Raw genomic sequence first — 288358 nt, 5'->3', positions numbered from 1 at the left:
CTTAATAGCCTGTATCTCACATTTCTGCACACATTCACACACACATGGACATACACATCACATAACTTGTCAGATGAAGATTAAATCTGCAAACTTCTATGAACTGACTGATGCCATTATTAAGAACAGCAGAAGCTGCAAAATCTGCCCTCATGCTTTGGATTTCAGTATAGAAAGCCCTTGGCTAGTTTTTTTTCAGCTTACAGGAGATCCTCAATTTTTGAGGAGAAAGAGGTGGAGCTTTGGCAACTCTTGGCAAATGCCTGCAAACTTTTCAAGTTATCCATCCTTTTGGAGGCAGGTAATATCAAAGGGCACTGCGGATTACAATATGTGAGGAGTGTTTACAGCCTGGAAGATTATTTATTTTTGGTTTTATCTCTATAGTCACACATCCAAGCTTGAAGAAAAGAAACACAGGAACCCTCTCATTATCTTTTGAAATATGAAGATCAGAGGAAAACCTGGGTTTTAAAGTGTGGAGTGATGCTCCTAGAAGCCTGCTTATAAATTAGAAGGCATTCTGATTCACTAATAACAGACTAAGGAACAGAACTGATACTTGGTAGAAGAGCAGAATTTCAGGGTAATTTTTACTACCATGGACCTTAAGCCCAATACCTACTTGCCTGATCACCATAAATTGTGGAGCAGAACATCTGGCCTATTTGACTTCTCCTTCAATGGATAAATTCCAAAAAGCCTATTCTGGAATTTGACTCTGAATCGCTTCTAAGATGGGGAGTAAGAAAGATGATGGGCTCTTGAACCGGATCTCATGTTCAGGACCGGCATCTCTTGGAAGCAGTCATGTTACGGGTTCTCATGGTTTACCACTCCGGGAACCATTTGGCATCCCTCTTCCTTTTGGACAAACGTACTGGGACCATCAACCTTACAATGGATATTCAGGAAGATTCTCTTATTTACCCTTTTCTGGGTATGTGGGAGTTTACGACTACTCGTTTGAGCCAGCTTTCATTCGGAAAAGGAATGAGAGGGAAAGGCAGAGGGTTCGTTGTGTGAATGAAGGCTATGCACGCCTCAGAGACCATCTTCCCAAAGAGCTTGCTGAGAAGCGTCTCAGCAAAGTGGAGACTTTGAAAGCTGCCATCACTTACATCAAACACCTTCAGAATTTGCTGGAATATCATCCTTTAGGAACAAATAATAAGACAGCCATTCCAGCTCCAGATGCACCAGGAGTTTCTGGTCCTAGTTTAAGAAGAGAATGTAACAGTGATGGAGAATCTAAAACTTCATTAGCTTCATCTCCTTACAGTGATTGAGGAAGTTTGTAGTTAGGAAAACAGTCTATAGAAACAAACAACCTCATGACCATCGATCTCTTTTTTTGGGGAAAAAAACCCAAAGAATTTCCAATCTTTTGTGGGTCACCTGGAGGACAAAAATTCATCTCTAGCAAAAGGCTGGAAAAAGATATTGAGAAGACTGTTTCCAGTATAATTCATTCTTTGGCAATCTTCAGGTGTTTATGTAAGAAACATATAACATAGTCCCTAACATTTCTTTATTTATGATATTGAATATTTTATGACTGAACTATCTTTTCTAAAATTGGAAACATTATTGACTTGTAATCTTTGTTTTGTTTTGGTTTAGTTAAAGACAACAATAAAGTCAGGTGTGTTTTTCTACCTGTCTTGTAACAATGCTCTACTTGTTAGAAAACTCTGTCCAGGTATAGTGGACCCTGGACAATAATGCTGTAATTATTAATCATAATTAGCAGAGCATTATCTCTAAATAAAGTGAATTATATTTGCACTCTGGGAAATGTTTTGAAACTTGGGATTAAGTCAAAATTATCTTGACTTTAATGAGCTTTAAACCAAATTGTTTTGAAATTGTTTGATGGCTTACAATGAGATTACCATCTTCATATTTTAGGGTTTACATTTAGGATGTGTTAGATTGAAAAATGTGGACAGAATTTCATTTTTTGTCAGTATGTGATTTCAATGTGCCAGATAATGACTAAAATTAATGAAATGTGTTTAACTGTAATTTTATTTTGAGTAGCTCTAATTTAACAATGAAACACATTTTTTCTGATGTTCTGTCTTGCTTATTAATAACCAACTATATGTGCATATAAGCTTAATTAGTGTGGCATTTGGGTGATATATGTAGGTTTCATGTATATACACATTAACATGTCAAAATGGAAAGAGCAAAATAAATACAGGCACAATAATGAGTGATCCTCAAAATGCCATGATGATGACAAATATGGATAAAGAAACTATTGATATATAATTTCAGTGTGAGAGGGAAGGGACCAAAATATGAAAAAAACAAGATATGGACTTATCCCCAGATTTTCAAACAATATGTTTGATTTGATTTAGAGAATAGGGGCAAAATGTAATTATACTTACTAAACGAGAAGAATCTGTCTTAAAAAGGGAGGAGATATTGCTTCATGCATTCCCGTTACTGTATATTAATTATTTTGCAAACCCAGTCAAATGGCATCATAAGAAAGGAAGCTAATTTAAAATAAGCCAAATCATTAGTCTATCAAGTCTATGTATTTATCATGATAATTCCCCCACCCTGATTCATGTCTTACTTTGCCTATAGTCATGCACTGATGTGACACTAAAAGGAAGAATAACCCTAATATCACATATTTAGGCAGATCATACTTCACCAAGCTGCTGGTAAAGAAAAGTTGAACATGAGAACAATTGTCTCTTGCCCACAGATGTCCCAAAGGTGTTTTTTCAAGAGACAACTGGACTTTATAAAAACAAAGTCCAGTTGCCGTTTGAAAAAGCACCTTTAGGACAGCTGTGACCTGGATGACTGAGAATCTCCATAGACACTTGCACACAGATGTAACGTTTGAAATGCTTGCGCTCTATATACATGCTGCAAATAGGATTACTCAAGGTCTAAGGATGGAGCCAAGAGCATGAAGCTACAGCTCCTTGTCTAGCCATGATTCCAAAAAAGATGGATTTTCTTTCAGTGAAAATACTCTGATCCAACAAATTTTAACTCCAATGATGTGGAATTAAAACTTTGAGAAAAGTGTGCCAAATCAAACTCCGGGCGGAAAGCAATTGCATTTACCTTCTACATTTTGTGAAGTGGTTTGTAAGTTTGTTCTTTGTACTCAAGTATGCATTCTATGGTATGTGTGGGTTATCAAATTTTCAGAAGCTCAACTTATATTGTTCTTGGGCTTTTGGAAGAGAACAAAATACTTTTACACTCTTGACATATATTAAGCTGGTTGTGTGATATTATCCAGTGACTAGTTCTGGAATAGCCAGGGGACCTGCATCTTGGAAAGAGCTCCACCTGGCTGCAAAAATGCTCTTTTGTTCTCAGTTAAACACATGGAAGAGATTAAAGTCACAATAATGTTTCACCTTGATAGGTGCTTCCTTACTACTACTACATGTAGCAGTAGTAGTTTTGAAAATAACTTCAGTCCCCATCACCTCCACCACAGATTCTTTATAGGTAAGGATGAAAGCTAACTAATATTATTCTAGCTAATATAGGTCTTTACCTGCCATAAAACAATATTGCAGCAAAATCCCCAACTTCATTTTCAGCAGGCTCCATGCTGGAATTATTTTTAACCCTTATAATGAGTAGCAAGTGAATAGGATTCTTGTTACAGAAAAACAGAAAATGATCCAATTTTACATTCTTTCAATTAATGTTTGAATTAAAAACAGCACCAGGAGTTGTCTCCCCATATGACATGATTACTGTTTGCCATAAAAATACTTCACAGATTCCCTTTGATACATGCTCAATGATTTTATCAGTAATTAATTAGCAGCCAAAGAATAAATGTTGTTTATTCTTGTGTTATATCTCAAAAATGGATTCTAATTTATATTCACGATGACATAGTTGCTATTAAGAGTAATACAGTCTACATGGCAGCAAGCTTATGTCTTGAAATATGAGTTGCTTTTTCATTTAAAAACAGAGTTCAAAAAAGTATTATCTATGACTAATGTACATTAATACAGAAACACAACAGGAGTGCTGTGAAATGAAATTGGTAGTAAAGTACCATGAAGATGAAAAGCTTTAAACAAGTATAATTACAATATATAAATTACTATTAACAGGAAAAGAAACTAGAGCAAACTGCTAAATATAATGGGATGGATCCAGATTTAGATAAGTGGAACTGAGCAAGCTAGAATAGATTAGTTTGATCCTTTCACCTAACACTGTGTTTTAGAAATTTTATTAAGAATGGGCTATCATTTTTGCAGAAACTGAATTCTTCTGAAACAAGTGTAGACATTTTTTTTGTCCAGAGTTTTGCTAAATAAATAATGTAGCCACCTAATTATTGGGATCTCTCTTTGCTTCTGTTCAGCAATGTAATCCATTTGCAGAGCCTCTGAGTCTTTGGCATATTCTCTGGGGAGGTGGAAGCAGAGTGAAGTTACCATAAGAATCTATAACTTGTTTATATTGAATCCATGTTAATGGCCATGAAAGTTCTTTAAAATCAGTTTAAGGGGAGATATCACACAGAGTTCAGTCTATATTACTTGTACTTGAACATATGAGGATAACTGTTTGGCCCTTCTATAAACTTGAAACAGAGTAATTAAAGTTTGGTGGAACCAGCACTTTCCCTTAGGGCTATTTGTGACATTAGAGCTGATTTCAACCTCTGCTCCCTCCAATTATTAGTTATTTTCCTTCAGCCTACCACTTGGAAGAGAAATAGGATGATAGAAAGAGAGAAGATACTAAAAAATTGGAATCGCTATCTACTTTTGGATGTAGTCTCTTGCACTGCTTGTTCCATCATCATTAAAACTCTAACATATTATGCAGAAATGTTTCAGTACTCAAAAAATATTGCTCTTATTTTGCATAAATAAATAAATTTCAGTTTCAGGTTTCTTGTGTTTTTAAGAAGCTTATGCAGAATGTTTTTACTCTGATTGGTGAAATTCAGTTTTCTTTTAGAATCAAAGGTAGATATCAGGCAACAATAGAATCGAAGATAGATATCAGGCAAATGTGTAAGTTTCCCAAATATATTGTCTGTTGCTCACTTAATGGAAAAGTAGTCATATATAATTCAGGCAAGAGGAATGAAATTTTTAAATGGGTAAGGCAGGATAAGATGGGACAAGTTTTGTTCTGGACTCTGAGACCCTGAATTCATTTTAATATTTTCTGGGATTAAAATTTCACATACAATATTATAATTTTCCCAAACGTTGTTATCTCCCTTATTTGTGGATGCAACTCCCAGAATCTTCTGCTAGGTCCCATGTAGCTTCTAGTTTGAACACAGCTACAACTCAATCATGGCAAAATCCCATGCTATTACTTTCAAAGCGGTATTGTGTTGATTATTTCTGATTTCTGTCATATATCTATTTTTTGTTATTTGAAAAGTGAAACATGGATAGAAACTTAAAATCTCAATGACTGAAGACACTGAGATCACGAAACTGCTGACAAACGAGTTTCAAATAAAGCAATATATACTTTAGTCTTTGCCTATATTCCCTTTTGTCTAGACAAATGTTTATTTCAACTTAGCGTGGAGTATATTATTATTAAACTTTGAAAACAGATAATGAACCAACCTTACATATTTTAATTAATGTTTGAATAAATGCAAAGACCAAGAGATGTCTCCCCATATGACATGATTACTGATCATCATAAAAATACTTCACAGATATCTTTCAATACATGCACAATAATTTTATCTGTTTTCTTTCATCTTCTTATCAAACACAGGCAAAGAAAAATCTCAGTTAAATTACAAATCTACAAGCACTTTGAAACTATCACTACTGTTAAAGTGTATAATCTAAGTCAGGGGTTCCCAACCTGGGGTGCTCGCACCCCCTGGGGGTGCGAGACAATATTCCTGGGGGTGTGAGAAAAGTCCAGGTAAATAATAGGATATTGGCTATATGTTGGCATTTTTATTTATTATTTATTTCAGGGGGTGCGAGGTTCAAGTGAAATTTCTTTAGGGGTGCGGGGCAAAAAAAAGGTTGGGAACCACTGATCTAAGTCATATGATTGTTTGGAAATTCCTAATAGTTTATTTAGTTGGTTTTCCTCAGCCCCCAGTAATAGCTTGACTAATGTTCTTTCAAGTTAAATTACTCTGTTTCAATAAATGGTCAAAGAAAAACAGAAGGAGCCATAATAAAATATACAAAACTTGATATCTTAGAATTAAGGAACAAGGGCTCAAAAGAAAATGAATTCACATTTGGAAAGAACATCTGTCTCTGAATAACTACAAGACATGAAGAATCATAATTCCAATCAGGTATCACAATATTAAATCAGAAGTATCATGATTCCTGCTATCCAGGAATTTCATGATAGCAGATTGCTCCCAACAACAATTTTCCATCAAAAGGTTAACAGGTTATAACTGAGAACATATAATTTAAAATATATGGCAAATTATAAAAACAAACAACTTCAAATTCCTAGGCATAAAGAAAGTGATCATATTTGTGTTTAAGGATTAACAATTAAATCAGAACTCTGGGCAGGAGAACAAGGGAAAGAATAAGTGAATTACCCTAACCAGAACAGATTAATAATATATACATTAATACTTCCCTAAGGGAAAGATTATGGTGTCATCTTACTTATATAGAGAACAATCAGTTTTCTAAATATGGTTTCTATGCAGCCAAAACAACCAACAGCCATTGGCAATGGGCAGGTATTACATAGACTATCAAATGCCACAATTTCCAGAAAGTTTTATACTACAAAACATTTAGAACCAACACCCCATCTTAAAAAATTGTGTATTAAACAAAAAAGATCACAATGCTCAATAGTATGCTTGGTGGCCACAAAGAGTAAAATACTATTAGAAAACAGAAATGATGTAATTCATTCAGTTTAGAACATAGAACATAAAATAACAAGGTTGGATAGGAACTTGGAGGTCTTTTGGTCTAATCCCCTGTTCAAACATGAGACTTTATACCATTTTGGACAAATGGTTGTCCAATCTCTTCTTGTAAACCACCAATGATGGCGTACTCACAATTTCTGCAGGCAAGCCCTTCCACTGATTAATTGTTCTCATTGTCAGGAAATTTCACCCCATTCCTTCTTGTTCTACCCTCAGGTGCTTTGGATAATAGGTTGGTCCCCTATTCTGTGTAAGAGCCCCTCATGTACTGAAAGACTATTATCATATCACTCTTAGTCTTTTTCTTAGACAAGACATACCGAGTTTTCTCAACTGTTCATTGTACAATTTAGCCCACAGACTCCTTATCATCTTTGTTGCTTTTCTCTGCACTCTCTTTAGGGTCTCAGCATCTTTTTTGTATCATGGTGATCAGAACTTCCCTATTTTTAAGAAATGAAACGAACATGTTTGCTGAGGTTATATTGAAATTTAGAGAATATATCTATGGTGATACGGAATACATGACAATCAGGAGAGAATAAAAGTGTTGTCTTTCATAAGCAAAACAGAATAGCAACAATAAATCCCTAACTTCATTCAGGTATAACCCAGTCCAGTTCTACTTAGACACTATATTATATAATAACATTATTCTCTTCATTCACATGCTTACCATGAACTCAAACCAATGTTTAAACAGTATTTCCAAAATAAACTTCAAAAGCAAAGTAGGATCAGCTAGGAACAATGATTGAAGTGAGACAAGTATGACAAGAATACAGGAACACGACTTTAAATCTTTCTCATTTTGGCCAGATCAGGTCTATTGTTTCTTTTGAAACATGCCTAGAATTATTCCACAATGTTATTTTTTTGTAACAGTCTGTTGTTCTCTGTTTACCACGAGCTTCTCCAATACATCGTTCTAGTTGTTTTGAATTATAAATTACATTAATCCTAAACAATAAGGCCAATGGGCAGAAATAATAGGTATATAGTCTAGGATTTATGGAGGAATAAAAATTTTGGAATGCTGATTTAGCCAAATTATCAATGACAGAAAACTAGCTAATTAGCTGGTTATTCTATATATGCTAAATAATGCACGATAAGATGTGTTACGTTGTGAGAATTTTGAGGCAACACCCAAGAGAAAAATCAAACCCATCTTCTATGGTTTCTCATTGGGAGGGATTTATTCCCTCATAAAAGAGTTGGCAATTCCTCTTAAGACTTGAACCTCATCCAAGTCATAATTACATCCGTTTGAAATTCCATAAACTGGGAACCAGCCTTCAGCTATTCAAGAAAGGTTCCTGTATATCACGTGCTTTAGCAATATACTTTGGCAACCATAGAGTTTGAGCTGCCCCAAACAGCCAGCCATTCCTCACTGGACACACCATGAGATGTTTGACCTGAATTCTTCAACATGAGCTGAGGTTTCAGGGAAAATATCTGCCTTGCATTGGTTCCTGGAATCATGGAAAAGCAGTGAAAGTTCTTCTACTGCATTTAATGAAAGGGAGGCTTCTCTGAATTTCTTAAAAAAATAACCTCATGGGTCAAATGCTTAAAAGCACTGGTTTTAGAGTGCCAATATGAACAATTGTGCCATATTTTTTTAAAAAACCTGTTTTGGAAATTTTTCTCATGTACACAGTTGGTAATTATGCAAGAATTCTAATGCAATTGATCACCCACAGGAACTCATTTGTTGCATTTTCTGTTTCAGCACATCTGCATTTTTCAAAATCTACTAAGCCACTTCTATCTAAAGTTGATTTCGATCTCATGATCAAGAAGAATAAAAACTAAAACATAGCTACCATTTTCCTCCATTTTAGGATCTTCTCCTATCTGTCCCCTCCCTGCTTTCAAACAAATTAACTATCTGTCATATTTTTAGAGAAAAGCTTAGCAACTTTTTAGCTTTCTGGTGGCTGAGCTGAGATAGTATTAAACTGGAAAAGGAGAAAGAAAAGGTGATCCTCCAATATGGTTTTCTTAGAACCAGGATTGGTTCTCCAAGAGTATCAGGGATCACAGTGGAGGACTATTCCTTACTTCTCTTAATTTTATATCAGACATTTCTAATGAAGCACCCTCCAAATTTCTTGGCTTTGTAGCTACCAGAATACTCAATTATTAGGTTATGCAATTTCTGGAGTAACACATATGAACAGGGAAGGCAATCTTGGCCAGTTCAGACCGTTAGTGCAATTGCTTGCAGAGACCTCCATTAATATCCTTTTAATCCCCAAACCTCATCTTTAGGTACACTTGGAATAAAGCCATTTACTGTACTGGACAATTTATCTCAGTATAACTATGAGACCATTATGGAACAACCAGATTGGTTTGCTCAAAAAAAGAAAGATTATAGAATTTCCCAGATCAAAAGTCTATCCTTGAAATGGTGTGTTTTGCATTTTTCTGATCTATAACTTGTTCAAACTCTTGAACAAATGACTATATAATAGAGGTAATTTGCATATCAAGTCATAATTGATTAAAACCGAACTCAAGACAGATGCAAAAACAGACACATGTGCAGTCTGTGTACATTGCTGTTGTTGTTCACTTGCTAAATTCTGTCTGATTCCCTGCGACCATCAGGCCTTCCTATCTTCCACTGTCTCCCGGAGTCTACCCAAACTCATGTCCATTGCATCAGTGACACTATCTAATCATCTCATCTTCTACTGTCCCCTTCTCTTTTTGCTTTCAATCAGGGTCTTTTCCAATGACTGTGTACATTGACAGAATTTAAATTCTAATGATGGAGAGAGAGCAAGGGAAAGAGCGAAGTCCAACATAGACATATAGTATTTAAGTTGGATTAGAAGCTATCATGAGAACATTTTAAAAGTTCAGAAACATTGGTGGCCTACCACAAACATACCATTTGAAGAAGAAGTGGAGAACAACCTCTGCCAACTCCAGACAGTAAACAGTAACAGATCATTTACACACAAATGAAAGTGAACTTAGTTCTTGGGATTCCCCACCCCTTTCTTTCAAAAAGGGAAGATAAAAAGAAAATTCACTTCAAAAAAGAAAATTTCCATTTGATCTATTGAGAACTCAAAGCAGCAGCAGTTCTTTCTCTAAAAGCACATCAAGTCTTCCCCGCCTCCCATTTTTCATTTTTATGACTTTCAGATAATAAAAGCTACTGCATTGGTAATATATTTATCTATAATCATCAGTGATGAAGGAAGTTGGTTAAGAAAAAAAAAGAATTTGGCTTTCTTTGGCAAGATTTTCAGAAGTAGCTTACCCTTTTTTTCTTTCTAGGGCTGAGAGAGAATGATTGACTAAAAGTCATTTAGCTGATTTTGTAAGATGGTTTCCTGCTTTCTTGCCTGGGACCTTACCCATCATATAAAATTAGTCCTCAGACGGTTAAGAATAATATTTGTAAGGAGAAAGTAAAACAGAATATATCTTAGTAGACCAGAGGTAGTATTCAGCAGGTACTGACCAGTTCTGGAGAACTGGTAGCAGAAATTTTGAGTAGTTCGGAGAATCGGCAAATTTCACCTCGGATTGGCCCCGCCCCCATCTATACTCTGCCTCCTGACTCCCAGCTGATCGGCTGGGTCTTCTTTTGTTGCCTTGCACAGGAGAACAGAGCTGGAAAGCAGGTTAGCGGGGTGACAAGGAAATGGGATTTTGCCAAGAGCCTACTACATGGAGCAATGGATACCATCCAAAAAGGGAACAAAAAGACCTAAGATAGGATTATGATGTTACAAAGCTATGGATCCATGTTATAAACATAGCTGGGCTAGGATTTTTATTGCTCCATCACTTGTATTTTTGTAAGTGGTTTTCTGTATTTTCCTATATTTAAACAATGATAGGTTTGCTTTACTATTTTATTTATATACTGCCACAGTTCAGAATGGACTTGGCCTCTTTAGGACTTTATCACAGTATTTCTTGCCTTGAAAAGCTGAGAAACCACATCACTGAATTCAACCCCCATGGCTGGAGTAGGTTTCAGGAATGGAGTTTATAGTTTGCCCCATTTTGTATTATTAAATAGGAGATGAACAAACATATGAATTTTATAAAATATTTGCCTGCTTTTGTAATTCTTGAATTTTTGCTGATTGCAAACACTGATTGTCAGAGCATTAAGTAAGTCCTATTGAATTGTTGGCAGAAATATCCATCTGGTTCAGTTCCAAGCTGGGAGAAAGGCAGTGGAAACAAAGTGGAAGCTGGAGGCTGATTGGAAAGAGGGAACACTTATTGATGAAGTAGAACTATCAAGCACTTGTGATTCTGGGCAGCTGTCCACATGGAGTTGAGAATGGGAGTTTTTATATTTTCTCTGAGCTTTGCACTTGAGCTTCCTGTGCAAGAACATGTATTCTATTGGCTGTTGTAGGGGTTATGTAGGGGTCATAGCTGGCTCTATAGGTTGTCTAAGTTCCCAGGTTTGGTTGAAGTTTGGACTGCTGAGATGATGTAATGAAGCTGCTTGTGTTCTGAAAGGGTATTGGGCAACTCCTATTATGGCTTAATGGCTTTGTCCTGGTTTGGATCTTGAGTGATGGCTAATCCTATAACTCTGCCTTTGTTCAGACTTTGCTGCAGGGAGTAATGGATTACCAAATCTGCATTTCTAAAAGCTGTCCCACTCAGTATCTACTTGGGGGCAGGGAGCTGGGGAACTGATTTTTTGGGAAATATTTTATCCTGCCTTTTAAAAAATATTTCTCAAAATATTTCAGTCTTCTTGGAAGAGTGGTGGTGGCTTCCCACAGAGTGAATCAATATCACCAAGTTTGATGCTTGCCTAGTTTGTTACATAAATAGATTTTGATGAGAAATGGACGTCTTGGATTTTTATTCTGGTGACATATTACTTAGAACCTTGACATTCATCCGCATATAATATGCCAAAGTATAATGCCGTTGCCCTTTTAATACTGCTAAAAGCTTCCTGTAATTATTTATCAGTTTCTTTTATTGTGGTGGAGGAATTCTGACAATTTCTCCATGGTGAACTGCTTCAGCTCAATAACGTTGGAGCAATTTCTTGCACAAACTGCTGGTTTCAGGTCCTGCCACATTTTTATATATGCAGACCTTGACTTGAATGATTTCTTCTTCATCATGTTGGAAATCATTGCCTTGTTACATGATGCACATATACTTTAGTTTCAAGTGACAAACAAATAGCTGCATAGTTCATTGATACAGAGCAGAAGTCAGGCTTCCTTTGATGGCAATTCCGTTTGACCTGAAACGCCAAAGCAAACTTCAATTGTGTATTTCAACCTGGGCACTTGACAGTTGTTAAGAGGTTTTCCTGTGGAATGCAGTGTTTGATTTCAGCCAATCATAACAACTTACAGGTAGCTTCAAAAAAAACCAAACTTTTGACTCATTGTCACAGAGTATGACATGAGAAGCTGGAGAGACATCCAGGTGCTTTTTGGTAAACTTGAGATAAATGTTGACATTCTTCTTAGTAAGCCATGGCTTCTGCCTTGCTATTCTCCCATGAAATACATTTTCCTCAGTGCGTTTCTAATGATAGAATCATGAACATTGATTTCAGCCAAGGAAAGTCTCTGGGATGGTTCTGTCATTTTTTTGTAACTTCATGGATGATTTTATGCTGTGTTGGCAGATTGAATTTTATAGTAGTCCATTAGATTTCTTGTCTGAAATCTTCAATTCAAAACTGTATCTCTGGATCTGTGAGGCCCCAAAGGTTTACAGGCTTTTTTGAACCTGATTGGTTTCAATTATTTTTCCACAGAGGTTTTTAGAAATTAATTTTGAATGGGGAATCTTCTAGAATCTGTGTAATGAAAACTTCCCTGAGAAGAAGGAAGCCAAAGTTTATGAGACTCAAACAGAGCTGAGCTCTCCTAAATCAGCCCTGGTTGTTTAAAGAATATGTTAACATAACTGGTCTTAGTTATCTTTCTATTGAATTCACTGAATTAGGGGATTGATTACTTTTTTCACACAAGCACAATGAGAAGGGTTATTTATTGATAAAATAAACACAACAAATCTCAAAGTTTTTCAGATTGATATTCAGATTTCCTTTATGCATCAGTGGAGTCATTGTGCAAATTGATTCATGTCAAATTCTGTTTGTGTGGCACAGATATGCGAACATATAGAAAACCTGCAAGTGGGAAAATAATTTTGACAGAATTATGAATTCAAAAATAGATTAATGGTCTTACTGAATGCTGGTTTACTGGAATACATACAGTTTGCTGGAACCAATTGTGCACTGCTGCATATTGGAAAGAAACTCTTGCCTAGGGCAGGGTTGGGAAATTTCCAACAGTCTCACTTCAGATCATGCCAGATCTTGTGTGCAACTACTCAGGCCCAACTCAAATTTCCATCTTCTTACATGAAACACAAATTGAGAAATTAATTTTATTCAAGAGGGCAAGAGTGATTCTTTGGAATCCAGGAAACACATCTTGGTATTTCCTAAGTATAAGCTTATTGTTAAAAGTCTAACTAGTTGATGATTTGGAAATTGACCAGAAGGACAGGACTACTGCTAAGGGGTTACGTCGTCTACCCTTATTACAAACAAGATCTGACCCTAATGAAGTGCAGCAATTATCGTGAATATATGCCAGTTTGCCAAATGCCCACAATTTGATTATGTAACTCTGGGGATATTGACAGTTGTAAGGGTAAGGATCAGTCATAAGTCCGTTTTTTAAAGTGCCATTGTAACTTTGAACGGTTGTTGTAAATTGAGGGCTACCTGTAGTAACCGTATAGCTTCTTTAACTGTTCCTCACTTCCAAGTTAATATTTTTGAAAAATTAAATGGGATCTATGCCTGTCCCTCATATGCCTATATGCCCTATAGATTGTATCTGTAATGGGCAAAGATCAATTTTACTCTGATTAAAATTTAAAGCTGGTTTATTTCCCCAGAACATGCTGTACCTAGAGAACAGGAGTCTTTCAAATTCAAATGGAAAGTTCCTCTGGGAAAAACAAAAAACAAAATAAAAAATTGAGCTACAAGACTAAATTAGTTAAAACTACTCTAATTTCAGCCATTCCAGTTAAGATGATGGACTTTTAACTGAAATGCCAGTGTAGATCTTGGTTGCAAATAAATGAACTTTTAAGCATTCAGAGCTAGGATGAGATGGCCATGTATTTTTCTTTACTGAAATTAGCTTCCAATGCAGTTCTTCTGCTTTGGTTAAATGTTTTCAGAATAAGTTTTTTTTCATAAACTTATTTAAGCCCTGAACTAAAACTTACAAGACTTTCATCTTCTGTCTCCCAATGAGGCTTTCCTATCCAAAAATATGTTTCCTTCTAAAATGAGGGTATTTTTTTTTTACAACTTTTGTTGCTGCTGAGTTATCAGATAGTCCTTTGCCTGCCTTAGATGATTGGTGCATGTATTGTGTTTCTTTTTTTCCATAGAAAGCAGGCCATGTGCTTGTTGATAAAGATCTGACTTTTTTCTTGTCTGGTAACATTAGTGGAAGAGCTTTGGCTCCAGCCTGAGGATTCCACAAAATGATGTATGTTTTCAAAACATGATTGCTTTGACTTCTGCCTTAACTTCATTTGATGTCTTCTGAAACCAGAAAACAATTGAAAATAATTCTAATCCAATTCAGGCTGTAATGGGATCAGAGTCATTTTTGCTCTGATCTCTGATCAAGGGCTTTTCAGCTCTTCAATCTTCTAACTTCCTTGACATACACTTACTTCTCTGAATCTCAAGTTGCAGTGAACATTATGGCCATGATCTACCTTTGTTTATCATCAATAATTGTATTTCCCCTCCCTTTCTTATGGCTTTACTGGCATAAGAATAAAAGTCAGCTACTTTTAGCATGAACTGAATTTTATAAACAGTCTCCCAATTGCCTATGATAGTCATAGAGCAGAATTAAGAATGATATAGCCAATTGATTATATTATATTATATATTATATTAATATACAAGTTTAAAATTTTCCCAAACCATTTCCAGATGCATTTTATTTGTTTGTTTTTATTTGTTTGTCAAGCATGTATGAGAAAACAAGTATAAGTATGAATATAACTTATAAACATATAAGTATAAACAGGTATAAGTATATACATAATAAATGAATACGAATACATGGATAAATGGGAACAGTAGGACAGGGACAGTGGGCACGCTGATGCACATATGCACACCCCCTTAAAGACCTCTTAGGAATGGAGTGAGGTCCATGATAGACAGTTTAAGGTTAAAGTTTTGGGGGTTTGAGGATATAACAACAGAATGAGGTAGTGAGTTCCAGGCATTGACTACTCTGTTGCTGAAGTTATATTTTCTGCAATCGAGTTTGGAGCTGTTTACTTTGAGTTTGTATCTGTTGTTTGTCTATGTGTTATTGTGGTTGAAGATGAAGTAGTCATTGACAGGTAGGATGTTGTAGCAAACAATTTTGTATTTTAGAACCACAACTCCTAGAATTCCAAATCTAAATCTGGTTTAAAGATCAGGGATATAAAAAAAAAATCTAACAGCTGGTCAGCAACTAAGTCCACCTTTGAAAAGTTAGTTGTATTTCAGTATATAGTTATTATTTTAAAATATTTTAAAAATAGGAGTACGATGGCTCAGCAGTTAAAGATATTGAGCTTATCAGCTGGGATAGCCCAGATTCAAGACCTGAACGCTGCATGACAGTGAGTTCTCATGACTTCCCCCAACTCTTGTTCACATAGTAGTTCGAAAGCATACAAATGCGAGTAGATAAATAGGTACCACTTTGGTGGGATGGTAAAAGCATTCTTTGTGCCTCCATGGAAATGAGTAGACAGGAGAAGCTTTATACCTTTTAAAAAAATGCATCTTGACAAATTCTTCCCAAATATATTCACTTCTGATGTGAACTACGTATTGCAACATTCTTGGCATATGTAGCTCAAAACTTTAATCCATATATGGGAAGTCATTAGCTTGGGAGATACTGATGTTTAGACTTGGAAACTAACACAATTTAATATAAGCCTACAGGGCTCTAGCAATGACTATCCTAGGAAGAAAGTTGGAACAGGGCCATATCTGTAGTTGGAAGACTCATAAGCAGCAATGACACATAATCTGCCGAATAGGTCTTTGGATCAACTGATTACAAGGTAGATGAGTTCCTTCTGTTCCTGTTTCTGAAAAGGGATTTTTTTAGGATGAAAAGACTTCTCTGTAAATGTTATTATAGCCTCTCTGTTTTAGGAAAGCACAAACCATTTTTTTCTGCACAATAAAAACCAAAAGCAACTGTTTGGGTGCTTTAACTAATCCTTCATAATAATCAGTGGCAGGTAGCATGCTGCTTTCAAAATGACAATTATAACATTCAAAATTATCACTTTTATGTTCCTCTCAAGGAAGAGGCAAAATGTATTGTTTGTGGGTGGCAAAACCCTGTAATAAAAATATAGGCAACTTATATTTGACTTTATTTTGCAGGGGAACAAAGGGAGAAAAAATAATGACACTCTTTTATTTCTATGTATGTAGATGAAGATGCTTCTTGGAAATATATGATTGAAATGTAGGACCCTTCTGATGCTTACAGCAAATTTAGATGTAAGGGAAAACTGTGGCCAGTTGAAGCTTGGCCATCATTCATTGGGAAAAGCAGAGAGGAAACCCAGCTGAAAAAGATGAATAGGATTTACATTTCAGTGAGGAACATATTCTTGACGTGTGAAAAATCTATTGTGTAAATCTATTTTACTATTAATTTTTGATTCCATCATTTTTCTCCAACGAAGTGAGAAATAGTTTCAGAGACTAGACAACATAGTACTAGAAAAAAGCACAGGGGTGGAATCCAACAGAACTACCAGTTCGGTCATTTATGAAGTTCGGTGATTTACAATGTGCTTCCCTGCATGCTGCCAGCGTGCACCTGTAAATCATCATCAGCATGCTGCGTGCAGAGAAGCAGCCTTTCAAAAAGCCCTTTTTTCCTGCTTTTTTAACTACAGCTGTGCCTCACACAGCAGCTGAAGTTGAAATGATCAAGGAAATAAAGGTCAGGTAAGAGCCCAGGTGGGTGGGTGGGAGGGAAAAAACATTAGCAGACATAGAACCGGTTCTATGTCTGCTGCTCTTCAGAGCTACTGGTTCTACAGAGCCGGACAGAACCAGTAGAATCCCACCCCTGATATTAATGTCCCATTTTAGATCTGCAATATGATTTTGAGATTCTGATTTTCCTAACCTATAAGAATATTAAGAACATTCCAATAAACACACAATTTTAAAAGGATATAAAATCAAAACTCTCTTGCAGAGATTACCATGAAAGGCCTAAATTCAGGCTCAACCCATGAAGTAGACAGATAAACAGACAGATATAAAAAGATATGTAGACTAGTCAGTCATAAATTTTCTTATCTCTTTGGATCATATTACAGAATGTAATTTGTAGAACTGTTTTATGGATCCAGTAGGAGGAAGTTAACAGCTTTTTGTTCATGGGATTATTTAAATGTTATTTTTGCATATTTCTTTACAAGATTTGCTTATTATCCACAACAATTATCATTTTACTGTCATTTAATGCAATAACACTTTCAATACTTTTTTCATGATTTAGATATGATATTCCAACCAGTTTATATATTTTATGTTTTATGTATGTGTATATATACACACACACTATTTAAAATAACATATTAGAAGTAACATGCAAAGTTTAAAATAAAGTGTAAACCATCATTGTCCTAAAGAGGAGCTGGACTTTGGATTAATTTAAAGACAATTCTTCAACACTCAAGGACTGGCTGAGAGTATATTTTAAAATAAAGGGTACACTTTTTGCTTTTTTCAAATAATGTCAACAACTTTAAGCTGATGCCATATAATAATCCTCTACCGGAAAGAGACAAAGCAAAGTACCAGCTACAAACTGGTCTCTTTTTCTCTCTTTGCAACAGAAGGCTCCCATCTGAAGTTTAATGCACATGCCAGTACATGCTTGAGGAAGGGTATTGCTTTGAAGAGAACAGAGAACTAGTTATGCATGTTTATGAGAAAGAACAAAGGTAATAGCTCTGTTGTCTTTGCCAAAATGTAGTAGGAGACTGTACGCTGCCATTCAAGTGAACAACAAAACCACCAATTGTGGGATGGGTCATATAGGAATAGAAAGTAAAAAATGTAAAATTCTGAGGTTCTTGCCTGTTATGGCCTAGATGCTCTTTGACTATAGTGGCTAGAATTTAGGAGAACTACAGTTAAGAAACACTTAGAAGATACCATATTATGAGAGATGGAGTAGTTCTTGAACTCATTAGTTCTTCAAGCAAAAAAATGGTTAAAAAGACATATAGAGAATATTAGAAAACTCAAATTACTGAAATTTAATCTAATTAATCTAAATCTAATTTTTAACATAAACAAACACAAAAACACAAAATAAAAACAGTTGTTCCCTCTTGATCTATGTTACATTTCATAATGTTTAAAGCTACTGTCCACTCGATATTATCAAATCATTGTTAGACTATGATTACAAATTCACATCATCCTTTTCGAGCAAGTCTCAACTTTTACAAAACCAGATTCATATTGTCATTCATTTCACAATAAACAATTATAACCTATCATTACATTGTATTATCTTTACTATCATATTGTATTAATACTATAATGTATTTTATTTCTTTTTTTTCTTATCTAGCCAGTGATAAAATCAATTCCAAATTTTGTAATACTTTTTCTTCTTGCTCTCTAATAGCAAATGTCAATCTTCTCATTTCTGCATAGACTGTATTTCTCATGCAGTATTAGGTAAGCAGGCTGGATGGCTAAATCAATATCCTATCTTTAGATATGCTAGAGGGCACACATAAACAAAATGTCAGCTGGAACTGCAGCATAGGTGTGATGATCCGGAGCATGGCACACAGTCAAATAAGCAATAAGAGTCCCTTTATTATCTCCAACTTTGCCCCCAATGTCCAGGTTACCTTCGGGCTGGAAAAAAACTCTCCCAGGAACAGCCTTTGACTGAAGAAAATTCAGTTCAAAAAAAGGTACACATAAACTGTAACATAAAATCCAAACAAACCAAACTGAAGTAGTTTGGCAGGGCAGGAGCAGGAATTTCAGACTTGAATGCACGGCAAAACTCAGTTGGGAAGATGCCAGGAACACAGATAAGTCATGACGATATAAGATAAAGTCATGTCTGCTCCCAACAGTCTGCTGCACACAGCTTACCTTTTTTATACACTGTTCCCAGCTGCAGCTAATGAAAGGAATCAGGGCCCTTTCCTCCCCTGTAAGCCATGCAACCCACATTGCTCTTCTCAGTTCCTCCCTGAGTGGCCTAGGATGAAGAGGGGGGTGAGCCTGGGTCTTCCTTTGAATTCCCTCTCCCTTGTTCTACCTCTCCACTGTTCTGCCCAGCCGGACTTTGCCCTTCCCCAGTTTCCTCCACAGCCAATGGAGCCACACTCCCACTCCCTGTCAGCTGTTTGGCTTCCTCCTCTGAGTCAGATTCCGGCAGGGGCATGACAATAGGTTTCTTCAGTGTGCTTGCTATCAGCTGCCATAGTAATGGGTAGGGGGGGCCTTGGGTATTTGGGATAGGGAAGTAAGCTGGTATAGCCCTGTGAGAACGGAAAGGGAGGTTTGCACTCATGAATTATGGCGCTGCTGAAGGGAGGTGTTTACAATATGTCAAGGCCAACCATCCGGAGACTCCATATGGGAGAAATACTTGAAGCTTTTCCACATCATACTGGATGTTGATTGGACTCTGTGCTGGACCCTGTGGAGAGGAATTAGGGATGCCTTTCAACCTGCAACTTTCACACATTTTGAATCAGATCTTGCCTTGTTTTCGCTGCTATCGTTTCAAACTTAGGAAAAGTACCTCTTATCTAAAATTGGAGTCTCTTTCTTGAGTTTTGAACGGAGGCAAGCCTGACACAAAAGGAGTTCACACAAATGTAGGAGAGAGTGTTTTTTGTAATTAGAATGTCGACTTTTCTATCTTTCTGTTTTCATACTAAAGACAATGTGATCTTGTTATTGTTTGCAATAGTGCCAAAACGGCACAGAGATTCAGCACACATAAGTCATGCTCTTAGTCTGAAGAGTAGATTTATATAGCTTTTACAAACTATTTTCTGTTTTATCCTGTTTAAACTTTAGTTTATTGGGCTTGTTAAATTAATTGCAAACTACTAGTGACATCAGTTTACCAATCTTTTTCAAAAGAATACTGCACTCTTTATCCAGTGTTTCTTTCAAACTTTTCTCTAGTAATGCCATTTCTTTCAGTTTATCTTTAATAAGCTGCCCTCTACTGATGGCACTCATTGTAACACATTTTATAATGAAGCAGAAGAACTCATTGTGAGTTCTGAAAAATCAACACACTTAGTCCAAACAGACTGAATTTAGGACTACTAGAGATTATTTGTAAAGTTCAAATTAAATTACTTATACCGCGGAGTAGCAGCAATACCATCTCCCCACTTCAGAACATCTGCTTTACTCCTAAATTACAAATAGATCTGATTGTCTTTAAATGAAAGGTAACTTCTGAACTTTTGCAATTATTTCCTTGCAGCTTTATTTAGAAGGTTTCAAGATCTGGAAAGTCTTGGAGATTTTTTTAAAAAAATGTAAATAAGCAGCCATTTAAATTTATAAGATAGAAGTAAAGTCAAAAACAGTACAATCAATATGATTTCCAGTTTGCCATTTTAAGAAGTAACTCAGATACTGCTCTATCTACACGGTCTATTTAGTCAGTGTTCAGAAGATGCAACAAAAGACCAAGTTTTTGTATTTTTTAATGACAGCTTGGAGGATAGCAACAGCAATAGCACTTAGACTTATATAACAGTGCTTCATAGCCCTCTCTAAGCAGTTTACAGAGTCAGCATATTACCCTGGGTCCTCATTTTGCCAACCTCGGAAAGATGGAACGTTGAGTCAACCTTGAGCTGGTGAGAATCGAACTGCTGGAAGTTGGCAGAATTAGCCTACAATACTGCATTCTAACCACTGCACCACCTCAGCTCTTTATCGATATAGCTATTAGGTATGTTCTAGACAGGAATGGCTTAAAGCATTACTGAAAGCTAGCTATGTCTTCAATGGAAAGCTGGTTTTCTTTTTCAGAATGTAGTATTGTTCCTCCACTAAAGTACAAGTAAAACTTCAGATAGAGATATTACTCTGAGATGTGCACAGAATCAACTGCTCCTAAGAAGTACCCTCTGTTGTGTAGTGGGGATGCAACTTATCCTTGCTTAGTCAAAAACACCTCAGAAGAAACTGCTGCTTCACGGACGTCTGTAGTAAGAACATTTGCAAATTTTGCTACATCCTACAGATTACTAGCTTAGTCAGGCTTAATTTATTGGTCAAAAACTGTCATGCTAACGAATAAATTCAAGAGATGTTATATATTATTACTTGGGACTCTAAGTCTTTATTAGAGAGAAACAACTAAAGTTAGGGGGGAAAACTCACCCAGCCTTCTTGAAAAAAGATAGCTATCATATTAGCACTGGTCAGAAATCTCATTATAGACAGAACAGACCGTTTATTAGGATCAGATAATCTTCTGAAAAACTGTTTCACATTTTTCCCTTAAAGAAACTCAGTCAGCTTCAGACAACTTGCCATTAGATCAAAAGAGCAACAGATCTTGGTTTATCTTTTTTGTACCATATTTCTTAAGTCCAAAAGTTCTAACAAACAGTTTGTGAGAGTTTCCATCTGGATGGAAACATAATTAACAAGTAGTCTGAGTAAGAAGAGTTTCTGTCAAGATTCTGTGAATGGCTTCTTCACCCTTTGATTACTGCAATGGGCCTCAGTTTAATTGCTTTCTTGCTGATGCCAGCTGCATGGCAGGTGTTAACCACATCTGTCACATTCTTATAAGATTCAGGAGCCTAGGAAAAAGGAGATAAAAAAAGGAAATAAGGTGTTAAGAGAAAATAATTTATCCCAAATCAAAAAGGAAAAAAAGGGAACCCCTTCCAGACAGAAATTAGGGCATTTAATTTGGTCAATTCTGATCAATTGTATTTTTTTTTCTTCTGATAATAGATGCTAATACTTTGCTGTGAAAAGAAATGCATTCCAGAAATAAAATTGTCCAAAGAAAGATTAAAAGAACTCTCACTTCTTCCATGACTAGTTTGGGAGATGCAACACGGATCGCAATCCCCATATCTGCCAACTTGTCCAACACATCCTGGAAATCCAAGTTACGTCGTGATTTGGCACGGGACAATGCACGGCCCTGTAGGATAATGTATTTCTTTAAGTACCAGTCTTCAATTGAAGCAAACATTAGCAACATGAATGAAGAAAACAGTTACATATGGCCTTGACCGTATATTAGAATAAATAGTACAGATTCTTAAGATTCCTGAATTTGTTAAAAGTTTTCTAATACAAATATACATATATAAGGACAGTTGCTCAGATGTGCTCCACCTTGGACCTTGACTAGCCTGGTCCAACCAAGATGCCTAGGACTCAAGTCTTGTGGTGTATTATGAGTTTGAGTCAGTAAATCTTGAGGAAGTGGACAGGATCTCAATGTGGTTACTTTCAGGCACCAGATTGATGAATCCTAATTAAAACAGTCAGGAAGTTGATTTGTAATCAAGTCTCTCTACATCCTCATTCGATCCCTCAACAGTTATGGATTTATGATGCCATTCCTCTTGCCAGAATAATTGAAGCTTTATTTTGGGTAGCATATAATCCAAATGTACACAAGTATGAAGCAAAAAGCCCTACTCACTGCTCCATGGCAGGTGGTTCCAAAGGTTTCAGTCATGCCTTGTTCAGTACCAGTAAGGACGTAACTGCAAGTTCCCATTGTTCCGCCGATCAACACTGGCTGGCCGGTCAGCTGGAGACACACATATAATCAGTATTAGTTATGCTGGAATGGGTGCAAATTATTATCAACCAATAAAAATAAATGTTGATGAAATACAGTTATATATATATATATATATATATATATATATATATATATATATGTATATGTATATGTATGTATGTATATATGTATATGTATATGTGTATGTGTATGTGTATATATATATATAAAACGTTGCTACAACTGTAACGTTGCTACAACTTTAAAAGCACAACTACAATGACATGGGAAAATACCCGAACAAAGCTGAATACCATACATGTAAGTACCCGCGAAAACTTAAGAAAACACACACACACACACACACACACACACATATGTTTTCTTAAGTTTTTGCGGGTACTTACATGCATGGTATTCAGCTTTGTATTTTCCCAGGTCATTATAGTTGTGCTTTTAAAGTTGTAGCAATGTTTCAGCAGAATCTCATCTGCCATCATCAGGCTTCTGTATAGTCACAGATGAACACAATACACAATACACAATCAGAAGCCTGATGATGGCAGATGAGATTCCGTGAAAACTAATACACACACACACACACACACACAGGTCTAGGTGTGTTCGGGTCTTTTCCTGTGTAAGATTAAGACTATCTTGGCGACATTTCGGCGAGATGCAAAGGGAAATTACATTTCGTGAATGCTAACATGAGAGAAATTTCAGAAGTTCCTACTTGGTAATCCACAGCTATAAGAGGGTGGTGAGGAGGGAATGCTCTGGTTGATCCTTTCCTATGCACCAACAAGGTCCGTTCTTTTCCATCTACCACATGCTGTTCTACTTTTGCAATGTTGTGAGACACATCGTAGATTACATGCATGTCCAGATCATCGGGGGTGGTGTTGAAGACTTTAGCAAATGCCTAGAAAACGATACAGGTACATAAGGTAGTTCTAATAATATGTTATGCAGGATTGGTATATATGAGAAGGGGGACTAGAGCTGAAATTGTTTACAGAAACTGGAATCTTGTTACAATTTTCTGCAATTCTTTCTCTAACAATCAGTTTATCTCAAGTTTCCTGCATTCTAAGAACAGATTTTAACAGCAAATCTTGTGTTACTCTACTTGAGAGACATTCTCTAAACTGTTAGACAATTATATTGGTAAAATGCACTTCCAAACTATGGTTGGAATGAAGCATATAGTTCAGCGGAAGCATTAACAAAACCTTTTCTGAATGTTTCCTTGATGCTCAAGATTGCAAAATCCTTTGATTTGAAAAACAGGTCTGACTTTTTTCAAAGCATAAAATGGCCATTATTTATGGCAAATCTATTCATATGCACTGTGAACAAACATTTGGAACACTGCTCCTCCCATGCACAAAATAAGCATGATTTACACCTAAAATCTTAATGAACTAATGTGAATTGGCTTTCAACCCTAAAGATCTAGACAATATGACCCAAATTTAGGGCAACTCAATGTTGGAGAAAAGGGCTATAATTAAATAAAAGCTCAGCTGACACTTAATGTTTAGAAACAGAAGCCCAATGTATTCATACCACAGGTAGATCCAGTCTGGTAGCCCATATATTGGAAACTGAATCTCAAATTCACCTCTTAAATAAATTTAGTACTTCTGAAATTGTTAGTCTGGTGTCATAAAGCAGAATGCAACTGAGTTTGCACAGATATACAAGTCGCACCAGCCCCAATTGGGACTAGAAACATGGTTGCTAAGCAATGAATCAATAGAGACTTATGATTTTACTTTTACCTTCTGAGTTCCGCTTGACACAAGTCAATTAAGCAGCACACAAATGGTAATGACTGCAGGATGCTGCAACAGTTGTAAATGTGTACCAGTTGCAAAGCACCAAATGCTATGACGATCGTAAATATAAGAATTGATCGCAAAGCTATTTTTGGCACCATTGTAACTTTGAATGATCACTAAATAAGGCAGTCAGTAAGTAAGGACTACCTGTATTTCTTTCAAGATAGACATATCACAGACCAACGTCACTAATCTATGCTTTTTCTGGGACTGAAGCCCATGTCAACCACCATCAAAACATATCTGGAGAACATCAGGTTGGGAAGAATATTTTAGCCAGAGCTGAATTTCTCTATCCTAGGCAGTTATACCTGATTAGGTCTCATTTTTAAAGAGACAGAAGTGATGAGCTACCTTACCTGTCTAGTAAGAAAAGTCATGGAGGAACGATTGACCCATGCATAGTTTCCAGCTGCTGCCATCCCTTTCAAATAATCTTGGCCTTCCTGAGAAGCTATTCTGGCACATGCCAATTGACGGTCATTCACTATGATCTTGTCTCGTTTCATTGCTTTTTCCATAGCTACTAAGGCATCTGTAAAAATATGACCAAATAAATTCAGAAATAGTGATTCTGACCAGCAGGCCTAGAATGTAAAATATAGTTTTAGGTTCCATACATATTGCATAAAGATGGTGTGTTTTTTCCACATACAGTTTGTGCCATAGAAACTAGCTCTAATATTACGCTGGATATTTAATTTCAATAACACAAAAGGGCATTAGCCACATACCTGTAGCTACTTGGTGGCCAAGGCCTCTGCTCCCACTGTGGATCATCACACATATTTGTCCCTTATGGTCTATACCCATCTTTCGGGCAGCATATTCATTATAAATGTCATCCACCACCTGTATCTCAGCATAGTGGTTTCCTGCTCCCAAAGTCCCCAGCTGTTAAACAGAATAGGAGAACTTAGCTTTTCCCAACACGAAAAATGAAAGATTTGCGCTATTTATTAGAAACTCTGGAAAATTAAAGCAATCTTACATCCCTTCGTCTTATTAATAGAAGGAGATTACTTTCACATTCCAGATATTAATGGGAAAAGATTCTCTTTATTTTCTGAACAGTTAAGCTCCTTTTAAAATGTATGTTTCCTAAAGACTAAAATCAAAACATTAGATCAGATCAGATGTAAATTTTAAAAAAATCAGTTAATACTGAATCACCAAATCAAACAAAAATAAAAGACAATATTTAAGGCAAATCAAACAAAATCAAACAAAAATAAAAGACAATATTTAAGGCTAATCAATCAAAAGGTGAAATTTCATTACAACAAAGTGAAGTCCTTAATCAGTGCAAGAGCCAGTTAGATGCTAGACTAGGACTGCAGAGAACCAGGTCTAACTCCACCCTCAGCCATGAAAACCAAAGGTGGATGAGTTCTCTTTTGAACCATGACATCAGTTAATCAAATTTCTGGATATTGTTCTGTTGTGCTTCAATATTATTAAAATCAACCTGGTTAAATTAAAATTAAATTAATTAAATTAAAATCAGCAATGATAACCCAAAATTATATCTACAGTCCGATTACCTGAGGTAAACCTCTTTTCTTAGCTCTTGCCGACACTTTATTTGGATCTGCCTGCAACATCCTCCCATATTCTTCACAGTGCTCTTTATCTTCAGCCCAGGCATAGCCCTCTCGTAAGGACCAGTCTACCCCCATCTCTAAAGCTTCCTCCAGGTCCCTGAGAATGAAAGACACTCCAATTAGGAGACCACAAACAAATACAAACTGAAAGTTACCACAGACTCACTCCTACATCTTAGTTCACAATTATCACATTACTCAAAGTGTAAATACTCCCCAGGTTCCACTGCTCAAGTGTTGTCATCTAGTGAAAAGTAGAAAGCATCCCTTTTCTATAAAAAGCCCTGCCCTGTGGAACTACCTTTCCCTTGGGATCTGGCAGCTGCACCGCCCCAACTTTAGCTTTCCCAAAAGCTGAAAAGGGCTGGCTTTTCTCCCACATGGGACAGGGTAAAGTTGAAGCCTCAGGATTGCATTGATGCACTGATATGATGGATTAGGTGCTTAATATTTTGTTTTTTTTTTTGTTTTTGCTTTATCATTGTGACCAACCCAGAATTGTGTTCTGTAAGGTGGGTGGCCATGTAAATCTTTTAAATCAAGCTTTGATTAGCAAACTTTTGCAATTAGAACATAGACAACTATGTAAAATATACTTTCAAACAATTGAGGTTCATTTTCATTTCCTTCTATAAAGTAATAGTGACTAAATTCAGAGGTATCATTCTCACATTGCAAAAAAGAAGAAGAAGAAGAAGAAGCTAGATAGGTTGGAAAGTTTCCTTTCTCCTCACCTTACAGGGGCAAAAGGACTGCAATGCAGCAAATGTTTAAAGATTTGGAAAGCATAGGACCAGCTCTAGAGAAGATAATGAACTTCGAGGAAAAACAACAGGGAAGTGTCAATTTAAACATGGCATGTTTGGGTGGCATCAGACTGGGCTGTTCTAATTGGTCCCAGTCGCCAACTATATTTTTTTAAAAAGGTCCCCTGATGTCTTCCTATGTCAGGCCGGCCCCAACTCAGATATTTAGGAAAGAAAGACCCTCGACTCCATCTGGTTGAAGTGATAGGTTCTTATGCTAAAGTTAATGGTTGCAGTGAAAGTTAAGACTAGATCTGAATATTCCCATGCAAAGGTTACACTTTTTATCTTTGTTTGGCTGCCCCGCCCCCTTTGACCATCGGTGTCCAATAGCATGCTGTTTAGATATTTTGGGAACCGCTTGGTTGTTTTGCACCATTTGATGCAATTTCACATTCTGTTCCCAAACCAGGTGTCCTTGGTGGCTGGTTTACTTTGGCTTGGCACGTCTGGTTTCTGTCAAGGCTCTCTCGCCCTCCCATTGTTTTATCTTCACATTCCCATGTCTTTTCCCCTCACTCTCCTTGAATTTTATGGAAGGATGCCAGCAAAGCGTAGAAGCTGAAGAGGGCAGATCTGACATCCTATGAGAGTTAGCTCAGAGATGTTTAGGAGTCTAATGCCCAGATATCACTGTCTTACAGATTTTAACCCATTTCCATGCTGATGCCCTCGAACCAGCTGACCACTGCATACATACTAAGGAGTCACTCTGACAATTAAGAAGGCTGAGAAATATATTGTGGCAATCAGTTATAATCCCAAATCTTTCCATGATGCCCCAAAATATTTTAGGACTAAAAATCGTGGTTCTTAAATGAGTAAAATTATTAGCATCCTAACAAGAACGAGTGGTAGGTTGAAACATAGAGCCTACTAGTACATATTATCACCAAACTACAAGGTGAGTTTGCACTAAGACAACTTTTATGTATCTGGATGCCCTCCAGATGCCTAAACATAATTCCCGGTTAAAACAGAATTATGGAAATAAAAGTCCTCTAGATATATGATGATTAACTTTAGCAAAGCTTTCAAACAGCTATGTAGCAATAACTGGAAAACATTTTGGCATTTTTACATGTTTGCTACTAACAGATTTGCAAGTTATTTCATTTTCCTTCTGCCACTTTTCCCTTCAAAAATGAAGCAATAATGCAGACATTCGAGAAAAAAAATAACTCTTACTTGGCATTCATGGGGATGACACCCTTGGATCCCACCCCTACAGGAATGTGGTCAAACATGGATTGTGCAAGCTGCTCCTTCACTGGCTGGACATCACACTCATCAAGGTTGGTCCGCAGCAATCGAACACCACAGTTAATGTCAAACCCTACACCTCCTGTGTGAGTAACCAAAACATACCTTTTAAAATTTAGCTCCAGAAATCATTTTGTGCAGTTGCTAATATTATGAACTCAAAATACTCAATTATTCAATCAGAATATGAACTCAGAAAACTCAGAACTCATCATTGCAATCAACTGCATTTTTGTCACAGCTATAATTAATTACATTCAGTAAACTTTATATAGTTCGGTATTCTGATAAAGAAATATATGAAGCAGTATATACAAGTCTAAGTGCTATATTTGTATTACATAGAAACAACTGAGCCTTGATGGCACAATAGTTAAAGTGCAGCACTGCAGGCTACTTCTGTTGACTGTCGGCTGCCTGTAATTTGGCAGTTCAAATCCCACCAGGCTCAAGGTTGACTCAGCCTTCCATCCTTTCGAGGAGGGTAAAATGGGGACCCAAAATTGTTGGGGGCAACATGTGACTCTGTAAACTGCTTAGAGAGGGCTGTAAAGCACTATGAAGCGGTATGTAAGTCTAAGTGCTATTGCTAGTGCTATGGAAAGAACAGGACTACTTTGCACTAATTTCAGGGTAAACATACTGAAATGTTACACTTCGGCATAGGTCATCCACATAATCACACTTCATGACAGTTATTTCAGCTTAACATAGAACTTTGCAATACAAGTACTTGTTATTTTAGGATAAATCTAATAAATAGACTTTGTCCTAAAAAAAAAAAATCAATGAGAGTATTTTGCTTTGGCCAGCATATGTATAGTGCAAAAATCTCCACCTGTTTCTTCAAGTCAACCCAGAATAAAAATATGGCTTCTGCACTGTAAATTGTTTAGATAATTAAGTGTTTCTGGCCTTAGAACTAAAAACTGCCTAACTGTTGAAAATGTAACATACTACAGAACATATCACCAATCAACTGTTACTTACATAGAATGGTTAACATTGGTGGTTTCGGGTGCTCTTTCTGGCAGTTCCTGCTAGCTACCTCTCCCTGGTGTTTGCTGACTCTCATATTTCTCGTTGGGAGAGGGAGCTGATGAAGAAATTACACCTGCTAGGTTTTATGGGGGGTGCCCTGGGAGATTATGGCCTCAAGGATGCCCAATTTAGGGTAGTCCAATGGCTTGTGGACATTGACTTGCAATATCTACAAGCCAGAGCTAACAAAACTCGCTCCCCTCTGATCTTCAGCCAATTTAATAATTACGGACTGAGGATAGCTTCCTATTTTTACACTCTAACCATTCCCAAGTATAGAAGAGCTTTCTCCCTAGCTCGCTTTAATGTCTTGCCCTCAGCACTACTGGATGGGCGATTTAAGAGGCTCCCGATTAACGAGCGGCTATGCCCCTGTGACAGAGCTGAGATTGAAACTGTGGAGCATGTCCTTTTATATTGCCCTATGTATAATGCAGACAGATCTAAGTTACTGTCTCTCCTTGAAACAGACCCTTCTAGACCCAATGTTAGTAATTTGTTCTTATATTGTCTAGGGGATGGCTCCTCATATATCACTTCTTTGGTTTCCAAATTTTTTTTAAGAGCTTTAACCATCAGAGGAGAACACTGTAATTCCCCTTAGTCAAGTTTTTGGTGACTAATTGTTCATGACTAAGTTTTCCACGTCCTTCTTTTGTTGTACTTGTGTTTTGGTCTGTGACCGCAAATAAAGTATTATTATTATAAAGAATGGTTTAACAGTATCTCTGTACAGTTGCCCTTTGTATTGGAGCCTGATACATCTAACACATATTTGGAGATACCTAAAGGTTTTCTTTCCACATAGATACCAACTATAGATGTCCATACCTGGTGAAACTACTGCTTCTGGATCACTCATATCAAAGGCTGCCATATTGCCAATAGCAAAGCCATACCCTGAATGAACATCAGGAAGTCCAATAGATCGCTGAAATACAATTTTTGTATAAAAAGGGGAAAATAAAGGCAATCAATATCAGAATAAATATGAATGACATTCCTATGCTATGAAGTAATCCTAGGCCATAACATTCCCATTGCACAGCATCCAAAAGCAGAAGATTCAACATTTATATCAAGGGGTGTACCATATTCAAAATGACAAACTGCAAATAAATATCTCATTTCATTGAAAAAAATAATGGCAAATGTAAGCCCTCTACTTCCATCACACCCTTGAATATTTGAATTTATACATCAAACTTTTAGGATAGGAAAGGCTGACAGTATTCTTATTGTGGAGTCCTTTGTAATTCTGAACTTGGTTGTCTGCTTACCGATGTTTCATTATCCAGCTAGGTAACATCATCCATTCTTGCACTGATGATGGTACCTACTTGGATAATTAAATATCTGCAAGCAAACAAAGTTCAGAAGCATTAAAGCAGAGGTATCAACGAGGCCCGGGGACTGGATCCGGCCTGTGGGCTGATTTGATCTGGCCCTGGAAACATCAAATGACCGGTCTACAGTGCCTCTGCCAGTGAAAAGGGAGCTAGGGAGGGCTGTGTGTGACCCTCCTGAGCTCTGTTTTTGCTGGCAGAGGGTTACAGGAGGCCGAAAATGGAGCTCAGGAGTCTGTTTTTGCTGGCAGAGCGCTTGGGCTGCCATAGGCACCCCTGACACAAGTGACACTGAGCTGGGCACACCCACCCCAGCCCCCCAAGGTCAAGCACAACCCTAATGTGGCCCTCAATTAAATCAGGTTTGACACTTCTGCACTAAAGGCTTCACAGTTCAACCCTGAGCTACACGTATTCTTTTCTATTGGAAAACATTCTTATTTCTATTTGAAGCAATAGTTCTAACTATTCTTTATTACATAGAAGAATACTTTGTAAAGTCTTTGTATAATGGTTTTATTCTGGATTTAAAATAACAAGGACTCACATGAACAATACCAGGTAATGCAGCTACATTGCCAATTTGTTTCATGGCTGGAAGAAAGCCACCAACACCTAAAAAAAGGTGGAAACTAATTTCCTGTTTCATATGAAAATGTAACACAAAACCAACATTTTAAGGACAAAGAACAGGGCTATTCTCTTAACATTTCCTCAGAATTATGAATGATGAATTTAAGGCTTATTCCTAGATAAACATATAGAGGACTATAACTACAATCACAGGCATATTTCACATTCTAAGCCTATAGAAAATAAAAATATTATGAAACATGAGGTAGACTGGGCATAAAATATACTGTATCAATTCAAAGTTGGAATTTACAGGGTACATGTCTTTACATTTAAGCAAGCAGAACTAAAGAGCAAATGGTTATTTTCTCATGTCCAACCAATGATTCTTCATAAACCAAGGCCTTTTTAAAAAATATGTTTATCCGAGCAGCCTGTTGAGGATAAAAATAAGACTTACTATCAGTCTTCTAAATACTTTTAATTAACCACAACATATTTATGATAACTAAGCACAGTAGAAGCTCTATTGGATTTCTGGATGTATTTGTGGAATATGCGACAGACTTAAAGGAGACAAATATTGGAGGCATAAGGAAACAAGGAGATTTAGACAGGCAATTGAAAACTCACATACCTCCACCTCGGCATGCATTTCTTAGTTCTTCAAACATCAACTTCTCCAAAGGATCGTTCACATAAAACACACCCTCCACCTAGAGACAAAAAGAAGAAAATTAGAAAATGGACCACATATTCAGAAGTAAGAGTCACAATTTAAACAAATATTGGCGAGTAAGTAACTGTATCATGCAAAGCAGAATGCTTCCATAATTGTGGTTATTTTAAAAATACATTCCAGTAAAGATTTAGATTTGTTGAAAGAGCAGGGGTCCCCAGCTTCTGGACTGTGGACTGGTACTGGTACAAGCAGCGGGGGAGCGAGGAAAACTTCATCTGTGCATGCACAGGATCTAGGTTTTGCCTGAAACCATTCCCCCCGCCCATTGTGGTCTGTGGGAAAACTGTCTTCCACAAAACCTGTTTCTTGTGCCAGAGAAGATTGCTGGTTTAGGGACAGCTTCCTACTAAGGGGTCCTTGGTGCTCTCTGAACTTTTTTGTCTTGTAGACATTTCATTACCCAAACTAGGTAACTTCATCAGTGCTAGTAAGGAGTTCTGTTTGCTGTCAGTTTATATTCTAGTGTCTTGTTTGTCTGTGTGGGTGGAGGTCTTAAGGGATTTTTTTGGCTGTTTGCTGATGGCTCTTTGGCAGTTTCTTGACTAGGGTATCGTTTACTGTATTTCCCCATGTATAAGCCACCCCTTTTTTCCAAAATTTTCAAGCCCAAAAAGTAGGGGGGTGGCATATACAAAGCAGGTACACTTTTTATACGTGAAAAATGCATAAAATAATAAAGTAGGAATAAACTGGTTTTCCAGCAGTATGCTATACTTTTTTGTAAAAATTGTACGTGATGATACGATTACGAGTGTGAGTACGCAATAGAAATGCATACGCTAGGCATCGGCCTGAATGCTTCGTTCCTACTCTCGTTCCGATGCGTAGATTGCTAGCGTCGCCCGCACCGCTTTCGGCATCATGACCGAAGTTGTAGATCTAGACGTCGAATTTTGTTTCTTTGTAAATTTTCTTTCTTCATAACTTGTTTCTCTAATAAAATATTTTTTTCAAAACTTCACAGTCCAAAAATTGGGGGGGTGGCTTATACAAAGGGGGTGCTTATACATGGGGAAATACGGTACTTGATTGTTGGTCTAAAGTTTCCTAAATAACCACAAACGTCAATATTTTGAATCACGTAAATAACCAACTTTTTAAAAAAATACCAATAGCACAATTGGTACTCTGATTAGCTACATTTACAGATCAAATTTCTCTCCAACAGGAAACTGGCAATTCTAGATGCATTGCTTATAATGATAAATCGCCTTTCATCCTTTGAGCCAATATCGTTTGATTAATTATACAAAATAATAAAATGCAATCGTATGCACCACCGTAGGTTAAAATCATATATAAACAATGTTTAACACGGTTAAAAACTGAGCAGAACCAAGCAAGTGGACCTTCGTCATTTTCATCTTTATCGCATTGGCAGAATGATCGCCCAAAGGAATGAAGGGCACTTGGGGCAGCTTTTAGCTATTCACTAAAATGCTTCAGAACGAAGTTTAGCGATGAAAAGCGCCTTTAAAGCAACTCACGTTCATGTTGGGCACAAATCCTTTCTTGATGCGCCAGCAGTTCTTATCCAGTTTATCCAAATATTGCAATTCATCGTTGTAGTTTCGACTCATGGCGAAAGCAAGAAAACGCTCCCAAGTAACTATAACAGAAAAACGTTTTTTTCCTCAGGTAATTCTCGGCAAAGCCCGGCCACGTTCACTTACGCCAGTACGGAGGCCGAGATGACTCCGCCCCAATTCTCTGCCAGACCAAGAGGAAACCTTACGGCGGCCGAAAAGGCTCCAGTACGGAGGCCGAGATGACTCCGCCCCAATTCTCTGCCAGACCGAGAGGAAATCTTATGGCGGCCGAAAAGGCTCCGTTTAGGATAACTAGAACAACGCTGCGAAAACTCGGGCGACCGCTGGACGGAAATAAAGGGACACCCGAAGCTCTGCGTCTTTGCTTCTGAGGTTTTGCTTCTGTAGTTTTGAAACAGAAGTCAAATAGCTCCTTTTGTCTGTCTGCCTGCCTGTCTCTGTCCCTCTCCCTCTTCCCATCTCTCTCTCTCTGTAGTTAGAAACAACTAAAAGTCGGTGTTTTTGCGTGCCGTTTTATATCAGATGAAACAAAAACGGACATGAGTGTGAAATGGGGAAAATGTGGGAATACACTTTTGAATAAGGAGAAACAGCCAAGTCACGACTCTAGGTGTACTTTCACTAAAAGGCGGCTTTCTATAATTATACATCAGTTGTTGGGGAATGGCATTTAACTCTATAAGATTTCATGGGATATGTAAACATGATAAAAGAGATTACTGTAATCCAGGAATTCATATGACGATGAATTGCCACGATACCCCATGTTTTGTTGCAATATAGTACACATTATTTTTAATAGGGGATGAATTTCAGCCATCAAAATATTTTCTGCATTTGTGGTAATTAAATGTTTCAATATAAAGCAGCTGCTCAGAAGCAAGGGTTTTCTGATTGATGCTCGTATACACAGCAGTGAAAACTATTTTAGAAGATGAGGCCTCCCTGTGTTCTGCTAGGCCTCCCTCTGCACCTCTTATAATCTCCAAATTTTGGTGTGAATGTGAATGAAAACATGAGATACCCTCATCAGCTCTCCTTTGATATTTGAAAATTGAGCTGCTGGGATCTGCAACACAAATCACTCTTTCATGAGCGTTATAAAGTTGGCTTAGAATTTTGGGATCTTTTTTTAAAAAAAACAGGAACATGTTTTCCCTTAAGGTAAAGTGTCCATTTTCATGCCATAATTCAAGAAAAAACAAAGGAAACTGAGCAGTTCTATTAAATAACATAATTAGTTTGTGTGTCAATTCCAAGGCATATTTTGAAAATGTGCAACATGCATCTTTGCTGATGTTGTGCTGTTTTAGTTCTGGTCCGCATCTGGTCCATGACCATCCAACTTTTCTGTATGTTGTGAATCCAGATGAAGGCAGACAGGATAGTCGTGCTGAGTTGAAACTGCAGCTCCCAAATTTAAAACCAGAATTTTCTGCTCATTTGGTGAATATCGTTGCAAAAGGCTACATGTAAGGGATGACCGACCCAATTTTATGACATGTGACCACATGAGTTGAGAAGGCGATTGTCAGAACTTTGGATCTGGATTGTAAATCCCCCTTTTCAACCATTCAACTTTGAATGGTTGCTAAGTAACCAGTTAGCCAAGGGCAGTATTCATTAAATACAAAAAAACAGATTTGAGGTTTGCCATAGCTTGTAGATTTGCAAAAGAAAGAAAAGAGAAAAAAGAAAAAAGAAAGAAAGAAAAAGAAAAAGTTGTGTATCTCTTTGCTGATATCCACATTTTTGCAGCCAAGTCTGGTCATTGTAGAGTTAACCATTATCAAAGATTTTTCTTACACAGAAATTAAATTCATTTATCATACTAAATTACATTGTGATTTCTTTTTAATCTAGTGTGTTGTAACCATATTAAAAACGTTGGCTTGTTTGAACCCAAGTAACAAATTCAATAAAATATTACATAATTTTACATGATTTTCTCCACTTCAAGAAGGAAGGAACATAAATAATGGTATTTCTAATACAAAGTTTCTAACAGCACTACAAAAAACTCAAATTCTTCAACTTTCCTAATTAAATTGTCATTTCACATAATATACTAGAATTAGAAATCTTTTGGCCATATATAACAGGGATAGGCAATATATAGGAGGAGGAAGGCTGGAGACTACATCTCAGCTTCTTGGCCTTCCAGAAGGCCACAAGAGGCTATCAAGTGTTATTGCGATGTCACTGAAAGGTGTGGGATTGGGAATTTGGGGGTAGGATTAAGGTAGACTTAGAAGCAGGAGTCTACTGTACTATCTGTGCACTTAATACCATTTTATCTCCTGGCTAAAATCATACTGGTTAATTTTGCCTCCAAAATGGAAAAGCTCCATTTTGGGGCACTGGGGAAACTCATTACCCACTCTTGATATATAGTATAGTTGTGACAGTGTTGGGTCAATATTTTCATCTTTAAATTGTTGCTATCTTAAACCAATGTGCTCTGGTGTTTCTGAACTTCTGGTTGAACTATTAAACATTTCATTCACCTATTCGCTCACTCACAAATTCATATTGGCTCTTATGCATTTTATGCATGTATAATAAAACAAAAAGTCAACGTTTGCCTGGAGGTCAAGATCTTCCTTGTTATCGTAGACTTTGAATATCAGTAGAAATCAGCAAGAAACCCTAAGAAGACATGCAAAAACATATTTTATTGCAGGTTTATAACAGCTTGATTATTAGAAATCTCACTTCTCACTCTTTTGTGAATTGAATTCTAGAAATAAGTAGCTTATGATTGACAAAAAGAAATAAAAATTCATGTCATTTGTATTATGGAGTAACTGTGGGTGAGTTGGGCAGCTGTAAACATTTGATAAATAATATAACTATTTTAGTTACAGAAGTACACATTTGTGGATATGTCAGGGGTGGGTTTCTACCGGTTCTGGCCAGCTCTGTAGAACTGGTAGCTCTGAAGAGCAGCAGACATAGAACCGGTTCTATATCTGCGGATGTTTTTGCCCACCCGCCCACCTGGGCTCTTACCTGACCTTTATTTCCTGATTATTTCAACTTCAGCTGCCAAATGAGGCACAGCTGCAGTTAAAAAAGCAGGAAAAAGGGGCTTTTTGAAAGGCTGCTTCTCTGCACGCAGCATGCTGATGACGATTTACAGGTGCGTCAGCGCAGCATGCAGGGAAGCATATCACTGAACCTCGTAAATCATCGAACCGGTAGTTAACCCTGTCGGATCCCACCTCTGGGATATGTGTTATACAATATGTATGTTCGTTCATAAAGGAGGTCTGAATAGGACATACAGAAAACTCATTTATTTATTTATATCTCAAATTTGGAGCCTACCTATTTCCTTCATAGAGCAACTCACTGTATTGGAAGCACATGACAACTTTCTGACAAATATCATCTAATCAAAATACATCATCCTAATCATCTTTTATTTTTCACCCTGAGGGTATAAGATAAGAATAGACATTAGCAAATCTTACCTCATAAATTCTAATACTGGGCTTCATAAGAATTATTTGGTCCAAGACAGGCAGAGGAAATCCATCCTTTAGTTTAACTTAAAACAGAAAAAAGAGAAAAATAAAAAGATTCAGAGTAGTTACGACTAGAATAGGTTTTGCAATTGCACATGTTCCTTAATCTTACAGTTGAATATGTTGTGTATTATTGCTTGAATATGACCATTTTAACATTTGTTTTATTTTTTATTCTGCAGAAAATAGTTTCTAATTTCTTAAAGAAATTTAATATTATAGCTCATTTTAAAGACAGAAAAGGCTTTGAGATACACATTTTTGCAGTTGTTATTCTGTGTTTGGATTCCACTGACTTTGATTGCAAATACAGCATGGACAATTGTAGTGATAGGTAGTATAGTACTGATCACATGAATGGAATTGATATAAAACTGAGTAACTGTTATACAGGGATAAAAACCTAAGCTATATAACTGATACATTTTAACCATCAGTCTTAGAAGTTCTTGATTACCCCTCCACCCTGGTGTTGGATTTTAACTTTCTTTATGGCCGTGCTGGCTATACTTTACAGGATTATTTTCAAGTCTTTAGCACTTTAGAAGTTGGCTTAAAAACAAAAGTTGTTAAAGAAAGAGAAATTGAGAAGAAGAAAGATGAAGCTGCACTTACAATTGGCTGCTGGAATTATTCCAATTCGTAAAATGTAAGACATGAAATTATCCAGAAGTGAGGCCTGCAATGTAAAACAAAGGTTGACTTTTCTCCAGGAAGAGAACTGGGATGACAGTGTTTAAACAGGATTATTTATTTTTATCAGTATATCAATGGGTGATATATTCTACCAGCAAAGTGACCTGATGTTATCTACAGAAGGCAACTTACTAAGTTTCCTAATAATTTTTAATTATTTAATCCGCAAATTATTTGTTTGCAATTTTTGCAGCCCTTCTCTAAATCCTATACAATATTATATTTGCACATTATTTTATTTGCATATTTTTATTTAATAAGATTTCTCATAAACCTGGTTCTACTATTTGTTGCAATAATTTACACATTACTGAAATAAATTATCTTGAAAATGAAGCATCAATTTCTTATGGAGGAAAATTCAAACTCCTAGCCTGAAGCATGCTGCTGAATCTCAAGAGTTGTATAAAATGTCTCTATGTGACTGTGTATGTGTGTGCCTGTGTCAGAATGACCCTAAAGATGCAGTATGCTACAAACAGTCCAGTGAAGAGTGAATATACTCAATAATAATACAACAATACTAACTACCTATAGAAAGATAGAAAACAGAAAACTATGAAGAGGTACTCAATGCAGAATCTAAGAATGGTAATTGAGTGGTAGAATTCCCATCAGTCTTTTTTCTCACAAATTCCTTTTTCATTTTTTAGATATAAAACACTATATAGAGAAATAGTTCTCAAGAAAATAATAGAAAAAGGGGGCAATCGAACCGAAATTTTATTGGAAAGAAAAGTTAAAATTAAAGGAAAAGAAAAAAATAGGATCAATCATTAGGACAGCATATTTATAGAATTTAATAGTTCTATGAGGAAAATTTAAAAGGTAAAGGAATATACTTTGTAAGCAATTCAGTTCTATCTGCTACAAGTTGCACCTGCTAATTTTTACGAGAGGCTGAAAGTTACCTCAAAGAATCCAACATTGGATTGAGCCAAGGAGATGTAGAAACTGAAAGAAAGAAGACATAATGCAGAGATTACTATTCATGACCAAAGATAATAATGTCAGTGTGGCATTGCTGATGGGTTGTTGGTCTTGGATCAGAAAGATCGGGATTCAGATTTCTCTCAATGACTTTGATCAATCACACTGGGGCAATCCATACTTCTTATTTGCCAAATGCGCGGACAACCCACCCATTGTTTCAGGAGACCACGCAGAGATGATACCATCCTTAGCCCACCTCTAGGCTGCTGGTAAGGCAAGCTCATCCCTCCCTCCCTCCCTCCCTCCCTCCCTCCTTCCTTCCTTCCTTCCTTCCTTCCTTCCTTCCTTCCTTCCTTCCTTCCTTCCTTCCTTCCTTCCTTCCTTCCCACCAGTAAGTTGTTGAAATCCGGGACTTTTAAAATAGATTCAGCAGAGAGTGTATGCCATCTTATCTCCTTTTTTCAAAATGGAGATTCTTACTCCTAAGTTTTTAGCTGACTAAAGTTGACAAGTTTTGTCAAGTTTCCCCTCTTGAGCCACCTGAGCTGAAAAAGTTTTTTTTTAAAAAGGGTTTGCAGTGGAATAATGAAATGTGGGAGATTTTTTGTCTATCTTAAACTGGGTATAATTGATTAAAGTTCAGCCATAAACCATAAGTTTATTTTTCACATACAGTAAAATTTTAATTACATCTTATTCTCAAATTCACAACTGAGCTATGTACTATCGCAATTACTCCAATTGTTTAATAATGATTTTTTATACAATATTTCCATCAATACAGCCATACAGTCATATCGAATCTCAGAAATTTGAGCCCCTTTCTAAGCAACCAAGACTAATCTCAACTGCATTTTCCTTGATAAGAGTTAAAGTAATTCATCATGATTCAATTTGAAAGAGGTAAAATATGAGTTGGCCACAGTACTCCATGTATATTACAAAAGATTCTTTCCTACATTTACATATTAGTCCTCCTCTATCTGATGTACTCTATTTAATAAATTCAGTTCCATAATACCATTGCAGAATTACCTTTTAATGTTTATTTTAAGCTACCATACTTTTAAATACTAGCTTAATCAATTTAAGCAGCTTTTGGGATACAATGGATTAAAAATCTAACAAAGGTTTTTACCTGTTCAAGCACAATGTAGTTAGCAACTTCTGGTTAAATATAATCAAATCTGCATGAGTTCTGGTTGTCTGTGAAAAAGAAAGGTTACTATATAATAAGTAATTCTTTTACAGTTAGACAGCTGCTGTACTAGTATCTGGGAAAGACCTTGGGATTTGAGGCAAACTGAACGCTGCCTAAAGAATGGTTGGATAAGAGACAGCATAGCCCCCTGCTAAATACCAGATGGGACAAGAGGCTCTGAAGGGACCCTCCCTAATGTCTTGGACTATAATGAGATGGTGAGAGAATTGCACTTTCAGACATGCAAGATTGAGGTCAGCCTTACCAGGTAGAGCAGACAGGAAACACAATCAGATAAGTTAAATTTACTTTATTGTAAAGCTACATTAATAGAATCTTGCAACTCTGAAAATTCCTTCCTTCTCTCTAAGAGTTCCTGCTGGCTTCCCGATTTACTTTGCTTATTGAATGCTTGCAGGGAGAAAATCAACCTCAGTCCAAGCCTGCCAGGCAGGTAAGTGACTGCTGTCAGCTGAGGGGGGTGGGGGTGACGATATGTGAGAGTGCATGAGAGGTGCCACGTGGGTCAGGAAAGATATACTGGTGTGCATAAGAGATTCCAGGGTTGGTTTGGACAAACGAGGGGATCACATAAGTCAGGAAATGTGCACAGAGATGCATGAGAAGGGTAGGGCCTGCACAGAGATGCAGGTGAGGTAGGGCATGCACGGTGTTAAATGGGCACAGATAAGGAAGGAGCAGGACTCAGGTGTGCGAAGAAACTCTTTATTTTAAAGCTGGAATCAAAAAGCCAACAAATGCGGTAGGCGTCGACTTTTATAGCCGGCTCTGTCCAACATTTCAGCCACTGACGGGGATTCAATTCTTCCCGCCAACCGCTGAACCAATGAGTGGAATCTGACATTAGACTCCACTTTGCATATCACGTAACCACATGTAAATACAGCGTCATGCATATTTAACACACGGGACTGCGTGGGTCAACACAGGTGCCATATGAATCAGGAACTACACACTGGGGGAAAGCATGGGCTAGAACGGATGCATTTGGATGCTTAAGAAGTGCACATAGATTGTGGAAGATGCATGGGGGACAGAACAGAATGCATGGAGGTCCCTTCCTTTCCCTAGTGCTGCTGCCAGGTAGAGTAGAGACTGAGAAATTGCAAGAGTGGCTGGGAAACTGTCACAGAGAGGAATGTTGAAAAGGAGGGTCATGTGACTGCTAGAGCAGCCTGGCAACTGAAGCAGCCAAACTTTCTCAAATTTCATTTTATTTTATTTGGAGATGTTAGAAATGAAAGCATTAGCTATGAACAACATGTAATTTTTCAGTGACTTTCGAATAATATAGACAGCAATAAGCCAGTTGTTTTGAACTTTAACTTTCATCAGGGCAAATGAGGCAAAATACTGTAGTTCTAATCTAAAACATCTGGGTTACTTATAGTCTGTCCTTAGAATAGAGTTAGTTATGAGATGAATCAGAGAACTATTTTATAGCCAACATCCAAGCACTGGGACTCTTAGTCTGAGTAAGACGAAAAATTTGCAGGATGGCTCGTAACGTCACATATTTATACAAACAGGTCTCGAGAGAATTGGATATTTTAAAACTTACTATGTTCAAGGTGAACATGGATTCAGTGGTTGAATTTGGCATCTTTGCCAATACTTCCATAGAAGCAGAAAACTTCAGAATGGATTTATTGTCATGCAGACTAATCACGGGTGCATCAATGATTCTTAAGTTCATAATTACTGGAAGTGGCTTTGCATAAATATGAGAAATCTGTAGAGTTTAAAAGTAGAGACCAAGTTTCAGAAAAATTAAAACAGGGTTTTAAAAATGCAAACAGCAAGTTTCAAAGAAATAAAAAACACTTACAGAGGGAATAATGCTACTCAATGCATCTGTGGTTAACTTGAAATAAGAAGCAAGCTGTAAAATGAAATGACATGTTAGATTATCTTACAAAAATTGTGTGCCTTTGTATGGACTTAATTATCTGGAGAGACAATGGTCTTCCTTTCAGCTAATATGTTCCAACAGAGGCTGGACAGATCAATTATTTACCAGCATGCTTTAATTTCGCTCAAATGCATTTCTCTGTTTTTTTAAAAAGAATATACTGATTCAATTTTCTTACTAGCAAATGGAGTTTGCTAAACCTTTATTCAGAAATACTTCTGTTTAATAGAAGCCTTTAGTACACATGATAGCCATAAGCAAATTAAGCCTGCAGAATATTTTTTCTATTTTCATTTGGAGGTAGAAAATATAATTAGCAAGGAAAAGGGAGGAGGGAGAGGGAGAGAAAGGTTGATGAGCAAAGATGAATTTGGAGAGAGCCTTGTGTATAACTCCCAGATTTTTAGCTGTTTTTAAATTGAACCCAGAAATATTAAGGTATAGGAGCTATTAAATAGTTCTGTACTAAGGTTTCCACAAATGAAAGCAAGTCATTAGATTCCACCCCAACCTCAAGATATTACTAAAGATTAAAGCTTGATGCCATTTGGAATTCCTTTGAACATTAGCCAAGAGGTGCTGTATGAGCTGTCATCTGATAGAATACACTTATAAATAAATAGATGTGTTGGAATTGCAAGTTCCAGAATCCCTATACTTCAGAATGTAGTTGTCATGGAAAAAATTCCAGAGGGCTAATAGAGTATGTCCATACAAAGCCAAGAGATCAGAGAGATGTGAAGGAAAAAAATGGCTCATATTACTAAGAACAATTTGCAACTCCCAGAGGCCTTTCTAGGGATGCCTCTGAATCCAGTTTTCCATGACAAATCCCTTCTTCGGCCAGTTCTCTTTGGCAAAATGAAGTCCTTCTCTACATTAATTCCTATCTCATGCAGCCTTATGAACGCTTGACCAGAAGTACTGTCCATTCAATCCTGAATAGACAGAAACTATGTCTGTGATATTTGTTATCCCTACTGCCAATCCCTAACTTGCTTCTGTTGCCTTTGTTCCCACTTACTTTCAGGCTCCAATTTGTATGTGTCATAACAAGGACTATCATTCTGCTCCAGCCCCAGCACTGTTCAGGACAATTGAAGTCTCACTCACTCATGAGCTGGAGAGGGGGATGAAGGCAATGCCATGGAAACAAAGCAGAAAACAGGCTTCACTTAGACTGTTCGTATCATGATTAGTTGTAAGTGGAGAAAGGCCCATAGTAAACTATGTCAAGGAGAAGGCTGGGCTTGGGCAGAATTTTAAATGGCAGACTAATACATAACATCCCTTTCTTTGAAACAGCATTTTGCACTTACCATTTCCTCTTGCTCAGCAGAGATAGTAAAAGCCCCAGAAGTGTAGTAAGCCACTGAAGCAGACTGCAAGAAATATTCTGAGATCCCTATATAGAACATGGAGTTGTTTTCATTCAGAAGAACAAAGGGAGTTGGCTTGAAAGGGGGCTCTGTGATTTCTTTCACTGAATAGACTGTTCCCTAAAAAGAATTTCAGAAATGATATCATAGCTTGCAAACCTTGACCTTTAAAACAGTTTTCAGGGAACCAGATCACTGAAACACATCCTTGAAATTAAGAGCAGAATGCAATAAGACATATGGCCAGAACACTGAGTACAGTTCTAGGACCCTAAACATAGAAAACTCAAAGTCAAACATTTTAAAAAAATTAAAAGTGAACTGTGACTTAAAGCAGTGCATATAGACGTCCCTGAAATCTTGGACTATTTCGGCTTCACAACTTGAAACAACTGTTGCCACTGGCTAGAGTAGGAAATCATAGGTGCAGCAAAAATAGCACTAATTAATATATTTAAATGTCTCTTTGATATGGTTTGCCATCAAAGTTATTGTTGGGACAAAATGATGCTTGTTCCTTCAAGTGAACAACAGACATATTATAATGCAATTTCAGAAAATATACACTATAAATATATTAGACTTTACCTTTAAATCCAAGTTAATTGATGATTCCAAGATAGTTGAAGAGTTTATCAGGGAATAGTCCATTACTGCAAAGTTACCAATCTGAGCTTGGACTGTTGGGATATGGGATAAAATTGTCAGGATTAGATAATGATGTTTAATGACAATAGGCAGGATGCAAACTAGTTCTGATATGTAGATAGATAGATAGATAGATAGATAGATAGATAGATAGATAGATAGATAGATAGATAGATAGATAGATCTTTGGTTGTTCGGGTTTTCTCCGCGTAAGATTCGAAGTATCTAGGCAACGTTTCGATGAAGTCTCATTCATCATCTTCAGGCTTCTGTCTTCGGCTCTTGCTGAGCCGAAGACAGAAGCCTGAAGATGATGAATGAGACTTCATCAAACGTTGCTAGATACTTCAATCTTACGCGGGAGAAAACCCGAACAACCAAAGATCCACATACAAATACCCGCGAGAACCTCAGAAAACATACACACACACACACACACACACACACACACACACACAAGGGCAATGGTACTAGTACAGGAGACTCTTGAATAGTTACACAGATATTGTAAAGCTATATTTTCAACATAACCCTAACCATATCTACTCAAGTATAAGTTTGCAAAATTTATGTATTTCTGCCTTATAAGTTCATTTAGCATCAACCATAATTTTGGTCTTTCTGGTGAGAATGCATCCTCCAGAATGTTCTGCCAGAACAAGCCACCTCTCATTCACCATCTAACCGATTCTTTCTGTATATTGAAGCAGGCTGGACTAGATCTGGGTGTCCATCCTGACTCTACAATTTTATGATTCTATAAAACAAGCACCAATTATTATATTTTAATTATGCAAAAGTACCATTCTAGCCATCATTTTTATTTTCAGAAACTCAACAATAGCATGGTGAAACTATTCCATCGTTAGTTTACTATAACTGAAAAGTTTCATAAAAACTAAAATCATTAGTTCATTTTGCCAAAATAACCCAGAAAATATACCTGGATATTGGCTGAAGTCTTTATTAATCTTTTGGATCACAGAATCCACTTGCTCACACAACTATGGGAATTCAAACAAAAATAATTATTCTAGTCGATGTTTACTTATATGTTAGTAATAAGATCTTCCTAAGACTTCATAAGTCTGTATATCTATACATATCTTGCTTTATCCTATATTTGAAGAATAGTGATTTTAAAAATCCATCCATATTTGAATACATTTGTTGTAATCAGTTAAATACATAACTGATGTACTATAAATCTCACTCTAATGCTTTGTCCCTTGTCAATGAAATCTATAGAAACAAAGCAAAACAGAATATTTCTGAAAAAGATCTAAGCATGGCCCCAGATATCTTTCAAAAGGAAGAAAGCTTTATAATTCTGAAGCATCTAAAGCCTGCTTGACAGAGTGAATACACTCATTCATTGAGTGCCTCACTATAGTCAGAGTGAGGCAGAGAATGTAATGTACAACAGCAATCCATAAATAAAAAATGATAATGATTCAGATGATTATGGAGCTGAACAATAAATATCCCAAATGAGATATTTGGAATATTTCAAGTAATGTATTTTAAATGTCTGATCTCATCTTCTGGTATAGTATATATGTGATGAAAATAAAGACAAGAAAATATTTTCTATAGATGTTTTAAATAAATAACACGTACAGTAATTTGAAATATATTGAACCTAATTTTTAAGCCATTGAAGGGTCCTTATCTTCCTGTTCTACTATAAGATCTAAGCAAAATAAACCATGCCTAATTTTTTTATACACACATACATGTATATATAAATATAAATCCTATTTATTCAAGTGAACATTGCCTTATGAAGACATTCATTGCCACATTAAACTACCTTTTATAGTTTCTAATTGGTTAGTTTGGAAAATGTCTTTGTGGTAATTTGTGCACATAAATGGTACACAACTTGCAAACTGCAAAATACTTATAACATTTTTGCATGTATTAAGGCTTTTGCTATTATATGATTTATTTCAATAAACACATTTTTAGAAGAAATTGGATGTAGGAAGAGAACATTATGAAATAAATCTTTGTGGCTTACATTTGTGGCCAGCATGGTACACAGAGATGTTACCAGAGAAGCAGTAGAGTATGAATACAGCCATCTGAAATAAAGCAAGATTATTATTAACTTGTGTTAATTAAATTTTCTATGTGTGCATCTATTATATGGGGAAATCAATCTTAATCAAAACTAGATGTTTAAACAATTCTGGATTTTTTAAACTGATCCTCGTATTTTTTTTATGGGGGGTGGGGTGGGGAAGCAGCTGTAATATTATTGAATATGATTGAATCATAATTGAAGCCCTACACCAGTTTTCTACTAAATGTTTCCCAATTTTTACTTAGAATATTTATTGCAAATAAATCTGAAAGGTTTTTTTTTAGTGAGAAACTGCTGGTATACGTTTGAGATTGAAGCCCTATGACTTATATTTCTTGATACTTATTAAAACCATTAGACACATTTTTCCTTCTTAATCAAATGAATCACATGTATTTGTTCAGTCAATTATGCTGGACCATCAGAAGTGAGTCTCAGAAATCTACAATAATTACTAAGCTTGCTTTCTGTAGTATAATGGAATATATTATTTGTATTATTTGCAATGGTAAAAGCTACACATACCAGTGTTTAAAAACTGATAATCAAACTGTTTGAGGGATCCTAAAGTCAATACTTGCAAGTATACTTTTTAATTAGAACATTTTCCACTGTACCTATAAGAATGATTCAATTTGATGTCCATATCATCTATTTCTCCTTTACAGGTCTCAAGCGACAATTTTAAATGACCAAATATATTCTGAGACACTTTTACAATTGCTGTGAGATTTACTCCTGAAATGAAGACAGTCACACTTCCAGAATCTTTGCTGTGGACAATGAAACACAAATGCTCATTTTACCCTCTTATTCTCAAGAAAATGCCAGGATTGCTTTTGAATTACGTAACAAAATAACCTCTAAGATTAAACATAAACATATAATATAAAATATACATGTCTAATAATCAAAGTAAAAATACATGTATAACAGATCTAATCATCAAAAATTAAAACTTCATTCTTATCTTTCTCAAACAGGAATTCAAAAGTTGTCTCTAAATAGAAACAAAGCAAGATAAGGGTTTGTCTTTCATCAAAGGAGTCAGTTTTGTCTGCAGGTTCCATTGCCAGTTCCATTAATTCCACAATCCACTCTTCAGTTGTGGGAATTTGTATATCTTTCCACTTCTGATTGCTTAAATTGTATATTTTATATGATATTTCTGCTTTTTTGTTTTAATCTTAGACTACTTTATTATATATTTCAGTATCTGTACTGAAAAAAGTCAGAAATCAACTTTTTCTTTTTAATTTTCTTGTTTTTTTTTAACTTTGATCCTCCCATGTTTCCTTTTATTTTATATTTTTTTTCCCTTTGAAATTTAATAAAGTTAATTAAAAAAAATAAAATGCCAGGACTGCTTATGCTGAAGAACACATGAAGATGGGTTCTTTTTAGCAGGCAACATAAAATTTTCAAAGCCTGCCTTCCAGATGCATCACAACTTCAATCATTTCCTGCTGACATCTCTGGATAGCACTAAGTTATGGAAAGTTGATGCAAAATCTAAGCTATGCCTAAATACACCAGAAGTACCTACCAGAAAGGCAATTCCACCCACTCGAAACAATGTACAGGTAGTCTTCAATTTATGGCCACAATTGAGCCCAAAATTTCTGTTGCTAAGTGAGACATTTGTTAAGTGAGTTTTGCCCCATTTTACAACCTTCCCCATTTTACAACAACTGTTAAGTGAATCAGTGCAATTGTTAAAGTTAGTAACCCGATCGTTAAGTGAATCTGGCATCCCCATTGACTTTGCTTCAGAAGGTGGGAAACTGCAAGTGTCATAAATATGAGACAATTGCCAAACATCTGAATTTTGATCACGTGACCATAGGGATGTTGCAATGGTCATAAGTGTGAAAAATGGTCATAAATCACTTTTTTTCAGTGCCATGGTAACTCTGAATGGTCCAGTAAATAAATTGTTGTTAAGTCGAGGACAACCTGCAACCTCCTGAGATTTATTCAGTGGGCATAGACCTGCATTCTTCCAAATTGGTTCTATTTAAGGCAGAATAAGATCATTGTCTTTGGTTGCAGATACTGAGGGCAGTGGGATGCAATTGCTCCCCTTAACTGCTTGCTCTCCTTACTTACTCTCTTTCCCTATTTTCGATGTGAGCCTGGATAAAAGTATCTTTTTAATTAATCCAGGGTTTCCTATTTGCCTGCAAAAATCTAGAAGTTGGAGTTTTTTAGGCTTAAATATGTCTAAATATGTATTTCTTCGAGAGGCAGACTGTCTTATCTTGCAAGAAGGAAGAAGTTTTTATCCATTTGCAACACCCTTCAAGGAACTCAAGAAAAAGCAAATAACCCTAATTTATTTATTTTACTTTGCATTACTGGTAGATTTTTAAAATTAAAATATAATTAAGCATTGTGGTTGTCTAGTATGTTAACCAGTTTTGGTTCTTTCATCCTTCTGCCTTGACAATGTCCCTCCTGATTCAAACAGCCACTTTGGGGAACATTTTTTGACAGGACCACAATGGAATAAAAGATTTGCATTTCCACCTCCCCTTCCTGGAACTGTTATGTGTACTTTATAAAATGTGTTCAAGCATTTGAATTTGTAAAGCTGACATAGTATTAATATCTTGCCTTCATTATTCCACTTACAATAGCCAGGTCTCCATGCTCCAATCTGCAGTAGCTATTGCTGAAGCATTTTCAACTAATAGTTTAATCCCAGTTCCAGAGATGAGAGACAAGGATGTATCGGGAAATTCCATGTTATCAATTCTTACCCTGTCGAACACCAAAATTATGTTAGCTTGATTTAAACCAATATCCATGAATATAGGTAAGGCTAGCAGGAATAGTATAACCCACCATCCAATTTCTGGTGAAACACTAAGCACTTACAGATTTTGTATCATGCACTTATATTGTTTTTCCTAGCACTGTAGAACTTGGTGGACTCTACATGTGATTTTTTTATATAACACTAACCAAGCTACATTTATTTAATTATATATGTACACTGCCAAGCTTAGAAAATGACTTTGGGTGACTTGCCCTATAACTATATAAAACAAAGATAAAGATAACACACATTTTTTCATACTAACATATTATTTTTCAGTGATAAGCCCTTGCTTACCAATGGAGACTGAGTGGAGCAAGTGGCCAGTTTGAAGTTTCTGAGTGTTACCATAATAGAGACCTGACCTTGGGCGCACACATTGCAGCATTGGTCAAAAGGGCCCAGCAGAGATTATACTACCTGAGACTTCTCAGGAAACAACAACTGAATGGAAAAACTCTGGTGACTGCTGCATCATAGAGAATATTTTAACTTACTGCACCTGTGTATGGTTTGTCAATTGCACAGTAGCAGATAGGACAGTGCTCCAGAGGGTTAGCATCATTGCCCAGAGGGTCATTGTTGCCCTCTCCCCTCTTTGGAAGAGCTTTATAGCTCCTGCTGCCTTAAGAAAGTTCAAAACATTCTTGAAGATCCATCTCATCCTGGGTACCCTGTTTTTTGAACTATTATCAACTGGTAGACAGTACAGGATAATAAAAAGCAAGGACAAATAGACTGAAAAGCAGCTTCTATCCCAGAGCAGTTACTATATTGAATTCTACTGTATAGTGCAATATTAATGCAATATCGGGGTTTTCAATTCAATTGTATAGAATGTGAAGGTTGTGTGTTTGTGTTTTATTTTTATAGTTATAATGTACACTGAAGATGGTATTTAATTTCATTGTATGAAGTGCAATGACAATTAATCTAATCTAATATCACAAATGAATGGCTAAATATCTATTGAAATTCTAAATTGTCCAGATCAGGCTTATCCCATGCTTGTGTTTTTCAAAAGGCAACTGGACTTTCCGGAGTCCTGCAGCTGTTCATGTGATGATGATGTTGCCGACCACAAGACCAAGAAAGCCCAGTTGCCTTTTGAAAAGCACATTTGGATCACAGTATCACAGGTAAGATGCTGACTATTCACTTCTCAAAGAGTCTCCCAAAAAAACTTAGTTTCCAGTTTCCAGAAGATCAGTTATAATTCAACAAGGAGATTTAGAAAGAATGCTACCCTGGGAGACTCATCACTTGATAGGGTTTTTTTGTATATTCTTAAGCACTTGGACATATTTGTGTAAGAGAATAACTAGGCCTTCTGTGTTCAGTGCCTGAATATATATTGCTCTGTGTTGTTGAAAGCAAGGCTGAGTTTGCTCAGTTAGTGACTCAACATGGCAGCAGTTTAATCTTCTACCATCCTTTGAGATTACCGGCTTAGTTTTATAGAGACTAGAAATGGCTGTTGGACCTTGCCCATAATAGAAAGATAAGAAAGGCATCTTACTAAATTGGGCTATGTGAAACATCAATCAGAAACTGGGAGTTGGCTACAAGATGGTCATACCAGGTAATTTCTTCAATTGGAAACCAGATTCCAATAAGTGCAGAAAGAACGCCTACATTCATCCATCCATTTCAAAACTAAAGTTAAAAAAAAAAAAAAGATCAGATGGGTTTTCTGGGTGTAATAAAGAACTGTAACTTTGAGAAATCTGTATTAAAACAGTGCTTGCTCACAGACAGGGTTGTGAAATTAATAGGTGCATATTGCCTAAGAGGGATAGAAAACCATCGGTAGTACTTAACACTGAGCTATACTAAAGAGCCCTGTTATGAAAACATTTCATACTTTGAAATTGTGTAATTGAGTGCAAAAAATCCATATGTAGATTCTCCATCCCAGTCTTCAAAGGTCTTTTCCTTTAATTTCTGCTTCACAAGCTCTACTCCAAATTGATTACCTATAAGCAGAAATGATATAGGTCACTGAAATAGTAATTTATAGAAATTTGCGTTACTTCTTATTCTGCTTCTATATTTTTATCAGTCTGGAGTGATTGCTAGGAATGACTTATTGCATTTTAAGCTACAAAAACATTTTGAAAATGTGCTGGTCCATCCTATGCAGAATACTATTAGAGATCTCCTTACAGTGATTGAGGGCCATGCATTATTTTATTACTGAATAATATAATGACACAAAAGTTTGGATAGTGGATATTGCAGTACTGGAAGCAGAAGAGAGAGTAGTAGAGAAATCACAAAATATAGAAATTTACAAGAAAAGTAAAAAAACTTTGGCAAAAGAAAGCAAAGCAATGGAGGGCCAGTTATTAAAATTATATGCTGCCAATTTTGCCAAATCAACCACCTGAACACCATCAGCAATGCCAAAATTACCATCAATCAATTGCAAAAGACAGCTTTACTTGGAACAGTTTCCATCCTGTAATGATACCTTTAACACCTTTAAACAACATCCTATCCCAAGTCTTTGGAAAAGACACAATAGGTGGATAAAAATGCCAAATCCAGCCTAACATCTGGCTGATTGTGTAACCAATTATTATAATATCCCACACTTGTTGTAGGAACTTAGAGGAAATTTCCTCTTAAGGGGAAGATAAATTGTTTATTGACCTTAACTGGTACCATCACAGTTGGCATTTGGTTCAACATCTTGATTAAATGTCCTCTGGTGCACTTGTTCTTCTGAAGGTTATAACATAGTCATAATTCTAAATATTTCTTCCATACTCACCATAGTCCAACGCTTTTTGTGTGATTTTCACCTTGATTCCTGGGTTAGCCTCAAGAAGCAGGATGAATAAGCTCAAGATAAGGAAGGTGATAGAAACTTTCATTTTTTCTTCCCCTCTTCCTCCCTTTTTTCACAGAAATGTATAAAGATAAATTAATTTTAAAAAATTGGTGACTAAATATATACTGTTTAACTGTCTGAGCACACTCATTTTATTTTTTTCCAGAGGGAAAGGAACCTCCCATCCTTAAAAGTTAGCATCTTGATCATGAAAAGGCAATTATAATGATGTGAAGATATTCTGCATATTCTCGGAATCACATTTTTCTTTATATATCAGAGAACTAAATTTTGGAATAAAATATTGGCAATATTAAATCTTCCTTCATTGCTAAGTGCTTATGTTGTTGATTATTGTAAACAATTTCATTTTTCTTATGATACTTTGCATAAGGTGAACTGGAATCAGTGAACACATTCTAATTTAGATTAGGTTGAGCAATACAATTATGCACAATAGCGAATAGGCAAATTGACTTCCTTTCTCATGAAACTAAAGCTCAATATACTGACAAGAGTCTTTTGAGTTCAATAAAAATTATTCTCAGGTTAATATGCATTAAAACAGGTTTTTTATTATCATAACTTCACAATATCATCTTCTGGTGGTCAAATAACTACAGGGCAAAGAAGTAAATATCCTTAAGCTAGAACTTCAGTTTGAAGTTTGACACTTCTGAGCTGAGCTATGCTACCAGATCTGGGCCATGCAAACCTAGTTGACAGCAACAAGAAGATACATAAAAGTCTAACTCACAAATCTCTTCATGTTTGCCAGATGTGTAACTCCTAAACCCCTGTCTATAAGGGCTTACACCATACACATGTATAATATCCCTTTAACATAGTAATAATCCATTAGCTATCTCACTGGAAGAGTATTATAAGTTCTCAAAGCCTTTCCCATGAAACATGGGGCAATTCTGACCACACATTCAGGACATTTACAAGAGGTAGTAATTCTTTCAAACATATTAAAGTAAGCTTCTATGTCTTCTTCCTCTTATTAATTTAGGGAGTTTTATATTTTTATGTACTTTTATGTAACAGCTTCCCTACTATGTTTGGAAAATCCTAAAGAGGAATGTGCCCCTTCTGGAAGTGTATGAGGTCCCCATCCTCTTCTTTTCATGCTTCTCTTTTACATGTCTCACATTCTAGACTCTTTCCTCTCTGTCTCCCTCCAAAGTTGCTCTTCTAATTAATCAAAGCCTTTCTTGACGTGGCTTCAAAATTTTTCCAATGATATCAGCGCCTAGCCCAGTTTCTGGTTGGTCAGTTTTCTTCTTTGGTTTAATTACTGGTTTAGAGTGGATATGTCTCTACAAAAGTAGTAATCTCTTCTAAGGGAGAATCTGCCTTTTGCCTTTTTCCATGTCTGTTTGGTGTAGGCTCTATTGACATGTCTGGTTCCTGCAGCCAGGTTGTTGGCTATTGCCTGCAAAGCCTGAGCATTGCAACAGGTCAAACTCCCTTTTGTCACCAAGGTTTGTTTTCTTTTCATAGAATATTTAATGAATTCCTTGAGTTTAAGCCAATTCCACTTGGTGTTTGGCACCTTGTGTTGGATATCCCACCACTATTACTTTGTCACAGGTTCTTTTAAGTATATTCAATTCAGTTGGCTCAAAACACAAAAACAGCCAGCACAATTCAGGTCCCTAGACTACCTGCACACAAGTATTCACAAGCAATTACTACTCACTCCTACTCTTCTCCACTCCTCCTAATCTATTGCTCCTTGTGAATCCTACTACTTCTAGTCCTGGTGAATACTGTTAGAGAAAACTAGCTAATTCAAGCTGCTTTACTTTTATACATTAACACACACCTTTTTGCTCTGTTTCTCTTCCCTCTTACAGACGTAACCACCCCAGCTCTTCTCAGCACAGCTTTTATAGCTGCCCTGCTCTCTGTGGAGAAGCCTTAAAGAAACAGGATGAATACAGCACAGCTGCTGGCCATTTTCTGGGCAACCCACCCTCACATACATACATACATACATACATACATACATACATACATATTTCCATTACAGATAGCAACTCAATAATTGGGAAACTCTTTGTAAAGAGATACTAAAATAACCTTTTTCATATTTTAATGGAGTAATTTTGCCTTGAATGAAAAATATCGATTTGGTCATAGCAAGTTTTGTATTTTGAATACAGCACAGTCCTCCTGTGAAAGAAAATTCTACTGTCTCAGACTTAGAGGGCTTTAATTTTAAATATACTAAGAAATAGTCTGAGGCTGAATTTATGCATAATTCTGAGATCTTACAAACATATTGTATCCATAAAAATTTGTTGTTATTACAACACATTGTAATATATCTTCAGGCCTTATTCATATAAATTCCATAAAGCAAATTACAAAGGCAAATTATTATTATTAGTTAGATTTAGGGCCTGTATTTTCTGTAGAAACTCATGGCAGCTTACTTATTAGACTTTTATTCTAACACCATCTCGTGAATTGTGTTGGGCTGAAAATGATTGGCCCAAAGCCACCCAGTAAGCTTTTATGGCTGATGTGAATGTGATTCCTCCTATTTTTAGTCCAATATGAACCATTATATATTTTCAATCTGACACGGTAGCTAATTTTTATTACAACTTCTTTGCCTTGCTTCTAACTTTAAAAAAAACCTCTCTTTAAAGGCCATCTTTTTTAAAAAAAGTGCTTATCTAAATCTCAAAGCAAAATGGCTATGTATCACTCATATGATCCACAAATTGTAAGGAAGGACAGGAATATAAATTAAGTCTTTCTAATGACCTGGTTGATTTGTTATCTAGAATTTTCAATTTCACCATAAATTTCAGTCATTGGTTACTATGTTTATCTCCTAAATTAAGTTTGTTTTTCACAGAGTATTTTCTCATTGAATAGTTTATGAGAAACTGGCTCTTTATTTAGAATTAATGAGCAGAAGTGGTGATCCAGCTCATTGAATTTAATCAGGACTTGCTACACAATAGCACTTTTTTTGGCCAGCTGCTGCTGCAAGCTAATTTTGTCTCATTCAATTTAGGCCAGCTAAGAATTTTGGTTTCTTTCTGTTCCTGAAAGACACCCTACTAAGTACTTCCCTTAGAATCAGAGCTCCCCCCCCCATCAACTAACCATCTGATTAATCACCAAATCAATGGGTTTCTATTACCTTAGTTTTGCTAGGATGAATCTCAGTGACCACAGGATGAATCGTGTCTGTCTCATAAGCAAGCACCTTTATTTATAACCCAGCTGTGACAAACTCATGCAATAAACATAATCTGTAAGAAATCTTTTGTTCAAGCAAACATTAACTATACCTTATGATATACACACAATAGATCTAGTCAAGATATCCCTTAAAAAGATAAAAGATTACTCCTGTATTTCCATCTTCATAGATTTCTGGGCTGTTGCCATTGCTGAATGGTTTTGTCAGACTGTTTCATATCTTTTTGATGGTTTATGACTCCTTGGACAAATAAAACTGCTGATAAATGATTCCTAAAGGGAACCAAAAGTTTAAGTACTGTGGAATGAAATTCTGATATATAATAATTTTTATGCATAATTATTTTCCTTATTAAAGCAACAGCCTCATTATTATATTGGTCACAATATAAAAGGCTCCAGAGTTAAAAAAATAATAATAATTTTAAGTTCTACCTGTTTGTCTCAATAAACTGCCAACAGATTTGGTCTCCAAAACAGCAAATATTGCAGATAACATTGTTTGTGAGATTAGAATAAAGACAAAATCTTAATATGCTTTATGGTTGCAGAATTTAGCCTTATGGGATCAAGGTTGTTGTTTTGCTAGAATTCTTATGTTGATGACTGTAGCTAGGTTTAAATAGTAGCCAAAAGGCATAGAATTAAGAAAGGGAACACTTTTGGAAATATGCTCAGTTGTGTTTCAAAGAGTACTGTTTAGTTCTTTTCCTATAAACATTTATTCTTGGTGCCTCTCATTATCCATTCTACATTTCAACATTCTCATTTTTGATAGAGAGAGAATATTTATTCATCCTAAAGAAACAATTTAATGAACTATTTAAAAGATATCTAGATTATTTGATACAATGAGAGAGTTGTCAATTAGAGTGAACACTGTATTTGCTTGCATTGTGACAAATGGAATGTTTTGATTTTATTGTACGTATATAAATTTATTTAATAAAGTATTTTTTTAAAAAAAAGATATCTAGATTTTCCCAAGATATATTGTATTTTTTGTCTACCTCTAGATCTTATAAAGAATGACGAACTAGGAATTTAAATTTGCAAAGGGAAATCTCAGTATAGAAGGTCAGGAACTCTGGGGGTTTGATAAAAGCCAATGAATTACACTTCCTTGACCTGGTAATGTTTATGGAGACTTTAGTCTAATAGAGCTTGAGGGTCTCGTAGTGAGGAAGGGTGAATTGCTTTATAGAAAAGGCTAGCTTGATGATGATGTATAACTCCCAAGATCTGAGTATTGATTAGACTATTGATAACTGAGGTCATGTTTCAAATGTTGGATATTTTTCCAAAGTTGTATGTTTGGTATATAATTCTGAAACAAAAACAAAATAAAGAAAAAAGTTATTTCTAAAATATGGCAGTTTTGTGGGGTCATATTTAGAATACTGCATCTATTTGGTAAATATGCCAGGACCCTCAAATATGTTCTGGATTTCTTGGTCTATATCAGGGCTGTCAAAATCCTGACCCACAGGCTGGATGCATCATGCGCTGGCCATGCCCACGCCTGGTTTTGTGGAGGGGAAAAAAGTCCCGATACTTTATGTGATGCTGCCATGATGCCGTGAGTTTGACACCCCTGGTCTATATAGTTTGATTTGTCCAAGAGGGCTTTACTCATACAGAACATTTTGAAAGTTTGCAAATCTTTGGTTCTCTAAACCTTTAAACTTTGATTCTCCATTTCTTTCTTCTGTCTGAATGGTACTGAGATTAGAAAAGAAGACACTTGGGTAATTCATTAATCTTAAATGTAGTTTTGGCCACTATGCTGGGTAGCTGGGTAGAGAAATTAGTAGTTTCATGTTTTATAAAGGATTCAGTGATACCCCTGATTAGAGGTAATATCTTCCAATATCATTTGCAGAAGAACAATAGTGGAAGGAGGTTATGTCGTCATCCCAAAGTTATTCTGGTGTGTTTTGGGGTCAGTTCAAGGTGATGGTTATTCTGTATGAAGCCGCTCATGGTGTAGGACTGGGTTATTTGTGGGTCTTAGCTATCTCCAATTATTTCTGCTTGTCCTGCAGAAAGGAACATGGAAATATCCTTGAAGAAAATATGTGGCAATCACTTGAAAAACATGAGATTCTTTAATACTGGCTGAGACTTTTAACTTTTTATACAACAACAGTGGTAGGGTAATCACAGAATCTGGGTGTCTTAAGTACTGAAGGGAAACTGCCAATTGTAGGTCATGGCCTAAACCTTTGCTTAAATTTTGGAGATGGACTCAATTGCAGGGTTACATGTATGTGAAATAGCAGGAGGTCACTGTTAGTCAGAGATGTTCTTTCATTTGGGTGAGTTGGGCCTGGTTTTACCTTTTTTAAACAATGGTTAAGTGAATTACTACAATTAATGAATCACAGTCATTAAGCAAATTCCCCCTTTGACTTTGCTTGTTAGAAGCTGGCTGTGAAAGTCACAAATAGTGCTCACATGACCCTATGACTATCATAAATGAGCCCTGGTGGCACAATGGTTAGAATGAAGTATTGCAGGTGACTTCTGCTGACTGCCAGCTGCCTGCAGTTTGGCAGTTGGATCCAGTGGTGGTATTCTACTGGTTTGGCCTGGTTCTACCGAACTGGTAGAGGCGATGAGCAGTGGAGATCAAGCTGGTTCTCTCTGTCACTCTGCTGTTGGGCCCACCTGCCCATCTGGGGACCCATACTCACCTTTATCCTCTGCTTTTGAAGCACAGCTGCTTTGCTTTGTGACTGGGAGAGTGCAGGCTTGCAAGAGGTGACTTGGAATGCCTCTGCACCTGTGCAAACATTTCTGCGCCTGCACAAAGTGTGCGTTTAGCGTGTGCGCGCATGCAAAGTGTGTCCACATGCACAAAACGCGCCCACCAAGCCATGCCCACTGAACCAGTGGTAAAACTTTTTGAATCCCACCACTGGTTGGATCCTGGCCATCTCAAGGTTGACTCAGCCTTCCATCCTTCCAAGATCGGTAAAATAAGGACCCAAATTGTTGGGGGCAATATGCTGACTCTGTAAACTGCTTAGAGTGGTTGGTAAAGCTCTGTGAAACAGTATATAAGTCTAAGTGCTATTCCTACAAATACATGCCAGTCGACCAGTATCCAAATTTTGATTCCATGACTGTGGGGATAAGTGATGGTTATAAATGCAAGGATCAATGCCATTGTAACTTCAACTACTTGCTAAACGAATGGTTGTAATTTGAAGGTTATCTGTACATCCATCAAATGACAGTGACAAGGCTTAAAACATCTATTTAAAAAGTCCGTCCATTTAAGCAATAAAGAATATGTTGCTCAACATTGTTCTTATTTAATCATATATTTGATAATCCTGCATGCTGATAGGTCACGAGAAGCATAAAAATGATCAGCTCCATGATGTCTTTTCACAAGTTAGACACTATGAAAGTGCCTTTTTCTTGGCCCAAAGAAATATTTACACATTTGCCTCCTTTCTTAAAATAAATACTTTAATTCCAAAACACAGAGGTTGCATGCACTATGCCTAAGAGAGACAATTAGAAAATACTAACAGATTATTTCACAAACAGTAATATCAAACAAACTTTTGAGATTTTGAAATGCGATGTGGTTATACCAACGAATTATTTATTCACAGCATTTGAAAATTGATAGATGGTCTATGTTTTGTTTTTTGCACTTATTTCAAGTGATGAGTCATGGGTTTCTTAAAAATCATCTAGAGAAAACTGCTTACAGAGTGCTAAGTGTTCCACAGTAATTCTTCCAGTTGATGAAACATCTGATTTCTTAATATTTGTAATGTAGGTCAGTGGAAATCAGTATATATCCCTGGGAAGTTAAAAACAGAAAGAAATAATTTATCATCTCCAGTTACATTTAAATAGTATCATTGTTTGGTTTTCACTTTGCACTGATTGTATTCCACATTGCTGGCTGTATTTTGCAACATTTTATTATCACGTTTTCATTGTTATCATTGTTTTCTTGTGGATTTGTGAGTACCAATTTTAACTTCCCTCTATTTTGCTGAGAGGACTTTAGTTATTAGGCAGTCTAAAATATTGTTTAAAATATGAAATCTGTAGACCTAAATTTCATATATTGTATAATTTAAGATTCTGGGACATTCTGAAACAGAGTGGGTTTATGAGACAACGGATTAATTATTTTAAATTAAATCAATTTTTAGGACACTTCACTGTTAACTTGAAGGTTGCTATTTTTCATCAAGAAAACTTTAGGCAGAAAGCCTAACTGAAAGAGCTAAATGAGATGTCTAATTCTGTCCTTTTAAATTAAATTAGAGATTGTGGTTTCCTTTACAGCTGCTAATTAACATAGCAGTGCTGAACTAGTTGTATTATAACTAACTTGGAATGGTTACTGAGATTATTTTCTTTATATTCAAAGGGTTTTGCTTCTCAAAGCAGTCTAATCATGCTCCATGTTCCCTGCTAAAAATTCCAAGTCCACTCAGACCCTCATTTTAAGGGTCTCATCATACTGAGTGACCATGTACCAAAGTCACATCAGGTCATACTGCCTCCACAGTGACAGAGAATTAGGTACAATTCATACAATCAAATTAACATGCAGAAAATGAAGATGCTGCACAAATATTATGGGATGTAGAAGCACATCAGTCTAATAAGCCCCCCAGCTTATAATTATACCCATGTTTATCTACTAATGCTAGTTTTAGAGCCAATGTCTGATTATTTCACTAAAATCAAGGCAAGTTGTAGTTTGTTGTTATTTGCATTGGGGCGAAGTTCTGAATATCCCCAAACATATCTTCTCAATAACTTAAAGCAGGGGTGGGATTCTACAGGTTCTGTCCAGCTCTGTAGAACTGGTAGCTCTGAAGAGCAGCAGACATAGAACCGGTTCTATGTCTGCTGATGTTTTTGCCCACCCGCCCACCTGGGCTCTTACCTGACCTTTATTTCCTGATTATTTCAACTTCAGCTGCCGTGTGAGGCACAGCTGCAGTTAAAAAAGCAGGAAAAAATGGCTTTTTGAAAGGCTGCTTCTCTGCACACAGCATGCTGATGATGATTTACAGGCGCGCGCCGGCAGCGTGCAGGAAAGCACATTGTAAATCACTGAACCTTGTAAATGACCGAACTGGTAGTTAACCCTGTCGGATCCCACCCCTGACTTAAACTTATGAGTTTCATCATCAACGACACCATCATTTTGCATTTAAAATAGAGGGAAGCAAAGAGGATGTTCTGCAAAGAAAACTGGATTCTACCTTGTTAACTTCAGTGACAGCTTCAGACAAAAAAAGTTTGGCCATTGTGGGTAATTGTAATCCTCTCTTCAGTGCAGCTTAAGGTAACAAACAACAAAAAAGTCATTAAAAGAAAAATACACAATAAACAAATCAATATGGATGCTTTTTAGTAACACAAGCTCTAGAGAATTTGATGGTGGCTTTCTAGGAACAAATAATAATTATACAGCAGCATAGTGTAATTAAGGTATAGACTACAACATGGAATGCCGAAGTTCAAAGCAACTCTTAGCCATCAGAACCAGTCATTTCCTCTCAGCCTAATGTACCCCACAGAGTGATTGTGGGGAAAACAAGAGAAGGAGCTGGGTTATAGGATTACACAAAATACGGGTAGGATATAAATCTAACACCTGTCTCCATAAGTTTCTGAAAAAAAGGTTGGATATAAATCTAACAAATAAGTAAATGTAGATTCTGATCATATTGATATTTATTGCTTAGATATCACACTATATTTATTATTCTCAAGGCTTAATTGCATGTCATTTAATTGCTGATGTTTATGTTTTTAAGCATGATTTTAGGTTCAGTTACTTTTTTGTTCTTGTTCTTAAGGAGTAACAAAGCCTCAATTGATGGCAGTTTCTGCTATTTGTAGCATGTCTTTCTATAAGATCTAGGATCTTGGTAATCCTTAAGGAAATATTTGTTTACTTAAATGACGACCCAAGAACTTCTGAAGAAAGTTTTCATAATTCTTACCAGCGATTGGTGGAATTACTGTATTTTGTAAGGAGTAAGATAAGAAGTTCTTCAAACGTTGGACCTATATAATAAAAAGCTATATTTAACAGCACTACACTCAGAAAATGGACACATGTTTAGGCAAAGTCTGACTTTGATTAGTTTGCTTCATTTAAGTTTTCCTCTGAGTTGACTCTATTTTTAAATTTTGTCTAGTCATATCTCAACCAGCATTATTTTACAAATACTCAAGATTCCCAATTCTGACTATTTCCCACCTGATAAACTTACTTCTACAAAAGTATATACTTCCTATTGACCAGAAAACCAATCAGTCAGCCCACTTGATTAATATAAAATCTAATCAAAGCCCTCTCTTTTTGTCCCTGGTAATTCCTCTTGCTCCTAGTATTTATCCACATTCAATCTGAAAATAATGGAGAATTTCTTGGTGATATGAACAATTAATCAGTGGAACAGCTTGCCTTCTGGAGTTGTGGCTGCTCCATTGTTGGAATTTTCACAAAAAGATGTGGACAATCATTTAACCTGGATAATATAAAACTCCTCCCTTGGCCACACAGTTGGACTAGAAGACTAGAATGGACTCCAAGCCTTATGATTTTATGGCTATCTAGTTATGAATTGCTGTGGAGTCAAGAGCAAATATATTGAGTTGCATTTTATTATAACAATATATACAAAGAGGTAAAAAAAAATCTAAGTATAAGAATTTATTTTTATGACTATCCTCCTTTCTACTCTTATCCTTTATTCTCCTTTGATTTTGTTTTCAATAAACCTGTGTTTAAATTATAGATTTAGAGTAATAAAGCGGGGTGAATTTCTTTTCTGTTTAAATGATCACTTTGTATATGTCTTGATTGCTTGGAAATGTTGTATAGCTGTGTCTGTATAGCTCAGAGGACATAAATAGAAATAGGTCAGATTGCTCCTTCGTTCACACAAACTAGGAGAAAACTCTAATTCCTGCTTTTAACTGCTTGGTCAATCTCAGAATTAAAACTCACTGCCTTGTATTTTCACAACAAGAAGCATTCTAATACATATTTCTATTATTATTATTATTATTATTATTATTATTATTATTATTATTATTATTATTATTATTATTATTATTATTTTGCATTTACCTGGAAAGAGCCAATGCTTGAATAAGTCAGAGACAGATATAATCTAAAAAAAACATAGGAATGGGATAATTTGGTATTTGTAAGTATTTGTAAGGCACCCATTCTAACACAGAAATCCAAATTAAAACGAGCTCACCAGCAAACATCTACCCAGGTTTTGCTTGAACATATCTGGTGAAGGCCAAAAATCTCCCTAGATAAGTCACAGCTGGAAGAGTAATCAACTTCCTTTATCACAAGATGTAGCGATATTACTAGTACTGATTAGTGTACTGTAAGATAGTATTCATAATGCAATTCATTATCTTCAGCACAAAGACTAGGTAAAGGTTCCCATCGCACATACGTGCTAGTTGTTTCTGGCTCTAGGGGACGGTGCTCATCTCCATTACAAAGCCGAAGAGTCAGCGCTGTCCGAAGACGTCTCCGTGATCATGTGGCCAGCATGACTAAAAACTGAAGGCGCACGGAACGGTGTTACCTTCCCACCAAAATGGTCCCTATGTTTCTACTTGCATTTTTACATGCTTTTGAACTGCTAGGTTGGCAGAAGCTGGGACAAATAATGGGACGCTAGGAATTCGAACCGCCGAATTGCCACCTTTCTGATCGACAAGATCAGTGTCTTAGCCACTGAGCCACCACATCCCTTACACACTAAGACTAGTGTATCACTAAATAAAAGGTATTTCAGAAAATGAGTAGGAAGGATCTTCTTAGGTGCATGTCCCGCTTGTGCTTATCAAGATCCACCTGCTCGGCTACTCTGGAAACAGAATGATATAAAATCTGTTCTTAATGTACTCAGAACAACACAGGTTCAAGGCACTCCATGGAAAATGTCCTTATGGCACAGAATACTTAAGGAGCATTCCTGTAATGTTTGAGTATTTACAAATAGACAACTAGAGCACAGGGAACAGAGAGGGAACTACGAACAAGAAAAAAAGTTTCAATGTTGGAAAAATGGGCAGAGAACCAGTAATTCATCAATGCATTGATGAAAGTTGTTTCTAGCTATTTATAGACGGGTTGGAAAAAGTTATTAAAATGTCCCTGAAAAAGAATGTATTTGTTATAATAAACTTATCTCTATGTACCAAGAAGTCTCTGGGCTGGTTTGCATATGTGTGTGTGTGTGTGTGTGTGCGTGTGCGTGTGTGTGTGTGTGTGTGTGTGTGTGTGTGTGTGATTAATACCTTGCTTTTCAATCCGTTCATTCATTTTTCCCATGAAAATCAATGCCAGACTTCCCTCTTTTAGCATTTAGCCCATTACTATTATATTCATAAAACCTGTCTGCTGTAAAAATCAAATCTACCATGTTTCTTTTTTACATTGGGTAAATGATAGCAATGGCAATCCCAAGCAAGAAACTTAGAAAGTAATTATTATTTTCAATTGTAATCATGGGCTGAGTTTCTTGATTACCTCTGAAACTGCAGTAAGACAATTAGCTTTTGCTTAGCTATTACTGCATTGGCTTTCAAACCTATAGACTACAAAGAGAGAGAAAAAAGTATTAATAGATGGACAAAATAGCATTTGAGTTTATTTGGGCTAAAACTAGAGTGTTCTATTTATATATTCAAAATAAAAGTTCTTTATTGTTGTTCCTGATCTTTTATTAAACAGGGGAGAAATTTTCATGATCTACTTCATCAACATCTCCTTTTTCCAAATTGTTTTTAATAGGTAACTTAAGTACTTTGTAACCTGAGATGGTGCCTGAATATCTTTGTTTCCCTATTCATTTCTCACCATTTTCTTTTTCTGTGGTCCATCAAATATATTGTAAAGCTGGGGAACAGGCTGATCTATTTGCTATTAATCTTATGTAAAAGCTCTAGGTGTTTCTTTAGATAAAGAGCAAAGTTAAGTTACTACAGTTTTTTTAAAAAATGACCTCTCATTTGCTTAAGAGAATACTAGGTGGACAGAACATTTAAAGGGTTGTGAGTAACTTCATTAATTTCAATTCTTAAACAGACTACACCAATTAAAAATGTGAATGCCAGCATTTTTTGAATAATGAGTGTGGACATAATGGCGTGTATATTAAAAACCCTGTTAAGGAGTCATTTAATTCACCTACATGACAATCTTTTATATGGTTCAGTGAATGATGTAGTTCTTCTACCCAGGCCAAGGACAACACTGTCCTAACTAACAAATCAAAGACAGACTAATAACAACAAAGAATACTCCATAGTTCCATTATCTATGACAATTATATCAAAGAAGCAAGCTCATAAACCTGTAGTTTGCTTCAAAAACAAATATTGCTTCCTTTGTAAAAGAGAGTACTAAAGGAGGAATTCAAATAGTCAACCCTAAAATAGCACCAACAGATTAGCATTATTAGAGTTGGCCTTTTACAATATAAAATTAGAAAACATCCTGGATGGGATTTCCCGGAGAAGTATGGAGAACTGAAGACTGCTCAGTGAAATTGGAGCCAACAAATCTGATTGACAAATACAAGGCAGTAGTAAGTCTGGATATGGAGAAAACATTTTAAAACAAGGAAACAGCATAAAAACAAAAATAAAAACTGAATGCCAGAAATGACAAAAATGGATGGGAATCAAGAAAACAAGAGCTTTAATCACTTTTGCCAATGGCTGAGCACATTACATCAAATTATTACATAGCTGTGATTTTCATTGGCTGGCTCTTGATCATCTCTATATTAAGTGGCAGGGAAGAAATTAGTTTTATTCAACCAATTACTTTTATATATTGTAATATTCTATAATTACTTACTGCATTCATGGCAAAGATGGGCTTAATCATTGAGTTTGACAGAAGAGCTGATACTACTACAAAACAAGGAATCTCTATAGTGAAACTGTTATTTTGCAACCTTAAAACTGGAGCTGCAGTGACCATTAATTTCATTCTCACTGGATGTGATTTGGTATAATGCTGCATAACCTGCATAAAGAAAAAAGTCGTCATAATTATTTAGCCCCAAATCTACATTGCTATGTATCTTTATTCTAAAACAACATGTGTATGTGAGTTTATAATCCCACTGTCCAGTGAGATTTATGTTCTGATAAATTTGTTTAGAATTGTTAAGTGCAGTTATTTCAAAGCTGGAATAAGCAATATGAGGAGTAATAAAATTCTTATATTTTTATATATTACTTACACATTATATGCATGTTGTCATTCAGAATTTACAAAATTTCTATGCCTCACATCTGCTCCTGCCATAATATGGTGAGAGCAACTAATTTATAGAATAGCTACAAAACTGGAAAAACAAAGAACCAGATCTCATATTTGTTCACGTGGGTTGAGATTCTGCTCCTAGTGGAAATGGATTGATATTTTTCCTTCATTATTCAGTCAAATCATTAATTTCCCTGCACAAGGAAATGGACAAATATCAACATGAATTGCCTGCTATCACATGTCCTTTGATCCTTTCTCAAACACATTTTCTGCATGCTGACAAGGACAATCTTTCCTAAAATCACATTTTATCAAAAGTAAATACTGCAAAACTTTTGGAAAACAATCAATACTTATCCAACATTCATGTATATAAAACCCACAAATATTTAGATTTTTAAAATAGCTCATGCTTACTTGAGGAATGACTCTGCTTAAGGTATCTGTGGTTAAATTAAAGTATGAAGAATGCTGCAAAGTGAAAGAAATATATGAGTTCCCTACTCATCTTTTAAATGAAGGACTACTTAAACCCCTTCCCTTGATTCCCATCATGGAGTGTTTTGTGTAAAGGAGCAGAAATTTTTATGTCTCTCTCCACGTATTTTTTTTCAAATTTATATCCTACCTTTCCTTTGGAAATTTAAGAAGATCTAATAGTGCTTTCCACTCCCATCCCACCCCCAATAATTCTGTGAAATAGGCTAGGTCAAGAAAGAAGGGCTTAAGTCATCCAGTGAGCAGTGAGAATGCTGCTTCTTTGTTGAAATGGAATGAGTGACTGGATGGATGAGGAAAGTGCAAACCTGACTTTGTATTGTACTGTGTTGCCCCTTTTATAAAAGGTATCTTGAACCTAGGGAGTAGGAACCAAATAATATACAAAAATTAGGATGAGACTATTGCTTCTTAGTCATCTATTAACTTGGTTTGACATGAAAATTATTCGGTGTTAAGAACATAACAGGGATTTGGAATATAGATTATTGTTTTCCTCATTGCTGCTGTTCACAGTCCTTCAAGTACGTACAAGGCTGCAAAAATCCAGCTGACTGCTGCATAGCAAAAAAGTTTAGTTGTTAAAAGCTGACACTGACATGATGGCACATAATCAATCAATTACCCAACAATGAAGATGTTCAAGTTTGAAAAACCCACCAAGATTCTTTCTACAAATAAAAATATCAATATGAACACAAGTTTAAATTATAGATATTTGCAGCTTTTTTAATATTCAAATCAGCTGCTTTCGATATGAGTCATGGTGGCGCAGTGGTTAGAGTGCAGTACTGCAGGCTATTTCTGCTGACTGCCGGCTGCCTGAAATTTGGTAGTTCAAATCTCACCAGGCTCAAGGTTGACTCAGCCTTCCATCCTTCCATGGTGGGTAAAATGAGGACCCAAATTGGTGGGGGCAATATGCTGATCCTGTAAATGCTGTAAAGCACTGTAAAGTGGTATATAAGTCTAAGTGCTATTGCTATTTGCTTGAGTTAGTCTGCATTGGTCTGATCAAATATATGAACACATGCATTTTTTCAAGATAACTTAGGACTTTTCATAAGTTCAGGCTCATTTACAAAATATGTAACACTACTAATAATGCTGTTGATACTATTGATAATTACCTCTTCAGAAAAAGTTACCTTCGACACTCTAGTAGTGTAATAAGTTAAGGTAATAGAGTTTAGTAAAGATTCAGAAATTCCACTGAAGAGCATATAGTTGTTCTTTTCAGGAAGAGTGAAGGGAGCTGCCACAAAGGGAGACTCTGTATGATTACTTGAAAAATACACAGAAACCTGAAAAATATATTTGTAGAAGTTTATTTGTAGAACAAAACAGGTATTCCACTACCACTTAATGGAATATCAGTCATTGATTTCAATGAGCTTCATTTAGAAGTGTACCTCCTTCACTGAAAAAAATGTCTGTGACTGCTCATGCATTTCTTTACCATTCCAGATAAAGGTCTCCCACTAGTGAGTGAAGTGATTTTGATTGAAAAATACAACTCCGAAGATCTAACTCCATTTATGCAGATACATATTTTTATAATGAACTCACAGCGACAAAGGGGATGGCCATTAAAAAAATCAATTTTGCCCCTTATTGGCCTCCATTTCTGATATTTGAAAGAAATGCTCCCATTCACTTCATTGAATGTTTTCCACTTAATCTCATGCAACTTTGGATAAGAAGTGCAGCACAGAGTTCAAGCTGATCCACAGTGTTTTGCCAGCATTTAGGACAGGGTCAAAACCTACAGCAGTAATTTAATTTAGAAATACAATATACTTTATGCATCAAGTATTACACTTATTATTGATGGAACATCGCTTATGGACTTTTGGCTGAAAAAATAGCCCTATGGTTTATGGATTTGATGTTTAGAAAGTGTAACTTATAGATAAAGGAGATCTTGATATAATCTTAGACTGAGAGAAGGTAAAATATAAATGCATTTATAACTGCAGTCAAAATGATTATAAGCCCTTTTTCTTTTTACTTTTATTTCTTATTCATTATTCTTTATTTTCTTTGTTTCTTTTGTAATATTTGTACAGTGTTGTTTTTATCTTGTTAAAAATTTTCAATTAAAAAGAAAGACAATATTTGCAAGTGCTGAATGAACAGTTACAATATCTTGTTTAGCTCCAAGTTTTGACTTATTTCACTTGACTTTCAGATTTTTCAAATTTTCTATTCCCATTCTGTGCTTCGCCTATAATTACCATCATCCCTCATGCATGGCTGGGTGTTATGGAATTTGTAATTGCACATACTAAAATGGTCGAGGAAAGCAGATTTAAGTCCAATTTTAACTGAGTTTTGTTTTCGTTATTAATTTGTGTCCCATCCCAATGAGGGATGCGGTAGATTGCTTGCATTTATGAAAAAAAATCTAAGAATTAAACAAGTCAGCTAAAATAAAATAAATATAAAATGCATAAATGAATGAAATCTAATTATTATATTTCCTAGAAATGGATGAACATTTTGAATCAGAGAATCTGACAGTTTTATCAATTTAATGGCCTAATGACAACATATAATTATATTTATAAGTTTAATAAATTTATAAAATAAACAATGTTTTAGGTTTTTGAAGATCTCTAGATGATTGCTAAAGCAAAAATAGCCTATTAAACTACAATTTCAGACAGTATAACAACCAACAGGATTACCTTAAAATCCAGATCTACATAGGATTTAAAGACTTCAGGAGGTGTAATAAGTGAATATTTTACTTGGATAAAGGGATTAATCTGGAATACACCTGCAAAGTTATTGAAAAAGGAAAATTGAGACCTCTCAACCTCTCTCTTCCTTGAATTCTCAGATATTCTCCCCTTCACAAATCCTATAAGGTAGGGCAGAGCTCTAAAGCAATGACTATCTCAAAGTCATCCAGTAAACCTCACAGATTTCAAGAATTTTCCTTTCTAAATCCAACAATCTTGCCATTAATCTTACAGACTAGCTAATCAAGTAAAGTGTTTTGAAACAACTAGTACACAAGGCTTGAAGCAGATTAAAATGTTGGAGCATGGCAAGTGACATCATGTTTACTCGTGAGCAATGCCTATTGCACGTTAGGCACAGATAATATTGATAGGCACAGATAATATTGAAATTAACAGATATCCTGATAACACTTGCATTTTAGCTTCATAGGAAAAAATAAGGTTGTATTCTTTGTTTATCTTTCCTAGTCCACGTCCCGAAGATGAGCAGATTGGCCATAGCTGTAAGGAATGAAAACTGCCACGAAATACTTTGATAAAAGATGCAAGATACTAGAAAGAGATTACAAGTCTCTGGTCAGTATTTGCTAGTATTCTTGGTTAGTTAGCTATGCCATTGTAGAAAACAATGTGTCATTTATCCAGCCTACTTTTTGTAATAACCTAAGCAAGATGCAGCTCCCCACAGAAGAAACAGCAATAATGTAAATACATAAATGAAACAATCAACAATATAAATGAAATAAATCAAACATTCTCCGTACTGACTTTAGCACATTTAATATTGTACTTTCATTGCAACAAACCAAATCTAAATTTGCATTTGGGTTTTCTTTACTCTAAGGTAAAATGGTGATAGAATTTCCTTATAGTGATAGTACTAGATGCTATAAGAGCAGTTTGAAAACTACAGAGATGTAACCGGAAAGGGTGAGCAAAGGGACCCTCATGCAATAGGAAGAAATAGGCCCTCTGTTTATTAATACTGAAATATATTTCCAGTAATATCACACAGAGATTTTCAGTCAATAGCTGTCTTTCCAACTGTTGTTTTCATGAGGTCTTTCATGTACAAATTGAGAAAAGGTAAGCTAGAAATATGAAATTGTTTTTGGAAAGGAAATCCTTAATTGACAGAAACATATAATTAAAAAAAAATCACTGAGTATATGGATTATAAATATAATTCCAGACTTTTGAAAAACTATCATTTTATAATGAGTACAGAAGGTGATGCTTTTAAAGGGACCCTTCCCTTAACTCAGTGTAAGTATCCATATAAATAGTATTTATCAATACAAATAGTATCAGAACGGCTTTCAATTTCAACTTCACAATTCTTAGATTTTAAAGATTTTGCACATTGCTCAAATGTTGTTAATTTACAATACAGTAAGTCCATCAGCAAAATATAGATAGTTTGTCACAGACTTACCTTTTAGTTCTTTAAGTACTTTGGTTTCCTTTTGGATTCTTAATATAACATTTAGGCAGAGCTGTGAAAAAAATATATACATAGGTAAGATTTTTGATTTTTGTCAAGAGTAGGAAAGAGTCGACTAAGAAAAAGAATGTATTCCTCTTTGGAGGCAAATTTATAATCCACTCAAATTTTCCTCAGGAAGTCAAACTTACTTGGCTTTCTAATCTTGTACGTATAATCTTTTCCAAATGTTGAACAAAACCATTATAATACCACCTGGAGATTTAAAAAAAACAGAATGCACGTTAATTCCTTTATAATTTAATTTGTTAGATAATAGAAATATGCAGACATATGCAACATTGAAAATTAACTGGTATGAAGTTTAATAATTAATTAAAATATTACTTCATGGCATGTTACTTTTGGGAGACGTTTTAAAATGATTGCATTCTCCATTTGGTTTCCACATGTGAAACACAATATGAAAAACTGAACTATTTATCTGAAGAAGAAATTTTATAAATCCCATTTAATTTGTTGGGGAATAGTTCACAACAGACAAATTTATGTGTAATTTGTGTAAATGACTGGATGTTTCATATATTTTTAACCTAAACATTACAGCTGCTGGGGGTTTGCAGGGGTTTGGGAGAGCCCCCAGGTAAGATTTGGTGCAGTTCAGAGAACTCCCAAATCCCACTCCGGGCTGGCCCTGCCCACCTCTCCCCTCCTGTCCCAGGAGTCCCCATGTGGCCCGTTTTGGATGCAGGTAAGTGCAGGGTATGGGTGGAGGCTTGGGGAGGGCAAAAAATGAGCCTTCCAGAAGTTCAGGAAGCTGTAAATGGGCCCGTTTCTGGCTTCCAGAGGGCATCCAAGCCTGGGGAGTCCATTTTTGCCTCCTGGAGGCTCGAGAAAAGCCCCCGAAGCCTGGGGAGTGCAAAAACTGCCGTGGTACAGGAGGCCAACTAGGCCACGCCTCCCATGGCCACGCCCACCCAGCAACAAGGCAGAGAATTCTTTGCTAAAATTTTTGAAACCAACCCCTGTACATACCTCTATATGTTTATTAGGGAGACTTGAATAAAACCTGAGTTTATCAGACTTAAATGTTTATTAGGCTTTGTATACAACAGATCAAATTCTGCTACAATTTATAATTTACATAATTTGCAACATTATACAAATAATAAAATTCAGACAATCAAGCACTGTTCAAAATAGCAAAAATTCATTAAAAACAGACCTCCATTAGTTCCTTATAATTAAATATCATTAAATAATATATTTCTTGAATTTACCTTCCTTCACTATTAAGCTGCACTTCAATATTACCCATGCTCAATTGGCAGTTTTGAACAGACACCAGCAAATCTCCTCTGTTATTTTGTGCCACAATCATATTTGTTGTAATAGATAGTTCAAAAATGGATATATCAACTTCTCCCTGATAGTCACTACAAAGTGAAAAATAAGAAGACATAGCAATAGTTAAACTCAATTATCTCATTTGGTTTAAAAAGTATTTTTGTGTTTTAGTTCCTTGTTTAATTTCTAATTTAAATATTATTGTATGAAAGCAGCTAATCTAATGCTTAGCTTTAATTATTTTCAATTATCATGTGACAGAATAAATAGCTATAGATTTACAAAATTGCACTTACATCAGCCAGTTGTTCAAGGTCCAGTGTGTAGTAACTGTCACAGAAATATTTTTAATTAATAGTCTAATACCATTCCCAGGTATCAGGACCACAGAAGAATTATATATTGAAATAGATGTGATTTGAATCCTATAAAGAGAGACATACTTCACATATCATATTGCAAGTGAAATGAAGCTTAATCTATGTAATGTAAAACAGGGCATGTTTACTCAGAATAAAGTTTTTTAACGTAGCTTGTGAAATTAAAAGAATAACTGTAATATAAAATATGCATTTATAGAAAAAATGGTAAACAGCACAGTTATACTGAAATAAACAAATACATTTTATATCAAGAAACTATATTGTCACAAAATTCAGAAACTAAAGATAACATGTACATGGCACAGCTAGGCAAATACCTTGATACTGTGTAGTCAATGATGCCAAAAAAGTATTTCTCAGTGCCGCTCTCATTTGGAAATATTCTTGTCCTTAGCTCTTGTTCAAAGAGCTTCATTCCAATTTCTTTTGCTAAAAGGAATACATGGGCTTCAGATCTTTTTTATATCAATGAATGGGAACGTTTATTGTATTTCATTTTCAGATAGTTAGGATGGACTTGTGCAGATATGCAGTCTAATTTCTACTTTACAGATATGAGATTCCTTAAGCATATTTACAAACAGCATTTTAGGCAGGTGTATGCTGCAGGCTCAAATTATTTCAGTTCTCTGAGGTGACCATTGCAATTGCTATGACACTTTGAGGAAATCCATAGTATTATATAAAAGTTTTGAAGTATATTGAAATACAGTTGCAAAATAAACATAAATCAACTTACCATAATTCAATCCCCTTTGTGTAATTCTTATTCTGACTTCAGGGTTAGCCTCAAGTTGAAAAAGAAATAAACTTAAAAGAACGAAAACCCACCAGAATCTCATCTTCCTTATTTACCTTTTGTTGAATATTACCTGTTAAAATATATTGTAAGCTTAGTTATTAAACTTCTGTGTTGCCCCATCTCACCAAGGTGACTCTAAGTTATAGTTGATATTTGCAAGAATTCTAAACAAAGCCTGATTTGCGAAAATTGAAATTGGACTATTGTTTCAATGGCAATTCTATTGCTTCAAATCTATTTGTTCTTACAGTGTAAGGAAATCTTCATTAAACTCATCCTTCTGAATAAAAATATTTCTCTCAGTTTTCTGGTACTTATAATATTTTACACAAATGAAATGATATCCATCTATCAAATACTATCTGATATATTAATGAAATGCATGAATAATAAGTTACCAGAAAAAATGCTTACCAGTGATTATTTAAATATGGTTTAGTAAAACCAGTTTTCTGGGTTTGCAACATATTGAACTAACCTTGGCTGGTTTCACCCAACACCGTAAGTCAAAATATGGAAGATTAGTTGCTGGTTTAATATACAGCTCTAAATAGTAATGGATTTCTGTCCTATACATACATATGGTGGAGTATGTTTCATTGAGTAAAGCGAGGGCTAACATTTGACAGTCCAAAGCTACAAAATTGTCCACCACGTCCAAAGGTTAGTTGAACTACATATAAACTATTAACTGCTTATAAAAGATCTATACAACTGAATGGAAAATTATCTCCCATTCTTATGTTTCATGAAATATTATTTTCATAATCCTAATTCCAACTTCAAGTTTGTTTACAGTACAATTTAAGGCACAGTTAGCGAATAACCATTAAACATTTAGATCTAAAATTATTAGAAACATTTTACATGATATTTCAAAAATTCCATGATGGGTTTATCTTACACAATTTGCCATATATTTAACAGCTGTAACGTTTTCATCTGTATATTTTTGAAAATACCTTCATTGTAATATCTTTGTAGAAAAAGCATAGAATTCTATAGACATCATATTAATTTCAATACATAGATGCAGGCTTAGTTTTGAAATAAAAGAGATGCTTTATCATGATTATTCCTGATTTCAACCGGTCTCTTTGAATGGAATTAAAGTCTGGTTGCAACACCTTGATGCAAAACAAATTAAGATCAGAAAAATAAACCCAGGGAATGCATGTAGGATTAAAATCAAGGTACAGGATAATTGTAATACTCTTTCAAAAGAAAGATTTTCTAATCCTTACCTCTAAAGACTCCCAGTGTTCTAAATGTCAGAAGCAGGAATATAAAAAATAATTTATGGAGCAAGTATTCTTTTCTGAGCATGATACTGCAAAATGTGAGCACTATAAGTAGAAGCAAACACTTTATTCATTTTTTAAAAAATGTTGGCCTGACTACTTTTGTTTGTGTATGTGGTTTCATTGTTTGTGGTACAGGATGCACAATACAGAATCCTGGAACGGTTAGTTAGAAATGAGGACATGCCAGCTAACTGAACTGAAACTCTGTCCAAAGCAACTGGTCATAAATGCTGAAGCTTAAAAACTTCAAGAAGCCTTGTCTAACCTCCAATGTTTCCGATCCTTGAAGGCCTTCTTAGCTTTGCACCAGGTTATTTATATCTATTTTATTTAATTTTTAATTTAGCCACCTAAAGTCACACTTTTTAAATAATAATTTTAACGCAGTTTAAAAACACAAAGAGAAAGAATACAAATGAAGAGAAATATAAAAAAAACCCTGAAAATTATAGAAAAAGTGGGGAAGGGAAAAGGAAGGAAAAATAAATAAAATGAAAACAAAGAAAAAAATTAGAAATTAGTTCCCCTTTCATCAAGACATGTGCAAACATTTTCAATAACTTAATACCCTTCTCTAATATTTCAACCAAAAACCTCTTTATCCCAAATCTCAACTTTTACCTGCTAGCAAATAAAACCTCATCATTTAGTTATTCAGTAAAAGTCCATTAGAAGCTACCAGAAAGAACACATCAGAATTTTTAATATTTAATCCCTTCAAATGATGTCATACAAATTAATTTATCATTTTTTCATCTTCTTTCAATTTCACTTACTCAGCCAAAGTTAAAATGTATATGATTCTTTTTTTAAGTAGCTCAATGGTTTTTTTCTGGATTAAGACTGATCGTAATAGTTTAGAGAATTGTATATGGATAATGTATGGAAAGAAGAGAGTTTCTGTTGCATTTTTAGAGAAAGTGAATCTTGTTTTTATAGCAAACGTTGCATTAGAACTTCTTCAAAGTGAACTCTGCAACCCTGAGTCTTTGATTCCATAGCTTTATTCACACGTTAGTAAATCATAATCATTGTTATCATACAATAGTAATGTAGTTACCACTGGGACTTACTCCCACATAAGTGCAAATCAGATTGCCAATTAAACCAGCTTGGATTCTTTCTAGATTTTTTTTTTTTTGCTAAAATCAGAATAAAATAAAAGTGTGCCAACTCACACAGATATTTTAATGGTCAGCAGCAAATTGTTACATGTTCTAATTAATCATACTACTTTTATTTAGTGTATTTGACTTGCTAGTTATTGTTTGAACTTCTCATTGTGGTCAGTGCCAAATCTGTCTGATGGGAAAGACAAATAAACTGAGGGTTTCACATGTATTCAATATATCCATCTCAGAGGTGGTATCCAGCAGGTTCTGACCAGTTCTGGAGAACTGGTAACAGAAATTTTGAGTAGTTCGGAGAACAGGCAAATACCACCTCTGACTGGCCCCGCCGCCATCTATTCTCTTCCTGCCAAGTCCCAGCTGATTGGCTGGGTCTTCTTTTGTTGCCCTGCACAGGAGAACGGAGCTGGAAAGCAAGTTAATGGGGTGGGAAGGGAATGGAGATTTTACAGTATCCTTCCCGTCATGCCCACTAAACCATGCCCACCAAGCCACACTCACAGAACCAGTAGTAAATTTTTTTGAATCCCACCACTGATCCATCTCTTTTAGAATGGCAAAGGAATATGTATGTTATTTTCAGCAATCCCATAAGGCAGGAGACTATTTCAGCCTGTATCGCCCCAGGTGGATGTTCATTTAATCATTTTCACTGGGAAAGAAAAAATATTGTCCAATATGATATTGAAATGTATGGTAATGAACTGGAAATGCAGTAAATTCTAGGATGCTGCATAGGTACAAAAACAAAAGTTCAATTAAGATAGATAGGCAAACAATTTATAGACCTTTGATAAATTGTAATTAAGTAATACAATGATCCAAGATTAGAACTATGCTATTACTTTAATGGGGTATGTTAATCCTGATACATGTTGCATGTTTTCAGATATTCAGAAGTTTACCATTTCACAACTTAACAATAACATAACTTGTCAGTGATTCACACATTGCACTGTTACAATTAGTTAAAAATGGTTTGTTGAAGCTATTATTGTGAGATAAAATACAAACATGGTTTAAAAATTATAACTATAATGCTTCACATAATTAATAATAGTATATAATTTTTCTGGACTAAGGGCCATAGTTGACTTTTAAATGGTATGTTGGCTAACTTCAGAAAAGTCATAGGCAGGACTAGAAGCAAGACTAAATTTGATTTTATTTACAGTTAAATGTAACATGATTCCTACTAAAACCAAGACTATATATGATGAGGTAATGTAAGAAATTATTCCAGTCAATGTTAGTCACAAACGGGGCATTTGATTGAATAACTAGCATCAAGTATTAATCCAGTTTCTAGTATTAATCCAGTCATTGGAATTTATAAATCATCTTTTAAGACTTAATTTATTCTACAAGCCATTACGGCTTCTTTTAATAAACTATAATTAAAAGAAATTATACTTGCCACAATATGTATAACCCATTCCTATTTAATATAAAAGAAATGTAAATATTTCCATTTGTGTGTGAATGAGTGTATATAAAGTGCTGGTGGGTAGGAGCATATTTATTTATTTGTTTATTGAATTTATATTGCCCTTATTCGCCCGTGGTGACTTGAGGTGGCTTACAGAATGTAAAACCATATTTAAAAACAATAAAACCAATAAAAACTAATAAAAAGAATCAAATAAATTAATAAAGTACAATAGAACAAATAAATCACACACACCCCCTCGCAACTCCAATATGCCAACCTATCTGAGCCTGGAACCCAAGAAGGGTAACCTTTTTAGTCCCAGTTTGTCTATGGATGGGATACTACCAGAATCCCTCCCCCCAGGCTAAATTGTGAAGTGGGGAAAAAAAAAACACCTCGAGATAAAGGAAACCACTTATATGTTGCTCTCATTAAGAGTCATCTAGAAGTGTCCACAAAGGTACCAGCAACTGAGGTTATTTGAATGAGATTCTTCCTTTTTTTAACAACACAAATTGGCCCATATTAGAGCTGCCATGTTGTAATCCTGTTGTAAAGCAAGACCCTGCTGTCATAAACCACAACAAATCCAGTCTTCTACATCCTGTTTGGTGCAGCCTGATGATGCCCCATAACCAGATGCTGTGGACAAAGGATGGATACGGATAAGGAGTCCTCTTTAGTCTATGGAGAGTCTCAGTCATCCAGGTCATGGCTGTCCCAAAGGTGGTTTTTCAAGAGGCAACTGGACTTTCTGGTTTGTTTTTTTTTTTCCTTGAAGACATTTCGCTTCTCTTCCAAGAAGCTTCTTCAGCTCTGGACTGAAGAAATTGAAGAAGCTTCTTGGATGAGAAGCGAAATGCCTTCCAAGAAAAACCAGAAAGTCCAGCTGCCTCTTGTAAAAAAGCACCTTTGGGAGCCCTCTTTAAATGACATCCCTTTGCTACCAGAGAAGAAGAACGCGGATGTCATCAACCGAAGGCCAACTTCGGAAGAGACCAGGGTGATAAGGCGAGCACCGAATTATCCCCGCTCAAGCAACGTCAGCTCCTCCCTTCTTTCGTGGAGGTTGGTGGGGGAAGGCGGTTGCGTAGAACGACGCGGCCGCTGAGAGGGGGAGGGTCGAACCCAAGGGCGGAACTACGTCATCGCAAGGTCGCCGGGGTCAAGGAGGCGGTTCCTCGGCAGCCCAAACCCACAACAAACAACGGCGGTGGCGGCATCTTCGCTGCGGCCTCCTGTGCCGCCACCTTCGCGAAGGGGCCTCTGCGGCGCCCGGTGGGGGAGTGGGGTAGGGGCAGGGAGTTTAGGCGGCGCGAGCGCAACCCGCCGCCATGAAGCTCCGCGTACGGCTGCAGAGGCAGACGGCTCCGTTGGAGTTGCCGGAGGCGGAGCCACGGCTGGGGGATTTGCGTGCGCACCTTGCCCAAACCCTCTTGCCCTCTTGGGGTTACAGGTATCGGCGAGCGGGAGCTTCCTGGCGATGAGTGGGAGGCGGGTAGTCGGCGAGAGCGATGGGAAGCCAGGCATTTCTCCTTTCCTAGGAAATAGATACGGTGTCCATTTCTAGGAGAGCAAGAGGGATGGCCCAGAGTCGGAGAAGGAAGACAATAAATGTTTTATGCTTTTATGGGGAGAAAACCCCACCAAAATGCTTCAATTCGATAGTGGCAGTGAATGTGACAGACGAATAAATAATTCGGGGATCCAAAGGATAAATGTCATTTTTTGGGGGGTGGGGGGAGAGGTGTCTGGCACAAAATAGGAATGAGGGAAATATTAAGAGGATGTCTTTGCCCTTCTTTTCCCTCTTGACTAAAACTACATGTTAGCTTTATGTCTTCACAAGATCAGTTCCCAAGATGGGTTGCTTTAAGCTAAAACTTAACTGTCGGATTGGTAAATAGAGGGGAGGGGAAAAGCATCTCAAGGAATTGGATGGTTGTACCCACTTTCTGCCAAGAAAGTTACATGGATCTGTTTATGGGGTTAACCAAAAGCCAGGCATGGCTTAAAGGAGTCTTTATTGTTACAATGTACAGCATTGAAGTGAATCAGAGTTTAGGATTTTTGGCTTAATGATGGCACTTGCAGTATTGTTGGCATTTTTAGGATTATAAATTATGTGGAATGTATGTGGACCGAGTCCCATCCTTCACACATAGTTTCACAATCCTTCACACAGAGGAAAACCTATGGCAGTTTTCTAAAAAAAAAAAAAAAAAGCTTATGCATTTCAGGCTAGAAATGGTTTGGTCAATGCATTTGCCCAGTGCATTGAAGCATTGACCGAAACAAAACAAAAAATAAATATTTACATACCAGGCAATGTTCAGAATCTTGATTTGTGAAAAAGTTCGGAATATATTACCTGAATGGTGTCTTCAGTGATTATATTTCCCAATCTTTAGGCATTTTTTTATGTTGAAATCTTCTGAGTTTTTGGTAAAATAGTTTTGCAGGACATATTGTCTAAGGCTCCAATGTAGCGAGTTAGACTAGAACTGATTCATTTTCTCCCTCCACCTAATGCCAAGTCATTATCTTTCAGGTTTGGCTAATTTTCAAAATTGTAAATCTAAAGTACATAGTTTATTGGAAAAAAAGTCATTTTGGGCAAATACTTTGGGGAATCTACAGGTTTTGATCTGGTTACTGAATATTCTTTTATGTAGGGCAAATATAATTTCAAATCTTACATAGGAAACCTCTTAATTCATGTGGCTTGATGGATATTTTAGAAATGTTTTCATTGAATGATGGATTCCTGGACTCCTAACTTCAAATAAACTAATGTATAGAGTAATTGGAGAATGAAATAACTGAGTTAATATACTAACAAACAGATCTTATTTTTCCAAGTAAGCTGCACATGAGATTGTATTTTAGTGAACTAGTTGATCTATAATACTAAATTCAGTTTTGCTAGTCATAGGTATATTCCTGAAGGTATTTAGATTATGTTGTGATAGTTAGACTAAATCTGTTTCTGTCCTGTTGATGAAGGATATACTGTAAGTGAAATATAACAGTATTTTCATTGCGAAACTGAAAGTCAAAGTAAGATTACATGTTCAGTTTCGTTTATGGGCTACAGTTATAATAGAAACTGATAGTTATTTCATGGAAATCATGTGATTTATTAAAGTAGTAGTAGTACACATGCCTCTAAATTACTTGTCATAGTGGCTTATTTTATTCAGTGTAATGTCCTCTCTAGAAGACTGTGGGTGGCTTACAAACATACACACATATCCATCCCACAAAACAGCTTGAACCATAACTTCAAACAACCATAACTTCAAATAGTACAAAAACAATACGATAGAGGTTCAGCCAATAAATTACCCCTACATTAATGCAAGGCCTGGGAATCTTAAGGGTTTTCTGTAATCCCAGAAGGATGAATGCGAGGGTTTCATACCTGAGACTTACAGTAATAGGGTTTGGTATGTTAGAGATTTGGGATTGATTTGCCTTTAGTTTACAGTGAAAAAAGTGATTATTTTAAAAATTAAATATTGCTCTTTTCCTCAGACATGCCCTGTAAAATAATTGTCACTGGAAAAATTATATATAAAAACTAATTTTGTGATTGTTGGATTTGAAAATATCTCTTGTGTTCAAAAATGAGTTGCAAATGTTGTAACAGGAAATGCACCATTCAGGTTTTGTGGAGATGGATGTTGTGTTTGATTGTGAAAGATTTCCCTTGGTACCTATTAATTTTCTTTTTAAAAAATTACATGCAAAACTTAAAATAATCCTTTTGAAAGGCAAATCATAAATTAGATACTATTTAGCTACTGCAACGCAGGCAAATTCAAGAACCTTGATAATATTTTTTTTATTTAGCAAGACTGAAAACATTATTCTAGAAATGTGGCCTTCCTCTTTAGCATTTTGCTACTAATAATTTAAATACTAATACTATAAATACTACTTTTAAATATGTAGTAGACTTACATTTCTAAAAAAAAAGTTTATTCCTGGCATGTAAACAATTATGGTGGGCTAACATGTATAATAAATGCAGGCGAAAATGAATCAGTTTGAGACTTATTTTAGTTTTAGTGGCTATACTAATTGGTTACATAGTAAATTGTGGAATTAGGTAATTAAGGACATCTTTTAGTCTGTAGTTAGTGTGTTTTCATCAATATAAAATGTGTGTTTAATGTTGCTTTCCCTGCAGTTCTGATATCAAGTTTGTAATAACATTGAACAACAAAGACTCCCTTACTGGAGATGAGGAAACCTTAGCATCATTTGGGATTGTATCAGGAGACTTGATATGTTTGATATTGGAAGATACTGAGACAGAATTAAGAGTATTTCCAACTCAGACCTCATCCCTGCATCCACAACAGAATAATCATGAACCATCCACTTCAGCCAGTTGTCACAACCAATCTAACATTCTAGATGGTGAAAGACGCAATGGACATCCACCAGACCATACAGTTCAAGATAATGTTCAGATGAATATAGACAATATGGTAAGTCCATAAGAAATGAAGACACTTTCATTGTGCCTAGTAGGGAAAATACTGAGAGCTTGGACTGCTTCCATTATTTTTAGAGAAACCAGCTTTTTTTTACAGAAACCCTTTTCTCTCATCACTTTAAGTATAATTTCAAATATATATTTTAATGCTCTCTTGTTTCTGCTGCTATCCTTTCAAGGCAGAATCCAGCCAAGCATTTGCTTCAGAAGCTGTATCTGATGACTTTGACTACCAAGAAGCTGCAGGTTCTTATCCTTCAGAGCCAATGCTTTGCTCTGAAGCTACAGATGGACAAGTGCCACACTCGCTTCAGACCCTATACCATTCTGCAGAATGTACTAGTGCCAACGATGCCTTGATAGTTTTGATCCATCTTATCATGATGGAGACAGGATACATACCTCAGGTAAGCAAATGTTTACAAAGGATGTCTGAATGTGAATATTATGCATCCCATTTTGGTTGAATTCCATTTCTCATCACTTCTTATAATTTTCATCATTGACATAGATCTTAGGCCAGTAATAAGATAATGTTGGCTTCCAGTAAGCCATGGTTTGCTGAGAACTATTGCTCATGAATATATTGGTTGTTACAATCCAGAATATTATGGTCACACACTGTTCTGCAGTAATTTGCAATTTTTACTTCATACCCATTGAGCAGAACACAGTTAATACACAACACATCTAGCAAAACAAATGTGAAAATCAGAACTGTTTTCAGTATTCTAGGCATTGCTTTACAACATAAATTTGTATTGTAAATGTTGGGTATTAAAATAAATGTGGGATACCAATTAAATAAACATATCTGCCTTTCTATCTGCCTTTCTAATGAGCCTTAGCATGGAGGCCCTTTAGACAAATTCTTGTCTTGCAGTCATTTGCCTATAGCCCATAGCAGGTGAATGAAATAATACAAAATAGTATTCTCCCTTCTAATTTGTAGAGTGTGTTACATTAAAAACTATTAGACTAATTAGAACTGGGATAGTGAATATGAGTTATGAAAGATTTATCAAAACTTCCCAGCACAGCTATATGTATAAAATTAAGTTCTGAATTTAATATTTTAATTTCAGTACGTTTTTTGCCAAATATTTGTTACTTCGAATTTGATTCATGAAATTTCTATTTATCCTCTTCATTATCAACTGTATAATTTGAGATGAGGATCTTAATGACAACTAGTTGTTGCATAAATATAAAAATAATAAGGTATAAGGCTATCCCAGTGATTGGGGCTGCTTTCCACTGGGTTGGGCTGCAAAAGATGCACGGATGACCTGTGAAAGCTCTCAAAGGAAGTGGGCAATGACTCTTGCCCCAAAGAAAGTGACTTGTAGTGTGTTAACATTACAGGCTGGATGAAGAGGCACACAAGTGGGAACCTTAATTTCAGGATGAATGGGGCTTCATTTGATACTCGGTGGCCACTTTTATAATGGCTTTATTAACTTGATAACAACAAATCTACTGATTAGAATTGTGGTTCTCTGTAAGGCTTACTTGTAATTTCTTACCTGACTGACTGAGAAAGATTTGACAAATGATTACTTATATGCTTTATTTGCACTGTTGCCATAATCACAACTCTCTACCCTATGATTTCAGTAGTACTATTGCAAACACATAACAAATCTGTAATCAAATTTTAGTTGCTTTATTAAAGTCCTCTTTTATTATTCATAGGGAACAGAGTCAAAGGCAACAAGAATGCCTGATAAATGGCGGAACAGAGGTGTTTATAAACTACAGTATGCCCATCCCCTCTGTGAAAATGGCATTGCTGCCCTTACTTGCGTGCCTTTGGGAGACCTTATTGTTATCAATGGTAGGTATATTCTGATATTTATTTGATTGAAGGTTAGGATTTGTTATTCTTTGTTTTCTATCCTGTGTAACTGCTAACAAACCTGAAAGACATAAGGATCAGTTGACTCTTACATTGTACATGATGTCAGCTTTTAGGTGTTACTAAGTATGACAACGTGCACTGAGATGTGCTATGAAGTGAGATAGATTATCCATTTGAACTGTATTAAAGAAGAAATGGTGGTCTTTTATATTTTGCAACTTGACTTTCATGTCTGTCTCTGAAGAATCAACATTAAAAATGTAAACTTGGACACACAAACTCTAGAAAAAAAGCTTTGTTAGTTGATTTTGCAGAGGGTTCAATGCAACTTGTGCCAAGATTGATGTTTTCTTTCTTCCAATGTTTGAACTACCTATCATCATCTTTCTCTTGAAGGAAATGTGATATTCTCTCCCAGTGGAGCATTTTTAGCCAGGTGTGCATGGAATTTCCACTGTTTATGAGCAACCCTAACCATCTTCCTCCAGCCCTTTTATTGACTTCCCAGCACAGCTTCCCTGTTTCTCAAATCTTGCCACCAGCTCTCCCTGCGGTCCTTCCCCAGCCATGGCTGATCGATTCATGTCCATGCCCACTGACTTCCAGATCTCTCTTCCCAACTCACTGCATCAAATTGGCTCCAGCTCTTCCTCTGAGTAGCAAATTGAGATCTGATAGTGACCAGTCTAGGTTCCTGTTTCATTTCCAACCAGCTGTTCAGTCCTTCATGGATCTCAACTCTCATTAATTCTCCAAACATCAACTCTCATTAATTCTCCCATGCTCAGTGCTTATTTAAAACATTTTAGGGTATTCAGGTGTTTATTTAAATCAGACAATGGTAAAGTAATAACAATAACAACAATAAATAATAATGATAATAACAACTACTACTACGAGATAACTCTGACTCAATGAATCTTTTGCTCCAGAGATATTTCCATATCCAGAGATAAACAGAAAGAGAAATAGAATGACATCTGGCAGGCAAAAAAGCTGTGGGAATGGGAACGGCTTCCTACTTATTGCTGTCTTGCCCACTGGTGTTTCTTGTGGAAAGCTGATAGTCGTTGTCTGTAGCTGATTGCAGCCGCACTGAACTGGCCACAACTTAGGCAAATTTCGATAGCATGAGAGTCCTGGATTTTGGTTAGTTAGTCCATTTGAGGCATGTTGATTCAAAAAATAGTGCCCTCTAATGCATGTTTTGGCCAATTGAAGGTTACAAGTAATCATGAAGCCTTTAGTAGTATATTGAAACAAATTTGTTTAAAAAGAAGAATTAGGCTGTAAAACAGATATTGAGAGACTGCTTCAAAAGAGATAGAACACTGGGCAGTCCCATCTGAGATGCAGTTTAAGTTCTCAGAAAAGTCTCTTTTGAAGGAAGTGAGGGAGACTTTCCATGAACCCAGACAAAATTAAACTGTTTACTCTGTAACACATTATACTTAGTAATTCAAGCTCGTTAGATTCCTTCATATATCCTGGACTATTATGCCACACAGCCTCCAAGGGGAAAGAAGGGAGGGTGTATAATTTTTAATGTGTTTCTTATACCACACACTGCTTTTGGTCAGATTTATTCTGTTGAATTTCCCCAGGAAGTTCAGAATCATCAGTAGTGTTTTTGTTAAACTATTTTATTGTCTTTTTCTATTTTTAGCAATGCTGAAGATTGACATTGACATCAAAAGTGTGAAGAGACTACAGCTTCTGCCAGCGACATTTATCTGCTTTGAAGACTCAGGTATCTGAATCTGAATTTTGGGGAACAGCAAGAAGCTAATAGATGAGTAATGCCACAGTAATTTTGATAGTAGATGGGAGACATTTTTAAGTTGCATCATTGAACATTTAAAACTTATTCAAATAACTACAAAGACCTCATGAACTCCTGTCAGGCTTTGAGCTCCTCAGTAATATATTTTATGAAAACAAAACATTCCAACCAATGAAAAAATATATTGCAAGGGACATATTTTCTCTTAAAGGTAGGAGAAAATACTTGTACATGATAGACAATTGCTCTGGGCCTAGAGAATCTGCTACAGGTGAAAAAAATGTGTGGCAGACAAAAATATTCTGAAAAATACTAATTTATAACGATACATTCCTCTTTTTCCGCCCATGACCATAAAACATGATATTGATTCCAATATTTAAAGATAGCCATGGTAAATCTGAAGAATTTATATACCAATTTAAGATAAAACAGCTGTTTAAAAAGATAATTTAAAATACATGTGGGAAATGAACAAGAAATGCAGAACGACAGGTTAGTTATGTTTCCCTCCCTACCCTATTTATCAAGAAGACTTTACTTTTATTTGGTCATTAAGAGAGAAATAAACTAGTTTATTAAATACTTCAGATTTTAACTAGGTTATTAAGCAGTTGTCTGAAGTTTCGTTTAGGCTATCTTTCAATCTGGTCAACCCCATTTCAATTCTGGTTTATTTTCCCTCTTGGCCACAGCAGGAGGAGATACTAATGCTTGAATTGGGAGCTTTATGCTGATACTTTCTGCTTGTGCAACTAATCTAGGTTAGAGCTGTATCCAAACTTGCTCGAACGTGTTTTTCATTTCTGCATAGTAACCTTTAGGAAATTATGGATATGCTGTGTTCAGGGGGAGGTTTTGAGCCTGTAGAGTAATGTAACACAGGCTTCATTAGAGGCAATCTTCCACTTTCAGCCTTTCTCCATTTACATTTCTAAGGCTGTATCTTTTTTAAAAAGTTTATACAATCTTTCCTTTGTTTATTTTAAAACATTTTAAAACTTGCTTGTTTATACAGTATTAAACTAATGGTGTAATGGCAGATAATGCCTCACTAGGGGGACCCATTGTGCTGAACATTTTGAGAGACTCATTCTAACAGTAATTTTAAAGGGGGCTATAGTTTCCCAGCTGAAAGTGAAATAATGAAACAGTCATAGATGTTTATCATTGGAATATCTGTTACAGTCGATATAATGTGTTTTTTCCTCTTCTTCCTCAGTAAAAACCTTTTTAAAAAGTTTCCACCGATTCGGTATATTGTGCTGTTTAACCGTGCTAATAGGTCCCCCAATTCATCAGTCCAGGAAGGCTTTGCTGTTTGTTGCAGGTCAAATTATTACAGCATATTGCCAGTCTGAATGAGAGAATCATTTGTTTTCCATTTTACTGCCTGGTGATTTATTCTTAGAGGCAAATAATTAGAATAGGATATACTGAGCAGATGATACTTATTTTTTATTTTTCCTAAAGGAAATGTCGCAGGCATATATAAGGACCTTCAGAAGCTCTCTTGTCTCTTTAAAGATCGACTGGTATACCCTCTCCTGGCTGCTGCTCGGCAAGGTAAGCAGATCATGGAAGGAGTCTTATTTTTTTTTTTATAACAGGTAAAACCACCAACAATGGTGAGTGGAGTGCGTTTGTAGCACAATGTGCTTAGTGCAAGACATGGGGAAAAAAAACGCCCCCGTTGAACTCATTTAGCTGGAACGTTTTGAGAGTATAACAGCAATATTTTCTCAGTATGATTCTGGATTCCCTTCACTTATTAAATGTGGTCATTTTTGGTTCAAACTGTGTTGAGAGTTGAGATGACTGTCTATACATTGAGCTCTCTGCTGCTGACTAGACTAGTGTTTCTCAACTTCAGCAAGTAAGAGATGTGGGTTTCAACTCCCAGAAGCTGAAGCTGGGAAATTCTGGGAGCTCAAGTCCACACATTTGAAAGTTGCCACGTTTGAAAAACAGTGGTACAGACCATTAAGTGTACAGTCTGAAGCTTATTTATGCAAACAAGTTTGCCACACTCTGTTTAGGCTCTGATGCCAAGTAACCAGAATGGGTCCCAACTCAGAAAGATTTTGTCCCCACCACTAGATGGGTATTCAGCCTCTAAGCTGTAATTCTTTTGCTATTTATAAATTAGACATTTACTTCTGCTTCTCATCCCATCATGGCTGCAGCTGTGACTTACAAGATGAACAATTACCAAATTCTAATTTGAGAAATGTTATAAAATAGATTAAAATCTGTAAGTGCCTTTTGAAACAATTCTTGTTTCACTAACAGGCAAAACTTTATTGTAGTTGAGCCAGCCAAAGAGACTATTTCCTGTGTGGCTTGACAACATAGTAAATCAATAATATATTAACTTTGATCTGAATAGGAGTGTTTTTTGTTTCTTTTTCTTTTTACTGGGCTAAAGAAAAACTAGATGATATTGAATACTGATCTAGAGGATTTCATTGTTGAAAGTCTAATGTGACTTCTCCGTAAATGAATGTCTTCTAAATCTGTCAGGGAGGGTGCTTTAGAGTTTTATTTCAGGACTATCATTTGATTAGTGGTAATCATACCTCTGCTGACATTGCCTTTTTAGTCTCACTTGGTCATATGTTTCGGTAGAAATATAATGGTGTTTAAAGTTAATGAACTCTTTTGAAGTTTCAGTATTTCTGTATAATTTTTCTTATGTGATCTGTTTCCAATAGAATTCCTAAAAATAAGTAAAGAAAACCCAATTGAATAAATGATCTTAATATTATGTCATTTTTGATGTCTTTATCAGCATGATTACATTCAAAGCTGTTTGCCTAAAAATAGGCTTTTTGTTTAGCCAAACCTTATCAATATGCTTTGTTTCAAGCAGTATTTAATTATAATTATGAAATGGATAAAAAGTTAAACTGTTGGAATGTTGTAATAATGTTGTTCTTCCCCTTCTCCTTTTAGCATTGAATCTACCAGATGTGTTTGGCCTGGTGGTTCTTCCATTGGAGCTGAAACTCCGAATCTTCCGGCTCTTGGACTTTCGCTCATTAATTTCTTTGTCTGCTGTTTGTCATGATCTTTATGCTGCTTCAAATGATCAGTTATTGTGGAGGTTCATATACTTGCGAGATTTTAGAGGTGATTGTTCATAAAACTTTTTTTCTACTGATATGGGATTGAATGAGAGGCTTCTTGTCATCTTTGAAGTTAATTTGCCAGGGTTCTTTGTAAGGAATTATACCTCTATGAAGCTGTTTGGACATTGTGTCCAATAAATGGTTATTGTCTTGGAGCAGTCATGCAATCAGGACAAGTTACCTAATACGTTGTGTACATCATTATAGAATTGCTGTAGCAAGCTGATTTGTATCTTACATGTTTATGCAGATCCGGTTGCCAGATCTCGAGACACAGATTGGAAAGAAGTAAGTGGATTTCATGATATATGTTTTGCTTTTGCTTTGTTTTTGTTTTTTTAAAGAGTACATGCAGTCTGAATAAGCAAGAATTCAACAAGTTGCATTCTCGGCTAACTGAAACCTCCAGTCATCATAGGAAGCAAACTCTACTTTAAAGACCATGCTGAAAGAGCAGGCGAACATTATTATTTGAATGGATGCCAGCCTGCACTGCTTCTTTCAAGCTGTTGGATTCTGGTCTGAAATCCCATATTGATTTTGAAAAATTGCATGATATAAAAAAATTATGGAGCTGCAGAAGGCATGGAGATAGTTGTGCTAATAAATTTGGTTCATATATTCTAAATATCCAGGAATATACTAGCAAACTTTTATAACAACGAACGCTATGAAATGTCAAGCTAAATTTTATTTCCCCCTTTTTTCTACAGCTGTACAAGAAAAAATTGAAGCAGAAGAAAGACGCACTGAAGTGGAGACACACAATGTTTCTGCCCCCTCCCCCCCTCCCTGTGCCATTTCATCCCAGTCCATTGTGTCCCAATCCTTTTTGTCCTAATCCACTTTATCCCCCCAATATCATTGGTGGTGAATTTGATGAGAGGCCAGCAGTCCCTTCCATTGGTGATCCAATAAGCTCCCTCTTTCCTGGCCCTGCTGACCTTCCAAGTCAGTATCTTCCTATTGCCCCACACTTAGATCCATTCTCCACTTTACCATATTTCGATCCTTTTGTGTCATTTCCAGAACCCAATCCAACTCTCCCAGGAAGAACCAGTCGGAGCCGCCCAATTGATAGTCGCCGTGCATTCATATGAGAACTCTTTCAGCCTTATTGATAAAGTTTTTAAACCTCTCTTTGTGGGCTTACTTTAAACTGTACAGCTTCAGAGCTATGATGTCCACTGTTCTAAAAGTATGATAATGCATAAGTACTATAGCATCTTGATTCCATAGACTTGGGCCCAACAGTTCAGTGGAAACAATTTTTCCTGCCTCCCTTGGAAACGCAGTCCCTTTTGCAAGAATATTGAGGGAAACTATTCTTTTCATTTACAGTGAGAAGCTCTTTCTTAGAAAGTAAAAGGGGGTTTGCTTTTGTTGCATCAGATAAAAAGCACTTTAAAATATAAACATCTAACTTGGTCTGGGTTGTTTTAATTTTTAAATGTCATTTAAACATTTCTGCTATGTTCTTTTCTCTGAGTAATTAGCCTGACTAAATACTTTTTCCATGAAAAGATTTTCTGTTCTATGCAATTTCTGGCACTTGGAAGGCTGCAAAAACCACCTGATTTGATTGTTCTTCGAACACTATATATTTTCTTTATTACTTGAAAAGCAATGTTGGTATTGGGGATTTCAAAGCACAAAGAATATTGAGTTTAAATGATTTTTACACATGAGAGAATAAGACATTGAACTGTTCACCTTACAAACAGTTGAATAATAACATGCTACACAGTATAACCCAGAAGATAAGAAATGGTGAATGTCAGAAGCTCTGACAAAAAGTTGCTACCTTTCTATTTCAATTTTTTTCTAGTAAATATCAACAGAAAGTACCCCAAGTACTTTTGGAAATAAAATGACAGGGCTATCTGTACATTTAAAGAAACATCGTATGATTGATGGGACTAATGAACATGATAATTGTTTTTAACATTCTTCAGCCAACTAAATTGGGTAAACCTAGTTATTTTTAAATATATAATTATAAGATGTGCAATTCTTGGGATTAATAAACGTAACTCTGTCTAGTTAATCAGTTGATAAAGAGATGTCTTATTAAAAGGTAATCTTCTATTGAGCACAAATAGTATAACCATGGATGACTATCCATTGATGTCTTCTCAAGGGAAAATTTATTATCTTTGCTATTCTTCTGAACTTTTTTCTGTATAGTATTTTCAGTGTTAACAAAACAAAAAGAAGTACTTAACTGCATTGATTTTGATGTGTCAGTTTTGTCTCCTAAATTTCAATTTCATGACAGATTGAACACAATACTAAAATTGTGAGAATACAATAGGTGGATGTTATGCCTCACTGCTCAAAATCTAAATTTCTTAGATTTACATTAATGAGCTCACATATTAAGTGCCTAAATTAAAGAAGTGATTGTACTATATTTAGAATATATAGTACTTTATAGGTGGAGTATTATAAACACGTGTTTATTTACTATCACAAGGATAGTAAAGGAGTGCTCAGTATTTGTGACCACTGATAATTGGAAATAGCAGGAAATAATTGGATAACAAGAAATTTCTTAGTTCTCTCCTTGGTTAATTTCCGTCCTCTCTTTGTTGCAGCCCCTTAGATATTTCAATACTGCTATCATGACACCAACAGACCAACAGTTAATACTTAACTGCTAGTTTATAATATACTAAGGTGCTGTAATCAACCATATTAGAACTCAAACATGCATAAATCAGTTCTAAAATTGCTTGAGTCTAACAATGCAATTTTGCTTTATTACTAAACAATTGGTTCTTTGTATTTGTATACTTGCACTGTGATGGCATTTTTCCACTTAGGATGCATACTGTTCAGAATATTGCAGATGATAAAAGATTTTTGTTCCAACAATAGTACAACATTGGTATAATTAGCCCCTTGGCTTGCATAATAGACTAATTGCCTATGAGAGGAATTATTTAACATTTCTGTAATATTCCAGTGCAAAATGGACTAGTATATAATTGTTCTGTCCTTATTGAGGTAGGTTAAACTTACTTGAGACTTGAAGGTGAAATTTAGTAGATCTAGGAATTACATTAATTTATGATGTGCTGGTGGTGGGAAACTTCACTAGCAAATTCTATCAGAATTTTCTTATTGCACACTGAAATTGAACAGTTGGCTGTATAGTGCAATCCTATATGACACATTTAGAGAAGTAAGTCATACTGATAATATTGAAGAAATTAGATCACCTTGCTATGAACATTTAGCTTAGTAAACCATGTGCTGGGTTTGATGAGTAATTCCAATTGGGTCATTTTAAATGGAAGTGGATCCTTATCTGTACTTCTCTTGAAATGATGAATTGTTCTTCAGATGCATTCCAGATAGCTGATAAACACTCAAAGTAGTGGTAATGTTTGTTTTCCTAAGTCTACCAAATGATTTTACAGGATTTGGGAAAAAGGTGGGGCAGTAGGTAATGTTCCATTCTAGAACGTGAAAAAGTAGCTCTTGCTAACATATCCACAGCTTTGCCTGTACAAACGATATTAAGGAACAAAGCAGTTTGTCTGGGTTTTTTGAACTTGGCTCTACTGGGTTGAAAAATTATGTGCTTGCAGTAGACTTACTCTGGAGCATGGGTACCCAACCTTTGGCTTGCCTGGGCTGCACTGAGTGAAAAGGAATTGTCTTGAGCTGCATATAAAACATTGGTAATATTTATAAATCACGTTAAAAATTTACAATCTTGTGGGGCTGAATTAGCTGTCTAGGGCCATGTGTGTTGGACATGCCTGCTCTAGAATCTATATACAGCAAATGCATACATAATGCAACATCCCATTTGCATTACTTTTGCATGGATACTGCAATAAAAGGAGGTCGATCATATCAATGCTTAAAGTGAGAAATCTGCAACAGAACTCATAGTTTCCTCATCTCTTTTAACACTTCACTTGTATTCTGATTTTATTGAGTGGCTAAAATGTTATGCCATACTGCATAATTTGGATACTGATATTGGGGACAACTTTGAGGCTGGGAAGAAACATTTCCCATATTTTGTTATCCTGAATGAATTGCTATTTCCTATTTTGCTGGCCTCGAAATCTTGAGTTGTACTTCATGGCGCCTGGCTTCTTTCTATACAGTTTTATCACTTTTGTATGCATTTATGTAACCTTGCAAAATAAGAATTTCATAACTTGATTTCCCTAGAGAGGTAGTTCATTGTGAAATCCTAGTCCCAATGTGGATCAAAGATCTTTGCTTCAATCACCTTTTTCTGAACTGCATGATACACTGCTATAAAGATGAATTCTTACATGCTTGTATAGTTCAAGACCTGTATATTTGTTTCCATACACATGGTACTTCAATATAAAGGCTTATATCATTATAGTTTAAATTATTACTTTGGAATAGGACAATCTTAGGTGATTTGTGCTATTGTAACAGCAAGCAAAGGATTTTAATTCCAAATGATCTTTTTATACAATGCCACATCTGGGAATTAGAATGGATATCATCCTGGTTGTACACCAATCAAAGTAAAATGGTTCAACTGTGTCATACCCAAGAATTGCAATTATTTAGTCCAGGAAATTTGAATTGAGAAGGAATAATTCTGGATTTCAAGGGGATGTCATAGATAACACATTTTCTGAGGAGTAGTTTTATAATTGAATTTTTAAAAGAGTAAACTAGAATCTGACTTATAAAAGACATGAAGAATCATGCTAGTAGATAAAAATAGTTAAGATAAATGAACATTGAGTGAGATGATTATATGTTTCGCCTCATGTGCCTCTTTTCTGCACATCTGCCGTAAATGGCATAGCAAGTATTAAAGGCAGTTTATACACACTGCAGTATTTTATAGGCCTGATCGTGCATGAGATAACCTCTCTGTTTGGATGATGATGGACGTGTGTTTGCTTTCTGTAAGTTGAGGATAGCATTTAGATGCTAGTGGGATCCAGAGCAGCGGGAGGCTGATTTGATTGCTTTTTGATTTTTTCCACCTTTGCTGAATATAGGGATACATACAAGAAACTATAATGATCGATAACATTTAAAGACAAATTTGTATAGGGAACTATAAAATGAGTTACGGATTTGCAAGAAAAGAAGACCCAAATATCCAAAATTGGGTTGTGATGCTAATCAGAAAACAGGCTAGCAAATGACTTCCTCAGGTTGCGGATGGTTTCAGCCTTTGCCTCATCTTCATTTGTGATACCTCGCTGTAAAGATTCTGAGATGTTGAAGGTGTTTGTCAAGGATTGTGATTTGCTGAAAAGAAGAAGAAAAAGGAATAAAAATCTGGTAATTTCCTTTATAAAATTCAGAAGCTTTAGGAAGTAGTGGGTCACTACTGTTGTTGGACATTTATAGTGATGCTTAAAAGTTTATAAACCCCTTTGAGTTTTCAATATGCATAAATATGTCGTAAAATGTGATCTGTTCTCCACATAAAAAAATCTAAATAGAGCATTAAAGCTATGAATGAAAAACATACTTGTCTTTTCATTTATTGAAACAATGAATTAAGCTACATTTTTGGGTGGCAAAAGTATGTGAAATGTAGTTGCAATGTTATGCCTTATGCCAGCTTTGCAGTCTCTAGACCAGGCGACTCATCATTGATGGAACTATGAATTTCAGATTGTATCAGCAAATTGTATAGGCAAATAGGATATTTGTCTGAGGTAAAGCTTAAGATGAGCAGCAAATCAATGATCCAAAAGTTTTGAAATAGTTAAAGGCAAAGTCCTGGCCTTAATTCTATAGAAATGTTGTGGAAGTGGCCAATTCACTTAAAAAAAACAAACGATCAACATCCTTAAGTTGAAGCTGTTTTGTAATTAAGAGCGGGCTAGAATTCCTTCAGGCTAATGGTTCAGAAGTGATCAGTTATCAAAAATAATTAGTTACAGTTATTGCTGATCAAGGTGGGCATACCAATTACTAAAAGCAAAGGCTCACATGCTTTTGTATAGCTTTGGATCATTTTCCTAAAAAAAAAAAGAATTATGTTTGACTTATTTCTTTAATAGGCTTTTCTTTAGGGTTAAGGCTTCTGTGATGCTTCATGTCATATTTATGCAGTAATGACAATTCAAAAGGGTTCACAAACTTTTAACGCTACTGTATCATTGGGATTTATGTTAGGTTTGAATATAATTTTCAGGGTGGGCTGTGGTTAAGCTGGAAAATGTTTCTTCCTATGTAAGTCTATGCCAAAAAATAGATTTAATGTGGTCTTCCCTTTATGTTCAGTTGAGTCTCTTCTTGTGTATGCATTTGCTTGGTGTTCTATTTTGGAGACACTGATAATGGCTTGACTCTAAATTGCAAGAATTGTCCATTGTAAAAAAAAATAATTCCTACATACTTTAGATGAGGATGCTGCTTAGAAGGTTCACTGAATCCTTGGCCAGGAGCCCATCCTTGTGCTGGAGGCCGAGGTTGCTGGGCGGGAAATGTGCCTAATTTGGAAGGCTGACTTGGTGAGCTTCCTGCTGACGATCTAGTCTGCTGGGGAGATCCAGGTGATTTCTGCTGCTGGGCTGAGGTGGACTGAGGACTCAGTGGTTGCTGACCCTGTGGGGACAACCTTTGCTGAGGTGGAGGTCCTGGCTGTATGGGCTGTGATCCTTGAGGCTGCCATGGGCCACCTGGAGCAAAGGAATACAGACACTGTATGTAAAACAAGATTAGTTTTTATAAAAGGACTGATCTTCATTAATATTATGATTCTGAACTGATACAGGTTTGTTGGAAGATTGGACCCCCCCCCCCTTTCCTTGGATTATTAATCACTTATATAATCACTTCATCACATATAACTGATGGAGAGTTCTAAGAAATATGAAAACTTTCAAGGATTTTAAAATGTCTCTTGTTCTCATGAATATCTCTGCATTTTCCCCCTCATAGTCAACTTTGGAAAACTTTTATAAAGGAGATTGAACTCCCCTAGATAGCTAATTTTTTTAAGAATCAATAACTATGAACAGAGAAACTGCCAAAAGGTTAACTGGTGCTAATACCAAATGCACTAAATTTGAAAGGGTAAAAGAAGAGTGGGTCACTACTTTTCTTCTGGCAAACTAGTGTTTTCTGTCAAGTGGTGCCAACTCTTAAACAGCCATTTTGTAAATGGTAAGTCTTAGGAAAACCACTTCCTTTGAGAACTCCCATTACAGTCACTTGTCACACATACCCACTGGCACAGATGTTTATAGATCCTTGCCATAACTTAGCAAAAGATTAAGAAAATATTGTCTCAGTTTCCTAACTTTCCCCTAATAAAGCTGCATTTTAAATTCTGCTCTTTAATTTTTGAAATCTGTAACTTCAATCTGTGTGCGAGCTGCGCATCTGAAACAGAAATACATTTCAACATTTCTCAAGTTTTTGTTGGCATTGCTTCTGTTTCCTTATTAAGTTTGGATGTTAAGTCTAATATTTTTTCAGGATGGACTGTCCGAGAAGAAATATATATTCTTAATCTTTTCCCCTTCTCTGTAAATACAGCTTAACCCTGCCCTGTCGCCATATTTCCTTCAAAAAAATCAGCAGAAATCTTGACAGCCACATTTCATTACTCATACATTTACAAAGGAAAGTAATACCTCACTCTTAAAAATTACATGGTAGACATAGTACCTTGAGGTGGTGGTCGGGGTTGGGAAAGCTGTCCAAGATGTGGTCCTGACAATTGTGATTTCAATGATTGAGGCTTGAAATAAAGACAGTACAGTCAGAACATCACAAAGGGAATCAACAGAATCAACAGTTATGTATTGCCCGTAGCAATTTCAAATTAACTACTACTAAAACTCTTGTGTCTGTTTGATTTTTGTAACCTTAAACTGGGTAAGATAGTGCATCATAGGGCAACCATTTTCGAATTAACATATCTTAAATGGTCTAACTTAAAGAATGTGTCTAAAATTGCACTCGTGCGATTCGCGTGCACATGCGCACACAACACAGAGCGACAGAACCGGTGGTTATACTGGTCGGATCCCATCACTGAGTCTTTCTTAAAAGCTGATTAGGACAAACTTTGCAATCTTGAGACCTGTCTGGTAGTCTTTTTTTAGGGATCTGAACAACCTGCAGAGCCTCAGGATGGTAACATGCTACAGTGCCATAATGGCCTTTCAGGGAAATCCTACTGAAGCCTCTCTAAAGGAAAATGTCTCCTTTATAGTAATGTTAAGTTTTTAAATATATTGGAATTTTTTTTTTAGTTTAGAAACTTGCATATGGGTTTTGATCTGGGCCAACCCCACCACATGCTCCATTTTGGGGCCTTCTGGGCCTCAGGGGAGCCTCCTGGGGGAACAGTTTTTCTCCCAGAAGGCTTCCCTGAGGCCCAGGAAGGCAAAAAATGGAGTGCAGGAGGCACGGGGGCTGCGACCCCTCCCTCCGTTTTTTGCCTTCCTGGACCTCAGGGAAGCCTCCTGGGCGAAGCAGTAAGACAGAAAGGGGAATCCCAGCCCAGCTGATTGTAGGAACAGCTGATTGTCGGGAAGGGAAAAAATACCTTAAGGAATGACTGGGCAGGGAAGAACACAGTCAGCAATGTTGGGCAGGCGCACGATGTTGTGCATGCCCAATAAGGACTGACTGGGTAGGGAATGGAGGGTCGACCCAGCCAGAAGTTACTACCAGTTTCATGACCCATGCCAAATCCTTACCACGAACCAGCTGAATACTACCACTGCTCTGGATGATTTACAGATAAAACAGTAAAATGATATAAAAGCTACAGTATACTTAAAAACAGTTAAAAACAAGATTAAAGCAAAGTTAAAAGGAACAATTACAAAATGAAAAGACAGTCCGCTAATCTTCTCCAGGGTTGTATGACACTCTTAGACTCTCTGGTCAGGTCGGAGAACAATTTATACTGTGATTGAGTATGTTTCTAAAATAAGGACAACTCAGCTTTAACCTTCAACCACAACCCTACCTCAACCAATCCACCATCACCCAAGACTAGGCACGCACGCCCCTAACTACCTCAACTCCAACTACTGCTGGCCTTAAATGCAAGCTACTCAATGCAAGAAGCCTTGTAAATAAAATACCTGAATTTTTCCTCCTACTAAATATGGCTAAATTCGACATTATATTTGTCTGTGAAACATGGCTCAATGCATCTCTCCCCGACTCCATTACCACAGTAAGAGACTATCATGTTTACCGATCAGATCGTGAAATTCGTAGAGGAGGTGGTGTTGCTATCTTCTACAAAAAGTCCTTACATCTAAAAAATATCCAAGTTACCCAGGAGCTTGCTCTTCCTGAGACCATTATCTGTGAACTCTCCTTAAATATCACAATTCGATTCTTACTATGTTACAGAGCACCTGATTATGACATTGAACATGTAAACAAGCTAAATACACTACTAACATGGGCAGCATCCTGCCCATACCCTTTTATCTTTCTTGGTGATTTCAATCTGCCTCATATTGACTGGACCCTAAATGAATGTACAACTGAAACCATACATGCAACCTTTTACAATGCTGTTACAAATCTGGGACTGGAACAGCTAGTATCCAACAACACTAGACTAAACAACTGCCTCGATCTCATCTTCTGCAATAGTTTGAATTTAATTTACGGAATACAAACTAAAGAACCCTTTTCCAGCAGTGACCACAATATGATTGACTTTTGTCTCAACATACGTCCACACAAAAACCACCACAATGATGTGATCCCCAATTATAATTTCAAAAAAAGGCAACTATGATCTTATAAACAACGATCTCTCATCCCTTGATTGGCAATCTCTATTCAATGGATGCAATACTGTTGAAGACCATTACAACATATTTTTACTTGAAGTCAAAAGAGTCATCAAACTATATGTACCAACAACTACTCCCAAAACAAAACAAAAAAACAGATTGCCCATAACAATAAGGAAACTTCAATCCAAAAAGAGATCACTCTGGCGGAAAAACAAATCTGGTCACGTTGCCAATTTCAAAAGCCGATACAAAAATTTATGCCACCAAATAAAGACCGAATGCACCAATTATCATATTAAACAAGAGGAAAACCTTCTAAGCACCAATTCCACCAATGCTTTTTACAATTTTGTAAACAACAAACTAAAAGATTCAAGGTCCATCCCACCCTGATAGGACCTAATGGTAAAGACTGCAACGACGACACCATTAAAGCCAACATCTTTAACACATTTTTGGCTCAGTATTTGTAAACAGCAATGGATCATGCCCAGCATTTCCTAGCCGAACCACAGATAACTACAGTGATCTAATACATATCGATTTTACAGAAGACAATGTTGAAAAAGCACTACGCAATCTAAAACCATCCCTATCTATTGGACCGGATGGAATATGTGCCTATCTCTTAAAAAAGTTATCCACTGCCATAGCCGAACCTCTAAGCATAATCTTTGAAAAATCTTTCAGGACCAGTTCCTTGCCTAACCTATGGTCACAAGCCACAGTCATCCCCATCTTCAAAAGGGAGACCCCTGCCTAGTTGAAAATTACAGACCAATCTCCTTATGCTGCGTCACCTGTAAAGTCATGGAATCAATTATTAACCAATCCATCATCCTCCACTTAGAGACAAACAACCTACTCTCCAATAAACAATTTGGTTTCAGAAAAAAGCTATCCTGTAATCTGCAACTCTTACACTGCAAAAACATATGGACTACACAACTTGATCAGGGCAAAACAATAGATGCAATCTACATAGACTTCTGTAAAGCCTTTGATTCAGTGGTACATGACAAACTACTACTAAAAATAAAATCCTATGGTATCTCTGGACAACTGCATAACTGGATAAAAGCATTCCTGTCAAACAGACAACAAATGGTCAAAATTGGGAGTGTCCTATCAAATTCTGTACCTGTCAATAGTGGTGTCCCCCAAGGCAGTGTTCTAGGACCAACTCTCTTCATACTCTACATAAATGACCTCTGTGATCATATTAAGAGCAACTGCGTTCTTTTCGCTGATGATGTAAAGCTGTTCAATACCACAGACAATACTGCTACCCTTCAAGAAGATCTTGACTGTGTATCAGAATGGTCAAACAAATGGCAACTTCAAATCTCAACAAATAAATGCTCTGTCTTACATATTGGCAAAAAAATCCGAAAATAAAATACAAGCTGAATAGTCAAGATCTTGTTGATGATCCAAGCTCTGTAAAGGACCTTGGAATACTCACCTCTAATGATCTAAGTGCTAGTGCCCACTGCAACTACATAGCCAAAAAGGCATTAAGAGTTGTTAACCTAATCTTACGTAGCTTTTTCTCTGGTAATATCACACTACTAACTAGAGCATACAAAACATTTGCTAGACCAATACTCGAATACAGCTCATCAGTCTGGAACCCACATTACGTATCTGATATTAGCACAATTGAGAAAGTCCAGAAATATTTCACAAGAAGAGTTCTCCACTCCTCTACTTGTTGTAGAATACCTTATGCCACCAGACTTGAAATTCTAGAACTAGAAAACCTTGAATTACGCCGTCTTCGGTCTGATTTAAGCATGGTATATAAAATCATACATTACAATGTCCTACCTGTCAATGAATACTTCAGCTTCAACCATAACAACACAAGAACACACAACAGATACAAACTCAAGGTTAACCGCACCAAGCTTGACTGCAGAAAATACGACTTTAGCAACAGAGTGGTCAATGTCTGGAATACTCTACCCGACTCTGTAGTTTCTTCCCCAAACCCCAAAAACTTTAACCTTAGACTGTCTACTATTGACCTCACCCCTTTCCTAAGAGGTCTGTAGGGGGCGTGCATAAGCGCACCAACATGCCTACCATCCCTGTCCTATTGTTTCTTTTATTTTTCTTTTATTTTTCTTATATGTACTCATTTCATGTATTCATAATTATGTATACACTTTTACTTATCTCATAAACAATTGACAAATAAATAAAATAAAATAAAATAAATAAATAAGGACACTTACATCTGACTTGAGATTGAACACAATGCAACAATTAAACGTGTTTCTGAGTCAAGAACATTTACTATTCAACATTCAGTAGCTTTTAAATATATTTTTCTAGCCTTAATTCAGAAGCTGATTGGCTCAGTGGACTTTGAGAGCTTACATTATGTGAAAGGGATTGCTAATATGACTGCTGTCTTCAGAATTAACTACATTGAGGAATGGATTTCATACAAATATCTCTGCACATCTTCCATTTGATTTTTGATATCTGTCCAAAAAGATAAGTATGCCTTGTATCACCTGTTTATTCGGAGAAGATATGAAATTAATATTTCCAGCAATTTGCATTGCTGCTTTTTGAATAGTATTCCCATCTGCCTCTTTAAAGATAAACCTTGAATTTTTAAAGATAAACCTTGATGGACACAAAGGAAAATTACACACATAAATCTACAGTATTCTGCACTTGTTGAATGAATAGCACTGCATGTCGCTTACACAGTTGTCTATGCTGTTGTAAAAACAACTTTAAGGAATTTTCAAGTCCTTTTCCCCTCTGTCCAGCTTTATACTTCAGATTGCAGCCTCGGCTATTATGTTATACTGTTTAAAAAGTACAGAATTACACATCTTGTCTATAATGTACTTAAGGATTGTAGAAAAAAGAGCATAGTATTTTATTCAGAGTAAGACTTTTTTTTATTAAAGTATTGAGAAGGTCTATGTTTTTAGATGTCATTTGAAAACCAGGCACCTGGTTAGATTGATTTCTCTGAAAGATGCCTCCTGTTCTTACCCAAGGCCTCAGAGGAGAAGGAGAAGATCCCACAGTTGTTAAAGTCTGTGTCATCCTGGAGACCACCATATCAGCTATAAGCTGCCTATCTTCCTCCACTTGCTCTCCTATTAGAGGCATTGAGCTGTCCATCACCTGTTTAAACAAGGAAAACATTCTTTTCAATCTGGTTGCATTTGCTAGTGTAACAGAAAAGCTCAGACATTGCAAATACACATGTTCAAGAACATGATGGCTTTGCTTCTTGCTCTCTTGTGTATCAGTTTCCATACAATCCAGAAGCTTTTTAAAAATGTGACTCTGTTTCAATGACATCACTTATATTTTTAAAGTTAGAACACAATCAATTTTTCCTAACACAGGAAAGAATAAAAGCTCTTCATATTTCACAAGAATGGGATTGCAACTGATCTAACAATTGGATAAACAGCTGAAAGAAAATGTTAGGTTTTCCTTGACAAATTTTAACAGTTTCAGTCTTGGCTGAAAATCTTCCCTGTTCATTGCTCCTTTATATGTAATATGCTATGCCATGGTTCGCTTAATGATAGCTTACTTACTTGGATGGATTTATGCAGTTTGTGCAGTTTTTTAAAAGCAGCACTACATGTTGGCATCAGGTATGAAGCTGGCCAAGATAAAATGAAAGATGAATGAAAGATACTTTCATTTACTACATTTATGTGGCTGCCCATCTAATATAAATTACTCAAGGCAGACAACAAAATAAAAATAGTAAAAACACAACCAACAATTAAAAACATAAACAACTCTGCATAAAGTGGCATAAATAGCTGAGGACCATAACATTACATAATCAATGTAACCAAGGTCACTCATGCTGCAGGGCCCAGATTTGACAACAAAGGTAAGTTTGTAATGCTATGTAAATTTGCACGGTGGAAAAATTGAATTACCATATAAGATGAGCAAGAATGACATGGAATGCTTCACAAATCAATATACGTTAACCAAGTGCATGTTTCTTCTCTCTAGTTAAATTTTTATATATAGTTTTAAATTTCATGTAAAAATATTTCTCCTGAAATTATATCTATATGCTTATTTTGACCACAAGATGGTGCTCTTATATCTCCCAAGTCTTTGTAGTTCTACTCAATAAAATAGCTATTGGGATGTTCTCCATCAGTGCTAATAGTCAAATTACTCTCTTTTTGACTCCATATGTAGTCAGAGGATCTTCCATGAAAAAGAAAACACCATGAGGCTTAGAAATTGCAAACGTTTTTAAAACTACAAAAATCGTGTTCGCCTCCTCCTGATATCTTACATTGTGACCAAAGATGTACCAAAACGTTGAAAGGAAAGGACACAAGTTCATGACTTGGAAAGCAACCCTGCCAATCATGGAAGTCTGCAATAATGTAAAAATGATGAAATATGGCACCACAACACAAATTCTGTCTTTTCTACTTGTATCCCAATGTGGCACATACATATGTATATTGTGTCGTTTGTGTCCCAACAATGTAACCCACATTTTGTCGTATGCCACCTTCTCCACCTGTGGGTATCATGTTTCAAATTCTAAAGTAGTAGATAACCAAAGCTGCAGGAAACTGGTTAAACTATTATTTTTATATATCAGTTACAAAAGATGGGGTGGACCTTATAGCAATAGCACTTAGACTTATATACCACTTCTCAGCGCTTTACAGACCTCTCCAAGCAGTTTTACAGAGTCAGCATATTGCCCCCAACAATCTGGCTCCTCATGTTACCCACCTTGTAAAGCAGTGGCCCCCAACCTTTTTTGTGCCACGGCCAGGTACCGGCATCACAAAATGATCCGCTGCCCGGTACCGGCATCAGCACGCATGACAAGGCAAGGCGAGCCGAGCGATCGGCCAGCCAGCCGTCCCCCGCTTCTCCCTGCCACCTTCAACTCCTCCTTTGTACCTTTGTCGGTGGGCTTCGCTTCAGGATGGCTTCAGGACGGTCACTCGGCTCGCCTTGCCTTGGGTGCTGAAAGAATCCTCGCACCTTAGTTTCATTCGAAGCCCCCCCCCTTCGATGAAACTAAGGCGTGAGGATTCCTTCAGGACCCAAATGCCGCTTTCCAACCGGAAAAGCTCACCTGGAAGCACTTTCTCGTCAAACAAGATGGCGGCGCCCAGCAAACCGGCGCCCCAGTAGGAAATGTTCCACGGATCGGTACCGGTCCACGGCCCAGTGGTTGGGGACCCTTGTTGTAAAGGATGGAAGGCTGAGTCAACCTCAAGCTGCTCAGGATCGAACTCCTGGAGTGAGCAGTAAGTTAGCCCTGCAGTACTGCATTCTAACCACTGCACCAACACGGCTCTTATAAAATCAAGATTGAGGAAATTAGCTCATAATTTCTAGAAAACTGTCTTCTAGGAGGCCCAGGTGAGGAATGCTGTGACCATGCGAAGTTCATCAGTTTTTCTACCTATCTGAAATAATAGTTTATTTTTATTTATACCTTCAAGTCAGTGTTGATTCTTGATGACTGCTATTCCCTGCATTTTCTTAGCAAAGTTTTTCGAAAATGGTTTACCCATGCCTTTTTCCTAGAGCTGAAACTGGCTGTCTTCAGGTTACCCAACTGGCTTTAGTGCTCAAGGCGGGAATAGGACTCACAGTGTCCTGGTTCCTGATGCCTTAATTATTACAAACTGGCTGTTAGTTGTATATTGCTTTCCATTAAAAATCTAAAAGGCAATTGCAGTTCAAATTCAACAGTAGAAAGATAATACAGCATAGAAATAGGAAGTAAAATAAAATCAAAACAAGTAGAAGCAGCAATAGAAACTTAAAAATGACAAGTTTTACCACATCATTAAAGTATATTGGAAAATAAAATTTTCTGCATTAAACAAGAAGCAATTATTTAAAATTAATTTATAGTCTAAAGAGTTGACACAAAGTGACCTTCTAAAACTGAGATAAACACAAAAAACTCAGTGCAAAACTGATTTCCTTGTTTCTGGGAATAAGACATTCATGTAGCAGCTGAGAAAAAACAGGTTGACCCAGCTATGCAGTTCTGATCTTTACCCAGTACAAGGTTTGTGGCTGTCTGTATCACACTTGTTTTTCTCCTGATAAAAGTATCTCAGAGAAAGGAGGGATATGGTCAAAGAGAGGAATTTACATGGAAAGCCCCTTTTCTTCTACTACTTCCCTAATTCCATGAAATCTGTAGGCTAAACTACTTCCCTAATTCCATGAAATCTGTAGGCTGTTTCCATGAGTTTCATGAGTCAGGAAATTTGGATTATCACGAAAACTAATTAAAAACATGATGTGAGCATGTCCAGTAGCATAAGGTTAACTAGACATTTATATCAAGCAGTAGGGCTAAATACAAAGAACAATGAAAGGATTATATTTTGAAGTGGATAAACTGACAACTGATTTTAAAAAATGTCTCTTCATCTGCTCTCTATATAAGCAGCTAATCTAAAGATGAACATTTTCTCAATCTAGTTATCTGCTAAGGAAATCTGATTGGGTTTAACTCATCTTCAGAAAGATGCTAAAACATGGCTGTTCCAGAAATTTCCATATACCGGCTCTAACAAATGAACAACTTTTGGATATTAACACCTGCACTTTGCCTGCTATCTGTTTGGCAGTATACTTCCCTAATGGTACATTATTTTTAATGAGTATTCCCATAGGGTTATATAGTTTGGCTTTTAGGTTTGTGAGCCACCTAAAGATGCACAACTATGACAGTATATAACTAATATGAAATAAATATCCGTACATGAATGCTTTCAAAATAATGTCAACTCAAACTACAGTATGCACAATTTCAGAAGGAGATAATTGTATAATTCAAAAAGATTTGTTATTTATTTGATTGATCTTCTGATTTATATCTTATTTTCCTTGTTATTTAAAAGATTCTTTTAAAAAGCCTCAGCTGCTTTTGGAAACATGTCAATAGGAATATTCATTCTATAGGTTTCATTCTACAGCATGTGCTGCAATTCTACAGTCATCCTTTAGAATTTGCTGCAATTCTTTTTTTTTTTTTATTAAATTCATGTTTTGGATCTGGGTTGTGATTCTTTCTCATCTTCTTAGGTAATTCTCACTGCAATGCTTAAAAAGGGTGGGCTTAGTAAGTAGTTGTGATCCTATATATATTCATAGGAAATTCAGATACTGGAAGCACAGGTGAATTAATTCTATGGGCTTTTTTCTCTTTTCATTTAAGATAAATGGGCAGAGTTAAAAGCAATTATTTCCCAGCTATCCCTATCCCCATTACTAAGAGTCCATTAGTGGCACAGTGGTTAAAATGTAATATTGCACGCCAGGGGTGGGATTCAATTATTTTAACAACCGGTTCTATGGGCGTGGCTTAGGTGGTGGGTGTAGCTTTGTGGACATGTGACTGGGTGGACATGGCTTGGGGGTCATGTTATTGGCTGGGTGTGGCCAACTCAATATCACTCACATCGAGGCATGCATCTCCTTGTCTGGCCTCTTATGACTGTGGGGATGCTGCAACAGTCGTGTGAAAAATGGTCATAAGTCACTTTTTTCAGTGCCATTGTAACTTTGAATGGTCACTCTACATGAGCAAAGTACCAGCAAAGGAGGGGAATAAAACTCCACAGACATTCCTGAGACAGGAAGTCTAGTCCTGCCAAGAATGTAATAAGGGTTAAAGGAGAGGCAGTTTCTGTAAGCAACACCAGAATGTTTCCTTCCTGCCTTCCTTACAGGATTAGGCCAATAATTTCTTCTAACAATCGGTTCTCTGAACTGCTTAGAATGTTAACAACTGGTTCTAGCGAATAGGTGCAAACTGGTAGAATCTGTTGCAGGCTAATTCTGTTGACTGCCAGCAGTTTGATCCTGATCAGCTCAAGGTTGTCTCAGCCTTCTATCCTTCCAAGGTCAGTTAAATGGGGAACCAGATTGTGGGGGAAATATGCTGCCTCTGTAAATCACTTAGAGAGGGCTGTAAAGCATTATGAAGTGGTATATGAGTCTAAGTACTGTTGCTATTGCTTTTGATTTGGCCCATCCAGTGATCATTATCCAGATTTGGGTTGTCTTAATTTCCTTACTATCTGCTTGTATGGTTGGCTAGGCACTGGCCTTTCCAATAGTATGTTTTAGGAGTAGATAGTTATTGCATTTCTGCAGAGAACCCCAAGGTAGGATCCTGAGACATATCTATATGTGCACAATTTAGGAGCAGGGACAAACTAGATGGAAAATTATGCATGGGAGTAAATCTCCATCCTTATGTGGTCTAGATGGAGAAATGAAAATAGTGCTTTATATTAAAGGTTGGGATTATTCAACTGGGAAAAGAATGAGTGATTTAACTTCTCTTGGTTTTCTATTTTTACTGGAAAGATTTCACAATATCACAAATGAAATCACTATTAACAGAAATATTGATCAACTTTTAAAGAACAGCCCTCCTTTCTTGGCTTTCCCTTCATTTCTTTAATATATGTTCTCTCCTTAGAGATAGGGGATGGAATAACCACAGTGTATGGTTTGGGAGGAAGTTATCTTCAGTGGCTGCAATGATGATGGTAAATAGACAACCTGTATCGTACATGAAGGTAGGGCCAGAAATGAAATGATTTTCAGACAGAGGATTCCTATGTCCAGCAATTAAAAAAAAATCATATACCTATTCTACCTTTTTCTTCTAAATCACTACCTGTTTTCATAAGAAAATAGCTGAAACAGCCATGGAAAAAGATGGGAGAATCAGAAATGCAGAATATCGTTTAGATATCTTGTAAAATTCTAGAATGAAACAGAGCAGCTGTACAATAAAAGCCTAATATCCTGTGCTGCTTTCAACTTTCCTAGATTGTGCTTTTAAATGCTTCGTAGCAACAGTACTCCTAGGATTTCTAAAGTATAACATGGGATTAATCAGAAAAAAGGTCATTTTGTCCTGAAGCCACCTTATTCTGTATATATTCCACTTCCATATGAAGGTTCTGGTGAATACAATTTTGTGTTAACTATTAAAAGCGACCCACACGACAGTTGCTCTTGCTTGATTTACAGCAACAGAAGAAACAGAAAAAGCAGAGATATTCCACCCCCCACTTTCCTGGCAGCACACTTGTGTCACATAACCCTTGACCTGTCACTGATTCCTGAAGGACATTTATGCGGCAGAAGAATGTGCTGGTCCTGGAGAGCTCATGTGGTTCTCATCAGCTTCCCAAGGCTCAGTGGGTGGGAATGCTCTCCCACATGCATCTTTTGGGATATGTCAGTGGCCCTGAATGTTGCAGTAGGCTGGCTTTATCCACCTCCCTGTGTTGGTGGAGTTTACAGCAGGGCAGACACTGAGTCTCCATTCCAGCATCCTCATATGGTAACCAAGGACACTTGCTCATTTTTTTCTCCAGTTGCCCTGATTATCTTCTCTCCCCCACTATGAGCAGGTCTTGAATTTCAGCTTTGATGATTTTCAAATATCTATCCCTCTCCACGGTCTGACTCTCTCCACTCTGACAAATAAGTTTCTCTCAGCATGGCAAGATTTACTTCAAAAAACTTCAATTTCTTCTTTAGACCTAGAGTGTCACTGATAAAGAGGGACAGAAGAATTTATTATTCACGCCACCCACAGGGGAATTTCCTTATTTTGTTTTAGCTGGAATCTCAAAAAAAAAAAAAAAAGAAAGAAAGAAAAAAAGAAAAAAAAGCTGCAGCTCTGATTCAAGGCTTCGTTTTGGGGTTTGGCCAAACAGAGAAGAACTGCAGGATTACATATTAGAAACTCCTGAAGAAATATTATAATCAGCATCTGAAGAAAGCTAACCCAATTGGATAAGCTGGTGCCTTCCAGGTGTTTGGAGTTCAACTACCAGTTTCAATTATCCTGATGGATGGTGAGGGATTGTGGGAATTATAGCAAACATCTGGAGAACACCATGCACCTGCTAATTTTTGTTTAATTGTTAAAAGACACAGGAACAGAACCCTTTTTTCTCGTCTGATGGCTGCCAACAAGGTCATTGGTTCTCTTATCTTTAAACTCCGCCAGCCTTTGATTAGCATTGTTCCATTTCTCTCTTCTTTAAACTTTTTCTTTTCTTATATCACTGCTTTGATGTGCATAATCTACTCTTTCCTTCCTCTGAGTTGGCTAGCTTCCCAAGTCTAATGAAAACAGCACAAAGTTCAGTCTACACATCCCATTGTGGTGCAGTCTATAAAAGCTGGGCAATGAAAAGAGACAGGAGCCCTCTCTATTACAGGGCATTCAACTTTGTTCTGCCTCTTTCTCTCTCTCCTTTAGATCATGTACTTACCATCTACACCAATGAAGCAAGTGGAAAAGGAAGTTGAGTGGAATTAGCATCTTGAACATTGTTATTGAATTGCTAGGTTTATTTTTTTTTTTCAAGTTAATATGAGGTTTTGTTTCCCTGCCCTTTATTATTTCCATTCATAGCATCCACCTTGTTTCAAAGGGCATTCTAGGAGGAAAAACCCTATTCCTTGTAATTTAAAGATACAGAAGGTGCTTGAAAGGGGCTGGCAGACTGGAATGGAAAGGTGCTTCCTAATTATTTTGACATAGATGTATAAACCAGAGAATAGCTTTTACCCTAATATTCTGAAGCCAAGTGCTTTGTCTTCTATGAAATCAGTTAAATGAATCAGTTACAAGATGGAATAGGTGAAAAAGATATGTAGGCAAAGTGCTGAAATAACTGCATGTGTTGCCATGGTTTTTTATTAATTTCGTATGGCATACATTTGTCAGGGAGCTCTACAATGCTATGTTACAGAGTATCCCGACAGCTCAATTGCTAGTTTGTTCAGTTTTGCATTTGCACGCTTATCCATGATGAACTTATCCATGATGAACTTACAAGTAAACTAACTTGTACCATCTGCCTAGTAGCATTCGGGTTGGTGACTTCTTCCAGGACCTCTTCCACCAATCTTATCTCGCATCCGACCAGGTCCAGCATTGGTCCCCATTCTCTTCACACAACTAGCTTTTCCCACTGGAGTGGTGCCCATTTACCTACTCACAATAATGGTTTAGAACTGCTGGGTGGGCAGGACAGGAGCTAGAGGCAAGTGATGGGTTGCCTTGCTGAAGCTCTTTGTTTAAATGGTACTTACATTCTATTCATTCAGCTCTCCTCACCTCAATGATATAATCTTTGCCATCCTTGCTGTGAACAGCTTTGACTGCACAGATGTCAAGGCCGCCAAACATCTCTGCAACAGAATCTGCCCAGAGTCGGTATCTGCCAAAACCAGATGGGATTATTATTTGTTTAAAATATGATTTGAAAAAAAGTCAAACAAACGTCTTATTCAGGGACGGAAATATTGTTAACTTTCCACAAAATGGTTAGCTTTGTTTTACAGTGGTTTTATGCTAATAAACCAAATGTTTTCTTAAATTAAAATATTTCTGATTATATCCACATTTTCAATGCAAATATTAATATATTGTATAGCTTCTACATTTTACATTTAGTTGTCAACCGTTCTAGAAGAAGCATGCGATAGCTCCAGGTTATCATTTGGTAGAATAGCATTGAAAGTATTCAAAGTATTCAAAAGGTATTAAATGCACTATGAATTTATACCTGCAAACATTAAAAAAATCTGTGTAATGGCTTTTTCTGTGACACTCAATGGAAGTAAACATTGGACTTTGCAAGATAGAGTGTTGACATTTTTTTAATTTTGATGCTAGAGAAAATTCAACATCAAAACTGAAGAATATCATGTATAGCCAAGGAAAAAAATATGGATCTTAACAAAAAACTATCATACAAATGTCCACAAATACCATATTTTGGACCCATTGTGCAAAGACTTAGCTCTATTGAGAAGTTTATAAAGTTGAGAAAATGGAAAGAAAGCCAAAAACTTAATTGCTGTGGTGATAGGTGAATTATTGGTAGACTTCAAGAACCAGGTTGAGAAGCAGTCACTCTGAAGATTATGTATGTGGTGACTAAGAATTAACACCAATTTGATAACACATAATTAAATAGAATAATCATGTCCTCAGGATCTTGGTGGGAAAAGAAAGAGAATTATAAGAATTAAGAGCTGTAGTGAAGCAGTGATTAGAATGCAGTACTGCAGGCTACTTCTGCTGACTGCTGGCTGCAAGCAATTCAGCAGTTTGATTCTTAACAGCTTAAGGTTGACTCAGCCTTCCATCCTTCCGAGGTGGGTAAAATGAGGACCAAACTGTTGGGAGCAATATGATGATTCTATAAACCACTTAGAGAAGGCTGTAAAACACTGTGAAGTGGTATATAAGGCTAAGTGCTACATTTCTTGAGAAAGCTGGACAAAGAATGGCTCCTGTCCTTAGTTCAGTACTGAGTATTTTGACTAGATTGTGTACTATTTTGTTTCTTAATAGATGTGTTCATTCTTACTACTATATCAAGCAATACCAAATGTTCAATGAGCTGCTTTCTCTAATAAAGGAAAAAGTTCTCAGTGCTGGAATGCCTATTCTTCCTATTTTTTGTTTTTGTTTGGAAAAAGCAACAGTATGACTAGCCCATGCAGTTCTTTCCCTACATAATCCTTTTAAAACAGCATCCCAAAAGAATAGAGGCATGGTAGGCAGAAAATGAGCTCCTACTAAATACCCCTTCTGCTTTAGATGATAAGAAAGAAGAAAATCCTCATGGTCTCACAACACTTGTTTAAATAAAACAAGCAAAAGGAATTTTTAATTGCATGTTTCTATTCTCTTGAACATGAAGCAAATGTCAAAAATTCCAAAAATTTGCGGAGAAGATTACAACCCAGGCTGGATAAAGAACGTGGAATGTAATTCCTCATGTTTCCAGACCATATGACAAAAGGGACTTTCCTTTCTTTTGTAGACAATTGCAGCAAGGATCGGGGCTTCAGATATCTGAAGATGATCCATCACCATAGGAATCTTCCTGACTATTATGTTCTTTCATGGACATAAAGTTTAAACCAGCCCCATATTTTGACATGCCCTCAGTGGGAATAACTCCTCATTTCCACCCTTTGGTGCTTGTTCTCCTTATGTCAATCACTGCTCAAAGTGAAAAGGATCATAGAAGCAAGTGGCTTTAATTCCTTGTTGCCCACATTGGACAACTAGATGACAGTGATTAAAAGAACAGCAGTAACACTTGGGTGTTGTTGGTTGTGGAACTCTGTCTTCCTAGCCCCTAAAATCTTCTTTGTTGATTGTAACTCTAGGTAAAATGCTTTTGCTTTGCTGGGTGATAGCACCTAGGCAACCTTAGCTTAATTAATGCTAATTCATTCTAATTCTAATTAGACTTAATTAGAATTGGGTGAGAGTCTACAATTCCTCAATTGTAAGCAAGACTGAAAATAATAATGAAAAAAAGATCCAGAATACCCTGGAAAACTACTTCTGTATCGTTTCCAAGGAAAGCACATGGACATGTCTGTCAAAGCAGGGTCAAAGATGATCTCCATTTCACTTGATTTCAGTGCAATTTAATTACTATGCTACTGCCAACTGTTTTATTCCTTTGGCTTCTTTATTTTACATTTTATTGCAGTTTGTTATGTTGAGTTTAGCTTTTATATCTAAGTTGTCAGTCACTTATAGAAGTGACATGAATGATGTATTGCTTTTGAAAGCTGCATATGAGCTTTCTCTAGTCATGTCAACATATCTAGTACATGGAAGACCTATAAAACAAAAAAAAGGTATTCTGTATTTCATCCTTTCTGTATTTAGGGGTATTTCCTTACGTTTTATCTTTTAAGAGAATTTAAGAGGGGTTCTTTATAGTCTGCAGCTTTCCTGAATCTAAGCCGAATAGATGTAAACCAGGATAAGATTTTGTAGTCTTGGGTATTTTTATTATTTATTTATTTGTAAAATTTATTGACTGCCATCTCACCTCAAGGTAACTCCCGGTGGCTTACAGTCTTAAAAAATAAAAACTATACAAAGCTAAAAGACATAAATAAAGTACAATGAAGAGCCAAATATTGCACCCCAATTAAAAGATGGAATGGAAGGGAAGTGGGATCTGTTGTTAATTGATCAACCACCTCCACTGTGATGCTTCTTCATTGGAGCCCCAAGCTAACAGGCAGAACCAGGTCTTTAGGCTCTTATGGAAGGTCAAGGTGATTGGACCTCACTCTGGGAGTGGGGCCAAGATGTTCTGAAGGGCAGGTGCAATGGCAGATGACACTCTTCTCCTGGACCTTGCCAGCTGGAATACTTAGGCTGATATGGACCATAACAGGCCTCCTCAGCCAGCATGAGTAAAAGGTAGAGTTAGAGTTTTCCATATCTCTGTATAAGTAATAGCTAAATACTCTGCTAAATACTTGCTAAATACTCTCTCTGTAGTTTATAGTCAATTAAAGTAAGGGCAGGTGCAATGGCAGATGACACTCTTCTCCTGGACCTTGCCAGCTGGAATACTTAGGCTGATAGGGACCATAACAGGCCTCCTCAGCCAGCATGAGTAAAAGGTAGAGTTAGAGTTTTCCATATCTCTGTATAAGTAATAGCTAAATACTCTGCTAAATACTTGCTAAATACTCTCTCTGTAGTTTATAGTCAATTAAAGTAAAAAAAAAGTCCTATTAGGGCCAGCCCTACCTATTAAGCCTAATGAAATAGACAACTTAGATAGCTTACCTTGTGAATCATTAAAAGGGAGCAAAGAGTTATTTGATCCTAAAAATGAAAAAAATCTGATAGCAAAATCTGATAGCATGAGTGAGTTTGCAGCTTTAAACAAAGCTGCATACTCACTCATGCTGACCAAACAATGGATAGGAGAATATTTCATGTCCTTTTATTTCTTCCTTGAACTTTCTTTTCTTTCATCCATTACATTAGGAGAAGAATTAGTTATATTAACTCTAGATACAAGTTATAAAAACTTTGGGTGTGGTTTTTCCCCTTCATTCTGAGGGCTTTTCAGAAGTCTGAAAAGACTTGCGATACTGCAGACAGTTTCTGTTCTGAAATACCTTGGGAATGCCCTCATATGGTGGAAATCTGTTGTCTAATGGAGAAATGGCTCATACTGATTTCTGACTGACATCATCCTAACAGTGTTGCCATTGTAGTCACCACTGTACTTCTCGAGCGAGGTGACAAAGTATTAGGGCAAGGCAGAAACAATGGGGACAAATATCTTTTTTGAAGAGAAACTCTAAAATTAGAATAAATTATCATTGGTGAGCTAATTCTTTCCCACGCTGGTTTGTGTGAGGAGAAGGGTACTAGGAATGTGCTGTTGACATTGCGGATTAACCCCATGAATCAAACATGCTAATTCACAAGGAACATGCCCATGCTAATTCACAAGGAACTTCATGGAAATCTAGGCCTGGAGGAAGGGCACAAATTGACTCCTCATGGAAGAATGAACAAGAAGATGCTGGAAAGACAGCATACTACTTAAGTTTAGATAGGAAATAATTCAACAATCTAAAACAAGATTCGAATGCAATAGTAGTTGGGTATAATAAGCCCATCCTGAATACTTCAGAGCAACCTGAAAGAAACTCTCATGGGCATGTGATCATTCAAGAAGTGCTGAATAGGAGTCTGTTCAAATACTTTAAAAAACAAAAACAAAAGAGATGTTCAAATTGCTTCATAATCTATTCCACCTCAAAATTTGGGGGAGGTGGGGAACAAGAAGTAACTGAATTCATTCAGTTGAAAAGAAAAAGATTCCAGCACCTCTCCACCAGTAATCAGCACCCAGATCAGCATAGATTAAGTACAAGGTTAACTTCAGACCAACAATCAAGTAAGCAGTACCCCAATCAAGAAACTATCAAAGAACCATCCATAAACAGCCCAACCAAAGAATCTCTAAGACTTCCTCCACCCACACAGACAGGCAAGACATCAAAAAATAAACTGACAGCAAACAGCACTCCTTACTAGCACTGATGATGTTATCTAGTTAGGGTAAGGAAACATTTACAGGAAAACAAGCAAGCTCAGAGAGCACCAAGGACCTCTCATTTCAACCCTGAGCTACAACTATTCTCCTTTAATAAATTCATTCTGGCTAGCATCAGTCCTGCCTAGGATCTGTAGGAAGCAAAACATTCACATTGATTGATGTCAGGATTCTTCATAGGATTTATTTAAAATTCAGCTACACAGCTAACATGACATCATAAGGGGTCAATAGTAGGCTGATCAATTACTTGGGCCTCTGTTTTGCATTCATATTATAATATGTGGGCTACCAAGATTTAGCTGAACACAGTGAGATTCATGTGTCTCACATATTTTATAAAGGGGTACTTAAAAGTATAATATTAATACGACACATTTCAAAAACTATAAAACACGTTCAAGTTAATTATGATTATACATCATATTTTACAGACTTGCATTTGAATGTGTACAGAAGACATTGCCTTATGTTGGCTTATTGAATTCAGTGTTATATACACTGTTAGGCAAGTACACACACAGAGGTCTTCTAAACTTATTTTAAGACAGTCCAATTTAGCCTAGGACCTTCTGTGTGCAAATAGGTGCTCTATTATTTTGCCATAATGTGTAATAAAATACACAACGGCAATGTAGTAAACACATATAATAACCTGATTGTAGGCTGAATAGTTCTGTGCAGAAAATGTTGGTATAGGAAACCTGCCTTGACTGGAAATGGAAAAGCTCAGGCATATTCTCTTTTCAGCCTGCCTCCCACTCTGCCTTCTTGGCATGACAACCTAGGATGAATAGGAGATATCACCCCACTGTGCTCTCTCGCTCCAGAGAAAGAAAGCAACACTAGAGTTGACCAGCTAAATGATAAGGAAGAGAAGCAAAAAGCAGCAGGTGCCATGTTTTAATGTTCAAGAATACAAATTGAGTTTCCGCACTACTGCTGGCTGTTGAGATAATACTTACTGTATTAAGTATTAAGCCTATCAGTTCTACCCCGAAAGATTGTATGTTAGTAATAGTAGCTCTTTCTATTTAATACCTCTCAGTCATAGCGATCTGTTCCAACATGGCAGAACCTGTGTTTGCTTTCCAGTTTCCAGAGATTGATGTCCTCCTGGGAAAAACAAACAAGCCATATGAGAACAATTAATGCTCCCAAACATTGTAATTCCTCTCCAAACTGAACAAAGGAGGGAAGAAATGAGGGAAGCAGGACAGACTGAGTTGGCACAAAATCCTTTCAGAGCCCTGCTGTCTTCGAAGCTTTTAACAGTTGCTGATGATTCAGTCGATGTGTAACACCATCCATAAGCTGGAAATGGCCCTCTAAATGCTGGCAACCTCCCACGTAGTTACATCTTTATCCAAATCCTTGTTGGGTGTTCTTATATCAGCCTTATGAACTCTTCTGCAGGGCATGCCAGGCATTGTACAGTAGAAATGTTTGTGAAAAGGCTGTGGAATAATTAACCTTGCCACTGTAGTATAGAATTTAAACTGCTCGTGAAGCTCTATGCCAGAAAAGCCAAGCAAAAGCTTCCCACAGAAATCATTGAGCTTTAGAATTGGTCTTAAAAAAAGGAATATGATAGGATAAAAAGCTAAACCAGTGGCTTTCATTAAGGTCTGCTTCCTATTGTGATAGAAATACAGCTATCTCTGCTGACGGAGATTGAATGGCACTAAAAACCACCCACTGGCTTTCTCCCACTGATTCCTGGTATTAAAGGACTTGAGTCTTTTTTTCTTGTAACTGATTATTAATGCCTGTGCTTACTGATGGTGCCGCTTGCAGACTTGGTCTTCTGAAATTACATTTTGAGTGTAGCATCCAGAAAGTTGCCCAGCTACATAATCAGATACTATAAATGTCAGCTTTCACAGGCTCTTGATGTGCATCATCAGAAGGGTACAAGAATATAGTTGTCTACTGAAAAGTAGAACATTTTGAAACTAATATTCAGAATTTTAATTTTAGTACCGGTCATGATACTCAAACATTGAGCACATCACTTGTTATAGTGATACAAATAATTTTTCCACATGCTGGAAAAGAACTGGTTATAAGGTACATTTAATTACACTTTGAATCATCATCATCATCATCTTTTAATGACCCCATAATCCCTTGTGGGATGGAGTCTGGGCAACTGAATGGAGGTAGCAGAGTGTTTAATGGCCGGATACCTTTCCTGTCATCAGTAGATATATTCTCATTGTGCCCACAGAGAAAAATATCTGCGTCTACCTAGGATCAAACTCATAGCCTCCTGATTGTGAGGAGGGCACTCCACCTCTAAGCCACCACACCACTCTATTTAATTATATTTTGAATGATGCTTGGGTAAGACCACACAATGTGTTTTAATTCTTACAGCAAAAGCTAAGTCCAGTTCTTTCAAATACATGACTATTCAGTTCGGGAAATGGTATATTGACAAGCTAAGGAAGTGCTAATCTTTCTGGACTTTAAAAAAAAACCATTTCAGTTCAAGAGCTGAATCTACATTTCAATTTTGGCTGATGTCTCCTACTTGTGCAGTCTTAACTTTTTAAAGTTAGCATCTCTTCTGCCCTCAGAAAAGATGGCATCACTTAAACAGAAATTTAGATCATTACATGTTATCTATATACATTTTATATCACACACAAAAACCACAATTTACTAAGATCCATATTGATGGATTCAAGGAGAAGTTTAACACAACATTGGCAAAGAGATATATTACTGATGATATCAGAATGGGAAGCATAATCAACAGAGGTAACATTAGCAGCATATATTCACAATTGAAGTTTGCCTAAATTCAAGCAAAATAGTTTCCATGCATATTATAATATTACATAGCAAGGCAAATGTAAACATTAGAGCACACTTTGAGGAGAAAATAATAGATTAAAGAACTGAAGTTAGAAATACATAAAAATTGAATTGTATAAATATTGAATATCAGTTAGAGTACAAATGGGAAGTTGGAAACTAAATATTTATTCAATAGTGCTTTTAGCAGATTTTTCCCCCTTTTCTCTCATGTGATTTATCTTTAAATAATAAATAGTGGAGATATTGGAATTCAAGTCAGAATTTAAAAAAGAAACTTATAATCCTTTTCCTTTTTGTTAAAAACAACTTTGTATATTTTGCTTTTTATCTATTATCAACAATATATTGAGCACCAACTACACAATTTTGCAGTCCCTCTGTCCACCTACCAATTCAATGTTTGCTCTAATTTTTTTGTCTATCTAGTTTTAAAAAATATTAATAAAAGAGAAAAATGAGTTTTTTCAGAAAAAAAGTGTACCTTTTTACTTCATTTCTTCTACTTAGCCGCTTATGCTGATATTGGTAAATCATGTAAAATAGTTTCTTTCTTTTTCTTTCTTTCTTTCTTTCTTTCTTTCTTTCTTTCTTTCTTTCTTTCTTTCTTTCTTTCTTTCTTTCTTTCTTTCTTTCTTTCTTTCTTTCTCTCTCTCTCTCTCCCTCCCTCCCTCCCTCCCTCCCTCCCTCCTTTTTCTTTTCTTTCTCTCTCTTTCTTGTCCTATCTTGTCAAATGAATGTAGAAAAATTTTCTGATATGCTACTGATGACAAAATGTCTTACATTCTGCTTGACATACATTTAGGAAAATATTATATTGTAAACAATTGAACAAACAATAGCATTTAGGAGTATATTCTAAGAATGATGCAATTATAACATGGATTAGTTGTGGTTAAATTCCAGTTTTGCTTTTCCTGTTATTTTTTAGTTCCTAGTCTTAATTAGTAACTACCCATTACAAAAGGGCTTGTTATCCACATGCATAGTAACAGGCTGCTGTTATTTAACACTTATCTAGTCCAGGATCCAGCCCAATAGTTTTCAGTTGCTATTTTCTCTAGCCTTCAGCAACTTGCAAGCTGTTGCCCTCCAGGTATATCGGGGCTGCAACTCTAGAGTTGCATCTCTCACATCTGGAGAGCACAAATCCACTGCCCTAATCCTTCTTTTAATAGACCTTCCATCATGTCTTTTTTATTCTATGGACTGCTGAACAGCAAAGCAACCACAACATGTGTGCATTTCTTTAACTTGTGATTCAGAATCCTGTTAAGACAATATGTTTGGCAGCTGCCTAAAGCCTCCCCAGAAGGGAATGCATTATATCAAAGTTATTATTTGTCTTTTCATTTAACATACGTTACTTTTCTTGGCTAGCCTTTAAAACAAGAGAAGAATGCAACATTCAGAATATAACATGCGTTTAGAATTCTAGCATTTCTTTGGTTACTACTTTTGTTTTCAATTGAAAACAAAATCTCTTCAACACAGTCACAATATCTGTAAATAAACTCACATGTAAGCTTTGTAATTGTTGCCAATTTTCTGGATTCGGATGTCATATTTGGAGTCAACAAAAGCCTCTGTCGTGACATATGTTTTGGCCATGGCTACCACACTTACAATGTCTTGGAAATCATGTTGGTTCTCAATTTTCACCTATGATTGAAAAAGTTCCAAAATAGAAAGAAAAACAAGAAAAAGAAAAGAAAAATAGTGCAGTCAGTCAGGGATTACTAGAAATTACTATCACTTTGTTGGGTGAAATGCCCTGGGGAGGGAATACATTAAAAAAAAAGAGGGGTGGGAGTTGTAAGACATTTCTGTGCACAACACTCACTCCTTTGAGAGAAACAGAATCTTAGTCTTGTCCATTCCTCAATTCCTCCAAAGCAATTTGAAATAAATGTACTAATCATCTTCATTCCTATCAATCTGAGAATATTAGAACTACATAGAGGAGTAGAATAAGAAGACAAATGACAAATCAATCATCACAATACATGTTTGCTATTTTCTCACGATTGCTATTTGTTCTAGATAACTATTTATTGTATCAACGCTACTGCAAGTTTTGAAGCAATGCCCCTCTTCCAATCCTTGTCATCATTCCACAGAAAAAGGAAATGAAATACATTGTTGTTTGCTTTCATGTTTTAAAATAGGTATTCTGTCCATTTTCCTGTTTGCAAAATATATAAATCAATCTGATGTGTGTAATGGTGTAAAGCTGCCTATAAAAGCACCATTCCGCCTCTATTAGAGATCACCTTAAAATGGAAGGATAACACAGAATGTCCTTAGTGCATTCTAAAACAATTGCAGAATGTTTATGTTGCAAAACCGGAACAACTGCCAACTTGATTGCACTGGGGTAACCAAAATCAATTCTCCCACCTCCATCCCAAAAGGGAAGGGGAAAAAAAAGACTGAAAAACATAAAGGCCTCTTGTCAATTTCACCCTTTTATGTAAAAATAGCATCCCCCTTCCTGGACTAGCTAAGAGAGCTGAAACTCAGAAAGGAGGAAGAAAGACAAGGCAAGAGATCCTTCCAGCAGAAACATACCCATAGCCTCTCCAAAATCGCCCTGTTGAAAAAGGTTATGATTTGCATCATCATCGCTGTTTTGATTAAAACTTAGCTAGACCAGAAATAGGCATAGACTAAACTCAGCTAACATGGAATCACAAGAAATCCAGAGCTGCTTTTGAATTGGCATAAAGTCTTCCATGGAAATATCCCTAGAGTGCAGAAATTAATAGAGCAGATGTGGGTGGGGGATACTAATTTGAATCTCTGTTGTGGAACTGAATATCAACTTGAAAACTTGATGGGTTGATTCTCACTTAAATTCAGTTCCATTTGAGGCTCTGATGATCCCATCAGTACCAGAAGTACAATCTAAGCTATGGAATTTAGAACAGATATTGTCGTAGGATTCCATACATATTGCATGGAGTTCAATAAATATATCAAAGATTGCCTCTGTCATGTGAGACACAAGAGACCTTGGTGGTCCAAAGTACATTTGGTCAGCTGTGCTCAGCTGTCAGATGCAACCTTTCCTGGCTGGGTCTTGTAGAAAGTCAGTACCCACCCACTCACCCTCCTAGGGAATGAAATATTTTGGGGAATATTAAAAAGAAAGAATAGAATATTTCCCCTAAAGGAGGGATGAAAAAAAAAAATCTTAGGGAGGCAGAAACCAGCACCAGTCTCCCTGCCCCAAGCAGAAACGGAGGAGGCCAGCTTTTAGAAATGCAGATTTGATAATCCATTCAGAAAGACTGGGTCAGATAGAAACTTAGGTTGATGTGATTAACTCAGACAAACACCTAGGAGTTGCATTTCCCCTTCTGCCAATAGAGCCAGCCATGACCCCATAGGAATCTAACAACAGCCATTAGAATATTAAAGGACATGTTCTTGCAGAGGAACAGGAAGCTTAAATACAAAGCCCAACGTAGGTATAAAATCTCACCCACTCTCAACTCCATTTTGTTAGCTGTCCCAGAACTGCACGCTGTGTATGTGTTGGTTCTGTTCACCAATAAACAGAATCTTTCTTTGCAACCAGCCTCCATTTTATTTCTGGCTTAGAACTGGACCTGGATTTTTCTTCCAATAGTCTCAATAGCACAAAGTCTGACAACTACTATAGCATGCCTTGCAGTTGGCTGGAGGTTACAACTGGTACAGAATGCAGCTGCTTCAGTCATCCTAAAGGAACTACACTATATGCTACAGGTCAAGTTTCAGATCTTTCAAAATAACTTTTAAAGCCTTAAATGGTTTAAGATCCTGATGTCTGAGGAGTATCTGTTCCAGTAATACATATTTGAAGCGGGAAGAAAGCTTTCTTAAAAACCCTATGCCTTGGAGATATGCATGATGTAAGAAGATGGGAGAGGGCTTTCTCTATTCTTTCTCTCCTCCTCCCTCTTTCTTCGTCCAAGTTTTCAAGTGCCCTTCCCTAACATTGCACAACATTTCTTGGTGTTTTTTTGGTATAAGTTGACTATTTTCCTTTTTACCTTTGCAGCCTTAACATAGCCCGACCACATTCTACTATTCCTTCTGAAAATCTGTATCTATATTATGATTCCTTTTGGTTAAGGCTTTTAAAAGTAATATTTGCATGTTACCATATTAATTTATGCACATCACAAAGTATAATCTTTTATGAGATTCCTAAAGATAAAGAATTTTTTTAAAAAATGAAGTTATCTCAATTTTGCTTGGTGCTTTTAACATGTCACACCCTATAACCATATCATCTTCAAGCTGGAGATAACAACTGCATTCATTCATATCATCTGGAAAGTACCAGATTGCAGAAGGAGGCCCTGTCTGACTCTCTTTGGTTTTGTATGTGGTTGAAAAGACACCAGTGTATGTATGTAGTAGCAGTTTTCAGATTTAGCTAAATATGAGATATGGTCTACAAAAATCAGGATAACTGCTTGAAAGCATTTAAGAGTAAGTGCTGGAATTGGGGGGGAGGGGGGGAGAGTAAAAGTTCAGGGGGTTTATTGCTTTGGTGCCATTTAGTGATTCTTTGACATTTGCAGTGCCAGATCTGGTAGCTCAACAGTAGGTTTAGGATCAGAAAGCTTATTGGATCCTATCCAGACTGCTTCTTTACCAAGCATTGTTTGCTTGTCCTTGTCTTTACAGGAATGGGTGCTTTTTGAGAATTCATGACAAAGAGAAATGAACAAACATTTTTCTGGCATGGAGTGGAGCCATGTTCTTCTGCCTGTTTGTGCAGCTGCTGGAGATATAGAATGTCTATGTGGAAAAGAAAGCAACTCTGCTGTCATTTTTAACTTTTACCACTGTAAATATATTATATAGAAATATATACCCCCCCCCCAAAAAAAAACCCCAATGACAAACTACTTATAATTTTAATATGGTGCATGACCTTTGTAACAATTATACAATGGCTGCATTGCTATTAACTTTCGATATTGTAAAACTGGATGCTCTTCTATCATTAAACTTAAACATGTAAATAAAATAATGACATTTCTCTTCCTGATTAAACAAATATGTCTCTTGTTTTGTTTTGTTTTTTTCTCAGTGTTTTAGACTATGACCTTGTTGGAGCAAACTTGTATTCTGCAATAAGGAGTACTGAATTTTAAAAAATAAAAAGAAGAAAGCATGGTAAGCTGCATTTGGACAGACAAAATAGACACCTTGGTGCCACTCAGTTTCATGCTACGAAGCTTCTTCCTTTATCTAACTTTATTTTTTTTAAATATTTACAGTAAATTTAAAAGCAAAGTGCTGGTGTCTCACTTTACTGGTGTCTCACTCCCAAATGCATTCTTACAAAATAAAAGAGGACTTCATTTGGAAATGGACTAACTTGCCCCAAGAAGGCAGAGCTGAAATGGCAGAATATCTAGAAGTCACAAGGACCAACTTCACCAGTTAGTCTTCTAGTAAATGGGTATCTTATGACCACTTGGATTCAAGCTGGTAACTTCTTGGGCTAGGAAGTGAAGCAGGATTGGTCAACTATGTGGATGAAGGACCACAAAAAACCTCAAGAAAACTGCCTATGTGGTCAACAGAAGTTGTACTTAACTGGACAGCATCATTATTTTTTATGCCAGATACACAATTTGAATTCTAAAGTTATTGATGGAGTACTGCAGCCCATTTAATAAACTGATACATGGCTTTAAGAGGCGGTTTGCTGTTGACATCCTCTCAGGGCAGAGATGCCTCTAAAGTCATCTAGAGGCTCTAGGAAACATTAGTTGGAAATCAACTTTATTTGTGCCAAAACTTTGATTCAATTTTCTTTCTTCTAGAATGCTGATCCCCTTGTCTCCCCTCTATGATTGGTAGTCTACATAAATACAAAATGGAAAAGAGTGGCATGCTTGACAGTAGTTAGATTACTTCATCTCAGTGAGAACTATTTGTGCAGATGCAAATTTATAGTCTAAATCTATTCACATAAAATCATTTGCGTTCTCAGTGGTTTTTTTCCCCTGTGATTGTTAAAGCAGGATGACAATACATTTTATTATCAGTTATCGATGTAAGCTATTAATCCTCAAACTGGTGACCTCCAACCATGTTGGGATTTTAACTTCCAGAATTTTAAATACTGGCATGTATCACGTATCAGTCTGAATTCAGCTGGAAATCATCAGATTGAGGAAGGAGGATAAAATCTGAAGCCCATTTATCTATCTACAGTAATATAGAATTAAAAAAAACACCTTGCTGCTATTTACACATAGCTTCTTTGGCAAGCCAAACACTGTTGGAAACATGGTACTCGCATCTCAGGAATTCTTTAATCTGGGCTGCAGTACTCAGTAGGATGTTGACTTTGGGTTTCATGGCCTAAATGACCATTCCCCAATGTGAGGGTTTTTATGAAAAGATGAGGGACCATAGTTATTATACAGCCTAGAAGCTCCCTGATTACTCTTTCCAGAACAATTCTGCTATTTGGGAGTATTATGTCACAATGATTGGAATTTAGCTTATCTAATCCTCTGAAACTTCCAGTAAGGGCAGACTCTCATGGTTTCCTTCTCTTTGGAAATATAGGAACCGTGGTGGTGCAGTGGTTAGAATGCAGTATTGTAGTCTAATTCTGCTCCTGCCAGCAGCTTGATCCTGACCGGCTCAAGGTTGACTCAGCTTTCCATCCTTCTGAGATTGGTGAAATGAGGACCCAGATTGCTGAGGGCAATATGCTGATTCTGTAAGCTGCTTAGAGGAACTGGTGAAGTGGTGGAACAATGGCTGATGACTTCTTTTTATCGGTCCATGATAGAAAGTGTCCTCACATACTGTATAACGGTATGGTACGCTGGTTTAACAGCTGCAGACAGGAAGGCACTACAGTGAGTGATTAATTTGGCACAAGAAACCCTAACACCACTGGATGACATTGTCAGGTCTCGCTGTTTCAGTAGAATAAGGAAGATACTTAGGCATGATTCACACCCTGGATAATGTTTCTTTTCACTTTTGCCATCGGGCAGAAGATATCGAAGTATAGCCAGCTGGACAAAGGTTTAAAAACAGCTTCATACATATGGAAACGTATGACTAGTTTCCCGCCCCCAATTACTTGTATAAGGATTATTCTGTATACTATTCATGTTTTGTATTTCTGTTATGGATTGCACCAGTAGAGGCTAAACCAATTTCATTGTATACATGATGTACAATGACAATCACAGCTATTATTATTAAGTAAGTGTTATTGGTATTGGTATTTGACCAGACTGCAATGTTATAACCAAGGAGTAAGCATCTTGCTTCGAAATATTGTGTGAACACGGTCCTGTCTCATACAATGGCCAAAAAAAGAAGAGTGTGTGAAAAAGCAGAACCCTTATATTCTGTGGATTACAGATTTCTTAGCTTTGAAATGTGTACATGTATGTGTATGTGCATGTGTGCTCTTTTCAAGTCTATGCTCTCCAAAAATGGGTGGCATTTTTGCCAAATAAAAGTGACAGTACTAAGTACTGTGAGGGGTGCTATCTAATAATCCAGGATGCTGGGATAAAAAGATTACACATTTCATGTCCAGAAAATGTTAAAATATTATGTTGTCTCTATTTGAATATTTCTTTGAACTCTTTCCTATATTTTTGAGCCAAATGACCCCAAGAGCAATTAATATTTAAACAAACAAACAAACAAAGGAAATGAATGGTCTCACTATGCCTTTTGCAACTTCATGTATCTGTTTTTTTTAGCAGATATGAGCATCCAAATAAAAGTGTTCTGGGCTGATTTGCTGAAGTCCAAATAAATACAAGCATAATTGTATCTGATCCTTGTCTGCTGAGGGGTCTGCTATGCTTGTGTAAAATCAGTTTGTGTACAGTATGTTTTTTTTCCTTGAAACAACCACACACAAAAGAAGTAACTGCCGAGAAATGTTGCAGATTTGAGGAGAATATACATATTGAACTTCTTACATCTCACATCTTCAATAAGTTAGAGTTCAGGAAAGGCACTGGAGTACTTTCCACCACAACTTTGGATGTACCCAGGAGCATTTTATCATTATACAGATAGTCCTCAATTTTCGACCACAACTGAGTCCAAAATTTATGTTGTTAAGTGAGACATTTCTTAAGTGAGTTTTGCCCCGTTTTTATGACTTTTCTTGCCAAATTTGTTAAGCGAATTGCTGCAGTTGTTAAGCTAGTAACCCGGTTGTTAAGTGAACTTTGCTTGTTGGAAGGTTGAGAAAAGGCATCCCATGATCCTGGGACACTGCAACCATCATAAATATGAACCAGTTTCCAAGCATCCGAATTTTGATCACGTGACAATGGGAAGGCTGCTGTAAGTGTGAAAAACGGTCATGAGTTACTTTTTTCAATGCCATTGTAACTTTGAGCACTCACCAAATGAACTGTTGTAAGTCAAGGACTACCTATACATACCCATTTAAATCCCCACGCAGTTCATAGATTGGTTGCCTTCTAATTAACAGGCAAGGCAAGGCAAGGCTGAATCCAGACAGCTTGGTAGGTCTTCTGGCTAGAGGAGCCAAAGCTGCCTTAAGTTTGCTGTTGCACATAATGCGCCTTATGTCACACACACAACTGTGCTCTGCACTGCGGACTCTACCTCTATAGCATGCATCAAAACAAAGAATAGAATAGAATAGAATAGAATAGAATAGAATAGAATAGAATAGAATAGAATGGAATGGAATGGAATGAACAGAATAGAATAGAATAGAATAGAATAGAATAGAATAGAATAGAATAGAATAGAATAGAATAGAATAGAATAGAAAATATGGAATGGGGTGGGATGGGATGGGATGGGATGGGATGGGATGGAATGGAATGGAATGGAATGGAATGGAATAGAATAGAATAGAATAGAATAGAATAGAATAGAATAGAATAGAATAGAAAATATGGAATGGGGTGGGATGGGGTGGGATGGGATGGGATGGAATGGAATCTAATCGAATCGAACTGAAAATATGGAATGAAATGGGATGGGATGGGATGGGATGGAATAGAATAGAATAGAATAGAATAGAATAGAATAGAATAGAATAGAAAATATGGAATGGGGTGGGATGGGATGGGATGGGATGGGATGGGATGGAATGGAATGGAATGGAATGGAATGGAATGGAATAGAATAGAATAGAATAGAATAGAATAGAATAGAATAGAATAGAAAATATGGAATGGGGTGGGATGGGGTGGGATGGGATGGGATGGAATGGAATCTAATCGAATCGAATCGAAAATATGGAATGAAATGGGATGGGATGGGATGGGATGGAATAGAATAGAATAGAATAGAATAGAATAGAATAGAATGGAATGGAATGGAATGGAATGGAATGAACAGAATAGAATAGAATAGAATAGAATAGAATAGAATAGAATAGAATAGAAAATATGGAATGGGGTGGGATGGGATGGGATGGGATGGGATGGGATGGAATGGAATGGAATGGAATGGAATGGAATAGAATAGAATAGAATAGAATAGAATAGAATAGAATAGAATAGAAAATATGGAATGGGGTGGGATGGGGTGGGATGGGATGGGATGGAATGGAATCTAATCGAATCGAATCGAAAATATGGAATGAAATGGGATGGGATGGGATGGGATGGAATGGAATAGAATAGAATAGAATAGAATAGAATAGAATAGAATAGAATAGAAAATATGGAATGGAGTGGGATGGGATGGGATGGAATGGAATAGAATAGAATAGAATAGAATAGAATAGAATAGAATAGAATAGAATTGAGCTGGAAGGGACTTTGGAGGTCTTCTAGTCCAGCCCCCTGCTCAAGCAGGAGAACCTATACTATTTCAGATAAGTGGTTGTCTAGTTTCTTTTTAAAAACCTCCAGTGATGGAAAGCCCACGATTTCTGAGGGGAAGCTATTCCACTGGTTAATTGTCCTCACTGATAGGAAGTTTCTCCTTAATTCCAGGTTGCTTCTCTCCTTGATTAGTTTCCAACCATTGTTTCTTGTCTGGTGCTTTGGAGAATGATTTGACTCCCCACATTTCTGTGGCAGCCTCTCAAATACTGGAATCCTGCTATCATATTACTCCTAATTCTTCTTTCCTTTAGACTAGCCAAATCCAAATCCTGCAGGCATTCTTCATATGTTTTAGTCTCTAGGCCTTTGATCACTTTAGTTGCTCTTCTCTGAACTTTTCCCAAAGACTCAAGATATTATGTTAGAATATTAGAAAGTTATTGGCAGTTGGTATCTCAGTTCCACCTGATATTAGCTGCCTCATGCAAAGACTTTGACAATTCACAGACTGGCTGCTTTTAAAATTTTTATTATTATTATTTAAAAAATAGAAAAATAATTTTGGGTGGATAATTAACAGCATGATCCACAGAGTCCACTGGCTGATCTGTCAACATGCCAACTGCAGGCACTTGCGCAATGTGTAGGCAACTGCTGATGAACAGTGCATGAACGATGGGACATCTTTGCGCTGAAGTAAGGAGCCTGGATAGAAGTGCCCAGATGTCAGAAAAGGAAAGGAAAATTCAGCAGAGGCCAAAAGCTCACTTTAAATCTGAGTATTAAAAAAAGTATTGAAAAAAATCAAGGCAAAAGACAATGAAAGATCAGCCTTATCTGTAGCTCAGGAAATTAAGTTCATATGTTGCTCATGGCTTTATTTCCTAGGTCACCGTCAGTGTTTTCCCCTTCAATTCCATTAACTTTTTTTGGGAGGGGGAAAACTTAATTAGGTTATAAATGAAAAGTGAAAGTATCTGGACTACAGATGTATACTTTGGCTCCTTTCAAATAGGAGGTAATGGAAATTTAAAGAGTGGGTTTGCTTCCATGGAACACACATTGCAGGGGTTTTTTGTGGTTTTTTTTTTTTGGATGTCATAAATCTTAGGTTACATGTTCAATCTGGGTGCTCCTAATTTGGTGTTCAATAAACACATTTCTGAACTTTGTGTTACATACTGTATTTTGGGTTGGAATCACTACGGCTGAAATTATGAAATTGATTTCAAATTTAATAGATCTTTTTCCTTTCTCCAAATATAAGCAGCTCTATATTAAGACAGATCTTTAGATTCTAATAATTTAGTGAGTTTTGTGGATAAGAGGTAGCAAATCTTCAGTAAACTAAGCAAAGACTTTGATTCCAGTGGTTTGACAAAAAGGAAGCAGCTTTTGGCCAGTTATCTGACTCATATATTAGTAAAGATGTATGGAATTTTTATTTATTTAATTAATTGAGAAAAGTGTAATCTGTAGAACACAAACTACAGGTGCTAGTAATCATTAGTTTTAATAAATAAGAAAAAGAGAGACAGAAGGAGATGCAATATGCTGGACGTTGGTGTGAATATTCAGTAATGGATAAGAAGTCTGAATTAAGCATTGTTTTCCGTTGGAGATATGCGAATGTATAGTATGCAGCTGTGATGACCAGGGGCATGGCACAAAGGCAACACAGTCAGATAATCAGTAGCAGTCCCTTTATTAGCTTCAACTTTGCCCCCAATGTCCTGGTGACCTTCTGGGCTGGAGAAAAACTCTCCCAGGAACAGCTTTTTGCTGCAGAGAATCATGTCCAAAATGTGGTCAACAAAAACTGTAACTATAAGTCCAATCAAGACAAGATGAGGTAATTAGTCTGGCAGGGCAAGAGAAGGAATTCCAGACGTGAAGGAACGATAGTAATTCAATATGGTTGGGAGGATGCCAGGAACACAGATAATCAAAGTCAACACAAGATAAACTCACATTTATTCCCAGCAGATGCCGCACTCAGCATGCATCTCTTTTAAACTCCTTTCCCAGGTGTGGCTAAGCCACACAACCCATGTTACTCTCTTCTCCATTCCTCCCTAGGTGCCCTAGGATGAAGAGGGGCCTGGGTCTTCCTCTGAACTCTCTCTCCCTTGCTCTACCTTCCCCTGTTCTGCCCAGCCAGACTTTGCCCTTCCCCAGTTTCTTCCACAGCCAATGGAACCACACTCCCACTCCTGTCAGCTGTTCGTCTTCCTCCTGGGATTCAGACTCCGACAGGGGCATGACAGTGACTTTTAAATGTTTTGAGATTTAAATATGAGATTCTAGGAATCTTTAGTTTGGAATAACAGAATAACAGAGTTGGAAAAGAACTTGGAGGTCTTTTCTGGACTATATTTTGATTTGCATTACTATGAACTTCTTTTCAACAATATATATTTCATATACACAGACATACACATATGGACATAGTTAAAAAGGGTAGAAAACTTAAATATCACTAAAAAAAATTCTTGAAAGAACACAACCATTAGCTCAGTGTGATATGTGTTCTACTAATTTTTCATTTCAACTTCCCAAGAGCTTCCATTTAGAAAGACTTAATTATTTTGCAAAGAGGTCTTGCCAAGAAACAAACTATAAATCTCCTTACACAAAGAATTTTAAAACTCAATTACAATGCTTCAGTTATTTCCATCTACAAGAGGTTTATTCTGAACAATCCACATTACTAATAATTTCCAGATACTGACATTGTGACACAATGTCTTTATATTCAGAAAAAGATTTAATAATTGAGCTCATTGAGAAGCTTGTAATTTATAGCAATGAGTGCAGCTGCTAAAATGAATCAATATATGTGTGAACGGGAAGTTTAACCTGTGTTACATCTGAACTTAATTGCCCTTTTTAAAAGAAAATATTTGCCTGTTGTCAACTACAGACTTTTACTCTTTTCCTTTTTCATATTTCAGAATCACTTATTTCTAGCCTTGGAAAAAACATAATGATGAAAAAGCTTTCTCCTTTAAAAGACTTGATGTTTAATGGTCCTCCTTATTTTTGGTTATATATAAAAAAAAAAACAAAAAACCCCAAATCCCCAAAGCATGAAAATACTCCACCCTAAATAATGCAAATAGTAGCTATAAACAACTGTGTTGGTCCATGAATTGCTTCAAATAGATACTTTAAAAAATGTGGCTAACGGAGATCTCTTTATTTGATCTAATTTTAGAGGCCTAAAAACAAAGTTAAAGTTACAAAAATACACATTACCCATAAATAGGAAATGTACTTTCCCTTCACTATAAAACTGGCACAATATTGTTCCATGATCTGGTCAAAGAAACGTGAAGACTCTGTTTGAAAGGATATGGTACAGTTGAGAGCCAACTTACCATATAACTGGCATGTATTTTCACAATGAGTGTTTTAAGTTTCATATAGATATGGAGAAATTTGGGGACATATGCTCTCCCCTCATTTGGTCCGTAATAGGTCTACAGAACAACTTAGTTGGTTTCCACAAGCTTCTAAAAAGGAGCTTCTTCGGAGTGCTTTGAGTTGTTGCATCTTTTATTGTCTTGCTATTGTGGTATTATTTTTTAATTTTGTTATGGGGTTTTGTTTATACAGTATTATATTGTTTTCTATGTGAGATGCTAAAAGTATTTTTTTATTGTGGCAGCAATAAAATAGGATTAATAGTAGGACTCAGGCAGATGTCATGATCCAGGAATCAAATGATGACTGAGGCAGAGAAGCTATTTCAGCAGGACCTGTGGAATGTCAGCCTCAGGAGATGCAAAGTAAAAAAAATCTCCTGATTGTACTTTTCCCTGAGCAGTATGGACAGTCAGATGATGATGTAAGGCCTTCCAGCCCCTTTATCCAGGAAGTAAAGGGGTGAACAGATTAATGACATTCTATTGGGCTCCTTCAAGCAAGCAAAGGAACAAATCTCTTGATCAGTGACAGCTGGCTATATAGCCTGATTTAAGATGCAGCCATGACCCACCTGATCTTTCAGTCTTGCATACTGTTTGTGCCTGACAACCTTGACCTATATCAGGGATCTCCAAACTTGGCAACTTTGAGACTTGTGGATTTCATGGCTGGCTGAGGAATTCTGGCAGTTGAAGTCCACAAGTCTTAAAGTTGCCAAGTTTGGAGACCTCTGACCTATATCTTGGAACTTCTGTTAAATAAAATCCATTCAGGTAAGTTTCTTTTAGAGAATCTGCTTTGGCTTGCAATCCTTGTCTGCTGGTATATTTTGGCCTTAACTAAACTGCTAGAAAATGAGTGTATACTTTAATTGGAACATGAATCAGGATACCTGGGAGATTTTAATGGCAGGTTGTACAACCTGGCTAGTATTACACAAATATGGTGTGGGACAAGTTAAAATTCAACATATTCATTCTTAAGAACATGTAGCATTTGTTATTAATCTGTTTATACCTTTTGAAATTTCTTGATTTACATATAATTAATGTAGTTAAGTTCGTTAATAAAATTCAAATTGCAAAGGTGGCTGGTTGAAGAATTTTGATGCTGGTGTGAAATAAAAATGCTCCATTTACATGACACCATTTACATTATTATGAGTTGGAGGGTTGGTCACATTATGTCACCAACAATCCTTCTGTTGTGTTTTGTATTTTATTTCATGGAAAAAGGCAAAGAGAGTGAGAATAGGGACAAAGATACCTGTGAGAAATAACAGCAAGTATACACTGGGAAAGTATTGAGAAATTAGAAAGTAACCCCTCAAGCTACATTATGAGAGATATTTAATCCCATGCTTTGTATTCCTTCTTAAAATATTTTTCTTTGAAAAAAATAATTGCCAGCTCAGTCATTGTCCGTAGTTCTATAGATTGAATGATCAGTTTGGGTGTTCTCTAACAGTAGGTATTAGAGGAGTTTTCATTGTGTGGGTGTTCATTTCCATTTTCTGATGTCCAAAGCAGAATAAGTATATACACGTCTTCCAACAAAATGAATATCCATGCAAGTTTATCAAAAAGTACCTGACCATTCAACTTACTACTGCACAACCAACACAAGCTATTAAAAGACTAATAATATTGCCATACACCAAAAACATCTCAAACAACCTAAAGACTATTGTAATCACACATCATCACTATAGTACACAGACAAATTCAAACCTTCCAAAATATTTTAAATAAACCAAAAGACAAAATCGGACAAATAATCAAGCAGTAAATAATAACCCAATCAATGAAATACTAAGGAGAAAAGAACATCTCTAGTAACAAGGAAAGGACAAGCTACAATATATAAACAGAGAGCAAATCCCACTCCTTTTTAGCACTGAAAATGTTACTTCGTCTGCTAACAAAATGTTTTCAAAGAAACAACCAAGCTCAGAGAGCACTATGGACTCTACAAAGGGTACAAGCTTTGTTTGCCAGGAAGAGGAAAATAAGGCAGAGAACTGAATTTGCTTCCTGCAAGAAATACAATAGTAATATGATTCTCCTAAAAATCTGATGGGGAAGAGTGCTAATGCTGTAAACCTTCATCTTATTTCAGTCTTTCTCACTCTGTCTCTGTATATAAACTATACCACAGAAATGTCAAAAACCTCAATGAATCCTTTCAGAAAATAAGCCTGGGTGAGCACAGGTACACTGAAAATCTTACCATTAAGAAGTGAAGTATATAAGCATAATCATCTGAAAATACTAAACATTTACTTCTGACAGATTGATCACACAACCAAAGTAGTGAAGAAAAATGTCACTGAAATTGAGAGAATTGTGTGGATATGGATGGCTTTATGTACTCTATGGGCACCTGCCTTTCATATGATTTCACATTGGCCAGATTAGTTTATATAAAACTGAAGACCAGCAAGATATTTTCAGTGCATATTTCTGAATTGAGTATAGATAAATTGCAAGATTAGATCCAGGAAAGGCAATTATCTTAAGTTACTTAACATGGAATTACTGTAGAGGCTTTTGCATGGGTGAAGATAATAAATGGACTTGCCAAGGATTGAGTTTACCTCTTAAGATGTGGCATCCAATTAAAAGGGAGCATCATAATTACTGGCTTCCTTTTAATATAACATGTAACAGAATACATCAGAGTGGCAATACACTACAGAAAACTAGTTTTTTTTGTTTTTGTTTTTAGAATTCCAAGGTTTGCACAGCAGGAAACCTTGGCTATGACAGCCAAACACAGGAACTTATCTGATTTCTAATTTGCTCTAAACTCCTGATCTGTTGCCAGGTAGTTTTGAAGTTCCTTCCTGCTAGTTCAGTCCATAGTTGGCATTAGATAAAATAAATAGGCATTGCATTAACAAATCATCTTTGTCTCTGCCCTTCAGTCAAAAAATTACCATAGAAGGTGATATTATAGAAGAAATTTTGAACTAGATTGAAGAGCACTTGGACAATTTCATGCCCAAAACCAATATATCAACCCTAAAAGATTGCTTAATTGATCAATTGCTTAATCTATCAATTGATCATATCAATTGATATGATCAATTGATATGGTAACATAAGATTGTGAAATTTAGATAATGCAGAAGTTAAAAGATGTATAGTTGATAGCATGAAATGACAAATGCTTAACATCGCATAAGGTAGCAAAAAAAAAAATTAAGTATCTAGGGCTGCCAAAAAACTGGAGTACATAGCACAGCTAAATAGGTTGCCTCATCGAAATGGAATGGGCTGGTCATATCATTTGATGAGCATATCAATGCTGGAAAACAATAATCCTTGATTAGATATGAGCTGACCTTAAGAAACATAGAAAATGTCCAAAGAAATACTGGGAAGTTGATATAATTCAATTAGAAAGTATTGTGAAGAAGCTGGAAAACAGATGAAGAGGCCTTTATTCTGCAGTGGATTGATTTGGGCTGATAATAAATCATGTATGTGCATGTGCATACGTCTGTGCATTCATAGGGTATGATGGTTCAGTGGTTAAAAACACTGGACTTGTTGGCTGGAAAGTTGGCAGCCTCGATTTGAGACCCAAGCACTGCACGATGGGGTATGCTCCAGTACTTACCCCACCTCCTGTCCACCTAGCAGTTTGAAAGCATGCAAATGCAAGTAGATAAATAGATACCACTTTACTGGGAAGATAACAGAGTTCTGTGCGCTTTGGCATATAGTCATGCTAGTCACATGACCACAGAAATGTCTTCGGACAATGCTGGATTGCAGAGTTTTAATTGTATAAGCTGATCCAAGGTTATTGTGGTTTCCTCAAAAATCATGATTAGCAAGACTCACATAAACCAGGTAATTAACTCTTGCCCAGATTAGTTTAGTTCTTCCTTACAAGGTTGGTTGCCAAGCAGAGAAAGTGCTTGTTAGATTGAAGAGGTCTTTACAAATGAATTGTCACTTAAGTTCAAATCCAAATTCTTATTTGCCTTGGAATAAACAAGATATTCATATAGAAATAGAATTCCAGGAAAAATGGCTAATTAGGCAGAAAAACATAGTTATAAAACTGATGACTTAACAACTTTCTAGCAGCTGAGCCAGATCTGAATAATCTTTTGTAGCTTTGTCTTAGAATTATTCTCAGTAATAATATTTTCAATGCCAATGGATATCCTAGTGTTTCTTTTTTGCTTTATTTTATTAAAACTGAATGCACACAGACATATGTGCAAGAAAAGGGGGAAAAAGCAGGGATATTTTGCCATGTTGCTGTTAAAGGCTCTGCAATTAAAAATTCTGCATACACAATGAAAGACAGAACCAAGCTTTCCTGTGAAACAATGATCCCTGATATGTTTCCAGGTTTTGTGAATTTACCCTGGAAGAAATATATTTGCCCTCATCACATTAAATTTCCTGTTAAAAGTTTTTTATTTCAATATCCTGCACTCTGGGTAATAACCATTTGTTTCTTTCATATGGTCTGGCCAACATGATCAATATAGGGATTTACCTCTTTTAATGAAGGGCCGAAACAAAGATTTTAGAGAAGTTTGACTTATTGGACTGAAGTGATTCTGCACTATCATATTCATGTGAGAATGTCTATGCACATCCTTACCTTTCCCATTCCTGCATGAGCATGTCCTAGCTTGATGACCATTGGAAAAACTGGAGTTGTGAGCTGAAAGAGGAAAGGAATTGTTATCAAAGTAGTACATGAAAGATGGTTTCAGTGCTGTGATTTCAGTCTGGATCTATTCAACAGATCCTGAAAGCATTTGGTTATCATATGATCAAAAGAAAATATGTCTGATAGTCCTATGGAAAATGAAGCTTTCAACAAGCACTTCCCAACAACTTTTGTAAGTATCTGCTGGAGAACAAAGACTAGATGTGTGGCAGATGCACATGAGTGCACATGAATGGCTTTTTTCCTTTCCTTTCACGGAGTTCTTCAGATGTGCAGACTTTTTAAGCAGCTGCCATACACTCTGCTCAGATATTGGTGGAAGTTATTTGGGGATCTAAAAATATGTTAAGTTTGCGATCACCAACTGTCATGTATAAGTCTTCCAACTTATATTTGAGCCATTATATTTATTTTTTGTTAAATTTGGCATGTCACCCTTCAAAAGCAGATTGTTCCAGGAGACTTCATAACAAATAGAAATTGCAACATAAAAATGTAAGAACAGTTTGCATTACTATAAAACAATAAAAACATATCCATTTAAACAGCTTTAACAGCATTTTTGTTTGAAATTAGCACATTACTTTATTCAAAGCACACAAATTAAAAATGTACTTTAAGATGCTGAAAGGCAGTAAAAGGGAATACATGCTGGGAAAAGACAAAACAGAGTTAGAGGACTATCACTGAAAAAGTTGTTTTGGATAGCCACTGATGTCATCAACAAGGAATGGCTCCAATATCAAGGCTCTGAAGGTATTAGTGTGCATGTAAGAACTTAGTGAAATTAATGTATTTATCCAACCAATATATATGGTTACCCATCTGTTTTTTTAAAAAAACTTTAGTGATGAACAAAATAAATAAAATAAAGTAAATTAAAAACCAAATAAAACACCATCAAGGCTTAGTAAAGGCACAATCAGGTACACCTGTATTAGAGCCCCTCCCCCTCCCCCTGCCCCCAAATGAACATTTTAGACTAAATGCCTAAGGGGAAAACCGGGTAGGTCCTTGTGAGAAGCTAATAGAGTTGGGACTGTCTGTGGAAAGGAAGCTATTCCATAGGGGAGGTAATATGACAGAAAAGGAACATTTCCTGAGACTTACCAGTTGACATTGTTTCATTGAAGGTCCCTGGACAAGGCCCATTCTGCCAAATCTGGTAGGGTGGTGAATGCCCCTGGGGATTAATTTGGTCCCATGCCATGAGGGCTTTAAAGGTGACAGCCAGCAATTGGAATAGTACTTCGAAGCTCACTGGCAGCCAGTGTAGGTCTCCTAGCAGTGGTGTTATACAGATGTGCTGCAGTGTGCTCAATCGGCATATGCTGTGGCACTCTGGACAACCTGAAGTTTCCAGATGCTCTTCAAGGACAGCCTCACATAGAACACGTTGCAATTGTGATTAGTGCCTCCTGATCTTGAAATGGGCACAACTGGTACACAGGGAATTAAAGTACAAGCTCTCCTGGCCCTGGCTGCTACCTGCTCCTTCAACAGAAACTATGCATCCAAGAGAACCCCAGATTTCAGATACTGTAGTTTGTACCTGATGAACAGAAAAGATGAACAGGAAAGTTCTTATAAAACTAGCTTAATATGTGTATAATGCTTATTTCTACTCGGTACACTTTTATTTTATTATTAACTGAAGCATGTGGATAACTTTCAAGGGCAATCCTACAAGTACTGTAAATATTTTAAAGCAAACTAAATGTGTTGTTGCTAGGACACTAATTAGTGTACAAGGTTATCTCTGTCCGAAAAGAATGATAACAGGCAGATCAGTATACTGTGGTAAAAGGCACTCTGTGTCACAGTAGGCCTCTAATGACCATGAAAGCTCTAGAAGCTATAAACGTAATTATTCAGAGGCTTGCTGAATGCCACTCTGCTGGACAGATAAGCCTTCCACTAACTGTATTCCAGGCTCCTTTGGAGTGAGCTGCGGTTTGTTGGCCCTCACCCAGTCCATAATGTTGATTCAACACTTTCACTGCCAGTACTACATCTGATGAAAAGAGGCAGAGCTGGATGTCACTAGCATATTGATGATGCTTTATTCTAAATCTTAATGTGATCTCATGCAAAGGCTTCATATAAATGATAAATAGCCTCAGGAATAAAACAGAACTTTGGAACCTCTCCTGTAACCTGTTGAGGATCTTTTCCTCCTTTGTAAGGTTATTAGTTTTGGACTTCATGGTAGCCCTCACTTTCCGTAATAACTTAGCCTAAGAAATATGAATAACACCAATCATCCTTGCTTTTAGGAAAAGTTAATCACAGCAATTCTAGCAAGCTTTTATCCTAAAAACTGTTTGGAGAATTATAATAGTTAACTGACTGCCATTGTTATTTGTGGATCATTTTGTTTTTATTGCATTGTATGCTGCATAGTGCCCATAGTCTGTAAGGACTGGAGCAGCTTATAAATATTTTTACAAAAATAAATAAGATTGGAGCTCCTAAAATTCCTGAAACTTTGTTTTCCTTTGAAGCTGACCACCATGATGGGAAAAGTATAAATATTAAAATTTAGTACTTTTGATTCATCAAATACACTGATGCAAATTAGGTTTAGTTTTAAAAACCAATAAAATATATTATTCCTGTTCAATCATTAATTTGCTCTTTAAAGAGAAACCTGGTAAGATCTAAATATAGAATGGAGAATGTTATCCCCATCTGTGGCAATTCTATATATAAGAAATTATTCTTCACTGAAGCTCTCTGTACCATTATGTTGATTAGTAAGAAAGGTTGCAAGGTGGCAAACTTCCAATATCTTACTTTATTCTTGAAATTAAGCGTACCTCATAGTACAGAGTTCCAAATTTCCATAATCATGAAGACCACATGAGGACTAGTTCTTTGGGAAGGTGAAAAAGCAAGGTTATCATAGTCACGGCCAGGGCCTGGACCTGGTCTCCTCAGCAATATTGACGCTACCACTCTTGTTTGATATAGCTTTAGAATGGGAAACATGGCTTTGCATCCAGGCTGACTAAACTGAGGGGTGGTTGCACACTTAGCCCCACAGTAAGGAAATGTCAGAGGTAGGGCCAACTTGGGACCTGTTCCTCTCATCGCTAATGTTTTTGCTGACAATTCTTCCTGGTTATGAGACTCATATGACTCATATATGAATCTCATACATTTCATGTGAGAGATTCACCTGACATCAGGGGTGGGATGCTACCGGTTCGGCCCAGTTCTATAGAACTGGTAGCTCTGAAGAGCAGCAGACATCAAACCGGTTCAGTGCGATGACCTTTTGGTCGTCTGTTTGGCCTGCCTGGGCTCTCGGTTGACCTTTATTTCCTGCTTTTTCAACCTCAGCTGCTTTGCGCGCACAGCTGAGGTTGAAAAGGCAGGAAAGAGGAGGATTTTCAAATACTGCGCACCTGCACACAGTGCTTGTCAGCTATCTGGGTGGCACAGCTGATTTTTTTTGCAATTGTTTTACATGGGTGCACAGTGTGCATCAGGCAAAACGCACTCTGACCAAACCGGTTTTAATACCGGTTGAATCCCACCCCTGCATGATATGGGTCACATTTTGGATTGTCTTGCCTGAGGTGAATTTTCTTACCCTAAAGCTAGAGCAAGGAGGAATTGCAGCAATGGTTACAGTGATTATAAAACAAACTATCTCTGACCTTAACTGTGAAGGCAAGGTCTGCACAAAATGACCCAGAGATTTGTATGCAGCCTATGGCTGCGAATCCAAGACTCCTATTTTAGATGGCAACATACAGTATAAGATCTAACTCTGATTGTACATCTATAGCCATAATAGTTTGGTGAGAATTACATTACAATACTACTTTTATTTTTTTGTATATATTTAAAAATAATTTTAAGTTGCAGTGTTGGAAAACATTTCTGGCCAATGTCTTAGAAGATCTACTAGAAGATTAGTAATTCTACCTGGATTGTTATCCTCAGTCTGGTATCCTTTATGTTTTTGGACTCCAGAACTTGTTCTTGTCACATTAACTAGGGATCCTCATATTTACTAAGATGCTGGAGTAGATGAACAAATGATCTGACTTAGTACAAGACAATTTCATACACAGCGCTGATTGGAATAGGAACATTTCCTATGATAGCTTCATTAGATTTCCTATTCCCAAAGACTAGGTGCTAAAATCTTGTGCAAGATCTCATACAAGAATGTCAAAGCCTTGTTAAAATTTCTGAAAATATTATTTATTTACAAGATGTCAGAGCAAATTTGGGATCTGATGGCTTTCCTGGCAACTCCAACAGCTTCTCGGGTTTGCTGTGGGAGTATAATATATCATATAAAATATTTTGAACATTTTAATATACCGCAGGTAGTCCTTGATATATGATACTTCTTTTGGTGACTGTTCAAAGTTAGAGCAGCATTGAAAAAGTCACTTTTGACTGATTTCATACTTACCACTGTTGCAGCATTCCCATGGTCATATGATCAAAATTCAGATGCTTGGCAACTGACTCAGTTGCAGTGTCCCAGGGTCATATGATCAAATTTGACCTTCTCACAAGCAAAGTCAATGGGGAAGCCAGATTTATTTAACAATTGTGTTGCTAACTTAACTACTGCAGAGATTCCCTTAAAAACTATGGCAAATGTCTCACATAGCAATAGAAAGTTTGGGCTCAATTGTGGTTGTAAGTTGAGGACTATTAGTTTTTGCATATCCATGAAACATTATTATTATTATTTCATTCTCGTTTGATTTCTCATTACACACAACTCACTAAACCACAAATAAATGTAGCTTAGAAGGACACTAAATGCCTATTTAAGCACCACACCACATTCTAAAGAAGAGATTTGTCATATGTCAAGCCACTGAAAAGAAAACATTTAAAAGAATAATGAATGCTATGGTTTCACCAATAAATGGATGAATCAGATACTGATTGAGACTCTCTGAGGAACCATTCCATAAGGCACCATCACTAAAACACTCTTATTTTTAGTAGCCATCTGTCTCACTTGAAGAGTGAACTTCCAGTCATAGTGTCAACCTTGCCAAGTAAACCAGACAAGAAACGATTATGAGTTAAATCTACTTTATTATAAGGCTACATTGACAGATCTTGCAAGGTTGAAGGTATGAACTTCCCACACTCCAATTTAAAGGCTTGCTCCATTAGATCAGGTCCTTCCTTTGTTTTTCTGACCATTAAGGGATTGTAGCCTCCTGTCCCTCTTGTCTTATTGTTTCCCAGGCAGCCTCTCTTCTTCCCTTTCCATGCATTCTGTTACACTTAGAAAGGTACTTTTGCTCCTCCCTATTTATCCATTCAAACACTCCCCTCCCTGACTTTCCCTTTCCTTCTTTCCATTCTTAGCACTATGTACTTCTCCAGTAGAAATCAGGGAAGCTGGAATGAGGACCAACAACCTTTCCTATGGGCAATGCTTTTGTGCTGCTCGATGAAACAAAATATGCTTCAAGGCTCCCCAAAATAATCTTATGGTCCCTATGGGTGAAGGTTGGTATAATCCAGTTCCCATGTATATTCATTTGTAGGTACTTCTTGTCGCTATCGACAATTCTACTGCAGAATAAATGTGGTAGGATTTCCACTTTAATGATGTGCTTGTGCTATATGCATGAAGGGCATAACAGCCTCAAGAGCGAAGCTGGAACCCAAGCAGGCTATTTATATAACCCCAGTCACAGTTCTCGTGGGAAGGTGTTGAATATAATTAAGAAAGGATATGGCAAGAGTTTAACTAGAACAAACATGTTTGTACTGAAACCTTGGATAAAATAAACCATGGAACTCCAGAGTATTTGTTTAGTTAAGATTTGTTTTCTTATGAGAAACAGGAAAACAAACAGGATAAAGTTATTTGAATTTACAAAATTGCCTTTACTGATCATACAAGCAGAGGCTGGTAGAGTTATGGAATAGGAAATGACACTGTCACACTAGAGACAAATGATCTATTCACTATAAGTAAAGCAACATGGTGAACTCTCCAAATCTCAGTTGCACAAAACACCGGTCAATTGAATGTTTGATTTTTATTTTTTAGTTATTCCTGTTTTCCCAGTACAGCTAGGACCTAGCTGAAATAGTTTCCTGCCTGCAACAAAATTTAGTTGGATAGCTGACCAAAGTTAGCCATACAGCAGATGTCAGCATTCCAATCAAACTCTCCATCTCCATTCAGAATTCAGAGACAAATGTTGAAGATCATTACAACATATTCTTACTACAAATCAAAAGAGCCATCAAGCTATATGTAACAACTCCCAAAACCAGAAAAAAAACAAATTACCCATAACAATAAGGAAGCTTCAATCCAAAAAGAGATCACTTTGGCGAAAAAACAAATCTGGTCACTTTGCCAACTTCAAAAGCCGATACAAAAATCTATGCCACCAGATAAAAACTGAATGCACTAATTATCACATTAAACAAGAGGAAAACCTTCTACGCACAAATTCCACCCATGCTTTCTACAATTTTGTAAACAACAAACTAAAAGACTCAAGGTCCATCCCACTCCTGAAAGGACCTAATGGTAAAGACTGCAATGACGATACTATTAAAGGCAACCTTTTTAACACATTCTTTGGCTCAGTATTTGTAAACAGCAATGGATCAAGCCCAGTATTTCCTAGTCAAACCATAGACAACTACAATGATCTAATACATATCGATTTTACAGAAGACATTGTTGAAAAAGCACTGCGCAATCTAAAACCATTTCTATCTATTGAACTGGACGGAATAAATGCCTACTTCTTAAAAAAGCTATCCACTGCCATAGCTGAACCTCTAAGCATAATCTTTGAAAAATCTTTCAGGACCAGCTCCTTGCCTAACCTATGGTCACAAGCCACAGTCATCCCCATCTTCAAAAAGGGAGACCCCAGCCTAGTTGAAAATTACAGGCCGATTTCCTTATGGTGCGTCACCTGTAAAGTCATAGAATCAATTATTAACCAATCCATTATCCTCCACTTAGAGACAAACAACCTACTCTCTAATAAACAATTTGGTTTCAGAAAAAGCTATCCTGTAATCTGCAACTCTTACACTGCAAAAACGTATGGACGACACAACTCGATCAGGGCAAAGCAATAGATGCAATCTACTTAGACTTCTGTAAAGCCTTTGATTCAGTGGTACATGACAAACTACTACTAAAACTAAAATCTTATGGTATCTCTGGACACCTACATAACTGGATAGAAGCATTCCTGTCAAACAGACAACAAATGGTAAAAATTGGGAGCTTCCTATCAAATTCTGTACCTGTCAACAGTGGTGTCCCCCAAGGCAGTGTTTTAGGACCAACTCTCTTCATACTCTACATAAATGACCTCTGCGATCATATTAAGAGCAACTGCATTCTCTTCGCTGATGATGTAAAGCTATTCAACACCACAGACAATACTACTACCCTCCAAAAAGACCTTGACTATGTATCAGAATGGTCAATCAAATGGCAACTTCAAATCTCAACAAATAAATGCTCTGTCTTACATATTGGCAAAAAAAATCAGAAAATAAAATACAAGCTAAATAGTCAAGACCTTGTTGAGGATCCAAATTTTGTCAAGGACCTTGGAATACTCATCTCTAATGAAATAAGTGCTGGAGCCCATTGTAACTACATAGCCAAAAAGGCATTAAGAGTTGTTAGTCTAATCCCACGTAGCTTCTTCTCTGGTAATATTACACTAATAACTAGAGCATACAAAACATTTGCTAGACCAATACTTGAATACAGCTCACCAGTCTGGAACCTGCATTATGTATCTGATATTAACACAGTTGAGAAAGTCCAGAAATATTTCACAAGAAGAGTTCTACACTCCTCTACTCATTGCAGAATGCCTTATGCCACCGGACTTGAAACTCTAGACCTAGAAAACCTAGAACTATGCCACCTCTTGTCTGATCTAAATATAGTATATAAAATCATACATTGCAATGTTCTATCTGCAAATAAATGCTTCAGCTTTAATCATAACAATACAAGAGCACACAATAGATTCAAACTCAAGGTTAACCACACCAAACTTGACTGGAGAAAACACAACTTCAGCAACAGAGTGGTCAATGTTTGGAATACTCTACCTGACTCTGCGGTTTCTTCCCCAAACCGCCAAAACTTTAACCTTAGACTGTCTACTATTGACCTCACCCACTTCCTAAGAGGCCTGTATTGAGTGTGCATAAGGGCACCAATCATGCCTACTGTCCCTGTCATATTGTTTTTTATTTTTCTTATAAGTATCTATCTCATGTATTCAAAACGATATTTATTCTTATACCTGTATCTTGTAAGTGATTGACAAATCAAATAAATACTAAATACTAAAAAATACTAAATCCAAAGTTCATCCAAGTAAGAATTCAAGGCCCGGGGGTCGGATCCAGCCAGTGGGGTGCTTAGGTCTGGCCTGCAGGGCTACCCTGGAAACAGTGAAGGACCAGCCCGCAGTGCCTCTGCCAATGAAAATGGAACTCATGAGGGTCATGTGTGACCTTCCCAAGCTCCATTTTCACTGAGGGTTGCAGGAGGCTGTCGGAACCGAAAACGGAGCTCGGGAGCCTGTTTTCACTGGCAGAGCTCTTGAGCCACCATAGGTGCTCCCAACACAAGTGACATCATGCTGGCTACACTGACTCTGCCCCCCCGCCCCAGAGATCAACACAACTCAGATTGGCCTTCAATAAAATTGAGTTTGACACCCCTGCCATAAAGTGTTCATACAGAAGACAATTGGATTGATAATGGAACTTGCATTGGCACTGAATTAAGATAGCTCCATCTCTGGAAAGGCTGTAGATATGAGACCTGCCATTGTAACATCCAGTTTATGCTGGTTAAATTTGATGCCTGATGAAGATAGAACTTAAGTTTTACGAAAGTGGGCTCCAATGCCCTCTATAGCTTTTCAGAAATCTGCACCTCATAAATGCCACTTGAAACCCTTGCTGCAGATTAAGATCAGTCTAAAAGATGGGGCAATAAAGTGACAACTGTTCTCATTTAGGCTAGCAATTTCTGGAGCCTCATCTTTCTGTCTTATACACAAGAGACTACAGATTTGTATAAAGTTGATATGTGCTTATTTCTATGTAGAGATGTATTTTCAGGAATATTTACTCTGGTCATAGCAATAAAACAAAGCATCTCTGCATATGAGTCCAGGATTTGTTTCCTGTGCTAGTTCAAGATGTGATCCTGATGCAGCTTGAACATATAGATCAGGGCTGTCAAACTCCCAGCTTGCGGGCAGATGTGTCACACACTAGCCATGCCCACGACTGGTTTAGCGAAGGAGGAAAAAGTCCCGATATGTCACGTGATGCCACCATGCCAATATGAGTTTGATACCCTTGATGTAGATGAACAATTTTAAAGACCCAGGTCTTTGTTTTCATGTTCCTTAATTTTCAAAGTTGACCTCAACTGGATAGCCCTTCAAACAGAAAATTGTTTTTTTGTAAAATAAGACATGACTATTTTCATTTCATAGGTAAAGGTAAATATTCCCCTTGCACATAAGTACTAATTGTTTCTGGATCTAGGGAGTGGTTGTAATCTCTGTTACAAAGCTGAAGAGCCAGCGCTGTCTGAAGATGTCTCCATGGTCATGTGGCTGGCATGACTAAATGCCGAAGGCGCACAGAATGCTGTTACCTTCCCACCAAAGTAGTCCCTATTTTTCTACTTGCATTTTACATGCTTTCAAACTGCTAGTTTGGCAGAAGCTAGAACAAGTAACAGGAGCTCACTCCATTACACGATGCTAGGGATTCGAACTGCCAAACTGCCGACTTTTCTGATTGACAAGCTCAGCCTCTTAGCCACTAAGGAAAAATCAAAAGTGTTTTCACAAGCAGCATTTCTGTTTGTTAGATTTATTCCCAAACTGAGTCTTTTAAGAAAAGGATAAAAAAGAACCCCTATCTCTAATCTTTTAGAGATAAATACAGCTGAGCTGAGTGCCTTGTTCCTGTTTGTATATTAATCTATTTGTAAAATACCTGTCCTTCATTAATTTAAAAGCCAAGCGTGGGTGTATTTTTTTAAAAAGATGTGTTAAAAGCACAATTATCCTAAAATATACTATAAAGAGAACAATACTTTATAATTGAGCCACTGAGTTAGGGTCAGATGGCCTTATAATCACTGCCCAAACCACAGGGCTGGCATTTCATTCATTGAATATATATCACCAGCTCTATGCAGCGTCATGGCAACTTAAAACAAAATGAAAAACATCCCTAGACTAACATAAATCTAAAAATTGCAAAATATACCTAATAAATCTAGCAGCATCAGCACCACAAAATTAAAACATCTGCAGTAAAAATAAAAATTCTAATCCCATCACACGCATAACATGACTAATTAACTACTATAGCACATAGTAACATAAAAAACCACACAATTAATCAAACCCAAGGTAGCAAAATGATATCAATCATCACCAAAGACCCTTCAAAACAATTCAGTTTTTAAAGCTTTTGCCCAGAATGCCACTGTACTAGGAGAAAGAACTATCCTTCTTTTATCCAAGTTTTGCTCTGAGACAATACAAATTTTATCCATTATATCTCAGATTGCATGAGTCAAGCCCATGGCTGCCATGAATATTATGAATTCTCATGCATTTGCATTTTCAAACTTATCACCCAATTCATAGAGGCTGAAGTCACTAAAGACCAAAAGGATAAGGGACTCCAACACCAGCACCCTGTTTCAGAAGACTGGCAGGCAGTAGGACAGCTGGCATAGAAATTGGGTCCTTATAGCCTGTTTTAACATGCATTTCTATCCCAGTACCCACAGGAGCAGGAGCAAGGTGCATATATATATATTGATCATTGCCCTCTTCAACCTATCGCAGTTGAAAGACCCCAAACCCAGAAGACTAGATCTCTGGGTGGGCAGCATTATCATGTCACCCACGCACTCTTTCTCTAGTAAGTCATGAAATGTAGTGTTGAATTTATGCTTTACCAACAAAGAAATAAAGGGAAACTGACACAGATCTGTTTCAAGCTATTCAGCTCTCATTAGTTAGCCATACCCTTCTGGGATTTGAACCTTGGCTACTTGCATATTAGGTAGATGTATTAACTTCTAAGTCATGGGACAGAGCATACTGTAGAAACAAACAAACAAACAAACAAATCGGAAGCAGTATGCTCCATCCCATAATTGGGTAGGGTTTTCCTGATAGATGGGTTTCACTGGAAAAAATACTTCATGAGAGGTAGGGTCTCATTATAGACAAACCTTGCATTTACCAGCAGCAGATTTGAAATCATGGTCTTGTCTGTTCAGTATGTTTGTAAGTGATATAACAGAAGGATTGCTAGGTAAGCTTTTTGCTGGTGACATAAGGTGTGTAATACAGAGGGTATTTGTAATGTGGAAAACAATGTGACATTGCTGGAAAATTGGTCAACATGTGGAGATTATAGTTCAATGTTTCTAAATGTAAGAATAGCCACTTGGGGAAAAAGAATCCTCTAGCTAGGGGTGGGATTATCCTGGTTCAGACTGGTTCGGGTAAACCCCTAGCTGCGATCATCAGCTGGCTCCGAACCAGTTTGATCTGATGATCATGCGGGCCCGCCCGCCTGCCTCTGCGCTGTACTCACCTATATCTGTTCAACTGATTCGCAGAGCAGATTGCTTCACCTCAGCTGTGTTACTTCCCCGAAGTAACATTGAAGGGAAGTAATTGTGATAGCTGTGTACGAGCATGCGCAGCGTGTGTTAGGCATGTGTGTGCGCATGTAAAGCATGCAATTAGCAAGCAGTTATTACTATGGGAGAATCCCACCCCTGCCTCTAGCAGGGTACAGTATTTGGGGTAAAGTGTTAGAAAAACAGAAGAAAAGGATTTAGGTGTGCTTATAAGAGACACACTGCAAAATATGTAAACAGAGTGGCCAGGCAATCCATGCAGACAATCAAAATTCTGGGATGCGTCATTAGAGGATTCACCAGCAGGAAAAATCCTATTATATAGGGCTTCAGTCAGACCCCATTTGGAATATTGTGTCCGGTTCTGGAAGCCTCTCTTTAAAAAACTTACTGATAAGATTGAGCAAGTCCAGTGATAGGCTACAAAAATGGTGCAAGATCTGAGGGACAAAACATATCAGGAGAGATTGGAGGAACTGAGTATTTACACCTTGGAGCAAGTAAAGGAGAGGATATGATAAAAAAAAACCCACCCTTTAAATATATGAAGGGTGTTTGAATAACGTTCTAGAGAGCAGTATTTTCAATACTAAGCAAAAATCAAGAACACATAATTTCGAACTAACAGGAGGGAAGTTTAAAAATAACATTAGAAAGTATTACTTCACAGAAAGACACAAGCTTGGAACCAACTTCTAGTGGTGGTAATGGGTCAATCATCAGTAACGAAGTTTAAGCATGCTTGGGATAAACACATGTTTATTATCCGACAAAAATTTAAAAATAAAATAAAAAAACTAATTAAATAATAATAAACAATAAATAAATTTAAAAAAGAAACAACAACAACAAACCTTAAAGGGCAGGCTTAATGAACCATTAGGTCTTTTTCTGCTGTCAGTTTTGTATGTTTCTATGGGTCTAAGGCCTCCAGTGATCCAGAGACTGAAATGCAGACTGGAGCTAAACAACCATAATTGAAGACTGCCATTAAATGACAGTCCTTCTTTTCTAAATTAGCCCACCTAGGCCCTCCATTATATTTTCCCCAACTCAACACTGTCTGGTAAGATTTACTCACCTTCCTCTTTTTGCATTTCCTCTACCCCATGTATCAGTTTAATTTCTTCTCACCATGTTACATTTGCTTGGCACTATCACACTTCAGTTGGAAGGACAACAACCTAAGACAGCTATGCTGGCCTTGCATACCTTTAACATCCATCACTGCAACCACTACAATCTCATATGTCCCAGGTGCAAGAGGGGCTTGCTGAGGGTGTCATATATTATTTCAAGGAAGAACAGTGGCATCACTCAATGCTGTGCAAACAGAGGCCTTTGCACAAAGGATTTAGCCGGCTATCCTTTCCCAGCAACAGCTTACCTGATTTCCTGACCTTGTTAGTGTCACTCAACAACCTATGGCTTGTTGGCAGATAACAACCAACAAGGGGGGCGGGAAATAAGCCTTTCTTCCTTATGAGGAAATATAGGGAAAATGAGGCTCAACAGAGAGTCCTCAGACAGTATCTTGCCTAAGGTCCTTCTCCCTTTTGGAAATAGTTCAAAACAAATCTCACTTGCTAATGTCTGAAATGCCAAGTTACACATACTACATGTAAGTAAGTATTCATGTATTACAAAAACTATCCTCCTAAAAAAGGGAGTGACGACATTAGGCAATCCACACCAATATTTTTTTAATAAAGCAAAAACATAGATAATCATTTGCAAAAATCAAGTATCAGAAACTTCAACCTGGTCTTGGGAAATAAGAATGGTGGAATATCCAAGCATGCTGGTGGGCAAATTTCACTGACGCAATTTTCTCAATTAGCAACATGAGTTGGCATGCTTCCTGTTAGTTTAGCAGCATAGTTACTTTAAAGACCTGAGCTCTAATATGTTTATTCATAGGGATTAACAACTGACAAGAAGTTAATATGGACTTGAGGTGTAATTTTCTAAGAACCAAATTGATTGCTAAAGTTTCTGCTAGCTGGTGGTCTCTTTGCTCCATAGTAAACCACAATGGAGAACAAGCGCTCAAAAAAGACCTACCCAACACATTAACTATTGTTTCCATAATTGCCCTTGAAAAGCTGGAGGATAATTTGTGGTGTCTCTTTCCTTCTGGAACAAAGAAACCTCAGACCACAGGCCTCTGTTCATAATACTTGCTTTAGTTAGAGCATGCTATTGTAGCAGCTAGTGGGTCCTGGCTAGACACAGAGCTTTTGCTACTATCTTTCCAAGATTGTGTCATTTAAACCTTTTTATATGACTCAAGAAACTTTTCCCAGTTGTAACACAAGATACAGCTCAAGTTCAGTGTAAAAGTCTGTTTAAAAGAAATCCTCAAAGTTTTGTAGCCAGAAGAATTGTGAAAAGCACTAGAGGAATGGCAAATGGATCATATATTCAAAAAGCTGCCCATGAAGTCATAAGTTTGGGCCAATCAAATCCCAAACTGCCACTTGCCAAATAAAGAAAACATTTCTTTTTTCTTTAAAAGCAGCACTGAGGGTAAGGAGAACATATCATTTTTTTAAACGTGCAGAATTCACACCGAGGAACATGGAGGAAATCAAACAAGCAGGGAACACGGCTTTATTTAAGCGAGTGAAAGAACAGTGGGAGAGAAATTTATTTTCACTTTTATGCATTGGAACTTTTTGTTTTGCTCCCTTCTGCCCATTGTGTTTTTATTTTAAACAAGATGACAGGTTTCTTGAAATAAAAAGCAGGAAGAGAAAAAGGACACCAAGCATCAAGTTTGGCATTGCATTAATTCTTTTGCTGTAAATGTCCAATGGTGTGAAGAGTATTAGAAACGGGAGTAATGGTTTGGACTGTTAAGATGTAACGTGCATGTATAATGCCGCATCTAGCTGGTAAATTATTGGTTTTGTCAGAATAATCCTACTACTGGAGATTGGAGAAATAGGTGAAGGGAGAAGCCACCTCCTGGGCTCATAATAGCGGGGTAATGACAAAAAAAAATGTGATTCTGTTTTTCCTTTCTTTTGCTTCTCTCCGCCACCTGTTTAAACTTTTTTTTCCTCATTGATGCTAATGAGAGTAAAATAAAATATACCACCTCTAGAGATAATACAGTATATTGGGGCATACTCATTTTCCCCAGATACTGCAGATACATATTTTTTAAACACTTTTCAGTGTTTGATGTTTTGTTTTGTTTTTAATAGTTGAGGCACTTTGGCTATTGACATCTACGTAGTCTCCCAGGCAGCTGAAAGAATCGGATCACTCTATCTGAGAGCTGGGCAATCCTCTGGAAAAATCTTTGAGAAACATGTATTATCCAATCTTCTTTGATTGTCCAAATTTAACCACTAAATGGTACTTGTTACCTGGCCTATATGGAATGTGAATACACCCACACTGAATGAACTGCTTTCAATAGTGCATAGTATTTGAATGAATTAATGAATTCATTAAATTATAGCACTACAAAAAGTGCTTCAGGAAGTCAAGACTGGAACAACCAAACATACTGGTTGCTCTGACCCAGGCTTCATTCAAGTTAAGAAAACACATGCCGTGTGTAAAAGCAAACCTTTTTTTAATGTGACACTGGGAATTATTTGCATTCCCAGCCAAACTCATTAAACACAATTGTCTGAGATAAGAGCATGCCTTTCAGGGTTGTAAAAGGCTAGCAAGAAACAGACATTCACTTAATTAGCAGATAAACTGACAGAAGTTCCAGCAAAGACAAACCAGAGTCTGCAGGGCTGCGATGAGGAATCAGAATCTAATGAACTTCTTTGCTTCCTGCAAAGAGCACATCACCGAAGGCTGGCTTTTATCCCTTATGGGAGGGGCAATCACCTCCCAGCCTTACTCCCAAGTGGCCCCTGATGCTTCAGCTGCTCTCTCCTACTAGTAGTCCTGTGCACACGCGCACTGGAAACAGGCTCCCTGGGGTCCTCTGCTTCACTGCTGCCAGATTCCAAAGGCTCCGAAGGCAGCACCCCACTCTCAAATAGTCCTGTCCCCATCCCTGCATCAGATGCAGAACCCTCGTCCAAGTCTTCGCCAGACTCCCTGACTGGTTCCCTTTTGTCCTCACTGTCCAATACCTCTGCCATCCACACTGCCTGCTGGCGATTCACAGCATTGGTATTACGAATTAGGATAATGTTTTTTCCTCCTCGAATTATCATTCATATTCTGTATCTGTGTGCATTTTTTTCATAGGCCCCCTCCATCCTGGGCTGAACACTTTTATGAAATTGTAAAGGTCACTAGGTTGATAAGCAGATACAGACTTTGCTATTAAATATCTCTAAAGAATGGAGATTAAAATCACTTGCGGTCAAACTGATCTCCACTGGTAACCACTATGGCATGTTTTCTACTTCTTTAAAAATGATGCAACCACAGCTACACATGGTATTTCACGATTACTACACTTACAGTATGATATTTGAACCTGATAATACCTGTTTGTCAGCAGCCAGCCATCCAGTATCCTCCAGATTTGTTGAACACATCAACATAATTCCAAGTCGGAAAGCCATCAGGTTGCATTAACCTTTTCTGCTGGTTAAGGTCTCCTGTTCTGAGTAGGGGGTTGAACTAGAACAGTGGTGGCTAACCTTTTGGGGCTCCTGTGCCAAAAATTGTGTGCATGCCGGCACACTTGCACTCGCATGCCAGTACCCAGAAGGCAATGCCAAGCCCCCTGCACATGCACACACAATCCCCCCTGCCTCCCCCCTTTACCTGCACTGCACCTCACAGCTGATTTTTGGCTGGTTTGAGGCCTTTTTTGTCCTCTCAGAGGCTTGAAAAAAGCCTCTGCAGGCTGAATAGGCCCGTTTTGTCACTTCCTGTAATACATGCGCAATGAGGTAAGTTTTCCTGCAGCTTGCGTACTGGCACAAATGGCTCTGTGTGCCACCTGTGGCACGTGTGCCATAGGTTTGCCATCACAGGACTAGAAGATCTCCAAGGTCCCTTCCAGTTCTATGATTCCATGTTCTATGTTTTCTAGCCTATAATTTGTATGATTGTAATGGAAATCAGCATGGAGTCAACTTAAGCCTGATATAAACTGCTTTGTACCTTAGAAGCACAGCTGATAATCACAATATCCTCCATTTAAGTAATGTTGGAAAACATATACTGTATCTATGAAATAGGCACAATTCAGAATAATGAACATATGAAAACTCTCTATCTCTCCTCTCCCTTTTTTACTCTTCAAGAAAATATCTTTCCCAAAGCTCTGGCCAAACACTATCCCACACCACTCCTCTACGGCAACCATTACCTTAACTAGTGTCATTATTTTCTTTCTTAAATAAATACGTTAAGACAGACTAGGTTTGGGAATTGTGAGTAGCAGGAAATCGAGAAATTCTTTTGGGAACAGCACAGAAGCCTTCTTCTGTCTGTACACATGTCTGGGGCTGTAAAGTGGCTGTGGTCTGTTTAAACCCACTTGGTAAGTCATTCTTGACGTAGAAAGGAAAAATTTACCCCTCCTTTGACAGGAAAGTAAAAAGCTGGGGAGACAGAGTTGATTCATTCTTTGAGGTGATACTACACAAGGCTAAATTAAACAAATATGAATGAACTGCTCTATTCAAACAATAGTAACAACACTGTTTCTGCCTTCATCAGACTCCTTTGCTTTTTGAGAGCTACAAGAAAAGAATTGTACTTTTAGAGAATGTGAGGAAATGATTAAGGTTACAGTCCACTTGGAATAAGGCTCACTGTGTTCAGAATGCTTACTTCTGAGTAGAAGTGCATAGGATTGTGAGGTTAGATTCTTTGTCATTATTTTAGGCATATTTCTACCTAATTATGTTAATGAACATCAAAGGCAACATTGTGCATAATTACTATTTCTGTAGTGTGCATAGGTACAGTATGTTGTTCCAAAGAAAGCCACCTTTAAAAGTTGTGATTTACTAGCCAAAGCCATGTAAAAACTCTCTACTCACAAAGTTATGAATCCATACTGGTGACCATGCTTCTTGGGGAAAACACAACCCCATTAAAAAAAGAAGTGCAATTTTGGAATCAAATGGCTTTTGAATTGAGTTTCATCCTGTTTTTCCCTGCAATATCCCTCAATCTCCAAACACCAGTTCATGGCTTCCCCCATATTCCTAAACTAATCTGTCCAGAATAAAGAAGTATCACCTGCATATTGATGATACCTCATTCTGAACATATAGATAACCTATCCCAGTGATGGCTAACCTTTCTGTCCTCGTGTGCCAAAAGTGTGCACATGCATGCCAACACTCATAAGGCAATGCATGTGGGGGGGGGGGCACGTCCCCTGCGCATGCATGCACAATCCCCACATGCATGCTGCACTTCTCTGCACATCCGTGAGCGACCCCCCCACATGCACCGTGCATTTCTGTGCATGCACATGTTACCCCCTGTGTGCCCCACGCCTTTCTGCGCATGTGTGTGCATCTCCCATGCCCCCCTGCCCCCCTGCACATGTGCAGCAGCTACCCAATGATCAGCTGGCAGGTAGGCGGTGTGCGCGCAGGCGCAGTGGACCTGCTCTGGGGTGACGGCGCATGATGGTGAAGATGGCTCTGTATGCCACTTCCAGCACGCATGCCATGTGTTTGCCATAATGGCATGAACCAAACCACTGTAGCACTATGCCCCCAACTCCTAACCCACACAGGCAGTCAAGAAAAGTACTGTTACTGCATCAAAAGCTCTGAAAAATCTAGGTGGACAGGGATGGTCACACCACCTCCATCCAGGTCTTCCCATAGGTAATCTATGAGAATCACCAATGCAGTTTTTGCCTCAGGCTTAGGTCTGTAAGCTGAAGCTCTACCACTTACTCACTAACCTTTTCTTTCTTTCTTTTTTTTAAAAAAACAAACTTTATTGGTTTTACCATTAAAAAACAACATATCTACAAATATACACATAAAGAAGAACCAGGCCTTAACAGAGGCCAGCAAGGAAGAAAAGAACGTAAAGGAGGAAGTGGGAAATGGGGAAAGGGGAAACGTAAAGAGGGAAAAACAATTAAAATAGAACCATATCTTTTGTAACAGTCTGTAAGATCCTTTCTTCTTCACATGTGCCATAAGCAGAACTTATCGATATCTCTACTTAAATTGCCCCTGGCTAAAGTTCTCTTCACTGTGCTCTATCTCTGATTTAGCCAATTGTACCAAGTGTTCCAGTTGTTATAGTAGGTTGAGGATTCTTTGTTTTTTAGTGTTAGTGTTAATCTATCCATTTCAGCGCATTCTAAGATTTTCTGGATAACCATCTGTTCAGTGGGAATAAAAGGTGATTTCCAGCACTGAGCGAATGCCAGTCTGGCCGCAGTTAGGATATGGATTATCATATACTTCATTTTCTTTGATAGTTGTTTATCAAAAATCCCTAAAAGGAAGGACTCTGGTTTATATTCGATTTGTTCCTTAGTTACCTCCTTCAGCCAATGCCTAATTTTTTGCCAATAATTCTGTGTTTCCTTGCATGACCACCACATGTGGAAGAAGGTACCATCTATGTTTTTGCATTTCCAGCATTTTGGACTCATGTTGGGGTGCATTTTCGCCAACCTCAAAGGGGACAAGTGCCATCTATAGAACATTTTATATGAATTTTCTTTATACACTGCTGATTTTGTGATCTTGTTGTTCCTATTCCAAATCCTTTCCCATTCTGATAAAGTAATGCTCTGTCCCACGTTTCTGCTCCAAGCAATCATATTTCCCTTAACTATCTCTTGTTCTAATTCTGTTTCCAATAAATATTTGTAAAATTTGGATATGTTTTTTTTGTGTGGTCCTAATAAAATTTTGTCTAAAATCTGCAATTGATTGTAGATTCCAAATTCTTTAGTGTCTTGTTTATATCTGCTGTGAATTTGAAGATATACCCACTGATCAATTGTAAATCCTTGTTCTTGTAATTCTTGTTGTGTATTAAGTTTTCCTTGTGGGTCTAATAAATCTTTATATTTAATCATTTTTATGATGTCCAAATTATTAGGATGTACTATTGCCTCCATTGGGGATAGCCAGATCGGTATTTTTAAATAATGTTTTTTGCGTACTTTTTTCCAGTTGATTAATAGAGAGTCCCTGATAATATGCCTATGGAAATATGATTGCTTGGGTTTCCCAACATCCCACAAAAAGGCGTGCCACCCTCTCTGCATGTCGTGACCTTCTAGTAATAGAGTTATTTTATTGGTTAGACTCACCCATTCTTTTAGCCACATTAAGGTGGCTGCCATATGGTATATTTCCCAATTTGGGAGAGCTACTCCTTCTCTGCTTTTCAAATCTTATAAAGCTTTTACGTTGATCCTAGCTTTTCTTCCCTGCCAAATGAATTTTAGTGTTGTCTTGTTTAATTCTACGAAAAAGGTTTTATTTAGTTTGATTGGAATTGTCTGGAATAGGTATAAAAATCACTAACCTTTTCAAAGGGAAGATCAGAGATACAACAGTAGTTGTTCACTTTGTTGGCTTCTTGAAATGTGGATGACCGAATGCTTCTTTAACCGGCCCATGCATTTCATGTTACTGAAAACTGATATTGTTTATTGTCTGCATCCAACTTGCAGTTTCCTACTAGCTGATATTACCAAGATAATCCAGGGTTCAATCCATGAGTGGTGGAGATAAGATTTCAGGGAACTGTTCATTTCCTTGGGCTCTATAGGTTCAAAAGCCTCATGATAACACTATAAGAAGTCATCTATGTCTTCACTTCAATCCCTTCATTGTTTGTTGGTAAAAGAAATTCCAGTCATCCTGCAAAATCAGTGCTTTTAGATTGCAAAACTATTTTGCAGTTCCTTTTGAGAAGAGGCTTTCTTTGTGCAAAGTGTTTCTGTTTATCTTTGCACTTTTCCAGTTTGCTTTCCTGAATAAATCTTCTAAAACTGGATAAATGAAATATTTTTCTTGATGAAATGATCACATTTTTTTGTTGTTTCAGGGCTCCTACTGAATTTGTTGCTATGATTAATTCAGCTTCCTACTAAATATTCTCCAGCCATACATTCTTGCTTTATGGTTACTTCCAGCTTCTCAGTAGTAAATAAATCCATATTATACCATGTCCTACCCAATCTTTCAAATACTCAAGTAAAAATATTACATGAAAATTGCATTGGTTGGATGGCCCAAATGAGCATTGGTGTTACTCTCAACAACTTCCAGTTAAATATCTGTTTGCTGCCCTGAGTTACTTATAAAGTAATAAAGATAGGATAAAAATCCAATAAATAATATAAAGCTTCTATAATGTCAGCCCTACAGAGTAGAGCAGATCAAGAAACAGATGCCACATATGTCTAAAGCTACTTGTATCAAAATTCTGTTACTGAATCTTGCAAATCTGAATGTGCTTTCCCTCCTCCCCTTTTAAAATCTTTTTGTGGATTATGTGGGTGTCTGAGATGTTTTTGTAAACTTTCCTCTTTGTACAGACTTAAGCCATGTTCATGGGTTTATTGCTTTATTCCTCATCCTTCCCCACTCTTTTTTGTTTTTTTCCTTTGTTTGTTGGTTACCCCACACTTCAGTGATGGGAATGTTCTCAGTGGATCATTCATCAGCTGATTGCTATCTCTCTGTGGGTTGTGAGTCTTTTTCTTGCTCTTAAAGAAAAAAAGATGTCTCACAGCAAAAGAGGCCCAGCAATCAAAATCACCTTGGTGTCAGTAAGCAGTAGTAGGTTCAATGTTTGGAGTGTAGTGTTTGCGTAGTTGAACATCACTTGGCATGCATTTTAGACATGACATGTTTGGTTTTACTGCAGTTGCATAATTGCTTTATACCACCTTTCCAGTAATCGAGGCTATTAGTGTAAAACAAAAGTTTCTTTCTCTGTCCAGGACACAGCTATGAGTCTCACAGTTGCTTCAGTCAGAGGTAAAGAAAGACGAAAATCACATCCTTTGCTTTGAAGATCTTTCCCTACATCCTGGACACTTGAATCAAATGGTGGGATTATTTTGAAGCAGAATGTAGTCACTGCTCCTACTTGTGAGCACAGTGTACTTCTTTTTGCATGACATCTTATAGGTCAAACTCTGGTGTAGCTGAATTTTGTTAATTAAATTTAATAGATTTATAGCTTTTATTGCAGGATGTCAGTGAGAATTTCTTGGAACAAAAGTAGGCCAGGTTTGCTATACATAGCAGTTGCATTTTCTGAAATTTGGTAGATCATTGCCAAGTTTTCAAGCATTGTATTCCACACCCCAGTAAGTTTTTAACACTTCAGAAATGTCTTTCTTTCTTTCTTTCTTTCTTTCTTTCTTTCTTTCTTTCTTTCTTTCTTTCTTTCTTTCTTTCTTTCTTTCTTTCTTTCTTTCTTTCTTTCTTTCTTTGTCTGTGTAAGATTTGGATTCAAAGGGTGGTTGGTGACTGGAGGCTTCTGGGAGGTGTTGGTAAATTGGTTGCTAGAAGTGATGTTGTCTCCATTTAAATTAGTCTCCCTTGCTATGAATGCTCTGGATCATTTGAATATATGACCTGACTGGGTGTTACAGTGTATCTGGCTTCACTGATCTGTTTATTAAATTTGTCCATGTGAGTGCCAGGATTCTACAAATTCCATGTCTCTCTTGTTTCCCCAGTCAAAAGCAATAGGGGTGTGGTTTAAGTATGTGCAATCCCTACTCTTCATTGCATTTATGGGTTCTTTAATTCTTCAATGCAACTGGCACCCTGGCTGCCCTGTGTGTAGTGCAGATTGTAATCCATCTGTTTATTTTGTATATGATTTTGATTTTCTCTTATTGATGCTTGAAGTCTTTTCATTTGTCTAGAATTCCTTATACAGTAGGTTTTTTTGTAGGTATGTGAACCACTGTGATGCCTATTGATTGGACCAACCTGTTAGCACTGAATTATTTTTTTAATGTTTTATTGTAATGGTTCTTGGGGTGCCTTTGTGTTCTTGCTTTGTTGATTGATGCATAGTTTTTAAATGAAATTGGGGGATAGATGTTGTTCTTGGACAGTGTTCATTTCAAGGTTAGCATCCTGAGCTTATCTTCTTAACCGTGGCACAAACTTGCCAACGTTACAAGTTTTCATGTCATGTCTTCATGACATTGCCCTTGTTTCCTTACCAGCCAAGGGAGTTTAAAGTAATCTTTAGTTGCTCCGGTTTTAAAGTACTGTTTTTCTCTCTTCTGGCACAATTTTGGCCATGGATATTATCTTGCAAGGTTCATTGATAGTGTGGTTTCTGACATAATTAGGGTTGGAATTGGCCCAGCTTTTACTGGCCATTTTATACTGCTGGGGGCATGAGTGGTTTCTTTCACTTAATGAGAACTCTCATCCACAGCTGTTTTGGCTTCCACTGCACAAGAAATAGGGCACTTGGCTTTCCCAGAGGTATCAGCCCATGTTGATTCTGACAGGCACTTTCCATAGGTTATACAGTATATAAACATGGGTGTAATGCTCTTCTGAAAGAGTGTAAAATCTAGTTTTTTAAACCTGTTCTAGAGCTTTTTTGAAAGCGTATTCAGTGCAACACACAAGTTTGATATAAATAAAAAAGAGAGTGAGATTCTACTAAACATGAGTGCATTTCATATTTGCTTTTGCTTTTGACAATTATGGGTTTCATATGACCAATTATTTACTATTTTTTGATTCCTTGAATGGAGGGCCTATATCATTTTGCCACTCTATGCTAGGTTGATCACCATCTCTGGGTTACTTCAAGCCACAAAGACTGAATTGGTTTTCTGGTTCACACAGTGCCATTCCCTTGCAGCAGCACTACTGAAGATGGGGCCTCTTCATGGAATCCTGCTTTGCTCCACTCCATGTCCTTTCTGCATGCTGAAGGGCTAAGTCTGGGACATCAGTTCAATCAAGTCTTGATTGGTGATTACATGAATGTGGACATTCAGTTTTATGATACTTTTCCAGAAATGAATTGCTTTTGCCTTCTTCCTAGGTTCAAGGGGTGAGGTGGGGAGGTGAATGGCTCCAAGTCACCCAGCTAGTTGTGTACACAAGGCAGGACTGAAACTCATGGTTTCATGGTTTCTTTAACACTACACCAAACTTGGCAATTTTAAGACTTGTGGACTTCAACTCTCAGAATTCTCCAGCAAGTATGCTGGATAAGTGCTATTGCTAAATATCTAAGTAATCAGAAAAGAGAACAAGTGGTGTGAAAAAACTTGTTCTGTTTATACTCTCATCCTACAAATGTTGCTTGAAAAGAAATAACCTCTCCTCACTTTTTTATTAACTGTCTTACTATGTCTTGATCTTAGAACCATCATTTCTGGACTGGAAAAATCCTGAAAACCACTAGAGGGAAGCAAAGTGCTAGGGATTGCTGTGTGTCTTTGCTGCCATCCACAGTCTATTCAGATTTTTGCAACCAGATAGGGTAGTGGCCTCCGGTTTCCTTTTGTTATAGATGAGAACTGGAGATGAATTTAAACATCGAGGTGCAAGCTGAGTAAGAGTTAAATTACAATAACTTTAATTTCATGTTCTGACTCTCATTTTAATAGGGAATTCAATGGTGGCCAAAGTAACATCCTTGGATGAAGAGCGGAACACTTGGTATGTACACACTGACTAATGATATTACCAGGCAGCAGTATGTTTGTAGTGGGGATATGGACAGCTGGGAAAATTCCGGCATGAGCAAAATGTTCTACCAGTCACATCAAATCAGTGGATGTTTAAATTTAAAACATTAGTAGACTGTGCAATATTATTCTATTTATCTTACACTGCCACAGGTGTAGGAAAGAGCAGTTTCCTGTTGTGCAATTTTTCCTACCCCAATTCTACTGCTTAAATGAAAAAGTAAATAGATGGTGAGATGCAAAAGGGAAAAGGGAGGTCTGTGTCCCATCCTACAGCACACTAACCTTATGACACCTAGCAGACTGCTGAGTGAGACAGAGTAGAATTCCACTCTAGCTTATGCAAAGAAAATGTAATGGGTTGTTTGACAAGATTCTCCAACAAAGTATTCATAGCATTTTCCAATAGATTTTATTATTATTATTATTAAGGTGAATGGATAAGTGATTTCTTTCAACAGAAGCATGAAAACTGCTGAGTGGTTATATTTATATAATCAATTAATATAATCAACCATATAATCAATATATGGTTTATGTTGTCTGCCTATCTATTCATATATTTATTTATGTTTATTAATCAAATTTGTAATATAGTCATTAAAACTTTGGGTGGTGGATATCTTTGCTGGGAATTTCAACCAGTAGACCTAGTTTACTTCGACAAAGTAGACCACAACCTACTTTATAGTAAGCTAGAAAAAAGTGGGATAGAAAGCACCACCACCAGATGGATTTGCAAATGGCTGACAAACCATATTCAATGAGTAGTCCTTAATGGGTCTATGTCTACATGGAGGGAAGTAAGCAGCTGGATGCCACAAGGTTCTGTCTTAGGTCCAGTACTCTTCAATATCTTCATTAACAACTTAGATGAGGGAATCGAAGGGGAACTTAACAAATTTGCAGATGATACTAAGCTGGCAGGAACAGCTAACACCCAAGAAGATAGGCTCAAGATCCAGATGGATCTTGACAGACTAGAACACTGGGCCATATCTAGCAAAATGAAATTCAATGTAGAGAAAAGTAAAGTCCTACACTTAGGCAAGAAAAACCAAAAGTACACACAGACTGGGTGAAACCAGACTTAACAGCAGTAACTGTGAGAGGATCTTGGAGTCTTAGTGGACAACCAGCTAAATATGAGCCAGCAATGTGTAGCAGCAGCCAAAAAAGCTAATGCAATCCTAAGTTGCATTAACAGAAGGATACAATCAAGATCAAGTGAGGTATTAATACCACTCTATAAAACCTTAGTAAGACCACATCTAGAATACTGCATCCAGTTTTGGTCACCACACTATAAAAAAGATGTTGAGACTCTAGAAAAAGTACAGAGAAGAGCAACCAGGATGATTAGGGGACTGGAGACTAAAATATATGAAGAATGGTTAAGGGCATGGCTAGTCTAGTGAAGAGAAGGACCAGGGGAGACATGGTAGCAGTGTTCCAATATTTGAGGGGCTGCCACAGAGAGGAGGGGGTCAAGCTATTTTCTAAAGCACCCGAAGGCCAGACAAGGAATAATGGATGGAAACTGAACAAGGAGAGATTTAACCTGGAAATAAGGAGAAACTTTCTGACAGTGAGAACAATCAACCAGTAGTATCGCAGAAAAACATTGTTTTCTTATTATTGCACAAATCTTAATCTACTATTTTGAAAACATTTATTCACTACACAAGTATCAAGTTGGCATAGGAATTTTTTTTACTGTTATGCAAGATTATATGTACACAAACTCCTTAAAACTCCTTAAAATTTACTTCATTTAGCCAAAAATGCAATGTATAAACCATCATCTACCCTAATTATTCAGCAGAACAATATTGTGGATTTCCACTTGAATTTTTATTCTTAGAAAGAATGAGGGAAGCTCTGTATCACTACCATTTCCTTTTGCCAGTTTTTCAAGGTAGTTGTCAAGTTATAATTGTATTGGAGCCTGCCCATCATGGTTACAACTCATGATGGTTGTAAAGCAAGTCAGTCATGTGTCCAGCCTTTCTTTTTTTGCAGTGCTTAATCACCATGGTTGTTAGACAAATGCCACAGTTTTCAAGTGAACCAATGTTTCACTATGGCCGCAGTATTGCCAAAACCAGGAAGTAAATGCTGGTTTTCAGTGAAGATATCACAAAACACAATTATGTCTATGGATTATTCATACTTTTGACTGAGGGGGATTTCTTTCTATATTTCTTTTCTCTTTCTCTGTTCTTATTTTTTCTGCTTTTTCTTTTTTTTTCCTTTGGGTTCTTTGTGTTAGATTGTATTGCTTTAATTATAATTTTTAATAAAATTATTAGAATGATTTTTCCTAATTCTGTATCTTTATCTCCTCACAATGGAATGTTTTACAAGTTGCTATTTAAACATGATTTTTAAACATGATTTAATTTAATTATCTTAAATAATATGAAATTATTTATATCTTTCAATGTTTACAGGTGCCTCTGTTACATTTATTTCATTTTCATTATCTTTTGCCTTTTTACTAGCCCTAAGATGTATAGCTAATGGTAGTCCTATCTCTCATGCATGCTGGGTTAAAGACGATGGCACCAGATCAAAGCATCGTACCTTATAACTATTATTAAGTGTTGCACCTTGACTCTTGACAAATGTATCTTTTCTTTTATGTACACTGAGAGCATATGCACCAAAACAAATTCCTTGTGTGTCCAATCACACTTGGCCAATAAAGAATTCTATTCTATTCTATTCTATTCTATTCTATTCTATTCTATTCTATTCATGGTAAAAGATGCGATGATGGCAGCATTTATAAAGTCCTTACACCAAGACAGAAGGTACAGGTCAGGTGTGCAGACTCAAAGAACTTTTGTAAGAAGACCTCAGCCCAGCTGTGACAGCAATACATGTGTGTGTGTGTGTGTGTGTGTGTGTATAACTGAATATTATTCTACAGCCTTTTAAAATATTTTATATATCATTTTTCTATTCCAGAAAAAAAAACAAAATAAAATAAAAGCTATACTTTTCTACTATATAAAATAATATATGTATTTATAATACCATATTTGCCCCAAAATAAGACCCAGTCTTATAAGTTTTTCCAGCAAGAAAGGCACCAGATCTTATTTTGGGGGGATTCTTCCATTAACTCACCATGCAGTGGCAGCACCAACAGCCCTGCCCAGAAGGAGTCCACTGCCAGTTCACTTCTTCTGTGACTGCTTGCCACAGCTTGTGCACAGCGTCGCCCTGGCTTCATTTCACAATCAGAGGCCTTCAGGAAAGACCTCTGCAGCCGATAAAAGAGCTCTGGATTGATGCATGCACAAAATGAGTTGATGTGCACAAGCAGTGGCAAGTGACTGCAGAAGTGGGTTGGCAAGGCAAGGCAGGTGTTGGAGTAAGCAAGGCCTGGCTGAAACTGTCCGAAGGTAAATAGGGCAGCTCCAAACCCCATCCCACCCTCGCTTGATTTTTACCTATGCACCTAGCCCCATCCTGCGCATACCAGAGTGGGTGGGGTCTTAACTAGGAATTATTTTGGGGATAGGGCTTATTTTGGGTGTACATGTAAAACAATCAAACTAGGACTTATTTTTGGGATAGGTCTTATTTTGGGGGAAACACACACACACACACACACACACACACACACACACACACACACATATATATATATATATATATATATATATATATATATATATATATATATAAAACACTATACAGAAGCCTGATGATGGCAGATGAGATTCTGCCAAACGTTGCTACAACTTTAAAAGCACAACTACAATGATGTGGGAAAATACCCGAACAAAGCTGAATGCCATATATATATATATATATATATATATGACATTAAATTAGTTTAATTGTCAACCATAACTTTAACTATTAATTGTAGTAGTCGCTGTAGTATTGATAGTACTACTATCCATTTATGTGCTGTTCTTCTTTCCAAAAAGAGCCTAAAAGCTTTCTAAAAAGCATATCCCAAAAATACTTCAAATAAAACACAATTAAGAAATTTCCAAAAGCTCTATATTTTTAAGTGACAGAAATAAATACAATTGTATATCTTTTATCAGGCAGATAAGGATCAACCACAGAAAAACCATTTTACAATAAGTGTAAGAGGCATTTAGCTAAGTCATATCCAAAACTTCATAAGCCAGAAAAGGAATTTCCAGATTTAACAAGAGATATTTTTACATTTGGAAGAGCATCTGGGTTCAGTAAGCTTGAGGGTATAAGTAGACATGACATAACTGGATATCTCTACACATTTATCTTTGATCAAGGAAGAAGCAATTTGGATTAGGAACACAGGACTGAAAGAGATTCATCCTCCTGTGTGTTAGATTTCCTGGCTTATGGCTTTCTTGAATTGCTATCACCTGCTTGGATGGGGAGGAGCAGGGACAAATATATATATACAAAAGGTGCCTGTGTTGTCTCTAGGTATTTTCAATCAAAGTTAGAAATTGCCACAGATGCCCTGTATCACATCTGGATCTCTGTAGCACCAGAGCATTAGTGACATTTTCCTTAAGAATTGTCTCAAATTGCAACAGTTTTAACTAAATATTAACTACATGAGGCAGAACTAACAAAGAAAGAGACAGTGCATGTGTGAAATTGCGCAGTAACTTGCTATAAAGAACAATACAGATGAAGCATGTGAGAAAGTAAAATGATAACCAAATCCTCATAGGGAGAGTCATGAGCTGTGGCAAAAATGGTTGTCAGTTTCATCATGCCCTCAAGCACAAAAATATTGTAAGTCTACATTCTTCATTACCAATCTAAAAATAAACGGAGACATATGTTTCCCTTTAGAAAAAAAAGTGCATGCTATGTAGCTTGAACATTTGGGTTCTTCCTTGTCAATGGAAAGTGGGTTAATACATTTTATTTATTTTATTTTATTTATTTATTTTTGTCAATTGCTTACAAGATAATAGGTACAAGTAAAAAACATAGTTATGAATACATGGATACATATAAAAAAAATAAAAGAAACAATAGGACAGGGACGGTAGGCATGTTGGTATGCTTATGCACGCTCCCTACAGACCTCTTAGGGAAGGGGTGAGGTCAATAGTAGGCAGTCTAAGGTTAAAGTTTTTGGGGTTTGGAGAAGAACCCACCGAGTCATAATATAGTATAAGAAAAATGCATATAATACATTGTATTATATGCATTTTCCTTGCCCTGTGTTCAAACTATCTCTCTCCAAAAAGAATATGGAAATATTTCGGATGACATGATAATGAAAATCTCTTTCTATCTGTCTACAAAATCTCTATACCACCCCACTCAAATGATTATGGGTCAGGGAAGGAAGAAAAATCAGCCTTCTGGTATGTTTTCCCCTCTGCTGCTTCTACTTACTTATTTATTTATTTGATTTGATTTGTCAATCGCTTACAAGAAATAGGTATGAGGATAAACATAGTTATGAATACACGAAATGGATACATATAAGAAAAAGAAAACAAAAAATAAAAGAAACAATAGGACAGGGACAGTAGGCACATTGGTGCGCTTATGCTCACTACAGACCTCTTCAGAAAGGAGTGAGGTCAGTAGCAGACAGTCTAAGGTTAAAGTTTTTGGGGTTGGGGGAAGAAACCACAGAGTCAGGTAGAGTATTCCAGACATTGACCACTCTGTTGCTGAAGCTGTGTTTCCTGCAATCAGATTTGGTGTGGTTAACCTTGAGTTTGTATCTATTGTGTGCTCTTGTATTGTAATGGTTGAAGCTGAAGTATTCATTGACAGATAGGACATTGCAATGTATGATTTTATATACTATACTTAGATCAGACCAAAGGCGGCATAGTTCTAGGTTTTCTGGTCTAGAGTTTCAAGTCTGGTGGTATAAGGTATTCTGCAATGAGTAGAGGAGTGTAGAACTCTTCTTGTGAAGTATTTCTGGACTTTCTCAACTGTGTTATACTGTATACACTTATACTGTATCGGTGAATCAACTAGCTAGTTAGTGGGAATAGCTAGAAATAGCTAGAGATAACTGAGCAGAGAATTAAAGGGGGTAAAAAAAAAGTCAATACACTTCAGATATGTCACTAATATGTCATTGCAATATAAGCCGCTTTATCACCTGTGCTCTCCCAGTTGCTTTTAAGCCAACTTCAGAAATTCCAGTCCCAATTGCAGTGGTTTGGCAACAGACTGTGACTATCATAAGTAGCCCCCATATTTCTTGCCTTTCCCATCAACACAAAGAATACAAGGGTCACTGGCCTGCTTAGACTTGGACTGATCTACCAATGGCTGCCTTTTTCTTTCTTTTTGGATAGTCCCTGTGTTTTGCCTTTGCTTTTCTCAGATGTTTGCACCCACCCCCTTCCTATATTATTCCTATATTATTTCCGTTGACACTAAAACATATCCTTTAGTTTTTGTCTTTTGTTTTCCCTTATAGTACCATTGCTGTTCTGATTCTATCATTTCAAAGCAACTGGGAACAAGTTCGCCTTTTGTTCTAGCTTCTAGTTCCATGGAAACTTTACATCAAGAAAGAACTGATAGTTCAGCTTCCTAGGAACAAAGTAGCAGCATTCCTTCATTGAAACTTAAAGAAGTTAAAAAAAAGCGGGGGAGGATTTGCAATATCGTGGCCAGGGTGTAGGAAAGCAAAGCTGAAAAAGATGGAAAGGGTGAATGGGGCCTGAACTTCCAGGGGCGAAGGCTTAACAGATAACCATTGGATCAAGAATATTGCAACCATTGCAAGAATATTTAAAGCACACTCCTACATAAATACACAAAACACTCTACAATTACCAGTCAGCAGAGAAATTGTTGCCCATAAGCCCAAGTGAAATGGTTCTTCAGGGCCAGTGATCAGTTGCTGGAGGGGCGTGCCAAGCATTGCAAACAGTCAGAACTGGTGCTGCTATTAGAATGCAATAAAACACCCAAGGCATCTGCTCTGAAGGGGTTTAAAATGGCTTACGTCAGAAAACAGCAGCTTTGAATCAAGCTGAAAAAATATGGTATGGAGTGCATTTTGCAGTGGGCTGGGAATCAGAGGAAGATGACTGCCATGTGTTGCTGCACTGAGGAAATAATGAGTGGCTTATATTGGCTATGGGCCAAGCAGGAGGCGTAGACTTCCTCTAACAAGTATTTTATCTTGGAATGTTGTGTACCGATGAGCAAAATAGTCCTTATATAGAGATAGAAGATTGTTGTCTCCTGTACCTTAGTTGTACGGCCTAGTTTGTAATCAAGAGGTCAGACAGAGAGAGGACATTTGCAGTGTCTTTTTTTTAAAACAACTGTAGGAGTATTAAAAAGGCAAGTCATTGCTCCAGATAAGAACCTTTAAAACTTTAGTAGTAAATATAACCATTGATTTGGGGATAGGCACAATGGTGGGATTCAATTTTTTTTTTTTACTACCGGTTCTGAGGGTGTGGCTTGGTGGTTGTGGCAGGGGAAGAATACTGTAAAATCTTCAGCCAGAGGTGGTATTTGCTGGTTCTCTTAACTACTCAAAATTTCCGCTACCGGTTCTCCAGAACTGGTCAGAACCTGCTGAATACCACCTTTGGATAGGCAACATAATATGCTCTGCTGTTGAACTTTTAACTTGTAGCAATCTTAAAATGAGCTAGTCATGAGGGATAAGTCCAGCAACATCTGGAAAATGTATATTGCCCACCCCATTTGAATTATTAATGTTTAACAATGGTGTATGAAGTAAGGAAAGAATCTTAGCTCTTGTTTTGCTTGCAAAAGGTCTCAGGCTGAGTTCTGCCACTTGAATCATTACAGGGAAGCAATACTGAAATGGATGGTCAGCCGTTTGCTTTGGGACAATGGAGACCCCTATTTAAGGCCATATTCTATGCCAGGGGTCTCGAACCTTGGCAACTTTAACCCTAGAGGACTTCAACTCGCAGAATTCAGGCTTAAAGTTGCCAAGATTGGAGATCCCTGCTCTATGCCACCAGGAACAATTGCTCAGATAAGCTCAGTGTGAGAGAAAGGTAGCCAGGTTTTGACTTGGTAAACTAAGTTTAGATGCATTAGTAGGACAGGAGATAAAGCAACCCAAGCTCTGAGTGATATAGTTTGCTACTTCTATTTATTTACATCTGAAACAAAGGATTAGCAGAAGCTGGGTAGTTCATCTTCTATTTTATTAAAGTATTAAAAGTAAATACTTTGCTTTCACTCTTAACTTGCAATATCAGATCTGATATATGAAGGACCTCATAAATGCTACTTTCCAAATGACAATATGCTCAATAATATTACCATTTTATAACAATAGAAGGAAGTACCCTGTTTTCATATGCATTTAACCATGATGTAATTAATCAGAATTTTCTCTTTTTTGTTTGTTGAAAGTTGTATTTACATTGTCCCAGCCCTTGAGTGACACAGCCTTAAAACGACATTTGCTCTACTGATATAAAAATAATGTTTATGCTTTATTCCAACACTATTCAAAAGAGCCTCACAAGGTATACATTCTATTATGTTTTACCACTCATTATCTTGAAAGCAAAGCCATGGAACCATTATAGAGTGTGATCATAGATATGTCTGTTTAGTCTGGTGGTGTTTAATATGATTTATAACATTATAATAAACTGAGACCCAGTTTGGTTTAGTGGTTAAAGCACAAGGCTAGAGACTGGGAGACCATGAGTTCTAGTCTTGCCTTATACATGAAAACTTTTCTCTCAGCCCAACTCACTTCACAGGGTTGTTGTGATGGGGAAAATAATAATAATAATAAGTGCTAGGTATGTGTCCACAAAATAATGGAAATGTTGAGATGGGCTTTGATTTCTTATTAGGCAATTTTAACTACTCCTCCATGTGAAGTAAGAAAATAGTTTCAGAACTAGTTAGTGCTTATATGAACAGAACAGAGCAGAATAGAATGACAAAGTTGGCAGGTACCTTGGAGGTCTTTTAGTCCAACCTCCTGATCAGACAGAAACCCTATACTATTTCTGACAAATGGTTGTACAATTTTTTCTTAAAAACTTCCAGTGTTGGAGCATTCACAACTTCTGGAGGCAAGTTGTTTGATTGTTTTTGGCATCTATAGCACACTTCTGGCTCATATTTAAGTGATTGCCCATTGGGACTCCAAGATCTCTCCCACAATTACTACTATTGAGCCAGCTACCACCTATACCAGAGGTATCAAACTCATGGCGTCATGTCATCACATGACATATCATGACTTTTTTCTCCTTCGCTAAACCGAGGGTGGGCATGGCAAGCGTGTGATGCATATGGCCCGTGGGCCATGAGTTTGACACACTTGACCTATAGTATACCTGTGCATTTGGTTTTTCTTGCCTAAGTGTAGAACCTTCTTTTTTTCACTACTGAATTTCATTTTGTTAGATAGCACCAATGTTCAAGTCTGTCAAGACCTTCCTGTATCTTAAGCTGGAGTATTGGCTACTCCTGTCAGCTTGGTATCAGTTGCAAATTTGATGAGTTCCCTATATATCCTCTCATCCATATCATTGATGAAGATGTTGAAGAGTAATGGGTCTAAAACAGAGCCTTGGGGTATCCTACTGCATCTACATTCTACCCTCCATGTAGATGCAGTTCCATTGAGGAGTACATGTTGAGTATGATTGGTCAGCCAGTTTTTATCAAGTAGTAGGTTGTGGTCTACTTTATCAAATGCCTTACTGAAGTCCAAATAAATTATACCCACAGCATTTCTCTGTTACACTAACTTTATCACTTTGTCAAAGAATGCAATAAGATATGTCTGACATGATCTGTTTTTGACAAGCATCTGTTGGCTTTGGTTATGACTTTGTTTGCCTCTGGGTATTTGCATACTCATTTGGCTATGACTTTGTTTGCCTCTGGGTATTTGCATACTCATTGCTTGATTATCTTTTCCAGAATCTTCCCAGGTATTGAGACCAGGCTGATAGATCTGTAGTTTCCTGGATCTAATTTTTTTCCCTTTTTTGAAGATGGAAATTACATCAGCTCTTTTCCAGTCCTCTGGAATTCCACAGTGCTCCAGAGTCTTCGAAAGATATACTTCAGTGGTTCTGAGATCATATCTGCCAGTTCCTTCAGAACCTTGAGGTGTAATCCATCTGGTTATAGTGATTTGAACTCATCTAGGGTGGACAGGTGCTCTCTTACCATTTTCTTACCTATTTTAACTTGTATTCATAATCTGTTTTTATGGCACTGTTTTTGATAGGTTGAATTTTTTTTTTCCTTTTGTGTAAAGACAGATGCAAATAAAGAGCTAAGCAGTTCTGCTTTCTCCCTGTTGCTTGTCACCCTCTTGCCACTTTCTCCCATAATGGGCCATTATGGAATGGTCTTTTGTTCTCATGCGGGCTAGTTCTACCCTGATATCTTCCATTATATTTCTTTAATTCTCATTATTTTAAATGATGAGATGTCTAAATATGTGAGGGGAAAGGCCTCTCAACCAGCCCAGGGAAACCCAGATAGAATTTTGAAGTCAGAGCCTTGTTATTTCTGTAGTAGTGTCTTCACTGGGGGATGCTTTCATTGCTAGTCAGCGAGGTGTTGAAAAGAAAACTAATATCATTATAATAAGCAGCATACTCACCAATCAGTACAAAACAAGTTGACGGTGACATGAAAGAAACACAATAGAGATAGGATAGAGAGTGACAAATGAGATAGAAAATGGGTTATCCTGAGTCAGCAGAAGGGAGAGGCTCTGAGGTCACAATTGAATGGAAACAGTCCCATAAAAGGTAGGAATGATATCTGACTACACATCCATAAAACAGCATTGTAAGCTACTACTTATGTGGACAGGTTTTGGTTTTCAGATGCATCCAGCAATTTCACCTATATATCAATAACCTCTAAACAGAAATAACTCTAGTTTTAACACAATGTCCTAAAACATTTGCTTACATAAATATCAAAATTAGGAAATATATTATTTTGCATTTAGGATTGCATTGGTTAATTTTAAGAATTATTGAACAGGTATACAATAATATCTCTTATTCCACTCCTTTTACTGTTGCAGAAGGAGCTTATTTGTTAATAAAAGGTACATTTATTAACGTAAAAAGCATACACTTTTCCATCTTTATATGCCCATCAGTTCATCTTCCTTCTAGAAATCTGGATATGAAGCCCAAAGTATCTCTGAATCACTCAGTCAACAGACTGCATGAGAAAAGAATTTAAAGGCCAAGCGAAAAGTGCCTGGAGTAATTCCGTAGGGTTTTATCTCATGGCATGACTGTTGAATAAAGTCTCTGATATTTGCTGGAAAAAAACAACAACCCTCATACAGGACATGATTAAAAAGCTGACAATGGGACTTCTTGCAATGACTCACACAAACTCTTGTTTTCTTTCTTATTTTAGGGACAGAACAACAGTAACATGGCCGAAAACATGTGTTTCCCATCATCAAGGAAACCTCAGAACTGACTGCTGTGGACAGTGCATGTGTGTGTCCACGTGCCAAAAAGAAAATAACATCAGCCAAGCGTGGTGGAATGCCCTGTGTTTGGAATGTGGGATCTGGACATTTTGGCTGGAGTCAGTTTTTGACTAGTTCACATTGTCAGAGTTGCAACCATTAGCAATACATGGAATTCTTGTCTCTGTTAAAAGATGCATGTTAGAAAAGAAATCAGATGAAGATGTGGACTTTGGGGAGAGTTTTACTCAAGAAATTAAGTGTCTCTATGTATTTATACACACATTCACACACACACACACACACACACACACACACACACACATTTTGAACAAAGGCATTGGACAAAATGAGAAAATAATGGGAGTGAAAACTAAAAAAAGAGACTTAAAAATTAAGGAGTTTTGCTGATGATCTAGTTTTGATTTTATAAGAGCCTCAGAGTGGTATTGAACTCTTAATAAAGAAACTGAAGGCATTAGCTGGTTTTAAAGTAAATAAACAAAAACAAAGAATAAGAATTAAGAATAAGAATATACAGGATCAAGAGACTGATGAAAACATCTGGTTTTAAAATTAAGAAGCTAAACATTTATGGGTTATAGTGACCAATGTGAATTTTATATTGGTGCAGAATAACTATGTTAAACTGTGGAACAATGTGTAAAAGACTTATTAAAGTGGAACAAATTACATCTGTTGTTGAATAGAATTTCAGTGACTAAGATGCATGTTTTACCTAAGGTGCTATTTTTTATTTCAAACAATATTGATATTGACAACTGTTGTACCATTCAAACAATGGCAAAAAGATATTTCTAAATTTATATGGCAAGTTAAAAATCAAGAATAAATTGTTGCAAGATGTTAAAAAAAGAAGTGGGCTAGGACTACCTGACCTAAAATTGTATTTTGCTGCTTTCTGTCAGGTACAGAAAATGAGTGGGTGATTTTGAGCAATAGGAGGTTGTTGGAATTGGAAGGCAGGATTTGAGATTTGGATGGCATGCCTATTTGGATGTGTAGAAAGTTAGCACCCATTCCTCTCCTAGAAGAATTAAATATTCTAGGAAATATTAAAAAGACAGAATATTATATTTCCCCTGGATGAGAAAAGGAGAAATATGTTTTTAAAGACAAAGCACCTTCCTGCAGCTCCCTGCCCCCCTCCAGCTCCAGGGTGATGGGATTAAGACATGGCCCTCAGGACATGATAGGATTAGTCCTCTACCCATCTCACCACATGGCACCTGGGAAGATTACATCACCCAGCAAGATTCAACCAAGCTACCCCTGCATGGGAGTCTGACAACCAGTCAGGATACTCTTCCCATGGCTCAGGAAGTTCAAAGCCCAGAGAGGGCATAAAACCCAGGGACTTTCAGCATCTCTTCCCTTTTCTTCACCCAAGATTTTCAAGGCATGTGAACCTGTTCATCAATAAACCTTCTTTCCAAGCAACTTCCATGAATCCAGTGTCTTTTTCCCCACATGGAACTGAACCCAGAAGGATATTTCTTCCAACAGATGGCATAACAAAGATAAGGTCAATATAGAGTTTAAAAATCATTATATTACATGTGTCATGTTGAATGTTTGGGACAGGTGTGAAGCAAGAGTGACCCCCCCAATTACTCTGATTGTCATCAAAATGTCTTTTTTAAAAAGAGAAATAGTAGTGACATGATCCTGGTTGACCTATGTTGATTCATTGATTTTTTTTCCTAAGGAGAATCTAAATTAAAAACAAAATAATTGGAAACGGGAGGTCTAGCAGCATTTCTTTCTGAACACTCTTTCCCCTGACAATATTCACTGGCATGGACTGTCTTTTTCTAAAATTTATAATGCATATATGCAGGGGAGCAATGGCAAAGCACTTCTTTTCAAGTGGGAGTAAATAAAACTTGCATGAGCTCATACTTGTTCTGTGACTGGCCATTTGCAAGAATGTCCCTTTTCAAATATTTCTGACAGGATACTCATAACTTAGTTTCCTGGCCAGTCCCAGCAACAGCAAATGAAGATAGCCTTCTTGTGTCAAGTACCTGATTGCCTGGTCTTTCTTTTTCAAATAGTGGGGAATGAAGGATTTTGGGGAGAAAATTGGTATTAATGGAAGTTGTTAAATGCTTACATGTTTAAGTAGATTCATGAGGTTTATGTGTATGTACATACTTTTTGGCAAAAAAAGGGGGTAAATGCAAGTATTAGGCTTCTGTTCCAAAAAGGCAAGTTTGAAGGTAGAAAAAGGAAGGTATGAACTATTATAGCATGGGATAGGAAGCCTGTTGGTGTCTGGAATGGCTCTATGAGCAATCAGCAGGGATTATTTTAAACCTGATGGTGCGCTCAGCATTATACATCACTTAGAACCCCATCACATTCAATCAATATATAAATCAGCAGTATGGTTTCCAATTGTAATCTTGTAATGCTACCAGATTGTAAAAATTCTGATGATCACTAGATGGTAGCAAAGAGAGACCAGCAACTATAACTATTTGCCCCTATCTATTAGCCACTGGATTTATGCAGCCCAGATTTAGAAGGCCAACCTTTTTCCTTTGCTATAAAGCTCCCTGAAGGTTTACTTAACCATCTAATTTCCTTCAGCAGTGTTAGAAGGATTGTGGGAAACTAAATTGGTGCATCATGGTATTTTGCAAAATTTTTAAATGTCGGCTTCTACATGCTGGAAATGGATCTGAGGTAGACAGAACTATTGCTTTGCTTTCTGGTGTGCAGCAACATTTTAGTCTGAACTTGCCTTAGTCATTATAATCAAATGGCACGAATTGTACTTTACTTAAATTATAAGGGAAAAGAAAAATCATTCTGACAGGCAAATAATAACACTAGACAACAAAGACTATTCTATGCAGAATAATGACAGATTGCTATTTTGTATGGAATAGCCTTATTTCTAGATGGCAATAAACAAACACAAAGCAACCTATAGCCTGCAGTGGAATCTAGGAATGATTTTTTGGAATGTGTCAAGTGCTGCAAAATAAATATTGATATATAGCCAGTTGAATTCATAAAGCTAGCTGTGGTTAGAAGGAGGAAGAAGTTTCTTCAAACCATAATGAGCTAAATTACTTTTGCCCAACTAAAACAAAGATTTGGTGAGCAATGGCTTGACAATATGTTCCTACGGATTTAAGCAGAAGGAATGACATCAACTTAAAAATCCAGCCCACAGCCCATGCTGTGCCAAAAGTACTCAATGTCTTGTGTGTATTTCCCAAAGCATAAGACAAAAAATAACGTTTGACTGAATTCCAAGCATGCCAGTGATGAGTTTTCCATCAAGCAATAGCCTGAGTTGCTTTGCTTTCAATATTTGCAGGGAATGTTGGGCATTGTAACCCCAACATATTAAGTGGAAAGAAGCCAGGCTGGAATAGTTGTGAGGCACCCACTGACTCTATAACAGATCCAGTAGCATTTAATTGTGCCAGATGTGATTAATTTTGCCTTCAGCATACTTATGAAACAAATCAAATTGGTCCCAAGGTTTGTAAAGCTAAAATATGCCTGTGTTTTTCAATGAAAGAGTCTAATGTATGAAATATAACAATTATACAAGCAAGTAAACCATTCATACAAAAGGGCATGAGGGAGGAACTAAAAGGACAGACTCACAGTTGTGTTCATCAGACATGAAAACAAAGCAATATCTGAGCTGAAGGCTGATTATTCAGTGAAAAAAAATCTGTTGTTTGCATACATTAGCCTGTTGCTACAGCTTTTTAGCAGCTTGTATGCTTGTGGGCTAGTTTTTGTATGTACACCATCCTGTGCCACACCTGGCAACTTTAGCATCACCTTTCTTCAAATGTTTGCTCCCTTTTGGTTAGAATTTGGCCACATTTATTTATTTTCCATTCAGTCATTATAATCTTCAGCAGACAGCGAAAGGCTTAGTAAATGATTGGTTCTTTGTACTAAGTCCAAGAGTTTTAAAAGCAAGCTCAGTTTTCCCAGAACACATGACAGTTCCTATTAATTCCAACCCACACTTTTTTTCTGACCTTTTTCAAAAAAAAAAGAAATCTTTTTCCACTGCTTGTACACACTGAGGACGAGAGTATTTGTACAAAGATGTTGGCACTCAAGATTTTATGAGTGTGAAAGATGTGTACTTGCTTAAGCAATAGCTTTCTTGTAAGAACTGCAGTTCCAGAAGGTCTTAGTTTCTCCTGGCAATCCCTCTTGAGGACACCCTGGTAAGAAGAGTCAGACAGCAGGTGAAAGGGACATATATGATCGTAAAAAAAACCTCTGATATCTTAGCAGGAAAGGTAGAAAATAAAATGTTGCTGCATGAGATGTAGAATTTTCAGAACATGGGTAAATTAATGACTTAAGCTTCTACTCTCCAAAGTACATAACGAAATCAATTCCAGCAGCAAGGAATTAAAACCATTTTCTGAGTACTCCATATATTGATATTATGCAGCCATGTTTGGCTATGACTACAAATTAGGCAGCCAAAGATAGAAAGAACACAAACAAAATGATCTAAAAGTATACTTTTCAAAACACAGTTTTTTTGAAAACAGGCCAAAGCTTGAATAATGGGAAAGAGAGAGGGTCCAGAGAAATTATGCTATAAAGTAGAGATTTCTGAGAGCATCTGCTGTTAAACAAAACTTCCAAATGGTAAGAGAAGCTTGACAGTGGACCCAGTAACCAAGGAGGTTGTGAGCTCCCATTCATTAGACTTCCAGATGTTAGAGTTAACTTTAATCTGGAATCCTACATCTGAGGGTTAGAAGTGAAAATTGTCTTTGAGAAAGGAAGACAAATCTTTGACCTCATGCTGTTTAACCTGCCACATATTCCTCTCAAGGGCAAAGTATATGTAGGCCCCTAAATCAGCAACTGGAATGAAAACTTAGTTACAAGCATACTGTATGCAGAACAACTGAAGGTTACCTTCCCATTCTTGGCTGTCAAAGGATTTCTGAGGGAAATGAGACATGAAAGTAGGAAAGAAAGCAGCTTTTTAGTATCATTTATCCTCTTCCTCTGTGGACTTCAGTGTTGGGCTTTGAGATAAGTGTACAAAAAGGGTAGTAGCCACTGAATTTCTCCCTCAATGTAACAGCACTTCCTGCCTTGGGAGTAAAGGAAGATAACTTTCCCTTCGGCTTATTAAATGGTCTTGGGTCTAGCTTTGGCTAATTCTCCAGGGTTTGGGGAGAGCCAGACCATCTGTTTTCCATTTGTTGTACTTTTGCTGGAGCCTGTAATTGCTCTTTGAACCTACTAGAGCAGGAAACCCCTTAAAATGCTGACAAGACAGGGACTCCATTTTGAAGCCAGCACATTCCACAGCTCCTTTCATCTTAAAAGGCAAATAACTGGTGACTTCTCAAGAGTTTCATGCTGATTAGAAAAATGCATTTTGTCACTGAAATTATTAATATGCGCTATTGCTAAGTTTTTGGAACTGTCATCTAGGATAAGAATACTCAGCTACCTTGTCTGGCAAACAGCCTACTTCCTGGCCTGTCATCTCATTTTTCTAAGCTTACTCCCTCAATAGCTACTGGCTCATCCAACTTAATGGATATGTTTTCAATTTTTACTGCACCTTCAGATGTATCCATCTCTTTAAAAAAATGCTGCTACATAAATTAACATAGCTTTTATGCTGATAAATTGTCTGAATGTGACCAGAATTTTATACCCCAGTTTTCAAAACTGAGCACATGCATTCACTTTGTCAGAAGTTGGCAAGAGGTGAGATACTCAGTCTGGTGATCATGTCAATAGTCAGATAATCCAGAACTTGAATGATAATAAAAACCCATCAGAAAGACTTTTTTCTTCTTATTGGTGTTTTTCTACAAGTGCAAGTTCTCTTTTTGGGATCAACTGATTGTTGATCCATTAGTTGCAAAAGGAATTGATTTAGTAGCTTGTTGCCTGAGCCTTTCTGAACCAGAATATCTCATTAAAATTCAATATCCCATTAAAAGTACTGGCCTAATTGAATGCAGTCATTTTACTACTTGGTAATTCTTCATTTCCCAAGGAGACTGTTGAGTTCTCTTTCTGGACTAAATAGTTTCTTTCTAATCTCTAACTAATATATTATAGCAAATTATAGTTGCTGGAGACAAAGAGAATTTTGTTGTTGTTTGCCTATATTGTGTTTCTTTACAATGCAAGAGATTTGGCTTACAACAAATTTCTGTTGTTGTAATGTAATATGTCTTAGGACAGGCTGCAGCCTACCCATAAAATAGCAAATAATAATAATAATAATCTAAAATTGTTATTTGTCATGTAGACTCATATATATGGAGCTGGTGAATATATTTGGAATTGCCATGAGTGTTTTGTCTTAACTTTCTTTATATGTTTGATTGAACACTGCTAAAAGCTGGTATTTGAAGCAGCATAAAACATAGTAAAATAAATAAGTGCCAGAAATCTTAGAGAGGATTAAAGGATCCTAGCAGAGAATTTAAACATTATTACAGCAAAATCAAACCTCTGGGAATGGAAATGCAGCAATTATACAAGTGGTGGAAAATGAAATGGAAATAGGCCTGTAGGTGTGTGGGGGTCTCTGTGTGCGTGTGTAAGTATAGATGGATGGATGGATAATAGATAATTTATGACCACTTATCACCACAAGCATCACAAAATAAATTTGTTAAAAAGTCAAAAGAGTTAGATAGAGTTTCATGGAATAGAACTGAGATAACTACATAAGGAGGAAGTTAAACTCATTTCAGTTATTACCAAAGAAAAACTGCTTACTCGGAGAAATGATTTGGAATATAAAGGAGGGACTGATTTTTCTTATTTAACTAGCTAACATAACTGCAACTCCATCTCTTGACCAATTCTTAATGATGAGAAAAATAATTTCAGTTCTGGTTGCTTTGTTGTGTTAACCCATGGTCAACCAACATGCACGAAAACAATGGCAAATGACAAAACTAACATTCTGTCATGTTTGTTGGCTGACTGCTACTCATGTAAACTGATATTGAGTTATTGCTGCCTAGCTATATGAACCAATAATTACCAATGGAAAAGAAAGCAGCAGATATTTTAACATTCTCTACATTGTGTTGAATTAGGAATAGAAGACTGGAAAAATATAGAACATGCCTCACTCTAGTTGACTTCCAATATTTGTGGCAAGAAAACCTCAATTAAAAAAGAGAGATTTTGCTGAGACAATTTACTGTCCTCAATTAGATGCATTGGCAGTCTTTGACAATATGCCATTTATGGCCAGTCTGTATCAAACATTTATGGCCACTCTGTATCAAACATTGAACATTTTATCCAGCACTTTTCTTGGGTAATTGGATAAAGAGAAATGTACTGCTATGTGTGAAGTTCTGGCCAGTGTGCCCAGGGGTGTGCTGCTGGTGGTTCACAGGGGTTCAGGAGAGCCCCTAGCTAAGATTCTATGCAGTTCAGAGAACCCCCAAATCCCACTCCTGGCTGGCCCTGCCCACCCCTCCCCTCCCCTCCGAGGAGTCCCCATGTGGTCCGTTTTGGATGCATGTAAGTACAGGGTGCGTGCGGAGAGCAAAAAACGGCCCTCCTGGAAGTTTGGGAAGTCTGGAAATGGGCCCATTTCCAGCTTCCAGAGAGCCTCCAGAGCCCATGGAGGCCATTTTCACCCTCCTGGAGGCTCAAGGAAAACCTCTGGAGCCCAGGGAGGGCAAAAATGCCCCTCCCCACTGTAGCGCAGGAGCTGACTAGGCCGCACCCATCATGGCCACGCCCACCCAGCAACCGGGCATAAAACCCTTTGCTAAAATTTTTGAAGCCCTGAGTGTGCCTTCGGTCAGTGACTTGCTTCTTAAGACATTCAATTTACACTGATGTCACCTAATGCAGTGTTGAAATCATAACTAACCTTCTCTTCACATTGTTCCACCCTCCAACAACATGCAAGAAGCATTTCATCTCCACCCTCTAGACAAAGAAGCACTTGAAGGTTTACTGGACAATGTGCAAGCCCTCATTAATGGTAATCCATTTATAGCCTTGGAATGGCCTACTATTTCTGAAAGCTGCACCAGTCAAAGTAGTAGTCCTCATTTCTCAACAGCCATATATATATATCTCCTGACAGGACAATAAAATAACATTGCTGTGAGAAACAATCTGGATTAGAAAAGATAGGGTGTTAGGATGTAGACACGGGCAGAGTGTTCTGTATAGGGATCTCATATCTGCTTCTGTATGATAAAAAGATTCCACTAAGAAATGCCAATCTCAGGTCTTGTTTTGTGAGGACATTTTTCATTCAAGCAAATTAAAACCTCACAAAAAGAAATCCTTTCTTTCCAAACAGCCAGTTACACAGAATTCAAAGATTAAATAAGAATACTTTAAAAATTAACTTTGTTTTCAAGCTTTGGGTTGTGCATTCTTGATAGCCATGAAGCAAATCATGATAAATTTTCAGGTAAAAAATATATTCTTAAGAATGTACAATCTCCACAACAGTTAAACGTATGTATTAAGTTCTAAATTCCTTCCCATTGTTAAAATTTTCAAGTATTTAGGGAGAGTGTTACGTGCAATGATTTTTTTTCATTGTAGGGTAAAACATAACATTAAAAAAGTGAAGTGCTATGATTTCTCATTGAGTGCCAAGAATTTAGACCTGACTGCCTTACACAGATATATGTACTTGGACAATCATTCATCTTTTATTTTTGCAGACTGGCTATATATCTATGTAAAATAACAGTTCCAAAGTTCAGAATAATGCTAACTCTAGCAAGATTTAATGCAACTGTTCTTGAGAGGAGATTATGGGATATCTCATTTGAATAAAGGTTTTGCACCTGTGAAGGAGGTCCTGAGACATTAATCCACATTAATGTAAGAGAATATTTATAAGGTTGAAGTGAGGGGTCCTGAATGCTCTCTGAGCTTGGTTGTTTTCTTGTGATGCTTCATTAGCACTGATTATGTTATCTAGTTTGGGTAATAAAATGTCTGCAAGGAAACAACCAAGCTCACAGAGCACCAAGGACCCCTCATTAACCCACATTTTATCTACTGCTTCTATTGCAAAGATGCTCAGTTACAGTAAATAATACCATATCTACTCAGATTACCTATATCACTGAGATCAAATTTATTTACAGTTATTACTGTGTCATCAGTGTGATTTTATTTCTCTTAACATGGTTACATTGTTTCACTACTTGTGAAATACATAGCTGTGATCCAATTTTCTGTCAAAACTCAATCAGGTCTTAAAGAATCTTCTTCTGGATATTTTTTTTTTAATTATGCAATTGCCCTGCTCATTTATATAAGTTTACACGGATTTATATATTATCAGCCCAACTCACCTCACCGGGTTGTTGTCATGGAGAAAATAGGAGAAAGGAGCATTTTGCCACTTTGAGTTATTTATTTAAAAAATAATAAAAGCAAGATAAAAATATTCCTCTTACAACACTCTTGTAGTTTTCCAGAGCTATTTTTCATTTTCTTTTTGTTTATGCACATAGGAAAAAAAATCCATTAAGGACTAAAAAATGCTATGTAATACTTTTACATGAGTAACTTTAGAAAGATCTAGTTAGGCCTGAAAAAAGGTTGGTTGTCTTTGGCCCCAAGCAAAATGCTGTACAATATAGTCAAAGTCTGAACTGTTGCAAAAAATACCTGACTAATCATCAGAATTATGGCTAGCAAAGGCTTTTTAACATAAACAATAGATTGTTATATCAGGGTGACTTCTGTATGAACAACTGCTCATTTGTATATTTATTCATGCAAATATCCAGGCACACAAATGCACACAACCTGTATTGAAAATGTGGATACCTTTGTTTGTATTCTTGGCATTTGTTTCCTTTTATGTATACTGAAGGTTAGAATATTTTGTAATCTCAAGAACAAAGCCAATTCAACAGGGTTTGAATCTTGTTGCTGCTTCAACTACCCTAACTAAAAGGAAAATTAAAACATTTTGTCTTTTCAAAGGTCATCAGAAGCAAAATATATTGAAGGTTGGCTTCGAAATGATAAAGAAGGATAAAAGGGACATAGAAATGGGGCAAAAACTATGGCATGTGGAAATCTTCCAAGCTACAAAAAAACTAAGGGAAAAGTCTCAGCAAATCATTTTCAAACATACCAAAGACTACAAGCAATGGTGAATAACTTTTCTTTAAAGTTAATGCCCTATTGTTAAATTTATAGATTAGAGAAGGAAGGAAAAACCATAAATAGAGTTTCCTCTATATGACTGTGTTACTAATGTAAGACTTCCACCCTTGGGACCAATGAATAATAATTAATTGGTTAGCATGGCAACACAGTCCCAGATGGACTCAACCCTAAGCCTTTCCAGCATTCTCTCCAGCTTAGTCAGCTAATTTTCTATCTACTTACACAGCCACCGTAGTTACAGTTCTAAGTCCCCATATAGGGAAGACTTTTTGACACTAAATAAAAGATAAAATATGTCATGAGAAATGTATTTCTTCTCTGTACAAGACGGAGTTATAATTGTTGCGAGGCAGCCATGCAATTAAACAGAATAGAAGTGAAATGAATAGCAGTCAAAAGCTTGTAGGAAAAGACAAAATCTAAATGTTTCAGGCAGGTTGGAAGGATTTACACACACATTTGATTTAATCATTGATATTAAAAGTCTCATCAACTTTTGTAAGGCACTATCTTGTAAGTTTAGGAAAAAAATTCATTCAGCCAGGTCTTTTAGAAAACATGTACAGGTAAGTACTCAGTGAATCTAGTCTCTAGCTTGATCAATTGTTCAGTTACCATTCAAAGTTTTGAATGGTTTGAGAAAGTTGCAGTCATTATAGCATCCTTGAAATCACATGATTCCAATTCAGATGGTTGTCAACTGAATTGCAATTTATAATAATTGCACTGTCCTGCAGTCCTATAATCACCATTCTATACAGGAATTATTGAGTCTGTCATCTGCACCTCTATAACTCTATGGTTTGGCACTGCAACCAATCAAGACAAATAAAGACTTCAACAGATAATTAGAACTGCAGAAAAAACAATTGCTACCAGTCTGTCTTCTGTTGAGGACCTGTATACTGCACGAGCCAGAAAGAGGGCTGTGAAAATATCTACAGACCCCTCATATCCTGGACATAAACAGTTTCCACTTCTACCCTCAAAATGATGCTATAGGGCTCTGCAGGTCAGAACAATTAGATCCAAGGAAAAGTCCCCCCTCCAATCCCATCACTCTGCTAAACAACTAATTCCCACAACACTGTCAAACTGTCTAAAAAGACAGTATTACCATCATTATTCTCATCTTCCCTATTACCTATCTCCTTATCTTCTTATGACTATAACTTTGTTGCTTGTATCTTATGATTTATATTGCTTACTTAGTATCCTAGTATGATTTATGTTAGTTGATTATTTAATATCCATGATTATCACAAAGTATTGCATCTAATGTTTTATGATGAATGTATTTTACAATGACTATGTTAATGATCTATCACTATTGTTGTATATACATTGAGAGCTTATGCACCAGAAACACATTCCTTGTGTATCTAACCACACTTGGCCAGTAAAGAATTCTATTCTATTTGTGACCTCGACTGCCAGCTTCCAACGAAGTCAGTAGGAAAGCCAGGACTAAATTGCAAATAGTGACTATATGATGTCTTACCTAATGACCACAACTGGAATTTCCAGAACTGCCATTGTAAGATGGTGTGGTCATATGACATTGTGCTTTGCAGCTATGTTAATTACCATTGTTAATTGAAGACTACCTGTACAAACCTTTATGTAAATATTACTTTTTGACATTCTTGACAAAGCAACAAGTACTGTTGCCAAGCACCTAACCTGGCAGGGAGGAGGGCTCAAGCACGAAGTTAGCCTGCATCACTCTGCGACTGCAAATGGGTTAGGACTGACACCCCCCTCCCCAATGTTCCATGGAGCCTTATCTATTTGTTCCCAAAAGAAGGCTGAAAATTCCTTTTATTATAGGCAGAACATAATAAAAAAGTTATCTTAAATCTGCATGTGTGGGTCATAGTCCTGTATGAATGATAGTTCATCCTACCAGAAGGACTGGATTCAAACATTTGTACAGAAATTTGTACATTTCAGACTGTAACTTAATCTGTGAAGGTAATCTCGACAACAGTATGCAGGAATAATTGAGAGATAATAAAGCAACTCAGTCCCAGGAAAGGAAAAATAAATGCAAGAAAGAAACTCAAAGTATCCCTGCCTTGATTCTGTTTGGTATAAGAAGAGGCTGACAGAAATTTTTGCAGATTTTTAAGATTCTGTTAGTGTTACCATCCTACAACTAATTATTGTAGGATAATTATTGGCAGTATCCCTATAATCTTTGCAAAGTTTGCTTTCTATCTTGACTTAGCTTGAAATGCTGACAATAAGTAAAAGATATAACTATGATAGAATCTCCAGATGTTCCATATCATGATTATTTTTATATGTTTGTATGGTGAATATTCTAATAACTAATTCCATAGGCATAATGGCAAAAACTGCATCTTCTGCTTCAAAAGAAAACAAGCCAATTTCGGTTCTTTACCTTCCTAAATGGCATATTCTATTATTTCAGATCATCTCTTACATATTATATTTATTTTACTGGCATAAAATATTTAGAGTTGGCTGAGGAAATTACAGCTATCAAAATACTTATCTGGAAATGAAAAAGATTTTCTATAGAAACAAATCTATTGCCTTTCTTGGCAAGGATTTTCAGAAGTGGTTTGCCTTTCCCTCCTTCCTGGGAATGAAGGGGTATGATTGGCCCAAGATCACCCATCTGGCTTCATGCCCAAGATGGAATTAGAATGAATGGTTTCCTGATTTCTAACTTGATACCTTAATCATACACCATGGCTCTCATCTCTTTGACACACCATCCTTATCTTACTGGCAGTGGCTGTTCATGTCCCATTTGAAGAAGTTTGAATCTATGGGATCTTCTACTTTTAAAGAATGTGCTTTAACGATTCTGTCCCTCCCATCCTAAAAATAATCTCTATGCTATTTTTTGATTTGGATATAATTTCAGTACAAACAATGTGTTCCTGTTGCATAATCCTTGATTATTAAATAATTAACTAGTCACCCTCATGGCTCATGAAATTGCCTCATGTTCACATTTAGGTACACTTGTTATAAAGCAGGCTTGTTTTGGATCCTTTCTGACCAACACCCACACAGATGTTGTCATTCACATAGTTTGGTGAGCATAAAAGCCAAAAAATTGGTATAAAATGGAACAGGCCAATCAAATGTTACTAAATTAGCAAAGAGAAAAGGAATGCTGAGGGACATTGTATTAGAACAACTTAAACTCCCACTCATTGTATTCTTATGTACAAAGCCCTTCTTTCCACCCATAATAACTTCAGCTATACATGGATCTAGTCAGGGGAAAAAAAAACTTGTCATTTTTCCTCTTTTTTTAAAACTGCAGTCAATGTGGCCAGGAAGTCCTAATAGACTTGTAGATATCCAAATGGAAACAGCTCACAACCTTAAGCTTTTTGATATGATGCAATTGTACCTACAGAGAAGGTAGCTTCCCTCATATGGTAATAATTTTACATTACATACCTTAATAGGACAGGAAAAATCGTACTGAGTTATTAGGTGAAATTCAATATGATTTCTTTTTTTCTCTCATGTTAGTCTTTTCAGGATCTTATGCATTTAAGCTTATGTATAGCTTTTGAGTGACAAATAAATATTAGGGCTGTAACTACAAAATTATTTGGAAGAAGCACTTTGGATGTGCAGCATCTCTCATAGTACATATTTTAAGCTGTGGGCTTTTTCAGCTTTGAGAGTTGCTTCAAATATATACTGCTTTAATAATTTGATTCATTAAAACAGTCACATCTTTTTCACACTCATGCAAAGCCCCTCCAAAAGAGAAGCATGCTTCAATGAATAACAGAGGAATTTTATCCCTATATTCAAAGTCTGAAGCCCTTCTTCAAAAAAAAATTCCCATGCATCCATAGCCTAGAAGGAAAAATTATCGACAGGGGACTGATAAATTGTGGAACTGGATTAAAAGTCTTCTGGGAACTAACCCTGGCAAGATCTCCAAAATTACTTGTTGCTTCCCATAAAGACCAAATTAAAATACAGTATAATAAACTTATTGCACTTGTTTTTCTCTTAAATACAAGAATTGTATCCTAGATCCTTCTTTATCTTGTAGTCATGACAGATATTTTCAGATGAGAGAGTAAAGTGCTGATGTAGTGGAATAAACTTGACCGAAGTAGAAATGAACCAGATTGTTTTTAAATATTTTGCTATAATTTACTGTCTGTGATTCAGAGTTAAAACTTATGTTTTGCCTGTCAGTTGCTAGCATGACTAGTCATTCAAGCAACTAGAGTCAGGCAGAGTGATGAAGCTGTTTCAGGTGGCCAAGGCTGAGAGTTGGCAGCAGACTATTGGAAGGGAGAGTTGTTTGCTACATTGCTTCTCTTATATTATTGCCTAACCAGATAATTCTAAATTTATTTGTACAGCATTAGTATCTAAACTGCTTCTAAAAATGCAAACCTAGCCTGAAAGGAAAATAATTAATGGAACGTATCTCATACATAATGATTGGTATGATATGAATGGGATTCGATGCTCAAGCTTCTTCTCACAAACACAGTGTCTTACACTCTTCAGTGAACTAGTTTGTGAACCTGACTTCACATAGTCTTATGAAAATTGGACAGAAGAAGAACTGTATCAAGATTTGTTTTTGCTTAAGGCAGGGGTGTCAAACTCAATTTCATTGAGAGACGCATCAGGGTTGAGTTTGACTTCAGGGGGCCAGGGTGGGTGTGGTCAGCTTGATGTCACTCGTGTCAGGGGCACTTGTTTTGGCCTGAGCACTCTGCCAATGAAAATGGGCTCCCAAGCTCCGTTTTTGGCTGTGACGGCCTCCTGAAATCCTCTGCCAGTGAAAACAGAGTTTGGGAGGGCCGCCCGTGGTCCTCCTGAGCTCCATTTTTGCTGGCATAGGCATCATGGGCCGGTCCTTCGCTGTTTCCAGGGCAGCCTTGTGGGCCAGATCTAAGCATCCTGTGGGCTGGATCTAGCCTTCAGGCCTTGAGTTTGACATCCCTGGCTTAAGGCAAAAGAAAAGATACTATCCTTCCATCCTGCATATTCTGCATATTGAAGCCATGGTTTTCCAGAAGAGGGTCAAGATCTGGCTCTACCAATTAGCCTAAGAAGGTTAAGCGACCATGGGTGGCTGGTGTCTTGAAGGCACTTTACCACCTCATTAAACTTTATAGTCTTCTACATTGTTTAACTTTGGTTTTTACTTTTAATTTGTACGTTTTAACTACTTTTAATTCTGTTTTTAATCTGTGATTTTATTTGCATGTTCCTATTGTTTTATCATGCTGTTGTAAACTGCCCACAGTTACTTAGGTGAACTGGGTGGTATAGAAATTTAATAAGTATATACATATAAGTACACATACCGGGCGGAATAATGACTTCTTGAAAAATGGATGGAATGGCAAATAGCAGGCAAATTTTATGTGTGCAAGAAAGATCACATGGTGCCAAAAGCTGTGTCCACAATACCTTATGCTGCTGTCTTCTTACTAACATATGTGCACCACTGCTCTCTCTTATTCTTCTAGTCCTATGTAACACTTTACACATTTAATTTACTCTTCTCTGACCTGTGACCTACAGATGTCAATTCCATCATTCCCAGCCATCATAGCCTTGAAGAAATGGAGTGGTTTGTGGTAGCAAGGAAGAAGAAGAAACATCCTATAGTAGTAAGTCTCATTAGAAGAGCTGTGAGCACTGCAAGTTCAATGCTTCTCGTAGCACTGTATTTTTCACTGAAGAGTACACCATCAGTGATACCTTACAAAACATTCATGGAATATGACTAACCAACTTTACAGATGATAAATATTAAACAAGAGCTGTTTCAGCTCTAATGATGTTCTGTGGCAGTTCATCTATCAAGAGCCCATTTAGGTGATATAAATAGGACAATAAATTAATTTATCCCTTCATGGTCTTACACTGGAAAAAAATTAACTTATAACTGTGTTAGAAACACTTACTGAAATGATAGTAATATAAGCATAGTTTTATTCTAGGAGTTTCCTGCTTTTAATTTATAATCATAAAATTTATATATTTATTTAATGCACGTTTGGTCTTTCTGTTCTAGTAAGCATTCAATATTACACTGAAGATGGCCTTGCACATAAGCTACCTGTCCCATTTACCTCTTAACTTCCCTAGCTATAGTTTGAGAATCTATTTACATTTCACTCTAAAAATGATGAAGGTTTTCACCTAAAGCAGTGGATTATCTTTTAAATTTGGCATTAATGTAGAATATTTGGCAAGGTAAAGATCACAGAAAGGTGTTTCAGTCTCCTCTTGATCAATGTATATTCTTAATGCAAGAGAAATCGGAAAAGTTTTGAGTGATGTGATATTTGCTTCAGGTTATATATCTGCTATCGTCTTGTCATCACACTATACAGTATTTTAAAAATGTAAGGGGGTGGGGAAGGGAAATTCCACAATGATGAGGAAACAGATGTTCAGCTTTATGCTAGAAATCTCTGCCTGAAAAATATTAGGAATAAAATATTATCCTCAGAGTTATATTGACTAGAGATCTAAATTGAAAAAGCACTTTTGTGCACTTTTTATATCAAAAATCAAAATCAAAAAGATATAGCAATTTAGCACTATTTCATTCATGAATATTCATAGAAAATGTATTAAATACTAACACTATAGTGTGAAAAAAAGAAAAAAGAAGCAAAGAAACAAAAACAGAAAAGGGAAGAAGAAAGGAAATTTTCCCCAGTTACTAAAATGTTAGCTTTTTTGAAACTGGGCAATGCTATGTTTGAAAGTGGAAAACATCTGGCTCATGAAACTGAAATGGAATCTTCTTTATAGATAAAAGGAGTCTGCAACATATTACTGAACTCTTGTTCATTGTTTTACTCCATTATACTCATGTTCTTTTTGTGGGTAATCAATTTCATTCTCTCTAGATACTTCCACACTTCTATGGGCTATATCCTTCAGTTCCTCAGTTGAAACACAACCTCTCTTGAAACACAAAGAACAACACAAGAAACCAGTGCTCATTCTTTCTTTCCTGCTCAGTATAAGAGTATAACATATAGCCAACTTTTCCGTAAAATCATTTTGAAACAATGATGGTTTTTCAGAATAAAAATACAGCATACTTTAGTTGCTCTGAATGAAATGCTCTGAACAGAGAGAATAGGCTGAAGCTATTACACACAGTTATCTTTCTGTTTTCCCCCAAACAGCTCCTAGTATGGAATTTCCCACTGCCTCACTTATTCTTGATCTTCCCAATGCCTTTCCTCCCTCCAATCAACTCTCATTGATGTCCCACGATAACATATTCGACTGCTCTTTACCATTTTGTCAATGCCTTCATTTCTTATCTTCAGCTACTACTAACAATGTACTAATGTGTCTACCTGAAACTATTGTAATAATTCAGTACAGACTCCATACAGGTAGCCCTTGTTTATCAACTGCATTTAATTCAGAAAAATGGTCATTAAGATGTAAATGTTTGTTTGTGTGTGCATGTATACGATGTATAAACTTGGGGATCTTCCTAAGTGTTGTGGTACCTTTTCTGGCATGAATGGCAACTAATTTCCAACACTTGAGTATGTTTTGGCTGAAGAAAGAGAGAGAGAGAAAAAAAAAAAAAGAGAGAGAGAGAGAGAGAGAGAGAGAGAGAGAGAGAGAGAGAGAGAGAGAGAGAATATCACTGTCTCGATTAGTTTTAGTTGAACCTGTATTATTCTTATTCTGGCATGTATTGTTGTTAGGTGCAGAAATCTGGGTGCTGATATGCACATTGGTCAGAATTTCTTTTATTGCCATTTATTAGCACCCTATTTGCAAAATGGAGACTATCTGTATTCTACAAACTCACTTTTCCTTTGATCTTTCCAGGGTCTTCCTTCCCCTTTGTTTCTTCAATTATTACTATACTTGGCTTTTTTCCTGATTCTTCCCAGTCACTTTATCTGAAACTAAACAGCTCTGTTACATACCATGCATAGACCAAACTATCTGCATTGTGCATACAGTATTTGCTTTAGAGATGAGTCATTCCAAGCCAAGTATTTAGTACATAGGTTGGTTCATGCACAAAATGTTATGCACATCCCTATTTTCAATAAAGTGGTACAGAATGAAAAACAAATTTACTCAGGTTCCCAAACCAGATGTCACTATCATATCGCTCAGGTTTGGAGATAATTCTGAAGTAGATAAAAAACTGGCATGAAAGTATCCTTAGCCTTCTACTTCCTAGTCTTTCTAATAATCAGCAGCATTTTTACTCACTACCGAGCACACTAAATTTTAATTAGATTGTATTGGATTCCATTTTTTCTTACAGTATTTTACTTTAAGGATTGTGTGTTGTGTATATTTGTACATGAATGTATAGCATGTATGCTATACATTCATGTACAAATAAACCTTGTGCTTTTCCTAAGTTTTATGGTGCCCTTTCTGGCATGAATGGCAACTATATATTTTGATATTATAATAATAAGTTTATATAAGATTATCTATCTATCTATCTATCTATCTATCTATCTATCTATCTATCTATCTATCTATCTATCTATCTATCTATCTATCCAGGGGTGGGATTCCAATTTTTTAACAACCGGTTCTGTGGGCGTGGCTTAGTTAGTGGGCATGGCTTGGTGGTTATGTGACTGGCTGGACATGACTTGGTGGTCATGTTATTGGCTGGGTGTGGCCAACTCAATATCACTCACATCGAGGCATGCATCTCCTCACCTGGCCTCTCATGACTGTGGGCATGCTGCAACCATCGTAAGTGTGAAAAATGGTCATAAGTCACTTTTTTCAGTGCCATTGTAACTTTGAATGGTCACTCCACACAAGCAAAGTACCAGCAAAGGAGGGGAAAAAACTCCAGAGAAGTTCCTGAGACAGGAAGTCCAGTCCTGCCAAGAATGTAATAAGGGTTAATGGAGAGGAAGTTTCTTTAAGCAACACTAGAATGTTTCCTTCCTGCCTTCCTTACAGGATTAGGCCAGTAATTTCTTCTAACAACTGGTTCTCCGAACTGCTTAGAATGATAACAACCGGTTCTAGTAAATAGGTATGAACTGGTAGAATCCCACTTCTATCTATCTATCTATCTATCTATCTATCTATCTATCTATCTATCTATCTATCTATCTATCTATCTATCCAGGGGTGGGATTCCAATTTTTTAACAACCGGTTCTGTGGGCATGGCTTAGTTAGTGGGCATGGCTTGGTGGTTATGTGACTGGCTGGACATGACTTGGTGGTCATGTTATTGGCTGGGTGTGGCCAACTCAATATCACTCACATCGAGGCATGCATCTCCTCACCTGGCCTCTCATGACTGTGGGCATGCTGCAACCATCGTAAGTGTGAAAAATGGTCATAAGTCACTTTTTTCAGTGCCATTGTAACTTTGAATGGTCACTCCACACAAGCAAAGTACCAGCAAAGGAGGGGAAAAAACTCCAGAGAAGTTCCTGAGACAGGAAGTCCAGTCCTGCCAAGAATGTAATAAGGGTTAATGGAGAGGAAGTTTCTTTAAGCAACACTAGAATGTTTCCTTCCTGCCTTCCTTACAGGATTAGGCCAGTAATTTCTTCTAACAACTGGTTCTCCGAACTGCTTAGAATGATAACAACTGGTTCTAGTAAATAGGTATGAACTGGTAGAATCCCACTTCTATCTATCTATCTATCTATCTATCTATCTATCTATCTATCTATCTATCTATCTATCTATCTATCTATCTATCTATCCCACATACTGTATATATTATGGAAGATACTTGTGCTCCTTCAAAAGTCTTTGAAACCTTTTTCTTCATAACATAGGAGACAACATTTATTTCAAGATGTTTTTATAAGATACAACTTCTGATACAACTTCAACTGAAGCTATGCCTTCTCATAAATTTCATCAGCAAATCCAATGCCAAACCGCTGTTAGAAAGTACTCTTTAAAGTACAAAGCATTTCAGGCATGTTAATTTCAATAGATTTGTAAGGCAAAGGTTATTCACAGGAAAGGAATGAAAAGGGAAACAAATCATCAACTTTTAACCACCCTACCCCTTGTTTATCCCAGATATAAAGCCTCAGGAATTCTATTTTCAATAGCTTTTCTAAAGTACCATATCTGAGTTATCTGAAATTTGTTTGTTTAATAATAAATAAATTACTGAAGTCTTAATGCATTTTGAATGCTTTAATGTTAAACTAGCTCTTCCAATATTAAATAATTGTGAAAAAAATAATAAAAAGGAGAGTGATAGAACCAGATTCCTAACTAGTCCAGGATGTATCATTATCTTTGGGGAGTTTGTAGATATTTATATATGGATGCAGCATAAAAGAAAGAGTATTTAAATTATATGGCACACAGCTCTAATCCTAATGTTCACTTCTAGAATACTAAGCTGTTAGAAACCCAAACGTGCCAGTTCCCTCTCTGGTATTTCCTTCTCCTCCCTTTCCTCTATTTGCCCAATTGTCATTGAGTTTTACTCAATGCATCATTGAAATGTTCTGTCAATGAATACTTCAGCTTCAACCATAATACAAGAGCACACAATAGATACAAACTCAAGGTTAATCGCACCAAACTTGATTGCAGAAAATACAACTTCAGCAACAGAGTGGTCAATGTCTGGAATACTCTGCTTGACTCTGTGGTTTCTTCCCCAAACCCCAAAAACTTTAACCTTAAACTATCTACTATGGACCTCATCCCTTTCCTAAGAGGTCTGTAGGGGGCATGCATAAGTGCACCCATCCCTGTAGGTATTCTTCCTTTTTATTTTCTTATATGTATCCATGTATTCATAACTATGTTTTTACTTATACCTATTATCTTGTAAGCAATTGACAAACTAAATAAAATAAAATAAAAAGTAGCTCAACAGTTTTCTGTAACTCATTTAATAGCTGATGCACATGTTGCCCACTATAATCTTTAGACCATTTCTCTCTGTTCACAGAATGATAGTGAAATATTCCACTGAAACCAGAAAAAAATATAGCTAAATTACATTTTACATCAAATGTATTTTCCTTAAAGCTGTTTATAGTGTGGATTTATGTCAGAATCACAGTAAAAAAAAGGAGAAACCAGATTTCTTTCTATCCATGAATGTTGCCCCCTCTCCTTAAAGATAATGATAATACTTTCCATCCTGCCCCCAAAGCATTATCATGGACATGGTTATGGGGCTTGTGTGCCTTGAAGAAGTTCAGAATTATGTCAGCAGAGGAGCCACTCCCACTCCCATAAACAATATAGTAAGACATAATTTACAGAACCCCATACTGGATCTGTCTTTGTCCAGGTCAACAAGGACTGCACTACCTAGGTGCTGGAGTTGCTGGACATCTGGTGACAAATAGGCTACAAAACTCTGTTGGCAGAGCAACCAGGACTACCAATTGCAGATCTATAGGAAGAAAAGAGTTTTACTCAATGCAAATATACAAAGATTGAAAGCAAAGAAATAATGAGATGTTATTACAGATCAAGTAACAAGCATACTGTATATCTTGCAACGATGCCTTTAATACCATCAGAATGGAAGGGTATTATTTTTATAAGCTATGTGTCATGCTGTAGTTGTTATGGAAATATTAGAAATAAAGGATTATGTGAATATAATTTATATGTAATACTAGACATTGTTGTGGAATTTCACCTGCTTCTGACATGTAGTTTAGAAAATGACTCATTGCTTGTCTAACTTCACAGAAGTTGAGAGATTGTTGAAATTTTACAAGTTAGTAGAAGAGTGGGAATTAGCCATAGAAGCAATTTTCTCCCGGAGCATAACTTATGAAGAATACCAGTACAGAGAAGGCATTTAGGGAGGCTTTATCATCAGCTTTTGTAACTGCAAATAAATTGTAGCTCACATGCATTTTAAAGTCTCAGATAAGCTATCTTGTAATAATTCAGAGTATTAGAGCTTTGTGTAAGAGTAACAGCTAATAGCATTGCTTCTTGTTAATGTGGCCAGAAAATGTTACTGAAGGATTCCTATGCCAAGGCACAGTGTGAGGCCACAGGAGATCCACAGTTTTATATCAGGAAAAAAAATTTTTTAGCTAACAAGATGCTTCTTTCCCAGTATTAGTAAAAGGATGCAAGATAGACAGACTCAAGGTTTTGCTGCATATGAATTTGGTAATACACTGTAAAATATAATACAGTATGCAGTCATTAATTTATTCCTTCATATATTCACTATATATTTAAATATAAATGAATTGGGTTTCTTCTCTTTTCTAGGCTTCATCTCCATGTTTCCCTACCACTACCAGCATCACCTTTCTGACTAATCCTTACTAAAGGATACATCTCATAAAAGCATGTAGATTTCAAATAGATGTCTGATACCTCCAGGAAATTCCTGTCCACATGATAACTCTGTGTCCCATGAGATACATGATGGAAATAAAATGATGCACCAATGTAAAAAAAATGGAAAGAGAGCAGTTGTGATAAGAAGACACATAGAGAAAAATTGTCTCCAAAGATACCAAACAAGATAAAACATCTGTACCCTGGCAAAGAGGTGGGTTCCCATACACGCACACACACACACACACACACATGCACGCACACACACAAACGAATAATCCACTAAGCATTAGACTTTTTTTTAGATCCCAGAACTCATATGATATTTTTAAAATCCCAATTTAAAATTGTATAATAGTATCCTGTATGCTAAGGTGAGTAAATTGGGAACCGATTTCAAGTCTTCCACACTGAACTACACTCTAGAGTCTGAAAAAGCCATCTAAATAGAACTGGTTGAGGTTATGGCAGGTGGCTTAGGGACAATCTGATCTAGAATTTAGCCAAAACAGACATCATGAGTAACTGAGAACCCCACCCATACAAACATAATTTTTAATTATTCCAAGTGGTGAGCATTTCTTCTCTTCAGAACACCTCCCCCCCCAAGGCTAGTCTCTTGCAACACAGTGCCCTCTAGCATAATACTTAGACACATTCCAAACTGACTTAGGAAGTGAAATCTTTTCAGTGGGAAACTTTCCTTCCAGGTGTGATTATGTTATTTCCTCTCAAAATAGCATAGAGACAAGATGAAGTTGGTTTGCACGAATTGCTAAAACACTGCAGAGCTAAAGCAGAGGGAGGAATTAATTGTACAGTTGTGATGTAGATTTTTTTTGCTGAACTCTCCCATATTAGGACATTAGTGTTTTAGAGTTGATACAGGGATAATGGTGACTTTTTGTGACCACAGTGTCAGATTTAGGTAACCCCAAATTCTTAACAAATTTTCGGGACAACGAGATAAAGTCAACAAACAAGAATTTTATTATACTTTTGCAAAAGCAGGCAATTCTGAATCCCTCTCTGTTGAGTTGGAGTCAGAAGAGCCAGGCACTTCCTTTTTCAATACAATTTATAGTAATTGTCCTTTTGAACTTTGCATTCAAGTATTCTATCGAAACAGGAAACCTTACAGCAAGCAGCCAGGTAGGAAATATTTGTGGTTACATGTTTTTCAGCTTGAACAAGTGTTTAAACATAACCATTATAAGCAAGAATTTTAGCAAAGAAGGAACTGTCCAATCCAACCCCTTGTTATACATAATATAAATTATTTAAAATAATTCAAAATAATATTTCTTTGATCCACATCCTTCAACGGTTAATATTATTTTTAATTTCTGGAGAAATATCCAGGGTAGATGAAATGTAGTTTATTAACCATATAATATTGCTTGCAGCTTTTGCAAAAATATAAATGAACATGAATCAAATCAACAACAGAGAAAAAACTATATTTAGGATGGACTTGTTTTCAATCTCATAGCAGTTCTTCGTATCCTTGAAGCAATTTTTCCACTCATACCTTAGCTTCAATTCTGCTTTTAAATGTGTTCACAGCTAACTATGGCATTTCAATTTGGCTAGGATTTAAAACTAATATTAAACTACATGGAGATATCAGGACAAACAATAACTATTGTGGAAAAGAGACATGCTGTAGGGATAGAGACAAGCTAAAATGAAAAGATCATATGATTCCGTGGCTAGTGCCAACTGGTGTACATAATTAAAATAAAGTCAGTTTTCTGTGTGTATCAGCTGAAAACTACAGATCAAAGCATATCAATGTTGAGATGTAGGATATCTGAAATCATACTACTTTGTAGAAGATACTTTCTTATGATCTAATCTAGAAATTGATCAGTCGTAGGTTTGATGGGGCTAGGAAGATGGTAAAAAAAAAGACTGAATCAGTTCTTGAGAAAAAATTGAGCCTGGAGCCAATCTTAAAATAGAAGAAAGCAAGTCTAAGTTCTGGAAGTAACTTAAGTCTTCTAAAGTTCTGTGTGGGAGATTTGAAATCCCAACATCTAATAATGTTAATAGTTCCCATTGTTTTTCCAGGGTAATAATGTTATCTTGTAAGATCTTTCATGTTACAATTCCCTTTGATGTAATTCTATTCCTATTTTATACTGGCAGAGAGAAATAAAGCAAAACGACCCAAAGAAAACCTCTTTATATAAATTGCATTGAGCATTGCAATTGCTAGAATCCAAATATGCAACTTGGAAGTACCCACAGTATAAAGTTATGATAGGGCTTTTCCAAGCTTAGTTTTAAATACTTTACTTTAGTCACTCAGGGCGACCAAGAAGCTTTATATTTAGTGTATAAATGATTACCTAACTCAAAATCATATAAACATTTTTTCAATGTGAGGGAAACATGGCACCCATTTTTCCAGTAGCAGATTGCTATGGATGAATTTTTTTTCTTAAAATACAAAATAAACACTTGAAATGGAAATTCTTTTTCACCAACTAGACTAAGAACTTGTTTATAACTATTTAAAGTGAATATATGAGCACAAATACATATTGTTTCTATTGTTGAACTTTATTCTCAAGGAACTTTTTGAGTTGCAGTATTATAATAGGATTGTAGAAATAATGTCAAATAAAATTCTACCCATCTCCATTACATTACAATTTTTAAAATTCTTGAGAAAACATATAACTAAATGGTTATAAAATCATCATGTATAGTTCCATCTTGCCTCTTTTAGTAAAAGTTGAGACAAAATAAAATACTGTCAGTATGGTTCATTCAATGCTATTTTTAGTTTACAGTCTGAACCATATTTACTCATGAAGCCATTCCTTAGTGCTAGCAAGTACCTCTAAATACATACTTGAAGCATCTTGTTTTCTACTAAATCATGTATTAAGATTATCAGATTATGAGCTTGACAGCAACAGTGGAAAGAGCCTTTTATGCTGGTGACCTCCACCTTATAATACCTTTCAAAGGTATTATATTTTTTCTAGTGTTAGATTAAAATATTTTAAAGTGTTTAATTATTAAAAGTGATTCTAATATCCTAGGTTGGTTGTACATTTACTATTTATTATTTAATTTCTTTTTTCTTTGGGGGATTTCTAAATTTCAGTGTGATGTTCCTCGAAATCCATTTTTGGACAGTGGTCAATCTAGAATGAGGATAAAGAACCTAGTGCCTGCAGGTCTACAGACTGTTTTCTTGTGCTTCTGACTTTCTATCCCAGCTAACTTTTTTTTTTCCTCTTAGTCTTTTGATTTAGAAAATAAATGGAATAAATAACATGCTGCAGAGCAAATTCTAGCATCATCTGTATTTCCAATAATGTGCTTGGGGCCTATATAGGCAACCTTAGAAAATAAAATTATGTGGTGGCTGCTATTCTGGCATACAGATCTAGATGCATGGACATTCATCGGTTTCAGCCACTTTAATCAGCTTGTGCAGTTGAGCCATGAATTCTACCCCTTTGTGTGCAAAGATATGATACACATACAAAAGAGGTGAGGTTTGTGTTTTTACAGTGAGATGCCATTTTCATCAGACTCAGTCAATTATTATAACCACCTCACTCCAGACACTGCTGTATGAATACATATCTGTATATAGAAAGCAACAGAAGGAAGTGATGGAGAGATGGGTAGCATTCATTTGTCCACCAATAAATAGATATTGTAAGTCTAGCATGGTCACTATGGCAGCTACTTTATCAACAGTCAAGCTTCCCCGGGACAGCTGTTTGGTAATGGCACAAGCCTTTTGGATTGGACTGGCAGTTCCTGCTACTGAACATAAGAAAACAAAACAAACAAAACAAAAAACTAAGCTTGAGACTGAAATGTGGCTGTTGAAAGTAGAACAATGGACCCTGGGAATAAAATTATGGGCTTGGATCTCTAATGACTGCAATTTTTTTCCTAATAATTCCAGTCACAGGAGCTTTTCTCTATTTTCAGTGTTGTTTTTTGGTTCCTGAAATTGTTATTACAGCCTTATATTTCTCATTTCAATCCTTGGGGAAGTCATTTTTCTTCCAGAAACCACCATTGTACTCCTGGGATTTTCATTTCAATGATAAGAACAGAAGAGTCACGCTCAGACAAATGGGATCAGATGAGGGTAATATCAAATGGTACTGGAAGAAAATTGTTTTCCAGTAGTGGGATAGAAAAGCCACCCTTCCTATATAGTACATATGACATAAGAATTCTCTAACTACTGTATATGTACACACATGGGTTAAATGAAAAATAATCTCCAATGTTACAAGTCAACAACTCATGGAAGTATAGGTAGTCCTTGATTTACGACCACAATTAAGCTCAAAATTTCTGTTGCTAAATGAGACATTTGTTAAGTGAGTTTTGCCCCATTTTATGACCTCACTTGCCATGATTGTTAAATGAATATCTGTCGCTGTTAAGTTAGTAACGTGGTTGTTAAGTGAATGTGGCTTCCCCATTGACTTTGCTTGTCAGAAGTTCACAAAAGGGAACACATGACTCTGGAATACTGCAAGTGTCATAAACATTAGTCAGTTGCCAAGTGTCTAAATTTTGATCATATGACCATGGCGATGCCTCAATGTTGTAAGTGTGAAAAATGGTAATAAGTCACTTTTTTCAGTGCTGTTGTAACTTCAAACAGTCACTAAATGAACTGTTGTAAGACGAGGATTACCTGTACTTACAAGCTAGAATGTTGGATGGGTTCTTTGTGTGCTTTCATTTCAGTTAGTATGAAGTTGTTGTAAGAAAAGTTTGTGTTGCTGTTGTTTATGAAATGAAAGCCTGTGAGTGAACTCATCATTTGAGCTTTAAGAAATGTAGGTAACTGATTTTTGATGGTGGGAAGAGTCTCTCCAACTGAAACTTACCACCAATTGTGGGTTATTGATGACAGCTAATGGGAATACTGTTATTGGAGCAAAAGGGGTAAAAATGGTGTACTGATTTGTGTGATCCACCTGTGACAACCTGGTAGTAGCCAATAAGTTTCACATGAGAAAAATTGATGAACAAAGGGAAAGTCAAAGGGAGATTACTGTTAAGATTTGCTCGTCAGAGGATCATGTTATCAATGTTTTTCAATGTCAGAAGGGTTTTGCAATTGATTCCTTTCACATAGATGGAATTGAAATTTGCAGACAAATAGTATCATGCAATGAGAATGAAAGTGAGAAATTTCTTTGTAGCAACACGACAGACAATAAATATACTTGGTTGGGTGCAGTTTGTCCTTTTAAACAGTTGTCCCAGCTGCAGCCCATGAAGGAGATCAGGGCCCCTTCTTCCCCCACAGACCATGCCACTCACGTTTCTTCCTTATCCACTCCTCCCTGCGTGCCCTAGGATGAAGAGGGGATGGGCCTGGGTCTTCCTCTGAATGGCCATCCGGCCAGTGCCGTTCCCCAGTTTCCTCCACAACCACCGGAGCCACACTCCCACTCCCTGTCAGTTGTTCCATCTCTCCCTCTGAGTCAGACTCCAACAGGGGCATGACAGCAACCTTCAAAACTTTGAAACAGGGTTCAGAAGCAAAAAACAAAAACAAAAGATCTCTCTTCAATATGTCAATGGTAGGCAGAATGAGCCAGTCAAGAGGGAATTGAAAACTCTCACCATCTTAAATCTCTGCTATACCATTCAAACTGAGGGCCCTTTTTGTGGGCATCTATTTGGCTGAAATGAAGACACGAAAAAAACTTCATTTACTTCATTTAAACTAAGGATATGGAGTGGAGGTGTTAGTTTTCATTCAACCATCTTAGTAAAGAGCCATTCTTTGGCTCAGCGGAGAAACCAGCTATTTTCCAATCTGATTCATTTATAGCTTTTCCATTCAGGACAGACAATAAAATACTATCAACTAGGGCTAAGATGCCTTTCAGACTTTTCAGCTCTACAGATGAACAGCACTTGACTATTTGATGTGAGTGTTCTTGCTTTTCCTCCCCCCCAACTTTTTTTTTTTCATTTTATGTGGTAACTTTTTGGACCAAAATCTGGATGGCCGTATTTGATAGTGTAAACTGCTGTGAAGTTGAGGAATATTAATATTTGAATATACGGATAAAAAGAGAGCCAACAAGGACCAGCAGTTACTGGTTTCCTTCTCCTGAGTGTATTTATCAAAGTTTCCTCTAACGTTCTTCATCATCCCTGTCACAGTCTAGTATCTACTTGTCCTTCCTGTTTCCCTTTAGTAACTGTCAACAGAAATCCTGCTTGTTAAGCCCCAACTGCCACATACAGAGAATACAGATTATTCCCTATATGGAACTGAATCCCTTGGTAGGACCCCGCCTCCAACCAGTTTTTTTTTTTTTTGGTAGCCTCTCCCCTTTCCTGAGGAATGAGGTAATGCGGGGCTCCGATTGGTCCAGGAGGCGGCACCCCAATAGCCGTGTGGGGCGCGCTCAAGGCTATAACTCCCTGCAGCCGCCAAAGAACGCAGAGGCGCGCACGAGAGTGGCTGAGGAGCGTCAAACGCGCGGAGAGGAAAGTCGAGGCTGCACTTTTAATAGGAGCGGAACCCCGCGCGCAAAAAAAATTAAAAGCGCCTTGCTCCCTTTCAGCACTCGCTCGCTTGCCTCGCCAAACAGGGGAAGGAGCATCCGGACGAAGCAGCATTGCAGCTACGCTTTTTTTTTCCTTCTTCCTTTCTTTCTAAAAGCATCTCCCCCTACTTCTTAACTGTTCTCCACGTGGGTGGAGACCGAGGAGTAGGGTACTCCTGCGCGACACAATATGTCAGGGCGGGCGCTGAGTCTTTTCTTGCTGCTCTGCAGCTGGAGCCTGACTGAGCTGCTGGTCGAAGCTTGTACCTGCGTCCCAGTTCATCCCCAGGATGCCTTCTGTAACTCAGACATCGGTGAGTGTGGCGTATTACCCTCTCGCTAACTGCACTCGGCAGCCTCTGTAGCGGTGTATTCCCGATTGTCAGATTTTCGAGAGCCGTGTGTTCTCGTTTGAAGCATGGGGGTGAAATTTGTCGGTGGGTTTACACAATTCCAGTCCAGAACGGATTAGTGTTGAACTTAAAACAACGAAAACGCCGCCCAAATGACTTGTTCCCTCGCTGTGCTTTGGGGTTGCTTTGCAAATTAGTTAACAACCAGCCTTACAAATCCGAATTGTTTGCACTCGGTTCTGTCCTTCTGCACGTATATGAATGGCACACCTACTTTGTGGCAGTGGCATTATGGTTCATGGTAGCTGGAAAGTTCTCTAACGCAGCATAGTAACTTTTGTGAAGTCAGGGCAGATTTTTCTGGAAAAAAAACCTAGAAAAAAAAGTTTTAACATCTCTTCAGTCCTAGAATGTCAATACTTGGAAGTTTGTCTGATTGTTTTCAGGGGGTATTACTTCTAAATAGTGTTGCATAGGCTGGCTTTAAAGTTGTAATTTACAAGATATGTGTTAATACTACTCCTTCACCCAGTTTATTTATCTGCAGGTTATAGATTAAATATGGAAAAGAATCTGAAATTTCCTTAAGCAGGATTCCTCTGTTTATATGTCTAACCTCTGCATATGTAAAATATATGTAATGGGATGATAAATTTTTTTTGGCACAGTTGCTACTTATCCAGATGGTATGCTATAGTGATTAAATGATAGATTAAAATTGGGAGATCCAGTTTCAGATAGAAGCTCTCTTCTGCAACTGACTTCAGTTGCTTTTTTCTCAGCTTTATCCTATTTATAGGATTTTTCTGTGGAAAAACATATGAAAGTGTTACCTACAGTACTTCCTACAGTACCTTGAAGTTCTTTTACAAAAGGCAGGATATATATCTAACAGGTACATATTTTTTAAAATCTGTATTGGTCTTTTCAAGATCACTCTGAGCATCAACCCCATATATTGATTTTTCTTCCCCAAAATTATTTTCATGTTATTAACTCCTTGCTTGCAATAAGTTTTGGTTACTGAGTGGTCTCAGATGAAAGTTTTTGTCATCTCATTAGTTTTAACCTTTAATTTGATGGTTTAATACTGGAAATAATTTATTAATCTTTAATTTTTATGAGATTTTGCAAACTACAAGGTTTCCATTCCCCACAAATCACTTTGAAGCTGACCTGGTCACTTCTGTACCCCCCAAAATGCTGAGACTGGTAGAGAACATTTTAAGCCAATCTGTGCTTTCTTTAGGTGACCAGGGGAACAATACAAAAATGTCAATCATTTTCCTGAGTCAATGGGTACCCTGGAATAATCCCCTTATTATCACTCTATAGGAAGTAAAAGATATTGGCCACATATTAATTCCACTCATATTTTCAGTGCTTGTTGTATACATTTGTCTTAATGGTTTCCAAAAAAGAAAATCTTAAGCAATTGCTACCAATATTCCTAAAGGTAAAGTTGCCATTCTGCCTGCAATGTGATAGGGAGATGATTAACATGTGAGAATGTTTGAAACTAGGACTTTTTCCAATAGTTGATGAATCATAGTTGTTTGTTGCCATGGTAGCTCTCATGGGAGAGAAAGGAAGATACATTCTAAACAATACCTATGGAAAGACACCAGAAACAGAATCGTGATGTTTTGAGGCCAGCAGGGCCAGTACTCCACAGAATCCACAGTCATACTGTTGCAAAGAACATAGGAAGTTTGCTTCCATTTCTAGTAAACAGTAGCCACAGGTAGGATTGCTTTCAGAATGGTTAACTCTAAATTTAGGTAGTTATGCAGCTGGTTCCAAACTAGGATAAAACCCTTGTATAAAGGTTCTTGAAATGACAGTGCTTACAAAGAATACAATTTCCTAATCCCAAAGTTGTGCTAGTTTCATATTGGTGTAAAAACCTTCCAGAATATTTGAAATCCAGCCATCTCAGTTTGTTCCCAGCTAGTGAAATCTTTGCAAGCTTAAAGCATGAACCACATGGGAAGTAAATGGCATGCAAGGCATGCAGAACAAACTACAGAGGAAAACATATGGGTGGAAGCATTTACATGGACTAGGAATCAAGCAAGCATGAAAGTAGTAGTTTTCAGGTAAATAAAGTTTTGACCCCGAAAACGAAATATAAAATCAAAACTATACTATAGAAGCCTCTGACACACCCATAGATTAATGGTAAACATTCTTTTCAATATGCTGCCTACATGGAAGTATTTTGTAGATATTTTCATTAGTTAACATTTCATTGCTACTTTGTGTGTGGCATTAGTTAACTTGTGGGTTCTGAAGTAGTTACTTGGTAACTCCCATGGAAAGGTTTGTTTGTTTGTTTCTAAATTGGGACTTAAAGATTCTAGACAAGGACCCTTATTCATGTCTAGTTTAAGTACTCTTGTCACTGCTGAAAACCAGTAAAATCTTATATACGGAAATAATTCTGAGAGTTGCAGTTTTACTTGAGTAATATTAAGACTACAATATTCTGTCAATGATATACCAGAAGATTCACAAGGGTAAAGGAGAAGTTCCTTTTCTTAAGTCCTTTAAAGGACTTTTATTACTGGTCTTTTATTTGCTCTTTAGGAGTAGACATGTCAATTCACTGCCAAAAGGTAGGTGGCCTTTTCTTGAAAACACAATTTGTCTGTCTCTACTAGAAAATTTCCTATGTGCCCCTAATATTTGACAATGTATTCTGTTTAGATTTCTAAACCTTAACTTATGGCTATGAATTTCCTACCCTGCTAGTTTTCATAGTCAGTAAAAGTGGAAGCTAAAAAGGAACAAGATCTATTATACTAGGAAGTATGGAAGAGAAAATAAAATTATAAAATAGTGAGTAATGTAAGAAGTGTCCATGAAAGAATCAAATGATAGAAGTTGTATTCAGTGGATGTGATGCAAACTCTGCCCCTTTTTGTGACATTGCACACATATATGAAAGGGGCTGAGCTAGTGTCATGTTGTCATGACTGTTTTCATAATTTTGAAAAGCAACTAAATTCATGGATGTCTCAGAATATGAGTCGCAATGGCTTGAAAATAATTGTGGACATAAAATTGTTTCTGGACTTGCACTTGAATCTTAAAGGTACATCTATTTCCAGCTACAGTTTATTGATATGGAATCCCTAAAGAATCACAATCCTTTATTATTTGTGGCAGAGTGTGTACCTTCTTTGAATAAACACTTCAGTGAATACGTTGCAGTACTCCATCAATGTGAAATATGGAGAGTCTCCTAAATTATGATTGTTTGCCTCTTTAAAATATTACTGATTCTGATTTTTTCATACTGTACTAAATTATGTGACTTTTCTATGTTTAATGTTTGCTAAACATACTGTGACATGTTGAATTATGGCTTGTTGAATAAACTGCCATATCCTTGGTCATGCATGTGTATCAGTGGTGGGATTCAAATTTTTTTATTACCGGTTCTGTGTGGCAGGGGAAGGATACTGTAAAATCTCCAGTCAGAGGTGGTATTTGCCAGTTCTCTGAACTACTCAAAATTTCTGCTACTCGTTCTCCAGAACTGGTCAGAACCTGCTGAATACCACCTCTGATGTGTATTAATACAAAACCAAACAAATCCCATTATGACATATGTGAATTCAGTTTTAAAGTTCTTTCTAAACTGAAATTATAGACAGTTTGTATCTAGTGTGAATGCAAAGGAATACTAAGGCACTAAGGTATAGAGCAGGGGTCTCCAACCTTGGCAACTTTAAGACTTGTGAACTTCCACTCCCAGAATTCCTCAACGAGAGGAAGTCTTAAAGTTGCCAAGGTTGGAGACCCCTGGTATAAAGCCACTTTTTCCACATGCCAAATTAGTGTAAAATAGTTTAATTCTTTCTAGACTTAGTTTATAGATCTTTAACCAATCTTACTGCCTTTTAAACCAACAAATAGGAGATAATTTTATATTGCATAAAAGTGTCCACAATGACCTATACTGATTTGATTTTAAATTTAGTGCATTAAGCAAAGCAGCAAAAGAACTGAATCCCGAACCAGTAACAAATTGTCCTAATCACCAAGTATTGTGATAACTTGAAGTAAGCCAGGCCTCACAATCTTTTAGATAGATAGATAGATAGATAGATAGATAGATAGATAGATAGATAGATATTCCTGGTTTTGTGGGACAAATTGAAGCATAGTGCTATGTGTGCACACGTATGACCCATGCCATCAGTTGTAGCAAAAAAAAAAAAGGGGGGGGGCTAAAAATTGCACTACTAAAAATAGAATATTTTGCTATCAGATTAATCATGTTGTGAACAGGAGGCACTTTGTAAGACTACAAAGTAGTGTTTAAAAGAGTTGTATTTGGCTTTATAGGTTACTACTTTGGTATGATGTTAGTAAATCACCAACAGGTGGATTTGTCTATTTGGTGCCACAGTTTTCATTATAATATATTTTATTTTGAAATGTAAGTTTTTGAATCTTATTTACAAATAGAATTAGATATGAAATTGGAACTTAATGTATCCTTCAAAGGACAATATATTAAGCAGCAGCAGAATTTCTAATGAGTGGTCATTTTTGATTCCTCATTTTGTGGAGTACAAAGTTGTGAAAAAGCAAAGTCTTCCTTAAGCCACCAGCTCTGCCAGCACCTCTTTAGTAAACACTGCCATTCTTTTCTAGAATCAAAAGGGGAAGAAGCTGATCCAAATTTCTAGCTGATGAAGAGTTAAATGTTTCCATGGAGACTTGTTGCAGTTTGGTACTTTATTTAAAGCAGACTAAACTGCATGCTGGTTTACAAAAAAAGTAACTTTTTATAGCTCTTCAACTCTGACAAAATGCATGTCTTAAAGGGAGGAGTCAATGCCCCAAGGGGTTGATGCTTACACAAGGTTGCCAGAACAGATCTATTCATAGTTCTCTTTGCAATTAAATACAATGGCAAAATAGAATCCTTGAAAAGAATTTGCTGTATTTTATTTTAAAGGAAATGCCATTATGGTTTCAAAAAGAACGGAAAGAAATGTCTGAACTTGTAATAAACTGTTTGCTCAAATTTGGCTACTAGTGTGCCGTCATTCATTACTTTTATTTGTATTACATATTTTTTATTTATTATTTTTGTTGTGCCATCCTATCCTTGAATTAACAGTATCTAAATAAAGATAGGATCACTGTCATTTTTTTTACTGGAAGACCTTAAAGATGAAAGTATTTTGTGCAAATGCATAAAAATTAGACTAATCCTATTTACACAGCATCAGGGTGGGTATCTATACCAACTATAACAAATCTGGAGTACACTAGGTTAGTTATTGACAATAACTAACCTAGATAGATAGATAGGTAGGTAGATAGATAGGTAGAGAGATAGATAGAATAATGACGCAGACAATACCGCTACCCTTGAAAAAGACCTCAGATTTAACAGATAATCAGAGTTGGAAGGGACCTTGTAGGTCATCTAGTCCAACCTACACCATTTCTGACAAATGGCAGTCCAATCTCTTCTTGAAAGTCTCAAGTGATGGTGCTCAACTATGTATCAGAATGGTCAAACAAATGGCAACTTCAAATCTCAACAAATAAATGCTCTGTCTTACATATTGGCAAAAAAATATATCAGAAAATACAATACAAGTGGAATAGTCAAGATCTTGTTGATGATCCAAACTCTGTCAAGGACCTTGGAGTACTCATCTCTAATGATCTTAAGTGCTAGAGCCCATTGTAACTACATAGCCAAAAAGGCATTAAGAGTTGTTACCCTAATCCCACGTAGCTTTTTCTCTGGTAATATCACACTACTAACTAGAGCATACAAAACATTTGCTAGACCAATACTTGAATACAGCTCACCAGTCTGGAACCCGCATTACGTATCTGATATTAACACAGTTGAGAAAGTCCAGAAATATTTCACAAGAAGAGTTCTACACTCCTCTACTCTTTGCAGATACCTTATGCCACCAGACTTGAAATTCTAGACCTAGACAACCTAGAACTATGCCGCCTCTGGTCCGATCTAATACAGTATATAAAACCATACATTGCAATGTCCTACCTGTCAATGAATATTTCAGCTTCAACCATAACAATACAAGAGTACACAATAGATACAAACTCAAGGTAAACCATATCAAACTTGATTGTAGGAAATAAGACTTCAGCAACAGAGTGGTCAATGTCTGGAATATTCTACCTGACTCTGTGGTTTCTTCCACAAACCCCCAAAACTTTAACCTTAGACTGTCTACTATTGACCTCACCCTTTTCCTAAGAGGTCTATAGGGGGCGTGCAGAAGCGCACCAACGTGCCTAATGTCCCTGTTCTATTGTTTCTTTTTATTTTTCTTATATGTATCCATTTCATGTATTCATAACTATGTTTATACTTTTACCTGTTATCTTATAATCACTTGACTAATAAATAAAAAGAAGCATCAGAATAAGAACCTATGATACAATCACTTCCTATTTGTTTTATACTGTGACACAGAGTAATTTTAAATTGTCATGTAATATTCTCTATTCATTACAGTTGCTCAGGCCATGCCTTGTACTAATCCATAGGATGGTTAGTTTGATTTGGGCTTAGAATGCTACATGAATTCAATCATGTTTTTTGGTATAGCAATTTAAACTCAACAAATTGTAGTTTGTTCAGTCAAATAAGGTTTGATAAACTATAGCTTAGCTTGAAGTCTGACTCCTATTCAATGTAAAGTTGCTGTAAAGAAAATTGTCCCTAGTTCTTCCCAGTTTTTCCAGTTTTTCATTAGACTTTCATTAGATCAATGACCCCCAACCTTTTGGGCACCAGAGACCGGTTCTGTGGAGAGAGGTTTTTCCGCAGACCAGTGGGGGCATGGTTTTGTATGCTGCCTCCATCTCACAGATGGTCTTTGCTTGTTTGCACAGAGCAGTTTCTGGCACAATGCTGGTCCATCGACTGGGTGTTGGGAACCCCTGATCTAGATTGTTAAGGGTTTTCCTATATAGTTGCAAGATGCTCAGTTGAAATTCCAGATTCTCCTTTCTCTCATGGACTTTTGATTTTTCACATGTAGTTTATTTCAGGGTGCATATTGGTTAATTCTGCTTCTCTACGGAACTGTAGACTCCCTAAACTACAAAATCTATTTCTAGCAGTAAGGAGATTTTGATGAGGATTAATTCTTCTATGCTTTTATTGTGTTCGTTTAGTCTGCGGTCACTTGAGAGAGCAGCTGCATCATATGAATTGGCTGTATGCAATCCCCTTGAAATCTTAAATACAATGCAGCAGAATTAACCCAAGAAATGGGACTGCTACTAGGCTAGCCAATTTTAGGGACTTTAGGAAGAGAAAGTTGAAGCCTGAAGGATATGTTGAAGTTCTGTAAAGTATTTCTTCAGAAGTTACATTACAATTAGAATTATATATTTTTAAACATTGAAAAAAATCATGTGATTGGGGGTGGCTCATCAGTGGAGTAAATTGTGTCACATTTGTGATTATAGTGACACATATTGTGGAAGAAGGACTATAAATCTTGTATTGCTGCATCTTTCTGAAAAAGTTAAAATTTTAGTGCAAAGCTGATTGTTTTATTTTTTTATGGTATGCTGCTTCAAGTCACCTTTGGTGAGACGGGAGGGTGTATAAATTTGATAGGTAAAAAGGTTTTACTGCTTTAAGAATTGCACTAATGTTAAACCATGGATTTTTAAAAAAGCAATACCTTCAAACTTGAAGAAAGTCAGGCTGCCTTAATGTATAGCAGGATAAGTTCTGAAGCACCTTTGAATAATTGTTGAAGCATATGCAACTCTACAAGATAACAGGTTGAAATCCTAATATCCTAATTTATTAAATGTACAGCTTGGGACATTGTAATATCTCTTTATTTGGTTGTGCTATGCTTCAGTACAGATAGTCCTCAACTTACAACAGTTCATTTTGTGACTGTTCAAAATTATAACAGCAAAAAAAAGTGACTTATCACTGATTTTCACACACATGACTGTTGCAGCATACCCATGGTCACGTGATTAAAATTCAGGTGCTTGGCAACTGATTCATATTTATGTTGCAATGTTCCGGGGTCATGTGATCACCTTTTACAATCTTCTGACAGGCATATTCAATGGGAAAGCCAGATTCACATAACAACCATATTACTAATTTAACAATTGTGGCAAGAAAGGTCTTAAAATAGGGCAAAACTGATTAAAAAGAAATTAGCAAAAGAAACTTTGGGATCAGTTGTGGTCATAAGTTGAGGACTACCTGTACTGTACTATGTATGCTTAAAGGAAATAACTAGACCAAACTGGCTCTTGTTGCTATACTATAGGATAGAAATAGTTTATGCTTATGCTAGGCTAGAATGATGTATATCAATTATTGTGGAGCTGTATTTTCTTTTTATTTTCTTTCTTTCTTAAATATTATGACGCAACCACAGAGTACGGGGATAAAAATTATGATACAGTATAAGTTAGCCTGAATAGAATACATGTAATTTATATGATCCTGCCTTGAGCAGGGGGGTGGACTAGAAGATTTCTGAGGTCCCTTCCAGCCCTATAGTTTTATGTTCTAAGTCTGTATGACAGTGAGTATAGGAACAGGCTATTCTGAGTTGAAGAATGGAACAAAATGTCTGAACAAAAAGGGAGGACATGGCCAAGAAAACTTCTGTGAAGATAATTCTTTCTTATAAACAAAATTGTTTTGTTCTTCTTTTGTTTTCCTGAATGAGATAATACTGAAAATATATTACTAAGATGTGACCTTCGTTGTGTTTGTTATCTTTTTATATGGGAGTTTAGGACTCTTCAGAAAGCAAAATATACATCCGGAAAGTCCCTTCCTTGCTCTCTTACTGGTAAATTATACTAAATACTAATCATTTTGCCTATGACAAAAAACTTAATTACTGTACATATAAAGGGGAAAAAAGTCCTGGAGCAATGCTTTTTTACCCTTCAGTGTCAACACTTTCCCAAGCCTTTCTTAACTAAAATGTTTTAATGAATTTATGAACATATGTCTCATGTTAACCAAGGAATTTGCTGATGTAATGGGTGGATGCTATTGTCCTCTGATAGTGTTTGTCTTTAAATTTTTATTTCTTTGACACAGTCTCAACACATCTGCATGAATCTGTGCATAAAGCAGATTCTTACTCCTTCACATTACATGCTAACACTGAATTCTGTTCATCCTATGCTTGCCATGAAAGAATTAGCAGTAAAATAAAAGCATTACTAGCAATAGCACTCAGATTTATATACCGCTTTACAGTGTTTTACAGCCCTCTCTAAGCTGTAAAGAGTTAGCATATTGCCCCCAACAATAATCTGGATCCTTGTTTTATCGATCTTGGAAGGATGGATGGCTGTGTCAACCTTGAGCCAGTCAGTTGAATTGTTAAACTGATGGCAGCAGGTAGGCAGTCAACAGAAGCAGCCTGCAGTACTGCATTCTAACCACTGGGCTTCCACAGCTCAACTACTAGAATAATGTTTTCAATCCTAGGGTCCTGTTCCTGTCCCCACCCCCGCACACACACACAGCACGAGTAGGCTTAAGCATGTTTATTTCACACAACCAACCATAGTCATTTCCCATGTCTCAACTCTGTGTGTAGCTTTTAGAATTAGTTTCAAGTGGCCTTTCTGAAAAATGCTGATCGGATGTAGTGAAAGCAACAGGGGGAAAGAAAAGGTGTGGGCATGGGCATAATGCCAGCAAGGTGAACTAAGGCAAGACGACAGAAAGGTGAATCATTGGCTTTCAGGCAGGACAACTGCAACCACTGATTGCAAGGCCCAATGAAAGCAACCACGACTCTCCAGGCTGTAGGCACAGTGCAGACAACTTGGCTTTCATGGATTCAAGGCACAATCGAGGCAAAATTACTCTCACAGCTTCAAGGCACAACAAAAGCAACTTGACTTCAATGGGTGCAAGGCATGATGATGGCAACACGTCTAATTGAATTCAAGGCAAAGTGTCAATAGCATCCTTGTATTGACAGATTATGAATGGTTCCAAACACTGAAGTAAATAGGTGCCGACTGGTATGCCTCATTAGGAGAGTTGAGGCTGTCTTCACATGAATAGACTCACCTACCTGTTGCACCGCCTTCTGCTCAACTCTGTGTGACCTGGGTTCGGGTGGGAGTGGCAAATCCACTACTTCACTGACTGGCTGCGGCTGAGCCACTTCTCCAGCCTGTGCAGCTGGTTGTTTATCTGGCTGCTGTCTTTCATCTTACAGTCCTGGGTTTGATTTTCCATGCTCAAATGTAGAGTTTTGCTTCATTTTCAAATTCCGTATCCTCAAAATCCTCCAAATTTCTGATATGTTCCTATAAGATCTTTGTCTTTGTGTTATCTGAAAATTTGATATAAGTAGTCATCATTTAGCAACCACTATTGGGACCCACAATTGGATCATTAAGTGAAGTGGCCACTAAGTGAAACTGCCACTGTGCTTATGATCTTACTTCAGTTGTTGTTGTTGTTGTTGTTGTTGTTGTTGTTGTTCGTCTTCTTCCTCTTCCTCCTCCTCCCCCCCCTCCTCCTCCTCCTTGATTTCAGCCTTTTTCCTACACCTCTTTGAACTTTTAGTTTATTTGAACAATTGTAATCTCCACGTCCTTTATATTTTTTTTCATGTCATTTTTGTGACTTAAGCCAAATCTTCCCAGCCTAGTCTGACATATTAACTACCATACCATATTCATTCAATGATATTCATTGAATTCATTCAATAATATCATGGAAGAATGTATATATTAGAAATATTGTCTGCAAAGGCCATTCTCCATACTAACATATTTTCCTATCAATTATCCCATCTTGCTACTGCAAGTGTTTCTGTATTTTGATTTGGGGAACAAGAGAATTCGTCTCCTGAGCCAACATAGAAAATAAGGGCTTTCTATTTTTGGCAAACCAGTCACTTACTATTGTTAAATAATTTGTTTCTTTTAGAGAATCTTGGCTGAAAAGATTCCCTGATGATGTAGCATCCCACATTATTTACTAGGTCTTGACTCTCTCCATCCCCTTAGGATTACCACTTTAAATGTTGGGAAGGTTAATAAATCCACAGAAAAGTTTCTTCTGTGCAATTCCTAGAGACAGAAGTCTTCTCATGTAGTTTAGGTTTGGCAGCCTCATCCTTAGTTCTCCAGATCGTATATCCCAAGCCTTTTATTCAAACCATTCTCTTATTTTCTTGCCTTCTCTCAGATTGCTGTATCACTCTCAGTTAAAAATCTTACATTTTTTCTGACTATAATAATATGGCAGGATGAGCTTTCTGAAGACAACATTACACGGCATTAATGCCCGAAGAGAAATGCAGTGCCAGGTTTCTTAACTTCCCCTCTCAAAGCACTGTAAATTGCCCCTAGCTCTATCTCATATAATTGAATTCAGCATATGGAATGAAACACGGGCTTAAGAACATGGAATATTGTTATAAAGGTCAGCTTCTGAGAACTAGAAATATTTTCTTTCTGTCTGGGTATAGGACAGATGTAATCATTAAACTATAAAATCTCAGATGAGATTTGTGAATCTAATCTGTAAGCCTGTTACTGAGAATTCTGCTAATGTCATGTCTAGTAATTGTAATAAGAAAAGTTCTGGAAATAAGACTTAAAAGCAATTAAATTGAGTTAAAAGCTTATTTTAGGCTATGCTATTTCTCCTTGGAGATTCCTATGAACACATTATAGGACACTAATTCTCAAAATAATACAATATTTTTCACAGTCTTGACTGTTTTCTGCACTTGGCATTTTTCCTGCTAACGGAATTAAGTCCTAAGGAAAGTTCAGAAATAAATCTGAACTCATGTCTTTTGAATTCTCTTGAAGCAAAAGGAATGGATTGTGAGGACCTAGTCTTTTTCAAAATGCAACTCTCCAGATGTTAAGAGATTACAATTTCCATAGTCCAGACCAACCACATTTGGAACACTGAATTGGGAAAGGTGTTTACAGCAATATACTGTATAAAATGGGAACTTGTAATGCTAATCTACTGTCCCTGTAATGTTCAATGGAAGCAATTTAACTACATTTATTTTATACAGTGTGGTTATAATATGCAGATAGATGCTCTCTTATCGACAAATATGATGTTAATACTTCATCAGTTATGTAGCCTTTGGCAGAGAATGCTTTAAATTAGACAAATATAATTCAGTACCACTGATTAAAAACAATTCTTTTCACTATTTTATTTGCTAGCTATGTGGGGTTAGCCTTAGCTTTGCTGACCTGTCTCATTGGATGGTGAGACATTCAGTAGCTTATTTGCTTTATAAAAATTTTAATATGCTTATGTTCCGAAGGTTATGCAGTAAATCTAAATCTGAAACATGGATTAGCACTTAGGTCTTAGGGTTGATACTGTAGCATTGTGTGTACTTTTGTAACACTGGACCTGAGCTCTAACCGTGGATTTCTTTTATTTTTATAAACACTAATCTTACTCAAATAATCCTTTTAAGAAATGTGGTAGAAAGAATAAATCTTTATGTCTTGTCCCCAAGAAAATCCAAGAGGGGAAAAAAAAACACATTTTGGCTGAAAGTGGTGCAAACTTAATTGTGGGAAAACTAGGCTGAAAAGAATTAGCATGCTGTATTCATGACAGGGAAGTGGCTAAGATGTATTGGGTTGACTGCAGAAGGCAAAAACAACACTCACAACAATTCTCTGGATATTGGGGTAAATTTAAAATATAGCTCCAGTTCTTTCTTAACCAAGTTAGGAGGAATGCTCTGAAAATATGTTAAGGATTTACATTTTTTATAGAAGCTTGAATTTTGCTGATTAGAAAGTAATCCTATGCTGTATGTCTATTCAAAATCGGGCCTTACTGAGACTTAATTTGCACACCAGATTGCCACTTCAGGTTGGACAATAAAATAAAAGTTCCATGGCTGCTGTTTCTAGTTTTTTGTTTATTACTCTTACAGATAATTGGAATACAGGGTAATCATAAAATTAATAAATTTAAATGTAAGTCCATTTGTAAATATATGAATTGTGTTTGTGGCTTTTACCTTAATATGTACTATTTTATTATATAATTATCACATTCTTTTGTATTTGATATTTTTTTAATCCCTTGTTTGGTAATTGGGTGGTGGTATAAATTAAAGAAAATACAAGATAAATAAATTAATCTTAAGTTCCAGTTCTACTTCCATAAGGGAACTGTATGAGGAAAGTGTATGTTAACTCATGTCTAAAAATTCAGTAATCCAAATATAAATTTACTCCACCTTCCATCTCCACCAATGAGGAATAGTGACCATTCCATGGTAACTAGTATATTTGTGGAATGGTTAAGTAAGGAAGCAATCCTCCTGTCCTTAGTTCAAGTGGTACAGATGTATGTATGGGAATTTTCTTAAAAATGGATTACATTGTCTTAGTTTTAAATGCAAACCTGAGAGAGATACACTTTTTCCTCTCTAAATATCAATCACATGCTTAGGAGAACTATAATTTCTGCCCATGTTTGGAGATACTTGAACAGACAAGTCTGATGAAGTTTTAGTATACAGTGCACAAAACAAACTCGTGTACACTACAACATGGGCACAAACTTCTGAACAAAGAAGAACTTCATTCAATTCAATAGCTAGTGGTTTTCTCCATAGAAGAAATAATAGAATTAGCAGTATTTCTGAACTTTAATTCTGGATGTTAATAAGCAGAAAACTAGCTAACACAATTATGTAACAACTGGAAAAATCCTCTAAATTACTTTTTAAATTTTTGACATGTTTTATATCTTTTATAGTAAAATATTTGAGTTTAATATCTGCTGCAGTATACAATCTGTTTCTTTCCTTCTATATTAGAATCAGGAAACAGTAAATTTAGAGAGGGATTTAGGTGTAGGAGACTCAACTTGACAAACAAAGTTAAATATATTTACTTTCCTTATGCATATATACTTTGGACATAAATGTATTCTTTATAGGTGAATAAGTGATCTACGTGCTATCAGAAGTAAATTCTCCTGAAACTCTCCTGTTTCTATTTACTATTTTATGGTAGATATAACTGGGAAGAGAAATGAGTTTTTTTTCCTTGTCCGTCTATATACACTGCTCAAAAAATAAAGGGAACACTTAAACAACACAATGTAACTCCAAGTCAATCACACTTCTGTAAAATCAAACTGTCCACTTAGGTAGCAACACTGATTGACAATCAATTTTACATGCTGTTGTGCAAATGGAATATACAACAGGTGGAAAGCAGAGGCAGTTAGCAAGACATCCCCAATAAAGGAGTGGTTCTGCAGGTGGTGACCACAGACCACTTCTCAGTTCCTATGCTTTCTGGCTGATGGTTTGGTCACTTTTTGAATGCTGGCAGTGCTTTCACTCTAGTGGTAGCATGAGATGGAGTCTACAACCCACACAAGTGGCTCAGGTAGTGCAGCTCATCCAGAATGGCACATCAATGCGAGCTGTGGCAAGAAAGTTTGCTGTGTCTGTCAGCATAGTGTCCAGAGCATGGAGGCGCTACCAGGAGACAGGCCAGTACATCAGGAGACGTGGAGGAGGCCGTAGGAGGGCAACAACCCAGCATCAGGACCGCTACCTCCGCCTTTGTGCAAGGAGGGACACGAGGAGCACTGCCAGAGCCCTGCAAAATGAACTCCAGTGGGTCACAAATGTGCATGTGACTGCTCAAATGGTCAGGAACAGACTCCATGAGGGTGGTATGAGGGCCCGACGTCCACAGGTGGGGGTTGTGCTTACAGCCCAATACTGTGCAGGACGTTTGGCATTTGCCAGAGAACACCAAGATTGGCAAATTCACCACTGACGCACTGTGCTCTTCACAGATGAAAGCAGGTTCACACTGAGCACATGTGACAGACGTGGCAGGGTTTGGAGACGCCATGAAGAATGTTCTGCTGCCTGCAACATCCTCCAGCATGACCGGTTTGGCAATGGGTCAGTAATGGTGTGGGGTGGCATTTCTTTAGGGGGCCGCAGAGCCCTCCATGTGCTTGCCAGAGGTAGCCTGACTACCATTAGTAGTACCATTAGGTACTGAGATGAGATCCTCAGACCCCTTGTGAGACCATATGCTGGTGCAGTTGGCCCTGGGTTCCTCCTAATGCACGACAATGGTAGACCTCATGAGGCTGGAGTGTGTCAGCAGTTCCTGCAAGACGAAGGCATTGATGCTATGGACTGGCCCGCCCATTCCCCAGACCTGAATCCAATTGAGCACATCTGGGACATCATGTCTTGCTCCATCCACCAATGCCACGTTGCACCACAGACTGTCCAGGAGTTGGGGCATGCATTAGTCCGGGTGTGGGAGGAGATCCCTCAAGAGATCATCTGCCACCTCATCAGGAGCATGCCCAGGTGTTGTAGGGAGGTCATGCAGGCACGTGGAGGCCACACACATTAATGAGACTCATTTTGACTTGTTTTAACGACATTACATCAAAGTTGGATCAGCCTGTAGTGTTTTTTTCCACTTTAATTTTGAGTGTAACTCCAAATCCAGACCTCCATGGGTTGCTAAATTTGATTTCCATTGATAATTTTTGTGTGATTTTGTTGTCAGCACATTCAACTATGTAATGAACAAAGTATTTAATAAGAATATTTCATTCATTCAGATCTAGGATACCTTATTTTTGTGTTCCCTTTTTTTTTGAGCGGTGTATTATTACAACTCTTGTTTTTACCATCAATTGGCATAGGACAATTTTTTTTTAATCAAAATACCTCAAATGGCTAAGTATGTATTCAAAATACTGCACTCATGACTCCCAAGGGAATGAAATTTGGGAAAGTTGTGGCTGTTTCAAGCTGGGCTGTGGTTGGTCTGCTGCTGGGGTCACATGATGCTCATTCTGAACATTCTTACAGTTTACCTGCCAGTCTTATAACCCTTCCCCCACCAGCAACAAGGAATTGTCTAATGTGGCTCTTTAAAAAGCAACAACTTTTAAGTTTTATGAAGAAAGAGCTGTCTGCCATCTGTCTGTCTGTCTCTCTTTTATCTATCTATAATCTATATGTCTGTCTCTCTATAACTATCTATCTAGATAGATTCTCTCTCTCTCTCTCTCTCTCTCTCTCTCTCTCAACTCAAGACATACATAGTGTTGCATCCTCCTATATTTCTTCACAACAACCTTGTGAAGTAGATTTTGTGGAAAACCACCAAGTGAGCTGCTATGATTGCAGCTAGAGTAGAAATTGGATCTCTCTTCTGTAGTCAAATACATTAGTCACTATACCTTAGTCCTTGTCCATCCTGTTTCATTTTTAAACTGTTTCCTACTTGGAAACTGAGTGTAGACTGGCCCTCCTCCAGCTACCACAGAACAGGTAGCTCAGTCCTGCCCTAGCCCTCAGTAGGTCACATGATCCTATTTTTAGACTGTCTTTAGAAATTAGTTAAACTATTTAGAAGTTGTGGTTACAGGAATTGGATATGTCTAGTCTAATAAAAAGAAAGACCAGGGAAGACATGATAGCAGTGTTCCAATATTGGAGGGGGTCCTACGAAGATGAGGGAATCAAAACTATTTTCCAAAGCACCAAAAGGCAACATGAGAAACAGTGGGTGGAAACACCAAGGGCAGAAGCAAATAAGAACGATGAGAGCAATTAACCAATGGAACAATTTGTCTTCAGAAGTTGTGGGTGCTCCATCACTAGAGGTTTTCAAAAAAGACTGGACAATCATTTATTGGAAATGGTAGTTTCCTGCTCAAGCAGCGGGTTGGACTAGAAGACCTCCAAGGTCCCTTCCAACTCTACTATTCTATGTTCTATGAAGCCAGCAGGGATTCTAAACTATTCTGAGCAGAGAATGGCAAAGTACAGCAATGTAGTAAAAATAAAATAAAATATTGTCACCATAATTATACCATGTAGAAAAAGAAGAGGGATATCATCGTCATGAGATTACAACAAACATTATGAAGTGGTAAGGAGGAGAGATTAAGAAATGGAGCATGAAAGGACTACATGTCTCCAGAAATACACAATGCAGAATGTGGAGACAAGAAAAGATGGAGGAAAGGAAAGATCAAAATGTGGCAAACACTAATTACTTTGACAGTTCCTCAGCACTCAATAGCAAACTTCACAACTTGCATGATGTATTATTTCAGCTGATATTGGTGCCCTGCCAAAGTTTACCCACGTTATTCTCCATTCCTATTCTCTGAAGAAACCACCGATTTCTGCTATGTGAAGGGAAAGTTTGGGATAGGCAATCTACCTAATGAATGCCTGAATTCATCTAGCAATTATGATCCAATCACAAATCGGTTCAGGAAGAACATCAGACAATATAGTTTCCTCTTCTAGAAGATATCCTTTGGTGCCAAAGAAATCCTTCCAATGAGGAAAGGATTCCTTCTGTGATTATTCAAGGGAAAATCCATCATTACATTGGACATTTAACTCCAGACCCCAACCAGCAAGCCAAATGTACCGAAATTTACTTTGTTACTCCTCAAGACAACATAGAATGCTATATTCCTCAATGATAGAATTCAGCATGAAATTGTTGAATTATTGAAAGAAGGAAGTAGGGGGGAAGGAAGAGAGAAGGAGGAAGGAAAGGAGGAAAAACTTATGATCGTTTTTCATACTTATGACTGTTGCAACATCTTTAGGGTTATGTGATCAAACTTCAGAAACTTGGCAACTGATTCATATTTATGAGGAGTGCAATGTCCCATGGTTATGTGATTACCTTTTGCTACCATTTGACAAGCAAAGTCAACAGGGAAGCCAGGTTCACTTAACAACCATGTTACTAACTTAACTGCAGTGAATCACTTAACAACTGTGGCCAGAAAGGTGAAATGGAGCAAAACTCACTTAGCAACTGCCTTGCTTAGCAACAATTGTGATCATAAGTCGAGGACTACCTGTATTTTGGAATTTGGTATGCCATGCAGAATAGACTGCCTGCATCTATAAATACACTTTAACGACATAATTGTTCCTTAATAATGATGCACACTTTATTCTCTAATATTCTATTATACTTTTAAAATATTTGTGAACTCGGTGCTTCTTGAACTATTCCGAAGTAATTAAGATCTTTTATAGATTATTTGAAGCACAATATTTGTTGCCGTAGCAGGTTGCATGTGTGAATATGTCTCGATTTGAATGATTAGTTAAAAACACAATCACACAGCTATTTTCCTTCCTCTGTTGTATTCTTGAAATACCTGTCTGTTCATGTCTATAAATGAGAAATGAATCATCTTGTTATCCTTAAAGTTCATTAATTTTGTGATTGTGCTTTATAATTATTTTCAATTGTATTTTCTCTCTTTTTCTACTGAGATAAAAATACTAACTGACCAGAACTCCTAGTCCCCAAATTGCATTCTTATCAATTTTATTTTGAAAAGAAAATCTCTGAAACATCTGGGGCAGCATAGAACATTATTAATAGATGTATTATCATCTGCCATTGTTGTAGGTCAAGTTGTCCCAAAAGAACTTAAAAAAAAAACTCTTTGAAGATATTATGTATGGTTTCCAAGTCATTGTGTACCTCAAAAATATCTGTCCTTTCTGAATGCATATATTAATTGAGGCACTTAGATTCAGTATGGCTTTTTTTCCTTTCCTTTCTCCTTTTGTACATTTGCTCATTCAAATAGTAAGACTGGAGGATGAAAGGCTTATCCTTGTTTTAATTGTACTTTTTTATGCTTAAAATATCTCATCCAGCTAGATTACAAGGCAAGATCTATTTTGCTTCGGGAATAACATTGGCTCCAAGGACTATTTCAACTCTAGTTTTCTAATACATTCTGACATAATAAAGTAGTGTGTGATTCTGTGTGGAAAGATCTTTCCCTCTTCATTACTTACAGCTCACATTCATTCAAAGCAAGTGGGAAGAGCTTTTAGATCATGTTAAAAATGTCCAAACAGATTTAAGTCCTATGCTTCTTGCTTGAGAATTAAGCGCTGGCAATGTTCCAGCACATTGCTTTGCAAGATTGTCTTTGTTGAGGAATGTTGAATCATGAAATGAAGGATTTATGACATTCTTTATGTCATCTGGCTACTGTCAGAAAATTTAGCCCTGTGCATTTGATGCAGGTAATGGTAGGTTTGGAAGATACCTTAGAAGTCATCTAGTCCAGGGGTGTCAAACCAAGGCCGCATCAGGGCTATGATTGACCTCGGGGGGGCAGGTGGGTGTGGCTGACTGGGTGTGGCCAGCTTGATGCTATTTCCCAAACTGCTGGCATGTTTCCACTTTGCCTTGGGTAGACCAGGCCAAAATTACATTGGCCTGCTCTTTTCTCTTCGCACTGGGTAGACTGGGCCGATCTTTCTTCTTTGTATTGGGTAGATCAGGATGACCTGCAACCACATCTCAGGCCGAATCCATCTCCTCAATACAGGATCCACTAGACAGATGATCATTCAGCCTTTTTTTTTTTTGAAGACCTCCAGTTCTTGTGGCATTTTTTTCACTGATAGCTTGACTGAATCTACAACCATATAACTTTAACATGCTGGTTATGGTCTGGCCCTCTAGAATAGTAGAGAATACATCCAAATCCCTCTTTTATGTGTAACTCTTCAGTAAATGCACCCTTTTAACCATTGCACTCTTTAACCTTTCCCTATGGACTTGGTTTCAAGACTGTCCTCTTAAGAATTCTCCTCTGAACTTGCTTCAATTTGTCACTGCCACTTCATCATTTGGAATGTCCAGGTGACTGCAATCTGTCCTTTCTATCCAAGCACTAAGTCATAACTTATCATTCAATCAGGACTAAATGATTGTATAATGCAATCTAACCTTATGCAAGGTTGCATAAGCATATCAATGATACTAGTATATCCCAGACTGTTAGATAACCTATCGAAAAGCTTTCTATACACGTTAAAAAAGATAGCGAAAAGGATCAAGTTATAATATATAGCTTAGCACAAATGGATCTATTTGGGTTTATTTAGTAAACGGTGGTTAAACTAGCACAATGGCAATAGCATTTAGACTTACTGTATGTATACACCACCTCACAGTGCTTTACAGCAGGCTCTGGGAGGTTTATAGAGTCAGCATATTGCCTCCACCTATCTGGGTCCTCATTTTACCAACCTTGAAAGAATGGAAGATTGAATCATCCTCGAACCATGTCAGGATCAAACTCCAGGCTGTGGGCAGAGTTAGCCTGCAATCTGCAATCTAACCACTGCATCACTAGTAGTTAGAATATCAGTATCTGAACCAGTATAAGTTTCAAATATGAAAATCTAGTTTCATACAGAATTGATAAATGTATAGGGCCTCTGTCTGAAAAAGAATCATGTCATGAGATTATTATTGGCATAGGAACCCTACTGGATAATTTGTTTTGTCTGTATTTGTTGGCTGAAGGAGACTTTCTAAATGCATGCGAAGATACTTGTGCTTGTGGTCTAATAGCAATACTGGACATTATAGTCAGAAAAACTTCTGCAGATTCATAAATAAGCAAAATTTGCTGCTGCCTCAGTTATCCAAGTTGTTTTGCATACATTTGAACTGAACATGAATATACAGATGTGAACCATTGCTGCAGAGATTAAAAATGATTTATTCTCTTCATTTCTGAGATATCTGTGCATCCTGCTGCACTGAGCAATTCAAATTAAGCAATCTTTATTTTTATGAAATAAAAATGCAGTCGATTAGTAATTTCTTCATTTTATGATCTTTAAAAATGTGCAATATTTAAAATGCTTCATTTAATTTTTAAGAGATTAGGTAGGCTGAGTACAGCTGAACTACACCTGTTGTTTTTTAGATCGTTGATAAAATGACTGTTTGGAACAAAACTGTTCCAAACTTTTCTAGTTTTTTTTTTTTAAGTTATGCATTCTGTTTCTACAGGTTTGAAATTCATGTCTCCCTGGTATTCTGAATTTACACTCAAGAGAAAAGTCGAGAGAGATGTGAAAAATAATTTCAGTCGATAATAAGCATGTTAAAATACTGGCTTAATCAAAGAAAATATGAAAAGGGTGGCATCAGTAACAATATATACTTTCTCTGTGTTGATACACACACTTACTTTTTGGCTTGGACAGCTGCTTAATCAATCAACTTGGTCGGGTTTTCTAATATGCAGGAAAGAATTTGTGAGGCCCACTCAGTTCCCACGAAGTCAACATAAGTTTCCAAACACCTCTAGAGCTTCTACGTGCAAAAATGTGTGCAAACCATGTGATCACTAAAGTCTTAGCCTCTTTGCTAAAATGCTGGCACTCATCCCAGTGGGATGAAGTTTTTGAGAAAGGAGAGATGGATCTTTGACATGCCCATGAAGTACTGCCCTTAGCCAAAGCATGGAGCTCTGTCTCTGTCTTGGAAAAGATCATACTCAAAAATTTAAGAAGATGGCCTAGTTTTGTAAAATGTAATAGAAATTCTTGGATGCTTTAAAGTACTGCTGCAGTGATGGTTGATTAATTAGTTTTACCTATTTGGGAGAATTTCAGCTAATAGGGAGTAGATATACAATAATCATCTTACAAAACAATTGTAACAATTGTAAATTTATTAGAGCAAATGTGACATGGAATTTAGCTGGGTTTTTTTCAAAATAGCACCTAATATTTTAAATGCTAATTGGTCAGAATAAAACTTTTATATTTATTACATTTTAATTAAAGTGTAAATTTTAAATGAAAAAAATCACAATACTTAGCTAAGTTTCTGCAACACGATTATGCTATCCAGTCTTTACCTGGTTTGCCAGTTGCTTTGAAGCTCAGGCCATATATGATATTAATGGGCACGAACAATTTTGTCTTTTCTCCCAAATGATGAAACATTTAAAAATCTAGTCTGATTTATTAGCTCTGATTTATGGGAAATGATCAGTATACGTTCCATTCTTCAGCAAGGCAGTAAAATATTGTCAACACAGTGCACCAACTCCTATTTTCATGAAAATGATACCTTGGCACCCTTTTTGCTCTCATATTGTGCCATTCACATTGCAAGGAAGTGGATTGTAAGCTGCTTGCTCTGATAGGAGGCACTGCCTTTTATGTTCTTTACATTAACAGCATCAGAATAAGCTGGGAGTGAGAGGGAAGCAGCTTTAAGTCTGTGACTTAAGAGGATTGCATTTAATGTCCTTTTGGAATTAGAGACAGCTGAGTGGATAAGGTCTGTTTTTAGGAATAGTGTATATGTCTGTGTCACTATATGGGTTGTATGTATGGGCAGGTGCAGCTAGTTTAATTGAACATTGACTAATAGATGAGCAGAAGTGGACCAAATCTCTGATATCTAATTGGTTAGCTTGTGATTGGCTTGGCTTGGATGGTCTGGAACAAGTGTTCCTCATACAGGATTTTACTGTGGGTGAAAGGGCCCCAAGCTGATATACAGTATATCACTTAAGACTTGGATAAACTTGGGGGAGGTTTCAGTCTTGGAAATGTGCTCACTTATGTTTTAAGTAAGATACCAGTAAGGCAGGGAGAGTGGCTATTATTATTCAGAAGATTCCTGTGTCTTTCAGAGATGCTGCTTCAGAAATAACTGAACGCAGGAGTCTATTTGTGAAGTTGAGCTCTAAGGAACAGATGGAATTGCTGCTACTGTACTGGTCTTCCTGTTGCATAGCTATTACTCTGCCTGAATTTCTTGATACTATGGCCAGATTAGCAGGAAAGTTTCCTAGACTTATAGTACAGTCTTGAAGTTCATAGCTACCTTTGCAACCATAGACTTGATACAAATTATTGAGAGTCTAACCTTAAGAGCACGAAATATAGCTATTCTCACTGCACTTGTGGATACCATCTGGCTGCTCTGTTTCAGGTGATCTAGTCCTCTTAGGAAGGTTGATTCAGAACAACACTTGAAGAGTTGCTGTGAGGATTATTTGAAGCATCCGTTAAAACTGCTTGGATTCATTCTGCGTTGGAACCTAGCTTTACAAGTCCTGTTCAGTTGCTTTAGATATAGCCTGGTGGGGTATGTATGTATGTGTGTGTGTATGTGTGTGCATAAGTATACATACATATACTTACATAAACTTAGGCAAGAAAAACCAAATGTACAGGTACAAGTGAGATGAAACTTGGCTCATTAACAGGATCTTGGAATCCTAGTGGACAATCACTTAAATATAATCCAGCAGTGCGCTGTAGCAGCTGAAAAGACCAATACAATCCTGGGCTGCATTAACAGAGATGTAGAATCAAGATCATGTGAAGTATTACTGTTGCTTTAAAAAGCCATAGTAAGACCACATTTGGAATATTGCATTCAGTTTTGTTCACCACGATATAAAAAAGACCCTGTTGAGACTCTAGATAGAGTGCAGAGAAGAGCAATAAAGATGATTAAATGCCAGGAGACTAAAATGTATGAGGAACAGCTGCAGGAATTGGATATGTCTAGAGAAAAGAAGAACCATGGGAGACAAGATAGCAATGTTCCATTGTTTGAGGAGCTGCCACAAAGAAGAGGGGTCAACCTATTTTCTAAAGCATCAGAAGGCAAGACAAGAAACAAGGGATAGAAACTAAACAAGGATAGAAGCAAATTAAAACTAAGGAGGTATTTCCTAACAGTGAGAAAAATTAACCAGTGGAACAGTTTGCCTTCAGAAGTTGTGGTTGCTCCATCACTGGAGGCATTGTGGAGCCATTTGTCTGAAATGGTATAGGGTTTCCTGTTTGAAGAAGGGGGTGGACTAGAAAACCTCTGAGGTTCCTTCCAACTCTGTTATTCTATGCATGTAATTCAGTGTATGTAAGAGTTTGAATGTATTGATTCTCAAGATATACCAAAAGGCTTGTATTTTGAACACAGTCACCTATTCGTTAGGTCCACATCTCTTCTGGTTGGTCATTTCAGGTCATTATGTGTTATGTGTGATTGTGTCCAAATGGTGGTCAATTCCTCCTTGAACAAGAGTGTAGTTCCATCTCCTCTAAAGGAATTTCTTCAATAATTTATTGCTGGATCCAGTGGTATTAGATAATTTCCAACATGTCTCCAAGCCTTCCTATCCTGAAGAAAGTTGTTAAGAAGATGGTCAAGCTTGCAGATTCAAAGGCCTCTAGAAGAAATGAATTATATGGACCACTTTATATTCTCCTGTTTTCTATTGAGAATGTGGAATTAGTTTCAACATAATTCCAACTCAAGCCAATCTGAAAAACTTAAAAATACTAAAAATCAAATATACGGAAAGATTATAATACAGAAATAGCAATAATAATAATAATAAATAATAACAATATGTACTAATAGTACTAGTAGTAGCTTTATTCTGATCAAACAACTATGCCTTAATTTTTTTCTTTCTCCTCTATTCAAACCTTATCTCAGTCCTTACTTGGTATTTTTCTAGGCTTAAGTTTGGATGGCTTCCTTGAGAGCCCCCAGGAAAAAAGAGCAGGATATAACTTGAATAAATCTATGATGATGAATCATCTTAAGATTTGTCTCTTCAAAGCATCACACAGCTGCATTTTTCCTATTCTATAGCATTTTTTCTATTCTATAGCCTGTGCTATAGCTTCAGGGATTATTGAAAAGGAGAATTTGTCTTTTCCAATTAGCTTTAATAGAAGTCTACATCCAGCACAGATCTTCTATGAAATTCAATAGGTCTTGTGCCAATGCATACCCAGGAAAAGTTGTGAAAGAGGAACAAGAAAATACAGACAGTTACTGAGCTAGTAGAGCTTTTCTTATGTATGGAACCTTTTGAAGATAGATTGTTGAATTTATGCTTATAGAAAGTTAAGATCATACACCTTCTGGTAATTTACTGTTATGGAGGCTTCTTCTATGGTTGCAGCTGGGATTGATTCTTCTTGCATTCTTTTCCTTAAGTAGTAGCATGCACTTAAGTAGGTCCCAAGATGGCAGCAATGGATGATATTTTCTGTTTTTCTTTTTCTTGGACCACCAAAAGTTCTTAATGGTTATTTAGAACTGGATTATTAAATTCCAGGCAGGCAGGCAGGCAGGCAGGCAGACAGACAGACAGGCAGACATTATTTATAAAGGGGAACTGGTGACATGTTGGTTGTTTATGCAAAAGCATGGTAAAATCTCAGATGTAATTTTCTAGAGCATCATTTAGAATTTTTCATATTTCTATGTTCACTAAACTTGCAAGTTGCATTATAAAGATATAATGGCTTTAATCTCTTTATCTGTGTTTTATAGCTTTCAAGACAGCTGGTTCAAGCAAAACACTAATGTTTTCAAGTAATTCCCAGCAAAAAGGCTTTTTTAATATAGCATATGTACAAGCATATGGAAAATGTTATTTTTTAAATTAAAATAACTGCATCTATATAATTGCATGACAATTCAATTGGTCTGTGGGATTGGTTTAATATTATAAGTTAACTGGCCTGCTTATATTACTAGAATTTTATATGCTTATCCAAATTAATATTGCATAAACAATTACAAATCATCTGTGAGACCTTAGCAGCTGCTCTCATCCCACAAAATAATTTGACCCTAAACCCCAAAGTATTCAGAAACATTCTTCACAGTATGTTTTGATGGGCACCACTTCAAAGTGACTGTGGTTTAAAAACATGCTGCTATTTTGGTGTCCACTTGTGTGGGATGAAATTTCCCATCAGTAATAGTAAGACTGTAATAAGACACCGGAAAAAAATTTGAAGAGATAAAGAGAATGTTCAAGGTACTTTTTTTCTGGAAAACATATGTGATGATGAAATAACTTTTAGAAATATTTCTATTTAAAGTAATTCCGGATAATATAAGTACAGAAATCATAGCACTGGATAGAAAAAATCTCAAGCAGTAGGCTTTTTACAGCAGATTATATATCGGTTTTAAAATGAATGTTGTGTCCCTTATGGGCCGCCATGCGCAGCTGGTTAGTTATGTTGGCCTGGTGGATCATATTATGCACATATGTTGAAGAACTGAATCTTTATAGTTTTTACTTACACTTCTTCAGATATTCCGTAACTCATTTCATAACCTTGCCCTGTACCTGCTGAACATGCACCCCAATAACTTATTTGGTATTTATATTTAGCAGACATAAGCCATCATTAAGAGAAATGTGGATAATGATGGCTCCTTCTTGTGTATGTATGTATGTATCTATGTCCAACTATGTTTGTAGGTCCTCTTCAAATTATCACTGAATGCATGGATGCTTATAGATTCTGTCTAATAGTTGTGATCACATTACTTGCATAACACATTGATAATAGGAATATCCAGTTACATACACTTCTTTCCACAGGATTCTGCTTCATTTAGAATATTTTTTCCTAGTAGCAGATATGGCTTAGCAAAGCAGATTGTGCTAATATATCCAATATTTAAAAGAAAAAAAAGAACTTTGAAATAAGAAATATTCAATTCCAACAATAATTCTAGCAGCTCCAACTCCTTGGCTATAAGAGTATTTGTAATAGCCTCATTTGATTCATTTGGCACAGTTGCAAACTAATACTTAGATTAGAAATAATAAGGTTAGAAGTGAGACACATTTTAAAAAATATTCTGAAAAGGATAAAGCAGAAAAGCTGTCAAAGTTATGAATTATCACATACATTGGATGCATCCCTATTCTTTCAGGCTGCATATATTTCTTTCAGCCCATCTTCAACATTGGAAAATATGCTCACATAATGAGCCATGGAGTAAAGTAAATGAGTTTCATTGGTTTCCTTTTTTTGTTGAAGGAAAATGTCACATGCCTGCTTCTGAGTCAAAGTGAAATTTATCAAGATATTTTTCTTGGATAAATATTTTTGTACAATTAAAATCTAGATCATTGCTATTTACTCAGTATTTGATGAAACAGTAATGGCAGGGAAAGAGAAATGATTAAAACATTAAAGTTACAGCAAACTCCTCCAAATTGTTCAAGTTTGTTTTAACTGTTATTAGTTTAAAGAGTTTAAGGATGTATAAGCCTCCACAGACTTGACTTTTCTTACATAAATTAATTATAACCTCTCAAATGTTCTGACTCGATATGTACCTGACAAGTTAATAAAGTATTAATTTAGATTTTTATCCTGCATTTATTTTGTACTACATTTAATTTGTATTACTCCATAATGCTCCATAACAGTCTTGTGAGGTAGGTTGGGCTGGGAGAGATTGACTAGCTCAAATCTTAAATCAAATTGCTATCTACTACTTAGAGACTGTTACAGTGGCGGGATTCAAATTTTTTTACTACTGCTTCTGTGGGCATGGCTTAGTGGATGTGGCAGGGGAAGGATACTGTAAAATCTCCAGTCAGAGATGGTATTTGCCGATTCTCTGAACTACTCAAAATTTCCACTACTGGTTCTCCAGAACTGGTCAGAACCTGCTGAATACCACCTCTGGACTGTTAGTGTGATGGAATGTAGTAAGGAGATGGATTTCAGAGGAGTAAGAGATACCTCAGCCCAGATGTGTGAGAGGAAGAGGGTGAAGACTTCCCCTCTCTAATAGCTCCCCCAAAATATTATAGGTGCAAATAGTAGAGTGCTCAGTCTGGCAAGATTTTTCCTATAGGCTAAGAACTCAGCGTAGAAGAATCACCCACATGTTATTCTTGGTTTTGGGCCTGATGGTCAGTCTCAAGGCTTTGTATAATGATTCTCTCTTGTCTTCAGCAACATATAATTTTCTATTCCACTAAAGAGCTACATTTGCCACTTACTGTACTAGCTGAGCTGAAAAGGCAAGTATGGCAAATATGACATGTTGAAAGAAAGTACTAAGGAAACATACTGATACCATCTATTTTTCCCAAGGACTGGGGATAGGCAGATGTTATTGTTTAATAACATTAAATATATTGTGACAGGATGTAAGCTGTTCCAATAAAGCTGCCTTTTGCAATTGACTAATGGTGATTTCGGCAATGTTGATGGTGTTCAAGTGGTGCTCCAGATGTTTTGTGATTACACCCAAAGCTCCTATTAATATTGGTCCTCTTTTGCTTTTATTTTGCCACAAGTCACAACTATTTTTCAGGTCTTTATATTTTGTGATTATTTTCTCCAGTTCATTGTCTTCTATTTTGCTGTCTCGTGTCCATTACCCAGACTTGTTTTGTCTGTCTTATGAACAATTATTATGCCTGGGTTGTTGTGTGGAAAATTCTTGTCTGTTTCAGTACCCAGAGCAGTTTAACTTCTAATTATTTTATTATAATAATTATGGTTAGTTATGCTATTATTATTAGCAGTAGTAACGTTTCAAGGATAAATCAAGCAGTATTTCCACACTGCATTCAGCAAATTGAAATTTTAAAAGTCTAGCCTACTATTCTCTTTCATTTATGCTATTTGAAAATGAGCTATTACTAAGGATAAAGAAGATGCTATTCACTTGACCTATCTTCTTTTATTGTAGTTATCCGGGCCAAGGTAGTTGGCAAGAAACTTATGAAAGATGGGCCATTTGGGACAATGCGATACACTGTCAAACAAATGAAGGTGAGTGAACAGATGCCAATCATATTTAGTTAAAACAACAAAACATTTTCAGAGATCATCAGGTAAGTCATTCAATCCCCTGAGCTCATACTTATCCCAAATAATGAATGACTTGGATAATTTTGTGAATAGGCAAAGGTGATTTCCCACATCTAAGCTATCATTTTTTCTCTATGCAGTGTTGTGCTAATTTACATATACATAGGAATACCTAGCTATGTGTGTGAAGTGATTCCTTCCAACCTGACAAATGTTTAATTTTTCCGGCGTATAGAAACAATTGTTTATAATTTGTACTCATTAACAGTTTAGCAAAATAAGTCTTTTCTACCATAGCCTTAGAAGTAGGAGGAATCCATCTCTCCCTAAAAGTAAAAAGCAGACAATAATTTTATGATTACAAATTACTGATTTTGGCACAAAATCTTAACTGTAATCACCTAATTCCATATTCCATAACAGAAATTAGATGAAAATAGACAAACATTTTTGCCGTAAACATTTGAGTATAGAAAGGAATATTAGGAGAGTATGGGAGTTTGATCTTTTGCTCCAACTCCTTCTGTTTGCATTATATTCCAATGGAAAAACATTGGCTTAGGTGAGAAGTAACATCATGACTTTGGTGAAATGGGGCTAGATTAAAGTTTCTTGTTATTTAGCATTGTTAACTAACCCTGCTCTGCCAGATGGACCAGGTGTGTATATACATATGATGTATTTACCCCTTCCTTCTATACAATAATTTAAATGAAGCTTAATTTCTTTTTTTAATCATTTGAAGGGAAATATTCTTCACAAATTCAACCCTTGATAGGACAGTCAAAATCTCATCTGTCTCCATCTAAGTCTATAGAATGAACTAATAACTAAATGTACCCTGCAGTCATTATAGAAATTATATTAAAAGGCATTTTAGGTTTCCCACTAGGAGTTAGAAGAAAAAATAATTAATAAAACAAAACAAAGTTTTCCTAATACTCATATACTCAACAGATTGGGTAAGTATAGTAGTGATATTAAAAGAGAGGGGAAAAGGTTTGGTAGGTTGAGAAAATTTCACCAATTAGTTATAGGCAACATCCTGAAAGCAGGAAGATTTTGCACAGAAGAAAAGATATATTAGTCGGTGGGGTTCTTGGTGTTTGGTTGTTTTCTTGCAGACATTCCTCTACTAGCACTGATGATGTTATCTAGTTAGGTAATGAAAAAATCTACAAGAAAACAACCAAGGTTAGAGAGTACCAAGGACCCCACAATTCAAATCTGAGGTACAAATATTCTTTTCTGTAGTTTAATGCAAGGGATCTTTTCTTAATTTATTGCTTGACTTTATGCATTTGATGCAAGTAACCAGCTTCTAGTGGAGCAAGTACAACATTTACTGAGGATAGGAACATTAAAATGACAGCTATTTCATGCATAGTGTTTCTTCATGCAACCTGCCTCCTACCATTAGATTTTATAGAATAAATGTTGAGGAAATAGTATTATTTAACCTGTCTTAGACTTTTGTAGCATTGATCAATATAACAAACAAAAGAATCTAAAATTGTGTAGAAAATAAGCTACGAAACTCTTTAATTGTTTTGTCAGAATGAGTTAACAAGTGTCCCATTTGTTTTTTGTTTTTGTTTTCCAACAAGTCTGATAGAAACCTACATGAAACTCCTTGTGTAGTTTAGAAATAATAGGACCTTTGAAGCCTGGTTAGATTTGACTTGCTCATTTTGAAGAAAAAAAACTTTCCTCCTTCTCCTTCACGTTGGCTCTTTTCTGTACTCTCCGCATAATAAACAGACTTCACTTGAACCTGTTGCTCTGGACATTCTTTTGTTAACTGACCTCTTATGTAATGTTAAAAATCTGCTCTGGTTTATTTTTCTTGGCTGTTATATCTCAGTCATAAGACTATTTTAATGTCTTTAGAAGAATGAGGATAAAAAAAAAGACTTTGGCAGTGACTGTAGAAACCTGAAACATATTACACAAAGTAATTTAGTGACTGAGCAAAATAGCCACTTGCTTGTCTCCTATTAACAGTAATTCTGTTTATCATCTTTCCATCTTAGTATAAAGGCTGTGAGCAAGCAGAGATGGTTCTGTAGGCCATTACAAACCAGTGTTGACATTCCCCATTACCCTTGAGTAGACTTTTACCCTATAATGACAGATCCAATGAGTAGCAATATCACCTTGACTACTCTAACAAAAATATGAACCTGTGAAAACCCGTTCTTTAAATAGATCTGAGAATGGAACAAGTTCTACAAGATTCTGCTCAAGGCTAATAAAAGTTGTCTGCTATTCTATATCCTTTGAAGAAACAAGGTATGGGGGTTTGTTTGTTTTTTGAAGACTTTACCATTTTTTCCAGTACAACAGAAAGCTAGATGTGACAGACAGTTGTTGAATGGAGTCAAGATTTGTATACTCTACAATTCTAAACCATTTATCTTAGCTCTGCTTCTTGAGATATTGGAAACTGTAGGCCAGGATTCTGGAATCATCAATGATATACATTCTTCATAATATAAAGGCAGATGAGAAAGTAGCTGGATAATTGAAAAAGTGATGGGTTTGGGAGTTTGTTTGTTTTGGTTGCACAGCATTTCATTCTCGTGTGTTTGCTGTTTTTTTGTAGATGTACAGAGGTTTTGACAAGATGCCACATGTTCAATACATCTACACTGAGGCCTCTGAAAGTCTTTGTGGAGTCAAGTTGGAGGTCAACAAGTATCAGTATATGATTACAGGTAAAACATAACAAATTTTCCACTATGGCAAGCTTACAGGCTATATCAGTTTCAGCTATTTTTAGAGGCTGAAGTCTAGCATTAGTGGGTACAATTTACAAGTATTTATTCCAGTCACTATATTGAGGTCTATTGTCATGCGTACATTAATCTGTTTTTCACTAACATGGTCAACTTTTAAGCTAGAAATCCTAAAAATAATTAATGTATATCATTAAGAACCTGTTTTAAAGGGTTTGTGTTTAAGGCTTTTTAAAAACCCAGAAAATATTAGGACTTTCAACTCAGCTGGTAGTGCATTCCAAATAAATGGGGCAGCATATTTTAACCTCCTTTTAATTACAGGTTAAAATATCTTCTTTCCCTGGGCTTTTTTTTTAACAACATAAGTATTATTTTTCTCTGATGCTGATGATATCTTTGTTTTTAATGAATGTATCTGATTAATTGACTTTTATTAGAATTGTATCAATAAAATACTCCTTATGACAAATTATGTAATTGCTCTTTCTAAACTTACTATAATTGGAAATGTTGGGAAATTTTGCATTAGAAAAGGACAGTCTTTAATAAATTATCTTGAGCTCTCAAATGAATGACGCTGGAATGGACAACTTGTGCCTATGTTTTGTAGGTCGAGTTTATGATGGAAAGGTTTATACCGGACTGTGTAATCTGAATGAAAAGTGGGATCGATTGACCTTGTCTCAGCGCAAAGGACTAAACCATCGTTACCATCTAGGTTGTGGCTGCAAGGTAAGAGATGTCTCTGCCACCCTGATACATTTGAAATATTTATTATTTATTTAATCAAGGCATATAATTGTATACTTGACACATGGTTCAGGGTGCCATTCATAATTAATAAACAACTCAACTCAATAAAAACAATACAATAAAACAAATAGTTAACATAATCCCAAACAGAAACACATCACTGGAATGCTGACACATAAAATGGTCTGAAAAAAATCACCTAAGATCATACCACTCCTGGATGCAACGCCAGTAAGGAAAAAAAAGCACTTTAATACTTTTCAAAAGGAAGATAGGAGCAGGTCCAACCAAATTTCGGTTGGGGAGATACTCGTATTAAGGGCAAGGGAAGCCACAGAAAAGGCTTATCTCCTGGGTTCAACTAGCTGATGTTGCCAAATAATGAGACCAAGAGAATGTTTGTCTTGTCAGATCTTACAGGAATGATCAGGGATAGAAGGTTGTGAATGTAACCTGGCCCTCTGCCATGAAGGGCTTTATAAGAAAGAACTGACACCTTGAAGTACAATGGTAAATACTGCAGTTTGTGAAGTACATGTGTGTGCTGATGTATATCAGTAACTACCATGCTTCTGCTCTCTGGATCAGTTGAAGCTTTTGAATGTTATCTAGGCCTCACTTATAGAGCATACTGAGGTAGTCTAATTGTGAGATGAATAATGCACACTTGAGGATAAACAGGTACTCCTGACCTAAAACTGTTGCATAAGATGGAGTTGGTCAATATCCCTTTGTGCTATAGCTGTCATCTGCTCTTCATGTAGTTGTTGTGAGCCAAATTACTCACTGTTTAAGGTAGGGCAACCCTATCCAGCATCAAAGATTGAGTGATGCCTAGTCCTGTGTCAATGGATGATCTCACCGAGTGATTTCATGTAGATGTCAAGCAGAAATGGGGAAATAAATACTGCTTGAGACACCTCACAAAGTAAAAGCCATATGATGAATGAAGGTGAATATATATACCCCAGGTTAATGTTGCTGGATCCAATCTGGGTTGGTCACAGGTGATTGACTCAAATTGGAACAGCCTGTAACAGCCATATCTTTGCCACTGACCAATAACTGAATGGAACTGGCCCCTGATGAAGGATGAGAACAGTACAACACCCTGTTTCTACCTCCCAATCCTCTGAACCAATCCAAAAAGATACTACGATATTAAAATACCATGATTAATATTTTGGGATGGATGGTTCAAAAAGGCAACAAAAAGGAATTGTACTCCTTGGTGAAAACCTGGGGAGGAAAATTAGGCCTGCAAGCTCCAGGAACCTATAATGTTGCTCTCATACTAGGATTAGGATTTCTAGACTAAATAAATCACCAGATGGTTTAAAATATTGAAAATGAGATTAAAAATGGATTGAAATAATTCTTTACCTCATGACTAATCTAGTGGTATATACTACTTTTTGTATATGTGAATAGCGATGGCAATAGTAGTTAGACTTATATACCACATTGTTTTACATTCCCCTCTAAGTGGTTTACAGAGTCAGCATATTGTCCCCAACAATCGGGTCCTCATTTTGCCGACCTCAGAAGGATGGAAGGCTGAATCAGCATTGTCCTGATGAGAATCAAACTGCCGACAGCTGGCAGTTAGCAGAATTAGCCTGCAATACTGCATTCTAACCACCACGCCACCATGGCTCAGAAGATATGTATGAGCACAAAAGTTTATACAGTCTTAAAGTGTCTGATTAATTCAATACCTTTCATTTGTTTTGTTTTGTAATTGTAGATTAAGCCATGCTACTATCTTCCTTGCTTTGTGACCTCCAAGAATGAATGCCTCTGGACAGACATGCTTTCCAGCTTTGGTCAACCAGGGTACCAGTCAAAGCATTATGCTTGCATCAAACATAAAGATGGCTATTGCAGCTGGTATAGAGGATGGGCACCTCCTGATAAAACCATCATCAATGCAACTGACCCCTGAAATTCCATTTGTCCTTTCTTTCCTGTCCTTTTCTTCCATGTGGCTGAGCATTCTTTGGACACTAACGCATATTTGATCATGATGGCAACCGTGATATTAGTGCCTGTTTCTTGCAACTTTTAGCACTTCGAACTGTTGTGATTTTTAAATCTATGCTGTCTTAACTCTTTTTTAAAATTATCTTTTAAAAATTGCTCTCATCCCATGTTGATCAAATATTTATCTGGTGTGTGAACAGAAGTTCCCAGATGATCAAGGGAGCTTTTGCTTAAAGTTTTTATAGCACTATACATATAGCAATATATATTTTTGTAGGAAAACAAATCTCAAAAACTTTCTGATTAAAATTTTATTCTCTCCTCTTCATTTCCTGTGCTGCTGTGTTATTCTCACATTCAGTTCTCAGAGCAGGTAGCTACGAAAGCAGCCAGTTGCGATTAATCACCATATTCACCACATAATGAAGGGATGCAAAGAAAGTCATCGCGTTTATATAGAATGGAATGTGGAGTATTTGGGAAAATTCCTTTGCATGAATTTAAAAGATTGCATACTTCAAAATGCCTGTCCATTCCAATATGAATGTAGAAATTTCATGGCATATCTAGGTTTGCACAGAAAATAAATTTCTTTTAAAAAAATCAAAATCAACTAAAATGAAGCTAATACATTTTCTAAATACAAATGTGGAACAAACCTGTTGAGAACCAAATCAACATCCGATTGTGGCTTTGATGTGGATGTAAAACTGCTTCTTCAATATTTGTTTTACACATAACTTTCCCATAATTTTGTGGAGAGTGGACAAAGTTGGAGCACAGGAGGAAAGAAACAACTTCCCTGGGACATATTGATGTAAGAAACCAGCTGCCCAAACACTGCTTTTGCTGAACAAAAATGTATATAGATATAATGATATAAGCTATTTTTGACAGGGCATGATTCTGTTTCATGCTATAAGTAATAAAATGTTTCATGCTTTTGTTTCAAAAGAGCAACCATTCACATTCCAAGTCATTAGTTACTATTTTGTTTTTTTTAGTTCAAAAGCTACTGGAGTTCCAGTAATTTCTAAAGCAGTGATAATAATCTGTTTTTATTCCCTTCCCTGTATGCTTGTTTTCTTTCTTGCCATCAAAATAAGGGCCAATGCAAACAATTGTTCTAAGACTAAAATATTTCCATCATCCCCTATCCCCTTCCCTTAAATATATACAATAGAATGGTGTTGTAAAAGGGCCTTACTATTGTATGAATACTGGGTCAGCCTGTACTTTGAAAAACATTTAATTTTTTTCATAGTTTTTCATGATGCGGTATTTTGTAAATTCTGTTATATAGAAATCTTGTCATAATACTTTATTCTCCTGTGAATATTGGCACAGCAGTGAAAGATTGCTTCTTCATAATATTTTCCTACTCATTAATAGTGTGTTTATCGGTAGGCACAATGAAAATAGAGAAGATGGGCAGGGAATATATTAAAACCTACTTTTCCAGCCTTTAATGTAATTCTTAAAAGAACTAGATCTATTAACTAAAATAATATTTTTAGGGAGATTATTATGTATTCCACTGTTGACTACAGTTAAACAGCCCTATGGTATGGGATCACGATGCTTTCTAGAAGTAAGGAACTGGCTATTCCACTTTCACTACAGTCTTTATTACTATTATGAAAAGGTGTAATATAAAAATATTTTAAAAGTAATTTAAGAGCGAAGTTTCTATTGGGATTGGCAACTGCATAATTTACTGAGACCGTAGAATGGGGTAAAGGTTAATACACTTACTACAAGCACATGCTTTGTCCTTTTGTGCTGGTATAGTTTGTCTTAACATTACTTTCAATTGATTCCTCCTAAAAAACAGAGCTGCCATAAGTTCAAAATGGTTCTATAATATAATTGAAAAAATTCCCTTGTTTTCTCCTCACTTTAATCGAATAAGTTTTTGTAACAGAGAGCTTAATATTATTCGATAGAGCTTCCACAACCCAAAAGAGATGGCTAAGCAGGAATGAGGACACACAAACACAGAAATCTATCACAACCTCATTGCAGATCCATAAACCACATGGTTTCAGAAAAGTATCTGCTACATTTTCCACAACAGTATTTTTATGTTTATAAAGTATAGTGTAAATGTTGCTAACAGTAGATTCAGAGATGTTTCCATAAAAGAGACTAGTTTATATTACGATCAACCAAAATCATAAAAGCCAGCAATATGAATTGACCCCATTTCTAGAGACAAACTTGATTTAAGCTCAGATCTTAAAGGCAAGAAGACAGCAGTGTATTTGCTTTCTCCTTTCAACTGAATGGCAGCTCTAGATTATTTTCACTTATTAAGGTCATACCTGAGTCACCATAATACTGCAGTCAGAAAATAGTGAAAATCTCTCTTATGCTAAGAAAAAAAAATGTGTTCTTATTCAAGTTGTAATGTATCTCTGTAAGAAATAAAATAGCATACCCATCCAATGAAATATATTTATCTATGTAAGTGTTCTATTGTATACCACAGAAGATAAGAGTTATTTGAGGAAGAGTGTAGCTCAATCAACAATCCTCTCCTACAGGGTGGCTTGGTTCTTGGTTTTGTTTTAATAAGGAGGCAAAAAGAGAGAGAGGAAAAACCCAGCAAAAAATACATTTCTTTTGGGACGCCGTCAAAGTTTTCAGTGCTGAAACTTACTTTACAGTATTATTTTTTAAAAGAAAAGTGAGCCATCCAAAGTTTGGTGCAAGATGGGTGGCTATATAAATATTTTAAGGAAACAAATAAAAGATGGGCCTTTTTATCATTCCTATTATACAGACTGTAATGTGGGATTTGAAATGGTAGTCTGACTTGTGTGTTTATCCAGTGCATTTATCAGCAAGATGCTCTGATTGGTTAGTTTTGTATTTAATGTATGGGCCTGAGCCATTCTTGTTAAAGTCAACTGGTGTCTCTCCACGGATTCCAGAAATTATAAGACCTGGAATGTCCCGTTATGAACTCATCTGCAAGGGATTCAACTTAGCATGTCTTTTTTCTTCAGAAGGGAGTTGCATTAAATTTGAGGGAGGCTATTCTCAGGAAAAGCATGCATATGACCGCAGAATTAGGATTTAATTCTATTTATACCTTAATAATAAACCTAGTGATTTCAACTCTTTTTTTTTTTGTAGAAACAGGCCTAGGACCAAGGTGTAAAAATTGTTTTGTTTTTTTGCATTACCATTGTTAGCAATTATGAACATTAGAGCGGAAATAAATACAATCTAGGAGAAAACTCCTCCCAAAAGGAATGTACTTTTTGCTTAGTTTAGTAGCACTGTTTACAGTTTTCCTCCTTGTTTTGTTATTTATAAATTTTATATTCATTGAATGTATATTGTCTTTTAAGGTAATAATGTTCACTTTTTATAGTATACTTTTATTCTAAACAATAAAGTGTTTTATTTCTTACCACAGATATTCTATCATCTCTGTTGTAACTTATTATGCTCTATAAAAAGGTATCCAGCTGAATATTGTTGGCAGCAAGTACGCTGCTGATATGCATCAGATAGTCTTTTTTTACAGGAAAATTTTATCTATGTTTGTCATATTTAAGTTGAATGCATGCACACAAATAACCAAATCGCAATAAATCACCAACCTAAATTATTCCCAGCTTTCCCATTTACACATTATTAGCACTATTTGTGTGAAATAGAATAGCATATGAGCAATTACCTACCTACAAAATGAAATACTGTAGATAACTTTAAACAACATTAGTAATGTCTGGTAGGTATGCTGTTGCAAGTGGTCTTCTATCTGGCAATGTGGATGAATATAACTATTTTCTCCACACTCAGTTTCTTATCAACCCAACCATTAGTAGCAAGATTGTGATTCGTATCTGTTGCTCAGTAGGCTGAAGTAGGCTACATAGAGCAGCCCAACCATTGTGTTCAGAACATTTAAACCGGTGTCACTTAAAAACAAGTATTTTGTTCTGATCACACTCACACAAAAACTTAGTATTATTCAGTTCCAAGCATTCGAAATGTTTTAAGGCTGGAACTTTTCAAGTTGAAAATATTTGCATATTCCTGGCCAAAGCAATACATCTTGAACTTTTATTTAGTCACTCTTGTAGATGCTAACATAAAGTTTCTATAGAGGAAAAAAATAGCTTTGGTATTTGCCTTATTCAGAGTTCCTGAAAAATTATAGGTATTTAAAACAAGTTCTTAAAAGTTACTTTAGTTAGTACAGTATATCCCAGAGTGAAATTCCACTCTGACAGTAATCTAAAAAGATGTATGGATCCTAAATTAAACCATTTCCCTAATGTAGCACTGATGGAATCAAGAGCGTGTAATTTTTCCGGATTTGTATTCCTGAAATTTACAAGGGCAAATTAGAATAATAATACTTTTTTGTGGTCACAGACCAAAACACAAGTACAACAAAAGAAGGACATGGGAAAATTAATCATGAACAATTGGTCACCAGAAACTTGACTAAGGAGAATTACAGCGTTCTCCTCTACAGGTTCTCCTTACAGCTCTTAAAAAAAAATTGGAAACCTGAGAAGTGATGTAAGAGGAGCCATCCCCTAGACAATATAAGAACAAATTACTAACATTGGGTCTAGAAGGGTCTTTTTCAAGGAGAGACAGTAACTTAGATCTGTCTGCGTTATACATAGGGCAATATAAAAGGACATGCTCCACAGTTTCAACCTCAGCTCTGTCACAGGGGCATAGCCGCTCATTAATCGGGAGCCTCTTAAATTGCCCATCCAGTAGTGCTGAGGGCAAGACATTAAAGCGAGCTAGGGAGGAAGCTCTTCTATACTTGGGAATGGTTAGAGTGTAAAAATAGGAAGCCATCCTCAGTCCGTAATTATTAAATTGGCTGAAGATCAGAGGGGAGCAAGTTTTGTTCGCTCTGACTCGTAGATATTGCAAGTCAATGTCCACAAGCCATTGGACTACCCTAAATTGGGCATCCTTAAGGCCATAATCTCCCAGGGCATCCCCCATAAAACCTAGCCAGTGTAATTTCTTCATCAGCTCCCTCTCCCAACGAGAAATATGAGAGCAAATGCCACGGAGAGGTAGCTGTCAGAAAGAGCACCCGAAACCACCATTTAAAGGTGTTAATCCACGCCATACATTCGACTGATCGAGTGCCCAGTTCCAGGTACATCAGAGCAAAGCCAACACAAGGAGGAAGACCCAGAAGTTTCTAAGAAAATAGACAGCCTGGGTTCTTTCAATACACTCATTGAAGCCTCATATCCAGATGGGAATTCCATAAAGAGTTTGATCCAAAGTTTTGGCTTTGTAAATATGCAGAGCAGAAGGAATGAACTGGCCTTCTTGGGTATAAAAAAATCTTAAAATCTGCTGGTGACTACAGGAGGCCGAATTCAGCACCTGGGTTCGATGTCTAGTCCAAGCACCAGTGTTCTGAAATTGTATACTTAAATACTTAAAATGGAAAACCTGCTTAACAGCATTACCATTGATAGCCCAGTATGAGGGCAAATTATGAATGGACTCAAGCAATAAGGGAAGTCCTGGAACAATGTAAATAAATAATTCCATGGAAGGAACATTTTTATACATTTTTGTTTCATTGCATGTTATTTTCCTTATTGAGACAAAAATAGAAAACAACATATTTTGCTTCTTGAATAAGGGTATACATTTCGTTGCCCAGAAATGCCTGACTCTAAAATATTTATGTTTTATATGAATTCACCTAAATATATGTAGGTGGATTTGACAACCCTTTAGTGTTTTAAAAAGTTTAAATGTATGCTTTTTTTAAAATATAGCCAATAGATTTTTGTTGAAGATTTAAACTAAAACATTATTTAATATTTTTGATTTACTTCTTTTAAACTTAAATATAGCAATGTTAATCACAGTCACAGGGGTATCAAACTTAAGGCCCAGGGGCTGGATTCGGCCCGCAAGGTGCTTAGATCTGGCCCATGAGGCCGCTCTGGAAACAGCAAAGAACTGGCCCATGGTGCCTCTACCAGTGAGAATGGGTCATATGCAGCCCTCCCAAGCTCTGTTTTCATTGGCAGAGGGTTGCAGGAGGCTGTTGCAGCTGAAAACGGCACCTGGGAGCTTGTTTTCACCAACAGAGTGCTCAGGCAACCACCTGTACTCCTGACGTGAGTGATGTTGAGTGGCCACACCCACCCCATCCCCTGAGGTCAAACACAATCTTGATGTGGTCCTCAATGGAATTGAGTTTGACACCCCTGCTCTTTCATATCTAGGGAACATGACAGTCAATTTAAGAGAATTTGGAGAAAGCAGGAAATAATTGGGAGGGTCAAGATATTTCCAAATGAAGCATCGATCTGCTGCTATGCAAGCTTCCCTTGTATATTCATCATGACATCTCATCCGTGCACAAAAGGGGCAGAGGTTACAATTCTTATTTTGTTATTTTAATGAAATTGGATTCTGTGGAAGCCACTGGGGAAAGTAAGAAAAATTAAATAAAGTCTGAGTATTTCCAATACTCGGTCCTTCTATTCTTGCACCATGTAATATTACTAATATTATCTACCCATGCCTATTATTCATTCTGAGCACAAACTGGTAATAGCTATCAATCAGATAAGAGATAACAGATAATCAGAATTGGAAGGGACCTTGTAAGGTCATCTAGTGCAACCCCCTGCCCAAGCAGAAGACCCTACACCATTTCTGACAGATGGGAGGCTTGAAAGTCTCAAGTGATGGTGCTCCCACAACTTCCTTTGGGCAGTTGAGCCCGATATATGTCCCCTGTCCCCCCCAAGACCAGCAGTCTCTCCGAAGTGGGGGGCTACCAGCCTCCCCCCCAAAAGAGATGAGATGAAAAGTCAACACAAAAGAGACGAGTTGAAATGCTGCTTCTCATAATATTGCTGATTATTATGCCTAATTCTGTATAGAATGAGTCAAAACAACCTTTTAAAGATTTTGATACATTCTCAATCTTTTAAAATAACATACTGGACTATTAGTATTAGGGTTAGGTCATTGTTTCAAAGAAATTTTTTTCTCTACACTGACTGACCATAGGAAGGGAAATGTGGAAGAAGTAGAGGCAACTTTCAACTTCTTGGGAGCAACCTATGGGAATGACTTCGGACCTTCTCACTGCTTCCCCATTGTGTTTTCAGGAAAAGTCACAAATGACTATAATGTGGTTCACTGTGATATAATTGCGAGCTGGACACTTAACAATCCTGTAACCATAGTGGTACGGCAATGGCTGCAATTTCATTAACTGGTTGCAGATGTCCCTCATTCAAGTGCTGTTGTAATTTTGAATGCTATTTGAACAAGTGGTCAAAACTTGAGGAATGCTGGTAAAGAACTCTTTTTTTGTATAATGAGAAAAGAAAATTGGACTTTGCAAATAATTTTGCAAAGGGAGCAAGTGAGTAACAATTTTCAAATTTGCTTCAGTGAGTAATATGGACATTGCAGGAGTGTTACAACCTTAAATATATTATAAAATTATCCTGTACTTTAGTTCCTTATTTCCTGGCTCCCCACACCGTCTCTTTCTCTGTGTATACACACACACACACACACACACATGTGCCAGATTGAATGTTGAATTTGCTCAGATAAGAACTTTACAGTCCAACATAACAACCAATATCTGTATTTAATGTGTTCCACATAACATGCTGATATCATTCAGGAGATATGGCAATGCATTGCCACATCCATAAGTTCAACATTGTAGTCAAGCTTCTGGGAAACCTAATAATCCTCTGTCCTTGCATTACACTTGCATTCTTCTCAGTGGCCAGCAACAATATTTCCTTATAATACTGAGAAATGTGTTGTTTTATATTACAGTATAATAAGTCGTTGATCAAGAGTGTGCACTGGCAACCATAATGAAACTAAATATTGGGGAAGATTAGGGCTATCATAAACCAGGCCTGAAAGTATATAAAAGTTATTGATGAGAAAGAAGTGGAAAGAAAATTTCCATGAAGGGGCATGACTCTGCCTCTGTAGGAATGTGATTTATGCAATCTCAGTTCCCTTTGCAAAACATTGTACCACTGAAACAAAGAAACCAAGTTACTTACCATCTGCTTATGGCTTGGGAAGAATGTTTGTTCTACAAGAGGAAACTTCTCTGGACCCAATGAGTTGACAATCTTAATTAGCTGAGAGAACTAGAAAGGAAGGGAGGAAGGGAGGGAGGGAAAAAAGAAGAGGAATCACTTGGGAACAATATTGTAAAATGGACAAACATCAAATACAAATAAACATGAAGAGTTATGCCTCAGATGCCTCATGTTTCATCCGACATATTTGTTAATGTATGATTGTTGTCAATCATACATTCTGTAACTACACATTAATAACAATAATAATGCTTGCTGAAAATCCTTTTGGTTACATGCCTGCACGTACATAACACAATCTAAAAATTATGTCAGGTTTTGTGTTTAAACAAGCAAACATCTAACATTCATCTTCTGTTTATGCAAATGATATGATTGCTATTTCTCCAATCCCAGTCTGAAATCTCTACCGACTGTATATCACTATAGCTGCCTTTGAGTTGTCCATGCTGAGGGGACTAGCATACTACAGTGTTTAGGCCAGTGGTGGGATTCAATTTTTTTTACTACCAGTTCTGTGGGCATAGCTTGGCAGGCGTGGCAGGGGAAGGGTACTCTAAAATCTCCAGTCAGAGGTGGTATTTGCCAGTTCTCCGGACTACTCAAAATTTCCGCTACTGGTTCTCCAGAATTGGTCAGAACCTGCTGAATACCACCTCTGGCTTAGGCGCTTACTTCAGATCATCCTCTGGTTGCAAGTACATAATGGGAAGAAGTTAACTATATTTTGGATTATATTTTGCACAGAGCTTTATCCTTGCTGGAAAATTAAAGTGCTCATCTTCTATGTACCTAAAGAGATGCAGAAATGATATCTTAAAATTATATAGTGATCTTTAGGAATGGCACGTGTCATTACAGAGAAGATTTTGTGTGCATGTCTCTTCAAATCAGTGTTTACTTCTGGAGACTGCCTGAACAAGTCACTGCAGTTTTCTTGGCAAGGTTTCAGAAGTAGTTTGCCACTGCTTCCTTTTTTAGTACTGAGGGTGAGTGACTGGCTCTTCTCACAACTAACTGAAATATCTGATTACAAAACAAAGCCAAAAATCTTGTTTTATCTATGTTAATGAAACAGTATATAAATCAAAGCAAGCTCCTCCCAACTAAAGTCCATATTCACATAGATTAGCAAATATGCAGTTCTGTAGCTTATTTTTGCTTAATTAAAGAGAAATAAGGAGTTAAAATAGTTCAGATTTCTGCATGATTGCTCATTCATAGGAACACATTATTATAAATGATAATTTCATCAATATGTTCTATATCAATTCTATGCACATTAACAATATGCCCACAAGAGGGTGACGATACGAAATATATTTCATGGTGATGATCTATATAAGCTTTAATGGTTATTATTTTATTGGAAGTGCAACAAAGAATTCAGTATTTTATAGATAATATTTTTACCCTAATTAGAATACAATAAAGGAAAATAAACAGAATTTATTGCATATAGTGGGAATTGCAACCTACTGAAGTATCGAAGGGGTTTTATTCTGTTTTGTTTTGTTTTTTCATGTTTAAATCAAGTCTATATATCAGAAATGATAAAATATCTAGAAGTTTGGGGATTAATGTATAGATACAGGCCTTAAATAAAATATTCAATTAGTATTGTGTCTTCAATATTCACGAACATTGAAATGTTCTTAAAAAGCACGTAAATTAAAAATTAACACAGGAAGATTTTAGTGATCATTGCTTTATTTTCTGACATAGAAACACTGACACTAATTTGAACAAATCTTTCTTCAATCTTCTAGGTTCTGAGTCCCATGTTTGCATATCTGGTTAGTAGAATTACAATATGCAGCATTTAATTTTATAATCTGTAAATTTCAGTTTTGTAACACATACATACATAACGTGTATGTGTGCATGCCAATGCAAAGATGATGTCAACTTTGAATCAAACCTGGCAGCAGCCATTTTTCTGTTCCTCAGTTGCCACACAGAGGGAGAAGTGGGGAAGGAGGTTGGAATGCCTCACTAGACACAACAGAGAGCTTTCTCATGGGAACCAAGGTCATCTCTACTAGCAATGGATAAAGTTGGGGAAGGAGTGCCAATCCGTTATAAAGAAGATCTCTGAGGAGGATTCTAGTCTCAGAGTTCTGATTTGCTTGGTTTCATTCATTGGAGTCTTGACAGATGACCTCTGCAATTATATATGTTTATATCTCTGCTCTGAATTTGTTTAAAATATATAGAGAAAGCAAGAGTGTTCAATCTGGATGGGTGAGTGGCATAAGCAATTGCACATGGTCTTAGATATGCCAAGGCCACCCTATGTAAAGTGGGCAAGATAAGGATTGAATCAAATTGAATTTGATTAGTTAAATTAATGGAATAAATAAAATAAAATAAATTGAAATACAGGCTCAGTGTATCTGTCCCAGCATACAACTGAATAATACAAGTAAAAGTAATGAGATAGCAATAGCACTTAGACTTATATATAGCTTCACAGTGCTTTACAGCCCTCTCTAAGTGGTTTACAGAATCAGCATATTGCCCTCAATTATCTGGGTCCTTATTTTACTGACCTCAGAAAGAGGGAAAACTGAATCAACCTCGAGCTGGTCAAGATCGAGCCAAACTGCTGGCATTCAGCGGTCAGCAGAATTAGCATGCAATACTGCATTCTAACCACTGCACCACTACTCAGATCTTGAATCCAAGGAATTAGATGAAGAGTGTTAGGTTTCAGAGCCTCTGAATGTCTCATTCCTCAATGGCCCATACATGTGCAGCAGCCCATGGTCACATGATTGCCACTTGTGTGCTTTGCAATTGGCTTGCAACAAACAGAGTTAATAGAGAAGGCAGAAGTAAAACCATAAATCTTGGTCATGTGATGTTTTACTTAACAACCACAGTGATTTGTTTAACAACAAAAGGGGGAGTGAGGTTGTCAGCACATCTCAGTCAGGTGATGTTCAACTCAGTGATTATGGTGTTTAGGCTCTCTTGGATGACTTAGATTAGGACTGTCAAACTGGCGTTCTGTAGGGCAGATATGTCATGTGCAGGCCATGCCCACCCAAGCTCTGTGAAATGAAAACGTTGTGATATGTCATGTGACGGCAATGTGACATGGCGAATTTGACACCCGTGACTTAGATGACTTATAGAGACCCATCAAACAGAGTGAAAAACAGGAGGAATAAATACAGATATATGTCCTAATCCTACCTCTTTAAAAATATACCCTTCACCAGAGGTGATATTCAGCAGGTTCTGACCAGTTCTGGAGAACCGGTAGCAGAAATTTTGAGTAGTTCGGAAAACTGGCAAATACCACCTCTTACTGGAAATTTTACTGTGTTCTTCCCCTGCCATGCCCAACAAGCCATGCCCACAGAACCGGTAGTAAAAAAAAATGAATCCCTCTACTGCCCTTCACACATACAAAGACCCTTTCTGTGTACATATGAATTATTTTTAATGAGAGTGGCTATAATAGTGGAATCCGAAAATGTGATTGTGTTGTACTTTCTCCACCTTTTTATACTCCTGTGAATTAGGAAAACATCTGCCTGGGCCTCTTCTGCATATTTTCTGTTCTTGTGGATTTATAATATGTTTTACCCTTTGTTGCTTTAGTAACAGAGCTTGCATATCTTCCTCAAGGTCATCTTCCTCTTTCTCTGCAGATTTTATGCAATGCCTTTCTTTGACAAGGAATTTGAATACTATATGTTTCCAATAAAATGAATTCATGCAGAAATAACTTAACTACTGTGTATTTCTATAGTTTTTAAACTATTATGATGACAGTTCTTTAGCTGCTTTCTTTAGTAAAGAAAACAACCTGAGATAGGGTGATAGAGGTAGCAATTTAGAATTTCCCAGAATTAAAAAAGAACCTCAAAATAGAGCTTTCCAAAAAAAGCAAAACAAAACATACCCTAAAAATATTTTTGACTTAATTCCCAGCTATACATTATTCCCTTTCAGGATAGACAATGTTATTAAAGATGAAGAAAGGGATTTTCTAGATCTGATGAAATGCGACATTTTGTGTTGAGATGGATTAAACAGCTGAGAAATCGTATAACTGTATTATTTATTGAAATCTTCATTACTGGTAAAGATAAAGAATTTGATTTAAGTTTTTTAAAAATATTTTGCACTAAAAGTTGACTTTCAAATTCCTTTGCGTACCTAAAGAACTCCCTTTTTATTTTATGTGAGGATATTTAAAGAAATCACCTACCACCCAAGGTTTGCTGCAGAAATTGTAGATAGAGAAAAGTGAATTGACACTGTGGACCCCACCATATTGGAGGCCAATGATAAGGCTGCGAAAGTCTTCTCCTAAGGCCATACTGTAAGCGTGCTGACGGATGAGAACAAAATCAGGCTTGAAAGATCTAGGAGAAAAAAACCCAAAGAATACGTTTACGTGAGACATCTTTAGAAGGTCTTCATTTGATTTTTTCATTTTCTAATTTCCTTTCCTTGCAAATGGATACATTTTGACATTTTGACTGTATTTTTTCCTGAACGCTTCTACAGTTTCAGCTATTCCTTATTCAGAGATTACTTTTAACAAGGCAGAGATAGCATTTAATTTTGTTGGATGTATATTAATGGCCTTTTTAAATTTAAATTTTAGGCACATTTTTTCATGGCAAGAAACCTATGGAATCATAGATAGTGTTGTCTCCTTATTAGTCAACTTTATGTAACAGAGAAAAATGTAATTGTAGTCTATTTTAACACTGTACTCCATGAAAGTATCTAAAATTAATGCCACTTTACAGTATGTGCTGCTTTGATATTCTAAAGGAAAGGAAGCAGTTAACTTAATAGGTAACCAAGTAACTAACAAGCCATTATAACCTTGGTAATTTTATAAAAGCAAGACTTGCCTATGTGGTGTTTTTACAAGTCTGGTTCATCTCCCCTGTCTAGACAGAGCACAGAAATAACATACAGGAATTTCATTTGGCTTATTGCTCATTGGAAATTGGGCCAAATTTGCCAAATTCTCCATAACAAGGGAAGTAAAATGAGAATATAATAAATAAAGGAGGAAGACCATTTTACACATACAAAACCAATTTCTGCTCCCAAGGAATCCTCATTTGTCTATTATAGTTAAAGGCTGGTTATGTCTTAGTTGAGATTTTTGAGTGACAAAGTGCTGTATTGGAATCAGATTTTCTTAAATAGTGATTATCGGACTATTTTTCCAGGAAGAATAAACAATTAGGTACAAAATTGTGACAAGGTATAAATTGCTGTGGCATTCTTGGCCTTCTCAAACAAATTTGAGGGGGGAAAACCAATGACCACAGCTACCTGCGGAGATTGTTCAGCTTTTCTGTTTCTCTTCACAACATGAGATTTATAATGATATCTGCAAAAAGGCTTAACATTTATGTGAAGAAATGAAAACACAGAAAAAAACTTTTTAGGCAAAATATTTCCCAAGGTAACAGACTGGTTTCAAAGATGGGGTTTATTTAGAACTAAGAATCCTTGTCCCTGACTGGACTTCCTAAAGGTAAAGGTTCCCTTTGCACATACGTGCTAATCATTTCCGGCTTTAGGGGCCGGTGCTCATCTCCGTACAAAGCCGAAGAGCCAACGCTGTCCAAAGACGTCTCTGTGGTCATGTGGCTGGCATGACTAAATGCTGAAGATACACGGAATGCTGTAACCTTCCCACCAAAGTGGTCTCTATTTTTCTAATTGCATTTTTACATGCTTTTGAACTGCTAGGTTGTCAGGAGCTAATAGAAGTAACAGGAGCTCACCCTGTTACGTGGTGCTAGGGATTTGAACCACCAAACTGCCAACCTTTCTGATCAACAAGCTCAGCATCTTTGCCACTGAAACACTGTGTCCCTAAAAATGTGTAAAGTACAACTCCCAAGCATCCTAAAGTCTTCCATTCTTGTCTTAGGCAATATACTTTTTAATTTATTTCCAGGGTCAATTCAAGATTGCTTATTTTTTATTGCTTATTTAGTTTCCTATGACTATCACTAGGTGTTGTATCATATGATTCATGATGAATGTATTTATGATGATTATGATCATGATTTATCACTTATATCTTTTATGTACACTGAGAGCTTATGCACCAAAGGCAAATTCCTTGTGTGTCCAATCACACTTGGCCAATAAAGAATTCTATTCTAAGAGATTGTTGTTTTTAGATTTATAACATTTAGGATAGAAAAAATAAACAATATCCCTGCCCTATGTCATTATTATATAAGAAGCCATCTTAAGAAGTGTACCACACAAGAACTTGAAGCCAAGTATTTTAAGTAGCAGAATAACAGAGTTGGAAGGGACCTTGGAGGTTTCCTAGTCCAAACCCCTGTTATAACATTTTAGACAAATGATTCAATCTCCAGTGTTGGAATATCCACAACTTCTGAAGGCAAGTTGTTCCACTGCTTGATTATTCTCACTGTCAGGAAATATCTCCATAGTTCTAGGTTGCTTGTCTCCTTGATTAGTTTCCATCCATTGTTTCTTGTCCTGCAATGCCCAAATTATGAAGTTCTATCCAGCAGTTTAGCTCATTCTCTATCTTAAGGCAATAAACGAATACTTTGCTGCTCGTGCTTTATTTATGTATTTTCTACCGAATTATGTCATTGCTTTCTCTTTTAATCTCTTCACACCTGAGTTTTGTTGAACATAATACTGCCATACTGAATGATAAAAAAAAATCAAGCATAAAATACTTCTATAATTAAGAAATTATAATTAAAATAGTATGGTGGTAAGGAGAGAATGTACAAGTTCCAGACTTGTACATTCTGGGTGTGAGAGGTCTGGAAAAATGACAAAATATGCCTCAGAATGCAAAATCTCTCCTTTATGTATTTTTGAGAGATATTGTGATTCAACAAAGCAAAGTCCAAGTAAATTGGACTTTGCCTTGTTATGTAATTTTAGTCATTTTAGTGTCATGGTGGTTAAGAATGGATAACTGTTTAATACAGGTCATGTATGAAAATATATTATGTTCATTCCGCCAAAGGATAAATAGCAAGTGAAAGAAAAGAGAGAAGATATAAAAGCTACTTGAAGAGTAAGAAAAGAATTGTGTAGAATTAACACTGCTTCATAGAATTAATAAGTAAAAATGGTGGAAAAGACAAATATGAGGAAAGGATATTCTATAATGCATATACATAGAGAAAAACATAGTTGAAAGAATATAATCAAAAATAGCAAGAAACTTAAATGCAATCCTGCGAAGACTAAAAGAGGCATCTAAATGCAGTGTGATTTTGATGATGGAAATTAAAAACTGGAAGTGATTGAAAAGAACTAAAAAAGGAACTTCCACTGAAATGAAATGAACTAAACATAAAAGTGATGACATGATTCTGAAAGAAACTGAAGTGAGGGAATACTGGAATGGGAATTTCAGAGAGTTGTATTTAAATAATGATACATTAATGAGTAGAATTCAAATAAATGCTATAGTTCTTAGCATCCAAGAAAAATGGATGAAAAGGAAGTAATTAATGCTGTGAAAATGTTGAAAAGTGGTCGGGCTGAAATAAGGCTGAAGGAATCCTAAAATATAGAGTGACTGTGAAACTTGTTTGACAAGACTAGAAAGACTATATCTGACCCTAACAACTGGAAACATGGTATTTTTTTCTTATACAAATGGAAAATTGGCAAAAGGAATATAAAACTACCTTGGAATTAGTTTATTAAGCATGTTTGGTAGAGTTCTGTTTAGAAGGGTATAAAAACAAGAAGAAACCAATAAAACAAGAACAAGAAGGTGATGTGGGAATCTTTGTATTAAAAAGCACAAAAATGTAGACTTTAAATGGTTACAGCTAATCTGGAATTATAGTGCAACAGGTCAACCTTGGCAAGATCCCCAATTAGACTGACAACAAGAATCAATGGGACAAGTCAGTTTTAATTAAAGAATGAGTATGATTATATCAAGGAAACAGAACAACCTCTGCCCTCTCCATTATAGTGACAGACAAGTGATTGTTACTCAATAACTAGGATAAAGAATAAATGCTGTTAGGCAAAAGGGTTGAAATTCAGACATACAGCATCAAATTATTCCACCCTGCTACTAGCATCCTCGTAACTCTAATTTGCTCCTTACTAGCTGGCATTACTTTATCAGGCTGACTCAGTTCTCCCATTTAAGCAGCTGTACTTTCAGAATAATAATTACTCTTATATTTAATCTATTTTCTCTTGAAGACCCAAAGAATCCCTCAAAGGTTTCTTCAGATTAATTATCCTAAGTAATTGATTCTACTGAATATATTATAATAAATGTATTCATAATTTTTTTTATCACAATTTAGCTAACATGATCTGAAAACCTTTCAAACCAACACATAAAGAAAGTCAGTGTGTGACTAAGTAGAATTCTTTGACCAAAATGTCACCTTCAAAACTCTTTTACACACCTGGTTTATTATACCTGTGGCCTGATTTTAAAACACTAATGAAATTTTAGTTTGCACATCTGAGATATGATTAGTCCAGTCTTTCAAATATTTGGTACAGATACATTTTATAGGAAGGCTATAAAAGTTTTCTGGCACTCATACAGATCACTTCTAGACCATCATAAGTACTTTTATTTTTTTAGCTTATTCTCCTTTGGGGTCCATGATCATTTTCTTCTGAAATAATGAGTGCCATCTGGAGAAATGTCTTTTAATCTGTCACTTGAAATAGAATGTCCTCATCAAGGAGATTCATCTGAAAGCAATATGAATGTCTTTCTGGTGACAGTTAAAGACTATTGACCTTTTACCATGGTTACCCATTAGTTTTGTTTTCAATCTTATGTTTTATTGCTCTTTATTGGATGTATGTTATTGCTCTTCTATGCTGTACAGCTGATTTTCTTTCTGGGTAGATGTGTGTGTGTGTGTGTTCATTCTTACTCAAAAACATGATACAGGACAATACTTTAAACTGGCCCACAAGCTGGATGTGCCACATGCTGGCCACGTCCACACCCAGTTTAGCGAAGGAGGAAAAAAGTCCCGATATGTCATGTGCCGCCACCGTGACGTGAGTTTGACACCCCTGCCTTAGACCAATCAATTTGATTGTATTTGTCACATTTATTTATTACCACTATCTGTTCAGATTTAGAAACTATTATACTGATGGTTCTGTACTTTCTACTGATTTGGGGCAACTTTTCATTTGCTTGGAATTATGAATTGGACATGGTTTGTATGAACAGCAAGAGGTCAGGGATTAAGCACTGGACAGATTCATGGAGATTAAGCTGAATACTATGAGAAAGGAATAATAAATTAGAGAAGAGAGAAGGAGAAATAAGGAGTCTTTCTAAAGGGTTCATTAGAAGTACATTTTTATACTGACACTGCCAAACATCTCTCCTATCTACCTTTACCCATGTCTAATGTCTACCACATTACTTCAAGGGTAGTAACCTAAGACAGATGTATTGAGTGTCCCAGGGACTAAATCACCACTGTTTTGACCAAATGCTGAATGTTTGCAGTAATCTGCCAAATCAGACTTCTTTCATAGAGACAAAGGAAAGGAAGGAACTGATTCCAGAGTTCCAAGGCCAGGTGCCTGAACCCCAGAACGTGAAACTGTGTCCTGGAAGTTACAATCAAAAGAAGGACTTTTATAATGAGCAGGAGGGAGAAATACAGACAGATACTTTTGATTATGTCTGGAGAACTATGAATTAAAGCATCAGAGCTTCAAATTGGGCTTTGGCTTGAAAAACTGAAGAACTTTGGAGTATAATGAAATATGAGAAAACAGGACGGTCCAGTCAATCTGTAAGACTAGATTAACCTCAGGGTTTGTAAAAAGATATTGGGAAGACACAACTAAAGCACACATTGGAACAGCCATGGTCTTCTCCCTGAGAAAATTCTGGATCTTGAAAATATTCATCAAATTGAAATTAGCAATCTTCACTGTAAAATAAAGACATGGGTCTTAACTCAGTAAATCATTAAGATTATGAGGCAGTGAGAGAGAAAATTGTGGCAAACAGGAAGCCTAGAAACAAATGGGGAAGACACAATAGAGAATGGAAGATGATCAAACTGAAACATGACACTGTCATTCTTATTCATAATTTAAGCTGGAGCAATGGGAAAACATGCAAAACGAAACTCCAATAAGGCATTTTGTTATGATGACCATGTGCCATCATTGGCATAATGTATTAATCTGAAAATCTAAGGTCAGGATTTCCTCTTAGTTCTAGGATGGGAGGAAAGTATGGTAATACTTAGCTATGCGGATGAGCTCTTTGCCTATTTCTTTAATCAGCATATATTTCTCCCTTGTGGTTTCTTAGTATTATCTACATTCTGCAATATACTGTACTATATGATTATCTAGTTGGCTATGGTGACCGATCAGAATTTCCTCTTCTGTGAGATCTTGAAGTCAAATCCACAGTATAATGGCATTTACTGTATTTTTCGCTGCATAAAATGCATTCCCCTCTGCAAAAGTGGGTGGAAATGTCTGTGCATCTTATGGAGAAAATATGGTGAATAGCAGCCAGGCTACAGAGGTGTGGTCCTTTTACAGTGCTGAACCCCACCTCTTCTGTCTTTTTTCCACAGTGCAGGAGTCAACAGAGCTGGCACATAAGAGGACACCTATCTGTGGTCCTCTCAGGCTCTGCCTCCTGCCCTCACTACACTGCTACTCCATATTTGGTGCTCCATATTCACAGTGAGACAGTGCTCCATATTCATATTTTTTTTCATCTTTTCCTCCTCGAAACCTAGGTGTGTATTATGGTCAGGTGCACCTTATGGAGCGAAAAATAAGGTATATCATCAAAATCAGCAGGAGTAGTGGGCACATAGGTACACAAAGCTAGAGAATATGAGAATACAAAAAGAAAGAAAATATGACTAAGAAAAATAGTGCACAAACAATTGTTGGTAGGAGGTGCTATTTATTTATTTTTATTTATTTATTCATCAAATTTATGTGCTGCCCATCTAACACTACAAAGTGATGCTAGGAGGCTTGTAGCATACATGGAAATTAACACATGAACAGAAAGATTGCTTTCAGCTCAGTTGTAATGATCACAGTCATAAATGTACAAAACAACTCTTTCTTATCCAAGGAGTAAAGAAAAGGTAAAATGCCCTCAAAATTAGCTTGATTCTTGAGGAATTACATAGACACCATGTTGGTTTCTTGGAAACACTAGTCGATTACTATTCCAGGATGTTTGTGTTTTTAAAAAGTTCCTGCTATATCTACATATCTAGTGTTTCCTGGTCATTTTCTGTCTAAGCAGTAACTAAATTCAACTCTGCTTAGCTTCCAAATCAAGTAATTTAAGCATAATAGCACTTAGCTTGCAAAAAAAGCTGCTTCACTACTGTTAGGGGCTTAGACTTGAGCAGATCAACCAAGAATGCAAAATTAACATCAACAACCAAAGCTTAGACATTGGTCAGTGTGGGAAAAGAAAGACTTGCTTTAATTCTCTCTTCTTTCAACCTGTTTTTGTTTGATTAAATACGATCAGGTCAGGTCCATCAGGTCAGAATCCACTCTTAGCTACCACATAGCTTTTTTCCAAGATGATATGTCCTGACATTTTAGTTATATTAATTGCAAATGAAATATGGATAGTCCTCGATTTACAACAGTTTGGTTAGTGATTGTTCAAAGTTACAATGGCACTGAAGAAAGTGACATGACCCTTTTTCACAATTGCAATCTTTGCAGCATTCCCCATGATCATGTGATCAAAATTCAGGTGCTTGGTAACTGGTTCATATTTATGACCATTGCTGTACCTCAAGGTCATATGATAACTTTTTGTGATTTTCTGACAAGCAAAATCAATGGGGAAGCCAGATTCACTTAACCACCATGTTACTAACTTAACAACTGCAGTGATTCACTTAAAAACTGTGTCAAGAAAGGTTGTAAAATGGGGCAAAATGCATTGAACAAATATCTCACTTAACAACATAAATGTTGGACTCAATTACTAGCTGTAATTATGTGACATAATCATATTTCAACAATACTTTCTGGCTTATAAAAGCAAGACACCAGCCTACTTTTCTAATACAAAGTACATTTATTTATATTTTATAATCCAAAAAGATACACATGTCCTAATCAGCATTTGGGATTATATAATTATATATGGGATGGGATTTCTTACCAGCATGGTTGTGACACTTGTTTCACAACAATTGTACTCATTTTCCAAGATCTGAACAAATGAAACTGTTTCTGGGAGTCCCTTTTAACAATCAACACACCACAAACTGGACTGATCTTTTTTCTACTGCTAAAGGCCATAGCAAGTTGTTTGCAACTATCTATTCTTTATTGACAGAACTTGAGAAACACACATTTGTTTAAAAAAACAGCAAGGACAAAGAAGTTAATTGGAAGGAAACAAAAACTCTAATATTTGTCACCTGACCACTTTTGTGCCATTCCTGATGACCTGCATGTCTACCATACAGCCAGCAGTTGAATAGGCAGCCAAGTTGAGTTCTGAAAACTCTGCCTGAAGTGGAAGAATAAAAGAACACAGGGTTACTTGATAACAAAACACACAGAATAGAGTGACCTATTTGCAAAATTCTCTTTGAAATGGAATGTTTGCCTCAAGATTTCCACAGCAGCGGCATGTCTAATTAGTGCTGTTTTGCACAGGAAACACTCAAGAAGTGTTTATAGTCTAATAAGTGGACACTGAATTAGGTTTACTGCAACCATCAACATCATCACCATCACTATCATCTTCATCATCATCATCATATCCAACAGGAAAAATCTTTAAATAGGACTTGAAACATCACATCTGGGTTTATTTTTGAAATCTGGCTTCACTGACCAGCTATAAACTTAACAAAGTTTTGTGTTTGTGGTATTGGCCAAAATTTTCATTATATTTTGAGAGAATTCCATTTGAAAACATTGAACAACTTTAGAGCGTAGTGAATCTGGGCAGTACATTGCATTATGTAATCATTCAAAAATAACCTTTTTTCATGCCTGACCATAAGAAACAACATTGCAAAATGACTGCAGGCTAGACTAATTCCAAATAGGTTCCTCCAGTTCAGTTGTACTTCAAGAACCTTAATCCACATCCCATAAGCCCACCAGATCAGGAAAGGTTGTTTTAGAACAAATCTATAGTTTACTTATACAAATAGCAAATTCATCGAACCTGAGAACTGTGGAATAGACAGGACAAAAGGCTAGGCCTTTTCTCTCGCTAGGCTTGTAGAATGCACTATCATTATGCATTATTTAATACATTTGTGTAGACTAAAATATCTTGTAGAATGGTGAAGAAGAGTTACCCAATTTGGACTACAAAAGAAAGCACATGACACCAAGGACCCATGTGTCAGGGCTCCGACAATACACCCCCATTCAAATCGTAAGTCTCTAACCGCATCTCTCAGAGTAAAAAAAATGATTTATTAGGCGGGACCATGTCAGCGTTACCTGGATGTAGCCAACACTAAGACACATCATTCATTTCACCTTTGACCCTGGTCTTCCCCCACCTTCTGGATGTATATTCTCCAATGGGACACATCCATAGCCAAGAATCATCAATCATGCTCTCCAGTAATAATCTTCCTCACCAACAGCTTCGGCTGTCAGAGCAATTATCTGAAGCATTTGAGGAGTGCCCTACTTTCCCAACTCCCTTTCTGCTAGCAACTAAAAAGACCAAAGAAGTATATTTTTTAGTTGACACCGTGTTTCTTAACCATGTCAAATTAGAGATGTGCGGATTTCAACTCCCAGAATCACCAAATCAGTTAGCCTTAGGTTCTGTGCTATTGGGAGGAAAAAGATAGCTTTTAAAAAACCTTTTTTCATAGCAAAAAGTCAGAAATAAAGCCTGACCTGTTTTACGTCAACAGTGTGAGGTTTGGCACATCAGAGATGAAGTAAAACAAAAACGAATTATAAGCTAGCCATGCTGGGAAGATAGAAGTTAGGTAGTAGTGATAGTATTAACAATTTTCTCCCAGAATATTTTGAAGCAATATTAAATTATTTTCCACAAAGTTTAATTGTTTGGACATTTCACTTATAAAACATTGTACTTTTCCCCCTTCAGAACAGAGTAGTTTTTCTAATAGGAACAACAACTTGTTTTTCTGAGTAAGATAGCATTTCCACTCAGCATCAAACAAAAGTATAACATTCTCCAGCATGGTTAAGTAGGTGTGTGGCAGTACACTCTGTACTCTACCATAACAGAAAAGTCAATTAAATCTGAGGTAAGCAAGCTCCAAAGTATCCTTTCAGATAAAAATCTCTTCCTAACTGACACCTGCAAAGCCAGGAGTGAATGAAATGCCTGCACTGCTTTTTGAGAATGGGTTTTTCCCCTCACTGACCTGTTCCACTCGGATCTCAAATTCCCCATTCACCTTCTTTCCTTGAAAATACTTAGCCCTATAGGAAAAAAACAGGGGGGAGAGAAAAAGAGGAAGAGTATGTGTTAAATAAGTTTATTTGTCCCCATTCATCTGGGTTTTTTTGAAAAAATATATGATTTATAAGTTTGTTTAGTGTTGTTTCTCTGCTTTGGATGATTTAGACAAGACATTTAAAAAAAACAGATTCTCTGAAATCTTAATTTAACCTATATAAACTGCCTGGTTTAACATTCTAAAATGGAGGGGAAATGATTATGTTATTGCGAGACTGATGTTTATAGTAACTTTATAGTATATGTAGTTAATACCCTGTTTCTCCAACAATACAGCCTCCCCCAATAGGAAGTCCCAGCATGTTTTATAGGCATGAAATGAAATTAAGCCCCTCCCCCCAAATTAAGGCTTATATTAAAACATACGAAATGGTGGTGGTGGGGGCTTGCCATTAGGAAGTACTTTTGTTGCACACCTGGATATAGTGCTGCCTGTGTTGACCCCGATACGAAGTGCCCCACCAACGCCGAGGTCAACATCCAAGCCGTCGCCGCCCGCCCACCCAAAGATGCAAGGGGGGGAATTAAGTCACCCCCGAAAAGACGGCCTAGCCATTTTTTCAGGGCTCAAAAAAATAAATAAATAAGATCCAGCCTTATTATATGAGAAACACGGTACTTATATACCATAGCATACCATATGGTATAGTAACCATGGGCTCTTTTAGCACCTTAAATAATATAATTTGACTTGAAACATGAGCATGGCTAAAGTATAAGGAGATGGGCATCAATGAACTCAATCCTTATGACTCCTTATCCATAGTACAAACATGCTGCAGCCGATTTTTCTGTTGTTTCCTCATAATGTTATATTTGCCTTTTCTTTAACTGTTGCTTTCCATTAGCAAAAACGAATCTAGATGAATTCAGATTTTCCAAGATAAGAAATACATATCTTTATTTGGTTCATGAATTACATAGAAAGATATTATGTCCAGTTTCATTGTGGTGGAGCAGAATAGCAGAAAGTCACTAGAGAGAATAGGGGAAGAAAAATCTATTACATTGCTTTCTATATGTCTAGAACGGGAGTATCAAACTCAAGGCCCATGGGCCAGATGTGGCCACAGGGTGCTTAGATCTGGCCTGCAGGCCCTCCCTAGAAATAGCAAAGGACCGGCCCATGGTGCCTCTGCCAGTGAAAATGGAGTTTAGGAGGGCCAGACGCCCTCCAGGGCTCCATTTTCGGCCATGATGGCCTCTTGCATTCCTCTGCCAGTGAAAACAGAGCGTGTGGAGCCCACTTCCGGCCTGCCCAGGCTCTGTTTTTGGCCGTGACAGCCTCCTAGAGCCCTCTGCTGGCGAAAACAGAGCCTGAAAAAAAATCTTTCTTTTTGCTTTATTTTTCCACTGGCCTTAGAATCTGTGTACCCTTGGATTCACTGTCTACCTTGACTGCTTTGAAGCATTCCCACTGTGACTTACTAGCTGTAGCTTTCACTACCTCTTTCATTACAGCAGTTCCCCTCTTGTGATCCTCAATTTACCAGAGTGAGCAGTCATTCTCTAGCTGCCCTGCTTTGTTGCTGTGAAAACAGAGCAGGGCCTCTTTCAATCTGTTCCTCCCTGGTGCTTGAGAACTATCTCATTTTGACTCCTTGCCTACATTCTCCCTGCTGTGGTGATGATATTCATCAATCAGCTTGACTGACACATACTCCAGCATGAAGTTGCATTCTAGCAGCAACATGGCTCTCTCTACTGTAATTTCCTCTTCCATGTTCTTGAGTTGCTATATAGATTTTAGCATTAAATTCACATATTTTTTTTAATTTTGTTCCATGTAAACTCCTTGGTCATACATTAAGAACTTAAATTAGCCCTCTCAAGCAATTTCTATAGGGAAATTCACATTTCTTCAACTAGATTTTGTCTTGTTATACTAATTGGCTGCATATTTTCCATAGACAAATCGATTATAGCTCTTGGTTTGTTATCTCCTCTGCTCTGGCTCTTTCTATGGTAATAATTTCCACAGAACATCTCAGTGTGAGACATTTCCATTCTAGAATTTAATATATTTATTCAACCCACTTTACACCACATTATAGTAAGGGATTCTGTTTTTTTCTCACTCACTAGCCTCCATACTAAAGCAGATAGAGATACAAATTTTATGCTGGCATTTTTTTATTTTACTTTTTGCAGATTCAGGGACTGGTATAGAGTACATTATCCATGTGGTTTCATTTATTGGTTACTGCTTGGAACTGATTGCCTGCAGGAAATGTTTAGCATCTTAAGAAACTCAAGAACAGTGGTTTGCCTGATTATAAACTTGTAAGCAAATCTACATATCCTTCCATTGACAAAGAAGGACAACTGGATTGTTCAATTTGTTTGTTTAAACTTCCTGAATTGAATTGAATTTAAATTAATTTAATTTCCTGATTTGTTTACATATTAAAAACATTTTGCAATTTAAATCTTTTATTAGTTTTAGTCTAAAATAACCTCATAGGAACCATCTAGGCGGCATTTATGAAGCTGATCTGTATGGATTTTTTTCTTCTCTCCAGCATTTTTTACATCAAAAGAAAAGACAGAAGGTTCATTCTCACAGGCTAGCGCCTTGTATTAACTTTTGCCAATTGTCCTTATTAAGTTTTATAATAATGCTATATTTCCAATTATTTGACAGTTCTTATTCATTCATCTTAATAACAGCCCTCTATTATTTGTAATCTAACCCATCATTTTCTTTCAGTATGTTCCTGAGGCTGTAGGTAAAATTCTTTGGAACTAGTTCTCTTTATTATTATTATCATCAATAATTCATAAATTAAGAGTAAAACAAAGACCAGGAATGATAATCTGAATTTTTACATAAGAATATGAATAGGATGGCACAGTAGCTGGAGCAGGGGTGTCAAATTCAGTTTCATTGAGGGCCATGTCTGGGTTTGACCTTGAAGGGACTGGGGGGGCATGGCCATAATGGGTGTGGTCAGTTCAACATCACTCGTGTCGGGGGCATCTGTGGTGGCCCAAGTGCTCTGCCACCAAAAATGGGTTCCCGAGCTCCATTTTTGGCTGCAATGGCCTCCTGCAACTCTCTGCCATCGAAAATGGAGCTTGGGAGAGCTGTACATGGCCTTCACGAGCTCTGTTTTTGCTGTGATTGCCTCCTGCAACCCTCTGCCAGTGAAAACAGAGCTCGGGAGGACTGTGTGTGGCCTTCCCAAGCTCCGTTTTCACTGGCAGAGGCCCCGCTGGCCAATCCTTTGTTGTTTCCAGGGTGGCCCTGCGGGCCAGATCTAAGCACCCTACAGGCCTGTTCTGGCCCCCTGGCCTTGAGTTTGATATCCTGAGCTAGAGGGATACCAGTTATAAAATACTTCCTGTAGAGAATGGAAATTCTTATTCCTCGATTAACTGCAGACAGTTATAATGTTCAGTCTTCTGGCCTGTAGGGTAATGCTGTTTTTTAATTTAAAAATCAATATAGCTAATATTTTATTTCCTTACAAACTTCAAATAGTATAACTGAGAGGACTATTTATATGGAATAAAATGTATTCTTCGTTTGTTGCTCATATTTTATCAATAATCATCTTGTTCATGTCAGATAGTCACTTTGTTCTTGGTGTACTGCTCTGTTTATTTTCTGCTTTATTCCCCCCCCCCTTCTGTTTATTATTTTATTTGCAATGAATGAAGAGAATGATGAAAGAGTTGAAAAGGAATGCTTGGATGGATGCAGTGCTATTCTTAACCAAACTTCCTCAGAGAGCACTGTGCACATTTGCTCTGTACGTCCTGGAATTAGATGTTTTTAAGTGTTTTAATGGGTTTCACTGTTTTAAAATGTTTTAAATATTTTAATTGTAATATATTTTTGAATTATGAGCTGTCCAGAGTCGTTTGCTCAGAGGGGCAGCTATAGAAATTACATGAAATCAATCAATCAATCAACAAGTTTTCTATTCTGCTCCAGAAGAAAAGTTTGATGATATCAGTATTGCATTCCCCTATGTTTGCAGAACTGGCTGCTACTGATGCACATAACACTGTAATAAACACTGTAATTTATTTGCCTGTCCATATTTTCTACCATTGTAGGTTATTTTGTAATTATACTTTTTTAATAATAAAAATTTAAATATTGAGTTCACCCAAGTAGCCTGTTTTGCAAAGCTTTCTTCCCATTCTATTGCTCAAAATCTTGATGGTCCCAAAATACAGTTATCATGCATCCAAAATAGAATCATGCTTTGCTGCTGTGTATACATCTCTAGTGTATGATTCTGTTAGGACAGTGTTGATGGTTCCTTACTGAAATTCAGACATTGTCAATTTTAAGAAAAGTTGGTGATTTTTGACAAGATAGCAATAAGAATGTGAGGATAAATTCTTAGCAAACAGTAAGTAGGACATCTTTATGTTGGGGCAAAAAAGCTTTGTTGATATCTAATAAAAACCATTAATATAAAAAAAATCAGCAGAAAAGGAATGCAAGATTTTCACAGTAAAGTAATACAAAATGAATGAAAGATAGAATCCATATGACAAGCTACAATTGTTCTAAGTTATAACCATTTTTAGCTAATCTGCCTACTCATTTTAGGGATCTAATTCCATTGTTTTAGAACTAAAAGCACTTCAAGAAAAGATATAGAGAGGTATAAGAATACTTTGGTTGGTTGGCAGGAAAATCAATGATATTGTATGAGTTGAATTAAACAGCCTATTGGGTTGGCAATGCACTGTATGTAGAGAAGGAAGACTAATTCATATCTCCTTTGACACTAGTGTCACCCATATCCTTTTTCATCTATATCTAGATTAAGTGAAAATGAAGCTATAGCACAACAATATGACCAGTTTCTCGTCTTATTAAATGTTCATAGGTTGTAACAGTTGGGGAAGCTTCTATATCAGAAAGTACTGAACTAAATGCACAAATGATAAGACAGCTCTTAAAGTGCTATTATTCTCTCTTGGCTGAGTGAACTCTTTGCATGAACAGAAAACCATGCTGAAACAACTTTATTTTATATAATATATTCAGAATATTCTAGGATATCATTTGCTTATTCCCTATAAACCAGGGGTGTCAAACTCGCAGTCCATGGGCCGGGTGTGTCATGTACTGGCCCCACTCAGCCCATTTTAGTGAAGGGAAAAAAAGTCCCAATACATCACGTGACGCCGCTGCGACAACACAAGTTTGACACCCCTGCTATAAACAGTACATCAGGAATAGTTATAACACTATACAGCATGGAAATGTTTGTAATGCATTTGTTTTCAGTGGAAACAATCCAGCTGAGATTTGGAAACAAAGAAACTTGAAAACCCCATGAGGACAATAAACAGCTGAAACTCACTCCTGGGGCTCAAGCCACATGTCCACTACAAACTATATCTGCTTTATTATCATGGGTGACATGCCCGACCTGCTTTAGCAGGTGGTTCAACTTATAAATCCACTTCAGCTATAATCAGTGTATAAAATGATGTGTATGCTAACAGCCAAAGCAAGTCATTTCCTGAAGCTATGTCATCTGCAACTGCACACACTTCACTTAAGGAGCTCATTAAGCAGACATGAACAGGCTAAGGAAACCACAACCTGACAGCCGCAGAGTGGATTAGCATTATCTATCTTTCCTAATGCCAAAATCCACTCTTGTCTTCTCAACCCCCTCCTTTTCAATCATTACCTTTATTGCTGAGAAGGAAAGATGAAGAAAGAAAGCTATCTGGCCACCCAGTCCTCAGTCACTTTGAGCTCTGGCTCAATTCACTTTGAATTCCAGTTCCAGATGCCGCTAGCAATACTTTATATGTCATTGTGCCTTCAGATTTCTCCCATAGCATAAGCCTAATTTTCAAGTTATGTCTATCTTTTCTATAGCTTCTTTATATCATTGTCAGATGTCTAAACCATGATAGTTTATTTTTTAATAGTTCAGCTGCACTTTTGGCTTGCATAATCATAATGTTATCTTGGAAGGCTATTTCTATGAACACACTAATCCACAGTCTTGGAATGGGGAGAGTAGGGAAGAAAGGAGGTAGCAAATGATGACATGTGCATCATAATGTTCTGATGCAAATGATGACCACCTTTTCAGGTTTGTTTTGTGCATGTAAATGTTAAAATTTTAATATCTTCACAGCTTGTTATGAATGCAACTCATGCCACTACTGTTCGTATTATAATTTTATGTTAAGTGTTGGTTCCTATATTACATTAAGAACTTTATATCAAATGGTGGCTACATGTTTTAAATAAATAAATTAAATACATGTAACTAGTCTCCCCCAAAATATGGCATATGTTTTGTGTACCATTTGGATTTTTCAGCAATAAATCATTTGCTGTTCAGTAAAGAGAGAGTGGAATGAAGGCTTTTGACAACTATAAATTACATTCTTCCAATTTATGCATAGTGCTGTTGCATAGAACTGCCAACTCATTGATGAATAAAATGAAATGGTGTAACTTATTGCATATAGTAGTTCGTATCTTGTGCCAAGACTTGGCACATTTAGGCAGCTGCCTGGAGCTTCTGAATAAATTGCTTTGAGTGCCTAATTGGTCTGGCTGTTAGTATACCATCCATGTAGAAGAGCCAGGAGAAAAAGCAGATAACCGAGATTCTAGGAGGCCAGCTGCCTCACATTTTGAAGCAAAGCATCTTGTTTCATGGCTCCTGGAAAACAGTTTCCCCAATTTTTCTTCTTTTTTGACTTTATTTCTTTGGAAGGTTGATTTTAACTGCTGGATTTTATTTTCTAGAAATAAAACTATTTCATTTTTCTTTTTCTGAAATAAAATTTCAGAACTTATTCACTACGGCATCTTGAAAAACAGTTCTACAGATCTATCTACAGGGACTTCAAAAGTTTGGTACAAAATTTCTATGGCAGCCCTGCATATCTTCATTCCTATTCTGTTGTTGTTCTTCCCCAACCAAAACATTTTTGGAGTTCCCAAAAAATCCTAAATCTCAAAAAAGAAATACTGAGGTTTTAAAACATTTGAATCTCCGCATGCTTGGGTAGAGAATCAAGGGTCGGCTGCTGGGGGTTCGCAGGAGTTTGAGAGAGCCCCTAGTTAAGATTCTGTGCAGTTCGGAGAACCCCCAAATCCCACTCCTGGTTGGCTCCTCCCATCCTACCCTGCTCCTCCCAGGAGTCCTCACGCAGCCTGTTTTGGATGAAGGTAAGTGCAGGGCGCATGTGGAGGCTCGGGGAGGGTGAAAAACGAGCCTCCTGGAAGTTCAGGAAGGTTAGAAAGGAAAGCCTCTGGAGCCCAGAGAGGGCAAAAATGCCCCTCCGCCATGGTGCAGGAGGTTAACTAGGCCCTGCCCATCATGGCCACACCCATCCAGCAACTGGGCAGAGAACCCATTGCTAAAATTTTTGAAGCCCACCCCTGTAGAGAATGCTTTTTAATTGGCAGGAACTCCTACCAAAGCCTGCTTCTTGACTTCATTGCTTTTCCATTCTTCTCAACCATCAAGTCTACTGAGTGCCATCACTCTTTTCTTTGCTTGTAATAAACAACAATGCAGTATAAGATTCAGAAAGGGGTTTTCTGGCCAGAGGGAACTTTCTGTGTTCCCTAATTAATGTACATGTGTTTCCATAATTGGTGTGGTGAATATAATCATAGACCCACTATAAGACATTCAATTATAATGTTCTGAGGCATCTTCAAAGAGAGTTAACAGTGACCATGTGGAAGTGCTCTCTATCTGTATCTTGCAGATGCTTTACCATCACTTTTCTTAAACATCATGTTTTATTTTATTTATTTAGCAGATTTCTATAGCAGATTTCTCATAAATATGTGAATCTGGATAGCACACAAGACAACAAACTCCATGATGATTTAAGAACCAAAATAAGTAAAGTTAAACTAATAAAACCCAAGAGTAGGAGAATAAACATCAATTAATGTAACCTCATACACCTACTTTATTAAGAGTTTTTGAAAGTTATAAAACATTCTACCGTGTTTCTTAGAAAATAAGGCTAGGCCATCTTTTCCGGGGTAACTTAATTCCTCCCCCCACCTAGAGCGCCCTGCAGGCAACCATGCCTTGCCATCAGCTGCTCCTAATGGCCAGTCATGCGGAGCATGGAGAGCTCCCTACCCCCGCCAAGCGCCTTTGCTGCAGACCCGGGTATAGTGCTGACTGCAGGCCAGGTCAGAGGGTGGGTGTCATCATCATGGATATCAGCCTTGCTGGCGGCAGGGCACTTTGTGTCATGGGACCTTCGTCAGCTGCTGCTGCTGCTTCCTCCACCACTGTTGCTTTCCCTTCTTCTCTCACTGCAGCTTATGCCACGTTCAGAGTGCTGCCATTGAGCAAGACACAGAGGCTGAAGTCCCTGCTGGACATTGTGGCACAGTGATAGTGGAGAAGTGGCCCTTCCAGTGGGTGAAGGAACAGTTCGAGCTCATTCCTCCACTGGCAGAGTTTCAGCCGCTTCTCAGGCAAGGGAGTTGCCTCCATAGCTTCCACGGTTCCTGCCGGCAGTGGCACCTCTCTCACCAGCGCCGTTTCCAACAGCATCAGAAACAGCAGTGGGACAGACCCCGCTGCCAATGAGAACTGCCTGCCCTCCTGCAGGAGCATCTCTTTGCTTGATGGCGGCTGCGTTGACAATGTCCTGCAAGTTGGTGAGTCATTTGGGCTTCGGTGGGTGGAAGCAGTGGTGGGAGGGTGATGCCATTATTTCTCTCTCCCCCCCCTCGCTTTGCTTCCCACCCCAGAGTTTAGGTCATGGTTTCGTCACCTGTATGGTCGGGCGCTCTCCTCTTGCTCCAGCTGCCCGAAACCCCTCAGTGGACGTTTTCCCCCTCTTTTAAGTTTTATTCTCATTCCCTCCCTTAGTTCCCTAGGAATACAGATGGGCCAGGCAGCTTCCTCCCTCCCCCTTCCCGGTAGTTTTCAAAAGGGAACCATCTATCCATTTCACCCTTTGAGCAGAGGCAAACCTTCCAATCCAAACATAAGAGAAAGGGAATCATCCTACAGACCCTTAGCACCCCCTTAAATGCACTCCCCACCTTCATCTCCTTGAAGGACAGAAATAGCATGGAAATCCACCTCCTGGATTTTTCCTGGAAAATCCTGAAGACACTCTTCCCTCCCCCCTCCCTCCCTCCTTCTTTCCCTGCCAAGCTTCCCAGAGGATTCTCCTGCTAATTCATTCATTTATATTTCTAAGGGGGTGCTAAGAGTCTCCCACTGCTGCTACCACCCACTGAAGCCCGAATGACTCACCGACTTGCAGATCGTTGTCGATGCAGCTGCTGTCAAGCAAAGCAATGCTCCTGCAGGAGGGCAGGTGGTTCTTATCGGCAGCGGGGTCTGTTCCGCCGCTGCTGCTGCTGTTGGAAACAGTGTTGGCGAGAGAGGCGCCACCACCAGCAGGAACCGTGGAAACTACGGTGGCTACCCTGCTCGAGAAACACTGAAACACTGCCTCCACCCGCTTGGAGGGTCACTTCTCTGCTACCGCCATGCTGCAATATCCCGCAGGGACTCCGGCGTCTGTGTCTTGCCCAATGGCAGCACTCTGAACACAGCATAAGCTGTGGCAAGGGCAGAAGAGAAAGCGACGGCAGCGGAGGAAGCAGCAGCAGTGGCCGACAAAGGTCCCATGACACAAAGTGCCATGCCGCCATCACGGCCAGCATCCACGCTGCCACCACCTGCCCACTGACCCAGCCTACAGCCAGCACCATACCTGGGTCTGCAGCAAAGGCGCTTGGTGGGGGTAGGGAGATCTCTACTCTTTGCCATGATTGGCTGTTAGGAGCAGCTGGCAGCAAGGCATGGCTGCCCACGGGGTGCTCCTAATGGCAAGTTCCTCCCCACCCTTCCCCCCCCATTTCGCATGTTTTAAAATAGGTCTAAATTTTGGGGGAGGGCTTAATTTCACCTCAAGCCTAGAAAATATGCTAGGCCTTCCTATGGGGGGCGGTGTATTGTTGGAGAAACATTGTACATCATTTTGTAAACTTTAAATTGACAGCAATACTGTCTCAAAAGAGTTTCTAGGATCATGTTTGTTATGGCCAAAATGGGTAATTTTTACTACTGCGCAGTATTAAAAAATATTGAGAAGATTATAATATGTTATAATAATATATGAGCTGCTTTGCAATGTCAATATAAAATAGTTGTTCAAGAACTAAAACATTAGAAGTAATGTTTTCAGAATTCTAGTTTTTCTTAAGGTTTAATAATAGATTTCTTTAATAATATATAATGAACTACTTTCTTATGCTTCCTACCTAACAAATAGCTTTATTTTAGTGAAACATTGCAAAGTATGTTACTTTCCAGTAGCATACTCCAAACAAGACCCTAGGGGGTTAAATGTAGTACATTTAAGGAAACTCTGCTAAAGTAATTAGGCTACCAAATTTGACTCGCATGACTGTATTTATAACCTAGGAGGAAATATTTTCCAGACTCCTAAAGCCTATTTTTGTATCAATGTTAATCCTTATAGTTCTTGGCTATTTTTTTACGAGGAAAACTGGATCTTATGTTGCTTTAAATATATACTACATAAAAAAGTATAAATACAAGTGGCAGCAGACTTGTGAAACTCTACCCAGTTATGTGAGAAGTGCTATTGGTCTTGACACTTTGACAAAATTACATGGAATCAAAGGCATTAATTGATTATAGTTTAAATTTTATACCAGGCTCAAAATCTCTAGGCAGCTGTCATGTGCGGTAATTCTGCACCTGATTTGCTTTGTTCAGAACTGCAGTGGGTTTGTTTTTAATATTGTGCAGGGTAGAAACGTGCTACTGAATGCATTTTGAAAATGATCAGTTAGTTTTAGGTTAAACCTGTTCTCATATCAAAATGACCCTGGTCAGTATATATTTAAGCACACTATTAGTATTTTCACACTAATAATATTTACAAGGAAAAATTGCAAAAGACGTGCAGTAGTTGATGACTTTGGAGATACACCCAAACAGAGCTACTATCTGATATATTTGTGGTGTGTATGTGTGTGTGTGCACGTGCACACCATTTGTAACAATTCCTAGTCACCTTTTCTTTTGTATGGCAAACACTCAAGGACTACAACTCAGGATTTATTTTCTTTTGACATGCTTGTTGAAAGGAAATTCTAAATATTGTTTTCTTCCCCTAGAGTTCCACAGAGACTTCCTCTGCAGTTTATTTTTTATTTTTTGGTAGAAAAAAGTGTGCATTTTTGTTTCCCTATTCAGAATAATCCATATGTAGACATGTAAGATGAGCAGCTATTAAAATTTATACTCTGAATGAAGCATTTCCAGTCAGAGGTCCTCTAGTCATTGCAATGAGCTTAATTTAGTTTTAGCTGAGTTCAAATAATAGCACTTGCTAATATAAACAACCAGAATTGTGGAATCATATGATTGAAAGGGACCTTGGAAGACTTCTGGTTGCAGAACAAATTATCCTATACAAATGACTGTACAATCTTTGAAGCCCCTTCAGTGATGGAGCACATATGACTTCAGGAGGCAGACTGTTCCACTAATATTCCTCTTTATTTTGAGTTTGGATCTCTCTCTGTAAAACTTCCACCCATTAGTTGGCATGATCATTGAATGAAATGAATGAAAAGTATCATTAGTACTTTATGCTATGGGCACATTAATAAATCCAAAATAAAAATATGATCTGCTATATTTAAGCATGTTTTTAAATTCCATTCAATTAACCTGTCAAAGATATATGAATCTCATGATGTTGCATGAACACACCTACAAGAAGTCAATTGGCAACAGTTTGAAATGTTAGATAGCAAGCTTTTGATTGCTTTTGGTAAGGACATGATGAACTAACATCCCTGGAAGAGAGGGACAATATTATGGCTGAAAACAGTATCTGTATGCTATACTGAGACTGCAGTAATCTCCCTAGACAAAGGAGAAATCTTGAAATTGCCCATATATGTTCCTGACAGTTGATTTTCATGAGAAGATGGAAGGAATTGAGATTTTTGTGGCTGGCTTGTAAATATTTAAGAGTATGAGATTTCTTCAGGTTTGTGGCCATCAATGTAGCCTATAGAGACATAAGATTACTCTGAGCCTCATCTCTTAATCACTTTGGATTGAATTTTTAAAAAAAATTCTCTGCAAAGCTTGAGAACCTTTGGAATGACAAGTTTTATTTGATTTACTGAATGAGTTTTCTTCATTCCTGTAAGAAAGGAGTTTTAACTATGAGTAAGTATTTGCAAAAAAATTTACAAAATATTGAGCAAAAGGGTGATTAGAGTGTTTATTTTAGAAATTTTAATGGGTTAAGAATCCAGATGGACTCTTAATTGTAATTGTAATTAATTGTAAGAATTCTTCCCAGGGGAAACTATCTATGTTTGTAGCTCAGAGTTGAAATGAAGGGTCCTTGGTGCTCTCTGAGCTTGGTTCACTTGGTGCACTGATGTTACCTATGTTGGATAATGAAACATCTTTAAGAAAACAATCAAGAGGGCACCAAGGACCCCTCAAAAATGATAGAACCAGAATCTGATTCTGCTGGAAAAGGTTAATATGTGGTCAGAATTCAGTCTAGAAAGAACATAATTTAATTTAGTGCTGGCAAGGAAATTGCCAGAGGTGGAACTTTTCCTCTTGAGTGGGGTCACGTGCCTAGATTTGGCTGACATGCAGTAACATGGAGTTCTGCCATTCTGTTTCCTGATGCTTTGAATATACATCTGTAGTCCTTTCCCAGGACTTTTAAAATCCTATTCTGACAGGTACTCTTAGGAAATTAAAGTCTCCAAAATAAACCTTTCAAGCAGAAAGAAGTGTGCACTTTTCTGCAGTTGAACTACATGGATGTATTACATATTAATAGCTAGTTTATTAAAAGATATAAAAATGAGGAAAAATAAATAAATATCCCTGCTATGTATTCTGTTCCACTAAAGGTAAGCTCTGTCACAGCTAGGAAAAGAAACCTGGATGTCTTTCAGAAGTTTCTGATCTACCACATTCATTGTACCTCACCCATTGGCCAAGAGATATGGGGTCACCAAAATTTTAATTTAGCACATTTTGAAAACTATTGGTTTCTTGCTTTTGTCACATGTGAAAAGCTTTTTAAAATATTTGAATTTTAATCTATTCCTATATTTAGGAATATTGTGAATAAATGATATTATGATCCATGGAAAGCTTGGCCATACATTTCAGTGTATGACCAAGCAGAAAAGCATGTTTTCTCATTTTGCTTATTGGACTGAAAATCCATTGGACAATATGTAGGATACGAGATTGCAGAGCCCTCAATACGCAGTTATTATACGTATGCCTGTATGAGGAGGTACTTGAAGAAGTACTGACACCTGGTGCCCTACTAATGTAATTACATGGAGCATAAAAATCATAAACAGGTTAGGAGGGGCGAGACACACAAACTTGCCCTCCTTTACAAAAGATAGCAGACAAATCTATCCTAAGAAAACTCCAGTATTAGCATAACTTTTTTCCAAAAGTATTTGGTAAAATACTGGTGGCTGCCCCTCCTTACTTTTCCCTAAAACAGAAAGATAAGCATTCTGGCTCCTGATAGTTTTCAGTCTATGAGTCAAATTACAATTAAAAAGCATTTGACAGATGGTCAGGAAGAAAGAATAAAATAAACAAGTTCTTGGGTTCAGCCTTAAATATCCACCAAGTAGACTCCTACAATACAAAGGATACAAAGAATTTAAATAACAATGACTAATATTCTCATAGATGTCACAGTGGACTTCAAATATTACTGGGCTAAAGTCATTTAGATTTTTAAAGTGGCCAATTTTCAAATGAAAAATATCAACAGATAATTTTCTCTGCTGTTTATAAAATAATTATTTATATTGCAAGCAGTACAGACACTATAAACTTGCAATCTGTTATGTATCTTCGAATCCCAGTAGCTACCTTTCCAAGATATTCAATCACTTTGTTAATAATGTCGTATTTCTTTCAAAACAAATGACATTGTGTATGCTGTTACATTAATGGCTACCTGTTATTTCTGATTTGCATTATATATTTTAGACATTGCATTACATTTTCTAAGGCACTGTGAACCACATTCAGAATATGCTATGTGGTATGCAAAAGAAATAAATTTATCTCAGTTGTGCATTCTAGAGGCATTAATCAATTTGAGTTCAGAACTATCAGGGTTACTTGCAGCTGAAACAAACAAGACACAAAATGTGGTTACTTACCAATCTGTGTGGGGGTCATCAATTATCAAGAGAATTTGAGGTTTCTGTTGGGCTACAGGGGCAGGAGTTGCTGACTGCTCTATGAGTCCTGCAGCTGCTTGTGTGGTTTGCTTCATGGCACTGGAGATGGAGTTGAAGATGCTGGTACCAGAAGAAAGAGCAGTTGGTTGCTGTATTGGCTGCTGCCTCCTCTCTGTTGCTGGGGAAACAGGGTTGCTGGTGGAATTATCTGGACGCTGAAGGTCCATCATATAACCATTTGGCAAGTTAGCCACAAAACTACTGTCTGAGAGACGCCTTCGCAGGAAATTCATTCTGAAAACTTTCCCAAAGCAAGGTCGAAGAATGCAGATATAGGTTCTAAAGGGTCTATTTGAGTTTTTACAAGTACGATGTCCCTTTCTTTAATTCTCACCTGTGAAATGTAAGAGAAAACTCTTTTGAATCAATCACTAGCAGGCGAGCCCTACCAGAAGGCCAATAAGACAACTGTTTCAGGAGTCAGGTGATTGAAAAAGATAGCGGTAAGAGCTCTTTTTGTATTTTCCAAAGGAAGATAAAGTGGCGTAGGCCATGTGGTCTTGCCCGCAGTTCCTTAGCTCACCTGTTACCCTTGGATGTTGTGGGGAATGCTCCCATGCAGTTCTAGTAAAATTCAGAAGATCACCATACACTGGCAGGGCAAAGAAACATGGATTTAATCATATTACAGAAACAGCAAAAACATTCAAAAACAGGCTAAAAATGAAAAGTAATGCATTACATCTAGGCAAATTAATAAAATATATAGGTATTTCACAAGACTGTACAGGTAAATTAAAGTCATGAATTGTTGTTTATAGATAAGCAACTTGATTAATTAAATGCAAAATGTATTTAATGATTTTTTTGGCCCACACTCATAAAAAGTCTATTCTTAGACTCAACATATAGACTGATATAAAAGCAAGACACTAATGCTTCGATGCACTAGCATACATTTTGCAGGAACAATTATGCTCCCAAACTATACCTTTTTTGCCAAGTATATTTTTATAAAATTTTGATAGCTCACTATTGAATGTAGGAAACATTAAGTTGACTTAGAAACGTGTTGATCTTTCTTGCATTGAAAAGAATTATAGTTAGTCATGAAATTGAACATTTTTTAAGAGAAACATCCTCCGGCTATTATATTTTGGTATATAATTTTGAATCTGTAAATACTTTTTAACAATAGGAACAACTTTTCTTCTGATGATAAAAGAATCCTATCTTGGTAACTTAGTGAATTGCAAAAACCTTTTGTAATGCCTACTTATCAGGGAAGCCAGAGGCAGTTCAATAAAAGCCAGCAGTGCCAGAGAAATAAATCTTTTAAAATTACAGAAGCTATCTACATTTTTCAAAGCCTGCCTAAAATGATGCATTGTTTGTCACTCCCTTTTGCCTTTGCATTTCTTAAATAAAAATTCAATTTTTAAGATGAAACATGCTGAAGGCATTCTCATCCCAAAAATATAGAAGAAAATAGAAGATATGGATGCAATCTAATGTAGAAAAACAAATATGTACATTTTTAAAAAAAATCTGAAAACAAACATGCTGTTTTTATTTCTGATTTCTAACTTTTGTGTTGGATGGTATACAATGTAATCAGTATTTGCTGAGATCTAGTCTTAAATCAAATCAGTTGATTCTAAAGGAAACCAATCTTGACTGTTGCTTGGAAGGACAAATAGTGACATTGAAGCTTAAATACTTTGGCTACCTAATGAGAAGAGAGGACTCATTGGAAAAGACCCTGATGTTGGGAAAGATGGAAGGCAAAAGTAGAATATGACAAAACGTGAGTCTTTAAAGAAAAAACAAAAAGTCCAGTTGCCCCCTGAAAAAGCATCTTTGGGACATCTATGACCTGGATGATTGAGAATCTCTACAGATTTTTAGCCATTCAATTTGGGATGAACACCCTTCGAATGGTATTGGAATATGAATGTATTTCCAGAAAAAAGTGCAGACTGGAAGAACCATTAGCACTACTCAGGTGACTCTGAGGACACAGATAAACCTTCAAGTGCTTCATCAATGCTCTAAAAAGATGCACATGACCAGCTATCTGCAAGGAATATAAATCATTCCATTCCACACCATCTAATCAAAGATGAAACTCTTAGATGAGAAGCAAAATGTCTTCAAAGGAAAAATGAGAAAGTACAGTTGCCCCCTTAAAAAGCACCTTTGGGATAATCATGACTTGGATAATTGAGAATCTCTACAGACTTTCAGTTTTTCTCTTATAATAATCTTCTTTCTAGATTCACCTTATTTTAGTCTTGACCTTGTTACCCAAGGCCATGTTATATGGTCCTGCTTGGAAGATTGTTTGATTATCTATCTATCTATCTATCTATCTATCTATCTATCTATCTATCTATCTATCTATCTATCTATCTATCTATCTATCTATCTATCATCTCTATTATTCTAGAGGCATGTTAAAGTAGGATTGCCCTTTTAAATTTTTTAAATTTTTAAATTTTTGAAAAAGAGGATGCTCTGGAGAGGGGATTGCTTTACAGAAAGTAAGGTGCACAATTTTATTTACTTAATTATTGTCTGCTTTTTCTCATTGTATCTCTCTTTCTGTCTGTCCCTTTCACCCTCTCTCCCATCCCAATGATGCATTTTATCCAGATTACAGCATTAGTAATTGAGATTGAAGCAGTATTTGCCACCTTCAGAAGAATCCATCTTTAAAACCAATCAAAAGGTATGTTCGAATAATGTAGCTTTTAATGTTATAGTAACAAACATAATAATAATGAACATTGGGTAGAATTCTCCATGGAGCTAGTTCCATTACAAGACTGCCAGTTCGTCACACATAAAAAAAGACGTTCTTTTCCTGAGTGAGATCTTCATCACTAAAATCTTTTTTCTCCAACCAGAGGAAAGTCAGAGCGTTCTCTGATTTACATGCTTTTTGAAAGAGTGAGAGATCTGGTTCACTTATTGTATTAAGCAACATCTTACATAATAACTCTCAATCAATTAAGTCTGTATTCTATTTTTTTCCTGTTGTTAAATGTATACACTGTCCACAACCAGCAACTCTATTCTTTATTCATATTTCCCCATCTAATTCCTTCCAGATGTTCTGAATCTCAATTCCCATAAACAATTGCTAATCCAACCTGTCTGGAGGCAGCAATGATGGGAAAGGCCTTGTCTCAACTTCACTCACTCAGTTACACCGTCTGACTAAACTCCTACAGTACTGCTTTCCCATGAGCAAACTGTCCATGTGTTACATTACAAATCTATTTCTAATAAACAACCATTCCCCAGCACACAATCAATATACTGCTGTCTTTATGGCAGTGGACAAGTAAGCGAGAACAATATTTTCTCTCTTGGAGCTATCCAACATGCCTCAGGTATTCAAGAAGTGATAAAAACAATTTCATAATGAAAAGTACATTAGAAATAGTGTCCATTCTTCCCTAGTGATCTTATTCATAAGAGTGGATTTGAAATCTGTTTTAGTTCCTAACAGAGGATTTTTTCCTTGTATCTTTTGTAAAGTGTTGCCTACTGCAAGACAAGCAGAATTCAGGCAATGATGTGACAGAATGCCAGACACTTTGAGGTAATTAAAAATTTTGGTCAGACCAGCTTTTGAGGACAAAAGATTAGAAGATTTTTTGGGAAAACGCTAATACAGAGCAATTGACTCCTTTATACATTAACTTTTATTATAAATGGATCATGGTTTTGCTTATTTACATTTTCTATTCCTGCGGTGGCAAGACAAAATTCTGTTTTACAGGCTGAACATGCAACCTATCATCAACAGTGGATAGAAATTTATTTGGAATTTGAATTATTCCAGATAAATATCATTCTATCACTATATGTTTTCCAAGTAGAGTCCCAAAACAACTGTTGTTTATATTCTCCTCTATTATATTCACTGCTTGCTTACCATTTTTTAAAAACTACCATACTCTTTTCTTCTTCCCTGTCCTCAGATTGTTTGATTATAAATGGAGAATTATTACTGTTATTACTGCTACAAATATTTTAAAAAGTCATCAGGGTTCCCCCCCTACTGCCCCCTCCTTTAGTCTCCTGTAAATCAATTTTCTAAACTGAAATTCTCAGAAAGCAAAATGAAAAGCAAACAACAACAAAATAGGCCACAATTTCTAATCTCTAAGGGGCTTTTATTTTGAAGCAATAAAGGAATTTTAATGCATAAAATAGAAAGGAGCCTGAGGGGAATACAAATACAATTTCATTATTGGCTGAATTATTAACATTGCTGGGGTTAAGTCAGGCAATATTTCATAGCAAATCCTTGGAGAAATTATTTAATGTTTTGAGTTGTACATAAAAACCTGTTTTTTTATGCCACACTAAAATCTCAAATCTTGTCTTCCACTATGTCCCTCCACTAATTTACCCAGTCTTCCAGACATGTCTCAATTACAAAATTAAAATGGATGCACAAGTTAACATTATCTTTCCCTTTCCAGTAATGCAAATTCTGGATAAGAGTGTTTAAAATTAGAACGTTTAGCTTTTATTCACCCACTTTACAAACTTCAAAGTTTGTCTGTAATAAACTATGTTTTTGTCTTGTGTTATATGGCCTAGTCTACTTATGCAGCAGAACAGTATGGTAGAATCTAGATGAAGAGAGAGTAGACTTCACTGCTTTATTCAACAAGTAATGTTTTTTTTCCCCCAAGGGATGGGAAGACAACCCAAAGAAGGATCTTCTCTGGCTTCTTTTATGCTATAGTAGTTTTCCATTTACAGGGAGAATTTAAAAAATCTAATATAATAGAACTTCAACAAAATACGTTTGAGTATACCATGTTTTCCTGAAAAAAAGGCTCTGTCTTATTTATTTTTTTTGCCATAAAAAGGCACGAGGTCTTATTTTCGAGTCATCCACTGACTTTCTTAATGCTGCATTACTAATGCACATGCATTTATACATATCAGACTAAAAAGATAACTAAGATCTTCATCCCAATTCCCATCTCCTAAAGATTCCTGGCAAGTGGATCTGTTTTTCACATTTGTTATCTTCTTCTTGGAAAATCGGTAGGTATAAAGAACTCCTTGTGTAAGAAAATCCACAGCCATAGGTTGAAGCTCAGTGACAGATCAAGTCAACAATATTTTTTTCTTCCTTTTACCTGCCCTTGTTCCATTTACATTCATATCACAATCAAAATGGACTCTTCCAACTAAAGAGAACATGATGTGCCATGCCATGCTTTGTTTTCTTCTCTACACCTGACCTCTCTTATTCTCAAAGATATATCTTCTTTGCAAGATTCTATCCTTTTTCCTTCAAAAAACTATTTTTCTTCTTGCCACTATCACTACTGTATTCTGAATCTTCTAAGGCAAACGCTAGATACAGAATGAAACACAGTTTCTCAACCATCAATACTTCCTTCTGGCCCTGATATGGTTCACCTTGCTTTGGTTAAAGATAAAGGTTTCTCTTGTCCAGTTGTATCCAATTCTAGGAGGTGGTGCTCATCTCCATTTCTTAGCCAAGGGAGCCAGCATTGTCTGAAGACATTTCTGTGGTCATGGGGCCAGGACGGAGGCCCCATGACATATACACAGAGAGGTACATGGAATGCTGTTACCTTCCCACCAAACTGATACCTATTTATCTACTGCATGCTCTTGAACTTTCAGGTGGGTAGGAGCTGGGGCAAGGGTGAGAGCTCACCCATCACACTATGCTTGGGTCTCAAACTTGGGCTGTCAGCTTTCTAGCATACAAGTTAGTGTCTTTAACCGCTGAGCTTGTTAATGATTATATCACTACAGGTACTCTCTTAGAAGCTTCTTCTTAGTCCCAACCTTACCAGATTTAGCTAGAGCTGGACTTCAGGGCTGAAATCCAAGATTTTGTAATCTCCAAGAGAGATTGACAGATAACGGGAAAACTTTTCTAGGGGTTGACGAGGACAAAACAGGGAGTAATGCTGCTCATCAAAACTTTCTTATTTTTAGAAACATTTTACACTTAGGAGATAGCTGATTAGGTATTTTCAGAATTATTGATGACCAGTTTAAAAAATAATAATTACTTTCTGCAAAATGGTGCTTGATTTGTGATTGTCCAAAGAAAAGCTGCAAAAGTTTGTGTCTATGACTTAAATGAACCACTGACCTGGATAGACCTTTGACTATTCGTGAGACAACGGTAATAGCAATGTTGCATTCTACAGGGCAATCCAGGTAGCTCATAAATGAAAAAGAGAGATGTGCTGGCAGGATCTATATTTTCTAACCTTTTTGATTATGGTGCTTTCTTCCTTTTTAATCTTACTAAATGTTTTTCAAGTTATATTGCTGTGCTCCTAGACCCTACCCACTTCTTTCTTTTTTCTCTTTGGATTTACAATCCCATTGTAGATGAAAGCAAAAGTTCAGCTGCACAATGGACAATATTTTTCAGGTTGTTCCTTCCTACAATTTATTACTGAATGGCTAATTATTTTCTTCTGTCTAAGTCATTAAATGGTATGACAAGGAAGAAAAGTTTATTGTATAATATAATCAATAGATTAGACATGCACTGAGCTATGTAAATGCAAAAACAAATTATATAACTACATAATATGAAATTGTATTTATAGAAAAGTTGAACTGGCCAAAACATTGTGAGTTTAACTATTGGCAAGGACTTTGGTTCTACCTATATGATAAATACAAAAGCGGGTCTCTTTAGACCAGCTACTAAATCTGAAATTTGTTCATATTTTGTGAAGCAAAGTAGTAGAGATAGACAAAACTAGAGAAAAGGAAGAAGGGTTCACAAAGTTTTGGCTTTATTTTTATTGAATATTTCATCATCCCTTTCACATCTTTTTTTACCTGTTATTTTTCACATGTCATGCTACTCTACATGCCATCACTGAATCAACTCTGAAGAAGAAGCCCAATGAGATTTCCTATACTTGAAATAAAAGAACTGACCATACCAAATCAATACATACTGACTTTTCACTGGTTCATGAGTTGGATTGTTATTATTTCATGTAATAGTGGGCAGTACAGCTAAGTACAGCAACTAATCAAAATAGAAGACAGACAGCTATTTAGCATTTATTGATAATGCATATGGTAGCATATGCAGCCCAAATTACCAGCATCATCCCTACTGCATTTATAGAATGAAGTGGGAGGCACCTCATATGTGGGTTCCTTGTAAATGGATGATTCCAATAAATACAGTCAGGATAAGGTGTCTAAGAGAGTTATGGTTAAGACATAGGGCTAGAAACCAGGAAACCATGAGCTCCAATCCTGCCTTAGGCACAAGACCATCTGGGTGACCTTGGGCTAATCATTCTCTCAATCTTTCCAGGCAAGTAATACCAAACCACTTCTGAAATCTTGCCAAGAAAACTGTAGGAACTTGCTATGGTAGTCAACAGTTCTGGGAGTTGAAGTCCACAAGTCTTAAAGTTGCCAGGTTTGGGGAGCCCTGTTCTACTGGTTCAATTGGAGCAGTCCTGAGTCCTGGGCTATTATTCAAAATATCAGAGGACACCAGTATACAGACAAGGGCAGCGGTTGGACAGATCCGACTTTGGGGACAGAAATAGATGGGGAGCACAAGCCAAGAGGCAGTTCTGCGGAGTGGGAAACAGGGCTTTCCGCTGCCCCAAATAGGAACTGTGAGGAAATACCCATTGGGGGCCGCCTAAAATTATTTGCCAACCACAGGCTATTACAAGATGTACATTATTTTTCTGTTATTATCACAGATAGTAAAACTGTTTGTATTTGCTCATTGAGTTTTTTTCTCTTAAATTTGCAACTCTAAGAGAGAGAGAATGTAAAAATATCCCTTAGAGACCCTCCTATGATGGTTGGAGAATTAAGGCCAGGATAGAAAGCAGCATGACTATAGAGTCATTGCTTTTTCTTCAGATAGGTGAAAAATGGCAAAATAGATCAGAATGGAGCTGTATTTTTATGTAGCTTTGTATTCTTTGTTACAGAATTAATCCTTAAGCTATATAAACATAATGATTTAGTGATAGAAGAGTTAAAAGAGGCAGAAGCTTCAGCAATAAACAAGGTGAGTAAATGTACTCTGCCAATTTTCTATCTCTAACCTGATCAGCTGGTTGGCTGAATAAGTGGGGAACAGATTGCTGCCCTCCAGCTGCTAATATCATTGGGAAATCAGTAGACTTCAGCAGATATCTAGAAATCCTGAGCTAAGATACCCTAAGACAGGGGTATCAAACTCATGTTGTCATGTAATGTATCACAACTTTTTTGCCCTTCGCTAAACCAGATGTGGGCATAGCCAGGAAACAAGTGTGCCACAAGCCATCAGTTTGACACCCTTGCCCTAAGAGGTACATTGCAGGGGAAAAAAAAACCCAATTTATTTACATGAAATCAGCCTTACTGTATTCACCTACAATCTCACAAGAGGAGAGGCAAAATACAAGGGTCTGCCTGCGTGGTAGACAACAAAATCAGAAGGTAGGATCCTGAAGTAACAGTCTCAAAGTAGACAAGGAAGGAATTGGAAAGAAGTCCCTGACTTTTTCTATTCTACTGCCCCTTGTCCTCTGTGAGTTAGGAAAGTAGGTTTCTATCTGACTTCCTTCTCTCACTAATGTTTAAAATGGTTATTTTCCCATAATGAGACACAAGAAATTTGCAAACTGATTATTTGTAGATTGGGAGAAAAGAGGTGTTGATTCTCTGGGTGATCTGTTAAGAATCACTGGGAGGGAGGGAAACAAAATTATGGGTGAATATATAAGAGTGGGATATGAAGGCATTAACTGTTGTTGATGAATGAATAGTGCTATCCCCTTGACTTGGCAATTTATGTATCCCTTAAGGTAGATAAAAAAACCAGATCTTATGTGAGTAAAAGTTACAGACACCATTGCTGGAGGTACTTTCATAAACACTGAACCATGTAACCACAGATAGAAACCATGAGAGGATGGTAAAATTGTGAATTTCACTACTGTGAAATAACTGTTACAGTCATTGCTCTTGTATATTAACTATAAAAACCGAAACGGCTCCATTCAATAAATGCAGTAGGTAGTACATTAGGGAGAAAACTATATTACCTCATCATTTACATACTCAATATGTATATTTCAAGGAAGTGGAATGCACCTAGAGTTGATAATATTCAAAATTATAACATCCCCCAATCTGTAACTTCAAACAATATTCTTTCCTTTCTCTTCCTTAAGTGACAGTAATCTTCCCACCTACCTTCCTTGACTGAATTATGCCCACACGCTTGCCTGATAGCACTATTTTTGTCATTGCTTTAGCATATATAATGACATCATACTCTTGGGCTTTAAATATGGCCCCTAATGGTTAGAGGGGGAGAAGGAAACAATGCTGAATGCAAAAATAATCTCTCTAAAGTTTGGAACCATTCACATTCAATATAGTACTTAGATTTCCTATAACATTGATTGAGCTGGCTTGAGAAAGCATAAAGCAGTTCCCAGAGTTTCCCAGCTAGCATGCCTGCTAAGGAATTCTGGGAGTTGGTCCATACATCTTAAAACTGCCCAGGCTGAAAAACACTGGCAAACAGAGGTACTATAGGTTGTAGGAGAAGAACCATGTTAGTATATGGTGATCAGAAATAAAATAAAAATTCAGCAGCACCTATTCCACTTTTTCTTGAAAGGCATTAAGTTTTTGTGAGCTTGAGCATGTGTAGAGTAGCTAAGCTGCATAGTTTACAAGCAATTACATAATTCCTAATTCCTAAGTAGATACCATAATTAGTACAGCTTTGTATACTACTTGTAACTACAGATTTGATGTCACTGCAGCCTAGAGCAACATTTAGTTAAAGCTTCAGTACAGCAATTAATAGGGATAATGACCTTGGATTTCATGAACACAAGTAGGTTGGTAATAATATTGTTTCCTAGGGACCATTGGCAACGTGCCTGTTTTACTCATAATGCTTATGCCAGGGAAGAGGTAAATAATGGATGCAGCCAGCCAGTAATAAATTTCTTATCTCATGACCAAGCTACAATTGCTGCTGAATTCTTTATCAGTTTATCTTTGATAAATTTTCCAAGAGAAAGTAGCAATGCAATTTTAGTGATAATATAACAGCCTATTTTCATTCGATTCAACTCATTGTTCATACTGAGACTGATATGTAGAAGAACAGCATCATGTTTTGACTCTCTAACAAGGACATAATCCTTACAGTGTTACATGAATGTTGTGACCATGACTTCTACAAATAGTGTTCACTTCTGTCAACTATAAAAAAATGAAAGATGATTTAATATAATTGATCTAATTGGTCAAAATTATTTTTGGAGACATTCCTGATTTGTGAAGTTCTAACATTCTAACATTCCTAGCATAACCAAAGAATTGTGTATAATTCTGTGTTATGTATAATTCTGTATAATTATTTAAGTTTTCTCTTTTTAACAGATTTTGTATGGTACAAAAATAAAAATGATGGAAGAAGCATGTTTTTGAGGAGAAAATGCCCTAAAATGCAAGAGATGAGCAGAGGGGGTTTCCTCAAGGGAATAAAAAGCATTAAGTTGATAGGTGAAATTGTGTGCAGTGGAAGTCCCACCCCCTTTTATGGGTAGTGAATGCATATTAAAAAGGGGTGTGGCTTTAATTGTGGAATTTCACCCGCCATTTTAAGTTTTTTTATGCTTTTCAAGCATTTCTGAATGAAGAAAGCAAAGCAGAAATTCAAAAATCATTGGACATTAAAATTCATAGTTTAACCCTATTTAAAATAATGACATCAGAGAAATCACATTAATTGGTATCGCAAAAATAATTTGGTACCTACTTCTTTATGTACTACTATTACTCATATACTGATTTATATAGGAAGATAACAATTCTTTCCAAGAAGTTTTTAATCTAAACAGTAAAATGAGGATGACAAAGGATGGTGAAAAGTGGAAACTGAAGTACATATTAGAAGAACATACATCATACTAATTCCTTGAACAAACAATTTCATTTCATTCCTGAAATAGCATCTCTGTTCTGCAGGTGATATAATTGTGGAATTCAAGAGCTGAGAAATTATTTCTCTAATTGCTTGCTTAAACCTATTTGATGTTCCTTTTTAATGCAAATCTCTTCCTAGTTAATGGAAGTGATGCAGAAGCAGCATTTCAATATTATTTAAATGTTTACATAGGGGCACATAAAAAATTCTGTGAAAAAAATATGCAATACGTTTACATTATTGTTTTTACAAATATGCACAAATCTCTTCTTGTTTACACAGGAAAAATAAGCTCTAGTATGCTCAGCTGGATTTACTCTCAAGTATGAGAGAATATGGAAGGTTGCAGCAGAATTTATTAATACCCAACCTATTTTAATTCATATATTTTTCAGATTTCAATCTAAGTGTTTGTGTAGTTTTTCTATTTCTTATGAGTTGTTTATTTCACCCCATTTAGCATATTCTAAACAATAATCTTTTGAATGTGAATATAATATAATAGATGAAACAATAAGTAACAACAGATTTAAAGACTTTAAAAATAATCTGTTAAAAATAACAAACCAACTAAGAGAAAAGCAGAAGAAATATGATATCAGTGTTCCAATATTTGAGGGGTATCACAGAGAAGAGAGGGTCAATTTACTGTCCAAAGCCCAGAAAGCAAGACAAGAAGCAATGGATAGAAATTGAACAAAGAGAGAAGCAATCTAGAATTAAGAAGAAATTTTCTGACAGTGAGAACAATCAACCTGTGGAACAGCTTGTCTTCAGAAGTTGTGGGTGCTCCAACAATGGAAGCTTTTAAGAAAGACTGGACAACCATTTATCTAAAATGGTATAGGCCACGGTCTCCTGCTTGAGCATTGGGTTGGACTAGAAGACCTCCAAGGTCCCTTCCAATTATTTTATCCTGTTCAAATCCACAAGGCAGTCAGATGTAAGAACAAATAAGAATCTTGTTGGATAAAGTTAAAGTTCCTCTCTTTCCATCATACAGTGGTCAGATAACAACTTTTGTTGCCTCAAAACAACTTTTCTTTATATTTTTGCAAGTAGGATGTAAAATTATGCCAACGCTTATAAGAGAGTAGGGGAATTGCTTTCTAGTTTCTGTCTCCTGCTTTAACATCCCTTGGACTGCAGATGTTACAATACCATATCCTTTAATCCTATCTGCATATTTTCCACCAACAGTAAAACACTTCATTGGGATTTGGGGTATGACAGAACAATTGAAAGAAGCAATTAAAGATACATTGCAATGCTAACTTGGTTATATTTCTTCCTCTTACTTGCCTTGACCCTATAGCCATGTTATGCAGAATTCTTCAATCCTAGGTTAACTAGAAAATCCAAAACCCATCCACTACAAATCCTAAATTGTAAGTTAGTACAAAGTTTGTATGGTATTTTTTCCCATGTTCAATGAAATTTATGTCCTGTGTGAAATCCCACAAGCTCTATATTACTTGAGCTGACATAAATATTTTGAACAGCTTTTTCTATTTTGTGACTCATAAATTTCCCAGCCAATTGGTTGTGGGTATTCTGCAAGTTATAGTCACAATGTATCTGGAGGTTGTCAAGTTGGAGAAAGTTTATTTTGAAACACAAGTTCTGCTGAATTACCACTTAGAATGATTACATGATACATAAGACAGCAACTACCAGAAATAAATCCCACTGTTAGTCATTTACACTTTCTCCCCCATGTTATTGAATCTGATTGCACAAAGCACTTAGCATTGATTTCTGTTTGCCAAGTCACAATGCCTAGGTTGTCCTGGCCCCTATTCATTACAGAGGAAGGAATGATTCTTGAGCTACATAAAACCAAATCAAGATGTTCTGTCTTTCCTTTCAGATTGATTACTTTTACTTGAGCAGTAGGAAACGAGCTTATAATAAATACACATTTTGAAGAAGAGTAGAAAGCTAAATTCTCTCCTGAATACACAAGGTTTATAGAATGCTATTTTTATGAGATTCCGGGTAGTTTTAGGTAATGCATAACAGAGATGTTACAACTAAGACATACACAAGTTTGCCACTCAGAAATATATGAGGGAGGCAGGAAAGTTTGTAAATTGCTAGGACATCTTCCATACACCATGGAATGAGATTATACATGGAGATGATTCACTGAATCTTCCACTATTCTACCAAGTCTACCCCATTATTAACTTTAGGCAGCTAAAGATTGTGTTGATAATGTTGATATAACTGTTGCATTTTTGACATTATTTTTCGAAAGTGTGCTGATATTCACCTTTCTCTAACAAACTGAAAGTTTGTTGCTGTTGCTTGATAGATTGAACTCACTTGAATTAAAGTTGAGTTTTCACTCTGGGAACCATGCTACTTATTCTGATCATAAGTGAATCTATCTTTGCATGCTGAGTGAGTGACTATGTTTGATACCATCCGACACACATTACACCCAAATTTTATCACAGAAAATAAATATTGGATTGAACTTAGAGTTGCTAATATTGGGTTCAACTTGGGCTGGACTTGGAAGATTTTGATTAACCTTGTTGTTTTCAAGATGCATTGTGAAAAACCAAGTACAGTGTGACAAAATCTTTCAGCTTTCCTTACTATCTGACTCACTTGTATTATTTACTTAAGTTTAATTTGATGCTACTTACTTGGTCCCAAATGCAAATTTGGAAGGAACTTTTTAATCCCTCCAGAGCAGTGTTTCTTAACCTTAGTAACTTTTAAATATATGGACTTCAGCTCCCAGCTGCCTGGGGAATTCTGGAAGTTGAAGTCCACATAATCTTAAAGTTTTCCAAGGCTGAGAAATACAGGGAAAAAACATTTGGTGATCAGTACCTGTGTGGTTACTAATGAGTAATGCAAATACAAATACCTGTACAATAGTGAGCAGTTGTCAAAACAAAGAACATATACAGGTGGAATGCAGACAACAATTTAAGATAAACTGCATGAACAGTTATGAAATTATAATCACTCCGCTAAATAGCTATTATATTCTAGATGATACTATGCATCCTACTTCAGAAATGCTTATTATGGACAGCTCCCTGGCTAATTCCTTCTACCTAACAGGATCTGTCAGTTTTGGTTTATTCCACTTCTATTTTTTCCATGTTTAATTTCAGTTCAACCCATATTCATGCCTGTTTCAGTTTTTTTTATGTTTACACAAACTGTGCATATTTGTCTCATAATATATACATTTTCTTTGCAGTTTTTCTAATAAACATACCTTTAAACAAGTGTTTTTGCTGAACAAAATGCAATGTGCATATTATAAAATATCATTATACACATTTCTGCACATACTTCTCCACAATGCATACTTTTTCCTTTTTAAATGAAATGTTGCATTGTAAAATTTGAAAAAAAAAATCTTCAATGTCTTGAATCAGTCTTAAACTCTGAGAAGATTATAGCAAAAACAGAAAAATGCTGGGACCTACAAAGTGTCAAAAAAGCTTTTTGACTTTGTGTTGTAAATGTGGACCAGAAACAAAAATGGTATGTGTATCATATATTTATGAAATATTAATATTATCAATTTTAAATATTGAGCTATTGTGATTGTATTTTTTGTTAAAGCTACATTGTAGTTTGATCTCAGTTGGGCTAATATTTGCCATTCTCTAATGCAAAAATACACAGGATCATGGGACATTTTATTTTGCCTATCATGATTAATCACTAATAGACTAAAATGTCTATGGAAATTTTAGGTCATACAGGTCATGGTTGTCCCAAGGGTACTTTGCAAAAGACAACTGGACTATCTTTGTTTTCCTTTTTGGTGAAAATGATTCTTGGATGAGAAGCATCTTCAAGGAAAGGAAAGGAAAGAAAGTCCAGCTTTCTTTTAAAAAGGACCTTGGGGATATCAATCAAAATAGAACTGGAAGGGACCTTAGAGATCATCTAGTCCAAGACCCTGCTCAAGCAGGAGATCCTATATCATTTCAAACAAGTGTGGCCAATCTCTTCTTTAAAACCTCCAGTGATGAAGCACCCAGAACTTCTGAAGGCAAGCTGTTCCACTAGTTAATTGTTCTTACTGTTCGGAAGTTTCTCCTTAATTCCAGGTTGTTTCTCTCCTTGATTAGTTTCCATCCATTGTTTCTTATCCTGCCCTTTGATGTTTTGGAAAATAAATTGACTCCCTCCTCTTTGTGGCAGTTTCTCAAATATGGAATACTGCTATCATGTCCCTCCGGTCTTTCTTTTCTCTAGACTAGACTAGACAAACCCAAATCCTGCATCTGTTCTTATATGTTTTAGTCTCCAGGCCTTTAATCATCTTAGCTGCTCTTCTTTGCACTTTTTCCAAAGTTTCACCTTTTTTGCAACGATGTGACCAAAACTGGATGCAGTATTCCAGATGTGGCCTTCCTAAGGCTATGATAATAGACCAAAAGTTTTTTTTTTAACAGCCTTCTAAACAAATGGCTATTTCCACATCATGCAACAATGAATTCCAGTTGTTAAGCAACTAATACTTTCTTTTAAGTCACAGCCCTCTTGTTCATGAATTTGTTAGATAATCCTGAATTGTAGTGTCATGAAATGATTCCCCTTTATTCTTTTCTTCTGCTCATGTTCTGATCTATTTACTAGGGTGCTGCAAATCTTTAAAATAGTCATAATAGAGCATATATAACAGAACATACAGAGCACTATGACAAAAGCAACAGCGGTTTCTGAAGTAGTAATACTGCATTTGGGAACAGACTTAAGTTTCTTTAAAGATTCAAAAAGTGCCATTTTATACATGCTCCCATGCTTTCCATGGGTTTTGAAGCACACCCATACAGCTTATGCACTTATCATGTCAGAGTCCATTGCACCCTGACTATGCTTCCCAATTCCCACAACGTCAGGCATATACAGTATGCCAGGGAGTCATCCTTAGAGATATACTGCCTGACATTAAAACAAGAAAAGAAAAAAAAGAGAAAACTTATAACAATGTTTAATTCATTTTGTTCACTCTGTGTGCTTCTTGTATGATATCTGTGGAGCTGTCAGGTTCTCACAAGTTTAAATTTTACTCATATTCAAGTAGAAGATTAGGTTCTTGCAATGCCCTCATTGGTCATGAAGATGACACAGACTTCGTTTTGCATCAGTGGGGTTCCTGTCTAGAATTTGTGTAAATCATGGGAGATAATCTCTATAAAAACAAGTATTAGTTTTGTTTCACCAGGTTAATTTCTACTATAAAGGTGCAAAATTAAGCACAGATCACTTGCTAGGGAGAAAGGAACCACACTTTGAGACTAACTCTGCTGAAAACACTAAAGAGTATAATCCATAGGATTATGCTACTAACCCCACTGAGAGCAAATAGACTGACTTCTGAAAAAATGCAGTTGGAACGAGGTTGTAAAATCCGACATGCAGCTTCATCTGTCAGTCCAAGTCTCCTGCTCTCCTCAGTTTCTTCCTTTTCTTAATTTAGTCTACAAAATCCCTCAGTTTATACAGTCTTACTTCAAAGAAAGGCCTGTTTTGTAATTTGGGGGTAGAAATGGTAACAAATGTAAAAAAAAAATGCATAGTTGGACTTTAATAATTTGTATTTTCCTAAAAAAAACTCTAGTTACTCATTCTATTAGCCTTAAGGTGGGTTTGATTGTCCATTGTTCTTATTTTAAATTTTATAGATAACATGCAATATATAACACAGTGAAAACAGTGGTGGGCATAACAGCTTCTTTATGTTCTCACAATTTAGAACAGAAGTAGGCAGACAAAGACACAAAGGCAGTATAAATTTACATGTCAGCTGCATGCATGAGGCACCCACCTATCCCTCTTCCCCCCCACCCCCCAAGCCCCGTAATGGAAAAAACATTCTTTGGCTAAAACGATTCTCATGCACTTGACTGCATTGTTCTGTTTAATCCTTGAGACAACCATCCTCAGCCTTACCTTCCAGCTTGCCAATGTACTGCCTCTGCATCTGTTTCTTCTTTTCTAATCTGCTCGTCTCTGCTTCTCTTTCACATTTGCAGGCTGCACACTAGCCATGTACACTGTCATCCTGCATCCTTACTGCATCTTGACTGCCTGATTGGCTCAAAGCAGGCAGTAAGTTAAATCAGGCCCCTCCTTATATCTCGATGATCATGGGAGTAGGATAAATTATTGAGTAAAACAGCAAGTGGGCAGGCAGAATATCACAGAGGCTGCTGGAAAGGGAAAGAGAAGTCTTTTCCCTAAAGACTTTTGCATTAGAAGAGCCCTCAACTGATAGATGCAGGAAGCCACCTTACTGGTAGGCTAGGCTGGAGCTGTTGGCATTGAGTAATAGCAATGAAAAAATGGATATTGAGATTCTGTTTCAGTGGCACTATAAAACTTTTTATTAGCCTTTTTTTTGTAAAAAAAGAAAAGTATATATTGATGGATGTCAACTGATGGATGTTATGAACAATGCAGTCAGTATCTCATTTTTTTTTGTAAAGCTGTGCCAAAATTCAGTTTGGAGATTAAACTTGAAGCTCATTTAATTGAATTTCTGAACAGAATACTTTCCAAATTTGAATGTTGAATTTTCATTGAATCAAAGTTGCATGCCTTCAATTACAGTTTAGGATATGACATTTCCTACTATATCATTATTGATTATTGGACCTGTTACCAAACTTGTATTTGAGTTATTAAAAAAGAAAGAAAGAGATAAACCCAACTAAAACTTTTTCAGAAAACTTAGAGCATTTAAAAAATCTACAAAATTTGGAGCCTTCATTGATCTTGAGAGGACTATAAACCATTGATGTAATATGGAAACTGTCATACCATCTAATTTGAAATCTGGACAAAGGATGCCTGGCATTGTAGACTAAGCCTTCCTAATAATGGAGGATTATGGAAACCAGAGGTGGTATTCAGCAGGTTTTGACCAGTTCAGGAGAACCAGTAGCGGAAATTTTGAGTAGTTTGGAATACCACCTCTGACTGGCCCCGTCCCCATCTATTCTCTGCCTCCCGAGTCCCAACTGGATCTATGTTGCCCTGCACAGGAGAACAGAGCTGGAAAGCGAGTTAGTGAGGTGGGGAGACAATGGGGATTTTACAATATTCTTCCCCTGGAGTGGGGTGGGAATGAAGATTTCACAGAATCCTTCC

The 288358-nt window shown here is 36.8% G+C and overlaps 7 protein-coding genes across 10 annotated transcripts; 3 read left to right on the top strand and 4 right to left on the bottom strand.

The window, feature by feature from the left end:
- Positions 1 to 410: 410 nt before the first annotated feature.
- Positions 411 to 1305, top strand: ASCL4 (achaete-scute family bHLH transcription factor 4). The gene is given in 2 exon segments (XM_026699570.2): positions 411 to 1285; positions 1287 to 1305. Coding segments are annotated over 2 exon segments (567 nt in total). The 5' UTR covers positions 411 to 737.
- A 20203-nt stretch (positions 1306 to 21508) lies between these two features.
- On the bottom strand, positions 21509 to 33731 carry RTCB (RNA 2',3'-cyclic phosphate and 5'-OH ligase). The gene is made up of 12 exons (XM_026695394.2): positions 33540 to 33731; positions 31948 to 32026; positions 31285 to 31352; positions 30223 to 30322; positions 28276 to 28432; positions 26222 to 26378; positions 25412 to 25571; positions 25037 to 25212; positions 23567 to 23755; positions 22747 to 22857; positions 22117 to 22236; positions 21509 to 21883 (listed from the first exon to the last, which is right to left on the bottom strand). Exons 1-12 carry the CDS (start codon positions 33630 to 33632, stop codon positions 21776 to 21778), a joined length of 1518 nt encoding a protein of 505 aa, XP_026551179.1. The 5' UTR covers positions 33633 to 33731; the 3' UTR covers positions 21509 to 21775.
- A 7684-nt stretch (positions 33732 to 41415) lies between these two features.
- Positions 41416 to 48758, bottom strand: LOC113438090 (BPI fold-containing family C protein). The gene is made up of 6 exons (XM_087935606.1): positions 48646 to 48758; positions 46629 to 46784; positions 45946 to 46009; positions 43215 to 43394; positions 41812 to 41865; positions 41416 to 41715 (listed from the first exon to the last, which is right to left on the bottom strand). Exons 1-6 carry the CDS (start codon positions 48756 to 48758, stop codon positions 41416 to 41418), a joined length of 867 nt encoding a protein of 288 aa, XP_087791732.1.
- Positions 48759 to 58495: 9737 nt separating this feature from the next.
- BPIFC (BPI fold containing family C) lies at positions 58496 to 73805 on the bottom strand. Of its 3 annotated transcripts, none has more exons than XM_026695402.2 (16): positions 73683 to 73805; positions 72376 to 72508; positions 71954 to 72065; positions 71550 to 71678; positions 71187 to 71342; positions 70098 to 70161; positions 69898 to 69958; positions 68403 to 68494; positions 66843 to 67016; positions 65632 to 65685; positions 64798 to 64968; positions 63463 to 63530; positions 62032 to 62074; positions 60896 to 60959; positions 60149 to 60225; positions 58496 to 58719 (listed from the first exon to the last, which is right to left on the bottom strand). In XM_026695402.2, exons 2-16 carry the CDS (start codon positions 72476 to 72478, stop codon positions 58678 to 58680), a joined length of 1410 nt encoding a protein of 469 aa, XP_026551187.1. In that variant the 5' UTR covers positions 72479 to 72508; positions 73683 to 73805; the 3' UTR covers positions 58496 to 58677. The 3 variants fall into 3 exon arrangements, with proteins under 3 accessions (XP_026551187.1, XP_026551194.1, XP_087791765.1); XM_026695409.2 differs by having other exon boundaries at positions 66861 to 67016; XM_087935639.1 differs by lacking the exon at positions 63463 to 63530.
- Positions 73806 to 77451: 3646 nt separating this feature from the next.
- On the top strand, positions 77452 to 89813 carry FBXO7 (F-box protein 7). Of its 2 annotated transcripts, none has more exons than XM_026695419.2 (9): positions 77452 to 77760; positions 80500 to 80803; positions 80991 to 81218; positions 82507 to 82648; positions 84339 to 84422; positions 85929 to 86021; positions 87411 to 87587; positions 87837 to 87874; positions 88300 to 89813. In XM_026695419.2, exons 1-9 carry the CDS (start codon positions 77639 to 77641, stop codon positions 88684 to 88686), a joined length of 1575 nt encoding a protein of 524 aa, XP_026551204.2. In that variant the 5' UTR covers positions 77452 to 77638; the 3' UTR covers positions 88687 to 89813. The 2 variants fall into 2 exon arrangements, with proteins under 2 accessions (XP_026551204.2, XP_087790994.1); XM_087934868.1 differs by having other exon boundaries at positions 80500 to 80807; positions 80995 to 81218.
- A 2424-nt stretch (positions 89814 to 92237) lies between these two features.
- Positions 92238 to 287299, bottom strand: SYN3 (synapsin III). The gene is made up of 14 exons (XM_026695435.2): positions 287159 to 287299; positions 270178 to 270592; positions 255859 to 255916; positions 253903 to 253994; positions 245673 to 245829; positions 241406 to 241495; positions 134015 to 134077; positions 117655 to 117797; positions 114354 to 114428; positions 108518 to 108620; positions 100366 to 100500; positions 95237 to 95309; positions 93960 to 94242; positions 92238 to 92857 (listed from the first exon to the last, which is right to left on the bottom strand). The coding sequence occupies exons 2-14, from the start codon at positions 270489 to 270491 to the stop codon at positions 92725 to 92727; spliced, it is 1719 nt and encodes a 572-aa protein (XP_026551220.1). The 5' UTR covers positions 270492 to 270592; positions 287159 to 287299; the 3' UTR covers positions 92238 to 92724.
- Positions 198838 to 236760, top strand: TIMP3 (TIMP metallopeptidase inhibitor 3). Its single transcript, XM_026695448.2, has 5 exons — positions 198838 to 199258; positions 227732 to 227814; positions 230459 to 230570; positions 231205 to 231326; positions 233095 to 236760. Exons 1-5 carry the CDS (start codon positions 199135 to 199137, stop codon positions 233290 to 233292), a joined length of 639 nt encoding a protein of 212 aa, XP_026551233.1. The 5' UTR covers positions 198838 to 199134; the 3' UTR covers positions 233293 to 236760.
- Positions 287300 to 288358: the final 1059 nt, after the last annotated feature.

The sequence above is a fragment of the Pseudonaja textilis genome, chromosome 5, assembly GCF_049901715.1.
Source record: "Pseudonaja textilis isolate UNSWEBS1 chromosome 5, rPseTex1.2, whole genome shotgun sequence".
Taxonomy (NCBI): domain Eukaryota; kingdom Metazoa; phylum Chordata; class Lepidosauria; order Squamata; family Elapidae; genus Pseudonaja; species Pseudonaja textilis.
Note: the sequence above shows the minus strand (reverse complement) of the source record. Positions and strands in the feature narration are given on the sequence as shown.

Bases quoted from the DNA above. Each gene is read 5' to 3' on its own strand.
- SYN3 (XM_026695435.2), bottom strand. From the start codon at position 270,491: ATGAATTTCCTGCGAAGGCGTCTCTCAGACAGTAGTTTTGTGGCTAAC. The intron at 245,830-253,902 runs GTGACAAATATT...TTTTTCTCCTAG, and splicing joins AATGGCACAAAAGTGGTCAG to ATCTTTCAAGCCTGATTTTG. The intron at 94,243-95,236 runs GTACTATGTCTA...CCTTTGCTCCAG, and splicing joins ACCCCGACCACCACCTCAAG to GTGGCCCATGGCAGCCTCAA.
- FBXO7 (XM_026695419.2), top strand. From the start codon at position 77,639: ATGAAGCTCCGCGTACGGCTGCAGAGGCAGACGGCTCCGTTGGAGTTG. The intron at 80,804-80,990 runs GTAAGTCCATAA...TATCCTTTCAAG, and splicing joins AGATGAATATAGACAATATG to GCAGAATCCAGCCAAGCATT. The intron at 87,588-87,836 runs GTGATTGTTCAT...ATGTTTATGCAG, and splicing joins ATACTTGCGAGATTTTAGAG to ATCCGGTTGCCAGATCTCGA.
- LOC113438090 (XM_087935606.1), bottom strand. From the start codon at position 48,758: ATGGAATTTCCCGATACATCCTTGTCTCTCATCTCTGGAACTGGGATT. The intron at 46,785-48,645 runs GTAAGTGGAATA...CATTGTCCACAG, and splicing joins AGCATGGAGACCTGGCTATT to CAAAGATTCTGGAAGTGTGA. The intron at 41,716-41,811 runs GTAAGTGTTTTT...TAAACTCTACAG, and splicing joins TGAGTAGCATTATTCCCTCT to ATTTCTCATATTTATGCAAA.
- RTCB (XM_026695394.2), bottom strand. From the start codon at position 33,632: ATGAGTCGAAACTACAACGATGAATTGCAATATTTGGATAAACTGGAT. The intron at 26,379-28,275 runs GTAAGAGTTATT...TTTCATTCTCAG, and splicing joins GTCATCCCCATGAATGCCAA to GGACCTGGAGGAAGCTTTAG. The intron at 25,572-26,221 runs GTAATCGGACTG...TCTGTTTAACAG, and splicing joins AGAAAAGAGGTTTACCTCAG to CTGGGGACTTTGGGAGCAGG.
- TIMP3 (XM_026695448.2), top strand. From the start codon at position 199,135: ATGTCAGGGCGGGCGCTGAGTCTTTTCTTGCTGCTCTGCAGCTGGAGC. The intron at 199,259-227,731 runs GTGAGTGTGGCG...CTTTTATTGTAG, and splicing joins CTTCTGTAACTCAGACATCG to TTATCCGGGCCAAGGTAGTT. The intron at 227,815-230,458 runs GTGAGTGAACAG...GTTTTTTTGTAG, and splicing joins ACACTGTCAAACAAATGAAG to ATGTACAGAGGTTTTGACAA.
- BPIFC (XM_026695402.2), bottom strand. From the start codon at position 72,478: ATGAGATTCTGGTGGGTTTTCGTTCTTTTAAGTTTATTTCTTTTTCAA. The intron at 72,066-72,375 runs GTAAGTTGATTT...TATTCCTTTTAG, and splicing joins ACAAAGGGGATTGAATTATG to CAAAAGAAATTGGAATGAAG. The intron at 71,679-71,953 runs GTATTTGCCTAG...CTCTCTTTATAG, and splicing joins ATTGACTACACAGTATCAAG to GATTCAAATCACATCTATTT.